The sequence below is a fragment of the Synchiropus splendidus genome, chromosome 18 (assembly GCF_027744825.2).
Source record: "Synchiropus splendidus isolate RoL2022-P1 chromosome 18, RoL_Sspl_1.0, whole genome shotgun sequence".
In the NCBI taxonomy this organism is placed as follows: Eukaryota; Metazoa; Chordata; class Actinopteri; order Syngnathiformes; family Callionymidae; genus Synchiropus; species Synchiropus splendidus.
In genome coordinates this window covers 3,644,512-3,908,952 of record NC_071351.1, presented here as the reverse complement: position 1 = coordinate 3,908,952, position 264,441 = coordinate 3,644,512, and the positions used below count along the sequence as shown (strand labels likewise).

The 264,441-nt window shown below is 50.6% G+C and overlaps 32 protein-coding genes and 1 long non-coding RNA gene across 60 annotated transcripts; 18 read left to right on the top strand and 15 right to left on the bottom strand.

Moving 5' to 3' along the window:
- Positions 1–5,254: 5,254 nt before the first annotated feature.
- On the bottom strand, positions 5,255–10,484 carry gata5 (GATA binding protein 5). Its single transcript, XM_053850160.1, has 6 exons — positions 9,959–10,484; positions 7,382–7,551; positions 6,735–6,863; positions 6,412–6,496; positions 6,211–6,341; positions 5,255–5,663 (listed from the first exon to the last, which is right to left on the bottom strand). The coding sequence occupies exons 1-6, from the start codon at positions 10,467–10,469 to the stop codon at positions 5,544–5,546; spliced, it is 1,146 nt and encodes a 381-aa protein (XP_053706135.1). The 5' UTR covers positions 10,470–10,484; the 3' UTR covers positions 5,255–5,543.
- Positions 10,485–53,845: 43,361 nt separating this feature from the next.
- On the top strand, positions 53,846–66,580 carry LOC128750065 (uncharacterized). Its single transcript, XR_008413011.1, has 3 exons — positions 53,846–53,971; positions 63,589–63,665; positions 66,518–66,580. It is a non-coding gene; the product is annotated as an uncharacterized LOC128750065 (long non-coding RNA).
- Positions 66,581–74,949: 8,369 nt separating this feature from the next.
- slco4a1 (solute carrier organic anion transporter family, member 4A1) lies at positions 74,950–84,001 on the top strand. The gene is made up of 13 exons (XM_053850207.1): positions 74,950–75,265; positions 78,584–78,648; positions 78,737–79,670; positions 80,314–80,404; positions 80,569–80,690; positions 81,237–81,348; positions 81,521–81,675; positions 81,744–81,954; positions 82,013–82,175; positions 82,426–82,601; positions 82,668–82,732; positions 82,803–82,951; positions 83,161–84,001. The coding sequence occupies exons 3-13, from the start codon at positions 78,875–78,877 to the stop codon at positions 83,329–83,331; spliced, it is 2,211 nt and encodes a 736-aa protein (XP_053706182.1). The 5' UTR covers positions 74,950–75,265; positions 78,584–78,648; positions 78,737–78,874; the 3' UTR covers positions 83,332–84,001.
- Positions 84,002–90,495: 6,494 nt separating this feature from the next.
- On the top strand, positions 90,496–93,052 carry LOC128749769 (neurotensin receptor type 1-like). The gene is made up of 4 exons (XM_053849679.1): positions 90,496–91,257; positions 91,802–92,003; positions 92,619–92,703; positions 92,797–93,052. The coding sequence occupies exons 1-4, from the start codon at positions 90,496–90,498 to the stop codon at positions 93,050–93,052; spliced, it is 1,305 nt and encodes a 434-aa protein (XP_053705654.1).
- A 1,075-nt stretch (positions 93,053–94,127) lies between these two features.
- On the top strand, positions 94,128–94,963 carry lhfpl5b (LHFPL tetraspan subfamily member 5b). Its single transcript, XM_053849610.1, has 2 exons — positions 94,128–94,536; positions 94,713–94,963. The coding sequence occupies exons 1-2, from the start codon at positions 94,128–94,130 to the stop codon at positions 94,961–94,963; spliced, it is 660 nt and encodes a 219-aa protein (XP_053705585.1).
- A 90-nt stretch (positions 94,964–95,053) lies between these two features.
- On the bottom strand, positions 95,054–102,649 carry LOC128749733 (SRSF protein kinase 1-like). Of its 2 annotated transcripts, XM_053849608.1 has the most exons (16): positions 102,582–102,649; positions 101,963–102,017; positions 100,298–100,425; positions 99,856–99,964; positions 99,697–99,784; positions 99,220–99,307; positions 99,014–99,120; positions 98,787–98,952; positions 98,577–98,602; positions 98,290–98,503; positions 97,882–98,220; positions 97,612–97,712; positions 97,416–97,523; positions 97,285–97,354; positions 96,610–96,702; positions 95,054–96,045 (listed from the first exon to the last, which is right to left on the bottom strand). In XM_053849608.1, exons 1-16 carry the CDS (start codon positions 102,592–102,594, stop codon positions 95,861–95,863), a joined length of 1,890 nt encoding a protein of 629 aa, XP_053705583.1. In that variant the 5' UTR covers positions 102,595–102,649; the 3' UTR covers positions 95,054–95,860. The 2 variants fall into 2 exon arrangements, with proteins under 2 accessions (XP_053705583.1, XP_053705584.1); XM_053849609.1 differs by lacking the exons at positions 101,963–102,017; positions 102,582–102,649 and adding an exon at positions 101,617–101,810.
- Positions 102,650–103,311: 662 nt separating this feature from the next.
- mapk14a (mitogen-activated protein kinase 14a) lies at positions 103,312–111,013 on the bottom strand. Of its 2 annotated transcripts, none has more exons than XM_053848735.1 (11): positions 110,697–111,013; positions 109,224–109,353; positions 109,094–109,152; positions 107,680–107,821; positions 107,102–107,149; positions 106,919–107,033; positions 106,779–106,850; positions 106,202–106,281; positions 104,670–104,748; positions 104,203–104,376; positions 103,312–104,134 (listed from the first exon to the last, which is right to left on the bottom strand). In XM_053848735.1, exons 1-11 carry the CDS (start codon positions 110,813–110,815, stop codon positions 104,064–104,066), a joined length of 1,089 nt encoding a protein of 362 aa, XP_053704710.1. In that variant the 5' UTR covers positions 110,816–111,013; the 3' UTR covers positions 103,312–104,063. The 2 variants fall into 2 exon arrangements, with proteins under 2 accessions (XP_053704710.1, XP_053704711.1); XM_053848736.1 differs by lacking the exon at positions 106,202–106,281 and adding an exon at positions 105,872–105,951.
- Positions 111,014–111,783: 770 nt separating this feature from the next.
- Positions 111,784–120,575, bottom strand: elapor1 (endosome-lysosome associated apoptosis and autophagy regulator 1). 2 transcript variants are annotated; one of them, XM_053849595.1, is made up of 24 exons: positions 120,483–120,575; positions 119,982–120,053; positions 119,512–119,663; positions 117,390–117,510; positions 116,400–116,580; positions 116,112–116,259; positions 115,620–115,700; positions 115,444–115,549; positions 115,220–115,369; positions 115,057–115,145; positions 114,816–114,993; positions 114,618–114,746; positions 114,462–114,552; positions 114,315–114,393; positions 114,109–114,246; positions 113,776–114,030; positions 113,527–113,703; positions 113,312–113,462; positions 113,153–113,246; positions 112,993–113,094; positions 112,791–112,917; positions 112,542–112,720; positions 112,303–112,468; positions 111,784–112,231 (listed from the first exon to the last, which is right to left on the bottom strand). In XM_053849595.1, exons 3-24 carry the CDS (start codon positions 119,581–119,583, stop codon positions 112,148–112,150), a joined length of 2,898 nt encoding a protein of 965 aa, XP_053705570.1. In that variant the 5' UTR covers positions 119,584–119,663; positions 119,982–120,053; positions 120,483–120,575; the 3' UTR covers positions 111,784–112,147. The 2 variants fall into 2 exon arrangements, with proteins under 2 accessions (XP_053705570.1, XP_053705569.1); XM_053849594.1 differs by having other exon boundaries at positions 113,776–114,057; positions 120,483–120,566.
- cfap276 (cilia and flagella associated protein 276) lies at positions 120,098–121,802 on the top strand. Its single transcript, XM_053849596.1, has 4 exons — positions 120,098–120,748; positions 120,908–121,024; positions 121,087–121,202; positions 121,274–121,802. The coding sequence occupies exons 1-4, from the start codon at positions 120,674–120,676 to the stop codon at positions 121,374–121,376; spliced, it is 411 nt and encodes a 136-aa protein (XP_053705571.1). The 5' UTR covers positions 120,098–120,673; the 3' UTR covers positions 121,377–121,802.
- Positions 121,803–122,225: 423 nt separating this feature from the next.
- On the bottom strand, positions 122,226–129,210 carry hdac6 (histone deacetylase 6). The gene is made up of 29 exons (XM_053849593.1): positions 129,102–129,210; positions 128,365–128,436; positions 128,091–128,204; positions 127,936–128,021; positions 127,778–127,862; positions 127,483–127,523; positions 127,304–127,400; positions 127,145–127,242; positions 126,885–126,989; positions 126,753–126,821; positions 126,049–126,175; positions 125,860–125,925; positions 125,723–125,782; positions 125,529–125,618; positions 125,358–125,464; positions 125,202–125,272; positions 125,011–125,143; positions 124,814–124,942; positions 124,588–124,756; positions 124,313–124,518; positions 124,058–124,250; positions 123,843–123,992; positions 123,599–123,776; positions 123,408–123,526; positions 123,205–123,348; positions 123,019–123,147; positions 122,805–122,951; positions 122,606–122,734; positions 122,226–122,363 (listed from the first exon to the last, which is right to left on the bottom strand). The coding sequence occupies exons 2-29, from the start codon at positions 128,434–128,436 to the stop codon at positions 122,295–122,297; spliced, it is 3,183 nt and encodes a 1,060-aa protein (XP_053705568.1). The 5' UTR covers positions 129,102–129,210; the 3' UTR covers positions 122,226–122,294.
- A 508-nt stretch (positions 129,211–129,718) lies between these two features.
- Positions 129,719–136,865, bottom strand: fgd1 (FYVE, RhoGEF and PH domain containing 1). The gene is made up of 18 exons (XM_053849086.1): positions 136,619–136,865; positions 134,747–135,013; positions 134,497–134,689; positions 133,795–134,434; positions 133,578–133,667; positions 133,352–133,500; positions 133,141–133,297; positions 132,943–133,081; positions 132,816–132,874; positions 132,602–132,748; positions 132,447–132,539; positions 132,288–132,367; positions 132,170–132,200; positions 131,885–131,983; positions 131,696–131,824; positions 131,472–131,630; positions 131,252–131,398; positions 129,719–131,188 (listed from the first exon to the last, which is right to left on the bottom strand). The coding sequence occupies exons 1-18, from the start codon at positions 136,674–136,676 to the stop codon at positions 130,925–130,927; spliced, it is 2,901 nt and encodes a 966-aa protein (XP_053705061.1). The 5' UTR covers positions 136,677–136,865; the 3' UTR covers positions 129,719–130,924.
- Positions 136,866–137,543: 678 nt separating this feature from the next.
- Positions 137,544–140,534, bottom strand: LOC128749768 (uncharacterized). Its single transcript, XM_053849678.1, has 9 exons — positions 140,472–140,534; positions 139,487–139,660; positions 139,254–139,411; positions 138,712–138,808; positions 138,477–138,648; positions 138,372–138,415; positions 137,886–137,952; positions 137,737–137,825; positions 137,544–137,655 (listed from the first exon to the last, which is right to left on the bottom strand). Exons 1-9 carry the CDS (start codon positions 140,532–140,534, stop codon positions 137,611–137,613), a joined length of 909 nt encoding a protein of 302 aa, XP_053705653.1. The 3' UTR covers positions 137,544–137,610.
- A 167-nt stretch (positions 140,535–140,701) lies between these two features.
- Positions 140,702–150,614, top strand: irak1 (interleukin-1 receptor-associated kinase 1). Of its 4 annotated transcripts, XM_053849089.1 has the most exons (13): positions 146,670–146,949; positions 147,291–147,458; positions 147,574–147,791; positions 147,847–148,026; positions 148,092–148,156; positions 148,223–148,334; positions 148,413–148,534; positions 148,608–148,818; positions 148,890–148,955; positions 149,040–149,115; positions 149,196–149,290; positions 149,354–149,771; positions 149,938–150,611. In XM_053849089.1, the coding sequence occupies exons 1-13, from the start codon at positions 146,841–146,843 to the stop codon at positions 150,093–150,095; spliced, it is 1,998 nt and encodes a 665-aa protein (XP_053705064.1). In that variant the 5' UTR covers positions 146,670–146,840; the 3' UTR covers positions 150,096–150,611. The 4 variants fall into 4 exon arrangements, with proteins under 4 accessions (XP_053705066.1, XP_053705065.1, XP_053705064.1 ...); XM_053849091.1 differs by lacking the exon at positions 146,670–146,949 and adding an exon at positions 140,702–140,775 and having other exon boundaries at positions 148,223–148,534; positions 149,938–150,614; XM_053849090.1 differs by lacking the exon at positions 146,670–146,949 and adding an exon at positions 145,920–146,198 and having other exon boundaries at positions 148,223–148,534; positions 149,938–150,614.
- Positions 140,933–146,331, bottom strand: mecp2 (methyl CpG binding protein 2). Its single transcript, XM_053849087.1, has 6 exons — positions 146,240–146,331; positions 144,482–144,638; positions 144,200–144,420; positions 143,943–144,136; positions 143,744–143,877; positions 140,933–143,680 (listed from the first exon to the last, which is right to left on the bottom strand). The coding sequence occupies exons 1-6, from the start codon at positions 146,269–146,271 to the stop codon at positions 142,214–142,216; spliced, it is 2,205 nt and encodes a 734-aa protein (XP_053705062.1). The 5' UTR covers positions 146,272–146,331; the 3' UTR covers positions 140,933–142,213.
- A 111-nt stretch (positions 150,615–150,725) lies between the features above and the next one.
- On the top strand, positions 150,726–152,497 carry lhfpl4b (LHFPL tetraspan subfamily member 4b). The gene is made up of 6 exons (XM_053849092.1): positions 150,726–150,842; positions 151,097–151,317; positions 151,380–151,584; positions 151,646–151,725; positions 152,088–152,235; positions 152,324–152,497. Exons 2-6 carry the CDS (start codon positions 151,099–151,101, stop codon positions 152,350–152,352), a joined length of 681 nt encoding a protein of 226 aa, XP_053705067.1. The 5' UTR covers positions 150,726–150,842; positions 151,097–151,098; the 3' UTR covers positions 152,353–152,497.
- A 412-nt stretch (positions 152,498–152,909) lies between these two features.
- Positions 152,910–157,288, top strand: ccdc120a (coiled-coil domain containing 120a). 5 transcript variants are annotated; one of them, XM_053850087.1, is made up of 9 exons: positions 152,910–153,145; positions 154,675–154,742; positions 154,836–154,963; positions 155,025–155,138; positions 155,197–155,329; positions 155,390–155,480; positions 155,547–156,154; positions 156,215–156,377; positions 156,449–157,288. In XM_053850087.1, the coding sequence occupies exons 2-9, from the start codon at positions 154,709–154,711 to the stop codon at positions 156,543–156,545; spliced, it is 1,368 nt and encodes a 455-aa protein (XP_053706062.1). In that variant the 5' UTR covers positions 152,910–153,145; positions 154,675–154,708; the 3' UTR covers positions 156,546–157,288. The 5 variants fall into 5 exon arrangements, with proteins under 5 accessions (XP_053706062.1, XP_053706061.1, XP_053706060.1 ...); XM_053850086.1 differs by having other exon boundaries at positions 155,194–155,329; XM_053850085.1 differs by having other exon boundaries at positions 155,197–155,480.
- Positions 157,289–157,606: 318 nt separating this feature from the next.
- Positions 157,607–164,070, top strand: abcd1 (ATP-binding cassette, sub-family D (ALD), member 1). Of its 2 annotated transcripts, none has more exons than XM_053850081.1 (18): positions 157,607–157,802; positions 158,707–158,937; positions 159,005–159,087; positions 159,151–159,290; positions 159,351–159,538; positions 159,662–159,836; positions 159,900–160,090; positions 160,150–160,330; positions 160,388–160,530; positions 160,586–160,736; positions 161,147–161,241; positions 161,947–162,092; positions 162,154–162,299; positions 162,356–162,440; positions 162,506–162,631; positions 162,823–162,910; positions 163,279–163,414; positions 163,779–164,070. In XM_053850081.1, the coding sequence occupies exons 2-17, from the start codon at positions 158,803–158,805 to the stop codon at positions 163,387–163,389; spliced, it is 2,184 nt and encodes a 727-aa protein (XP_053706056.1). In that variant the 5' UTR covers positions 157,607–157,802; positions 158,707–158,802; the 3' UTR covers positions 163,390–163,414; positions 163,779–164,070. The 2 variants fall into 2 exon arrangements, with proteins under 2 accessions (XP_053706056.1, XP_053706057.1); XM_053850082.1 differs by lacking the exon at positions 157,607–157,802 and adding an exon at positions 157,809–158,106.
- A 2,223-nt stretch (positions 164,071–166,293) lies between these two features.
- Positions 166,294–196,318, top strand: plxnb3 (plexin B3). The gene is made up of 40 exons (XM_053849291.1): positions 166,294–166,420; positions 173,400–173,467; positions 183,043–183,462; positions 183,524–184,226; positions 185,909–186,091; positions 187,840–187,968; positions 188,030–188,130; positions 188,197–188,329; positions 188,394–188,553; positions 188,614–188,722; positions 188,788–188,896; positions 188,965–189,081; positions 189,161–189,274; positions 189,349–189,439; positions 189,507–189,676; positions 189,760–189,911; positions 189,977–190,082; positions 190,149–190,285; positions 190,350–190,526; positions 190,594–190,759; positions 190,818–190,949; positions 191,028–191,132; positions 191,193–191,336; positions 191,394–191,545; positions 191,610–191,710; positions 191,780–191,994; positions 192,061–192,239; positions 192,304–192,370; positions 192,442–192,588; positions 192,653–192,733; positions 192,798–192,876; positions 192,940–193,043; positions 193,112–193,199; positions 193,313–193,479; positions 193,547–193,707; positions 193,766–193,913; positions 193,981–194,045; positions 194,367–194,442; positions 194,502–194,576; positions 194,644–196,318. The coding sequence occupies exons 3-40, from the start codon at positions 183,059–183,061 to the stop codon at positions 194,746–194,748; spliced, it is 5,652 nt and encodes a 1,883-aa protein (XP_053705266.1). The 5' UTR covers positions 166,294–166,420; positions 173,400–173,467; positions 183,043–183,058; the 3' UTR covers positions 194,749–196,318.
- A 213-nt stretch (positions 196,319–196,531) lies between these two features.
- On the top strand, positions 196,532–204,069 carry srpk3 (SRSF protein kinase 3). 2 transcript variants are annotated; one of them, XM_053850606.1, is made up of 17 exons: positions 196,532–196,923; positions 197,336–197,429; positions 198,240–199,240; positions 199,537–199,645; positions 199,711–199,798; positions 199,860–199,947; positions 200,167–200,273; positions 200,339–200,504; positions 200,760–200,785; positions 200,853–200,945; positions 201,005–201,047; positions 201,113–201,286; positions 201,360–201,457; positions 202,369–202,476; positions 202,551–202,620; positions 202,703–202,795; positions 202,874–204,067. In XM_053850606.1, the coding sequence occupies exons 1-17, from the start codon at positions 196,914–196,916 to the stop codon at positions 203,056–203,058; spliced, it is 2,553 nt and encodes an 850-aa protein (XP_053706581.1). In that variant the 5' UTR covers positions 196,532–196,913; the 3' UTR covers positions 203,059–204,067. The 2 variants fall into 2 exon arrangements, with proteins under 2 accessions (XP_053706581.1, XP_053706580.1); XM_053850605.1 differs by having other exon boundaries at positions 202,703–204,069.
- tsr2 (TSR2 ribosome maturation factor) lies at positions 202,919–205,799 on the bottom strand. Its single transcript, XM_053849677.1, has 6 exons — positions 205,706–205,799; positions 205,081–205,292; positions 204,701–204,791; positions 204,487–204,578; positions 204,266–204,424; positions 202,919–204,197 (listed from the first exon to the last, which is right to left on the bottom strand). Exons 1-6 carry the CDS (start codon positions 205,797–205,799, stop codon positions 204,105–204,107), a joined length of 741 nt encoding a protein of 246 aa, XP_053705652.1. The 3' UTR covers positions 202,919–204,104.
- grm6a (glutamate receptor, metabotropic 6a) lies at positions 205,606–211,997 on the bottom strand. 8 transcript variants are annotated; one of them, XM_053850603.1, is made up of 16 exons: positions 211,931–211,991; positions 211,655–211,770; positions 210,968–211,514; positions 210,141–210,357; positions 209,785–210,072; positions 209,560–209,700; positions 209,297–209,497; positions 209,080–209,219; positions 208,897–209,019; positions 208,565–208,829; positions 208,265–208,500; positions 208,040–208,201; positions 207,825–207,974; positions 207,330–207,470; positions 207,070–207,176; positions 205,916–206,056 (listed from the first exon to the last, which is right to left on the bottom strand). In XM_053850603.1, exons 3-15 carry the CDS (start codon positions 211,478–211,480, stop codon positions 207,099–207,101), a joined length of 2,655 nt encoding a protein of 884 aa, XP_053706578.1. In that variant the 5' UTR covers positions 211,481–211,514; positions 211,655–211,770; positions 211,931–211,991; the 3' UTR covers positions 205,916–206,056; positions 207,070–207,098. The 8 variants fall into 8 exon arrangements, with proteins under 8 accessions (XP_053706577.1, XP_053706573.1, XP_053706571.1 ...); XM_053850602.1 differs by lacking the exon at positions 207,070–207,176 and having other exon boundaries at positions 205,606–206,056; XM_053850600.1 differs by having other exon boundaries at positions 208,040–208,500.
- A 1,131-nt stretch (positions 211,998–213,128) lies between these two features.
- pcsk1nl (proprotein convertase subtilisin/kexin type 1 inhibitor, like) lies at positions 213,129–215,144 on the bottom strand. 2 transcript variants are annotated; one of them, XM_053850609.1, is made up of 5 exons: positions 215,027–215,144; positions 214,467–214,719; positions 214,151–214,397; positions 214,005–214,076; positions 213,129–213,933 (listed from the first exon to the last, which is right to left on the bottom strand). In XM_053850609.1, the coding sequence occupies exons 1-5, from the start codon at positions 215,078–215,080 to the stop codon at positions 213,585–213,587; spliced, it is 975 nt and encodes a 324-aa protein (XP_053706584.1). In that variant the 5' UTR covers positions 215,081–215,144; the 3' UTR covers positions 213,129–213,584. The 2 variants fall into 2 exon arrangements, with proteins under 2 accessions (XP_053706584.1, XP_053706583.1); XM_053850608.1 differs by having other exon boundaries at positions 213,153–213,933; positions 214,005–214,091.
- On the top strand, positions 213,463–221,974 carry rad51c (RAD51 paralog C). The gene is made up of 5 exons (XM_053850607.1): positions 213,463–215,809; positions 215,914–217,230; positions 217,414–217,648; positions 217,703–217,919; positions 217,989–221,974. Exons 2-5 carry the CDS (start codon positions 216,915–216,917, stop codon positions 218,487–218,489), a joined length of 1,269 nt encoding a protein of 422 aa, XP_053706582.1. The 5' UTR covers positions 213,463–215,809; positions 215,914–216,914; the 3' UTR covers positions 218,490–221,974.
- On the bottom strand, positions 215,347–216,847 carry abt1 (activator of basal transcription 1). Of its 2 annotated transcripts, none has more exons than XM_053850610.1 (5): positions 216,786–216,847; positions 216,142–216,484; positions 215,899–216,074; positions 215,660–215,836; positions 215,347–215,594 (listed from the first exon to the last, which is right to left on the bottom strand). In XM_053850610.1, the coding sequence occupies exons 2-5, from the start codon at positions 216,473–216,475 to the stop codon at positions 215,427–215,429; spliced, it is 855 nt and encodes a 284-aa protein (XP_053706585.1). In that variant the 5' UTR covers positions 216,476–216,484; positions 216,786–216,847; the 3' UTR covers positions 215,347–215,426. The 2 variants fall into 2 exon arrangements, with proteins under 2 accessions (XP_053706585.1, XP_053706586.1); XM_053850611.1 differs by having other exon boundaries at positions 216,142–216,499; positions 216,786–216,845.
- Positions 218,537–222,347, bottom strand: peds1 (plasmanylethanolamine desaturase 1). Its single transcript, XM_053849676.1, has 6 exons — positions 222,122–222,347; positions 220,674–220,793; positions 220,516–220,607; positions 220,309–220,453; positions 220,027–220,239; positions 218,537–219,810 (listed from the first exon to the last, which is right to left on the bottom strand). The coding sequence occupies exons 1-6, from the start codon at positions 222,345–222,347 to the stop codon at positions 219,689–219,691; spliced, it is 918 nt and encodes a 305-aa protein (XP_053705651.1). The 3' UTR covers positions 218,537–219,688.
- An 813-nt stretch (positions 222,348–223,160) lies between these two features.
- Positions 223,161–224,283, top strand: cebpb (CCAAT enhancer binding protein beta). The gene has a single exon (XM_053850612.1). The coding sequence runs from the start codon at positions 223,286–223,288 to the stop codon at positions 224,108–224,110; it is 825 nt and encodes a 274-aa protein (XP_053706587.1). The 5' UTR covers positions 223,161–223,285; the 3' UTR covers positions 224,111–224,283.
- Positions 224,284–228,542: 4,259 nt separating this feature from the next.
- Positions 228,543–230,726, bottom strand: LOC128750025 (tyrosine-protein phosphatase non-receptor type 1-like). 2 transcript variants are annotated; one of them, XM_053850142.1, is made up of 9 exons: positions 230,309–230,726; positions 230,152–230,242; positions 229,989–230,089; positions 229,815–229,913; positions 229,615–229,752; positions 229,338–229,547; positions 229,118–229,276; positions 228,906–229,045; positions 228,543–228,832 (listed from the first exon to the last, which is right to left on the bottom strand). In XM_053850142.1, the coding sequence occupies exons 1-9, from the start codon at positions 230,363–230,365 to the stop codon at positions 228,628–228,630; spliced, it is 1,200 nt and encodes a 399-aa protein (XP_053706117.1). In that variant the 5' UTR covers positions 230,366–230,726; the 3' UTR covers positions 228,543–228,627. The 2 variants fall into 2 exon arrangements, with proteins under 2 accessions (XP_053706117.1, XP_053706116.1); XM_053850141.1 differs by having other exon boundaries at positions 230,152–230,726.
- A 4-nt stretch (positions 230,727–230,730) lies between these two features.
- On the top strand, positions 230,731–234,890 carry klhl12 (kelch-like family member 12). Of its 4 annotated transcripts, XM_053850139.1 has the most exons (12): positions 230,731–230,994; positions 231,693–231,891; positions 231,967–232,120; positions 232,181–232,398; positions 232,469–232,618; positions 232,677–232,791; positions 232,862–232,968; positions 233,084–233,279; positions 233,733–233,891; positions 233,952–234,050; positions 234,108–234,294; positions 234,368–234,890. In XM_053850139.1, exons 2-12 carry the CDS (start codon positions 231,709–231,711, stop codon positions 234,492–234,494), a joined length of 1,695 nt encoding a protein of 564 aa, XP_053706114.1. In that variant the 5' UTR covers positions 230,731–230,994; positions 231,693–231,708; the 3' UTR covers positions 234,495–234,890. The 4 variants fall into 4 exon arrangements, with proteins under 4 accessions (XP_053706114.1, XP_053706111.1, XP_053706115.1 ...); XM_053850136.1 differs by having other exon boundaries at positions 233,952–234,294; XM_053850140.1 differs by lacking the exon at positions 231,693–231,891 and having other exon boundaries at positions 233,952–234,294.
- Positions 234,891–235,731: 841 nt separating this feature from the next.
- kdm5bb (lysine (K)-specific demethylase 5Bb) lies at positions 235,732–245,224 on the top strand. The gene is made up of 27 exons (XM_053849312.1): positions 235,732–236,113; positions 237,662–237,739; positions 237,807–237,929; positions 238,007–238,177; positions 238,533–238,562; positions 238,979–239,197; positions 239,273–239,384; positions 239,456–239,565; positions 239,631–239,789; positions 239,886–240,005; positions 240,085–240,243; positions 240,320–240,501; positions 240,576–240,738; positions 240,815–240,934; positions 241,006–241,382; positions 241,452–241,576; positions 241,646–241,796; positions 241,869–241,983; positions 242,064–242,419; positions 242,477–242,615; positions 242,679–242,858; positions 242,931–243,065; positions 243,138–243,596; positions 243,668–243,743; positions 243,809–243,978; positions 244,039–244,275; positions 244,340–245,224. The coding sequence occupies exons 1-27, from the start codon at positions 235,961–235,963 to the stop codon at positions 244,475–244,477; spliced, it is 4,557 nt and encodes a 1,518-aa protein (XP_053705287.1). The 5' UTR covers positions 235,732–235,960; the 3' UTR covers positions 244,478–245,224.
- Positions 245,225–245,611: 387 nt separating this feature from the next.
- Positions 245,612–247,772, top strand: LOC128749582 (XK-related protein 7-like). The gene is made up of 3 exons (XM_053849317.1): positions 245,612–246,093; positions 246,282–246,478; positions 246,550–247,772. Exons 1-3 carry the CDS (start codon positions 245,612–245,614, stop codon positions 247,482–247,484), a joined length of 1,614 nt encoding a protein of 537 aa, XP_053705292.1. The 3' UTR covers positions 247,485–247,772.
- A 316-nt stretch (positions 247,773–248,088) lies between these two features.
- LOC128749581 (CDK5 and ABL1 enzyme substrate 2-like) lies at positions 248,089–250,861 on the top strand. Of its 3 annotated transcripts, XM_053849314.1 has the most exons (9): positions 248,095–248,867; positions 248,935–249,027; positions 249,221–249,298; positions 249,402–249,495; positions 249,558–249,708; positions 249,766–249,863; positions 249,923–250,029; positions 250,096–250,300; positions 250,373–250,861. In XM_053849314.1, the coding sequence occupies exons 1-9, from the start codon at positions 248,224–248,226 to the stop codon at positions 250,511–250,513; spliced, it is 1,611 nt and encodes a 536-aa protein (XP_053705289.1). In that variant the 5' UTR covers positions 248,095–248,223; the 3' UTR covers positions 250,514–250,861. The 3 variants fall into 3 exon arrangements, with proteins under 3 accessions (XP_053705288.1, XP_053705289.1, XP_053705290.1); XM_053849313.1 differs by having other exon boundaries at positions 248,089–248,867; positions 249,558–249,863; XM_053849315.1 differs by lacking the exon at positions 249,221–249,298.
- A 568-nt stretch (positions 250,862–251,429) lies between these two features.
- On the top strand, positions 251,430–256,005 carry LOC128749931 (uncharacterized). Its single transcript, XM_053849953.1, has 9 exons — positions 251,430–251,970; positions 252,499–252,723; positions 252,789–252,947; positions 253,663–253,731; positions 253,797–254,594; positions 254,653–254,748; positions 254,820–255,134; positions 255,201–255,686; positions 255,748–256,005. Exons 1-9 carry the CDS (start codon positions 251,491–251,493, stop codon positions 255,865–255,867), a joined length of 2,748 nt encoding a protein of 915 aa, XP_053705928.1. The 5' UTR covers positions 251,430–251,490; the 3' UTR covers positions 255,868–256,005.
- A 103-nt stretch (positions 256,006–256,108) lies between these two features.
- Positions 256,109–263,398, bottom strand: LOC128749555 (uncharacterized). The gene is made up of 24 exons (XM_053849276.1): positions 263,004–263,398; positions 262,133–262,261; positions 261,911–262,056; positions 261,690–261,849; positions 259,913–261,630; positions 259,691–259,853; positions 259,570–259,613; positions 259,437–259,487; positions 259,219–259,368; positions 259,049–259,156; positions 258,854–258,983; positions 258,678–258,797; positions 258,570–258,611; positions 258,431–258,510; positions 258,260–258,372; positions 258,014–258,197; positions 257,825–257,909; positions 257,613–257,758; positions 257,456–257,546; positions 257,235–257,383; positions 257,083–257,168; positions 256,953–257,022; positions 256,766–256,884; positions 256,109–256,696 (listed from the first exon to the last, which is right to left on the bottom strand). Exons 2-24 carry the CDS (start codon positions 262,251–262,253, stop codon positions 256,552–256,554), a joined length of 4,221 nt encoding a protein of 1,406 aa, XP_053705251.1. The 5' UTR covers positions 262,254–262,261; positions 263,004–263,398; the 3' UTR covers positions 256,109–256,551.
- Between the last annotated feature and the right edge of the window lie 1,043 nt (positions 263,399–264,441).

Here is a 264,441-nt window from a genome sequence, read left to right as displayed (position 1 = left end):
ACTATCAAGGACAATCCAGCATCTCCCCCGGGGTTTTCAGCACCATTGACAAATATCTCTTGGCATCAGCCATCAGTTGCTTTCAAATTCAGTTCAGTGTAGGCAGCACACCTGAGAGAACAAGAAGCCTGCTCCGAACTAGAATCAGCTCGAAGAAAAAAATTGAAGACTGAATTATATTGTTTAGAAGCTCATGGTGATGGAGGACTGGAAGCATGACTGCAGAGATGGTGGAGGGGCTCCACATGCGGCTTTACGATGGCTGTAATCTTCTTATTTAGTGCTGAGGTGCGGGGTCGACGACAGCAGCGAAGGATGACAACACTGAAAAAAGCCACATCAGAAGATCAAACAGAACCACGATGAGCTGCGCACATAACTTCCCTCCGCTCATGTGTCTTCAAAGTGGAGGTGGAATCCTCTGCTCTGTGTTTTCTGCAGCAAAAAGAAGAATGCTATTGAAGACTTTACGATGGCAGAATATGGCAGAGAAAGATGAGAACAGGGCTGTCACCAAAGTGAGGAAGGAGGGAGACGGGTGCTAGTGAACGCATGTTTGATTGATTTGTAATGGAACAGATCCAATGAACCTGAAGGGATGTGATGAATGTTCCTTTATCTTCATACAGCCACTTAAACACTCCAGTCGTCACGTTAAAACGCTGTAAGAAGCCATTTTTGTCATATATACTTTGTGGAAGAGTCTTGAGTCGTATTAATGTTGTTCTTGAGGGGTCAAAAATCTCATGCCTCTAATTCAGTGGAAATTTGTGTCCATCCAACAATGTTATTTGGGATATGGATCACCAGTGGTTGGTAGTGTCATGTAATGGAGTGTCTGTGTGTGTGTAAAAATACCAGCAGACCTTTGGAGCCTGAGCGCTGGACATCACTGACACCACCCTGACACCGACCTTCAGGTGGTACCGTGAGAACTGTGTTGACACCAGTGTGGGATGGCCTGGCGCACATCACTCTGCACCTTCACCTCGGAAACACACACACAAACACACACCAAAAGACACTGATCTTAGTCGACTCATTCTGACCACCTTGTTATTGACCAATATTCTTTGCTATCAATGCATTCCACCTGGTTTCCAGGACTTATTCAAATACGTTTTGAGTGATGTACAAAAGAAACTGTAGCTTGCTTTCTGACTATGCCTGTCTGAATTTTAATTTTTTTTATGGAGTCACCTTCCCCCGAACTCGCTGCCTCCACGTATCCGATGCTTTCACCAAGTGCAGTCCTCCATCCTCCCCTCTCTCTCCTGTTTTATTGCCCCTCTATGTGCATAGATCTCCTCCTCCTCTCGTTAGCTTTTCTCTTGGCTCATTCCATTCCTCACCTACTCCCCTTCCCCAATCTAGTGACCCTCCCCTTTTGGATGCCCCTCCTCCATCTGAGAGTGATGGGAAGTGTAGGGAGAAGAGTTGGAGGAGGGGGAACCTGTGAAGAATGCCTGGACTTGACCTCTGCTTTAGGGACTCTCCCGAATGCTGGAAAGTGACTAATGGAGAGTCCGCTCCACACACGGCACACTCCGACGGATACACACACTCACCTTGGAAAGCCATGTCTGAGTTACAGGAGAGGAGGAGAAATGTGTGCATTAATGTTTTGGGAGGGAGTTAAACAGCCAGTGTGTCACCTGATGTGGGACGACACACACATCTGTGTGTAAATGGTCAGTCATGTGATGGAGCTCCTCACATCGCTGCCTGATACAGTTACCAACGCCTCCTCAGAAACACTGCTTGATTCGACTGCTTATCAGACGGATATTGATGAATGGTGCTCACCGGGGACGCAATAGCACGGATGGAAACAATCTGCGCCTTGTGCTGGCGAACTGTTGTGTAACATCAAGCAAACTGTGTGACTATCAAAAAAGAAAACTGAGTGTGAAGGTTTAGTATCAACAGTGACACAGACAACGCCTCGAAAGATCTAAAAAATCATGTTTGAATCATGGTATACATTTTGATCTCTATTATTGCATTATCAAAATGTTCAAGTTCATGCTACTATTGTTAGTTTTATTTGATGAACAGTAAAGCTTATTTCTCTGGAGCATCATTGTGGAGACCTAGGCGACACTGGGAGGCCAGTTGCTCCCAGGGTAGATTTTCACCCCTCCTTTCCCTTCCTGTTTTCTTTTTTCCCTCTCAAGGAAACAATCATACTCACGGACACGGAAGTCATCGTTCTCGGGTGTCTCCGAGTGATTCATCACGGTACTCTCTTATTTTAGCCCCTGCTCTTACGTTCAGTGTTTTCAGCCTAAAAGTGGATGAATATATCTGCAAATGGTCTGCTGTCGGGCGGCACTGTGTGACTCACGTCATTGTGCAGTCAAAATATAGAGTGTTTTTCCTGAGCACAAATGCTCTGCAGCCTAGTCTACAGACTGATGATGAAATAGTTTGGGGTATGTGGCTCCGCTGCTCGCTCAGAGCGGAGTCTTGCAGCATGTTGACTTTAGATAAAGGCATGAATGGAGCTGAAGTGGCTTCATGGTGCCCCTTTAATAACCTCTTAGTATTGGCTGACCTCACCTTACGTGCAGTCCACAACCTTCTTCCCACTCTTCTGACATAATTATCGTGAATGTCCCTGAAGTTAACCGCACATTGAAAATAACGTTTCTGATCACACCGTCTGACCAACTGAAGCTTCTCTTGCAGGTCCCTCGGAAGTGTTGGACCTTCAAGACCACCGGGCACCTGGAGATGAGGCCTTGTTTTCTGAAGTCTCATCTCAGCAGTCCGCCGACTGCACTGCAGGTGAGCAGACATGTGGACAGATATTAATAATTAATTGAGGAGAGGATAAGACCTGAGCAGTGCAAAGTTCACACAACTGGCAGGACAAAGTTGAAACACAAGAACTCTACAGGCCGGAATGACTCTCAACACACACACTCACGAACATGTGTACAGATGCAACCAGACGAAAAAGTCATTTCTAAGTTTCCGCTAACTCATTATGCATATAATAATAATAAGTAATGGTACATTGGTTTTATATAGAAAAACGAAGATACCCAGTGTGAGATTTTATCAGACGTACTGGGTACAAACATCTGAACCAGTTTATATAATGTATATTTGGCAGCTAGTGTTCAGCTGTTTGACTGACGTCCTTGCGACCACATATCTCTAGTGTCTGTTGAGTGAGGGAATAGGAAAGTTTATATCAAACATATTAGAGCACTTGAAATGAGAGCACGTCTCTAAGGTTTTAAGAATTGTGTCCCTCCAGTCTACTTCACTGTCTTATCGCTGCTCACTTGAGCTCTTATGAAACACTAGATTTGCATCTTAATGAGGCATCTTGTAAAAACACAAATAGATTTGCTGCAGAAAAATTAGTTGTATTTTATTTTGGCGGTTGTGAGGGAACACGTCGGCAGATAAGAGCGGAAGGAAACAACACATCCCTCGAGGGGTTCGTCTGATTCTGGCTGAGGACACAAGCGCAGTTGACAAAAAGGGCTGATGGGTGGATAGCAGGCGATTTAAATGCCCCGAAAAAGGCATCAACATTCTCTTCCTCTCAGACACGCACACATTGAAGTCTACAATCCATAAGAGAAAGGAGAGAACATCCTGTTTGTGAGGAGGCAGAAACTGGATGGAGCAGGAAGCTGCAGACGGAGAAAGAAATAGAAGTGCCATTTCTCATTTTCACTCCTGCATGTTGTTGTTACTGGACGGCAACTGTGTTTCCTGGACTCCTGGACCTGGATCGTGTGGCACAACTTTAGCTGCTGTTTGCCGTAGAGCTGCTGATGCTGAGGCCCTCTCCCCGGAATTATACTGAGGGTGCGTTCGACATGAGTGTAGCACAAATTCCAACTCTCAATGATGCCATGATTAAAATTGACAGACATCCGGACAGCTCCACTCTGGATTGGGAATGCCACTGTTTGTGGCACAATTTGAACTCTGTGGTGAAGTCAGTTCACCGCATAACCTGTTGGGATTTCTGTGGAATGAATTGTTGGCCCAGGTGTGAACAGGTGCTAAGTGGAAGTGACTGTGGAAGTGAAGTGACTCATATGTCAACCTCAAAATTGGATTCCAACACACCACTTTTGTATTCCCCTTCCATTGGTTGTGTGTCTCCATTGCTGTTGCTCCCAGCAACCGATAAGGCTCAAACATCTCTGCCAACAGTCATAAAAGAGGCCCGTGTTGTTGATGCGGCGGTGCCTGTGTGTCTCCATGGTGGCAGTAAAGTCGTCGCCTCGCTGCTGACAGGCCTGTATTTTCCTCCAGCGGTGCGGCTGCGATGACCCTGTCGTCATAAAGCGGAGTTGGAACCCGACCTTCGGTCCTCAATGTCTTCTTGAGCAACTGACACAAGGACACGCCCTGCTCACCCATGAGCACACACACACACACTGCTCAATGACACGTACACTAATTTAGCGCAAACACAATCCTGCTCCTCATGATGCTTGAGGAAACTCAAACATGAGACGATGAGAAATGAGATCTCAGCCTTAGTTCTATAAACCAGATATGATGTAAGAACATAACTTTTCTATTTTATTCTATCATTCTGGACTACTGTCACCAGCACTGACATTCACATTTACTGAAGCCGGTCCGTCCTTACAAGAGGCTTGAACATGAGTCTAAAGGTGCTACAGTAAGTTCAGGGAAACATTAGAGACACATCTGCCAGTAAAGGCCTGCTGAGAACAGAGTCTCCCGCGTGTCTCAGTGGTGATGTTTGAGTCACGTGATTGGCTTGCATTTTGAATATTGATCCTCTGACAGATGAGAAACTGGAAATTTAACAACATTCATAATACAAGATTAAAGACCTTCATAAACATTGCAACACAAACAGAAAGGGTTTAAAGCTTTTTTTTATAATACATCCCTTAATAATTGACAACATATGGACAATAAAAATAGATTGAAATAATTCCATATTTGTTTCTCCTTGATTTTTTACACATTTACTAGTCATTGCACTTTTATTATTACAACAAACAGCCAGAGAGTGAGACGATATGTCGTGAACAACGAGGGCTTGTTCTCGTCGCAGCGTCTGTCATAAAACACAATTGCTCGTGTCTTTGTGTGAACTGGGAGAACGCTCCACACACACGCAGGCGAAGCGAGGTGAACCACAACTGGTTGTTTTTTACTGTCCGTCGTGACTTTTAACTGCCCTTATCTCAACATAAATAATGTGTCTATAAAAGTTAACCATTTACAAGTTGGTAATGAGTCTTGTTCAACAGCCATAAAAAGGTATTTTCTCTGCCTTTACAGTGTCAACAGGTTATGATATGGAAAACGGTGACAGTAAACTTTGAAATCTTCAGTCTCACAATTAGCAACATTTGATTGTCTTTGCATTGATTTCTTCCTACAGTAGGTAGTCGTTGTCTTCCCCTGATGAGCCGAACCAGAGCGGTCAGGCGGAACGTCCGTCCACGTGACCCGAGTCTGGGGTCGCAGCTCGATGTGCACATCTTCGTCGCTGGCGTTGGTCCCAACAGAACAAGAAGGCCCGTTCATGCCTGGGACAGAGCGCACCAGGAGTTTTGTGTTGCCAGAGAGGTTGGCGTGAATGTAAAGTCCTCATATTTAATGTCCACGTGTCCAGAGCCGATGCTGTCTAACTGGGAGCCCGCCTGTAAAAACAACAGTGTTTTGGTGTGAGTCCAACACCTGCCGAAGAAGTGTGCATTAGCTGTCTACACGGTGCTTCAACTGGCCCATTTATATGTGGCCTCCAGAGAGACCACCAAGGAGCTCTGGCAGATGATTGAAGTAGAAGGAGTCTTAAAAGTTCTATGGAGTATGAAGTACTTCTTGTTACAGGGCAGTTTCAGCTTTTAAAATGCCGTTTGGTTTTTGTATTTTTCTGCACCTACGCTCAAACCCTTGGATTGGGATGCAAGTTTTTTTGAAGTCTTGAGCCCGAGCACGCCATCTGCCTTCTGATTGGTTTACACATTGCTAACTCAGTGCAGACACATTAGCAATAAGACCACATTACTGCAGTCAACATCTGACAACTATGGCTGCTTCTGACAATTTATCTGGTCTGATAAGTTGGTGACACTTCCAGATGCTGCAAGAAAAATGGGTCAGAACCCACGAGCAGGCAGAATAACTCCCTTAGTATTACCAGTCAAAATACATCAAGATGGCTACCACATGGACCTACGGATTTACCTGTGCGGCTGGTGTCACTGTCTGTCCTGTGAACGCTGAAGGAGCCATGACGGGTTCGCGCTTCACGGTGGAGGCGTGTTCAGAGACGGAAAACTGGGTCGGCGAGTTGGTGCCCGGGGTTGTGGATCCTCCTGATGGAGCAGCGGAGGTCAGAGTCCAGCACATCCGTTGAGGAGGGACATGTTAATGAGTGAGACTCACCTGTGGCGGACTTGTTTTTAGGCATTTTGGGTTTGCGCTTCCTCGTCTGAATGCTTTCTTTCTTCATGGCCAGCGGTCTTGGAACCTTGTGGGAGGACAGAGGCAGACATTTGTTGACTCTCATTTCTGACCATTTCCTTCAAGACCTAAAGCCGAGCTGCAGTTAGCTCTGCACCCAGCCTGGATGCTGTTGTGTTCAGAGGCTTGCTGAGAAGCTGATGTACACTCAGCGGTGTCTCAACATGACTCTGCCACAACAAGAACATCACTACTGCAACTAGCTCTTGATGGACAGAAGGTCTGAGGCGTATTCAGCGACGTACCCCGTGCAGCTTCATGTAGAGGCCGCAGGCGTTGCACACCGGCTCCCCCTCTGCGTTCCTCCTCCACAGCGTGGTGGTACTGGTGTGGCAGTTAGTGCAGCACAGGCCGGCTCGGCGAGACGTGTTCTGCTGCAGACAGGAGGAGAAACGACGTGATGTAGAAACACCTCTGTACAACCAGGACTTCATAGCCTTGAGCATGAATGAACTTGAGGTAAAGAATTGCAGGATGTCAGCATCTTTTTAGGGCAGTAGGGAGCGATCAGAGCGTCATGATGTGCTGCAGACTAAAAAAGACCAAGGGCAAGGTCGCTGCAGCGAGAGTAAAAACAGTTGTGGAAGGGGTTGTCTGGTAAATCACGCAGGCCGTGGATTGTGCACATTACTGTGTACTGAACCAACTGTCATTTGGCTAAGTCAACAAGTGAAAACTACTAGTTTCCTTGTTTTTATTGATTTATTATTATTCAATATTATTCATATATTATTATTATTATTGATAATGAATTTATTGATATAATTTACTGCTGAGTCACCAAGAAAACTTTTTATAGAAATATTGAATGTTATAAATGATGTGAGGAGCTCCGTCATCTGTGAGAGCTTCATGTCTTGTTCATGCGACCGGGTGATGGGAAGCTTCATACCAGACGTTTCTGCGGTTTGATCAGCGGCCTGTTGATGCCGTTCATCTTGTGGTAGAGGCCGCAGGCATTGCACAGGTAGTGTCCGGTGCCGTCCCTGCGCCACAGCGGGGTGGAGATGGAGCCGCAGTTGACGCATTCTCTGCCCTCAGTCGGCCCGTCGTCCATGAGTTCTGAAAAAACACCAATCATTGCTTGGTCAGTGTTTGTTTCCTGGAACTGATCTGGACTCTTCACTCCACACCTGGACTTTCACCTGATAAGACCGAAACCTTTTCTTGGAAGCAAATGTCTCTGAATTTCTAGCATTGACCACACATTGTCTTTGTTCAACTCAACATTTTGCTCACGTCACTTTTATCTTTGTTTGTTGTGTTAGCTTGTCGTTAACACATTTCCTGAATCCTTCAAAAATAAACAATATTTTAGATGTTTTGTACAATAATAATGTATTAGCATGTATCTTCACTTCACTTTAAGACCTTTCTGGCTTTGAACAAAACAGTTGAATTCACATTGGTCTTTGTTCCCAGCAGTTCTAAGATGTATCTGTTTCAAGTGTTTTGGAATAATATTTATACTTTCCTCACAAAGTCTGCTTTTGTTACGGCTGTGGTCCTATTGCTAATGTGTCTTTGCTCATTTCTTTTCAGTTCGCCATGCATGCACCAGCTTTGCAGTCCGACATTAGAAGTAACCAAGATTTGAAGCTTCGGTGGGCTCCAGATGGGTAAGTGACTGAAACAGGAATCTCACTCAGCCCTTCTCCCTCCTCCACTGTTACCAAAGGGAGACAGACTGTTTCACAGTGAGTCGGGATGGGCCGTCTCTTTTATCAGTGTCACAGATCCAGGCGTCTCAGCTTCTCCCCATCCATCACAACCGTGACACTGGACGGGCGCCTGGCATTTATTACCCCCACCAAAACCAATCACCGAAAAATACCTTCAATCAACCTTGGTTTTTGTGACTCGATCTTTTAATAATAAACCTTCACAACCTTCAATAACTGCATATGAGAGCAAGTCATAGGGCGGTGGGCTTCAGATGGTCTGTTTTTGGAGGAGAATTATGGGCAAAATCTAAATGAAAGCAAAGTGGACCTGGATCATCAGCATCAATTTGAGCTAGTGTAATAAATCTATTAAAGATTAACGACTTCTGCCGTCCACATCTGTGATTACATCTAATGTGACCTTTAACCTCGTCCCTCTCCCTCTAAAACAGCCGGACTTTACACAGAGAGAACTGGAGAATTCAGTTTAATCACAGACCCCAGTGACGAAGTGGAGAAATAACTTGAGGTTTTTATTTGGCTGAAATATTGGCAGCTAAAGCATCTGTTGTCTGGCTATCTGAATTGTTTTGGTGTGTTCAAGTATAATTCACGGGTCACTGCTTTTCATGACAATGTGTCTGTTCATGAGAAACCGCTCAGCAGCCATTTGTAAACTATGGAAAATGTAAGCAATGATTCAAATTACAAATTGACATCCAACACTGGCCATTTTAGAGAATCACTTCAAATGATGGCAACATAAAAGACTTGAATTTTCAAGAGCAATTTCAGTCAAACTCCATGATCAAAGCATCTAGATATTCAGGTCACTTCTGACAGGACTTGAATTTAATTGTTGCCCAGACGTTTAGAAGGATTTATGAATGAAAAGAAGAAGATTACTTCTTACTATCGAAGAAATAATTCAAAGTCATTTGCTTTATGAGAAAATTTACGTTGGAACACACTTTCAGAAAGTTCTTTTGCTTGTTTGAAATGCAATATTGTGTGTGTGTGTGTGTGTGTGTTATGCCTTCACTTTAATGCTATGAAAGCCGCAGACGTTGGCTTTCAATTGCTCAATGTTCAAATGAGACAGAAGTTTTCTCTCTAAACGCTGCTGACTGTCTCTTTTATGTGAGATACATGGAATGATGTTATTTAATTAGGCTGCAGGCTGCTGTTGGGTCCTAAAGTCTTGGTGCGAAAGTGTGTGAAGGTGATAACTGCTCCCTCGATCTCGGTGTGTATTGAGCTGCGTCATCAAAAAGAGAGCTGAGGCTCAGTGGGATTACATTAGCATGCTAATTGATTGTTGTTGGTGAGCGCTCTCTTGTGAAGAATGTGTATTGTCCTGCAGCAGATGACAGGATTGTTTTTGGGAGACTTTGATTCAATCAGGAGGTCAGAGGTCCAGACCTGGACCTGCACTGAGCATTTGGATGCTCAGAGGTTTGTTATTAAATGCTATTCACATTCAAATTTAGTGTTGGAAAATTCACCGGAGAAATACAAAGTAAAGTAAATAAAGTAAAAGTAAGTTATGATTAAAGAAAGAGGTCAGATGGAATTAATTTAATATTTATATTTCAACCCCTCCTCCTGCATTCTTAGTCATATCCCACATTTTGAGTCATATATTTATGGTTATCACAGCGTTGTGTCAATTACCTGTTGCAACAAGTACAGCAAACAACAAACAATACTGATAATAGCAATAGTTTTTACTAACAGCCACAGCCCGTTCTGTTCACTGTGATTTGATTCACGGGAATTGTTTCTTGCAAACTCACGGATCTTACCTAGACTGGACCTTCGCGCGCACAGACCCCCTTGTCGGCCCTGCAGGCTGATGACGCCACTCTCGAAGGGTCCGGGGGTCCAGGAGGACGTGGCCATCTCCGGGCTCATGTAGGCGTACGGGCTGGTGTATGACCCCCCGACCTGCCGAACCAACGCGCCGCCGAACTGATCCGCCCGCGGGCCGTTGCCGAGCACCAGCGGACTCTGGTAGTTGTCGCGGCCGGTGGCGGCACCGCCGGGCGGACTGTGGGAGTAGGAGAAGCCGTGGTGGGGGCTGCTGGCTCCGAACGTGGTGCTGTCGGTGCCACTCTGAGTCCAGCCATGGGGGGCGCTCAGGCCGTGGTGGGTCTGGGGCGAGTCGCAGGTCTGCAGGTAGGGGAGCGTGGGTAGCATCCCCGGGACCCGCGTCGTGGGCACGTAGACCGGAGAACTCGCCGAGCTGTGGATGTAGTTCCCGGCGTCGTGGGTGTAGGGGGATTGGTTGGAGGACAAGGTCAAGCTTTGGTACATGTTTGGGTCTTCTACAACGACGACAGTGAAATGAAGTCCTGCGCGACAGGGGTCCAGGGGTGACCTGATGCTGCTGATCTAGAGGAGGACCATGAAGGAGTGTCTGTCGGAGAAAAAACAATCAATTCAGTTTAGAATAATGCAAAGAAATGCTGATTTAATTGTCGCTGATGTGAAGAACACAAAAAGATCCCCCCATAAGATCATCAAATCTATTCATTCACTCACTGTCACCTTTTGAAGTGACCGTGATGAGCATAGGTTTTTAAATAACAATAGATTTGACTCATGATTGATCTAATACGCTTCAACAAAAATGTTAAAAATATTTTTCAATATCCGCAATGTTCTCTAATTAATACATGTTTTTAATTAATTCGTTAAAATAAAAATAAATTGATCCAACAACAACTGACTTTTATTCACGAAAAATAGTTATTTTGAAATAAGCTTAAGTCTCCAATTATTTATAAACAAACCCGCGCAAGAAATATGTTTAAAAATAAGTCGACGGACAAAACGAATAAAACAAGGAACACAAAATCGACAAAAATAAAAATGATATAAATCTCGTATTCTTGTTTGACCTCTTTAATCACACGTATGCAGTCGTAGACATATTAGTGGATTTTCCTTTTCGTGCAAGCCACAAATGTTTTAGGCCTACAACACTAGTTTTGAACAGCCCTTTCCTCCCCAAATTATTAACATCCCAAGCACAAATAAAAAGAAATAATTATAGCAAAAATAAACGACAAAATAAACGTCCAATATCTTGTTTTTTAAAGGTACAAATTGACCGTCATCTGAATCGAGAGGTGATTTATTTCTCTGGTCACAGTGAGTGACATTAATAATCTCTAACGTGGTCTATCGCATCAGATATCACTTCCATATCTGTCCCTCAAATATTCTTTCTCGTGTTCGTCACATCACAGTGATAAAAACGTTATTCTCGAGTGTCGCTATAATCTCTCCAGATAAGGACTGTCGGTGATAAAAGTGAATATGAGTGCGGGGTTTTTAGCCAAATACGAGGAGAAAAGTGGACAAACCTGGAATGAAAAAGTCTGGAATTGTTGTCAAAATAGCTCCACAAGGTTCAGTGAGTGATGGGAAGAAGCTGCGCCGGAGTTTAAGTCTCCTGTGGCGGGTTGAGGCTCGCGTCTTCTCCCCGCTGGTGAATCTGGAGATAGTTAATGTCGCTGATAAAGCTGCTGATATGATCCGAGTCTCTGTCCCACTGGAAACTTTGTACAAGAGAACACGTGACGCAGTTCTGTTGGCAGGGGTGGGAGGGAGAGGTGGGAGTGAGGAAGAGGAGGGAGGAACCTGAGCGGTGAACTGTTGCAGCTGCACCTGCATGAGCGAATTGCATCGAGGCTCCCGGGGGCCGGGTTCCGAATCGGATGGATCTTTTGTATTTAGATTAGGTTACATTAGTACCAACAAGAAGGAACTTTAACTTTTTATTTGTGCGGGTAGATATCAAACCCGACATCGCTGGACTAACCTGAACTTAGAAGCTTCCCCTCACTGGAGTAAAAATAAAACCAAATTAACCAATGTAAAGAGGGGAAAAAAGGGATTGAAAGGAAACTGGTATCTTGATGGCGTCTAAATACACATCGTTTTATGACTATCAATTGGTTTTTTTTAAACGTATCACAACAGATAGATTTTAAACATCCGACCTCTGACTACAATATATATATATATATATATATATATATATATATATATATAGTATTATTATTATTATTATTATTATACTCTTAGAGAAGATCATAACTACTTTTCCATATTTTGTAACTATATTTCAAAATGAAAAAAAAAAAAAAGATCTTGTGAGAAAACTAGAGCTTAACATATTCTGAACCTTGTCGGATGCATAATTCCAAAGTAATTGTTACCACCGACCGTCTTCACTCTTTTGCATCTGAGCAGCCAAACTGCTGACCATTACTTTAAATAAATTCGCGATTAAAGAAACGCCTTTGACGAGGTTTTGTTTTGAACGTGTTGCGGCCTCCGAAGCGGATCCCACCTCTCCAGACTTCAAATTTCATTGTCTCGTCTGCGCCCCGTAATGAATCGACGGATGGAGGACGAGTGGAGTCTGTCCGTCTCGTCCACAATCACATGAAGTCCACCGAAACACTTGGCACCATCTTCCTTATTTTACCTCAGACATCTTTGTAATCTGAATTCTTCGATTGGTTGACGTAGAAGGCCCGTGCACGGTTTGTCCTCAAACATATAAAATCGTTTTACTTTGTTTCCTTGCGAAAAAAACCCCCACCGAAAGCTTGTATTATCAGTCTATTTGTTCATGAGTCAGCTGACCAAAACCCATTTCTTATCTAAATAACGGAGATGTGGCCCAAACCTAAATGATGAAGGACCGCATGCTCACTTTATTTATATATTTATTTTTAATTTTTGTAGCCCCTAATTAGTGTAGTCGTCATGGACTTTGGTTGTAATTGTAATACCTTACTTTCATGAGCTGCAACTATCAGACGGGAAGCTGCTTGATCTTTTCATGTCACTTCAGCTGTAATTTCATCAGGAATCCAGGTGCCAAATAGAATTAACTTTGAAGTGGAGGATGTGAATTACCTTCTTCTAATAATGAATGTGCTAACGATATACTACTACTACTACGAATAATAATAATAATAATAATAATAATAATAATAATAATAATAATAATAATAATAATAATAATATAGGAAGAAGAAGACAAGATGAATTAAAACCAAATAATGAACACCAGACTCCGAATGTCTTATTTCCAATTTAATTGTTATTCAACAACGATTTTTAGTGAAGGACTGTGTTCCACAGTTGCAGGTAATCGTGGTCGCCCTGTAGTGATGAACTTCCTCACTCAGAAATCTATCTCTTCAGCCTGAACTCTTGTCCTCTGACTCACAGGTCAGTGCTGACAGTTGACCTCCATCAGCCCAGCAGCCATGGGTGCCAAGACCACTCATCCTGACTCAGTGGAGCTGATTAAATAAGACTCAGAGAGTCAGGGATTAAATTGGCGTTTGACACAGGTTTTCAGCAAATAATGGAGCCAGTTGTCACCTGTGTCTTCGTTTGTTGCACAATGAGTCACTCACAGTTCTGTGGATGTCGCCCCCAGCTGGCCAGAGTGAGTACTGAGAACATGACTGGAGGAAGAGGTGTGAAGCAGCACAGCAGGGGGTGAATCACAGCGTGAAAGAACCCGCCGTGTCAACTTGGCACACAGTCAGGGCCATGAAGGGATGCCACTCGGGTGGAGTGAGCTCAGGCCCATTGATCGTGCTTCCTGATGTCCACTCCAGTGTAGGGTGTTCGTGTGAGAGTCCCGTGTTCCTGCTCTGTTTTCACGTGCTTCGCTATGACGCTTCTATGATGTACAGCCCTTTCAGTCTCATCTTTCTTTCATACCCGATGGGTTCATGGGTTTGCAGTTTATTTTTTGTCCAATAGGTGGCATTCGTTTCCTTTGAGTTTAAACTCAAAAACTCATCTTAGCTTTGTGTGATGCTGAAGGGAGCATCAGTTGAAACCTGCATATTTGCATCTGTAACTTAATGCTTAAACCTTTATTAAAAACGCTATAGTTTATAAATCTATAATCTAACACATGGAAAGTTTTCGGACAAAGTAGATAGATCAGAATCCAAATCTCATCAGAATAAATGAAAATAAAAATCGTCATCATTAAAAAACGTGACCTGGATAGACACTGAAATGATGATACTGAAGTGAGCTGCTCAGTGGAAATCTGTTGTTGGCCAAATAAGATAAGGACATTTCTTCATGTCAAAAAAAGAGTCAGTGCCATGAAGGTATTTCCAAATTCAAACACATTCCTGTGTCCTTAGCAGTGCAGCGCTGCTAATGTCCCCCTGGCTCCGCTGTGGTTCCCCAGCGTCTGCAGCAGATAGACGCTGACAGGCTAAAATGAAACACACTGATATGAGAGTGGCAGGCAGGAAGACAGGAGCCAGTCTCACACCAGCGCAGCAGATTACACTGACTCCTGCTTCACATTCCCGGCCGGCGAAGCAAAGGAGAGTCTGCTGGAGACGCAGAGGAATTATGTGACGTCATCGTGACTTTATTGAGCTCCAGTGAACTTGTAGACGGGATAGAGACGCTGTGGAATACCCATAGTCACTTTCGAGCACAACGATTTGGAAACAATAACAAAATAGTTCACATTTATGTTTCCATTCCAATTCACTCATTTCGGGTCATTTCATCAGAAAATAATGGATATTGGTATTAAGATTCTCAATGGGCTGAAACTGGAACAGAAACTTTGCCTCATCTAGTGTTTACTATGTCACTCCTGCTACATTTCTACTTCATCACCTCTAATTATGTTATTGATCAAATCCACGTTGACATACTGATGCCACACTCGAGTCTCAGCGTGTCCTTATCAAAAACACACCACCTCCGTTTCTTTCTTTGATTGTGTATAAATGCCTGTGAAAAACATATAACATACACAACTTATTTGGAAATCCACTGAAACTAAGACGGAGGCTGGAACGTCTCACTGGGCTGTAAAGGGCAGCAGTGGCTGATGCTCCAGACCAAAGACAGAGCCTCCCAAAACCTGAGCATAAGCTGACATTGACAGCAGATACTGCTGCATTGACACTGTGGTCACCGGACGTCATGTTATTTATTGGCACTCATTTCAGTTTTCTTGTCATTTCAACTTACGTTTCAATGCAAACATATCTTTGTGACATGAAGTTAGAAGAAGCTTCCGAAGCAAACATAGTCGTTCATAACTATTGTGTATGTTGTGCGAGCATGTTCTGGAACTCTGCTGCCGCCTGCTGCCCCGCTGAACTCATCACGATCAATGATGGTTCGAATGCAGATAAAGGTATCTCGTCGTACAGATACAGAGAGATCACAAAATGTTGGAGAAAAGCAAAACAACTGGTGGGGATCAGCATTTCTGCTGAATGTATTTACGTCATTGATTTCTCTGTTGACCTCAGAGTATTTGGCCTTTTCCTGCGGTCATATGCAACAAAGGGTTAGTGAAGTCAAGTGTGAGGTCGCAGACATGCAGCGATGTTGCACAAGCGAGCAACAGCTGGCGTCACGCCGCGGCCGTTGTATTCCAGCTCCTCTTATCTTAAGCAAATGTGGCTCCACACATTTGTCTGTCTCGCTGCCAGGTGGCGAGCTGGTGGAATGTTCAGGTGAGCCCTTCACCTGGCTCACCTTTCAGGCTCGGCACAGCCAATCCATCATACGTCACTGCCTCTGCCTTTCTGCCTCGACCCTCAGAAAGAAAGACCAAAAGCATAAAAGAACAAAAACAGTTCATTAACTTCAACATTTACTTAGAAAGGAAAACGTGCTAAAGTATGCACAGAAGATTGATAGCCTTGATATATTAATGGAAAAACAACAACAACACATCAGTGATGAGTAAAAGGCAATGCAAAGATTTTTTTTGGAGTTAAATCAAGATTTCGTCAGTCATCCGATGCAGTACTGGGTCTGGTCAGAAGGGGGCGGTGTAGACACGCCGATGACCAGGTCACTGCACTGCGACTGCAGCAGACTGCAGTCAGGACTTGATGTTCCGCTCCAAGTCACAGCAGATCAAGTGCTCATCAGCCCGCAGCTGTACAGATGTTAGTGCTGAGCGCAGCAACTTTGGACTTTCAAAATAAAGAGCCTCTCTTGAACCAGTCTAATCAAACAGTAAGTTAACTTCACACACTCTTTGCTGGTGGTGTAATGTTCATCTAGTAATCTGCTCTAATGGAATAAAGGGGAGAGGTCCTCACAAGGATAGAGAGACAAGTATATATTTGTGTGTGTGTGTGTGACGATACCATTTGTCCCACAAATATTGGAAGAACATCAAAAAGGACGAATATTAATAATCTATTCTGCGTCAGTCCATAGCTTCAGAAAGTGAAGCGTATAAATTCTGGATGCTGGCTCAACTTCCGAATGAATTATGGCCTTGTGTCAAAGCGAAATATTCATGAGTGAGACAGAAACATCTTGGCTCATTATTGCGGCATTGAGGAGGCAAGAGCAAGTTGAATTTCGCCGCTGTTTCTCCTCCTATTGTCCTGTCTCTTTGTATCCCTGAGAAAGTGATAGACGTGACCAGGCCTCCTGCCCTAGGCAGCTGGGATAGACTCAGCTTTTACAATTTGAGCATTTTATTTATTATGTCATTCATGCCTGGTCCCATCAATGTGTCTCCATTCTTCCTCTCTGTTTGACTCATTCTGGGCTTTGGAATAAGTGCATGATTTATTTTTAGGACTCCCTCTAGTGGACAAAACACCACAGAGGTCGAGCAGAATCCGGGCCTGTGCACAAGCAGGCTGGCGACATACTGCTGAGGCTAAGTTTGATGCGCTCACACGCCTCTCCTCCTGATCGATATGCACACGGGTGCAGATCACAGAGCAGCCTTCTGAACACGCCTGACTCACGAAGGTTTTTATGAATCGCTGTGCTCATCGTCCGTCTCAGCAGGAAGAGACGGTCATCTGGGACTTGACTAATAACTCCCAGCGTGCTGCTCAGTGTGAGAGACTACAAGAGCCTGCTGACCATAATCATATTAGGCAGCACTTCACTAAATAAAGCAAAAGGCTCTTCTCATCAAATCCGCACGGCTACTAAGTGGCCCTCCTCCCCGCTGAGGCTCCATATCGAGAAATGGGAAACAAATGTGTTTAGCTTGAGCGCAGCGATTTACAGCACGCAAAGAGCGAAATTCAATTTATTGTTGGGTGTAATCGCACGGCCCCTTTACTTCTACAGTCCTCAAAGGTTTGTAAGCAATTTGGGAAACAGGCCGCGGCGCGAGCAGAACACACTCACTGTCTATTAATAAATGGCTCAGTGAATTTTGAGCAGCATGTCCTTGTGGCGCCCAGGTTTGCTGTCCAAAGCTTTTTTTGACTACAGGGAGTTTCTTCATGAGGGAAATATGAGCTTGTTATAAAGAGAGAGACGCGGGTGTGTGTGGTGTCCTCGACATCCCCAGTGCTCTTTATTAGAATGTGGCTTTAGGGGGTCCGGCTCAGGTATCTATTCCTGGACAGCACTGAGGTCAGCACATCCACAGACAGTGAGTCGACTGTCGTGCTGTGGTGGTAGGAGCGGGGCGGAGCGCCACGGGTGGAAGCTTTTCTGCAGTTCAGAGTTACATTTCACCGTCCCTCTCTTCCTGTCTGATGAACGGGACGTACGCAGACTGTAAACATGTGTTTCCATGTCAGTGCTTCTTAAAGTGAACTTGATTCGCTTCATCTGCTGAAGCTGGAGAACTTTATTTTAGGAGTTGTTTTTTTTCCACTCTTTTAACTAAGCAGAGGCATGTTAGCTGATTTCTGTTTGTGTTGGGAATTGAACCATATTATTATCATCAGCATCATCACCACCAGCGTCAGTGTTTTGGGTCACACAGCTGTGACGCAGAGGTAGTTATCCTTCCCTCAGTTATGGTCTGTAAATGAAGAAGCTTGCATGCATAACATCCGTCCATCCATTTCCCACCTCTTGTCTAAAGATGTGAACAAGCAGGTTTATGGTGGAATTTGTTTGGTAATTCAAATAAAAGGGCTTTAACTAGTGTGGAGGTGCTGTTATGTAGAGCATCATGAAGGGGGCCACCGTTCAAAGAATGTAAGGGCCGAGGGTCAGGTGTAATGGCCATTATATATATCGACTTGGTTGGAGTGCTGAATGCCTTTTTACATTATACGATGCCAAAGATCATCAAGTTGCATTACAGAAATGTTACTAAATACTGAATATAAGTGCAAATGAAAAATATTCTAAAGAAAAGATCAGTGTGTTGCAGACACAACTGTGTTCCGCACTACTCTTTAATCTACTCTGCAGTGGACATGCCAAAACCACCCGCCCATCTGGGAATCGAGTGAGAGCCGTTGCTCTTCTCAGTGGAGGCACCTGAGTAGTTTTTCTATTTTCAAACGTTTCTGAGTCAGCTCAACTACTGACTGCTGTCTTGTACTCCCAGATTAAGAAGTTCAGATGATCAAACGTGTCACGTTCTCACGGAATTCCTGGATCAGAAACCTCTAGTGCTTTCATTCAGGCAGAAAAAGTGAGCATCTTCTCCTGCAGTTCAGACTCCACAGACTCCCACTTGCTGAGACACCTCACGGCATTATGTAATAGCAGGTCACCACGGTCAGCGGACATATCAACAAGTCATCTACGAAACAGTCAGTGTTGAAGTCTGGAAGACCTGAGGAAATTCATCCGGATGTACTGTCAGAACAAGCTTGTTGTACTTGGGCATTCCAGTTACTTCGTGGTTCCATGGATCGATTCAGTTTATAACACTGCAGTTGGTGTTATCAAGTGATATTCCAAATACTGGTCACTAGAGGGCGCACATTGCACAGGTGGTCAAGGCAGGTGTCAAGTACACAGAAGAAGAATAAGGCATCCAGTTGTGACGTTGAGCTTGTGTTAGCAATAGCCTGGGCGTGTCGCAACACAAACCAAAGTGTTGGGTCAAGTTTGAGGAAGTTCTGGAAGAATTTGGTTTGTGTTTTGAATAGGAGGGGTAGAACTGAGTCTCATGCGAAATAGAGACCATGTTTTTGGAAGCATTTCAGAGTGAGCGATGGTTTATCATATATTATTACTTATCAATGTCATATTTTAATATTCAAAAAATATTTTTTGGAAAGAGATGAGGAATTTTTTTTGTATACGTTCAATACATGGACACAACAGGATGTGTTTATTGAGCGTTGTATTTCCCGGGATTAAAAATGCTTATATGTTTATGCTAGCCGGAGTGATTGCTCTAAATAAACCCACCGCACATTATCGGTGAAGTTAATGGAAAAACATGGTCAATATTGGCAGCAGAAAGAACTACTCAGTGCGTGTAGCATCGAATGCTAACGTTGCTCTGTGCTTTACTAATGAAGCTATTAATTGAATAAATGAAGGATGCGGCGCGATGGTCTTTTCAGTGGTCCATGAAATGAGCGGCGCTACTGTATATATTTGTGCGCGTCAGTGAATTGCTGCTGCTGTCCTTGCCTGTTGTGTACAAGCGCTCTGCTAGTATGTGTGTGTTCAGCAGTGTGTGCCAAAGCAGAGTGACAGTGCGCCCCGTAAGCACATTTCCAACAGGCTAATTAAAGCTCCTCCGGAATAAGGCCAGGCTTATTAACATCTCAGCACACCCTCTAAAGTCTGCTCATAACCCAACAAGGATCAATGCTCTTCATTAGGGCCGGACCCGATACTGCTGGCCGGTGGAGATGACCACGGCAGGGAGACCGCAGCTGGAGGAGAACTGCAGTGCTGGTCAAAAAGACCAGCGCCTTTTCTTCTGTGGGTGTGTGCTGACTTTTCTGGTACGGCTTGTTTCCAAAGAAATTCTCTTGTCGTAGATCAGAAGCATTTTGTTTTAACTCTATGGAAAAATATCAGAGCCTTTCCATGGTTTCAGGTTTGAGGAAAATGCTGGTGGTGATTCCCTGAGAGTTTCACACAGTACTATCCCTGTTGCTCCTACTACTGTTGTGTATTGCGTACAGTTCTGCGCATGTGGAAAATATGGGAAGTGCTTTACTTTGTTGAAGTGCAGAAGAATGTCTGTGATGAAGGTGCCAGCAAAGTGGCCTCCATCGTCTGTAAAGACGTCTGGATCAGGCCGCTCTCTCACATGAGTTGTGTTGGTCGGTTGATGCGTCACAGTTGGAGTTGGACCCCTGTCACCAATGACCTGTTTTATTCTGAACTTGTAGGGACTTTAAGGTGCGTTTCATGGGTTGAAGTTGTGGATCAGTATTTTGCTGTGTGGTTCATGGAGCCGGACCTCATGAGGAACTCAACAGTGAAAATCTGCTAACCTTCCAAAACAAATGGCTCACCTTAACCAGGACTCTGAACCAAACTTAAACCTAATTATAACAAGCCAGTTATTTTGAAGTTGTCATCCTCAAATTGAGGTTTGGAGCCGTGGGGACTGACAAAAGGTCCTCACAAAGACATAAGGTCCCCACACGAATTGCAAGTATATATAAGGCAGTATAATCAAACCTACACACACACTCTTTCACACATCACTCCTTATTTTATACTTTTCTAAAAAAACATCAGGAGGGAAAGTCATTAGACAAGTAACTGAATCCGTTTTGGTGGCTAGATCGTTCACCTGAAGTCGGATTTCATTGGCATTGAGTGACATTCGTTTTTTGGATTATACCTAAAGGGCTGTTCTCAAACAAAAGCTAGAAAAAAAACAACAGCCAATTTTGTTTCCCCCCATGGAAGAGTCGACGCACCCTTAATGTCGCCCCCTTAGGTGGCAAGTGACACAGCAGTGCAGAAGAGCAGGGACGTACAGAGAATGTCGGCAATAAAAGCAAATTAAACAGAGCTGAGTTTGAACCAAAGCCTTGTCGGCCTGTCTTGAAGCCAGTTGAGCACAACACAGTGGTACATATTGAGGTCCAGTCTTCCACACGTCTGATGAAGTTCATTTCGAGCTCCACTCCATTCAAAACCAAACCACTTCCATTTGATCTTAAAAAGCAACTTTCAGTCTGCATGGTTTTTCTTTTCACTCCTCTGCTGACGTTTCCTAAGGTCACTACATCCTTTCACGCGTTTCTCTTTTCCTCAGCAGGAAAAAAAAAAGAAAAATCCTTGACTCCACCTCTTCAATTAATGATATTCTCCCCGGGGAGTTATGGCTTGTGTACATAAGCAGTACACACACCTTCTTCACATTCCTCTACATAAAATTAGTAATTCATTTGTAGAGGGAGCAGATTTACCGCGACGTGGCGGCAGGAACATATTTCCCCGGTTCCCCCGAGGGCGTCGTTGCTGACTCGTGTCATATTTACTGTGTAATTGATTTTTAAACACACTCGTCTCTCTCCAGTCTCATACTACTATTTATTCCCCCTTTGCCCACAGCAATTGATCCTTTCAATCCGCCGCTATATTCATCTCTTCATCATCAGATAAACATCATCATCGCTTTCCGTTTCTGCCTTTCATTATGTATGGCTCCCCCCACCCCACCCCCCTCTGCTGACATCGCTCAGTGGAGGCAAATTGGGTGAGGATGCCGAAGGTATACCAAGTGTCTGTGGTGATGACACCGAAATCCAAGTGCAGCTTCTGTCTCGACTTGTAACACACAATGCGTGCTGCTCCTCAGATCAGACTTTCATCCATGTTACTGGTCACTGACCAGTTAACTTGGCTTGGAAGTTGTGTATTGTTTACATGTTCAGTGACTGTGATTGAACATCACAGCAGTGTAGTAAAAAAGATCTAAGCCTGAGCGCGAGAGGTGGAAGGACAGGAAATGTACAATTAGATGGAGGGAGAGCGAGGACGGTGAGGAGCAGGGAGCCAAGCCCTCCTTCCTTGGGGAAGGTGCGTGGCTCTTCTAATCAATCCATGGCTGCATTGTAAAATCAATGCTCTGTATAATTAGGGCAATCCAAGGGTATAAAAAAAAAATACCCTGCTCTGCATTTTGCTTCCGTCGGCACTCCGGCTTTGCTTTCTTTGGTCATAATGCCTCCATTGTGAACGGCTGGGGGTCAAAGTGACACACTGAAGTGGTGGAGTAACCCTTTGGTCTGAACATCGTCCTGGGCTACAAGGGTGCAGCTGAAATGTCTGTTTTATGTGACAGTATTTTCTCTGTCTACGGTACTGCTAAGACCATCTTAACTACCATTATGCAAAATCATTATATCTATCATTCCAAACGCCAACGTGCTCCGCTTCCTATCGGAAGGCCCGTCTGCCACCTTTGACACATTGATCCGGCGAGTTGGATCAGGCATCGATGCGTCTCTCTTCTTCCACAGAGGTCCTCCGAGGTAGGCAGCGATTTTCTTTTTTTCCACCCCTTTCTCCACCTAATGGAGGAAGGGGTGGAAACATCAATTCAGATTAGACATTGCTTGTCTCAATAAATGACTGCTTTCCGGACGACTCATAGCATTTGAAATTCATCTGATGTTTTTCTGAATACTGCTCCCTCATCGGTTTTCAGCGGTAAACGTTTCATCAGGGAATCACTTCTCTGCCTTGAAAGAAGCTGACTGTCATCTTCCAAACACTAAAGCAACTGAAGTTAGACACTCTGTTTTTAAGTTGATGAGTCCTCTTGATGGAGTTGGCTTTTTCTCACTCTGCTACAACTCCACCAGGCAGGCGGCAAGAGTTCAACAAACACAAGTTGAGTAGAGTAGAACACGCAGTACAGTAGAACAGAGGGCATCACAGAACCTGGACAGAATCACACACGGCAAACACTGGAATGAACAACACATCAACACAGGCTTCTTGAGAACACAGCGTGATATGAACACAGGAAGAGGAAGGAACATGGTGGTCAGGGCTCATGCGTGGGAACGGAGGAGAGACCAGCAGAAGCCTGAGCGCATTAAATAAAATTTTTATATTGACTAGTTCCTTAATAATTACAGAATTATGCAAGCTGGAGTATTGCGCAACAAATATATCCTTTATTTAAAAAGAAGTGGCAAAAATCCCAGGAACAGGAAGCATCTCGATTGGGAAAGAGAAGGTTTAATTACAAAATGTAAATTCAGATATATTTACTTATTTATTTAAATGTTTTAAACGTTTTGAAATCACACCTAACCAAAACCTTTAAAAAAAAGACGGCGTCAGGAAATATTCAAATACTTGGCTGCTGGCTGGGAAGAGTTTGAATTTGGAATGACACGGTGTCCAGTTCATGGGCTTTTGTTGAGTGGGTGAAGCAGCTCCATGAATAGTTGTGTGGAACCTGTCTGTGGCTCACATCGACTCTGACTGCCTCTTAACAACGATAACAAATCTCCTGCTGCTACACTCCAGTGTTTGGGCTTCTGTTATTTCCCCTGTGTCCGTCACATCCACACAGGTTATCCATCCATGCAGACAGTGAGGTCCTGTCCTCAGTACACGTTAATGTGACCCTCTTTCGCCTGTGCGATGAAGAGGATAACTGTGCTACGGTGGAACACTCTGTCCCACCTTCTCTGGTTCCGCAGCGCCAAGCGCCACAGCAGTGCCGACTGCGGACAGGCGTCGCCCCCACTGAACACCTGTGAAGTCCCTTTCGGGGTCATTTCCACAGCATGGCTGAAGCACGACCGAGCCGGACGGGATGTGAACCCGGGCCACATCCATCCACAAACACACAGTTGCAGACACACGCACACTCATCTCACACTGTTCAATCTCTTTAAGTGTCTCCTCCACTCCTCCTTCCCCTCTCCATCCGTCCCAGCTGCTCTTCTCTCCTCGATATTGCTTCTCTTTCAAACGCTGACCCACTCTTCGCCGTGACACATCTGTCATCTCTTCATCATAAATTCCTCCCTTTATTGCTGATGCAGGTGTTTGGGTGAAGAGATGAGGCCGTGCAGCGCACATAATCACTGATTAGATTAGATTGGTCCTTCATAAACCTGAAGCTCCGGCGCCTCCAAGTGATCCGATTGTCCTATAAACAGTCATTTCCTAATAGGAGACGCCTTGAACTGTCCATATAATCTATTTATAACAATATTTTGAAGTTCTTGTAAAGAAGCCGGAGTAAAGGAGAAGTGGGTTTGTTCCAAGAGAAGATTCTGACTGGATCCCTTCATATACACAGAGCAGTTCTTGGTCCAGGCATCACCAGAGTCTCAACAGACCTGAGCCACCGTGGGTGCAGGACACCTTACCACCAGTCTGGTGTTGCTTGTTTCAGCCGACACCTCGATGGTTGAGCAGTGTGTATGTGAGAGATCAGTGGGTCGGTGACTCACTTGGGTTCTGTTCTTTATGGTTCCTCACACGATTAGAGTGAATACTTTCTGGAAAAAAAGTGTGTTGACTGTTGACCATGACCTGCAATTGCCCCCTGCTAAGTATGAAAACGACCGAGGGGGAAATGGGAACATCTGATTCATATTACCAGATGAAACCTGGGGGGACTCATCAGCTATGGGACACTTGACATGAGTGTAGTCGCCCAATTGTAGAGGTGACACACACGCGCACACACACACAAAATGACCCGTCAGCCCTCGGAAAAAAACAGGTTCTGGTCTTGAGGTGACCCTGAAACTTTTTCATGCGGAACATTGGCACCAAAATGTCAGTCAAGTGTTTCTGTCAGCCTCAACATGGGACTCTGTGGGGTGGCTTTGGTCACTTGATCAGATGTTCAACCATGAAGTGAGCTTCTCCTTCTGCTCCTTTTTTACACAGAAATAACCCCCTGCTTTTCAAACATCCGTGCGATGCCTGCAACAAAGCTGCCGCCTTCTCTGCCGAGTCACGTCCCTCGTCCAGCACATCAATTCTGCCTGAAATGGAGCATCATATTTGGATTGTGAGTGACTGACTGACTTCTTTATCTCTTTTCACAGCCATCTTTCATTCTGGTTTTCTCTCCGAGCGACATCTGGTGGCGTTCTGTAACGTCATTCTACATATATCTTCCCGTCATTAAACTGAGTGTGACTGAGAACATCTGCCTCAGTCACAGACAATTCTGCTCCTCATCACTCTCCCAATATTCTGCCAATCTTAGCCGATCATTTCATTATGTTCTTGCTGCAAACCTGTCAGTTCCTCTGCAACAATTTCTTGGTGACTTTCAGCTCCCCTTGTGGCTTGTTATCTCTCTGCAAATATGTTTCCCCTCTAGTTTTCTGTCCGACTAGTCCTGGCCCCGCTGGAGAGCTCTTCCTTAGGCACTAGAGTTCACACCACCGTCGTCTCCATGTCCCCGGGTTTGAGGGCATGTCTTTCTACAGTGTCAGAAATGCATTTTTCCCCTTCAGAACGCACATGTTGTGCAGTCCTCTGAGAACCACAGGACCTCAGGATGTCTGCGATCGATTTCCCTAAGCACGAATACTGCGCCCGACAGATTAGACATCCGTGTTTCGACTCTTCAGGCTGTTCTTCCGGGCAAAGTAGCAGTTCAGTTCTCGACTTGAGTCTCCATGAGTGCACACTTGTATGGAAACAAACAGTCCAGACAAGGCGACCCCGCCAGCAGCAGTTCGCCAAGATGAAAATCAATTATCACTGCAGGGTTAGCGCCATGTCAAGGTCAGCCACTTCACAAAACTGCTCCTCTCCTGACATTTCCCTTTGTGTTTAACCTCCAACTTTTCTTAGACTGTGTGGACGAGATGCGTCGCAGGGCAGAGAGAGAGAGAGAGAGAGAGCATTAATTTTAGATGGTCAGCTCGGAGCTCTGAAGCTCCCGTCTTGAGGATTACTGCTCACAAGTTTCCTCTTTCATTTTTCAAACAGGAGTTGTTTCATTTGAAGTTACAGCTTCCATATTTATGTAAAAAGACTCGACTTACTTGAGCTTGCATATCTTACCTGAAGGTTAAATCACATGGTTCTTCAGTGCAGAGGAACAACGTCAGTTCATCATGTAACAACAATCAATGATCGTAATTCATTTAATGATTCTCAAAGTTTGAGGGACAAAGCTAAATGATGTCAGCTATTGACCAAAGTTCCACAATTCCTTGATAGTTCAAGAAAAATATTGAGCAACGACTTGCTTCTGTGACTACGGTGCTGATGGGAAATGTAGAAAGCAATGAGAAGTGCTCACGCTGCGATGATGGATGCAGTTGTGCACATCATATATTTATATGCTTTTTTCTGCAAAGCACTTTGAAGGACACGGTTTGGTGAGACATTTGCTCGGACAGAGAACCTGATGGAGACTCACCTCTGGCGGTGGAACCCTTGACTGCTCCAGTGTGTCCTTCACCATGCTGCGATGTCTCCGCACAACACCTTTGAAACGCTCCAGTCCGGGTGCCGACGTCCCCTTATGACTGAATTGAATGGTTTTATTTGTCTGTCGTGAGCGAGTGACCTGGAAAGACTCAGGAAAGACACGCAGGAAAGTAACACGCACATTTCAGACAGAGGAGGAGGGAGGGAGCAGGAAGCTGCTGCAAGTGGAGGATATTTAAGTTAAAAAGAGGTAAAGTCAGGTGACCCAGTGCGTGGCCAGTACTCACACTCCTCACTGGTTTGACCGTTTATACATTCACTTTACGCTCATGTTTCATGGTGGAGTGATTCAGTTTTTCCCTTTTGGTTGAGGCTTTTGTTGTCATGGCTTACGTGCTTCCTCCGTTCCTCTGGTCTTCCTCCCTTGGTCACCGTGAAGCTCCCACGACAGCGTCTTTGCTCATCCTGCCTCTTAACAGGGTCGCGTGTAGATAGTTACTGTCATGTGTATGAAAACCAGCTAACCCTGTGCTTTTCTGACATTAAATTAAAACACCAAATTGCAAAGTTAAAGTGCAATAAACGTCAAGAGGAGTTGCCCATGTGTGTAGAATTAAATATTTGTAATGTAGACATTAACTGAACAAAGAAATAGTCACGACCACAGTGAACTCTTTGGACGGTTGATCGATGAATTAAATCACAAACGGAGACATCAAGGGAAGCAGAGCAGCAGTTTTTATTCCGAGTCCAGCATCCAGCCTTTTGCTGCAGAGAGAGAGAGAGTTTGAGATTTTACCGTTGTGTCCTGTTAATTTCTAGTTAGATGGCTCCTTCTCCCTCAGGATTGGGGTGATGAATGGACTTCAGCTCTGGAAAGAAGCGCCTCTGCTGCAGTGCTTCTTTATGTCAACGCTCCTGCTCCCTTCTCCAACAGAGCAGTCCAACCATTAACCTCAGAGGAAGCAGGAATTTGAGAGAGTTTGCTCTTATTTGACTGATTTGATCCACGTCCGGGCTTTTCGCGCATTTCTCCGTCATAGAGGAAGGGGGTGCTGCACCTCACTTTGAGCGTAGTGATAGAAGCGTTTCCGTCCCCTGGCAGACAAGCCATGGGACTTGGATGTATTAGAAGCAACCTTGAAATATGACACGGAACAATAAACCATAAATCTTCAGAAAAACACAGGAGGGTGGGAGAGAAGGGGTGGACTGTGGGTGAAGACAGGAAACACAGGGGACCCAGTGACACCTGTCATTCCGGGTTTGCTTTATGGATGTCAGTGGCCAGTCCGGTCGCTCTGCTCTGCTCTACTGTTTGTTGGACTCAGCAAAAAAGGGGGACCACTCAAGTAAAAGTGACCTTCAGAATCTGAGGGACGGAAGGAGGCTCATGCAGGACACTCTAGAACCATGGACTCATTTTGGGTTCGGATTGTTCCAGATCATCAGTCAGTCCACTACCCAGAGACAGACCACAATCTCAGCCGCCACTTCCTTTGTGTGTCAGCATGGATTTTAATTGGTTTGTGATGCTCTTGTGGTCTTTATTCATCCGGTCCTCAAGTAGTCGTGTTTGAATCATTCCCCAAGTCGAGAAGCTTCATTTGGCTATTACAGCCCTGCCCTGTATCATACAGAGCTTCGCTGACTGTTGATGCTTTTCAAGTTAACTTGTAAACAAAACTTTTTTTTTAGATTTTTTTACAGTGCATATTGGAGAAACCACTTCGTTGCTCACAGTGGCTTCATTACAAATGAAATAGCTGGTGCAAAATCAACTTCATATCAACACAATTGTAATAATACTTTATGGGAGACGGTCATACAGTTCATCAGCAACTGTTCACTTCCCAGAAGGTGGCGCTATTTTCTAAGATTCCATAGTGATTAAATTTTCAACTGTTTGATTGAAAACAAAGAAAAATCTTCTCTGAACAGGTGCTGGGACACAGATGAGATTAAAGAGATTGAAGATGAACAAACCTTGAGACATACGTGATGCAACTAGTCACGATGAAGTCAGACCAAAGAAACGGTTCTTGTGTTCCCTCTCTAGGGCCTGGAACTGGAGTAGCACTGAGGTGCCGGGGCCACGTGCTGGTGGGGTCAGAACTACAGACCTCGTGCTAAAGGCGTCGCAGAGGCCCCTGGGTTTTTGGTTGGGAGCCATCCCTGCGGGTGAATTACGCCGCCGTAAGTGCTGGTTCCACTTCTAAAGTTGTTTCAGCTGGGTGTGTGAGAAACTAGAGATGGACGAGAAGAAGCCACGAGGGTGATACATGAACACCTGGGAGAAATGTCCCGCACACAGCCATGTTTTAAGAAGCGCCGCCATATGCAAGACTAAGTGAAACGCATTAAAGAGGTTGTGATTTGCCTCGGAGACCATTAATAAAGTAAAATACATGCATGGCTAATTTATGAAGGCACGCCTCTTGACATTCATTACCACTAAGGCAACAGCCCTCAGCTCCTCTGCTGTCTTGCACACACGTCCGCAGACACACACCGGGGCTTAGGGCCGGCTTTGTTTGAGCGATACACCTCCGGCTCACTGCAGTGCAATTGATTGCAGGTGGAAAGACAAACGGGAAACATTTTAAATTGCAGCTCCCTTGTGCTCCTCTTTCATCCTGTATGTCACCAAGCTGGGTCCCTCACGCCATCATGCATTCGTGCAGCTCTTCAGGAACTTGCTGATGGGAACAGACTGTAAACTGGACCTTGTGTGGACTCTCTCGACTCGTTGGCTGACCAGAGGCTGACCTCGCCCTGATAACTCAACATGTGACAGGGAAAATGGCCGGACCAATTTAGAAGTTTGAGATCCCCTCAGTGGTAACTGGAGAGCTGTGCTCTTTGTTCGAGGACAGAGCTGTGACACTTGCTCCTAACCTCCTCCAGCTGTTGGCATATTCAAGCGCTCCGCCATGAATTTATATTACGTAAGACCAAGGGCATTCTCCTGAGTTACAGTTACACACTTGCAAACTTTTGAATAACACTTCTGCATCAATATTTTTGTCATTTAGCCATTTGGCATCATGTGATCGCTATTGTGTTGTGTCGACACCTTTAAAGTAAACGAAAGTATGTAGGAGAAACCACTTTGTTGCTCGCACCTGCTTTACAATAAGTATGACAATTTAACCTGTGATCTCATTTATCTCATGCAGAATCGACCTGAAGTGTGGACTGGACTGTGGGCCGGGTCATTCGTTGCACCCACATGAATGCCAAAAGGTACCTAACTGTGCTGCCAGTCGGGGCTGGGGAGAGTATTTTACCTACTCATTTTACTCTTGTCATTAGTGCTGACTTCCTCTGGAGTTGGACAGGAGTCCTGACGCACACCATGTCACTTTGTTCTGTGGGTTGGTGAAAGGAACATGTCTACTGTACCAAACCGAAGACATTGGATGAACTGTACTCGAAGGTACGTCTTCCACCAAGGTTGATGGTGAAATCTGTTGACACGACTCATTCTTGAGTGACACACAAGCTTGTGTGACAAGTGGAGCCCATATTGAATGTTAAATGAAAGCTTTGCCCTAATGCCCATTTATACATTTAAAGATAAATCATTATTTAGATCATCAATATTTAAAAATAGGGAGTCGCTTTTTATCCCCCTCTAAATGTGGTCTTTCCAGTGTGAAAAGCTTTGTGGTGCTGTGTGGGAAAGTTCATCATGTTGGCCTCATGATTTGTTATTTATTAGACACACTGGATATTCCACCTGTCTCAGTCCCATGAACGCCAGGACTTGCCAGAAAATAGTGTGATGTTGTGTTACATTGTGTCCTGTGTAAAAGGTCACCATGTTCTTGTGGCTGTGTTGTTGTGGAGACTGTCTGCAGGCCAAAGGTCAGTGAAGAACAAAGTTTTTCCAATTTGAGCATAACAACACGGGACTGCTCAAGGTCAAACTTCACACAGCAACTCGAGTGGTCCCATGCTGAGTTTCAGGGTTTCTGTTCACCGAGGAACATGGTTGGAGCATTTCAGGGGGCAACTGGAGAGTTGTGTCTCGCATCACTGCACAGTCAGTGCTAACTTGAAAACATTCTCTCGTTGAAGCTTTATGTTTTTACATGGAGGTTGTCTGAAAGACCTGTTCAGTAAGGTCTCATTTTCGACCTGTCTGAGAAACAGCACATGTCTGTGGAGGAGGAGCTTATCCATCATCCAATGTGGATCCTTCTTGGAGCTATGCCTGAAGGAGGGACACGTAGCCGAGTGCATGTGTGGGGTTAAATATAAGGTTCCACGTTGGGATGATGGACTCAGATGACACCACCGTATACACTCCTGAAGATGTTTGAGGATGTGACGCGAACCCTCGTCTCCCTGCTTGGTTCTTTATGCTTCGGTCATAATGTGCCAGCCGGTGAGGTGAGACCCGTGCTTTACAGCTGGATTTTTTTCTTCTTCTGATGAGTTAGATTTGTGGCTTTCTTAAATGGATGCAACATTTATATCACAAAAATCCTCCAAAGTTCAATATATCACTTTCAAGGACTGAGGCAAAATTCAACAAAAAAAAACCTGTCCATGTGGACATTAGTGACACAAATTAGGTCGGCCATCTTTCACACTCTGGGCTTCCCTCCAGCTCTGAGTGGCTGAAAAGATTTAAAAGCGTTCAGAAACGGCTGTAAAATCAGTAACCACAGATGTAAGTGGTGCGCTGCTGCCAAACTCAGCCCGTCTGACGGACAGCAGGACCACTGCGACGGAAAGCCCTGCGACAGTCCTCATCTAGGAAGCAAGATATTTCTGTCCACGTGCCGATATTAAAACTCTGCTGCGCAGTCAGCAAGACCGGCTGTGACGGGAGTGGGAGGAGACCTCGGAGACGAAAAGAAAGCTCTGTAATAAAGAACCAGAACAGAGGTGATAACACACGAGAGAAAAAATCCTAACGCACAAACTGTTCTCCATCTACGAGACTGAGCTCAAACAAGGCTGTGACTGAAGCGGGTCAGTGTGACAGCTGGATAAACAGTATCCTCTTCATTCATCCGCCCATCCACATCCAGATAAAGTCACTGCAACTGTGACGTTCTCTGGTCCGACTCGCCCTGCTTCCAGAGAAAGGAGATTCCTGTGAAATCATTGCTCACTAAATACCAGAAAATGTTTTTGCTTATTTGGCTATAATAGAGGAAACTTGGGTAGTTTTGGAGTGCCTCTCTGGAGCCGCACTGTCCATGGATTCAGTGATTCTGACGTCTGTCAGTTTAAAACTGTCACCATCTCACCTGGCAGCGGGCCACAGCACTCTCCAGCTAGGAATGGTACTGAAGCCTAACACGTATGTGACAGATGACATGTGACATGAAGAGCATTAAAACATGGAGGACGAAGCCGGGCTGCCAGGACAGAACAGACAATAGCAACGGGACGGATGGAAAGATTAACGCGGACACACAATGGAGGCTGAACTTCACAGGGGATGACGGACGTGCCAGCAGGAAAAAGGTGACGAAGAAGAGACGAGCTGAAGGAAGAGATGACATCAAGGTGGCAGCAGCTGGCGAGCTGGACTCTTGTCGGAGCAGGGACGCTGCTGCCAGCGAGCAGCCAGAGCTAAAGAAAGAGTGGAGCCACGTGGGAACACAGCCAGAGATATTTTGACTGGGGCGGAGCAGCTAGAGCCGGCAAGTAGCAGCGTGTGGGACATCCTGCAACGGACAAAGTCACCTTAATGTTAGGTAACAGCAGCATCCTGCTGCTCCCAGCTGCCTCCCCCACCTCCGCTGTGAAGTCACTGTCCAAGATGGCTGCCAGAGAATCAACAAATATCACTGACGGGATTGGTCCAGTTGGAAAATAAAATCAATCATTTAGTATTCTTACACTCTCGTTCAATATTTTTTTTAAATTCTCATTTGAACAAGTAGGTGTGGTAGGAGTTGTGGAGGTCAGAAGAACTGGAGAGTGCGGCAGTCACCGACCCCTCAGCCGTTTCCGTTGTTGCTCTTCTGTTTTTCACTCTGAATAATGTGGTTGGAGGCAGCCACCTGCAGGACAGGACTATCTTTCATGTCTCTGCCTGGATCCCAGTTACTGCCACTCAACTGTACCGTATATTCCGTCCAGCTCTTCTGATGACGCCTGGCTGCTTCTCTCCTGCTGTCTATATGTTTGCTCAACTCTCCGTCAAAGTCAGTTCTGTCTTGCTCACTTTCATTCTTCATCAGTTGGACGCCCTCTGCTGCCACCAAGGTCTTTTCCCTTTTCAAGCCACCGCTCCCTCCTCTTGCTTCAGTTCTCAATCCTCACTCTGAATGTGCTCACTGACATTCGGAGGGACCTTTTAGCTGAAACACATCTGAATATTTGATATCCCAGGACTGAATGGATGTGTTGTGCTGAGCATCAACACGGACTGGACCTAATGCTCAAGTGGCCCCTCATCTACTCAAGACAGGCCAACGAACGCTGGTTCAAGGACTCGCCGTGAGTCAGTGCCCCACTGAGTCTGGGATCACATCCGGACTGACTATCTGTGCTCAGCTTCAGAAGGATGAGATGATCTCTGTCACACGTTCATCTTCCAGTCATTGACCTTTCAATCATCACACTCAAATCAGCAAAGAGACGACACCTGCAGCTGGACCAATCAGGGCGCAGCATTTTTTGAAGAGAAACTCTTCACGGGAATATTTCACCATGAAATATGAACCAATTAACAAGATGAAAGTCTTTTATGGAGCTGTTACTGGAGAACATGCCTGTCTGGCCTGCATCTGCCGCAGCTCTGTCACTGGCCAGAGGGAGCAGCAGTCCTCACTTCTGCTCCGAAATCCTCAGGTGTCACCCCCTGTAGGTCCTTAGCTGAGGATTCAGCATTTATATGAAGACTAGCAAAGCTAGCGCCTATGGTTCCTGCTGTCCCTGGGAAGTCTGTCCAGCGTCTGTAACAAGAAAATGTCTGGGCTGGTGAGGACCTGGATTCCTGAACTGAAGGCAGAACCTTCATCTCATTCATTTCCCCAATCCTTGCTCCTCACCCAAACGCCAGGCACGTCAGCTGTGCGCAGTGAAGGAAACACCCCCAACAGTGTAGTACTCCACTCCAGTGACACTTCAGCAGGAGCTATTTTTACCCAGTGAAAGTTTAGTCGACGCTCCGTCTCCCTCGCTGCCTCTCCCATCCCTATATTTGTGTGAGCGGCAGCGTCGCCGGCAACAGAGCCCTTTCCTTTTATAGCTGCTCCCTGAGTAGCTAACCCCCGAAAAAGGGAAGACGATAGAAAGGACACTGTGTCACAGACTCACACGATACCCATACGCACACTGCAACACAGGGTTTGATGAACATTTTTTGCGACAGAAGCAAAATCAAATAAACTAGGAGGTGAACTTCCGTTCTTCCAATTGATGGGGCAGAACCAGGCCAGAACCCCATTTCAAGTGACTTCAGCTTCCGAAGTTTTGTATTTCTCTCGATTTTAGATTTGTTTTTACTTTTTCAACCAAAGAGAAACTGCAGGACGGCGACGAACTTGCTGAGTGATATGAAACATAATGTTAACAAGATAACCGCGTGATGCAGCAGCACAACCTGGACCTGAACCTCACAGACATTAAAAACTGGACTGGTGTTGCCAGAAGAACAAATGTGTTCCTGCCCCGAACCGAGGCGCTGATGAGAGCTTCTCCTTCTCTTTGCTGCTGATATACATGTTTTCTAATTAGAAAAGATAATTCCTGCCTCACTTCTATTTACTGCCGTGGTAATGACAGGTATTAACCCAATTATCATGAGAGTGATGGCCGGCAGCATGGCTGCGAGCGTAACCATCACCATCCATCCTGGCTGGATAACAGAGCCCATTAGAAGCTGCGGTTATGGCCCGCTCATGTTTGCATGAGCGAGCTGAAGCTCAGCCTGGACAGAGATTAGCGGCGTTGAACTTTCAGAAGGTGTGTCTGTCTTTATGTGAGGACTGAACAGGGCCGTGAAACCGGAGCGCAGTTACCAAGACAAATGGAGCCTTCCTCCTGGTTTGCTCACACCACCTCTTCGGCGCGCAGAGATGTTATTAATGCTACTCCGAAGCTGAACCATCACCGAGGGGATCCGAACATTGTGTGGCGATATAGCTGCCTTGGTGGTTACTTAAAGTGCTGCTGTCAGCTCCTTTCTGATATACAGCACATTGACTTCCTTGTTCTGAGCCGGAGAAACAATAATGATGTGATAGCTCTGTTACAGTCGGATGGCTGCTGAGCTTTGAACTATAAAGTGCCACTTCGCTTAAAGTGACACGGAAATACAAAGCTTCAAATCTAAGCCTTTTTTTTGTGTGTGGAGGGGAGGGGAGAGGGGCGCAGCGCCACTGCTCTCGCACCATGTTGAGCCATGAGTACACCTGAAGGAGGCTGAAGAAAGGGCAACAATTATTACTGATATTCTGCTTCACTTTGAAACTCAGAAGTCTGTATGTCCCCAGTGAGGTGCCACGCTACTGCTCACACAACTCAGGTCTAATTGGTGTCTTGCGTCTCAGAGAAGCTGTGGTCCAAAGAAAGTGAAATTCCGGTTCTGAATTTAATCTACATCCTTTCCTGTTTATTTTCATCATCTTAAAACTGCTCTCCAACAGATACCAACTCACCCAAGTGCCACTTTCTGGGTCTGATCTCCACCACTGCAGTTGCTATCTTCAGTCGCGAGGGCATCAGCGTTGACAGAATGTGTCATTGGGGTCCCCTTTGATGGGGAGGGGGAGTCAATTACAGCTTTCGGAGCAGCTAGTTAAAACATCAAGGTCAGCCAGCAGTGACGCCACGTGCCGAGTCAGAGTGTCATTTTTCATTTCTTTGTGATTCTTGAGGAGGTCAAACCTATTTGGGCTTCATTTAGCCACCAGAAAGAAGTGCTGCTGTCGGGTGATGGTCTGCTGCGGAGAGCTCTGTGTGTGTGTGTGTGTGTGTGTGTGTGTGTGTGTGTGTGTGTGTGTGTGTGTGTGTGTGTGTGTGTGTGTGTGTGTGTGTGTGTGTGTGTGTGTGTGTGTGTGTGTGTGTGTGTGTGTGTGTGTGTGTGTGTGTGTGTGTGTGTGTGTGTGAGAGCGCAGGTAGCAGCAGGTGAAGTTCATTCATCCATCTAATAGAGTTACAGCCGACACACTGTGATGAACAGTTGGGAGGCTGCAACACATCCCAGTGGTCATCACAGAGCAGAGAGGGCGGCGTCCGTTCAGCGCACCATAATGACACAGTGCTTTCCAAGATTAAAATTCTATGCGGCCAAACAGACTTGCTCTCCACAGTCCGGAGGCGAAGGTCACTTTCCCACTGTCCCTCATTAGCAAACAGGAGTACGCCAGATCACAATCCAAGAGAAAAATTCCCAGGGAACTGCTGACTGCATTTTGGCTTGTATGAGACAAATTCTTGCAGCGCTGTCAGTGAAGGCAACACTCCACACACCACGACAGATGAAGTCAGCTTGCTGCATTTCTCTGTCACTTCCAGGTGAGGAGGAGAGTTAAAGAAAGACCACACAGCTGCTCTCGTCGGCCTGAGACGCTGTTAACACTCCCGATCAAAGGTTGTAGTTTAAACTCAACAGCATCTCAGTTCACTAATGAGCTCCGACGTTTGCTTTAGCAGCCGTGATCTAAAACTCGCTGGAGTAATAAACCTGGCCGAGCCATCGCATAATTAGATGTAATCTCAATCTAATTAAACGGCTAAAGGGCCAGTCGTCGGTGCACGCGTGAGATAGAGAGCGGCGTGTCGGGGAAATCAATGCCTTTTGCACAACTGCTCCAGAACACATTAAAGCAGCTCTGGATTTTATTGATGTATGAGCCTCACGTCTGCCTGTCCTCCGTCTGCTTGGAGCAAAGCTCCATCCTCTGAGGGAGACTCAGAAGAGAGCTGCTGCTGCAACAGGGGCAAAGATCTCTGCTCGAGGAGGTAGCGATGAGCTAACGGATGGCTGACTCATCTATTATGGTCATCTGTTGACCTTTCATCGACACAAGGCTTTTGCTTGTCATCTTCTCACACTCGGTGGTCTTGCTAGCTTCAGCCAATCTCTGATGACCATTGCATGTGTATCCAGTTTGTCTTTAATCCAGGTCACACAACAAGCTCTGAGGTCAGGTGGTCTCCACTACAATACCAATTATTATATATTTCCATTCCAATGCATCACACAACGATAGGTTTTGTGACTCGTCACCAGGTAGTGGGGCGCACCTCCCCCAGTGGTGATTTGGGGCCCCACCAGTAGCCATATGTGTCAGCACCGAGTCAAGGACTCGATGAAAAAGGGGCCTTACAAACCCCAGATCAGGGGTGGCCAACCAGTCAGAGGCTAAGAGCCTTATTGTTTTACTGTGTTGCTGAAAAGAGCCACATCCTACAAACATGTCACCTGAACAGCTGGTCACGTGACTTAGCGGCAGTATAGCAGTTAAAGCACATCCTTGTGTGTCACAGGGTTGCTGGTTCGCGTCCGGCGTATGTCTCTTGTGCATGTATTTTTAAAATTCATACATTTTACTGTGATCCTCCTGGAAATATCAAGCGGTGTAGATAGAAATGTGTGCGCCATTTGTTTTACTTCAAAGTTAAACGCAAGTCAAAGTCTTATTTATTTAATTAACAATATTTTGACATTTTGCCGGAATAGCTCCTACTTTTTCATCTTATTTCCCGTATAAACGGTCATCTCAACAGCAACTTGACCAAAATCGCAGCCAGTTTGGCGGCTCATTTGGTGAGGAGCCACATTAAACTGGGGAATGAGCCGCATGCGGCTCTGGAGCCGCGGGTTGGCCAGGCCTGCCATAGCGTATTGAAGTGCCCTGCAGTGATGCCCTCTGGTTATATACCGCGTCCCTCCAACCCAGGCTTGCTGGCGTGGAGTGTAGTGAAATGAAGAGCATCCATTAAGGCACGTCCCCCACAGAAGGTGATCCGCTGCTGACTCAGGTTTGGTAGAAGTGCAAGTGATTCTTGAAGGACAGCCCAACAGTGATGGAGCTGCCGCTCCATAACTAACACGTCCTGTAAATGAGCGATTGTGTCGCCACCAAACAGCCAATGGGAAGAAAACGCTGATCTCACACGAGATTGAGGGGGTCAAGGAGAAGAGAAACGAAGGAGAGATGCAATTATTTAACTCAACCAAAGTGCTTTTCAAAGAGAAGCGGGAGCTAAAGAATGAGAGAGCAACGCTGGAGTAATAGGGAGCAAAAAGCCAAAAATGGCTGGGATGATCGACGAATGTGTGAGTGAGACGACACGCAGATGTTTCCTGAAGCTCCAACATCCATGCTAATGAACACATATTGGGGCACGTGCTGCCAGGAATGTATTTAGAAGAAGGTGATGGGTGCAGACATGGATCTACATGGATCACACTGCTGGAGTGTGGAGGAGAGCTGCCTGTGTAATGAGGATCAAGAGGAGCTTCAGGGTTGGAGGTCAAACTACAGCAAGAAGTCATACGTTTCAAACGACTCCAAGCTGGTTTTGAACTTTAAAAAACATTCGAAAGAGTTAAAAGATGGAAGTGAGCTACGAGTGCTGACAATCCGAGTTCTCCAGGTCTGAATGACACCGAACTTTGGCAAGCAGACGGCTGAACCTGATCAACCTTTTCAGAGATAAAGGTTTATCCTCATTAAAGTACACAAGAGACTCATTCTGGTTTGATTTTCAAAGTTGCAGAGCCATTGGTGAAGGTGACGACGATCAACGACAGGGGAAATGAAACGTGTCGCTGAAACAGCAGGAATTTGTACGCAATGACGACCCACCGGAGCAAACAGGAGACACATGGCGTGACGACCAGCGTGGTCTTTCTTCGCTGAGACCGACAGCATGAAGCATGTTTCAGGTGCTCACCACAATGTAAGCAGAGAAACAAATGTGGAGGACAAACTCAGGAACGGCCCTGATGCCATCTCCCCGTTGTCACCAAGCATCCAGGTGGTCTCTCTCCAGTCCATTTCAAACTTGAAGCTTGACAGTTGTTTTTCAGTTCAGCGGCTTGTTTACCTGTAAGATGTTGGAGTAGTACCATATAAATTTTCTGGCGAGACGGAGACGTGCGGTGACCAGCACCATGAGTGATTAGTGTTCAGACACTTCATGCAGCCCTCAGAGCCACGATGCTCTCACAGATATCTGCAAGTCAAATGAACCCCGTGGATGGTGCAGCTCTTCTTAATCTTGATATGATGTCGACACGTTTCTCAACAAACTGTGATCCAAACTGTCGCATGAGTTTTGCATTTTTGTAAGACAGACCTGACTTACTTTAGTTCCGATGACTCACGAAGGGTTCCCTTGACTCAAGAGAGCGAATCTTTTTCAGCACAACAGGCATGTCGGTTATCTTCCAGCCACATTCACACGTCATGTGACTTCTGGTTTCTGACTGGGCGTTGGCTGCTCGCTGCCTGGAGTGGAGCAATGCTCTGAGATGTCAGAGGGCAGCGTAGCATTCTCTGTCGGGGGGATCGTTGCACTGGGCTGGGAAGCATCCCCATCAAATCTATCTCGTAAATCTGCTCGGCGCTGTCAGGAGATCCACGCAGTGGCCGGAGCAGATTGCGCTGGTCCGTGACTTGAAACCAATAAAAGCACATCTGCTTTAATAGCTGGATCCTTCAGAGTTCCTGACTTGTCTTTTAGCTTCTCTCGGCTATTGAGGAAGAGGATTGGACCATTATTCTGGGATGATTGAGACTTCACAGCTTCTTTTTGTGGCACAAGGAACCATTTCTACTGCGGACTGATTATGCTTCTTATCTTTCATTATTAGCTTTCATGGGAGTCACTTCAGTCTCACACCATCACTGTCTGGTACTCCGCTGCAGCCATCCTGGACTGGAGAAAACAGAACTAACCATTGTTCAGGACTTGAAGTTCCTGTCTCGCAGAGCAGGCCTACGCGCCGCATCTGGGAGTGATTCCTGACACAGATATGTTGTCGGCAGTATTCCGGATTTATGAATATTAATTGAGATTTGACACTATTACTGCCTGAAATGGCTCCTGAATGATGGCATCGTCGTCGCCAAGGCAGTAAAAAGTGAGATTAGAGTGCTGGGCTTCATTCTTTATCTTCAGTTTATGCTCTTTAATATGGATGAAAATAGAAAGTGAGGACAGAACCTGACTGAGAAATTATTTTCGCACAGTCAACTGCCTTTATGACTTTAAAACATCATCACCGCTGCTTTGTTTTCGTGCAAAGTAGCCAAGCACTGGGTGCTTTGAGTGAATCCTACCAAACGTGAGCTGCATGTTCTTCTTGGAAACAGTATCAGCGAGGACATGCTTGACCTGCTTTGATTCTAATTCTGATCTTCGAGGCTGGATGCAGAAAGACACGGCTCACTGGCACGTCTCTGTTGTCCCTGTTCATGCTCTCCTTCCACAATTGACATGTTGCCATTAGGAAGTCTCCATGATGCCATTTGGCAAGGCACCTTCATTTTTTTAAAGCGGTGTATTTAAGGCTGCTTAACAGCCTGTGAAATGGGAAAGGAAGACATCCGGGGACGGGATAGGGGACTGGAATGACACCCCTCATTGCTTTGCTACGAAGCAGTCCAGAGCACAGCCATCACTGTCCCATGCGCCACACTTCCTTTTAAGCAGCTAATCCGAAGCTAATGAAAGAGAATCGCTGTGTCCCGTCACTAGCTAGCGCTGCTGTAATTGAATCTGGGCCCTTCTGTGCATATTTCTCCGGTCTGGTCTGAAATGGAAAGGACATGTGACTTCATTGTGATCGCCAGACGATGTAACTGGCCTTGAGTCCACAGAATGATGTTGGAAGGAGGGGCTGGACTGGAGAGCCAGCCACCCGCCACTGAGCCGCTGACCTCTCTCCCACACACTTTAATATATGAAGTGGAATGAATCATGTGACCAGACGGGGTCAGGGGCAGAGGTGGGCACTGATAGCCGAGTGCCATCCTTAATGTATGCGTCGGACACACACGTTTGTATTCCAGTCTTTGTGGGGACCTCTCATGGCCATCACCCTTTCCCCTGCCTAACCACACTTGGCTAACCTGAAGCAGGACTCTGAACCAAACAAACCTAATTATAGTGTTTTAATCAAGCAAAAGTACCCACAAATGCAAGAATTGGTCCCCGCACGTATAGCTCTACAAGGCACACACACAACACTCCCCTTGGCCTCGAAGAGTTAAAGGTTACCTCTGCAGGCACCAGAGAAACCATGCTGCTCTTTATTCTGAGAAAAACATGCTGAGCTTTCACGTTTTTTCCTGTTTTGAAACCAATATGCCCGATGATCAAGCAAGCTGTGTGCGTGCGTGTATGTGTGTGTGTGTGTGTGCTCTAATTGCCCTTTGTACCGTGGCCCCTCTATAAAGCGGCACCAGGTCTTACATTTGTGATTCACTGCGTGTCAGGGGGACAAAATGTCAAAACAAGGTGGCTCCAGAAGCATTGAGCAACCATATGGTTTCCTCATGGCTTGAAGTTATATTTGATATCACAGTCTCGCTCCCGAAGGCGTCGGATAGTGACTAGTTTCAAGTGACTTTAGCTACTGTTGAGAAGCAAAAGGTCAGCTGTTATATTTCAAGTGCACCTTCCGCAGCATGTGGCTTGTCTCTCAAAAGAAAGACGCAGCTTAGACTTCGTCTCCCCACCGCACAGGAAGGGTTCATTTTTGCTCCACTGAAACACCAATGCCTCAGCGTGCTACACAGAACACTTCTACATCAACCTAGAATGCAGACGTCCCATGAATGTTGCTGCCTTAGACACACAACCTCCCACCAGGCTCTTGTCACAACAGTGAACTGACAGACACAACAAACCCAGAAGGATGAGAAGGGTAATTAATTATGATCCATAAGTCAACAAGTTAAGACGCTAGGATCAATATTGACTTAGTCATGCTCCTGCTGGCGCCATTTATGTGCCACCGTCATCGCACTCACAACTCCTGTGTGGAGTTAAGTGCTGGGACTCTTCATGACGTGACTCCACCAGACTTAATGATGAAGGGACGTGATTGGCCGCAGCCTTAGTGCAGACTGGGGCCCGCTGACACTGATGTGTCAGCATCCGACTGAGTGAACAGCTTAGTATTCTGGGGAAGAAGTGGAAGCATTTGGTGGAAAGCAAAGAGGCCTCCAGGCCTGTCTCTCCTGTGATCCACCGAAGCCTCAGGGTTAGAGACGAGGGCACAGCCGTGTAGCTCTGAGACCTCAGAGAGCGGGCGAGCTGGAGCCGCCCAATATATAGGGAGGTTTGTTCCACTTCAAATAACAGATAGAGCTTTTGTGAGCCGAGCAAGTGAGAGGCTGATGGAGAGAAGTCAGTGAGCATGAGTGAGAAAGGGCGGCATGAAATATAAATCACTGAGTTTAATGATCAAGCAGAGAGAAGACGACGTCTGATAACACAGATCCAGGTGATGGTGCGGATGAAGGATGGAACTGGTGTTCAGTTTTAAAGCAGACGTCTCAGTATAAGGTTATTGTGTTTGGTACACAATTCTGTGTGTGTGTGTGTGTGTGTGTGTGTGTGTAACATTAAACCCTGCGGCAGTGTGTGTGCCGTCGGGAGGGAGACCCGGCCAGTGATCCCCTTCGTCTGTCTGCTTCGACGAATCAGCGCTGCCCGGACCATCAGATGTGACAGCCACAAGTGCCGGCTGAAATGGTCGCCATACGGCTGTTCCAGCATGTGTGACGGAGCTCAGCGTGAAGTGGCCGACAGCTGAGTGGGGAGGAGTGTGTGTGTATAGGAGGGGGAGGACCACGGCAGGCACAGCTGGGACAGATCGCAGGCACTCCCTGGAATGGAAATTCCACTGCCTGAGGAACAAAAGCTCAGACTCGGGCGAGGAGGTCCACATCGTTTGGTCCCAGGCAAGGTCGAGTCTGAGCCGGACCTTGAAAGGTTCTGATCTATTAAAGCCTTGGCGACCAGGTGGAAGAGGGATGCTTGACCGGTCAGACCTCCCAGATCTCTGGGACTGAGCCCAGGAAGTGGTTCTATTCACGGTCTTCCATCTTTGGGAACTGTTGAGGACATTTCAAGTGAAAACCAAAAGTTTGCCTCCAAGGATCACAGCAGTAGTTTGACTTACAAAATCACACACATATAAAGCTCCAAATGCGGAGACGAAGTCACCTTAAATTTTCTGTCACTTTAGCTTCGCTTGTGGACCAGCGTTTGAGAACTGCTGGCCTGGTCACTGTGGAGCACTTAGTGTGAAGAACTGACTGTTTCAAGAAAAGAAAAAAACTTTACTAGTCAGCTTTATTACATATTAACTAGGAGGTCTGCAGGAATTATACTACCTGGCCGAGGTTTCCTGCGCGTCAGCTAATGTGGTAATCTAATAAAGCAAAATGCGAGTGTTGGAAAAGCAGCTGAGGCGTGTGATTGAAACGTGGGGAAATCCTTGAAGGGACAACCTCCAGCCCCTGTGCAGGGTGGGTGTGAAATAGCAAAATAGAATTTTGAAAAAAAAAATCTGGACAGAGGGGAAAGAAGGGCTTCATCACCCACGGACCTCCCGTTGCATGTGTCGTGTTATTGCGTCGTGTCACCACCGGGGCCACATGGACCACTGAGGGAACTGATCTATGTAGCAGAGAACTACAGCTCTCACCTGTTGCCGGGCCTGTTTCAGTGACAAGCCGTGGCTGGATTCTCCAGTTCCCTGCAACACATGACAGTGGAGCGATGGGACCCAGGACCCTGCTCTGGCATGTTTCCTGGATCAGCTGTAGTAGGTGAAAATATGCCTTCGCTTTGGTGTTTTGATAAATGATCAGTGAAGACCTGATGTTGTCATTTATCAGCAGCGCCATGTTCGTGTCGCAGAGGCCGTGCTGAGTCATTGAAAGACGGCAGATCTGTTGGACGGGATATATATGGTGGGGAAGACGAAAAAGCGTCGAGCTTGCAGCTGCTGGTGCTGAATTCCCGCCGGGCCGTGGGCAGCTCCGTGAACCCGGTTCAGGAGAAAGTTCTGATGAGGCTTTAAATGTATGATCACGAGGGGCTGCATTTAGCATCGTTCTGCGTCGCGCAGATCTACAACACAAGCGTTTTTACAGCTTCAACTGAGCTGCACTGAGGACTGGAACAGTGTGAGAGTGGGTGATGCTAGATCCATGCGCTGAATATGAGTGGTGTTTACATGGCTTCACCATCTCATCACTACTACACGCTGGTGGCTCGATTTGGATTTTATTGCTGTAGAACTGTTTGGTTTTATCTGGAGGCTGCAGACTCAATAGAGTCTTCAGGCAGTCCAGCTGATGCTGATCATCATTGAGAGGGATGCTCACAAGCTGTTGTGAGAACCTCAAAGTGATATCCGTCAGCTCTGCAGAAGGGTTGGGGGCGGGAGTCTCATGACTGCTCGAGGAATCAAACCCAGTCGGTGAACCGTTAGCGGCTTACAGAAGACTCAAACAACGAGATTAGGTTTAACAATAGTTTTATTACAAGAACACAATAAACAAAAGGACGAACACGAACGAGGAACTAAAGGAGTCAACACCAAACGTGGAGCGAAGGAGACAAACACAAAGGGAGAGGGGTAAAACATGCACAAGGAGTAAATCCAGCGAGAGAAAACAAAACGTGAGTTACACAAACACTCACACGCAATCCAAAAGAGATCCAAAATCCAGAAAACAGAAAACAAGGCGATCAAATAAAACTGAGGAAACCCCTGAAAAAAGACAAGCACGCAACGTTGGAATAACTATCAAAGAGTATGGGAGAGCGGAGTCACCAGAGGGAGAGTTTTACTATAGGAACGCAAAGTAACCATCTGGCAACAGTGACTGGCACGAGGTGTAGATGTCCAGCAGGCCTGATTAGCTGATTGGCATCAGCTGTGTTGCTAAGGAAGATGCAAAAAAAAACAGGAAACTGAAACACACAGAAGACTGGAAATGACTAAATAAAAGCACCTGAACACCAACGTAAAGGGACCCATCTGGACCTGAACTCGTTCCACTGTCCGCCCCACTGTCCCAGAAAGTTTCCATCCTCACCTGAATCCCTGACTTTCTCTGCTGGTCACAAAGAATCACCAGTTTATCTTGAAACAGATTAGGTAAATTGGACCGGACATTTTGCATATGGATAACGTCACAGAGAATCTCACCGACGACGGCGCTGGAGTCATTGTGGCGCTGCCTCCCTGGAGAACTGTCTCCTCTCTCATTGAACCAGCTCTGTGTAAGGTCATCTATAATGAGGGTGATGTGTGGGAGACACACTGGCCATATTAATATGGCATCGCCGTCTGAAGTGGCCAGAGGAGTCGGCGCTGGATTCAGCGCTGACTGTGTCTCCCAGTGCATGAAATTACACATGGCCCAATAAATAAATCAAAGGCATCACGTTTGTTAAGACGCAGTTCACCTGCTTCTTATTCATGGAAGCCTTTGGTGCGACATGATATGATAAGAGGTGAAAGCCAGATTACTGCCCTCGTCTCCGTGCCCCTCCATCCATCCTCTCAGGAAAGTGAGTGCAAGTGGAGGAGAAGTGTCCGTGCCCCTGGGCAGATACCGGAGTGTGTGGAGGGGTCAAAGGTTGTTAATGAATGTTGTTTCCCTCCTCCACTGATACTGTCTTGCTGCTGAGCCCGTGTGTTTAAAGCTGTCAGGAGGCAAGCCAAAACCATTATGGTTCAGTGATAAATACAGAACCTTCACCGCATCTGGGGCCACGCCTTCGCATGCGTACCGCCGCATGGAGCCGGCACAAATCCCCCCCTCCCATCACAATGTCAGCATCACCTCCGTATTTTGGGAAACAAATTGATGTTGTCGGTGATCGGAATCATCATCAGGGTTTACCTGTCTCACGGCACAAGTGAGACACGATGGGAAAAAGAGCTCAAGTTTGAGAAATGGCTCACCTTAACCAGCGCTCTGAACCAACGTCAAGCCAAATATAAAGACACAGTTAGTTTGATGAAAAATGTATAGCTGTACATGGTACACACAAATGTACACGTACCCTGAAGGTTCAACACAAATATAATTTAAACAAACAATGTTTTGGTGTCCACAGGCTTAATCCGGGGGCTGAGCGAAATCCTTCTCTCCGGTCTTCTTCCCTGACTCCACTGTCTCCTCCTGCTGGTCTCTCCACACTTGGACATGTTCACCGCGACAGCTGCAGCTCCCACCTGGTGACCAACCTCAAGACAAAAGTCAAGATAAAGGTCTGTAAGTGCAAAACTACTCGATATAAGTTGACGTTCCACCAGAGCGCGCTACTAAGTAGCCATGCTTATTCTGAAACATTCCATGAGGTTCATTACAAAGAAGTTATCCATCCTTTGAATCTGCCTGTGACCTTCAAAAATACAGGGTAAAAAGGGAAACCATGTGGATGCTCCCTTGCTAACCAACCAGGGTTAAACATGGTTGCTTAGTTTCACATCTGGTTTTTCAGTCTGTTGTTTGTGACACAACTGCGCCTGTACAATACGCAGATGATCCTCCGCTGTACCTTTTCCTCGTCCATTGATGCCACAGGCTGATGGTGTCTCAGTGCTTTCATCTTCAGCATGCAGGTATTTTTACTAAACAGGCGGTGCCAAAGTAAATATGCAAACATATGCAGGAGTTTCCCGTTTGTCAAAGTGCAGCTTCGGTAAATCAGGGAGCAAATGGTGCCGGGTCCGGTTCTCACCATTGGTGGTGTGTCGCCGACAAGCATCATTTCTAATTGTAAATTAGGTTAGGTCAGGATGAGCTGAGGGGATGTGGACCACAAGTTTGTGTATGAGCTCAGCCACATCATCAACAATGGTGTGGAGCTGTGTCTGGAGGAGCTCATAAATCTTGCTGAGCCGGAGTGTGAGGTGCTGAAAGTCAGTTGGCCTGCTACTTTTTACTATTCCGAGCCTCATATTTTACTTCCTTCCACTTCTCTTTTCCTCCTTTCTCTTTGCTTCACTCCCCCCCCTCCCCATTTTTCTCCTCGTCCTCTAACGCTCCTCTGCTTTTCCTTCCAATTTTCCCCCGCCATGTCCTCGGCACATCTGATGTGCGGCACGTACATCCAGACCTAGCAAGCGCCAATCCATCTCAGCCCGCTGCAATCTCTGATATCTGGACTAATCCCTCCTCCTCCCCCTACTTTCCCTATATACGTCCTCTTCCATTTGCGTACATGTCCTCTGTTTGGCCCCGACACTGCTCTCTGCAGGAACCTGGCTGAACTCTGGACAAATGCCTTTTAGAATCATGACATCAGACCTGACTAATCGACCCAATAATTTCACTTAATCCATGCATCATTTTAACAAGGAGAGGGATTAGTGGAAACAAACAGATTCGAGACAGTTTAAGACAAGTATCCTTTTCATTTCCGAAGCGTCAGAGTTCACCTCAGCGATTTGCGTTGCGCGTGTGCAGTGTCGTCCCTTTCAGCTGAAGCACTGATGCAGCATGTCATAGATCACCTGGACGTGTCTGCTCTCGCTGGGCTGCTGTGCTGGGTCCATTCACCCACCAGGCGGATTTGCATGGAGTTTCCAGCGAGCAATCCTAGACGGTGCAAAACTTTATCGTGCGACGTTCACAACAGCAAAGAGTGAGAGAAAGGAAGGCGGCAGCAGAGATTTATGGAAGCAGAAAAGCACTTTATTACTATCTAAAAGCTCAGGCTTAGGCGGAGCTGTCCGGGGTCCTGAAGCGGCTGTAGCACAGCTCCAGGATATCTGGACAAATTCTCCATTCCAGAGCCTGGAGCCTTCCATCGGTCAACAGCTTTGGCTCCTCACAATGTCCTCTGGAGGAACGCCGCGCTTCCCTCCATCACGCCGCTAATATTGTGCTCCTCTGAGGGAGGTAAAGAACCTTTGTCCTGGAGGTGAACGTGTTTCTCCTCCATCTGTCAGGTCTGACCCTGCGTGCTTCACCGTCTGAGATTCAGATGGTATTGATCACTCAGATGATACATCATTGATCAACACGTCCAGAGGTCCAGTCCTGTGACCGAGGCGCCTCTGAAAACACACCAAATTCACACAGCTAGTTTGTCTCCATCGTTTGGAGCCTCTGACTAATTTGGAGACCTTGACTAAAGTGTTGGTGATAAATCAGAGGTGCCAGCGCCAAAATACACACCGATTCATCACAGGATTAGCGCTCTACTTTTGCTCATCCGTCCGACTCCCACGTGGACCGGCCCTGGGGCGCGTGGGATCTGTGTCATTAGCAAAGCAAAACCTACACATTTGGCTGCAAGTGAAGCAGCAAGAGGTGGTCACGTGCGATGAAGTTTGATTTATCAGTCCAATCTCTGCTGCTGATCAGGCTGTTTCTCTGGCGCCTCTCCGTCTCTTGATCCTGAATATAGATGTTCCGTCGGTCCTTGATCGCTTGTCGCGTGGCCCCCAGGGCCATCTGTGGGAAATTCCATTGACATTTGCAAACCTTTTTCTTCACTGTCTCAAAGAATCTGAACCCTCCAGGATCCTCCTGGGTTCTGTCTCCCTTCAGGTTCAACACGTTCCAACGTATTTCTGTGATTTTGAAGCTGAGCTGCTAAGCTAGTGGAGACATGACTTGTTTATTGTCCTCGAGTGTCGATCTGAAGTCAGACTGCACCTGAGCTCTGTGTGAGTGGTGACTACAGTGAGTGGTCACTGAAGAGAGCAGAACCAGAACTTGGTCTCAGTGATGGTTTCAACTTAAGTTTGAAGATGATCCAGGTTGGCGGAGGTCAGTGCCCTCAGAGTGCTTCCAGGTCAGGACATGGCTCTCTGCTTGGGCCACTTGGCGACTCACCTTCCACCTCCGAGCCTCACCAATCCTCTGGATTACCAGACAGACGTCTGAGTGACAGCTTTCTTCAGAACCAGCTGGTCGATAACTGGATTGATGAAAGTCAAAAGAGTGACCACTGATGGGGCCACGCTGAATTGTTCTGGCCTCCGACACGTGCGGTGTAGCAGTGGATGACTGAGGGCTACATTAGGACCTTATTTTCCCTCTGCAGTCCCACCCAAAAAAAAAAAACAGAAAACAAAAACAGAAGCATTTCTCCTCCACATCTGCCACTAACTGTCCCCAGCTGCGTCACTTAGGTTTGTTTTAAATCATGAATCCCGTTGTCACTTAAGCATTGTGTCGGAGACTGCAGTGAACATGTGTACACTTTGCGAGTCACCACACCAGAAGAAGGCATGTGGGTGGGGGGCTGCGGGCGACAGCACTTACTTGTGTGTCTCTTGCTCTTTCATGCTCAATTGCTCGTGTGAGACAGTGATACACAGCGATCCGGCCTAATGGACTCCACTCTGCCGGGAGTTCTAATTCCCCCAGAAAATCATCACCTGGTGGCGCCGGCTGTGCGCAGAGGGAGAACAGCTGTACAGGAGCTGCACTGTGGTGTTTGAACACACACCCTGCCGCAGCAGTCATCAGTCCTCCTCGACTCTGAACCGCCGCTGACCGTGACGACAACAAGGTCAACTCAAGGAGACGACCCAAGAGTCAGGACTCGGTCGAGGGTGGCAGGGGTTTGAGATGGAAGATGGATTTCATTATTTCATGAAAAACATCATCAGGTCAGGGAAAACTTCTGTGGTTGGAAGAAAAGGAAAGAGAGATTGTGGGATGTCAATGTTGCTGACTCAGCAGTGGCTGGAAACCCAAGAACAAAGCGAGAATCGAACAGGTCATAAAATGAAGCCATGTGGCTCGGTCAGTTTGGCTAGCTGCAGAAAAACCACAGACTTGGTGACAAGTTAAGGTTCCTGACAGAACCAGGAGGTTAAATTCACCTAACTAGACCCAGCCAGTCCTGGTCAACTTCCTGGGCCTCCTTGACTGGTGATAACACACACGTCTCCAGAGTTCCCGCCAAGACATGTCGCGGCTCTGAGACGCGGAACACACAAACCATGCCCAGAGCAGGACGTAGAGCTTGAAAGTTTACCCAGGTTACCCAGCACTGTATCACTCCCACCGTCTTGCGGGAATTGAAGTTGAGGCTGAATGTGCTGCCCTCAGGACCACACTCAGCTACGTCAGAAGTTGATGGAGGAAATGACTACACTTGTAAAAGTCAACTTGGATTGAGTTCCAGTCGTGATTCGGACGGCTGGTCGGAGAGAAGTCTATTAACGCTACGTCACATTGGTGCTGTGGGACGATGAACTGGACCAAGGTCTGTTTCTGGTGCTTTATAAAAATTTCCATTAGGGCAACGTATTGTTTTTCCTGATGAGGCCGGCCATCTTGGAAATCGAAGAACCCGGCATGAGTTTATTTCGCCGCTGAGGAGTCGACAGACTATTTTGGGAGGCGAGTAAGCACAAAAGGAATTTGCTCTGCGAGGCGGGCGCGCTGACCAGTCAGGACACACCGCTGTCCATCCTGCTTCACTGCTGTCTCTTTTCCCATTTCAATATTTGAGTGCTTGGCACCGCTGCCCCCTGTCCATTCTTGGGATTGAAGCGGCACATGGCATCCTGGCTCACCCCTCTTTAAGTATTCATTTGTGTAATCCCCAGCGCTGCCTCCCTCTTCTCTTTGTTCCCGCCTGCTCTCCTATTCTCTTCCCTCCGCTCTCTGTCCTCCAGTGGCCAGGGAGAATGATTATGGGAAGCAGGACTGAGATCCATCAATATGTCACTGGCTTGTTCCCCAAGTCCCCCTCCGAGCCGCCCTCCCCCCGCCGGCCCTCAGCGTAGCGGTACATTAGCATGGCGGCGAAAGGCGGCCAGACAAGACGCACGGCTTTGAGCAGGGGCGTAATTGGAACCAGCCTTGATTTAACGCGGGTCTTGCTGGACGTCGTCCGGCTTGTGCTGTGTCGGCTGAAACGGAGACATCACGCACACGTCCCGGAGACCTGCATTTGTGTGTGAGACTGTCACATGACCTTCCCATTCAGGCGGTTGCATGTGTGTGTGGAACAAAAGGACGAGTCAATGCTGGTCCTTGCCTCTCTTCTCTTCGGTCGCATCCCCCCTTTATCTCTGCTTCAGAGTAAGGATCTCACTCTCGTTCCTCTGCTGCAGGAGGGGCGTCAAGAAAACTCCTCATGTTAGTGATCCACCAGAGATCTCAACGAAGTGTCATCTGTTCTATATCTAGTCTGCCTTTCTGGCTCCCACTGACTTCTGCAGAAATGGAAGACCAAAGACCTCACAGTGATCCATGGAAGGCCAGTTTGCCTGGCCAGTTCAGGATGATCCGAGCTGGACCCTGTACTTTGCATCTCAGACACCTAAAGACTTCAACCAAAGAGATATTTATGGACAAAGACCTCGGAGGGAACCCAGTCCAAATCTACTTTGCCAGTGTCAGCGGTTTTTCATGTCAACGAGTTTCGGGGACATCCATGCAGCCACAGAGCTCTGCCTCATCCATCCATCTTCAGAGAGCCTCTGAATCCTCCCTCCCAGACAGGCCTCACACCTGTTATGAATTATCAGAGGATCCAGCTGATCCTCTTCAAGATAGCGGCTGCACCTGGTCAGTTCAGAGTGGCAGCTCATTTCCCTATATTGACGACAAACCTCAGAGCAACGGTGCTGTGTGTCGGATGAAGAGTAAATATGGTGATGAAAGCATGTGGCACAGCGGTGTAGCCTGACCAACCAGGAAGGAAGTCTGTCGACTGTTGACCCCACGGATTCAGCAACGAAGCTGTGCAGCTCAGAGAGACAGAACTGGAGTCGCCTCGAGTGCTTGAGCCCATTTGCTCCTCAATAATGTGATGAATGGTTGAAAGACAGCACATTCCAAGTCAGTGAAGCGACTTGCACCCGTCCTGACTGAGCGTTCCACATCCCTGTGGAAGAGGCTGCCCTCACTTGAAGCCTGGAGACAGTTTTGTCCACATTATACGAGACATGATTATATTTAGATATGAATCGATCGCAGGCTGATACATTACACCGCGTCTGTCTGCAGCCAATAATTCAGTCAGCGGCACAGAGAGCGGCCAAATCCTGCTGACCGTAAATCATATAGCGGTCAGAAAGGAGCAAGGACAAGAACAGGCTCGTGAGTTTCATTTTAAAATAAGATGAAAGGATAAAATGCTGGGAGAACGCATGCTTTCGGGTTTCTTCTGTGATGCTGAGTGACTCTTCGGTTGTTGAGTTGCTCAGAACAAGACAACCGTAATGGCTTGAACCTCATGTGGACACCTTTCCATTTCTTCAAGCAAGGAACACCTTCTTCAACTCCACCTCTCAAAACCACGCATCAGTCATGGTGTCCTCCCCGCCTGCACATTCCTCTTCGCCTCTCACGATCTCCGCTTGTTGCTCTGAATGACTGGCTCTAATTCCACTTCCTCGTCTTCTCTCACTCACACATTCAGTTTCGCTTGTCATTCCTCTCCTCTCCAGCGCAGGCATCCACCTCTCCTGAAATCACTTCATCATCAGCAAACATCGTGGTCCCTGGAGAATCTGAGAGGACTGTCCACTAAGAGGACGTTTGTGATTCACCTGCAGGACTGAACCTGTACGGACGCTGCAGCTCGACAGTTGACCTCTGGGAGCGTTGCCTTCCTCTGGCGACTCACCACGGACACACATTGGCAGCCAGCGGCTCCACAGTTTGTTCGGGAGGAGTGTCGTCACTGTCCTAACATCCCTGGTGAATTAGGATGGTGGCCAACTCCACAGTCCAAATGTTTTCATTAGCCTGAAAACCTCTCCGCTGATGGCATATAACTCAAAGGGGCATAATTCAAAGCAAAAAGAAAAAGCAGGGTTACTTACTGCATCCAATCCCGCGGCTCCTCTGACAGAGAGCTCTTCAAACGTACGGACGGGACATCACAGAGCTGGTGCAGTTATGGAGGTGCAGTCCGACACAACAACCTTGGGTTTGTCTGCTGGCCAAGGCAGATCAGGTGGTGGACGGACTCTTGAGCTCAACACAATGGACCAGGCCCACACGCGCCGCTGTAGCAACAAAGTGTCTTGAAAGTCATGGGAGTGAGTTTGCCCGCCAAAACGGACTCTCAGGACGCTTTGTGTCCAATCTTCTCCACACGCGACTCATTTCTAATCTTTCTCCATCTGAGTCACTCCCAACATCAGCATCTTCACCTCTGACAGCGGGAATATGCTGAGTTGCATTTGAATAGATTGTAATTCGGTTGCACCGTGTCCAGGAGACGTGTCACTATTTCTGAAGGCTCCACAGTCTGAAGACGGAGCAGCCATATTGGAACGGACTCCTGTCTCTTTATTAAGACCATCTAAAAATACAGGGGAAATTCCGACAATGGACAGTGACTCATCAAAGGAGCCGTGGAGGAGACAACGGGAAGAGTCGCCTCGGAGGGAAAGCTCCAGCTGTTAATGGACTTTTAATTGTTCCTGAACCAAATCACTCAAACACAAGTTTATTTATTCATCGTAAAAGAAACTTTTGTGCTTTAATAATGGATCATTAGTTAAGGAGGCTGTAAACAAGAGCAGCGCGACCAGCAGCCGAGGGATAAAATATTGTCCTCAAACAAAGTGAAAAAGAAATAATAACTGTGTGGATCCGTGTGTGAGGAGACACTGCGGGAGTTAATGTTTTCTCACATTAAAGCATCAGGTCTGTGATGTGCTGCATGAAATGGGTGTTGCAGACCAAAAGCCTTCCCCAGACTCCCTGGGAGGCCAGTCCTTGGAGGAGCGGAGGCTAAACCTCTTGACTCTGAGCAGGGCCTGCCAGAGGGAGCCGTTCACCTGGTGTCGCCAGCGTCCCCCTGACAGCGCCTCTGCCTCACCTCTGCGTGGTGTCCGCCCCGTCCCTCCCACTCTCCCACCCTTCCACTGTTAGCCCCCCAACTGCAGGCGGGGGGCTATTTTTTGCCATGCTTCACTAAATATGGCCGTGCTTCTGGTCTGCTCCGGCGGAGCGTCCCTGGGTCTTACCTTGGTATAAAAACCCTACGACGGCAGGAGTTAGCTCTGACCGCTGACCCTCCTGCTTCGCCTCCGCCGTCCCTTTTTCCTCACTGTTCAGAAACGACTCAGTCAGGAGCTGGTCATCATTTTTGCGGCTCTGGAAAGGAGAAGAGTCTGAGGGGCTGACAGGAAGGTAGAGGCCAGTGTGAGTCCCTCTTCCGTCCTGCAGCTGCAGCTCTACCTTTCTACCCTCCTTTTTCCTTTACTTTCATTCCCCCGCTTAATCTACATTACTTACCCGCTGTCTCTCCACAGCCCCTCATTTATGCTTCCCAGCCCTCCCCTCCTCCCGCGCCTCCTCCCCCCTCTCCCCCATCCATCCCTCGTCCGGATTTGTCCTTCAGCTCCGTCAGCAACTCCTCTCTCGCTCCTTCCCCGGTCGTCCGATCAGCTGTCTTTCAATCCAAGTTTGCCCGTAGTGGGGAGGTCCGTGTGACACCACATGACTTCACATGAATCATTTTTCTTCTACTCTGACTACCTCCAACCTCATCAGATTCATTTTTAAAAACTCCACCTGCAGTCTCCCGCTCAGCCCTCTCTTACCTGCACCAGGCAAGACGAGTCCCATGACCTTTTTTTTCCCCCCTCTCCTCTGCCTTTACTCCTCCTACTCCTCTCCGCATCCTTAAACTCTCCATCGCTGATTCAGCTCTCAGGGAGACTCCGCCTGCAGCCACTGCTTCACTCTGCACGGGCCAGCCGCCCTCTCTGGACCGCCTCCACCACGGTAGGTCTCTCAATATCTTCTCCTGGTGACTGACTTTGCTGCTGAATGTAGTTTCTCGCCGCTGGTTTCACACTCGGTTCAAAAATGTATCTGTGATTTTGATGCTGGATTAGCTGTGTAGCTTTTTAGCTGATGATGCACATTTCGGGATTTCTGTCCACAATAGCTCAGGGTTCAAAGGTCAAACAGCAGTTTTCGCTCACGATAATCAGCAGGGAATTCAGTGGAACATGTGCTTCTCTACTCTAACTGTGGTTCCCTGTCAATGAAGAAACTAACTTTGCATGAGGTGTGTGAGGCTGGATTCGTCTTCCATTGTGGATGGAAAGGAAGTGAGGACTGAACTATAGCTTTCCATTTAGTAACAAAGACACTTCATGAATTCGTTCAAGTACAAGGCATGATAAACTATCCACAACATTTCAGATTGCTGTGGATGAAGTGAATTTGCTTTTGCTTTTCTCACACTGTGTCCTCCGCTGTGCTTCCACGTGTCAACCGTGACACATGGATTTTTTTTTGATGTACAAAATAGGCAATATAAACAGGTTTTAAATTGATTTGTTGCAGACATTAGCCTTCATTTAGAGGCTTAATCTTGCTTGTCTGTGTTCATTAAGAGCAGCAGACGGATGGCGGTGTCGCCCCACACATCATCACCATGAGAGAGAGGATTCACATTATCCCAGCTCCGGGGCTGCAGAGCCACCGAGGTGCTTCACTGAATCCTCCAACTCCAATCTCCGATAGCTGCTAATGTTCCAGTCCGGCCTTGACTCAATTTATAAAAGAGATGTTTGCCTCTCAGGAGAGAGGAGGAGAGGCGCGTCTAAAAGTGTCCCGCACATGCTCCTGTCTCTCTGGCGCTCTCACTCCACACCGCTAATTTTATCCAGTTAGGAGATGCCAGCAGCGGTCAGCTGTTCGTCAAGTGTCCAGAGGCTTGACAGGCTGGTGGAGGGAGGTGTCGGGTGTCCCTGGGCCCGGACCCAGCCAGCCCAGCCCAGTATAGCTGTGGGGCAGCTGCTTGACAGGAATATCTCTCGCTCTTACCTGAGCTCGGCTTGACGGCCTCCAGTGTGAGAAGTGCAGAGGAGAAAAAATCTAATCTGCTGTGGTTGGATCCGTATGTTCAACACTGAGCGACTGTCTGATCTCCAAACTGAGCACCACTTATCGATTATCAGATGAACAGATGAGTTTGGTTTTCAGGCTTGTGGTAATGCAGTGTGTTGGCAAGCTGGTCTCATCTCAGCAGTTCAACTGGCTTGAAGGCTGAGCAGATGATGGCAGGTTTGGGGCCTACTTTTAAGAACAAAGGGGTTCTCCAAACTGTTTCAACTCTAGAAGGATCTGGGTGATGAGTCACACTGTGAGGAGTCCAGGCCGCATCAGTGAGCAGCTGCGTGGTTTCTCTCCACGGACTGTGGACAAACGTCATGTTTGCTGTAGTTATTTGAAGTGAGAGTAAACAGGAGTTGGAGAGGTGGAGATGCGAGTTGGAGAGAAGATGAGTGAAGCTCAGCACAGTGGACTCAGGTGGTTTAGATGTGAGAAGAGGAGATACAGTGTTGGTAATGGAGAGGACATGAGGATCTCTGTGTGTGAGGTGTCCCTGAAATCCCACTTCCTCTCCACTCTGTGACGCTGTGGCCCGAGGCAGGCCAGGCACCTTCAGCCACGAAGACTCACAGGTGTTGGACTCACTCAGTCCATGAGTTTGACCCACATGCTGCATTCATGTGAGATAGAGCCAACCCACTGTCGATGTAGGACAAAGCTCAGAACCCATCAGTGGCTGCCCCATCTGAAGTCAGACCCGCTTCACAGCTGAGTCAGACTCTGGATCACTGAGTTTTGCTGACTGTGACTCACAAGGATCCCATCTTAGTAGCCCAACTCATGAGAACACAGCTTCGTCCTTCATAAAAGGATTGTTTCTGATCCATGTTCTGCACCGAGGAGTCTTCAACCTGTCAAACTTTCTAACCACTGACCCGTCCTTGTGTCACCGGCACATATTGACCCAGAATCTTTTCCATCTTTCTGCTTCAGGAGAAAGTGAACCAGCAACAAACTAGCTTCATCATGCGGTTGCTCACTTTTTCAACTTCACCCTGAGGACTGTGCTCCCAGAATATTGTGAGGAAATCCGGTTAATGTGTCTGAGTTTTGAGCAAGGCTGAGGGGTTCCCTGCTTCATCAGCTGGTGTTTTACAAAACCTCCATCGCCGAAAGAGAGAAGGTGGGATGAGAACGGGAGGCAGAGAGAGATTTATGGGAGAGACTCTTAGTTCAATTACCAGGTGGGCAGGGTGATGAGCGCACCCCTGTGGCAGTGGGGGCAGGAGGGCGTGTTCTCGCCGTGGACGCACGTGTCTGAAGAAAGGGACCCGTCGCTGGGGTCGAATTACACACCATTAAAGACGCAATAAACCAGCTCGGGAAAAGAGCAACACAAACAGGTGACATGTTCACGAGACGGAGCAGCTACGTTACTGTCCCTTTCCGTACACAAACTGGAGGACCAGAAGTGATGGCAGTAATATTGCGCTGTGTCAGCACTTGCTCTGACATTTATTGGCTGCATTTCCAGTCAAGGTGAAAGGTTTGACAGCTAAAGACAAGTGGAGCTTTGCTTGCTGCGGGGGGGATTTGTTTTTGTCTTGCTAGAACCGACTCATGAGATGAGACACAAACCTGACATCTTTGTTGACCTATGGTGAGAGCAGGGTTCGGTGACTGACATCATCCCTCTGCAAAACTAAAGTCACCTGATGAAGGTCAAGGGTCAGGTTGGCTTGTTCACGTTGGCAGTGCTGTCTCTGTCACACGCTCAGGGAGTCGGAAAATAATTCCCTTTTCCTGTTTTCTCCAAACTCCAGTTTGTCTTTGCTGATATCTTTTCCTTTTCCTTTCTTATTTGTCCTTGTAAATTTAACCCTTCGGCTTCCGGCGCAACCAAATGGCAGACACTTTTCCGACCTTTGAACTCAGTAAGGTCAGACCCAAACCATTTGGTTGATGCGTGTGATATTGAAAATATTCATGCAAATAGAAGTGTGTGCAGCAATTCTGAAAAGAGTAAACATTAAAGCAAGTCCAAAGTGACACTACCTGTCGTGTTTTACAGTGTGATGTGTGTATGTTCTCTCATGCCTGTGGAGCCCTTCATTTGCATGAGAGAAGTGGGACGTGAATTGTCTCACTGCTGTTCAACAGAGCAGCACCGACTCTCCTGTGTCAGGTGTCACTCCGGGTCTCAGGAATGTCTGTGTTGGGGAAGTGTGAGGACAGCAGCGGCAGGTCTGTGATCTAAAGGCAGCCAGAACCGGGCATCCAAGCCTCCCCCTGCCTTCATTAGGTGCCTGACGTGAACAACGCTGCTATTCATTAAAGCGCAACTCAGCCTTTGTGCATTTGCCTATAAATTGGTATTGATCCCTGCGAGGGAGCGTGTGTGTGTGTGGTTCTGCTGAAGGGAGGGGCAGAGGGTCTCGGGTGAATGGGGTCCACTCATGCAACGAAGGTTCAGATGGAGATTTAAAACACTGCACATTTATTCTTCAGACTCCTGCCATCATCATCATCATCACCACCACCTCTGTCCACTCAGCATGGGACTGAGAGAGGAGCAGTGAAGGGGAGACTGCGTAGCCTGTAGACGGGATGGCAAGTGATGAAGAGCGCGGGGGAGAAGGGGAGAGAGCAATTGCTCTCAGTGGCGGAGGAGCGGTGGGATGTGCAGCAGAGCCAAAGTTTTTAGTTGGAGAAAGAAAGTGGGGGGAGGGAGGAGTGTCATGGCGAGTGTGTCAGACTGCAGAGGGAGCACATGGCACTGACGGAAGAGAGAGTGCTTTCTCTTCTTCCACGTCTCTGCTCTCGCTTTGCTGCTTCCTCTCTTGTGGTACATCACGCCAGGGCGACGGTGTGTGGGGTGTGTGAGGGGTGCAGGGGGTCTCTGTAACATCAAGTACTCCCTCATTACACTTCATCTCGGCCCCCAACTCGAGCCCCCCATGTGAGCCAGTGAGTGAGTTGCTCAGCATCTCCTTGCGTGGTACTGTGACTGTGGCCGCTTTTTTCTTGAACTTCACCCTTTCTTTTCTTAGATCTGCTTTATTTTTATTCCTCAAAAAATCATTTTATTATTTAGTTTCATCATATATATTTTTCTGTCCTTTATAAACACTATATGTGTTCCATAGTGGTGTGTTCCAAGTTATTTGCAGTGTTTCTTTCCTGTTTACTTTTGTCTCTTTATATGTTTATCTAAATATCCTGACGTGAATACACTCTTTGTCTCCATATTTGAACGTCAGACCCTGAAGAGTTCCCGATCCACTCACAGCAGCCTCCACAACTAGTCATTTCCAGTCTCGTAGTTCTTTCTCCTCACGGGTCCAGGAGTGTGAGCCGGAGCTGGTTGTGTTGAGACGTGTGTGTGTGAGGAGGTGAGGAGGCACCAGCCAGGACGGCGACCTGCTTGGGGGACATACTTCTTTATATGCCCATATGAACACAAGCAACTATGGAATGTAAAGAAGTATGTATCCCAGGTTAGGAAAAGCACAGCTTCAGTTGGAGTCACTTTGCTCTGAGTGTGTGTTCTGCTTTGTGGGGACCAATTCTTGACGAAACTTGTGTGTGTGAGTCAGGTATTTAGCCAGCCATATTTAGTGAATATACCTCCTGATTTCAGTGGATGCTTATTTTATCTTGTTTATGCTGTGATCCAGTTGAACCTTCTGAACACAAACGTAGCTGGAGGAGGGTTCTGGGTCTCCAGTCGGGCTTATTGACACCCACATAAAAACTGCGGGTCGAAAACACACTAAGACATGTTTTGAATTGAGCTTCAAACAACTTTGACCAAGTCAGAACCCGTCGGATATCGAGCATTTGGATCGGTGGGTTCTGAGGAACTTGTCAGGAAAACTCCTCCACCACCACCGACTTGTGCTGCAGACACGGCCGAGACAAGTTTCCAGTGAATTAAATGTCTGCTAATGGACGTTAGCCGGCGGTCAGGAGGAGGAAGGAGTGGAGACTCGCACGCATTACTGGGCACAGGCGCCTGTCTGCCGTCGACGGGTCTCTCCACTTGTTGCGCGTCTTGTGAATGTCTCGTGTTTAATGTAGCGGCATCGATCACTTAAATCGCTATCAATTCACATGAATGTGTCCAGTACTCTCAGGCATTGATCCCCGTGTTTGGGAATTCACAGGAAACCTGGAAAGTTGGAATGTTTGCGGCAAAAAAGCGTCAAAGTATAAACAGGAACATTGATTCGGGGAGGCTTACTGTGTTTGTTAGCTTCAAAATACGAATTTAAACCTTTGTATTTGCCAAGATATCTGAAGCTAAAGGTCACAAAATGGCCGCCTCAATGTTTTGCTCCAGAAATTCCACCTGGATTCAACTCATCAAAGCTAGCAGGGTAAACTAACGTGTCATTCAAGCTAAGATGCATTTCAGCTCAGGAATTTAAAACCAAGAGTCTACTTTCACATCCTAGTGTAAATCTAGCTTTCATCATGCTGACACTGCTAACTAGGGCGACCGATAGATTCAATATCATGTAATTGCACTGCAGAGTTAACTCGCAATTAATAAAAAAATATTCTCAATGTAATTTAAGTGAAGATTTAATCCACGCAGGAGATTAATTTGGGATTGACCACGAGTTAAAGGCTGCTTCAGTGCAACTAAACAAGGTTAAGCATTTGAGTCTATCGACACTCCTCACACATCACAAGGGGAGAGGCTGCGAAGCGCCAAACTTCAAGTGACTTCTGAGCAGATTTAGAGGTCGGGACTTTTGGATTACAAACACGGTTTGTCTTTGGTCACAGCTTCAGTGAGGGTGACCTCAGAGCAAGGAGATTTCGCCACCTCTGCAGTCGTCCTGACTTCTGTGGTGCTTTATCGGGAGCTTCTTCGCGTCGGCTCCTGACTTTTCTGATTCTCCTGGACCTGTTGGAGCGCTGGGTGTTCGGCAGACTCCCCAGTCTTATTCCAGACTAAAAATAAAATCGGAGCAAACGTAAAGCTGGAGCCACGTGGGAGCGAGAGCGCGGTGGAGGTTGTATAACGCAGAAAGGTGGCGAGGCGGTGACAGTGACTGAGTGTCCGGCGGACGTGCCTGCGCTGTGGAGCGCTGACACATTTGGACGTCCTCTGAGAGCAGCGGCGTCGCTTCAGTCAGGGATCCAGCCCTTGTATTTTGGCCTACTTTAAAGCGGAGCGTGACCCACTTTATCCGAAGATGGGGTCACGTTCGTATGTGCCGGAGACGAGGACATGGGACTGTTCAACCATCATCTCGGTTGTTAACAGCTGCGAGGAAAACATGGCGGAGCTTATTGGAGAGCTGCTGTGGTGCTGCTGGAGATGAAAGGTGGAGCATGTGTGTGGTGGAGGGGTGGACACCAGTGGGATCTGACAGAGCAGGCAGGGAGAAGTCGGTATTGATGAGAGGCCTCGTGTGTGCGGATTGTTCTGTCACTCGCCTGTGTCAGCAGGTGGAAGCTCTCATCAGGACATTAAATATGCAACAATGCTGACTGTGGCCGAGGGGAGGGCACTGAACCGATGCCACCGCTCGCTGATCCTCGCGCCCGGCTTTGGATCCACACGCAGAAAGTGGCTGAGCGCTGCCGGGACCCGGAGTCAGGAGGCCAGCAGAGATTAGACGCCGACGCTCACGGGGCCGTGAGGTGTTGCAGCAAACATCACAATCATTCCACTGAGGAAACTGTCAGCCGCTAAATTTAACAATGTCACGGACGCCCGCCTCGCTGCAGCCGACAGCTGAGGGGCAATGTCAACGAGACGTCATGAAACACTCGCTGGTGGTGTTAGTGTTGCCATGCTGCTGGTTCATAACACACCCGTGTGCATCTGGTGCTCATGAGCCACTCACCCAGAGTGATCTGTAAACATGCCAAAAACTAAAGTCAGGTTTTCCAGCTCCAGGTTCTCCACCGCTCAATGTGTTTGTCTGAGCTTCTCAGCAGATCAGTCCTTTATCTGGTGGCTCGGTCGCCTTCTGCGTCGACCCACCTCAGCCAGAACTTGTTTCTTCCTTCCTCGTAGATTCCTACAGTAGATTCCAGAGTCTGGTTTCAGGCTTTGTGGGCTGGGGTCTTGCATTAGGAAGGTTCTGCCATGGGTTCCTGAGCTCATTTGTGGCCCATCATCTTCTCTGCTCTGAACACAGTTGCTTCAGATGAAGTGATTCTCCTGGCTTACCTGAAGATCTACTGCTCGCTCACTGGTTGCTGAAGGGGCCGTGTCTCACTGCCCTCACTGTCCTGACCGCTGGTTTGTCACCCCTCACCTGAAAGCGTTTGCTGAGTCAGATCCAAAACCAGATGCCTCACACGTGTCTCTGTCTCTGGCCCCAGTCTTGCTCTAAGCATGTGTCTATCCAGAGTGCAGCGCCAGTGCAGAGGGTGTAGTGAGGGAACAATGGAGTCTGCGAGCCACGCGGCGGCCGAGTGCTGGTGTATGTGCCGCCCTGATACAAGGACACTCACAGCCTGTTATAGCTCTTTCTGTGTTGATGTCTCTAAAGTGACTCTCTGGAGAAGCACACATCCACAATCTCCCAAAGTCATCCCTCTTCTGAGAGGTACACTTGAAGTACACACGCGGGGCCGCCGCGCTCCAAGTGAAGTCTCTTGAAAAACACATCCACCTGAAAGACATGTTTGTATTTGAATACAGAACGTGTTTTCATGGTTTTCACAACAGCAAGCTGGTCTGGTGCAATACTGACGTAGGTGGTTTGTCTCTGAGAGAGAGTTTAGGATGATAGTTGGGATAGTGGAGAACACACATTTGAATTTTGAAATGCAAAAGTCTTAGCTGGGATGATGGCCACAATTAAAACGGAAGTGTGACGCCCCAAAACTGGATCAGTGTTTTTACACGGGATGTATTTGGAGCAAATATTAGACTGATAGTTAACCGCAGTTTTATTAGACACAACGTGGTGAGAAACAAGTGCGGTAAAGAGACTTGGAGGGGCGGAAGATGCTGCAGACTGACCTGTTAGTTCCGAGAAAAATTCATGGATAAATGCGCATCCCGTGGAAACGGAGCGTCTGCTTCACACAGCCAGTTCAACTTTCGGCAGGCTGTGGAAACGTGTGCTCATCGATCACGGCAGAAAAAGTCAGGAGACAGATGGAAGCGAATCAAAGATAACGTCCTGCTGATGACAGATGAGCTGCTGAACCGCGGGAAGTCGATGACTTAATTGGCCCCGGTGTTCGATGTGAGGAAACTGAGAATCAATTACGAAAACACACAAAATAATCAGAAATCAAAGGATCATTTATCTTTGGGCCACCAAGACACACACACACGGGGCGAGCGAGGCGGCGCGAGCGAGCCGGGACGTGGATCAATGCTGAGGTCATTTGTTTCAATCAATTAAACAGACATCGGTTTGAATTAGAGTCCAACACTCCGCGGCACCAAACACACAGTCAGAGGAGCTGAGAAACTTCAGGCAGGAGTTGGTCGCGGGTCCCGCTCTTGTCATTGGTTTAAAGGCTGACATCAGAGCGAGAGTGAGGCTGGCTGACAGGGAGGAAATGAAAGCAACAAGGAGGGCGGATGCTAACAATGTTGGCATCATGAGGTCACACCTTTCATTCTGTGAGCAGAAAAGTGGGTCACTCTGGAGCCGGAGACTGCAGGCCTCCACCCAGTAGCTCATATGCTCTTTTCACTTCAGCATTTGAAAGATCATTGATTTCAGGACAGCAGAGCTGGCACCACTCAGCAGAAGGTGAACAGCAGCAGAAGACAACCACCTCGTCCTCAGTCTAGTCAATCCGTCCATGTGTTGTTCGGACTGACGAGTCAAGCTTATCTTGTCGGCTGCTCCCCTGCACTGCTCACGCTCACTCCAGTCTCACGTTGTGAGGACCGTGGTGGCGGCTGAAGCCGTCAAGTCAAGGGCCTTCTGAACGGTAGCTGTTGTCAGCCGGCGAAGTGTGTTGGAGAGCATCAGCTACAGCGAGTCAGCCGGAGATGGGCGATGATGTAAGCGCACAGATATACGGGTAGAGGGCAGCGACGGGACACGGCTAGTTAGCATTCCACCGCGCATGCTGCTCACGGCTGAGGAGACAGAAATAGTCGGAAGCAGAGGACAGAGCAGCGAAGGGAAATGATGTGCGTGTGTGGCAGGGGTCACAGCCAGCAAGAGTGGAGCTGATCTATGGGAAAGAGAGAGAAAAAGAAAGTCGGCTCGTAAAGAAAAGGAATTGCGAGGAGGAGGAGCAGCAGGCCCGGAGAGTAAATCACCCTGGGCTGTTGGGAGTTATGCCTTGTGATCTGTTGGTGCCATCGCTGTGTGCTTTGAGATAATTGCTTCCATTTTGTTGCGGCCAGACTATTAGAGTATGTGATAGTCTGGATTACCATCAGTGAGAGTGGCCCTGCGCTGCGGTGCTGCCTCAGCAGCAGGTCTGAGTGGGCAGCGTGGAGGGGGATGTGTTCTGACCCGAGGCTGTATGGGCTCCCAGTGGCCGGCCGTGCTGCCAGCATCCACGCTCTGCCTCAGAAAGGTGCTGAAAATCTCTCCCTCTTGTTGCAGATCAAGTGTCCTCCTGGAGACAGGAACCGTGGTGGACGAGTCGAGTGGCAGGAGGACTGGCGCCGCCGGTGGTTACAGTGAGTCCCCATGTGTTTCATCCACATGTCAGGGAACGTTTTGGGGTCCAAAGGTCTCGACCTTGAGAGTCAGCATGCACCGAGCAGGATCTAGTGCTGTTCATCTAGTGCCTCTCACCTGGGGAGATCCCAGCGTCTCTGTCGTGCCCAGGATCTGCCCCGGGGAAATGACCTCAGCCCAGGATAAAAAATTCTGAAAAGTGCTTCGGTCAATGCAGGTCTTCTTTGAGTCTCTTGTGGATGACGGGCCTACTCGTGACCTTGTGACCTTGTGACCTTGTTCTGGCCCAGAAGAGCCCTCTCTTGGCTCTTCTTTGGCACCAGTCTTCCATGGCAAGTGTTTCTCATGTTTCTTCTGGTCAGAACTTAAGGTCTTGTGCTTGTAGTGCCTGGCTCTTTATGAGGGAGAAGCGCTTGAGTGTGACTCAGACATGATGTGGGACTCGTCACAAGTCCTTGGTGACCGAATATACGTGACACCCAATGAACCACGGATGAGTGCACGGGTGTGAAGGCCCAGACAAGCCTTCAAACCCACTGAAGAAGCCTCTGGTGTGGTGAAGCCCCGCCCTCAGCGATTGATTCAAGACAGACTCGCATAGAACACATGCTCGGGGTCCATGTCAGGACGACTGGTCTCATGGTCTCTCCGTCCATGCTGGCTGCTGTTTACTTGTTGGTGGCTTTTCCAAATTGAGTGAAAAGGTGGAGCTCTTGCTGAAGCATCTGCAGGGAACTGCTCCACACGCGAGTCTGAGAGTTCATTAACGCAGCGGGCGTGCGTGGAGGCGCGAGCGCGGCCAGCGGCGTGGAATTAAATACATCATCTAAATAGGTATCGATCGCCGGCGGGGTGTTTCCGTTAGATTAAAAGGATAAGGAATAAACCCGCTCGGAGGATTAAATCATTGTGAGGTAAAATCAAGAGCGGCTGAAGATAAACACAGCCATAATCACAAAGTATAAGAGCCGTCGATTCCCTAATGATGTCTTGGAGATGCATTAAACAAGCCGCCGTTCAAGGGCTTCTGTGGAACCAGCCGCGGCTGAACGCTGTGTGGGCCAGTGCAGAGGCTGGTGTCGCCTGGTTCCTGGTGCCAGCGTCACAGTTGAAGAAGAAATACATGAAAAGATGTTTATCAAGGGGCATTTTTAACTTCCTTTTTGTCTCAGAATAAAAAAGTAACAAATATTAAAATAAATGTATAAATAAATAACGCAAAAATAAAAGCAAATGCATTCATTTAAAATGAATCCCCGTCTCTATCTTGCCTCTCTTCAACCATCACTTTTTGATCCTGCTGCTGCACTGTAGCGTCCCAGCGTGGGATCCACACGGCTCACACCGCTGCAGATATGACTTCAGCTTGGAGTGGAAACTAGGTTCATGTTGGGGGATTGTGTCCAGAACCAGGACATCCCGGGACTGAAGCAGCAGGTCAAGGGTCACCGGTGTCAGGAAGGTAGCACCCACATCAGAACAGACCGAACCGAGCCACGCAAGGTCAAGCGCCGTCTCTTCTCTGTCCGGTGGATGAGTTTCCTCCAGTGGGGGAGAGAGAGAGGGAGAGAGAAAGTCAGCGCAGGATAAAGGCTCCTGTTACGTTCCCGTCTCCTCCTCTGATCAACCAATCAGGCGCAGGAATAGTGCTGAGTCAGCTGTTGGGTGCTGCTCACGTCCGAATGCAGCGGGATGAAGGTGGGCGCAGGGAGGAGGCGGGTGGGGGGGGGGTGTCTGCAGTAGACTGCAGCAGCCTCAGAGCTGCTAACCTCTTGGGTTACAGTCTTGCGGTGAAAGCTCTTAAATCTTTGTCTTGATGGACTGTTTTTTTTTTTTTTTCCCCGGAGCTCATCACAATCTCCTGGATACAGGAAGACGTCCCGCTGTGATCTATGATTCGGACGCTACGCTTCTCCCTGCACTGTTAGCAGCCAGGCAATTAGCAGGAATAAATACAGTCAGCCACAGAAGATAAAGTTTACAGCCCCGGCGCAGGCCGACACTTCCATTACTCCAGCTCCGCATTAGGCTAATTGGCAGCGGGTCGGCAGCGCCGCCACCCGCCAACAGAGCAGCGGCCAGTGGTCGGTTCTCCTCACCGTGCCCCTCACTGTAGAACAAGAGGACTGGATGTGAGCTGCATGATGGAAGTTCCGCCCAGGCACCTGGCGACGGAGGCGCTGGCCCACAGGTGGGAAGGTGCAGTGAGTGAGGGCGGCAGCAGGTCACATGCCCGTGAAAATATCAGGCCCAGCCGGAGCGACCTCCGCGCCACCATCTTTAACCCTCAGCAAAAAAAAAAAAAAAAGCCTGGCCTCCTCCCCTCTCGCCGGAATAAGGACAGGAATGCAGCGCCGGCCCAGAATAGAGCAGATCAGCAAGCGGCGATGGAGGCACCTGCACACGCATACGTCTGTCTCTCCGTCCTTGTGGGGACCTCTCCAGGCCTTCACCCATTCCCCAGCCTCTCCTTCTTAACCTAACCATCCAAAACACATGGCTAACCAGGACTCGGAACCAGACTGGAACCCAGTTAGAATCAGCAAGTTATTTTGAAGTTTTCACCCTCAAATTCAGGCTAACCTGGTGGGGTCCAGCCAAATGTCCCCACAGTCATACGGTCCTCACAAGGATAGTGTTTTGTTAAGGATGGGTCCCTGCAAAGTAGGATAAACAAGCCCACACACTGATATTACAACCAAACTAGCTTCCAGCTTTCTCAGGTCACTTCCACCCTCCAGAGTGTCAATGACAGCAGATTTAACAACCATTCCGTTCTTCCATATTTTCAAGACTAAGTCAGGACATTGTTGCTATTTACTGGTCTTTTTTTTTCTTCTTTGTTTCACAGAACATAAGTTGTGAAAAGGTGCGCTCAGCTGCAGGAGTCCACCTTGAAGTACATCTGACACAGGTGTCACACACACACACACACTCACACACACACACACACACACAGACACACGTTTGTCTTCTGATCTTAGTGAGGACTGTCATTGACATACATTGACATAACCCTTTCCGTAGCTTCTCACCCTAAAGCTCACCATCTAAAACAAATGGCTGAACTTTTACCTTTACTCTGAACCAAACTAAAACCCAATAGTAATGACCCAGCTATTTTGTAGTTTTGACCCTCAAATGAGGCTTGACACAGAGACATGCTACAGCTCAGCGACTCGCGTGTCGTGTGTTTCCCGCCTCATCTGCTGAAGTGTGGTGAATGTGAGTCAAGACCAGGGAGGCTGATAGTTTCTGACAGGAGCGACGATTCTTTCACACTCTGATGGTGAGAGGGTTCACCTGCTCCTTCATTGACACTTCATTGACAGAGTTTCTTCTAAACATCCTGCAGTAGTCCTGCACCCGGGGCCTCCTCCTTCACACAGCTGCTCCTCAGCAGAGGGAGTCAGAGCAAGCGCTCGATCCTCCACCTCAGATGCTCCTGGTCCGTCGGCCTCATCTCTGACCCGCTCCTGTCCACTCACACACATGGTTCCAGACTGAAGTCACTTCAGACTCAACACGCATCATTGACTTTTCACTCTTGAAAAGTTTGAAAACAGGGCGAAACCTCCACTGCTAATTACTGGGGATGATTAGCAGAACATTTCTCTCCGCATGAATCCACATTGTCTCCACTTATCTGTTCATGAACAGGCCCTGGTGATTATGACACGCCATGTGGATCAGGAAAATGAGGCTCAGATGTTTCCACAGATTGTCAGACGGACGAGCCGGGAGAGGCAGGACAGGAGGAGGAGTCAGATGTGTGGATAGGTGGCGCCACTGAGGCGCATGGCTGGGAGCCTGGGAGGGTGAGAGGAGCGTCCGAGGGGAGGGAAAATGAATCTTTGACCAAAAAAAGGATGAAAAAAAAGCACTGAAGAATGTGTAAAGTGACTTAGAGGAAGAACATAACTGAGGTGTGATCTGAGGGAAAGTGATGCTGATGCTCCTCCCACATGTGTCGGGTGTCCTCACCACACCTGTGGTTTTTGTCTCCCCAGGTCTCCTCAGGACGGCTCTCGCTCCGGCTCCGGCCCTGCCTCTTAAATGCTTTGCTAAAGCTGGTAAAATGGAACCAAATCAACTGTTGAATGGATTTGGTCCCCTTCAACCAGCTGTAGCTGTGCATTGATCACTCCTGTCCCGGAGAGCGGCGGCGCTGTGGCACCAGGTGAGTGGTGGAGGCAGGCAGAGAAGCCGTCTCCATGTCCTGAGAGGGACGAGCAAGTGAGTCATCACAGCAAATGCCACGCCAGAGAGGCGATGCGGCTCCAAACACAGGAACGCTGCAGCGCTTTGATTCAGGGAGGTGTGTTTTACAAGCGTGAAACGTGCAGGATTATTGGAGAGTCAGTGGCTCTACACCTGAGCCGTGTTGCAGGAACCAGAGCGGGGAAGCGGAGACGGAGCAATCCATCACAAACGTACCGCGTAAATAAGCCCCTGAACGCATCAGCAGGGAGGGCTTTCTTAGAACACCTCAACTTACTGCAGGCAGCCATTTTTCATTTGGGCGCTGCAGCTGCGTGAGAGCAACATGCAGATTCACGGCGTCTCAACTGCTCAGTTCAAATAGCTGAGATGGATGGTCTCCTTCTATGGTTGATTCTTTCCGTTTATTACGTCATAAACCTGAGTCTGGAAACGGTTAAAGGCAAACTGAAGTTCAGACCAGGTTATTGGAACACGAAATTTATGATCATCTCATGGGAAGAATGAACAATAATGTCCTGGCGAGGGCGAGACGGTGGCTGTCCTGACTTCACCATCCACGCACAGCTGCTTCTGCCCACACCACAGGCGGTGAATGCACGCTGTCGATCGTCCCAGAGCGGGGAACCTGCTTCAGGAGGAAAAAGCCGAAGCTTGAAAGGAAGTGTGTCGCAGAGTTAATGTGCGGTGTGTCACAAAACTGTATTTATTTTGCTGTTCTATGAGATTTGTCAGAAAGAAATGAAATTGAAAAATGAAATAAAGTTTGGCGACACCTTGCTTGGTTGTCAAGGCAACTGATGTCCGACTCTCTTCTTCAGTTCATTGATACTTGGATGTAGATCTGGGACCCAGACCTTCTCTCCTCTCTTCCTGCTGTTCCAGAGCTGTCACTGCAAACCACCCTCGTGTCTAAGTGGAGGCCCAGTGTTCTGGCTGGTGGAACTGTCCCATCATGAGCGTTCCTCCAGGTGCTGATGTATCTGAAACATGGTGTGAGATTACAGACAGTTGGAAAACAAGACGTGTAATTATCTCCAGAGTTTGACTCGCTGCCACACTGATGCGGCTTGTTCCAGTTCATGTGTTTTTACTCACCACCTCTTCACATTAACCTCGGTTAGCCCCTGAAGGTGGTGCAGTCCTGCTGCTGCGGGGTGTCGTGGTCACGCTTATCGCCGTGGCGACAGGAAGATCACTTCGCTGCCACAATGACACGATGCTCCGGTAGCGTCGACTCAAATGTCAGTGATCACGATGGAAAAGAAGATTTTGCTCCGAGACTGAAGTTGTCTTGAGATTGTGAAGACCCAGGTGTCGCATGAGGAGTCTCCCCTGGATGAGGTGCACGGTTCCTGGCAGGGTTTTGGGAAGCGCCGTGGTCACGCTTCACCTCTGCAATGCGCACATGCCAATGAGACCATCTGATCTGACCCGGAGTACAGAGCAGCTCTCCTGCATCCCATCATGGAGGGGGTCACCATGGTTACAGTCGCTGGGTTGGACGTCAGGTGCAACCGACTCCCCAATCTGACTATAGCCAGACCGTGACCTCCAGGGTCATCACCCCAGAAGCAGAGACTTTTCTGTTACAGACAAAAACAATGTTAATAAAGTTATCCTTTATTGAAAGTTGCTCTATATTTCTCTCTTTTTTTCATTTGTTTAATGTTAACAAGGATACATTGTTATGCACAGGTGTACTTATAATCATTTTATGGATAAATTGTGATATTTATAGAGGCGTCTGAGAGTTGGGCGCTGGCTGTGTCTGACTGCTGGGTCTCTGGCTGCTGACCCAGAACCGTGCTGGGAGAGACAGAGGGACTGGTGGGTGGCTCACAGGGGTAGAAGCCGGAGTGATGAGGTCCACACTTCCCTCGGCAAATCCCAAACAGTCAGGCAAAATAGTCCCCCGCCGAGCAGAGGAGCAGCAGGCAGGAACGTTCACAGCCAGAGTTTCACTGGCAACACATGGGAAAGTTGAGACAACATTTGTCTCCTTGTCGAGACAGAGCAGCCAGAAAAGACGATAAATCAACTTTAACTACAATGATGATGAATGGTAATGGGGGGGCAGGAGAGTCCAGGGAGGCCAGAACATGCAGCACCAGCCGTGGGTAGCTGGAGCAGGGAGAGCAGTGTGGGAGCGCTCGTGCATGATGGTGCGTGAGGCTGAAGCTGTTCGTGTCCCGCAGCTGTCGCCACCGCACACCCGCACGCAGGTGAGACGTGACCCATCGCTGGGGCGCTGGACACCGAGTCGCTGACCACGTGAGCACTGATGCAGAAACCTGGCCAGGAGGCGGCGGAAGTGACATGCTTTTCTATTCAGATATTTCTTTCCATTTGTAGCAAGGTTGAGCGCAGTGGAGTCCTGAGTCAAATGTCTGGTACATCAGGTCAGTTTTCATCCCGGGAATGATGGTCAATAAAAGCCGATCCAGTGAGGTCTGTTTTGGACACGAGCATCTGGCTGCTTCTCCTCACCACGTCCCTCATCAAGCCTGCAGAGATTCTGCTGAGCTCCGCTCCTCCACAGCCCGTGATGCGCTGAGGTTGAGCAGCACAAATGCAGTCCCTTCAGCTGTGATATCACTTCCCTTCCATCCACCCAGCTCTGAGAGATGGATGCCGTCAGCAGAGCAGGGGAGACAGGATGATTGAGACAAAGATATCAGCCATCTTGGAGGAAAGAGAGCGAGGTCGGAGGGATGGGAGAGGAAGCTGAGGCTGGGAGAGGGGATGAAGGCACGGCAGCAGGAGACATGGAGGGGAAGTGAAGGGAGAAGCAAGAAGCAGCTGATGTTTGCTGACAAGGGCAGAAGCGAGGCCTCCTCTGAGAGCAGTCTGATGTGGAAACAAATGAGGCGACAGGAGAGAGCAGACAGCCCCGTCACACACTCTGCTGTGCGTGTGTGTGGAAGCCCAGAGTGGATGTCAGTGGGTCTGACACTCCGCCGAAGGGAAGCATCCGCCTTCAGCAGAGGGCGCCACAAGGCAGCGCTCGCAGGTGCAGCGCTAGCACCTGCTCCTGAGTGAGAGGGCGGGAAACGTGTGGCAGTTAGCAAAATGCTCTTCAAGCCTGTTTCCAGGAGGAAATCCTGAGAGATCATGTCAAAGGTTCTCACACTCAGTCTTCTAGGTGAAGGTGGGTTTAAGCTCCTGACTGGGACTCGTTTTTTGTTGTCGAATCGTTTGTTTTGTCGTCTTTTTTTTCAATATGGAAGCACTTTGTTCAATTGGCACCTGGTAACGCTGCTGAGGGAATTTCACTCCGGGGCCCCACGGGCTGCTAAGGTCTCTGTCAGGGCCTCTGCAGGTCCACCTAGCTTGATAGATGCGCTGAGCCTGCAGGTGAGTGAGCAGTGTCATGGTCTGGTGCAGTTCATCACCTTTTCTCAGGGTTGGTCTTGGTTCTGTGTGCAGCCTGCTGGTTGTTCTTCCCTCTTCATGCTTTATATTTCACGGCGCTCGGATCGGTTTGCTGGAGAGTCACAGCTCAACTATACTCCTGCTGAACACGCCATTGTTTGTGTCTAACTTGAACATGAAACACACTTTTGGCCACTCTTTGCTTGACCTTGTGTCCAACTCTTCTTGAAGCAAGCGCTACTCTATTTTTAAGGAGACAAAGTTCCCAAGATGGCCGCCTCTCGCTGACAAGCCCTTCTGTCCTCAGATAACGTTTTCTAATGGTCACAATTAGCTGCATCCAAATCATCATCTGCCCTCACTTCTATTTCCCTCTCCCCTTAATGTGATGAGCAAACGTCCCCGGCGTTCTCTCTCCTTCGCCCTCCAGGAGGCCTCCATTACAGCGCCGCTCTTGGCCGCGTCCCTGCTGTCTCGCGCTGCACTTGAGTGAGCGGTCCGCGCTGCCATCAGCGGGACAATTAGCTCGGTAAATAAAGATATCGTGGTCCTTAACTACTGCGCTGCAGTGGAGGGAGCAGAAGCTGCGGCGTGCTACGGGTGAAGAAACAGATCCAAACCACTGTTCTCTGAGTGAGCAGCTGCACCAGACTTGCAGAATTAGAACCAGAATAAAGTGGACAGGCCACAGACAAACGCAGGTTTGGGGGGTCCACCCACTGAATTGTGGGGAATTTAAACTCCTAGCCTTCTGTGAAGCGTCTTTTCTTCTGCGCTGCCAATAAGGAGGCTCCCAGAACCAGAGAGCAGGGCAACAGAAGTGCTTCATTTGTTCTGTCCGGGAGCAACAAAAGCTGAACCTCTGCGACTCGCTGTTCAAGGTGCAGCTCGGTGGTGGTGCGACTGTCAGGCTCAGATCAATGCACACGGCAGATGAGTCGCCTCAGGTTGACACCGCACAAGCGCCGCATCCCGACCACTCAAAGTAATAGCTTTTTAATTACAAAGAACAAGAGCGAGTCAGTGGGGATCTGCGGAGGGGCGCTGGTGTGGAGGTCAACTGGGGGCCAGATTACGGTCGTGTGGCCCGCGGTGTTTGTCTCTGCAGCGCCTCCTGCCTGACAAACGGCTCACAATAGTTTAAAAAAAAACACATAATTGATGAACTGATATGTTTGGCTCATCGGACCGGAGCTTCCCGTGGCACCTGTGTTTTTAAAGTAAGTGTCAGTCCCATCCTGCGGTCAGTGCTGTCAGTGACCTGCGGAGTTTTAATTCCGTGTGCTCTCACTTGCGTTACTTATTTACTTAGACTTTTAGACTTTAAAGTAGCGTCACCTTTAACAATGATCTGAAGCAGCTCCCTGAGGCTCCAGCCACTGTCTGGATGAGAGGAGCTTCAGCTGTCAGAGGTCCTTTCTGGTTGCTACCTCCTCCACGTGCTGTAGCAGTGTGGTGGCTTCACACAGTACTGAGTACTTTACGGAGTAATGTGCTGTGTAGAAGTGAAGCAGAGTGGTCCTCACACAAAGGTGGTGAACACTGCATATGAAGTGACCTGTCAGTTTACTGAGATTATATTTTAATGTATATATTTCCTGAATGCACATTTGTGTTAATGCATTTTTGTTACGCAGTTGTGTATTATGATGTATTTTATAATTTGGGTCTGAAAATTCCTGAAGATCAGTCGCAGCTCAGTTGACTTTCTTTTGTAAAAGAGGCTGGAGCTGAGATGTTTTTGGGTGTTTGGGGTTGGACGTTCGTCCCCTCTTGCACCTGTGCTCCAAGTCGCTGGTGTCCTGAAGGATTGCTGAGGTTTCCTGAGGCTTCACAACTTCTTGTGGCGTCTCCAGGAAAACCCTCCTCTCCGGGACATTATGCTGAGGTGTTACTCGGATTATGAACAATGTCTCCCCTTCACGCTCCGAAGATTGAACTCTTCGTCAGGTCCATGCAGGCGTGGAAACACCTCTCATTAATTCTGCAGATGAAGACTGGAAGAGCCGCTCTGCTGAGGGCAGCTATTCCTGCAGCATTGATTCCTGCGCGGGTCCAGCCCTCGCACGGCGCCCGGGCCAGCTCAGCACACACGCGCTCCTGCTCCTGGAATAATCGCAATATCATAATAAAGCTGGCGATGAATGCTCACCAGACACTGTGATTAATGAAGACGGCGAGCCGGATCACAAAAGTGAGGCCGCTCCTCACAGCCCCGACCGCAGATAGCTCCAGGTTGAGTATTAATCACGCCGGACCAGGCGGCGCTTCAGGACCAGCGTGAGGAACAATGAGCCAAGTGCACAATGAAGGAGAGCTTCATGGGAGCCTGCGCTTGCTGTCACCTTGGTCGTCTTTTGTTGGTCACCCTGCAGCACGCACCACTGACCTCAGCAACACACATGAAGGAGGAGTCTAACCAGAAAGAGTCCAAGTCATTGCCTCCTCAGAAGCTGCAAGTCAGACAGAAATGTCACGATAATATCGTATAAACAGTGAAGTATATCTGGTTGATGAACGTGCGAGTGTTGGCTTTAAAGGGAAGACGTAGCACTGACCTTTAGTAGCTGTGGACCATTTTCGAAACAGGTTTAACTTTCCCTCAACCTCATGTTGATGTTGGCTCAAATGTCAAGGGGATAAATCCGATCATATACAGCAGTGGGAAAGGGTTTTGGGGGCAGCAGGACGGCTTGACACCAATCTCAGGATGTGGTGGTTCACTTTCTCTGTTTTGGTTGACTTTCATACTGGCATTGTTGAGAACCGTTTTCTTATAAACACAAATGTATCATTTGTATTTGTCTGTTTATTGCAGCTGTTTAATACACAAAATTTTAATATTTCAGATAGTGTCAAACTTTTACAATTTTTTTCCAACGTTGTTTAAGAGTGTCAAGTTTTCACATCTGACTCAAAACAAAATGTCCTAAATGAATGACTCAAAGAGGGTGAGAGAACAGCTGATGTCTGAGTGTAAAGCCTGTAAAATATCCATCCTGCATTACAGCACAGAAACCGTGCATATTTCCAATATCTATTCCACTGAGTGACCGCTGAGCATTTTAATGTTGCACACTGCAGCGAGCAGTTACCTTTTATATTCATCTCACAGCTGAATTCGATTATGATCACACTGCAAGTCTGGAACTGTACTGAACTTTTTATTTGTTATTTACCTCTCTGTTCCCGTTAAATAGAGTCATCATTGTACATAGAGTTTCTGATACTTGTAGGCGATGAATGGAAATAGCTTTAGAACAAATCCTATACAGGGGCGACCTCTAGTGGTGTACATTGTAATAGCGCCGTCCTCTGGACATGACTCCTCAGAAACATCAATACCCCGCGGGCACGTTGTTGAAGTGAAACTCAGACTTCAGGCGTTGCGTCAATAATGATCTAAAAGCAAGTTTTATAAATACAAGTTTCGAATGTGCAAGTTTTGTTCCGATATTGCCGGTGATATTTGAAGAAATAATTTAAATGCAGACATTGGCGACATGCGCTGCTCTTCAGCGCTCACTAGGTGGCGCTGGTGTTTTAACACGTGATGGAGGCGACCAAGGTTTTAAAAAAGCAGACACTGCCATCTAGTGGACACTCTCAACAGACACACTGCTTCATGAAGAATAAAGGCACGCGCAAAAATAGTAAGCTTTATTCACACAGACGGGTATCTGCAGTAGCTTTGATTTATATCGGCATAAAGACTGTTATCATGATCAGTAGTAGTACTTTCATTCCTTGTAAAGTGTCATACAATACGGTAACTGGATCAGACCATCTGGATCAGAAATTCTTTTGGTTTCCTGGTCCTGCGGCCGCTTCTGCCGCGGACTCGTCCTGTGGTAAGAATCGCCCTCCCACCCGCGCACGGCGCAGCCGCGTCCCCCATGACACCCGCGCGCTGATGATCGTCAGACGCGCATCCTTCTCTGGTGCCACTCGGCGGACCGGAAGGTTTGGAGTCCACCGAGGGGAAACAGCCCCGCGGCGGAAGGTGAGGAGCTCAGTCGCTGCGCGGCGCAGCATCAGCAGCCAACATCGTCTGCGGAGGGAGACGCGAGCGTCCCTCCGCACACGCGCGCTGCTTTTGTCTGTCTCGCGCCCAGTGTGTGGGACTCGTGCGTCCTGTTTGTACCCGGGGCTCGCGTGTACTTCCCCGCTCCGCCGCTTTGTTCCTACGCAACCGCTGCGATGCGACATGTCAGGAGGAAGGCGACGTGTTCAGCGGGGATCCCCCTGCAGAGACGCCGTCTCCTCCAGGTGAGGGCGGCCGAGGACACCTCCGACCGCCTGTTAGCTTCCCCACCTGCTGCTGGTGCTCTGGTTTCCTGGCGTTATTGGCAGGAAATGTGCTCGTGTCTCTCCTGAACGCGTCGCCTGCTCGCACCGGTGCTGAATCACAGCAACACAAGTCCGCGAACGTCTCACTACCGAGTCGAGCTCGTGCTCTGTCCAGGTAAGCGACGCTTCCAACTCGGAATTCAATGAAACGCCGCGGTGCTCCGTGCTCGCCATTCACACGCGTTTGACCCGTGGTGTTTTTGATGGACTGTTTGAAGACGTGCACATCATCTCCAACTTTGTTTTTCACAATTGATCGAGGGGCTCCACTCGGCGTCGGAAGTCGCCATTTTGGAGGCACTCGGTGGATAAACAAAGCACATCGCATCATCGGTGTTTTGGGTTGAAGCACTGCCCAACCAAGATCCGAATACACATGTAAATATGTATGTGACTGTATTCATAAATGGCTGTTTATGTGCAGTCGCTTTTGTTACATTGTTGTGAAGGTGAGGACAAACTGCTTTAATCAGAACACAGATTTATTTAAGGAACTTTTAACTTCAACTTTTAAACTTTTTCCTTATTATCCACCACTCTGTTCTCTCATCCTATATTAAAATGTTTAAGGAATATTTCACATTTTCAATGAACGTACACATTCTTAAAGACATGAAAACATGACTAACATTGTGTTTTTCTGTGGTGTGCTACGTTTCTGTTTACTAGTGTCCAACATGGCCGCCGCGCACCTGGGTTCCTCTCCAGATCGTGACGTGAAAATCCTTTATAAAATAGTTTCAATCATATTTGCTCCCGGTCTGTTCTGTTCTGAAGCATGGCCTCATGGACGTGTTGTTACTGATAACACCTCGTGAAGTGATAAGTCCGGTCGACCAACGCTCCAGCAGTAACAGGTCAGCAGGTGACGTCAGCATCTGCCGGTGATATCGCCGGAGCAAAACGTCCTTTGATCAGATTAGACGGCATGATGCTTCACAAACATTTCCACACACTTCTTCTTCCCTCACTAGCTCTACTTGGCAAAGCAATTCTCAGTGCCTCTGCAATGTTGAAACGTTTCTTCACAGAGATGTGGAGGTGAGCTGAGGTGGCCTGCTGGCTCTGTTGGGTCACCGTGGGGCGGGGCGGTTGCTTCACCCGCGCTGCCTGTGAGCTTCCTCTTCTCGCTTTTCATGTGAATAGGAATTGCAGCTTTTATAAAGCAGCTTTGTCATCTCTGAGCTGATTCTTGCTAGTTTGCCCCGTGTTTCTTCTCTCTGTGTTCTAGTTCCAGTGTGAAGGTGGATGATGTCACAAGGTCGATGTGTCCAAGTGTCAGGTGCTACACGTGCTGTACACGTTGGTTGGCGCTGAGCTCGTTTCCGTCTTGGTTATTTTCAGCAAATATTCATTCATGACTTTACTACCATGCTCTTTTTTTAACTCCTGTTTATTTTTCCTGGGAAATGTTTTTTGGGAAAAGACTTTTCTACTTCAGAGGCCTTTTGTTTATCAGGTGACAGGAAAGAAGCAAACAAAAAATGTTTGTGTCGGCAGGCGAGGTATTAAAACTCCGTGCTGCGACGGCTCTTTGAAAGTACAAATGAAAAGGTGGGCGGGGGGAGATGAGAGGGGAAAATGGTGGGAACCTTGCCGTTCGGTTGGTCTTCTGAGTCATAGGAAGGTGAAGAGTGGGAGGAAGGGGAGGAACCTGCGCCGTGTCTCTGATCATGGCCTGATGAGCTCAGTCCTATCAGCTTCACTCACTTTCACTTGAGAGAAAAGAAACCCGTATCATGTGTCTGCAGGTTTTGACTCACCAATGCTTTTGGAAAGACAATATAGGCGTCAGAGCAATCTTTGCTGAGTTGAGGTTTCACTCATTTTCTCGGTGACGTCCTCAGTTCCTCTGCTGAGAAACTCCTCAGATGTTCACCAGCGCGGTGCTCAGCACTTTGCTGTAAGAAGCTTTAGGAGGCGGGCTTAGCGCGGCGCTGTCCCAGTTATCTGTGTGTCCACCCGCCTCAGCAAACCTGCGCAGGGAGCGAAGGAGGTAGGACGCTCTGGTCTGTTTGCTCATTTGAATCATGCTGATGTCTCAGCCTGGTGGCTGCTTGCGTGTTTGCGTCGGTGCCGCTGGCTGTTTGGTCACACTCGGTCGGAGCTGCCAAAATTCAGGGTGTCATTTGCATTGATGATGTAGATTGTTATTACACTGTGTACATTAAGTGTGTTTAACCTCCATTTGTGAGGCAAGTCAGTAACCGAAGTCGTGAGCATCGGCTTGGTCGGCCTATTGAGACGGCCTGCTCAGCTCCCTGCTGGAGGGGCGCGACTGGTGTTTGTTTCACTTGAGCTGCAAACCTTTCTTTAGTCCATACTTCTGATGGTGTGGAAATTCAGACAGTTTTGTTTGTCACAGATATTTGTCCATTTGCATAATCGTTGTTTGAGGTGTCTCATGTCTTCTGGGTTTTCACATTAAGTCACTCTTCTGCCTGTCGGACTGGTCGTGCTTGTTTCATTTACCAGCGCAAATGAGTCTTATAAATCTCACGAGGGCACGAAGGTGGCGGCTACGTTTGCTTCTGAACTTGATATAGGAGCCCAAGTGGGCATTTTTCTTCAGGAATTAAACATACTAAGAATCCTCACATCAAAATGAAACTTTTACATGTTTGTGTTTAGAAGTCACCTTCAGTTGAAGTTGACCAATGGCTGCAGTTTTACACTGAGAGAGGGATAAGGACTACAAAAATGGCGGCCTGTGGCTCTGTTCCAGTCTCAACTGATCAGAATGACAATTCACAGTCACATTCAGTTGAAGCCCGAACAAACCATGCTAATCCAAAGTGACTCATGTGTCACGTGACTTTGGCGACTCCTGAATGGATGAACATGCTGACACACTCATGATAGCAGCCGTTTAACTGATGGAGTCTGCAATGGTCCGCCTCCTTCTGACTTACAACTGAAGGATCATCTGTTCTCCGTTGCTCAAAATGATGATTTTTTTTTTTCCGGGAAGAGCCGAGACACTGCCGTCCTCGTCGTCCAGCTTGCTCTTCTCCTCCTCTCACTCTCCGACAGCAGGTTTGTGTCCATATTGAAGCTCTATCACTCAACAACTCTGCCGTCTCTCTTCATTTTTTTCCTCTCTGTTGCTCCTCATTCTGCCCAGGACGCTGGTGTTTCACCTGAGTGAAGAGCTCCGTCGTGGAGGGACCCGCTCAGGCTGGATGAGCAGAAGCTTCCACACCTCTGAGACCTCACAAGTGTTTCTCACCCCACACCGTCCCTTCCGTCCCCACAGTGGGGGATGCCCGGCTTACTGAATTCAGATGGTTCTTTCAGCTCCAAGCAAGAGCTCCTGGACCTGCAGGACTGCACATTCAGCCGAGGTCACTCTCAGGACACCCCCAGTGATGTGGACTCTCAGACCAGCAGCCCCACTGGATCAGGTACAAAAAGCCCGCCGAGCCCGGAGACTCCGGGCGGGGACCCGTCTCCGGGACGCCCGGCGGCCGCAGGTTCCCAGAGTGAGCAGCTGGTGACCTCTGACCCCGTTGAGCTGTGCGGTTGGGGCGCTTTCAAACCCAAATGCATCCAAGTTTTCAACCACCCCATTTGGGCTCTGGTGTTCCTCTGCGTGGCGTCATTCCTCCAGGGGATGATCATAAACGGGTTCATCAACACCGTGGTGACCTCCATCGAGAAACGCTTCGACCTCCCCAGCTACGAGGCGGGACTCATCGCCAGCTCGTACGACATCGCCGCCTGTATCTGCCTGGCTTTTGTCAGCTACTTCGGGGGCACGGGGCACAAGCCTCGCTGGCTGGGCTGGGGCCTGGTGATCATGGCGGCCGGGTCTCTGGTCTTCGCCCTGCCTCACTTCACCGCGCCTCCCTACCACGTCAACCTGTCGGAGCCCACCGGCCTGTGCTCGGGGAGCCACGTTAGCCGCTGCAAAGGCGACGACCGAGCGCTCTCCAGCTACCGCCTGGTCTTCATGTTGGGCCAGTTCCTGCACGGCATGGGGGCCACACCCCTCTACACCCTGGGAGTCACGTATCTGGACGAGAACGTCAAGTCCAGTTACGCACCAGTTTACATCGGTGAGGCCGCTGACTCTTGACTGCACACACAGTGATCCAGATCAGGTTATGTTTTGGCTTGCTTCCTTGGTCCGCTCCCCTTCTGTGGGCTCCTGTTCATACATGTAGGGGTGTCCCACCTGTTTGATGGGGTCATTAAATGTTTGTGACTGCTCATCTTGACCTTGTATTTTTGGGTGTCTCAACTCTCAAAGCAACATTGCGGCTCAGTTGTCTTGCAGGGTAAATTGAGGGGTCAATCGGGTGGCTCATGCCCCCTGACCTCAGAGGTCCTCCGTCCCTGGAGTGATCCAGATGGTTGAAAAAGTCACGCAGAGTACCTGATGATAAAGAGCTTGGAGTCAACAGGCTCCAGGGAAGGTCTGCGGCACCAAAGTCAAACACGAAAGAGCTGTTTTTCAATCTCTCTCATTGTCACTTGCAAATGACTTGTAGTTCACAAGTTCAGACTGAAATCCAGCAGCGAAAGCCTTAGGCTGCAGGTCCAGATCCTCTGTCTTTCTATCAAAGCTGCTACTCCTAAAACAATGCAGGCCTTTTAAGTTGGGAGCCAGGAAAAGGAGTTCAGAGGAGGGAAGTGCCCGGCTGCTGGCTGACACACCCTGGGACTCGCTGCTCCTCTTATCTCTCTCTCTTCTTCTAGGTATTTTCTACACTGCTGCGATTCTGGGTCCAGCTGCCGGCTACCTGTTGGGTGGATACTTCCTCAACATATACACCAACATCACCGCGCCGTGAGTGTTGTACTAAAAGAGAAACTATATAGTTGCTCATAAAGAAATATGATGTGAAATCAAATGTTTTTGCTGTTTCTGGGACTCCAGGAGTCAATTTCTAACTGAGATGGTTAAAGATGATTCTGACTGGATGATGGTGACCTTCTTTGTTGTCCCCACAGGACAGAGATGACTCCAGAGAACCCTCTGTGGGTCGGTGCTTGGTGGATCGGCTTCCTGCTCGGGGGAGGAGCCACTGCTCTGGTGTCGTTCCCCATTCTGGGTTTCCCAAGACAGCTGCCAGGTAAAAGCACTCTCTGACCCACTGATGTGGCAGTTAAAAGGCCAGAGACGGCCTGTGGGGGCGCCGCAGCACCTGCGGCTGGAAAGCGTGGCCTCACCTCATTCAGGACTCAAGTGCTGAGTCACTTCTTACTACAGAGATTTCGGAGCGGCTGTGAGGGCGGAGCATGAAATAGCAACTTGGTGAAAGAGGACATCGTTTTCGGTAACTCGCCGTGTTATAAATGGAAACTTTATGTTGCTTTTCAAAAAGTGGAAGTGTTCAGAGAGCGAGCATGAAGTAAAAGCAGTCCAGTGTTGCTCAACAAACTGCTGAAAGAACTTGTGAAAACCACTCCTCCGCTGGGCCGACACCTCACCCCTGCCTCACTGTCCTCACACATGCCCTTCTTCTCAGCTGATTCACGAGGAGACTCCAGTCTCAGCTGCCGGGCGCAAGGGTCGTGTGTGACTCCTCCCCCCGCCACCTCCCTCTCCTCCACCTCACATGTCCATGCTGATGCAGGAGCTGCTCACCTCCACTGACGTGTCTCGTGTCTCCCTCAAGGCTCCCAGCACTACAAGGCCATGCGTGTGTCCGAAGCTCACCAGATCAAAGATGGCAGCCACATCGTGGCCTCGGATCCCCATTTTGGCAAAACTGTCAAAGACATGCCCAGGTGGGTTTTTTTCAGACTTTCCTCGAGCTCGAGCTGCAAATGAAACATGGCGAAACCCTCCGAGTTCGCGAGGTTTCTTGAACGCACCATAAGTGTGATCCGGGTTGTGTTGTGAAACCGGGTGGTTCCCAGTCAGCCGGGTGAAGAGGCCTGTTGCCCTGTGTGTCTGCAGGTCCGTGCTGCTGCTCCTGAAGAACTCCACCTTCCTGTTCCTGTGCCTGGCCGGGGCCACGGAGGCCACCCTGCTGGCCGGCATGTCCACCTTCGGAGCCAAGTTTCTGGAGTTCCAGTTCAGCCTCAGCGCCTCCGAGGCAGCCATGTGGTTCGGTGAGGGTCTCGGGCCGGAGCCCTCCTTCGTCCTGGCCTGTTGTAACGCCGCTCAATCTGCTGGGCAGGTATCATTGTGGTGCCAGCAGGGGGCGGCGGCACCTTCCTCGGCGGCTACATCGTGAAGCGGCTGAACCTGCGATGTCAAGGCATCATCCGCTTCTGCATGCTCTGCATGCTGGTGAGCCTGCTGAGCGTCTTCATCTTCTTCATCCACTGCCCTGACGTGCCCATGGCCGGGGTGACCGCGCCCTACCCCACCGAGCTCGCTGTCAACAGGTGCGTGGGCTTCCCCGGGGAGCCCTCCCCAGCTCACAGCTGTCCTCTCTGGCCACAGCTCCGCAGCGCAGGGCGGCCTCACGGCCGGCTGCAACGCCGCCTGCCGCTGCAGCAGGGAGCAGTACAGCCCGGTGTGCGGCGACGACGGCCTCATGTACCACTCTGCCTGCCACGCCGGCTGCACCGCCATCAACTCCTCCGACCCGTCCACAGGCAAGCAGGTACAGGACCCTGGTGCTGGCTTCTCTTCAGAGCGAGGACTGAAAGATTCGTCTGATCAGGCCGAGTCATGACACGTGTCGCCCCAGCCAAAGCAGAAGTGACCCACATGTGTTCTGAGATGAGCTTAGTTCCCATCAGCTCTTCTGCATCTCACCTTGTGACACAGGCTGCAGGAAGCTTCCTCTTGCTGGGCCTCAGCTGTGGACCATCCGACCTCCTCACGCTTGTCCTCTGTCTGTGCCCCTGAAGGTCTACAGCGGGTGCAGCTGCGTGGCGGGGAACATCTCCTGGGGAGGCCCGGCTTCTGCTCGCGCCGGCAAGTGTGGCAGCACCTGCCACCACATGCCCTACTTCCTCTTCTTCTTCTTCGTCATCATTTCCTTCACCTTCCTGAGCAGCATCCCAGCGCTCACGGCCACCCTCAGGTACTGGACTCTATCTGTGGGAGCTTGTCCAGTCGGGCGGCTGACTGACTGGGTTCTGTTGCGCAGGTGCGTGCCCGACAGCCAGAGATCCTTCGGCCTCGGCATCCAGTGGATCGTAGTGCGAGTCTTGGGTGAGCTCTCGCCGCCGTTGGCCCAGCAGAGGCCGGTTGAAATTCCCACTGAGCCGCTCCCTCCTCGCAGGCGGCATCCCGGGCCCCATAGCCTTCGGCTCCATGATCGACCGCTCCTGCGTGCTGTGGCAGAACCAGTGCATGGAGCAGGGATCCTGCTACCTCTACCACAACTCCGCCATGAGCCGCTACCTCCTCACTGTAGGAGTCCTGTACAAGGTGCGCCTCACTCGACTGTGACGTCAGAGCTCAGTAGGTGGCGCTGTTCAGTTTGAAATGAGGCGACCGTTGTAATTCAGTGCTGCGTGCATGTTGCTCGGTGACCACTAGGGGTCGTCATTGTACCACAGCGCCATCTATTGGGCTCTGCCACTGTCATGTGACCTGATCTGAACGATGCCTTTTTCCAAACCTCTGGATGTGTTCAGGCTCTGGGCCTGGTGTTCTTCCTGCTGGCGAGCGTGTTGTACCACCCCCCGCCTGACTCACCCGAGACCAGCAGCAAAGAGCACACTGTGGAGCAGGGCGGGGGCGCCGGAGAGCCTCCGGAGAAGGAGGTCCTGGACAGCATGGTCATCGCCAACCCGCACGCTGAGTGACATCCTGAGCAGTCAGCGCCTCCTCCCCATCACTGCCGGGCCCTGAAGGCGTCACAGACTCTGGTTAACCCTTTGCTTGCCGGGCACTTCATCCCAGAGAGAGTCAAAGGCCCTTTAAGTCACAGCCAAGGGAGTCAGAGCCTCAAAAGCTTGGTGGTGCTGCGCTGCGCCAAAGTTCACAGCTGCTCTTGACTGAAACAGCACACTGTTTAATACTGAAAGCATAAATCTTTTTTTAGTACGGTAACTGAAGAGGATGTGATGTGACAGGTCACTGGTGCTTCTCTAAACAGTGGAAATCATCTGCTGTAACATACTGAAATGGAGAAACAGAACGTTCAAGTGGAAAACATGAGACAAGTGAAGCGCTTTTCCTCGATCGTTGGTGAATTAGCAGGAGTCAAGTCAGTGTTTTGTTGGGTGTGATGTGAAGGAAAGTGTTTTCACAGTATTACTATGGAAAAACAAAGTCATTTTGTGCCACTCAAATTTCCCAGACTGGAGACTGAACTGGTCTGGACAGGTATACATTTTCTCCCTGACCCGATTCAAGTGCCTTTGTTTTATATCTGTTACATCACAGGCAGCAAAAGGAATTGTATCGGACACGAATCAATGAAAACACTTGGTCTTTTTTATACTGTGAATAAAGTTTGGATTAAAAAAAAAATCGTGTGATCCATTTATTTATTCAGTCTTATCCATATTTTCGTTTTTACTTGTATGTTTCCACACACTGATCCAGTCTCACTTTTACTCTACTGACTAATGTTGATGACGTCATGGAAACCACCGACGCTGAACATGCTGGGCTACAAAAATCGCGAAAGCGAAATATTTAACTCCGAATTCCTGTTTACCTCAAAACTGTGCTACCAACAGGATCCACTAGGTGGCGCCATCGCACAACATTTCAAAGATCACCACGGAGAGCCAGCGTATGTCTGTGAGGCGCTTTTTTTGAGACATGGTTCTTGGGGTAAAAGTCATAATCATGGTGACCACCTGGCGGCGCTGTCCACGTGCTGAACCGCCTTGTGGGGTGAGGTGCAGCAGTGTCTCAGTGGGAGGAGCTTGTGCACACCTGAGTCCACATCAGCACCACGAGCAGCTTCTGAGGAGGACAGCATGAGATGATCCCACTGAGATGGGACGTCAGTTCAGTCTCACTTGGACCTCGACTTCAGCAGTCACAGTGTCACCTGCACCAGCAGCCTGTCCTCCAGTGTGTTTGTAGCTCACGCAGCTAGACAGCTTCCACCCTCGTGTCTGCTGCTCTCTCTTTAGTGGGTTCAAGTCCCGCCCGAGCCGCTTTATTTCTTCTTGACCTTTTCCTCTGGAGAAGCCTAAAACACGCTGTGAGAGCGACTTGAGCGACTCAACTCCAAACGGAGCAGACTTCTGATCACATGGTGGCGCTGCACATGATGGTGGCGTCTCCTCTCCTGAAGTCCATGCAGGCCCAACTCTTTTAACTCGTCATCTTCCATGTCTGCTGCGATCACACCTGACAGCTGAAGCTAAAACAACCCACACCCTTCTGTCAGCCTCCAACCTTCTTGGTTGAGTGGTTAGAGTCGGTGGTCTTTCTTTTTTAAGGAGCGGGGCTCCCTCTTGTTACATGGGTTCAAGTCCCGCTGCGCTCCCTTTATCTTAATGTTGCTGACCTGAAGAAGTCCTCTTTGTCTGGTCCACTTCCCTGAGTCCACTTTCATTCCACATGTTGAGTCATGTGTTCACTGCCTCCCAGTAGCTCAGCTGGATGAGCTGCTGCAAGAGAAGCTGCAGGCCTGGTTTCAAATCCCACCTCTGCTCCTGCTTTACACTTTTACTGAGTTATTGACGAAAAGAGAAAGAAAACTGAGCAGGAACATCTACTGTGCTGTGAATCTATAGCTCACTGGGATAAACACCTGCCTCTATGTGCAGCAGGTTCCTGGTTCACTTCCCCGATCAGACAGTTCTGTTTTTTACCTGTGTTGTGAATGTGAAATGTAAAAGAGCTCAGAAACGCTGCAACAGGTGTGTTCTTGTGGCCTACTGGGTTACTCGCTTGCAATGCATGCGACAGGTCACAGGTTCAAGTCCTGCTTCGCTCACGTCTTTTTATCAAATGCCTCTGAATGTGACACGTAAAAGTGGCCAGATGTCAAGTCATGATGTGAACGGCTGTGGTCGAGTGGTCAGAGCTAAAGTCCCTGCTCTAGTTGTCCAGTTGTGCGTGAGTTCGAATCCCACTCTTCCGCTAAAGGGAACGTAAACTTGAAATGATGTGTTAAACATGTTGCGTGAAGTCCCCGGTCAAACAGCAGAAAACCCGAAAGATGGTGACTCAAAATGAAAGATGGTGTAATAACATGGTGGAGGCGGAGCTTGCAAACGAAAGATGGTATCTGAACATGGTGGAGGCGGAGCTTGAGAACGAAAGATGGTGTCAGAGCAAGACAGAGGTGGGCGTGGTCCAAGACTGAGAGGGTGTGGTCAGAGCACAAAAAAAGAAAGTAAAAAGAGCCTTTTTTTAATGCATTTTTTTAACAATTTTCAGCAAAAAAACTGTAGAACCTCCTCTAATCTTCCACCACCCATCTCTCTCTCCACCCACCTCCTTCAATCCGCCTCTTCCTTCACTGTGCCTCTTCACGCTACACCGACCAACTGACCGACCGCCATCACATTAGTGGACGAGTGGGATTCGAACTCACACACCAACCGACCGAGGTTTCCACACTAGAGCAGGGACCGTTGCTCTAACCACTCGACCACAGCCGTTCACACTGAGACACGTGCTCCGGGAACTTTTGTCTTTCACTTTCAGATGATCATGATAAAAACAGACATGACTGAAGCGGGACTTGAACCAGCAACCATACGCACACTTGAAGCAGGTGTTCATCCAGGTGAGCTACCCACAGACCCATGAAATTTTTCGTTTCTTCTATTTATCCTTCTCGCTTGAAGTCACACAAGAAAAAATTCTCATTATTGCACCAGAACTGGGACTTGAACCAGCGACCATCCTCACAACAGAGTCAGGTGCCCATCCGAGTGAGCTATGAAGAGACAGAAGAACATTTTCGTTTCTTCTATTTATCCTCCTCATTTGAAGTCACACAAGAAAAAACTACTTATCAATCCAACAGACCTGGGACTTGAACCAGCGACCATCCTCACACCAGAGGCTGGTGCCAATCCCAGTGAGCTATCAGGAGACAGAAGAAGTTTTTCGTTTCTTCTATTTATCCTCCTCATTTGAACAAGTTACTCAAGAAAATTGAAGTCACCAAGCATCCGCCTCACCGGGGTCTTGAACCTGGAACCTGTTACATGCTCTGTGGCTTGTAGCGGCGTGTACCCCCACAAGCCACAGGAACACATGGGTGTCAGTGTTTCGGCAGTGTTTTCTGTTTCTCAGTGACACAACATGTTTCTCCTCCTCCTCTGAGCAAGCTTTAAATAAATGATTCAGCAGGGAATGGAACTCATAACTGCAGAGTGAGGAGCAGCGACTGAAGTCACCAGACTACAAGAGGACATGAGTTCCACTCAGTTCTCCAGCTCATGTTGAGGAGCACAGCTCCTGACTGGGTTCCTCTGGTTCTGTCTGCAGCTAATGAAGGAGACCTCGGTTGCACCTGGGTTCTCCATCTTTGCAGCTGAAGAACCACTGATGATGATCCGTTCTGAAAGTGGCACCGGTCTGAAGCTCATGAAGGTCGACAGCTGACTCTACCTGTCGATAAAATCCATCTGAAGAAGAACAAAGGACCACAGCTGAAAACCAAACCTTTCAGTCTGTGTGAGCCGCGGCGCTGATCCGGTCCCACCCGAGCCCAGGGCCCATCCCTCGCTCTCCTGACCGCCGCGACACATGGGCTCCACCTCCAGCAGAGCGTAGCAGTGGGAGTCGATTCCAGGAGGTGTTTGTGTTCCGCTGCATCCATGTGGAAAAAGTAATTTTCCCTGGTCCCAGGACGAAAACAGCTGAATGTGTCGGCTGGAGCCCAGCACCAGGTCGGGCCTCTCTGTGAAGGTCAGACAGGACGAGCGTTTCACTCAGCTCTGAACATCGAGGGCAGGAGCTGCAACCCTCAGCACTGCTGAGCTCTTTCACCAGCACGTTGTGACCAACCCTCCACACACAAGCGGTCGAGACTACACACACTTTCCACTGAGTAAAGGTCAGTTCTGGAGGAACTAGGTTTGAGAGGAAAACTGAAGAGGAGTTCTACAACCAGAGCGCTCGGGAGAGCAGACACTCTTCCACCTGACCTGCTGTGACAGGCAGGAAGACCTTACACAGCACTTCCTGACATGGAGCAGATGCTTGAACCACGAGGTCCAAACTCATTGACCAAGAAACACGACAGCCAGGTTCCCTCTCTGGCATTTAACCAACATCAAGTCGAGTGACTGACAGCGCGCGGCTCATGGTCCGGAATTCAAACTGTCCTGGATGAATTCAAGGCTAAACTTCAGGACCAGCCACTTCACCCGGAGAAACACATCTCTGTGGTGGGAAATCAGGGTCCAGGTGGACCTCACCAATATTGACGACTTCCAGCCAGTGAGGACCCAGGAACACTGCGGTCCAGAAGATCAGGATCAATGTGTGTTTGTCTGTCTCTGAGTGAGTGGATGGCTGAGTCACTGACTTATTGAATGAGTGAATTTGTGAGTGACCGACTGACTGAGTGAATGAGTGAGTGTCCATGTTCAGAGGCTGCTCACTGGCTTGGCCTACTGAAGTCTGCTTCCACCGGTGGCGCTCATGTTCCTGTCACGATGGGAAGTGTGTCAGCCGACCTTTGACCCCGGGCTGTCAGGGGGGGCAACAGGCCCTGGCAGAGGCCTGACTCTTGGAAAGCTCTGGCTCACTGCTGCCCTCTGCGCTTCTCTCTCACTTCATTGTCAGCTGAGTATTTCCAAGATGGCGTCCTGTCCGAGCTCCACCTGAGGCTGCTGAGAGGAGGACCGGAAGGTTCAGAGTCCTTTCCAGGCTGATGAGTTTGTAATTACAGCCTCATGAAGCCCTTCTGCTGTAATGAGTCCTGATTTGTCTGCAGATTGGTTGGTCCCAGGGACCAACAGCACATTAACCCTTCGGCTGAGCTTCGGGGCGCTGCATCGCGGCGCACCATCACGAGCCACCGGAGGTCAACTCAATCCGGGCGGCTGGCGCTGGAGTCCTGGGAGGCTGGATCTCTGACCAGGACTGAGTGATGCAGCCTGGACACCATGAGAATGCATGAGTACAAGCACAGCTCTGCTGGGATCAGCCGCTTGTTTTGGTCGTGAGGCTGAGACGCACAGCCGCTGCACCTGTCTCCCTCCCCGACGTGCCAGTTTCAGAGACGACCAGTGGGAACAAGAGTGATGAGGCCCCACCCCCGTGTGTGCTGGGCGCCCCACATGACATCATTTATTTAGTGGTATTTTATTCCAAAGGAGCCAAGTGTTCCATCTCCATCCCGCTGCTCACCCTGCCCTCATCCAGCTCCATAACAGCAGATCAATAGCCACGAGCTGCGAGGCCTCCTGAGCTCAGGCTGTGAAATATGAGTCTGCTCTCACAACACGTCGATGGTGACGGCCCAGTCTCTCTGGCCCACCTCAGGGGGGTGAGGTGGGTCAGAGGTTCCTGGGTTGAGTGATGGTCACCACTGGGCTGGGAAGATTCAGCTCCACTAGATCCAGCGTGGTTCTCAGAGGAGGAGGCCAGAATATCTCGACCGTGTTGGAGGACTTAAAGTAGCTTGTGGTCTTGCTAATGAGTGAGGGGTAGAGGGAGCTTCTGCTCATGTGTGACCATGGTGAAGGCAGGAGGAGAGAGCAGAAGCTCCAAAGCAGTACGTTGACTCCATCAGAAGTCAGTGAGTCAGTGGCACCTCCTGCTCCATCACGTCTCTTCCTCTGTGTTTGCCCCTTCTGCAGGAGCCATTTCCACTTTCATCCTCACATCCTCCTTCCCCAAGAACCAGGAAGGGGCAGAGCCACTGATGATCAAAGCTGACTCAGCAAAGTTCTGCTGAATCCTGGTCTCAGCCACAGGTTCGGATCACTGGCTCGGTGGACAGCGCACGCCTCTGCAACTGTGCGGGAAACATCTGGCTTCCTGTTGGCAGGGAGCACGCCTGGATGGAAAGCCTTTGATCTGCAGTGATCAGCTCCCGTCCCTTGATCTCCTCAGGAGCTCATTAGCAACCTCCTCTGGCTCCACAGGTCACCGCAGACCTTCTCTGGACTTCTCTCAGGAGGGTGAGTCACAGCTCAGGCTCACTTCCCAAAACTTTCAGGAGGGAGGCTCATTGGCAGCGATGGATGCCGCAGGGCGGGGCGTCACATGACCTTGACTCAGTCCAAGTCCAGCAGTGTCTTTTCTCTGGACGTCACCAACCTCTGCACCACAGCAAACTCCTCTGGGTCCAGGCCAGGCCTCACCAGCTGGAACGTCTCTTCGCAGAGTGACGGCAGACAAGCTGATTTTAATAAGCAATTACGGTCACCATGGCGACCAGCTCTCTGATCTCTCACCACCACTGAACAACCTCTGTCCGAGCGCTTGGTTGTAAAAAGCCGCACGGATAAATGGTCATATATTTACACGAGGACCCGACTCGCACACAACCAGAGCCGGGACCCGGGTTCAGACCATGGTTTGGTCTTCCCGCTGCATGTGCCTGTGCAGAGCAAGCAGCCGCCCGCCTCACCTCTGCCATGGGACTTCAATTTCATGCTGCTTTTTTTTTTTTTTTTTATCTTCCAGCAGCTTCCACATCAGTGGCTTATTGACTAGGAAACAATTCCACTGATTTATATGTAAATGTGTTGGTGAGCTGGGAACAGACAAGCTGCGTGATCCAAACATGACACGGTCGAATAAATCTGGGCCCGACTCACCCGCCAGAGGAGCGATATACGAGGGGGGAGGCTCTGGCGCGGATCATTCTACTGACGCCCAAGTGACCCATCAGCAACCTCACGCTTGCTGGCTCCTCACAGCCTGAAGTTTGGAGGGCAGATGTGCAAGTAGACCTGATTCATCCATTGACTTTCAGAACAACACGTCTGCATCATAAAAGAAGGCGCGGGTGGTTTGGTCCCGTTTTCTCATTCTCAGTAAGAGTCGGGTACTCCTGCGTGACTTTGACGTCACTGTGGGAAAAGATGAATGGCGGCGCAAGCGAGTCCGCCTCCTCCGTGTCCGACATAAAACCCGCTCTCCTCTGCCTCCCGCGCGCACTGCAGAGTCCAGCCGCTGCCCCCGCAGCCTCCATGGATGTGAACGCCACGCTGCCGGCGCCACGCGACCCGTTCGCTGTGGCGCGGGGAATCCTCGGGAACCTGTCCTTCAGCAACCTCACGCCCGCGGCCGGCGCGGGTGAGGAGGACCTGGAGGTCAACACGGATGTTTACTCCAAAGTGATGGTGACTGTCATCTACGTGGCTCTGTTCGCGCTCGGCTCGCTCGGGAACTCGGTCACTCTCTACACGCTGCTGACCAAGAAGACGCTGCAGAACCTGCAGAGCACCGTCCACTACCACCTGGCCAGCCTCGCCGTGTCCGACCTGCTGATCCTCGTCCTGTCCATGCCCATCGAGCTCTACAACTTCATCTGGTTCCACCACCCGTGGGTGTTCGGGGACGCGGTGTGCCGGGGTTACTACTTCCTCCGGGACAGCTGCTCCTACGCCACCGCGCTCAACATCGCCAGCCTGAGCGTGGAGCGCTACATGGCCATTTGCCACCCGTTTAAAGCCAAAAGCATCATGTCCCGCAGCCGCACCAAGAAGCTCATCAGCGCCATGTGGCTGGCGTCCTTCGCCCTGGCCACGCCGATGCTCTTCACCATGGGTCAGGTGACGCGCAGAGGGGAGAGCATCTGCACCGCCACCGTGTCTCAGGTCACCGTGAAGACGGTGCTGCAGGTCGGAACGCGACTCTTACGCACGCGCTGATGGAGAACCTGTTGATCCGCTGCTCCTCGAACGCGCGATTATCAAGTTCTCCAGGGCTTAACGTTTAATTTACTCGATATTTTGCAGGACTGTTGCGCACTACGAATGAGTGAATATTAATGAATATTAATGAAACATCTAATCTAATCCGACCTCAACCTTGAGGAGCAGAGAGAAGAGCGGTTCTTCTCATTTCCGCCCCATTTACTCTTCGCAGACTGACTCACGAGTTTCCTCACGAACGCTGAGCACTTTCACACTGTGACTGAATTCATAACCCTTTCGCCCGCGTTGTGACAGGTCTTTGTCCGTTATCCACTTCAGAATGTTCCTGGCCGCGCAACTCTGTGTTGACTGTAGTTTCACACGCGTGTTGTGACTCTTGCGTGGCAACGATATACAGTGCTTTGTTGCTCCAAATAAGTGGCACAAGAAGCATCTGACACCAACAAACAGAAGTGCGTGAAGCGAGTGAGCTGAAACTCACTGTGTCTGTGTCTGGCGCCTCTCGCAGGTCAACGCGCTCCTCTCCTTCCTGGTACCGATGGTGGCCATATCCATCCTGAACGGCGTCATCGCCAACCAGCTCCTGCGGATGTTCCGCGAGGCCGAGCAGGAAAAGCGCGTCTGCGTGGTGGCGGGGAACCGCACGGAGCTGAACGCCACCGTGGAGCCCAACCGCGCGCAGTCGCTGCGCCACGGCGTCCTCCTGCTGCGTAAGTGCCGCTCAAACACCATCAACGAAACAGAGGCCAAACCTTTCCAAAACTAAAAAAAAGGCGCCGTATAAGCCCTTATTCTTCTTCACAATGTCCGACTAAAATCCTTTTTTAAACAATTACTGTCCGTTATAACAGTATTTCTTGACCTTCGAAATATAATGGCACAAACGCCTTTTTATACAGTGCCTCCACATCATGTGTTCACCACTTCATCCATTAGAACGAGTCAGATTTAAGGCTAATTTCTGCCTCTCGCCACAGTCTCTGTGTATAATGTGACACCTTGCACCCTTGCCTTCAGTGCGAACTCCCTCGTGAGGTTCACAGGGAGCAGATTTATACCGGACCGTCAGGCTGTTCGGAAGAGAAGCCAAGCGCGAGACCCGACTCTCGTGAAGGGTTCATGAAACAGTCATGCCACTAGATGGCGCTCTTGCTCTTGACATGACGTGATGTTTCAGTAGTTGTCGAAGTCTAAAAATTTCATAGCAGACAGCGCCACCTGGTGGCATCATCTCCACATCACTATCTGAAACACGATTTTGGCTGGTTGACTCAAGGAGCGAAGGGGGCGTGTCCTGATCTCTCCTCGTGTGCTCTCCCGCTCAGGTGTGGTGGTCCTGGCCTTCGTGCTCTGCTGGCTGCCCTACCACGCTCGCCGCCTCATGTTCTGCTACGTGTCCGACTGGTCCGAGTGAGTGTCACAAGCACGTGATTCAGTGTGTGGGGGGCAGGACTCCCCTGGCCCTGCAGCCGAACCTGAGCCGCTCCTGTGCTTCCCCTGCAGCCAGCTGTATGACTTCTACCACTACTTCTACATGCTGACCAACGTGCTCTTCTACATCAGCTCGGCCATCAACCCCATCCTCTACAACCTGGTGTCGGCCACCTACCGGCAGGTCTTCTTCTCCACCCTGCGCTACGCCTTCCTGCCCTGCCACCGTGCGCCGCGGCGGCTCTCCCGCCCGCTGACCCGCCACTCCATCAGCACATCCAGCAACCACACCGTCTCCACCAACATGGTCAGGGAGACGGCCTATTGAAGTTGAGAGCAACTGTTTCATCTCCATCTTTCCATCTGTCGGAGGGATTGGAACCGTCACACCAAGGGTCAGAGGTCAAAGCTGCAGGATGGATTCTGATGCACGTCTGAGTGAAGGTCTCAAAGCTGCGGCGCTGACATGACATCATCATGGCTGACCAACTTGGTCATGAGACATGAAGGCATCACTACTCCTCCATCAGTTTCGTCTCGTCTCACTGGTAGAAACCACTCGAAACGCCAGGGCTGGATATGAAGGTGTTACGACAGGTGTCTGAGCAGGGAGGGACGCTGCCTGGGTGAAGCTGGTCCTGTGGCGCTTCAGTAATAGGTCACTTCCTTCGCTCACACACTCATGAACGGCTCCTAAAATCCGAGGCTGGCGATGGTCAGTCCTGGTGCTGGGGCATCATGTGACCTGTCTGAGTGTTAATGTTCTGTGGGCATCTGTGACGACACTGTTTTTGAACAAATGTTTTGTATTCTGGTGGTATTTAAGTGTTGCGTCCTTCATGAATAAACAAGATCTGTCACTGAAGTGTGTCATTTGTCCCCAACACGTCTAGCTGATTCCCCGCGGTTGTGGTGACCAAACAGGAAGTGGGTTTCGACATGGAGCTTGAAACGTGCACATCATGACCGGCACTTTCAACACAAAACTATCGGTGTCGTAATACACTTAAAGTAAAATAGTGTGTGGAAGATTCCATCTCAAACAATTTCAATCTTGAAGGAAGTAAAATTCAAGCGAAGTCAGCTTTACATGGAACGCAAACTGGCCGTTAGCAACTACAGTTAGCCGCCTTAGCTCGGCGGTATCGCATCTGTCGACAGGGAAAATGGTGACTATGATGACACTCACCTGTTAACATGTGCCGACACCTCGCTTGTAGTGACTCGGTTCACCGCGGGGCGGCACTATAAGTGGTATTGCTGCCGCAATGCGTTATGGTCAACGTAGGCGGACAAGAAATGCGAGCCTTGAAACTTTGATGACGTCAGATGCGAGGTGAGTCGCTGTCCGCGGTGCTGAAGCGGCCAGTGTGCGTGTGAGAGAGCAAGTGTCTCGGGTCACCATGGATCTGCTCCCGGCTCAGGAGGCGGCTAAAATCTACCACACCAACTATGTCCGAAACTCCAGAGCCATCGGCGTCATGTGGGCGGTCTTCACCATCTGCTTCGTCATCATCACCGTGGTGGTCTTCATCCAGCCCTTCTGGATCGGCGACAGCGTCAACACGCCTCAGGCGGGCTACTTCGGCCTCTTCCACTACTGCATCGGCAACGCCCTGACCTCCGAGCTGACCTGCAAGGGCAGCGTGCTGGACTTCAACTCCATCCCGTCCCCGGCCTTCAGGACCGCCATGTTCTTCGTGGGGACGTCCATGCTGCTGATCGTGGGCACCATGGTCTGCTTCAGCCTCTTCTTCTTCTGCAACGCCGGGAACGTTTACAAGATCTGCGCCTGGATGCAGCTGGCCTCAGGTGAGTCCACTGACATGACGGTGGAAGGAAAGTCCAGCCTTTGGCGACATGAGGTGTGGCGACAGGAGGTATCGGTTTCAGCTGCGACACCTCAAAGGGAGTTAGTGTTACATGTAACAGGAGCTGGTGTTGCTACTGCAACTGGTCTGACACCTGAACACACACCTTCTCCTTAGCCGCTCTGATGGTGATGGGCTGCATGATCTACCCGGATGGCTGGGACGCGCCCGAGGTAAAGCGGATGTGCGGCCAGAGGACCGACAAGTACAGTCTGGGCAACTGCACGGTGCGCTGGGCCTACATCTTGGCCATCATCAGCATCCTGGATGCGCTGCTGCTGGCGCTCCTCTCCTTCACACTCGGAAACCGGCAGGACAAGCTGCTGCCCGACGACTTTGAGGTGGAGGGAACAGGTGAGTGGGTCTAGAGGGCCTCACCTGTGGGGCCCGCATCTTGACCGTCTCCGTTCTTCACAGACGGCTCCTAGCCTGAAGTCCTTCAGCGACAGTGGAGACTCACCAAGGAAGAGAGCGCCACACTTCAGTACCAACATCTGCTTTATTCAAGGCCCTGTTCTACACCAAGTCTGGGAACAGCGACGCGACACTTCCTAGGATGGTTTCTGGGACTCACCACCTGCACCTGCGCTCACTGCTCAACTCACCACTAGCCCGCCAACTTTAGCTGCGATAAAAGATCTGTAAAAACTGTACATGACCGCCATATACAGGAAGGCAAACTCTTTGTTACAGGATATATACAGTTTATTTTCCACCTTTTTATTTAATCGTGAGACGTGGTCTGAATGCCATCGATAAAACACCAGGGCGGTGAGTTCAAGGTGTCGGAGCAGTCGGAATGAGACTCGTTGACCTGAAGAAAAAACACTTGTACACCGAGTGAGGAGATCTTGTCTGTCTCAGGAAGCAGCTGCAGAAATCCCCCGACCGACTTCAGCCCAGTGTGCCACTCCCCAAATCAATAAAAATACAAAATACATGTGAAGTACTTAATAAAATATGACCTTAAAAAAACAGCACTAGTTGGAGGAAAGTTCATGAAAACGTAGAGCGCGACAAGAGCTACGTGTCTTTGATTTGCTGGAGTGAAATGAAGGAGGAGGAGGAGGAGTCACTAGCACAGAGTCCACGTGAGGATCCTGATGTCACATTGAAAGAGCCGACTAACCAACATCCAAAAACAGAAATAAAAAGACAACAAAAAGAGAAATAAATAGCTGATATGCCCGAACTGGAAAGTGATCTGTTGCAGTCTCTGGTAAGAGTAGGAGGGGGGAGGGAGGAGCAGTAGAAGGGACGCTCCACTAGAGGGCGAGCCAGGGGTGGTGTAAGCACTCGGTGGCCGTGGCTCGTTTCTCGGGGATCAGCTCCAACATGGGGAGCAGGAAGTCGGCGAAGCACTCGGCTTCTTGGTGCGGCCACTCGTACTTGTCCACCAGCACCTCCAGCAGCCCCCACGGCTTCAGCTTGGTGATGTGCTTCAAGTCACCTGCGGGTGGACGTCACAGGTCAGAGGTGGAGCTACATAAGGCTCAGCGCCAGGAGCTCATTGTTTTACTGAGAATCACGTGGATTTGATGATGAATAAAAGCAAACCAGGGGGTGAGGAGGGGAGACAGCAAGGACTGGATACAGCCACAGTTAGGAGAGTAGGCAGCGACAAAACTACACTGAGAAATCCATCACACGCTTACGGTTTTTAAGACCGAACACATAAGGAACAGAGTTTCTGGGCTCCAACATGCAGTGGCATCCCTCACTCTCAGTCCAGCTGGCCAAAGGAGGAATCCTGACCCTCGGTTACCTTCAGTTGTAAAAAAGTCCTGGCAATATTTGCCAGCAAGTATGAGTTTGAGAGGAAAGGAGCCCGGCAGCTCAAAGATCAGAGCTACGATGCAACCAGAGGGAGACACAACACAAGCAGAAGACAAACAAACAGATGGATGAGACAAGGTCCCGGTGGCGGGCTCGCTCTGGGAGCGAGGGGGAGCCACACCCTCACACCCTCCTGGCTCCCCCGGAGCGAGCCTACCTCCGACGGCGGGAGGCCTACCTCTCTTGGTGAAGTATTCCTGGGAGTATTTCCCACTCAGGGCGTAGTGACGAGGGATTTTACCCAGCAACTCTATCATGAGAGCAAGATGGTCTGGACACCAGCCAAAATCGATCATGGGAAAAAAAAAAAAAAAGAGCGTGAGGAGGAGGACAAGCAACACACACAACACATGGAAGTGGAACCATTCGCTTCATGGAGTGGGTCATTGTACTCGCTGCAAAATGACTCTCTTCTCAGATAAAACCCAGAATCAAATCCTTCAGTCAGGAGGCGGGAGTGACGCAAACCGTGTCCTGCGCCAACTAACGTGGAGAGCTTCTCCAGCTGTCTGGATCCAGTCTGTCCAAGTGCACAGCAACAATGACACGACGGCAGGCAGACTGGACACCAATGTGACTCGGTGCAGCAGAGAAGGGAGGAGGAGACAGCTGCGGCAGCACATGCAGAAGGTGCTGCAGGGGAAGATCATGTCAGAGCAGAGCCCCGACGCTCGGCAGCTTGCCAAGTAAGCGATGAAGAGACAGACGTTTGCAGAGGAAGTAACCGCTGGAATGTTGTTACTACAGTACACCACAAATATCACCTCACTACACTTGACTATGTGGACAGGACATCTGTCAGGAGGCAGGTGAGCAACAGGATTCAGAGTGAGGATGCGATGAGCGGAAATACCTTCGTCCCTGGAGTAGTCTTCTCCAGAATGTGGCTCAAACAAGTAGTCTCCTGTGGCGAGTTCGAAGGCCTGAGGAGGAATCCGAGTCATCAGGAACACAAGACTTCACACGTAGGACCTCAGGTCTCACCATGCAGGCCGTACTCCAGATGTCGGCGGGCGTGCTGTAGCCCGCACCGATAAGAACCTCCAGTGACCGGTACTGTCGGGTCTGGATGTCCTCCGTAAAGTGCTTGTGCTGGGGGGAGAGGGTGGGAGGGTGGGAGGGTGAAGGTGAGCAGGACGGCAGCCTGAGGGGCAGAGTTGCTGGCAGACCACGGACTCACCACCCAGCAGGCGTTTCCCAAGTCTGCAATCTTGACCTTGATCTTGTCTGCGTTGAGTGGCTCAAGGGGGTTCACCAGCAGGGATCCTGCTGTAAGCTTGTCTGGTGAAGAACACCAACCAATGTATGAATGGGGCTGAACATGAGAGTCACCACAGCATGTGGCTTCTGTCTGCTGTGGTCTCATAGTTAACATGACTCAGCACAACTGGCCACAGAGGCCAAACTAAACCACAAAGACTAGATCGAGATGTGGAGCAGTGAAACTGACCGTTCCTCAGGCTCTCCTGGGTCCTGTACCGGCATCTGGTCCCATTCTCCTCCTCCTCCTCCTCATCATCCTCCTGATGGCCTTCCTGCTCCAGCTCTCCCTCTTCCAGGGCAGCGGAGTGTTGTCTGTTCTCGTCGTCAGAGTTCGGTCCCTTGTCTTGGGCTGGATCCAAGCCGTTGGCCTTGGAGCAGGAGGGAAAGTCGGCACAAGCCTCTTCCTGACTGACGTGCTGGTCCGCAGGCTCTGTGTTGCCGTTGTGTTGGTCTTTGTGGCCGTTACAGTTCACCTCTGTCCGCCCGTCTGGTCCCGGACTCCCCACGTCTCCATTTATCCCGCTTCCTGAAAACAGAAGGAGACCAATCCAGAGCAAATTCCTTCAAAAGAGCAGTTTTTTTTGTCAGCACTCACCTTCTGCTTCCTCGTGTCCTCGGTCCTGCAGAGACACCTGCCTGAGAGGAGCACACACTCGGCCCTTCGGAGACCGCGGCTCTTCCTCTTCCTCTCGAGTCTCTGTGGTCTTTTCCATCTCCTCCAGGTCCATGATGCATTTCTCCAGCAGCTCGGCCTGACGCTTCTGCTTCTTTTTTAACTTCTTTTTCTTGTTTTTGGACATTTTCACAGCCTGTTGGAGGCAGAGTGTCATGAATGCACGTGCAGCTCTTCCACTGAAGAGATGACAGATGAAGGAGTGTTACCTGTTTGGGAGCAGGAGCCGTGCTGACTGGAAAGAGAGTCTCAGATGAGTGAACATGATCCAAAACAGACCCAACTACAGCCTCTTTCTCTTGGTGTGAACAAGAGGTGCACATGAAGAATGTGCCAGCGTTGGGTTCTCACAGACATGTCAAACTTACAGAGACAGAACAGGCGTGCTAGCGCCCATGATGAGGTTTGAGCTGACGTACTTGCCGATCCAGAGGGAGGCGGAGCTCCGGCCCGCTGCCACTCAGTGGCTTCTGCTGCGAGTTTTCGGATGTACGGCTCCTCGACACTCATCAGAATGTTCTCAGGTTTTATGTCGGTGTGGATGATCTGACACTTGGTGTGCAAATAGTCGAGGCCCTGGAGAACCTGGGAGAGGCAGCAGCTTCATTCACCGCAGTGCACATGCTAGAACTGGCGAGCATTTTACCTGGCGGATGATGCTCTTCACGCAGGGCAGAGGCAAACCCTGGTAGTTGGATTTTATGATCCACTTCAGTAAGTGATGTCCCAGGACCTCAAACACCATACACACATCTGAACAGAGGCCGTCAAGGCAACAGCAAACTTCTCTTGCAAAAAACAACACTTGTATCTCGCTCAACACAAATCAATTGCATGACTGTTGGAGGATACGAGTTCCATTGACTCCAGAGATCTTGAAATCGTCCACCATCTGCACCACCATTTCACGTTTGGGGTCATCGGGGTCTGAATTTCTGACCTGAGCGTGAAAAGCAGAGTCAGACAGAGCCAACTGATCCCACATTCCAAAACATCTGTGTCCTTTTTTCCAGTAAAGCCGCTCCCAGGGACAGACTGCACCTCTGATCCACACTAACATTTCATTTGCTCTTGGCAATCTGCTTTTAAAGTCACTGCAATGTTAGCAGGCGTCAACGGGAATAAACGCCCGACGCTCCATGTGAACCCAACGCTCCACTTGTTTCATGTAGGAATGTTTGCTGAACTGGAAATGATTCCAGTGCACTGGAGTGGAGCTGTCACCCACATTAGCTGCTCCAGATATGCAAATGCAGAGTGGAGCCACAGAGGTCAAAATAGGCACTTGTGTCGTGACCCCATTTCCACTAGGTGCAGAGATGGTCTTACTGATCTGAGGAGTTTGATCTCATCCACAGCCGTCTCTGTGTAGTGCTCTGCACTCTTCACCACCTTCATCGCAACAAACCTCTTCATCCTGCAACCACAGAGCATGTGACCTTGCTGAAGAGGAAACCGAGGACAAGACAGGTTTAAGGCCACACTCACTGAGTATCCCAGGCGAGCCACACGGTGGAGAAGTGACCCCAGCCCAGCTTCCGGATCACATGGTACTTTCCGTTGTAAAGGTCGCCCACTTTCACGTGGTGGTAGCCACCTGAGGAGACCACATCGGTGAGCACAAAACCAAAAATGAATCGTGAAGACCACGTGGGTCTGTTGTGTTGTACAGGAAGTCAGTTTCACTTCCTGTCTTCAAGGCAGAGTGCGAGTTCTCACATCATTTTTGTGCTGTTTTCCCTCAGTTTTGCTGCTACAGTCTGAGCGACTCAGGTTTACTTTCAACGAGATTCGCTGGGAGCCACTCAGCTATTAGTTACACTGAAGTGATGTTCACAATTTCACAAGATGTTTTCATTTAGCTGAAGCATTTCAGGTTCAATCGCCGCATGAGCACTTTGATATTGCCAAATGGAAAACAACTGCCAACCTTTACAGTAGTCGTTGGGATCCTCCTGCTCCTCATCATCAGAACCCAGAATCTCCTCAGGTTCCTCTGGTTCCTGAGGTGAAGCTTCAGGCTGTGGCTGCTGTCGACTCCGAGTGTTGGCTGGCTGCCTGGTGGACCGTCGTGTAAACATCAGTGAAATCATGCGAATCTTTGGAGTCATCTTCAGTGTGACATCCAAACCAACTCAGAATAAATTCAACGATGGTTCCCACGATGTGACAACTCAGGAGCGTGTCAACAATCCGGATCCCTCATTGTTTTATCCAAATATTTGAACCTTTTTTCTTCAAACAAATTTAAGGATTCAAAAAGAGCAAACAATACGACATCAAGGCTGCACACTGATAAAGAACATGCCACTAATCATGTCCTGAATTTTAAACATCACCTCCTGAAATTCACATTCTAAACATCCTTTATCATGCAAGAATAATTTAGGAATGACTCGCTTCCACAAGGACCACCCACCAAGAAAACATATTTTGAAAAGGCAGCTTTGCTTGGGTTTAACCGCTTCTCCCCTCAGCCAGAACAGTGTGCAAGTGAGAGCCTGCCGCAGCTGACGGTTGCTCTTTCAAGTGCAGCTTCATTATTGCTCTCTGACAGATGTTCTACTGCCAACAATGTGGCCACCACCTCCGCACCTCCTCCACCATGTCATGACTGAAAGACAGTGGTTCACACGTAGACTTGCGAGGTGTCACATGTGACTTCTGAGATTTTGTGTAGGTGCACGAGCCTCATCACAACAGGAGGTCCGACACGGCAGCAGCGGGCTGACGGACGCCGTCTCCATCACCACTACTCTTTAAAGCTCCGTGCTGCTGTGGGCTGATGTGAGCTTCTTCAGCCGAGTTTTAAATTTAGCTCCTGCTGTTATGCAACACTCCGGAGGAGGCCACTGATGGCGTGATTAGTAGACTGTTATACCCAGTACACAATCAACAATTTGAGTCGCCGCCTATTGCTTTATCTTCAGATTATGCAAAAGTGAAGCCACTATTTGAATTGATGCGCTTGGCTTTAGACATCAAGTGCAAATACAAATCCAAGCAATCTGAGTGAAGACATAGTTTAGAATTACAGCTGCAGCAGTTTGGGCCACAGCATCATGAAAACAAAAGCTCTTGGGATTAGGACAGATTTGAGACCAGTGTCAAAGTTGGAAAGTGACAGGAATCGGTGGAAGAGCTTGAACTAGACAGAGCAAAAGTCGAGAGCTATAATCAGAAAAAGACAACATCTCAGCCGATTCAAAAATTCCAGTGTGGAACCTCATGGTGGCGCCCTGGACCTACCGAATCATGGGGTTTGAGGATTTCGTACCATGATCGAGACAATATAAAGCAGGGTATATGAAGCAATATTGCTTCCAGAGACTTGCAACACAGTAGAATGTTCAGGAATGTTTGCTCTTATGGAGGGGTGTCACTCGTCACTGAAACCACCCCTGACGTTGCCACAACCTCTCGAGGCTCCCGCAGACATCCCTGGACAGGACCAGTCTTTTTATTCTGTTTATTCTTTGAAGTCAGAAAACAAGCCAGCTGCCTTTAATATCACATACTGATGCACACTTGCAGGGTGCTTATTTAAGCCATAACATCTTCATTCCAACATCAGAACCTGGCGTGATAAACTCACTTTTTGCTGCTCTTCTTTGCTTTACCTCTCTTTTTCCTGGCCTGCAGCGCCAACACTGGAACAAGAAGCATAACAATGTCAATGTCTCGTTTATTCGTGCCATTTACTAAAGCATTTTATTCTGTTCAGAACCAACAGATGGTTGAGTGAGACACGTCCCGGTGCGACGGATGTCAAGCACTTTGCGATGCTGACTTTGCTCCAATGTAAATGTAATCTTTGCATAGAAGGGAACTGTGGCGCATCTGTCAACCGGTTTGCGATTGGATCTTTTCAGTTCGAGTTACATCACTAATCCCCCACGAAATAAAACATCTGTCTTTCCGTTAGCCCCGTACAAGTATTGATAAGTGTCTGCAAAGCTGGAATAGACGGTTAGTGGTGCGCACAGAGGAGAAAGAGCTCGAAAGCTCCAAGCAGCGAGCTAATCCTGACATGTCCTATTGAGGCTAAAGCTAACGAAGCTCAACAGACGCCATCAGTTCAGGGCATTTTCGGGCGCGCAGCCTTCACAAACAACATGCTTATGACAGGAGCAGTGTACCATAACATGTCTCGGAAAATGCACGCCTCATAATACTCGCGAAAAAGCACGCGTCATGTCCTGGAAACCATTTACCTTTTCTCTCCATGTTGCCTGGGATAGTAGCTTAGCCGTTAGCTACACCGCCAGTAAGCGAACGTTCTACGCATGCGCACTCATTAGCGTTGCCCAAAAACCTCCTTCTAATCCCGATTTTTTTCCCCATATGAAAGTCTGTTCTCATACATCAATAAACACATAAAAAAATAGAGCCACATTTTTAAAATTACTTTTACATTGCATTGCTGACTATAATAGAAAAGTAGTTGATGTCAGGTGCAACCGTGCGCAGTGACAGCGCTGCTTTGTTTCACTGTTAATGCTAATTTAATGAATCCTCACTTAAAACAACTTTTTGGGAATTAAATAATTTTAAAAATCGTATGTTAAAAATATATGGATGTATCCGGGTTTGTTTATGGCAAGCACGTCCTTATTGTCTTGCAGACATCAGATTGTTTTTCATGCATGTAACTTCATCTCCCTAATAAAACATGAATTCTGGTGCTTGAAAACTTTCAGCATTATGTATAGTCAGTGTTTATTCCCTAAACTATGACCATGAATCTCAATGGTTAGCAGGGGCAGTCTGATGGATACATGTACTACAGTATATAGACCGTAGACTGAGGCCCTCTCCAGGGATGTCAAACCCCTGATCAAGACTGGACAGGAGACACAGTAGCAGACCCACCTGTGGGAACATCGCAGCTCAACACCTTGGACTGAAAAGACAAAAAAACAAAAACAAGAGAAGCCAATCCTCTTAAAAATAGCTTTATTTCGTTAAAGAAAGGACTGAAGATCGTAATTGACTCAACAAGTGAAAGAATGCTTCAAATGTTGATTTATAAATACCACTGCTACAAAGTATAAATACATTTCATATCCCTTTTTTGACATTTAAGGTGTAATTCTATTAAAGATCTGAGCATCTCATATTTCAGTAAACCCCAACAAACAGGACATGCTTGCAGTGTTTGAGGACGAAACCACAAAAACAAACCACAATGATGAAAAAAAGAAAAAAGATATGGCACAACTATTTACATGTTTAGAGCAGAGTATGAAGCCGTGTATTTTCAGGCCTTTAGTCCCCCACATTTTGGCTGAGCACATTCAGAAATCATCTTCAGGAATTCTACCAGCTAATCACAAGTGTAGAACGCTAGCTTCCATCTAGTGAAACATCATCTAAATACCATTAAAATACAGGTCCAGGGCCAATTTAAACAACAAGGAATTGACCGACAGGGCGGTGTTAAATTCATCTGTCAACTATTAACCAATCACAAACTAGCACAGCTATTGTGTTTCAGCAGAGTCACAGTGACAAATTCTAGACAGAGAAATGTTAGAATCTGAACATGGAGCTTCTCCAGCAATTCATAAGTGGTTCATAAATAACTAAAATAGCAATGATCCCCTGAAATAGTCGAGACGTGAAGAAGGCTGGTGAGAGAAAGACACTAAACTTCAAGGCGGGTAACATGGTCACAGCGGCGTCCAGAGACCTCTTCACTCCATGTCGTCATCGTCCTCGTCAAAGATTGGTGGCTCGAAACTACACAGCTCCTCCCAGGTTAATCCTGCAAGCAGCGATAGGGCGGTGAGCGAGGAGAAGTGTAGTGCTGTGACCTACGGAGGGTTCACCTACGTTTCCACTCCTCGATCTCCAGCTCGCGACTCTCAAAGCTCTGGTCGTAGCGCTCGGCCTCGGGCTCGTCGTCCGGGTCGTGGTACTGGCTGAAGTAGGAGTGGGCCAGGGCTTCGGCTGCCGTTATCCGCTTATCTGTGTCCAGAACCAGCATCTTCTCCAGCAGGTCCACCGCTTGAGAAACAGAGAAAGAGCTGCATAAGCGAACGATACCACAGCGTCGCAGGTCCCCCTCAAGACTGACGGGACACTTGTTATCAGATACTTTCAATTCAAAAGTCTTGGGAACTTTACTTGGTAGATCACATGTTTTATGTTGGACGAGCACAGTGAACACTTAACACATTTACTGTAACTCCACCTACACTTTCAGTGACGGTTGATGCGAAAACATCCTGAAAACATGAGTCACAGAGGGGAGTGAAAGCATAAGACAATCTAATTCAAGCTCATTGTCATGATCTCACCGAGTGGATTTGCGCCAATGAAGACGTCTGCAAAATTCCTCTTGGGCATCTGAGGCAGGGAGCTGATGTAGTTTCGGGCCTGAAAAAAAGATAAAATTGAGACGTCGCATCTGATACGAACTTCCTCTTATCACGTTTGTAAACAGCTGTGAAAATCACTTGGAATACAGAGAGCTGCCAGGAATATTTTACGGCTTGTTGACTATTCAACATGAGTTCAACTCCAGATCACTCACTCTCGCGGGTGCAAAGCGACAACACTACATATGACACAACAGCGCCACCTTGCTGAGTAGATGCATCTAAAGTGCGCACCCCATCATTTTGGGATTCTGTTGGACACCCCTGGTCTATGGAATCCCAGAGGCTTCCAAATCAGCAAGACTAGAATAAGTCACGACGACCGAGTCCTGACTAGGAGCTTTTGATCCTGATCCTCCTCATGCGTCAGTTAGGGATGTGTGAAGAGAGAGGAGTATGAAAACCTGTCCATTTCCCTGTTGATTCTTTGGCATACTTTGGTGGAGATGTTGACAGGAAAAGACACTGGTTCTCGCAGCGGAATCATAACAAGAGTGTGGTTTATTGTGTCACTGCTCTCACTTCTACATTCACTGGTGAGTGCAACTTTCAGCAGGGCGGGTGCCAGTTCCTGCTGGGCCTCTCAACGACACTCTACAGCTCACAACTGCGTCTGTGTCATCAGTGCAATGGTGCTCAAGAGCTGAGTTTAATACTCAAGCTGCACCAAGGGTTTGATCATGCAGATTGGGTCATGCAAATATCGGTCAGCACAGCAGACACATGCAGGGCACATCATTCCCTGTTGCACAGTGAAATTCATCGACATCGTTCAGGCTTTAAGAACGAAACTGAGCTCCACGTGAAATAAAGAGGTGTGTTCCAGTCTCCCATTAATCTCACAAAGTCAGGACAACACTTCTGAGCTCAGCCTTTCTGCCAATTTCCGGTCTTCCGGTTTCAGAGCTGACTTGGAGCTGAGATGACCAAGGGAAAACACAGCACTAATGGCGACAATTGAAACAGAAAATCATGCGGGTCAAATAGAGAACCATCAATACACAGCTTGTAATTCGGCGCAGCAGGGCTGATACGCCCATCATTCACTCATATAGTCAAAAAGGTGGTTTGAAGGTGAGGTTTCAGTGGAGCCCCTGGACAGCACTGCGGAGCCTGCTCACCTCATGGCTGGGCATCCTGCTTATTAGAGACGACGGGGGCGTTCCTGTCAGACGCATTATCTGCTGTAGCTGGTTTATATCTACGAAGCTGGTGTCAAGGCAGTGTAGCGACAGAGCAGAGGAGGTTAGGAAGCGGTGGAACACAGTGCAGCTCAAGCCCAGAAAACACACTTCAAACCACAGCAGCAAACTAGAACGGGATTGTGGATGGAGAGAATTGAAGTTCCAGCTGCAAATGCCTCGATGACAGGGCACAACACATGCAGTCCAACCCAGCGCAGACACAGGAGGTTAGTGGAGCAGAAAGCCTTTCACAATGTTGTAACTCACAGATTCTGAAGATATTTTCATCAAGAGCTCGGAGCCCGGGGTTCCGACCAGCATCATGATAAGCTTCAACTGATCAATATCTACCAGCACTGGTTAAAGGATGACAGCTTCTGGACGAGGACCTGAAAGTCTCTACCTCCTGGTGACACGGCACAACTACAGAACCAAGCGGCTCACATTTATACATGGACAGAAGGAAGTGGGAATCCCAGCATGCAAGTCTGCACAGAGAGGAGCCAGGAAGTGGAGCAAAGATAGGCTTGGCAATGACAAGCAGGACAATCGAGTCGAGAACTTCCAATGAGCTCAGCCAGAGACAGAGAGGAAAGGAGGAACATGACAGAGGCATTATCCCGAAGACATGAACCAGAGGTTCCAGCTTCAGCAAAGAGGATGGGATGGAGGCAGGCCACTGAATCAGTACTGCAAAACGTGGAGCCATCTGAGCAGATCTCATCACAGAAACCCCCCAGATCAGATCAGATCAGAAGTGAAGAGAGAGGCGAGGTTTCACAACAGGAAATGTAAATGTATGCAGCCCAGACAGAAATCTTCAGCGTCAGTGCGTTAAGGATACGGTCGGTGCCAGGAAACAACGTTCTCCCGGTCAGGAGCTCTGCCATGATGCAGCCGACGGACCAGATATCCACTGAAAGACACGAGAGGAGACAGTTCAGTGGTCACGTGACACCTCAGAACGCAACAACAACTGCGCACCTGTCATGTTGTAGTGCATCCAGTTCAGCATGATCTCCGGGGCGCGATACCAACGGGTGGCGACGTAACCCGTCATCTCATCGTCACTGTGCCGCGCCAAACCAAAGTCCAGAATCTGAGCAAGGGGGCGAAAACAAGTTTGTCGTCCGCTGAGGAAGCAAGAGCACAGTCGCAGCAACTCACCTTCAACTCACAGTCTTCATTCACAGCCAGGTTACTGGGCTTCAGATCCTAGAAGCAGAGACAGGTCATCACTTCTGAAGCAGTGAGGGCTTCATAGGTTAGACAGGGATAAGTGGGACTGGGAGATATCTTTCGACAAGTTTATGTGCACAAACCAAAAAAGGAACCATAGTTATTATTATTGTTATTATTATTATAGAACCATAGTTCCTTTTTTTAAAGAAAATGAGATGAAATACTTCATTCTCATTGAGAATAAAGACAACATGCAACAGAATGAAAAGTTTTGCTTCTGTAAAGTTCAGCCTTTTGTCACATTAAAACAAGAACATGGCGCATCACTGATCTGGCGCAAACCCTTTATAGCGGTGCTGATAACGTGAGGACACGTCGTGCTGCTTGTAAAGTCTGATTAAGAGAAAACATCATTAGTTTTGTGGCGTTTGACTGCCTGGTCTGGTGTTTGTTCAAGCAGCCATGTGAACGTAACAGCAACCATAAACACATGCGAAAGTGGGTTAGGAACCAAGTCAGCTCACGGGCAGAGGAACAGCACAGCAACCCAAGCAGGTACTCACTCTGTGGATGATGTCGGCCGAGTGAATGTACTTTAACCCCCGCAGGATCTGGTATATGAGGAACTGCACGTGGTCATCTGTGAGTTTTTGACACTTCACAATGTTGTTGAGGTCAGCGCCCATTAAATGGGTGACGAGATACCTGCCAGAGGAGAGAGTGTTTGGTGAGGTGAGGTGGCCACTGAGAGGGTTGAAGCTGCAGCAGCCCGTCATGGTGGCAGGTTTCTGGAAGTCTTGTTCTCCTGGCAGCTTCTGTGACTCTAAAAAGGTGTAGTGATCTAAAGCCAAAGCTACAGAGGCTGGGAGTCAAACCAGATGTGATGCTGACCAAACATGGAATTCTAGGGCGAACCAAGCTCATGTACAGCAGGAGCGCAATAATGGAACCGGTTCTGCTGCGGCTCCCGCTGTTGTTTTCCCAGTCAGACAAAAGCCTCACAAAAGAACCACCAACACAAATCAAAGGAGCATCAGCGGATAATCCCCGACCAGGTCACGTTTACTGAGGAGGTGACGGAGCGGAGTTTCTGGAAATGCTTAACCCTCGCGCCGAGAGCCACTGGCCTGAAATAGATCCTGCTTGTGCCAGGACTTGTTCTCAACAACACACAGGGACATGGTGACTCTTAAGTTCACCAGCCGCGGAAAATGGATATAAATAGTTTTCTCTGATAGAAACAGGCCCGCTGTTGTGAGGGGACAAGCTGGTTTGGGGGGTTTTCCTCCAATAACACGGCGTGTGTTCACTTCACTGCTCCAGCTGATGAGTAAATCACAGCCATTTTGAGTTTGACGTTCAAAGTCAAACAGGAAACTATTGCACAAGCAGAGAGGGACAGAATTCGCATGAACTCCATATTGCACAGCAATAGCTCTCGTGCAAGTTCACCACAGGTTAGGATTCCAGGTTAAACAGGCTCTCCGCTCCTTCGCTGACAACAAGCTAGGCACTGCTCAGATCACTTCCTCACAGCTGCACCTCTGCCGTCCTCCATGTCTCTATCATGCCATGATCCAAGCACAAAAGTGCAACACGGTTTATCAAAGAGAACACATTCCTGCACTGGGTGTCGACTGGGATTGAGTCCGATGCTTTCTGATACAGTTGAGAAGGAGTCACGCATTCCACACATGCGCAGGCGTCAGCACACAGCTGAGTCACCACCCCCTCGTCCACTTCCTGTTTCCAGCAAACATCCACAGGGAGGCCAGTGAAGCACGGACACAGTTGGAAAAGTCAAACCCAGGGAAAGAAAAGCAGTTGTGTGGAGCATGAGGGGGACGGAGGTTTGATCTGCTGGATGAGCTCACAGGGGCTCCACCATCGGCAGCAGCTGACGCTGACTCATGGCAAGGAGAAGTCTCAGGGTCAGAGTCCAACGAAGAGTGAAATGAAGAGTTGGTAGATACTCACACATCAGTGAACTCCTTCAGACTGGTCGCCGGGCTGAACACGTCCAGGAGGCCGATCACCTGCAGGAGCACAGCAACATTAACAACAGCATGAACACCACAGGTCCCACAAAAAACAAACATGAACTTGCGTTTTCATGTTTCATGTGTTTGAGCAGCCGCAGCTCTCTGTACGTCCTCTTGGCATGGATGATGGACTGAAACGGTCTCGAGAGCTTTTTCACTGCCACTTTCAACCCAGTTTTCTCATCGAACGCAGAGCTGCGGTGGAAGAGAGAGGAAACTGTTCAGACACACAATGGCTGTTTCAAGGGACTTTGAGAAGAGCTTCATCAGGCAGCCTGAGCGAGAGCTGAAGAGGAAAAGAAGAACTGCAGCGCACAAGCACCGAATGTCGATAGCGACAGAATAATCACAATACTCATGGCCTGTTAAGTCAGAGGACACCACTGAAATGTGTCTCACAACAAACAAGATTTGAGTTTCCGATCAGAAGAAAAATAGCTAAACGACAAAGAAGACCACGTCATTCAATATATGTTTTGTTATTGTTTAGCTAACCAGTCTGAACTAGTTCAAACATAAATCTCCTCCAGATAAAAGGTCGGAATGCAAATCTTTATAGCAATGATGCTACTCTACAGCCTTGACTTCCATATACGACACTGCCACACAGACTTCAAAATACTTTGCCGTCTCTGGCTTGCGAGCATTGGAAGTAAACATTTAGGGTCAATTCTGCAGCGAGCTGCGGGTAATCTGACCAGCAACAGATTATCTTATTGCCCAGCGACAGCCCAGCTGTGCACCTCCATCTGCAAAACAAACATCTGCCCACTGAAGCAGGTGCACAGCCGATACGTTGTGTCCCAGATAGCTGTGGCACCACGGCCGGCCCTGGTTGGTCTCTCCGGGTGGAGATTAACCCTTAACCGCCAACCACCATTCTGAAAATCCCACTTCAACAGAAAGAGGATGTTTACGCCACAACTTTCCCGCGTCTCTACCACATATTCTGAGGCATCTGATCACATCTGCGTTTGATATTTTTGAGGAGCACTATGATAAACACAGAGCTACTCGTTTGTCATTGAGTTGCACGCACTTCCTGGAACTCTGGATTCATTTTTATTCACTGCTCCTGCACAATTTCACTTGTAATATCCCCTGTTTCCTATGCTGCTGAAAGAACTTCATCCAAGGAGGAAGGAAACTAATGCTCCGCATAGTGTCACTTATTCAATCCATAAATGAGGATCGATGTTGACGTTACATTGTCAGACCATCCTCGTCTGTTTCACGGAATCGGTGTGGCTGCAATAGAAACCTAAAAATAGAGTCATCAAACAGGTGTGTTACATGCAAATTAGGTAAATATGCTTCATAGAACACTTCGTTCAGATGGACAAAGGAGCTTCTCAGCATGAAAGCGAAGCCAGAAAAGGCTCTCAATTTGTTTGCGTGCAACAGTAGCTTGGCATGTTCTGGACAAGCTAACAGAAGTTTAGCATCTGCTGCACAGGCCTCGTCCAAATGAATGGACGGAAGTTGGGAAAGTATTCAACGGTGTTCAAAAGCAACAAACGAATGGAGGTTTGTGTTACCAAACCGATCCGTAGGCCCCAGAGCCGACAGGGGAGAGGTTCTGGTAGCGTTCCGGGACTTCCCAGATGGTCTTGTTGACCTCCTGTCGGTAGAAGTTCGGTCTCTCTTTCTGCGACATTCCTGGAAGTGGCGACCGTCTCTCCGACTCGAACCACTGCAAGTCCGAGTTAAACTGTGCAAGATGCAAAAGCGCTGGCTCCTCGTCCCCGTCAACGATGTTCGAGTGGGTGAAAGTGAAAATGCAGAGCAGTATTTGCAGGAATCCCCGTCTGCACGCAGAGAGCTTCACGCTGTTTGTTCGTCGGACAGATCCAGAGTCCCCTGCTCGGCCAAGTTAAACCCAGAAGATTTCTGTCAGAAAACTGTCTCAATACCGTCGAACGGAACCACACATCAAATAAAAACAATGTTCTTATATTTACAATGGCAATTCAAGCTAAGAATGTTGATTTCATTCAAAGAGCTGCTATTTAAAAGCTAAACATATCAGAATTGTCGTTCGCCAGCGCCAGAACCTGGATGCACAGAATACGCGGTATGATGCAAATATCAACAGCGAAATAATAGCCAAAAATATACTTATATCAATAGCATCCTTAAATCCTGCGCTCACTATTGGATTGCTATTTTGCAGGGATAACCCGAGAGCGGTACATTTCTGTCAGAAATAATTCAAAGCAAACTAGCGTGATAACTTGCACCCTGCTTGCAACATGTCTGAGATCTCGCGAGATGTGCGAGTGAGCGGAATGACTGGAATGTTTCAAAGTTGTTCATGAAAAGTTAGTCTATTTGACCAAATCTGTTCGAAACACAATGAACAACAGACCAAAAAAATCGAAATCCTTGTCCTCTAATTCGTCGTTTTTGATTTGTTCCCAAAAGCTTTGTAAACACTTAATCGCTAAATCACATCTAAACAATATTCTTGTGTCAGTTCCAAAGTTGTGCCTGTGAAGTTAAGCAAACCATTTTGATGAGACCTACTTATGACCAAATGTATTCCTAATGGCAGAACATTAATGAGCTAGTGGAGTTTCTTTTTTGATGTTGTGATAAATAAAAACATGAACTTCCACCACGGCAGTAAAAGCGCACAAATAGTCGGCTTTTATTGTTAAAAAAAAAAAAAAGCAAGATACATATAGCACGCACACAACTGGTGACTGAAGCCTAAAAAAGACCATAGCAAAAACATTTTACAAAATAACAAAAAGCATTTTCGTCTGACAGTGAAGGTCACAGAGAAAAACACATGGCACATAAACATGGAACCATTTTTCATTATTCAAATACTAATATTAAATGTAATAAAACTATCTTTGATATCTTTTTGGATTTGTCACAACAGTAACATTTTCGGCATTCACATTGAAAATAGAGCAAAACAGGAGCCTCCACTTGACCTTTGTGAAGAAGCATATGTGACAATATATTAATTTCCTTCCTTCTAAATGTCATCCTCAGAATCTTCTAGATCCAAGTGCTGGTGTGACGTCTTCAGAGGAACCGAATCAAATCCATCTGAGGTTCTCTGAAAACACAAATAATGGCATGAAACCCCATGAGCGCCGCAGGAACATGTGCTGAGAGAGCGACACTCACCTCTCGAGAGAAGGTTCGAATTTTGGTAAAGAAGGTCTTCTTGGTGAGGTCAACAAGGTCATCTTCAGCATCTTCTCCCTCCATAATGGCACAGCTGTCTGCAGTGGGCAGCTCGCACTCCTTGCCCCCCGCGTCCATCATCAGCTTGGAGTACTTGTACTGCAGCCTGGAGGTAGTACAAGGCCGTGGTATCACTACCAACCGTCCAATAGCCTGTCAGAGCCTCAAAACCATCGTACTTGCGTGTCTTCTTCCAAAAGTAGCAGATGACGGTGATCAGGAGCACGGCAGCAATGGTCCCAGTGATGACGCCAAACTTCAGCCAGAAGTCGAGGGTCACACATGTGGAGATGGTCTGAGCCGGGAGAGCAACACCGCCGTGACACTGCTGAGGCTGGTGCCACACGTAGGTGGTTTTCTGACACACACACACACATGAAGAGACTGTGAAATTGATGGACCAGTGAAGAGACAGTCTGCGAACACACCTGTATCCCCTGCACACAGGCGCTGACGATCTCCCTGTAGTGCTCTTTGGTGCAGAGTGGACACGCGTGCTGACTCAGCCAGAGGAAGTGGAAAGTGCAACCGTCACACGTGCCCTCAGAACAGTTGCTGCAGCAGGAAAACAAGAGTCACAGAGCTTCAGTATGGAATGTCAGTCCACCAGAACATTCTCAAGCAACGCACTGTGGAAGCTGCAGGTGGTCTGTTGCTGCCATCGTGGGCTCACATCTCAGTCTGACGGTGGTGGACCGGCCTTGTTGGCAAGCCAGAGTTGCTTCACTGGACCTGGGTGGCACAGATGAATGAACAAAGAGGGAGGTGGGGAACAAGAAGTCTTGCTTACCTGTAATAGAAGATGACATCGGGCAGGCCTGGCGCAGAGGGAAAGAGCCAGTGAGGAGAGGAGAGGCCCTCCAGGCTGGTGTCAGTTGTCACACCTTCAAGAGAGAAGGCATGTCACACACACACACGTATTTGTGGTCTTTGCAGTCATCCTTCCTACCGACGAGGGAGTCTCCGATCACGACAGGCTGCGACGACACCATGCTTTGGCTCCGTATGTCAGATGGCACCACCGTCGACTGGCACACGTAACCTTTGACCTCTCTCTTGGCTTCAGTGACGTTGTTCACACAGGTGGCCAGTGCTCGATCCTGCCACACAACAGGCGACGGTGAGTTGGGAGGAAGGCCAGTGGCAGGTGAGCGATGGCCTGACCTTGGTCCCACACAGCGCCACGTTGAAGTGGTGGAAGTAGCGCAGGCCTTTGCTGGTGAAACGTGGGCTGCTGCGGAAACCAGTGGCCTTGGCCAGAGGAGAGAAGTCGTAGCGCAGCGGCGTCCTGTCCTGCGCCAGGACGTCCAGAATACAGTCGCTCTGACAAGCTGTGTGGTCCTGGAGGCAGAGCAGGGAGAAAGCATGTTGACAGGAAGTGCGAGAGGGCAGAGTGGCTTCCGGCATCTTCACCTGGTTGCTTCTGGTGTTCGGGCCGCACGAGACGCAAGCACTCTTTCCAACTAGCTGCTCAGCTCTGACGATAGAGTTCGGCGGGCAGCTCCGGCAGACACCCGTCTCGCTGGCCATGTACTGACCTGGCGGGCAGGGGACGCAGAAGGAGCCGGAGCCCAGGGCGCAGCGCCGACAGTCAGTGGCCACGCCGCCGATCACGTTAGTGATACTGATGGAGAAGATCTTGGCAGAGTCAGCGCTGTACTTCCTCACCTGAGGGGCGGAGCGACACCACGGCGACTAAGAAGTGGAAACTGTTTAGCTCAATGCTGCCCTCTGCTGATGACTTACTGTGCTGAACTCCTCAGTTCTCTTGAACGACCACATGAAGGTGACGGTGTTGTTGTTGGGAATCACGTATGAGTACGACTGTTTTCGGACGGTGCCTTTCCACTGCTCCACCAGCGCATTGTTCCACTGGCTGAAACCCTGCGGAGACACAAACGTCACAACAAGGAAACCTTCATTCCTGCTTGGTCACACATGAAGATTCTCACCGCCAAGAATGAAAAAGAGCAGTCGGCTGAACAGGTTGTCTTGAAGACGAAACTGATCTGCGAATATTCGTCTTTATCTCTGTGGAGAAATGACACATTCTGACTTGATAAGACAAAAGAAGTGTTCAGTGGAGCGCGTGTCAGCACCTGTATCCAGGGACGGAGAGTTTCAGCAGGAATCGGTCTGAGTCTCTGTCCCCCGCCGTGGTGTAGATATACTCTCCAGCAACCTCCCAGGCTGTCACATGACACGACTCATGAAAGAATGGTTTTTATATCTACACCTGTGCGTGCGTCACACACCTGTGCCGTGGTCGACATCGCTGAACTCGTACCGCAGGATGGAACTCTTCATGTTGCTGGGCATGGTGTTCCACCACTTGTATTCAAAGCCCACCACCGGCTCTGTGCCCACGGGGCACTTTCGACAGACTGCAAGGACAAAAGGTGGGTTTTGAGCAGCGGTTATAGCGAGTGAGGAACATGGAGTGGCGTCCTCACCTGTCCCGTTAGAGAAGAAAGTGTCCCTGCAGGGCTCGCAGGTGGACGAGTTGGTAAAGGAGAATCCGGGGTTGCACGGTGGACAGGTCTGCTTCTCTCCTGAAGCAGGAAGCTTCACTGCTTTTTTCACCGTCTCGCTGCAGATCTTGGGCTCGTTCCACTTGTACATGAGTTGAGTCTGAGAAGAAGGAAAAATAGGTTTTACATGTGAAAGTCCCACGGCCGGACGTGAGCCTAGTACCTGCCCCCGAGAGTCACATGGTGTGTGTGTGTAGAAGTAGTCGCTTGTCGTGCACGGTGGTCTTTGTTTGCAGCTCCCGGAGCCCGACTCTGGAGAAACAGGGAGAAAACTAGTGGTATACTGTTGTCCAGTATCAGAGCATTTCTCAGGGGGAGGCGCAGACCTGCATACTTGTCCTGGTCACACTGGTGGCACACGGTGGCACCTCTGGTGGAGAAGGTGTCAGCAGGGCAGGGTGCACAGCGCGACGATCCTTCTTTGGCGCTGTGTGTTCCAGGTTTACAGCGAAAGCACTCGGATGTGAAAGCCACGCCTGCAGGGAACATTCAGCAGGTGATGAAAATGGAAACAGGGCTTTCCCTTCCATTGCCTGTGCTTCAACTCTACCTGAAATGATGACGTCCTTTAAGAGCACAGGTTTGATTCTGTTGCCCAGCACGGAGTAGGACGTGGTCCTCCAGTACAGGACGTTGTTGCCGGTATTCAACTGAACCTGGAGGGACGGAGGTCGAAGCCACTTAGGATGGGTCAGACAGAAGAGTCGCGGGGTGAGAACATCAAACCTTGTAGGTCTTCCAGTTGTCATCTGTGGTGCTCATCCACCGACTGTCCGAGTCTGTTGACTGGCACTGGTCGTTCTGGATCTGCGGCAGCAAGAAGACATTCTTTACTACAGTGCTGAGTAGTGAATTCAAACACGGCCACTCATTTAAATGTGATTTATCTGACCCACTCAGTAGAAAACATCTGAGTCATGTGACATTGAGGAGTTACTATATTTATTATAGATGATGATACTGTAAAAGGTAAGACTGGTATCAGATGGAGTGGGTTGGCTGTGATTCTAGCTCCTGGTGCGTTTGTGTCCCTGAACAAGCCACGGAACCCTGGTTTGCTGCATCAGCACCGACACTTTGATGCAATGACAGTTCTGAAATAATAAGTGTCTGCAGAGCCACTTCCTCAATACAACTGTGACAAATGCAAATAAAGAAACCTCTTGGTCTCACACTGTAAAGTTCAGAATGCGAGGCAATAATTCCAGCAGTACTCACAAAGAACTCGAAGTAGATGCTGCTATCGGGGTAAAAGTACTGGAATGAGACTGTTCCTGGCTTCTTCAAGCTCACAGCGTAAGAGAGCGTCGCCGTGCACTCGTCCGTGTTGGACGCCACATAATCTCCCTTCGGAGTCCAGGTTGAACTGGGGGAGATCAGCAAATGTTGAACTGAGTATGTAAACACACTGGTCACAAATAGCAAACACAGTAATCCATCCAGGTGAGCTCAGTGGAGCGCAGCCTGCTCAGCACGTTCCTCCTCGGAATGAATGAAGCTACTCACTTGGAACAGTTGGTGTGGCCGTTCCCGCCGTCCGTGTTCATGCCGTGGGTGACAAAACCCGCCGGCAGACTGTCCCACTCGTCGAAGGCCACGCCCGTGCCCAGGGAGAAGGTGCCGGCCGCGCACTTCTGACACTTCTGCGTCTGCATGTTGAGAAACTCGCCTTCACTGCAGGAGAAGGCTGGAAAGACAACACAGGGAAATGTGAGCTCATTCCATCTTGCTCTTCACGTTCCAACACAAAGGCCTGCACAACACTTTCATACAGCATTTACCTATCTTAGTTTAGATACTTTTTATATCCTCCCTTTTCGGCTTTCATTTATAAATTCAGTTTTCCTATCTAATCCAATAGGTTTGCAATGATGTATGTTCATGCCACTTTAGTTACATTATACCTTGGTCCCAAAATGGACCATAGTATTTAAAAAAAACGGTGCAGGGTTTTAAAAAAGCTAACTTAGAAAGGATTTAACTTGGATTTTCATTGGGAAGAGTGGCACTTCCGGTCATGTGACAACACCAGTTAAAACAGGCAGAGAACGGCTAATTTGATTTCATAAAACATGTTGGTTTAACCAATGTTTCTCATTCATTCAGCAGAGTGAAGGCTCTGAACCAGTGGCGCTACTGCCATCTGTAGTCTGTTTGACCACACTGCAATAAATGTGAAAAGCCATAAATATGTAAATAAATAACTGATTACATTAGCAATGGAACAAAACAATACACAAATGAAATATGGAAAATGCTAAACAAATAGAACATAAAAAGGTGAATAAATGAAGATATACATAGATAAATATCAATATGTAATAGGATATTTTATTTACTTCTGAATGTATTTATTTTATTATTATGTATTCATTATTTTACTTCAACACTCATTAAATCATTCCTCTATTTATTTCTTATTCTATATATGTATATATACATTTTTTATAAGAGAATCATTATGAAAGAATATCAAGTATGTTTGAAGACACCTACTGCACTGAGTGCCTCTGACTGGGTCGGGAAGGCCCGTGCATGTGTTCTCCTTGTTGGGGACAGCCACCCTCCATCGAGATCCCAGCACGTCACAGGCTGTGTACTCGTAGTGATAATCCGACTGCAGAGGAGAGAAGCCGGTCAGTCAGCTGAGTTCCTGCTCTGAAGAAAGGTGAACAAGGCCTCTGTAGTCATACGTGAGGAACCTCCAGATGTTTAACAACAGCAGGCGCTAATTTCTCGCTAATTTCTCCCCAAACCAGACAAGCCTCTTTTCCAAACAAGAGCAGGGGTCAATATTTACCCAGGAGGTTGTTTCACACCGCGTTTTATCGCACACTTTAAGGATGTACTGCGACTGAGCCTGGAGGGTTTGTTGACTCAGCCCAGGGGGGAAATGCTGAGGAGCCCAAACCTTCAACGCGGCTCCACCGTCCCGCCGCCAATGGGCGGGTCCCGGGGTGTTATCAGAGCGAGGATCTGGGGGTCAGCAGCAGCGTTCTGGGGCAGTCCACTCAGGGTTAATGGTTAACAGACGCAGCAGCTGATTTCTCCCCCAGACTCTGTTTTCCATTAGAGTGGCTGCATTAGCAGCAGTGTGGGATATCAGGTGACCGCTCGGCCTTGGTCTGATGTTAAAATGCATCAGGGGGCGACGTGCAGCGGACTAATCTTGTTTTTCAACAAACATGAGGGAGCCATGGCAGCGGGCGGCTCCAGGTGACCAGGCCAGGTTTTGAGAGACACCTGGCACCTCTCATGGTCGGCAGATCATGTGATGCTGCCTGTCACCAGGACAGATCAGGACTAGTTACAACCTCAGTCATGAATTCTGGACCTGTCCCAGCTAGCCTGGGTCACCAGGTCGGGACAACCTCAACAGCGCATCACTGAAAGACAAACAGAGACAGACAGAAGTGGAAAGCAGCAGCTCACCTGCTTCTTCTCCTTCAGTCGTAACCGATCAGATCGAAGATCAGGGTTGCAATAAGGCTCGGTTTTACCGGGATTTACATTTGAATTCATGCAGTCTTTTTTGTTATCAAGTTATTGTAGAGTGATGAATGAATTGTTTTTGTATAAAAATGATGTTGAAGTTCTTTTAAATGGATCCTGTGGGTCTGTCCTGATTCATCAGTGGGTCCTTTGGATTGATAGATTTGTGTAAACAACAGGCAGCGTCTGGTAAAGCCCATCGATTCTTCACATCTGTTGCTGCCAATGAGGTGTGAGAGTTGGCATAAAGGTGATCTGGACTAAAATGACCATGCAACCAGTCAATATAGCAAAAGAATCTGTAAACAGGATGTCAATAAAAGTCTCTTTGCTCTTAAGCAAATATATTACAAAAGTAAATTAATAAATAAACAAGGATTGAGTTATCAAAGCTCGATCATGATCGCATACTTCAGTCCAGTAAATACTACTATCCCATATGAGAAGTGTGTGATTGCTTTAGCTATTCTTATGAGGACATTTGGCTCAGTTAGGAAAGTCTTGCTGGTCCAAACAAGTTCACCCTGAAATTAAAGATGAAGAAGTCCGGGGTCATTATCACTGGGTTTCAGGCTGGGGAAAGGGTGATGGCCATGAGAAACCTAAAGTCCTAAATACAAACGTGTGTGTGTGTGTGTGTGTGTGTGTGTGTGTGTGTGTGTGTGTGTGTGTGTGTGTGTGTGTGTGTGTGTGTGTGTGTGTGAAAGAAGCAAGGATGTCCTTCAGGTTTTTACACTAGAAGAGAACCAGGAATCCTGACCAACTCAGCTCTGATGTGAAGCAGAAATATATATACAATTGCCATACAAGCAGCATAAAGACAGTCAGAGAAGGAAGCGCGAGTTTAAGCAAATATTAGGCGATTAGAATGACACGCATGAGCTCAACTAGCTGACTAATGAGACGGCAAACACTCGCTTCAGTAACATATGTTGCTTTTTCACCGGCGACACATCAAAAAGGAACAAAGCTGCTCCAAAAACAGACTCGGCGGGTGCTCGCTTCACGAGTAAAGAAAGTAGTAAGCGGCGTTAGATGCAGATCTGAAGGTTTCTCCATGTAGATCATCGATCCAGCCACACTAACTCTGCTCTGACGCCTCCCTGATACGATGCCTCGGACTCACCTCTTTGCACAGGGGCAGCTCAGCAGCTGCGGGCCCCAAAAGGAGCCACAGAAAAAAGATCTTGGGGTCCATCCTCTCCTTCTGCCGGGGCTCAAGTGGCTGCAGGTGAAGGAGCGCACAGCGACCTCCTGCTCAGGTGCTGGGGGCGTGACCTGCGAGCAAATACTGGCAGGTGATAGGCTGCTCTGTACTGAGTCATCGCTTCTCTCTCATGTTTGATAAGGTCCTGTTGGAGCCACACAATTACGTTAAACGTACTGGTGGTGTGTGATTAGCTCTGTTTGCTCCATAACTGAAGCTCTACACATGAGAACCTGTTATCTCCTTAGTGGTGAAGGACTCTTATGTTCATGTCTTAAAATGTAAAGACCAATAAAACGATTATAATGCAAGTTTGATGACTGCTGCAGGGGTGTTTCTGGAGCCCCAAAGACGCGAGTGTGAAGACAGTTAGTAGTAGAAATACCAACCTTCATTGTGCTGACAAACTCCAAAGACTCCAAGAGCAGAAAGTATTGTTCGTCATGAACAACAATCATCCCCTGAAACACATATCACATGACCACTTTAATGGGACGAACACAAAACATCCAGCTATGTGACATGAAAACCTCTGTTTTTCAACAGAATTTTAAAGCCTTGAGGTTGTCCCAGAAAGGCCAGCAAACTCGTATGTTTATGATTTTAAACACACACGAATAACTGTTGAAGACTGTTAAGTTTAAGTTCATTTTAATGACTTATTTTTGTAATGCGAACATTTCGGCAGTTACGTATTGTGTTTGTTCACATGACTTGAGACGTCGAGGCGACCCATGTTAACTTCTTCAAACCTTTGTCGTTTTATAAAAGCGGAATTCTCGATGGATATTTGACATGCTAACTGCTAGCACGAGCTACGTCATCTGCTAAAACCATGAAACATAACATAGCTCAATAGGCTGCGCAAGACACATTAATTTCTTTATTACCTTGCATGAATGGAACTGGTGGACGCCGGTTTTGTAGGTTAAAAACTTTGGTCGGTAAGTGTGACGCAAAACTTTATTTAAAACAGGTTTAACCGGAAGTGTTGGTTGCTAGGAGACCAAATCCTCGCAAACGAAAAGACGGTTTATTTGAACCAGCAAAACCTCTAAAAGCAATATTTTTTTTATTGAATATGTCCGAACGTGACCCGTTCTGTTCCCCGAAGACTGAGAATGATTTTACTCTGAGCGGCTTCAGACCCCAGCAGGTGAGTTTGGGCATTTTATGTACGTAAAAATAACAATAGTGAAGCATCTGTTGCGTTTCAAACTTATATTTTATGAATGATTATTTCTGACTGGTTGGATTTTTTCTGACTTAATCACATAAACTCAATTTAATGGCCCTGTGTTTCTCCAAACTCCAGATGAAGCCCTATGACAAGCCAACTCACCTGGCTCAGAATGAGGAACCATGGAGCAGACTGCACAGCTCAGGGACCTTCTCCAGCAGCCAGAGAGGTGTTTGGCAGCGTGAGCAGCAGGTAATCGACATCATTTTGGTTGGTAAAGATCAACATTAACCCTGATCACAACATCCTGTCAGACTCCTCTGGACAGCCTGGACTTCTACCTAGCGTCTGTCTATGATCATCACAAGGACTTTTTCTGGAGGAAGAATCAGGTTCTATGTCAGAGAGAGACAACCACAGAGAAACAAAGGCACATGAATATGAAGAGTCAGCTCCTTTCTACGGTCTCATGGTGAAGTTAATGCAAATTCTACTTTACAGGAATCGACACTGGGATGAGAAAAGCTTACAGTCGAACAATCGCGATGACCAAATGAAGGTTTGGGTTGACCCAAAAAGGAGCTCCATCCACAGTATCAAGTGACGCTCAGTTGTAAAGAGTTCAACATCTAACTAAACACGGAACGTGAATGTGGTTGTTCCCCTTCTCCTTCTCAGCTGAATACATCTTTTTTTCCCTCTCCTATGGTTGTTGGGGCGTTCACATGATGACGGCTCATAACTGGAGATAATCTACAAATCATGGGCGAAGCTCTCTTAAGTGTGTTTTCTGATCTCTTGTTTGTCCCTGGTGCCTGAGTTAGTATTTTTGGCCTGGTGTGTTTTTGTTCTGATTTCCACATGTTCCCTGTCTTTTCTAATTCTGTATTTTTCCCCAACATGAGTACATTTGTGATGTTGGTGTTTCTGACCATCACGCTTGTGTTTGACCACCTGGTTCAGTCTCGCTTTCTGTTTGGACTCTCTTCGAATATACATTTGCAGTGAACTGTCAAAATTAAACATTGTACTTGCTCCTCTATCCTGTTGTGTCCTTGTGGGTCTCACATCAAAGCATTTGGGCTCCGCTCGGCTTCATAACAATATTGACAACACAATGAACCTTAAATATATTTAACTTGAAATCAATCCTTCAAACATTCCAACAAGCAGCCTGAAATGAAACTTGAGAGAAATATTCTGGCAACATCGCTGTCCTCAAGTTTTGGACGTGCACATTCGCAAAATAAGAATACTGTACAGACAACAAACTTGAGATGAAAGTGTGAACCGCTTTGGTGCAGCCATGACAACACAAAACTCTCTCCAGCTGCCGCGAATGAAAAGTGATTAACTGATGCAAAATATAATAACGAAGTGACGGAACTTATATCTGGAAGACTTATTTTGTCCTAAGAGGGACAGTAATACACGTCCCAAGTAGGATAATAACCTAGATTTGACCCTCTGAACTCCAACTCTGGAGGCTGGTGATGTGGAGTCCACCTGAGGGACATGTTCCTCAGCTCCATGGTGGGATCTCCTCTCCAAACTTGGCTCGGTGGGCCGAGTTTTTTGCCTCAAACAGAGCCTGAAAGCAAATAAAGCATTAAAAAATGTCTTTTGTATTCAAGAAAAGCATCAATGAAATTAATTGTTATTGTGTTTGTTTTTATGCAGTTGTGAGACAAATATTTATTAAATACGGCAGATAAAATGCAAGGATGAAAAAAAGTCACTTTTCTTTGTGATTCACAATGAATCCGCTAGGGGTCAGTAGTTGTATTTAGCCGCAGCAATAGTCATGAAAGGCACCACTAACTTGGACAGTACCTGGTTGTGGACATAGGCCTCACATTGGTAGCACCACACCGACAGGTCACAGAAGCTCAGGACGAGCGGATGTTCAGTCGTGACTCCGTGAATCACCATGTGTTCATTCACGTAGCGGCCGCAGAAAACCTGAGAGAGGGGGAGATGTGACTCTAGGTGCGGAGCTGGGAACGTTACCTCGACAGTAAAGCCAAGCCACCTGGTAGCAGGAAAGGCAGATCCAGTTCTCTGCCCCGGATCCGCACTCCTGACACGACTGAAAAACGTCAACTCCTGACGAGGGCAGCGGTTTCACTGCGTCCAGGTGAGGGCACCAGGGCAGCGGGTCCACCACGTACATGGTTGCCTGCAGGACACCTCAGTTCAACCGGATTCCTCCTCAAATCAACAACAACGCAACTGCTTTCACCAACCCCATCCATCTCTGCTGCACACGTCACCTCCAGCGTCCCTTTTGACCAACCACAAGCTCCCTCTGGCTCCGCCTCCGCACTTGTGGCACCCTCTGTTTCGGACACCGGTGGAGTTGCCATGTCGACAGCCTGCAAGGTGAAATGATGACACACTGGTCTGAGACAGAAGAGATTCACAGAGACTACCTGAACGTTCTCAGGTGATTGGCTCACGTCCGGAGACGCAGTAGGACCACTACTGTCCCGCACAGTATCCACAGGAAGCGTGGAGCCGTTGGCGCTCTTGTCCAGGTCCAGAGTAGCCAGTCCCTGAGTCAGCTGCTCCAGACTCTGAGAGGACATTTCCAACGTTACAGTTGAGTCCTGAATTCACTGAACTTTGACCTCACCGTGTCGTCCAGGGGCGGTCTGCTTGTGCTGACCCGTCCAGACTTCCTGCCTTTTCCCTGAGACTCACGTTTCCCACGATGCAACGGGGAGCTCACAGAGTCTAACACCGCCTGTGGAACTGAGATTGGCGAGATGTCATCAGAACAAATCTAAACAAGGCCGACTCTGAGATTTGAGACGACGGACTGACTCTGTATGTGAAGAGACTTCCAGTAGGGGGCGTGATGCTGGATGACCTGGTTGATAGCTGTCACAGCACAGTGGTGGGGAGGGGGGAGGGGCGTCACCAGGGCAGGAGGGGGGTCACCGAGTAGCACACTTGTGCACATGGCCATTGACTCAGAGATGGACGTCAGGTTGTAGCCCCCCTGCAGAGACATGACATCATCAGTCCGACACTCGGGTCACGCAGACACGCGGTGAGAGTCAATTACCTCCAGCACGATTAAGACACGCCCACCGGCTAAGGACATCAGCATGTGTGTCAGGTGCGCGTACCCTTCTGGGGTGACATTGTAGCCTCCAAGCGGGTCCCCACGGGCCGCGTCAAAGCCAGCGGAGACTAGGACCAGACCCGGGTTGAACTGTGGACCAGAACCACAGGGCTACTCACTGAGGGAGGATCTCGACCAGGTTGTGAGTTTTCTACCTCAGTGGCGATGGGCATCACAACATGAAGGAAAGCAGTGATGTAGTCGGAGTCTCCCATCCTGCCGCCAGACCACGCCACGTTCACGTTAAAGCCAGCCCCCTTGCCCACGCCAACCCTGTCAGCTGCTGCGTCCTCCGAGGATGGAAAGAAACTCCCGTTGTCATAGCGATGAAGGGAGATGTAGAGCACGCTGCAGACAGACACACACATGAAGCCTGCTTCCACCTCCGCGTCTGAACCACTGTCGCTGACCTTTCATCATCCTCAAACATGTGCTGGGTCCCGTTGCCGTGGTGGACGTCCCAGTCCAGGATGAGGACTCGCAGTGGCGCCGGCTGGGAGATGCTCTGGGCGTGTTTGGCAGCGAGCGCTACAGTGTTGAAGAGACAGAATCCACAGGCAGAGTGTTTCTCCGCATGGTGCCCAGGAGGACGGACGATGGCCACTCCGTTGTTGACCTGGATGAAGATAGGACGCAGTTCACTCTCTCAGTATCTTCATCAGCCTGGGCGAGTGTGTATTCCTACCTCCCCTTTGAGGATCTTCTCCACAACAGTGAAGCAGCTCCCAGCAGCCAGACAGGCCGAGTTGTAGCTCTGATTGTTGAAGAAGATGGAGTTGAAGGTGTCTCCCAGTTTGTAAAGCTCTCTGGGCTTCATTGTTGACGTCGCCTTCATCTGCTGGACATGCTGGGCGCTGGGGGCCGGTCAGGGGTCAGGAGCCATGAAGCCATCAAACATCAGTGTATCTCACCTGTGACACATGGCGAGCTCTTCTTCGGTGGCGAGGCGAGCTGGTATACGAAGGCATCGGCCGACCAATCCAAGCTTTTCGTGTTTGGAGAATATTTTTGAGATTCTTTGAGGCTGTTCAGGGTGATGCCTGTGAGGACATCATCCCGCGTCATGAGCTGGCACCGCTGTAGCCGACGTGACGTCCCCTTCACTCACCTGTCCCACATGTTTTCGTGCTCCATCATCCTTTCATCATACACCAGAGCGGTTGTCGTGAACACCGACTGGCTGAAGCTCGAGTCAGCGGAGAACGTCTCTGCTCTGTTTCCCCCACACTCCTGCTTGTTGCCTGTTCACACACAGGTGAGACGGTGCAGACCACAGATTCATCACAAACTGACTCCTACCTTGGAGCACCTGCAGCCATGCCCAGTGAGGAAACTGAGCTGAAATGGTCTCAGAGATTGACTGAAGAGCACTGAGAAGAAGAAATGAACAGGAGTTGCCAAACACCAACGTCCAGACACTGAAATCTGTAACTCATTCAGACTATTTTCCTTCACCTGTCACATGGTGCGGTGGGTGACGACAATATGGGACAGGCTCCGCCCAACAGAGCTCGGACACACGCCGCCGCCCCTTGGGCCGTGGCCGATAGGTTGTAGCCCCCCTTGACAAGCAGATAAAACCATACGCTGAGTATCAGTGACTTCACTCACACATAGCGTTCTTACCTCCAGAGCGAGAATCAGGCGACCTTCAGCGATTCCCATCAACATGTGTGTGAGGGTGTGAAAGCACGGTGGAAGAACTGACATTTCACCCTGAAAACAATAAGAACTCGCTTGAAATCTTAAATTTGTTTCAATGACTTAACATTCCTGATGGGCAGGTTGCGATGGCGATGCCAACCTGATGAACAGCTCACCTTCATATCTCCAAGAGCAGCATCAAAGCCAGCGGAGACCAGAACCAGCTGAGGTTGAAACTACAAACACAAACGACACAATGTTTCAGAGTGCTCTGACTCTCTGGGGGCCATCCATCCCAGTTGCATTCATCTACCTCATAGGCCACAGGCAGCAGCAGCTGCTGGAAAGCTGCGATGTAATCGGCGTCAGTCATCGACGTCTGCAAACCGACAGCTGGTTAGGACTCAGAGGAAGTGACATCACACATAGGTGAAACATTTGAACAGGTCCGGTTTCGGTTCACAACCCTTCACACTGATGGGTCTGATCTCAAATGGGATACCTGGTTCCACGCCAGGTTGATATTTCTTCCTTCAGCTCGACCAGAACCGACAAACTTGCAATCCGACTCTGGCAGGTGAGGCCAGAAGCCTCCGCCCTCGAACCTGTGGACGCTGAAGTACAACACACTGCCCCCCCCACACACACACACACAAACACACACACACGATTCATGATTGACTGATATCTGAGCAGTGTTTCAAGTCATCATTCCTCACTCAGCAACACATGTAACTTGATCAGAATTTTGTCACAAACAAACCAGAAACAAGCGGCAGTTTGATGAGGCAGTTAGCCGCAGCATGAGCATGTATCCTGGCGAATAGCTCAGCAACAGCGATACAGGCAAGTCCATCCTCTCACTAACTATGACTGGTACTTATATTCTCCTACCAACGCTCATTCAACCAGTAGCCTCAGGCTATGCTTACATTCTGAGCCCAGCGTCTTCAGACAGGGGGTGGGGCCAAACATCAATGACTGACAGCTCACAACACAGCACTTTTTGTGATGCCAAGATCATTCAGGATTCGGGATGAGCATGAGTGGAATTTACCAGCAGTGTCTCCAGATTTGGTAAAAAATGTAAGCATTTGTTCAGTCTCTCGAGACAGGGACGAATGTAAGGGCTTCTCTCTCGACCCCACCACTGACGTTATTAGTTGGTACAATCACAAATTCATCAAACCAAAGGTTGGGACTCACCTGGGATCGTCCTGGAACAGGTACTGGATTCCTTGACCATGATGAACGTCCCAGTCCACGATCAACACCCTGACACGAACACTGATCAGCTCACGACTGAAAACTCACAGGGTGAGGTTGGTGAACTCTCACCTTTTAACATCGTGTTTGGTTTGAGCGTATCGAGTAGCAATGGCCACGTTGTTGAAGAGACAGAATCCATTGGCTAAGTCAGACTGAGCGTGATGTCCGGGTGGCCTGACGGGGACAAAATAAATAATCATAGACGTCATAGCGGATCAAAGCCAACAAAACTTGGATGCATTTACAATCAGTATGTAGAGATGAAGGTTGTGTGATGGATGAACACATTTTTGAATTTAACCAAGAAAACCACAGGTTAGAAATCACACCTGACAAGAGCGAATCCATTCCTGAGTTGAGACGTCATGACCTGGTCAACCAACTGAAGCACTGAACCCACAGCTAATGATGCCACCTGAAAGGACTCCTGTAAACACACACAAAGAGTCAGAAAAAGTCGGAAAAAATCCATGGCTAGTCTCACTCACCGGGTGGATGTAGACAGAGTCATACTGATCTGACAATTGCTTCAGTTCATCCTCCGGCATCGACAGTGTTGATTTTATGAGGTTAACATACTGTTTTCTGCAAACAACAACAGAAGTGAAGACAGTGAAGACCAAGAAAACCCAGAGTCCAGATAAGAAGAAGCTCAAACAAGACTCACGAGTGCACGAGCAGCAGCTCCTCTTCTGTTGCTTCCCTCGGCTGAAACCAAAAAACACATTTCAGGTTTCAATGTACACAGTGGAGTTGAATTTTCATGATGCAACGAGTGCGCGACACTGTGCAGCAAACCAAACCTGTAGGTTTGTCCGCCAGTAACATGCCAAAAAACATGACGACTTTGTTGCTCAGTGTTGGTATTTGAACGTCTATACGCCAACACTGTTCAATACAATGTAATATCCCGTGTACTAGCACTCCAGAGTAGAGTCCAGTGTTACACTGATGGAACATACCTGGACTCTGACACAAGGAGACAGCAGGTTCTGGCTCTCCAACTCGCCCATGATGCCTGTCACTCGGTCAGGACACTCTGGGTGACTGAAACAACAATGATTAACAACCATACTGTCAAACAGTGACTCCTTTAAACAGTGCCCAGCTGTTGTGGCACCTGGTGTCCCACAGGTTCTTGTGGCGAGTGAAGGCTTCGGTGTAGACTAGACCGGTTCCCGTGGCTGCAGCCCGGCTTGTGATATCCTGACACACACAAAAACACACAGATAAGCAAAGCCTTGGTCAGTGATGGTCACCGCAGCTCAGACTCACCAGCTGGTGCAGCTTCAGGTTCAGCTCATCTTCCTGCTTTGCTCGGTCTCTTTCCATCTTGCCTTTTCTCTTCACCTCCCGCAGGCTTCCTTTTTTCCCACCGCTCTTGTTGACCTGTGCCACACATGCAATCACTCGCCTGCACAACTGCACTTCTTCCTCTCCGTCGCTGCACTGAAGACTCCGTCATCAAACATGTAGATTTCCTTCAAACTATTATCCATTAACGAGAAAGACGGGCAAAGTTCATTTCCTCGGTGTGTGGTGTACTGACCCCTGGAGACAGGCGGGGAGATCTTCTGACGGACTTGGGCTGGGCACCAGGAGGTTCCGATGCCTCTGACATCTGTAATCAGGAAGAAACGCTTTTAGGCTCACTCAAACCCTGGGAACGCTGCAGTATCTTGGCAAGTCCTGGCACTCTTCACCTCTCTTCAGAGATCTAAAGGAATTTGTCAGAGCTACACTTTCGCTTTCCATGTACTTTCCTCACATTTCTCTCTGCAATACAATCTCACAGCACAGGACAACACAGACACACGTTGTTGCTCTTTTTCCACACTAATCCTACTTATACTAGTAATTATACCGTATATACTTAACCCATATCACATTAATATGTCTGTTACATGTGTATTTCTATGTTCCTTTGATATGTTTAAGACAAGGGATCATTTAAAATCAGGGCAAAACTAAATTGAGAAAATACTTTCATAATTGTGAAACGAAAGCAGTGAATTTGTCCATCACAATAAAAAAATTAAGTGATGAAAGTACAAATATACAAAATCCGAGAGCGCAGCCAGCAAGTCATAGTAATTACCATGTTGTGCTCGCGTTATAACGGCTGCTCATCTGTTAGCACAGCAGCTAGCCCACTCATCTGTTAGCACAGTGGCTAAGACGTTAGCACGGAGTCTTATTGATGAGCGCGTCTGCTAAACCTCCGGCGCTGCAGGCGGCTGTGTCCATTCGTACAGCTCCTTTAAACATGCGGAGAGGCAAACTCACCTTTAGTCTTTATCTACTTGGGTTTTTTTTGCTTGTTTTCAGTTCGGTGCAAACCAACTCACGCTCGTACAAGCATCGTCATCTTCGAGGCGTGGCTTTGTGACGTATCACTTCACAATTGTTTGCAAACAACATCGCTTTTATTATTTATATATATTTTTTTTCATTTACACTAATTAAATACTGCTCAAATGTTTCGACAGCAGGAAGTTATTGAACGTTTGCTTAAGGCGGAATGTGAATTTTGGGAGACAGAAGTGAACTAGAGAAGAGAAATCATGTAGTGTATAACTACATGTGAATGAATACATTTGGGAGCGTATCATGAAAACTAGACAGATGGACAGTGGATTATACTTTTAGTCAATCTGTATTAGCAGAGATTAATGTCCCTCGAGATTATAATAACTGTGCTATGTATTCACGATATTTTACACTTTACTTTCAGTTCCTTATAGGTTTAAAACACCTTCAGTTGAATTTGTTGTTTTAACCTTTGATGCAGTAAAATGAATTGAGGCGTTCTATTTCTGTTTCTACAGAACAGGTTGTGCTGCTGCCCCTGGAGCCGCCATGATGGCTGGAGAGATGGAGCTCTGTCAACGATGAAAGCTTTCAGGTTTTTATTTTTAAAAATCTCATTTCTGACAGAAGGTCTCATTAGAACAGGAACAATGGGAAATGACATGTATGGAAGTGGCCGGCCACTAACCAGTCGCCTGCCACCCATTTACAACAGTTTATTGAGATTGATAACATGCTGACGTCATCACACTCACGGTTATAATTTCAGTAACCGTCATCATCTTCAGTCATCACATCAGTCGGCATCACAATCAAAGATCACAGCTCAAAATCTCGTATAAATGTTTATTTTTGGCAGTCTCTGTCGGGGAGGGGATGTGTAAAAAGCACGGCATCACATTGACCCTCCATCTGGAATTTGAAGGTTGTCATGGTTACCATCCACATTAACATAGTCACCTGCAACAACCATCAACAGAGTCACATGATCATGACATCACCAGGTTACAAAACGTCAGCAAGTAAACATCACAGAGAAACAGCCAGAGACCCAGTCACTTCAGACTCATTATTAAAACGTACAGCGCCCGGGTCCGATTGGACCAGTCCTGGAAACGCAGCATTGTCCTTGTCGAGAGACAGAGCAGAAAAGCATCTGATTAATAACTCAATTACATATTGACTGTAATATAGTATCATTTTTTTAAGTGATCAATAACCCCGTAAGACAAGAACGTAAATATAATCTTTGTGAGATATACTTTAATATTTTTAAATGTCTTCATATTTTCTTGTTTTGTTTGTTTGATGCTGCCTCATCCGCAGTCCTCCATGAGGGTTGATAGAAACACAGCACCAGGTTAATGTGCTCCTTAGTAGGAAGTGATGTCAGCAGGTGCAAGATTATTATGAAGCGTGATGAGACTGAAGGCACGGAACATAAAAACGGAGCGTATGATGGTCTTCACCTGCCGATGAAGAACCATCATGGATTAAAACCACAAGGGAGGATGAGTTTAACCAGGGATATGATGAGCAGCTACGATGTGAGATAAAGAACCAAGCTTTTCAACTGGGGAAGAACCATGGCGCGACTGAAGATGAAGAACCCGGAAGTGCAGTGGCTCCTCGTGGAATCCGTCTGACATAAAGTGACATCACTTCCTCTCAGCTCCATCAGATGTTGAGTTTGAAGGCCCAGCTGAGATCACAAGACCTTGTCCATGCCCCTTGCTGTTCTTGTGCTTCAGGCGTGGAGGAGGAGAGGCTCATGGGTAATGTAGTAGCTATAAAATCCCTCACATGCTGTGTCCCTCTGCCAGCTCCTCCCGTTCCTCCAGACTCTCCACGATTGGTTTGGAGATGACAGGCTCCTCCCCTCTCCCGGCCCGAGCTAGGATGTTCATCCACCTGAGTTGAAGCTCCTCCCCTTCGGCACTGAAGAAGAGGGTCAGGTGGCTCTGGGTGATTTTGAAGGCGTGGCGGCGGTCCAGGCGGTCGCTCGGCTCAGGGAGGGAGACCTCGAAGCCGATGAGGGGAACACTGCGCTGCGCCTTCACGTCCTTGACCAGACAGAGAGAAGGTCATCAGTGTGTGAATGTAGCGCCAGCTGTGCCGACACTCACCTGCGGCGCTCCGTACACGTACAGCACGAGCGGCTCATTCTCAGGAATCACGAACCAGGCCCTCTGCCAGCCGCGCCCCCCTCCCTTCTCCATGTGGTGAAGAAAACTACAGATGACACTGTTCTCTGCTGCCAGCGAGGCCTGTTTCTATAGCAACAGTGAGGGAATACACGGTTCAGGACTGGAATATTTAGTGGAGTATTTGTAATGTCGGCCTGACCTCCAGGATGGAGCGCCGCCTCTGGGCACCGCAGGCTTGGTGGCAAGGCGTCGGCATCATGCCCACCAGCGTGGCATAGCAGTCCACGCACACGCGGTTGGCGCGGTTGTTATCGTAGGACAGACGTGCGCGGAACTCGGAACATTTCCCACAAACAACCTGGAGAGGTTCGTATGTTAGCCAGCATGGACGTGACATGCCAGATGTGACCTCACGGGACTTACATGTCCGCAGGCTTTACAGTGATGTCGGCGCTTGGTGATGGAGTTGAATGGCTCCTGGCACTTCATACACAGAGTCACGGCGTTCTCCCGCACCGGGGTCGGCGCACGCTTCCCCAGCTCCGCACAGCTCTGACAAACCCACATGCATTAGCTGGCACCAGCCACCGAGCTGAAACGTGTGCGTCTTACCGGGGAGTGTGGCGGCGATGACTCCTGCTCCCTCAGCAGAGTCAGGTGCCTGTAGTTGTCCATGGTCTGCTCGTGTCGCAGGATGGTCGCCTGGATGGCCTGCGACACAAAAGTTAGATCTGAGGTTTTAGTAACGGACCAGCAGAGAAGTTTAGGACCAGTGCGAGACCACAACAGGTTCAGGGCTAGACCTCAATATGGATCACATCCTGGACTAGTTAAGATGTTGATGCAGACCAAGATAAGAAGATCGGGACGCTGTTTATTCAATGAAGAGCTGCTCACCTGGACCCAGTCCTTCTTCTCCTCCTCTGTCCTGTAACAACACAAGTGAGCATCACTAAAGCGGTCCCGCCGTGTGCATGTGGGTGTGTGTGTGTGTGTGTCAGTGGTTCTGCTCCACCTGGCCTGCAGCTCCAGGGACCTTTGTTTCCCACACACCAGGAAGGTTCGAGGAACAGCGACACAGCTCGGTTCCTTCAGCTGCATTCACAACATTCACAACAGTGTGAGCTCATGAGTCACAGAGGCGGCTGCCTGACTAAAGGGGGCGTGTCCTCACCTCCATGCCATCCACGTCGATGCGAGCGCGGACGCTGTATTTCTGTCCAATCAGACGCAGCTTTGGTACACAGTACAGCAGCCTGTCATTGAACTGGGGAGAGAACACACGTGACTTCTCTGCTCACATCAGCAGGACTGGATCTGGAAAGGTACCAGGATGAGGTAGCGATCCTGAGTGGTCCCGTTCTTGTTGGAAAGTTTGAGGATGTGTCCTTCCTTGATGAGTTCATTGGTGGGGTTCACGATGTCCTCCTCCCCGCCCAGCAGCTCGTACACCTTCAGCAACTTCCTCATGCGCTCCTGCAGCACACCAGCGTGACCTTCATGTCCCATAACAGCTTTGATAGAAGCAGACTCCTCCACTCACCATCTTCCTGATGGCAGCGTTGCAGTGTTCTGCTGCCGTGGCGATCAACTCCAGAGACTCTGGATGGAGAAACAGAAGCAGGCGGTGAATGAATCCACAGTCAAAGAGACTGAAAATATCCTCTTACTCTGGGCGTCACTGTGGTCCGCAGCATCCTCAGGAAGGGTGTGGAGATAGTCTTTCAGCAGGAGTTCGTAACGTGGGATCCTCTGGACCGGTTCCAGCATGTGGTGCTGCAGCGTGAGGTTGGCACAGCACTCCTCCCGCTGACACACAAACCAACGTCAACACAAACCCCACGGTTCTGAATGGAATGCTTCAGTACCTGGATCTCCTGGATGATGGTCTTAAATGGAACGGATCTCTGTGTCCAGGAGTTGAGCAGCTCCATGGCTCTGTCAAAGTTCTTCACATACTCCCCGTACATCTTCAGAAACGGAGCTAGCTTCTGCAGAATGTCTCCGATCCGAGGGTTCAAGTCCCTGTAAGAGGAACGGACCTTCAGACAGAGCACAGGTGCGTGTCAGGCGACGTACCATTCCTCCATCCGCTTCTGCAGCGCTGGCAGCAGAAATTGTTGGTGGAAACAGCATATGGAGGAGATGTTGGAGAAGATTCCCTGGATGACGTCACACGGGAAGGAAGATCTGCAGCGTGATTCCTCCAGAAGTCGAGCACAGAAGACCTGCACCAGGAGGTGCAGTTAAGTTAAGATGACCTGAGCGTGACCTTCACACTGCTAGACCACTGAGATTCACTCACCTGGTCCAGAAGGTGCAGCTTCGACACATATGTGATTTCAGTGTTGAGCAGCTCGTTGGCGATGTTGAAGACCCTCTGGTTGATTGTCAACTGCAAAGTGAGAGAGAAGTACATTTGCAAGGACCTGGACAGACAAGTGAAGCAGCTAAACAAAGGGAGGTTGGTGGAAGGTTGATGAAGATGAAGGTGAGACAGTCAGGTGGATAGAGACACACACCTCCGACAGGTCTTCTGGTTTGCTGGCTGGAAGCACCAGGGTCAGCTCCACTTCCTCCTCCAGGTCACTGTCTCTGTCTTCAGAGAGGTCCTGCCCCCTCCCTGCCCCTTCGTCCTCATCCTTTCTTTCGCCACCGTACAATGACAAACTGGTCAGGTACTGGTAAACCACACCGCCGTCGTCCACGCCGGCAAAGCAAAGCTCCTCGCTGTGCGATGGTGAGCTGAGGCTGTCGATGCCGCTGTCTCGATTGGCCACCTTCCCTTCTGACTGGGACAAGGGGAGGGGCAGAGACTCTGAAGGGGCCGTGGGTGGTTTCAGAACGATGGGTTTCTGGTCACTTGAGTCGACGCCGACAGACTCATTCTCAGAGGCACTATATCCTGACTCCAGGGAGAAGCGCTTGTGACACACACGGCCGCGACAGACCTGCTCTTCATCATCGTCATCATCCTGCAGGTGACCCTCATCCTCTTCCCCTGGGACTCCAGAGTCCAGCTTCTCATCAGGCGGGTGAGAGGCTGGGGATGCTAGTGAAGGTGGCGATGAAGGCTGGGAGGAGGAGCCAGAGGAGGGGGGCTCGGGGAGGCGAGGGCAGACTGCTCCCCCTGTGATGTCAGGAACGACAATGATCTGCTCACTGACAGGAAGGAAACGGCGTATTAATGGTCACTTACGAACTCAAGCACAGACTTGACTCACCGTTCAAACTTCTCAATGAGCGACAGAACACAGGTCGGGGAGGCGGTGCCATCCAGGCGGGAGGGTGGAGCCCGGCCTAGCCGAGGGTCTGTCGGTGAGGCCCTGCAGGGTGGCCAGGGGGGAAGAGGCTTGTCAGGAGCGAGGGGCCGAGGCCGTGATACCCCGGTCTGGAGGTGGGGAGGCTTTGGGGGGACTGTGGAGGAAGGTGGTTAGAGAAGGAAGTGACTCCTTACACTGCAGACCACCTTACCCTGAGGCTTGGGTCCAAGTACCGGGGTCCTGATCTGGGTCAGGGAGGCGGTGGCTGACGGCTCTGTAGCACCACACTCATCCACGGGAAGAGAGCGACACTCTGTCACCACAGACCCAGGAGATGATACCAGGGGGGCTGGCCCCTGGTCACAAATCAGCTCTTGTGGGGTGTCTGCATCTAGCTCGCTCTGGTGGCTACAGGGTGAGCAGGTGGGATCCAGAGCGAGAGTCTTTGCTAGCAAGCTGGGGCTGGAGGAGGCGGGACCTAGGGTGCGTGAGAAGACAAGACATTTATTTTTGTCTGATCAGACCACAGCTCCAGCAGTGGTGGAGGTCATGTTCGGATCAGGGGACTGCACGGACAGAACAGCAGGGGTTCTAATGGCGGACCTTGAGCCCTGCTTCAGGAAGGATCTGAGCTGGGGGGGTGTGTTGGGGTTCTAATGGGGGGGTTCCAGTTGTTAAGAAGGTTACTGATGGTCCCAAAATGGGAGGCTGCGATGGGGTCCATCCAGTGATTAAGGTCACTGTGGGCTTACTGTGTGGGGGTTCCTGTTTTTCTATTAAAAGGATGTAAAGAAATGCAGAGAAGCGATGGTTAGTTTGGATTCTAGCTGAAGATGATCAATGAAATGGACTTGAAGTTCTATTTAGGTCTTTGAAAAGGGGTTCTGGCGTCTCTAATAGGTTGTCCTGGAAGAGAAGTCCTTGGTGGAGTCTGGCTGTTTAGCTGAGGCATTGGTGAGCCAGGTGTGTTCAGAAGGCAGGAGACACTAACTGAAGGAGCAAGTTACAATGACTGAGCACGTTGTTGCTTTAGATGAAGGATGGAACGATAGAGCTGATGAACAAAAGCTTCCTCTGCAAGAGAGGAGAGGTGAGGGAGGTGTTGAGGAAGGTGCGGATGCTGGAGGCTCAACTAACCAAGGAGGTGTGACGTATCTGCTGCTGCTGATCTAAGGTGAGGTAGAGACCAGGAGAAGCAAGGTATGATTAGAAATGTCTTCCCTGTGATGACATGGGTGGGAAGCTTGGGATGATGGGCATGATGGTGGAGGTGCCCAGTCTTTGGTGGGTGACACAGAGGGGCGAAGGATGCGGATGCAGTGAGGGAGGCTCTGTGGTGAGGAATGGACAAATAGAGCAAATGTTTGTTGAATGAGCAAGGACATGATGTGAGAGGTGCAGAGGATGGTGAGGGAACTGAGGAAACCAAGTCACCTCGTGCTCTTCATGTTAGACTGTGTGTGTGTGTGTGTGTGTGATGTGGGGGCGTGTCTGTCTGACAGAGGAGACAGTCTGATCAAACAAATCGATACGTTTACACCGAGTCACATTACACCAGCAATGATGATGATGATGAGGGCGATGACAGCATGACAGTGATGAAGGCTGGTGCCTCATGAAAGCGTGACGACAAGAAACAATGACTTCAAAGGATGGTGAATAGTGTAATGATAACGTGACAGTGGTGTGAAGAAGGGAATGTGGTGAAGGTTGGGATGGGGGGATGATGAAGGTGAGAATGGTGGATGCTGGTGGTGGCAAAAACGATCTGCATGGTGAAGAGGATGATGAAGGTGAGGCTCGAGGTGAGGACGGTGATGGTTTGGAGACAAGTGACGATGAGGATGGCGAGGATGAAGGTGAAACCGCAGCCTTACTACCCTACATTCACTGCGGCTAAATGTCGGTCAGTGTGTGCGCGTGCGAGCGCCTGTGGATTGCGTGCGTGCACGTGCGGCTCCCCGCCCCCCATCATACTCATCTTCATCATCCTGACAATATTCGGGGTTTAATCTGGAATTGTGATCCGCGTGCGCACAGCTGCGGCTCGTGCGTGTGTTCGGATGTGCGGGCGCGCGCTCACCTCTGCTCAGGCTGCTTCTGTCCATGTACACCGCGCAGCAAAACACTAATCCGGTCATGAAAAGATGAGGGTGCGGGGAGAGAGCGGCTCTCCCGGTCCACTCGAGAAGAAAGCGGCTCACACACGCGGAGACACCGACTTGTCGGTGCGAGTCGGACCCACGGACGCGGTTCGGACCGGCAGACCGACCGACGGGCTGCTGCGTCTGCGAGGAGAAGTAGGTTAGAGCCGCTCGGTTTATTCCAGAGGGCTGCCCGGTGAGAGAGTGGCGGGCGGGGCTGCTGCCTCCTCCGCGCTGGTTTCCATGACAACCAGTTCTGATCAATCGCGTACACGTACACACACACAGATGTGCAGCTTTATCAAACACACACGACAAATCCTAACGTCCTGCCTGAGGGTTGATATTTGGGGGGTGATTTTTAGGGTTCAGTTTGATGGACGAATCGAGGTTGTGCCACTGTTGAAGAAATCTGCTGCCAGCTGAAGTTCTGCATGCTGATGAGGAGGAGATGATGGAGGTTGAACGAAGGAGGTTACCAGGGTTAGTGGAGCTAAGGTTCTACACGTGAGGTGGTGAACGTGGAAGTGATGTCTCCACGGATTGTCTCCAGCAGAGACCATTCACAGTCTGGATGAAAAGAAGTGGGGAGCAGCTCTGTGTGGAAGATGACAGGCTGCAGAGGAGAGCGTGAAGGAGGTGCAGAAGAGAGAGAGAGAGAGAGAGAGAGAGAGAGAGAGAGAGAGAGAGAGAGAGCGCTGCAGCAAGCTGTGGATTCAGGGGCCGCTAGAGAAGAACAGCACAAAGAGAGAAGGAGAACAGATAACACAGGTGAGAGCGACGTCTGAGAGCATGGCTGCCGGAGGAGAGCGGTGGAAGACAGAGTGGAGAAGATGGAGCAGACACAGAATTAAAAATAGATCTTTAATATTTGTACACAAGTGTTTACATTAAAAGCAGTTTCACTGGCAAACATGTCCAGGAGTAGCCTTCAGAACTTCTCTGATCTCCTGCTTCTGAGGCTGTAGCGACGCGGCTGCGCCCAGCGTGTGGGAGACGACATGAGAGGTCACATGACACGCTGCCTCAGATGAACTGCATGGATGTCGACACTCACCTGCTTGTCCTCCACCAGGATGCTGTAGACCAGCGGAGAAGACGACGAGTTGTGGGGCTTCCGGTCCGGGCTGGGGTCAGAGGTCACACCTACGAGCGAGAACAGATGAGCGATGAGAGGCTTTTAGTGAGGCAACTTCAGGTACTCACCACACAGTGACTCTTCGGCTGTAGAGGGAGGCTTCTTCAGCTGGTCCTCTGTTCGTGACAGTCTTTTCTGAAAAAGGAGGGAGGAAAGGTCATGCAAGGGACCGAGGGACCATCTGCAGCACCAGTGATGACTAATGTGAGTCAGCGAGTCCCGTCCTCGGGAGGAATCAATCGCTGGGTCATTGTCCTCCATGAAAACACATTGATCGCTGTCCCTGGTGCTGAAATCCAAACCGTCAATTTCACAGGGAATTTGAAGTAAACCACGGACACCAGGTGAGCTCAGGTGATGCCCAGTGACGCTCTGATGATGCTTCGTGAAGCAGTGCCCACTAGCTGGCACACTTGGATTTGAGCTAGGGTACCTTCTCAACGAATGAATAGATCTATCTATCAAACCATTTCAACACATTACTATTAAACTGAGGACGCCACCTACAGGCCTAAACGATCCTAAATGGCAGCAGAAGAAGGCCTGATACTCACATGAAGGTGCATCAGCTCCACCGTCTGTTGCCTCCTCAGGCTGTCTGTAGATGTAGTTTCATGTTACACCACTAGAGGCAGAGTCCTGAGCCCTGTTAGACTCACCTGCATGCTGCAGCGCCTCCTGCAGGCTGTGCTGAGTCTCTCTGAGCTGCTGCAGAACCTCCAGACTCTGTTGGAGCGGATCTCTGTAGCGGAAACACACAGCAGCCAGGACACACACTCCCGCGCACACCATGGCTCGCCGGAGGAGACTCACGTACACGCTCAGCAGCTCCTGCACATGTCCGACACGCATCAGCTTTTGCTGCTGATGACATCACGCAAAAGAGCGACTCACCAGGTTCCTGTGTTCGGGCTGATCCAAGCTCATCGCATACTGGTAGATCTTCCTCTCCAGGTAGAAGTTCATACACACTTGAGCCAGTAAAACCAGCCTGCAGACACACAGGAGGAAGATCTCTGAAGTCAAAGTATGATCGGAAACACACAGTGACAAACTAAAGTTCAAAATAAAACGTATATAAAGTGACACTAAAACTTCACATTCAGACCACGCTTCTATGCTCTTCAGCATCTGGTCCACAGTGGTCAGACCCGGCTCGTAAACGTGTGGGTGAGACCTGGCTCTGGACGATCGTGGCGTGGAGGTGATGAGGAAGGCGACAGCCAGCGCGGCAGCATGATAGAGAGATGAGCTCACGCTGTGAGCCTCCATCAGCAGGAAGCTCTGCAAGAAGGCCACCCTGTTGAAGATCTCAGACAGCGCCACCTGCTGTTCTCTGGAGACACTGCTCAACTCTGAGAAAACCGCCCGCAGACCTGGCACAGCAGAGTGACATCAGCAGACCCACCCTGACTGACCATAACCCGCGGACCCACCCTGAGTCGAGTCCTTCAAGGTGACCCTCAGCTGCTCCCCGTTGTCCAGCAGTTCCTGCTGCGTCTGCAGGGCGGCGCTCTGGGCCTCCATCAACTCCACCGCCAACTGACTGGTGGACTGAAGCTGCTGGGCGACTCCTGCTGAGGTTTCCGTGAGTCTGTCAAATGAGCGGTGTGGAGGAGTCAACAGAGCCCGAGCTCAGGTGGACCACTCTCCCGCTCCCTCCTCGTACCTGTCCATGGTGCTCTCCGCCTGACTGCGCCAGGCTTCCGACTGCAGGAAATGACAGATGGAGTGTGTGTGAGTGAAGAACTCTGTGTAGGCGTGAAACGCCACACTGTCCATCCCAGCGGTACACCTGCTGACTCTGGAGCCCTCGGGACAGGGCGGGAAGTCTCTCCCGGAACTGAAAGACGCAACACAAACGCAAGTGACCGGAACTTGAAGTAAGTTTTGCCTGAAAACACGATTAGTTTTTATCATTTCCAATGGCTCCATCGTGTGGCATAAGTGAAACATTGCAATAAGAAATGAGAATCAATAATTAGACATAATCTCTCTCATAATGCAAGGAAATACAAGCTGGAAATAACTTTCTAATATCCTTCCAACTACAAATGTAGAGTACCATGAAGAAGAATTAAATGAAAAAAGATGAACAAAATAAATAATAAATTATGTATTTAAGAACGAATGAAAAGCCGTAAACGAAGGCATCTGAAACGAGTATACTGAAAAACTACGGATAAGACATACAACTTCAGTAGGAAACAGCAAGTATGCTAAAAACAACATTTGAAGTCAAATAAAAGTTTTCGTTGTAATATAACGATCAGTCGGCAGGGGTCGTTAAAACCACGTTTTCAGCATACGCAGCGTTGTCGCTTTCGCCAGGTCCTAACTACTTTAATGTCTCTTCCATGGCTTTTTTTTTCAGACACTCACCTGCTCAGGTGACAGTGGGTGAACGAGAGCGCTATCTGGCCTTGCGTCTCCGACGTCATGTCCCTGCAGCGCGTGTCCAGGTGCTGCAGGGCACGTGCCCAACACTCTCCGTACCTGGGCTGAGCCGCGAGACTGCGCACCCTACGGAGCTCCACCTTTCCCCGCTCCGAATGCGATTCCGAATCTTCGACTGGTGCCAAGGTGGCTGCGGGACCGGACAAAATCGAGGCCAGAACCAGCGAGAGCAGGAGAGCGGGGGCTTCCATGTTTACCTGCCTGCTGCCACGTCGGCCAATCAGAGCCCAGATTTCACCTGCGGAGAGGTCGGGGGTCATGGGCTCGATGGTATATGAAACTGATCTGCTGGATATTTGTATCGACGTATGTACCGTTTTTGTCGATAACAAAAGAAAGAATTAAGAATTAAAAAAACCTTCAACTAGAACTGACTGGATCTTTTGATTTGGTAGCAGCAGACGACTGGTCAGAACCAGGCCGTGCAATCACATCTCCATCATGTGGGGGCCGAGGTCACCGGTGCTGATCCAAGGTCAGGTTGATGTGCTTCTACATGAGGTAAGAACCGAGCTGGCCCTTTCATGAGGTGAGCCCTGTTCCAGCTGTGATCTTTACTCCACATGCTGCCATTAGGCTCACTGGCTGTAGAAACTCACGTGAGGGACAAAAGACAGAAGCAGTTTGGGGACAACCAATGCTTTAGTTAGATATAAAATAAGAAAATACTTTTGCCTACAGTCGATTCTGTTTATTAGCTCCAGAACCTTTCACTAGTCTAGAAACAACAATGGAGGCACTAAACTGTCAACATGCAACAACATGGCTGCTGGTCGAGTCACATGACGTCGGTCGAGTCGGTGGAGGGTGGAAACATGCGAGCGGGCTCATAACCTGATGGACAGATGGACCGTGATGAGTGTCACCAGCAGAACCTCAACAGCTGACACAGTTGTTTATGGCGAGTAGGAACACGAAGCAGTGCGAGTACATCCATCCAAACAACATGATCACCAGGTGAAGAACCCTGTGACGTTCTGGGGCTGTGATTGTTGACAGGAAAGAAGTGATTTGAGGATTAGAGACTAACCTGTCGGCCTGTGACCACATGACCTCCCACCTAGTCAACTGCAGCTCTGTGTCTCAGTGAACCTGCTCGCATCAATAGGAAAATACATCTTTGTCTGGATCCATAAAAAGTGCCAAGAGCCAATCTTCCAAGAAACATTCAGACTGCGCACTGACTTCAGTGGAATGAGTGGTAGTCGACCCACTTTCACACTAGAACTGAGGTCAGTTGCTCACTGGCTGATGTGTGGTCCAGTCGTGGCCCTCCTCTGTCTTTGCTCGGTACTGACCACTGCCGACTGGAAAGCTGTTTTTTAAAGTGCTATGGGGGGGTGGTCATAATCTAGACACCGTCAGGGTCATGTGGGCACTTCACTTTTAGGGAGACTGACGGCAGGCGTCAGCAGTAGGATGGGGTAGAGGTCCAGCGTGCAGTGGTCAGTACCGGTCAGACGCTGCCTCGGAACCGTGCTGTTGAGATGAACTGGATGGAGCTCAAACCTGTGACCCGCCTGTCACTAGCTGAGCTCAGTACTGCGTCATGCTGACTGACTGGTTCTGACCAGAGAACGGTGTGTGAGTTCCTATGATGCTCTGCTGTGACTCCACATTCATTCACACTCACATCCACTCCTGGGTGCGGGTGTCGGGGTCTGGGTCAGATGGCACACGACTGGTGGTTTGCAGGAAGAGAGCGGATCCGTTAGTCGTGGTCAGTCGGTCCAACAGAAAAAATAAATAAACAGGAAGTGAATCTTCTGGAAGCATACAGTCATTAAAGTGTCAAAGCGTCTTCAGTTCCTACCCACAGACACTAGCGGGACACCACAGCTGCCGTTTGATTATGTACACACAGACTAGCAGGTCGGGTCCCAGGACCGTCTTCACCTGGTCCCTGCTCCTTAGGTCCACCTGGTGACCCCCCCCTCCATCAGCTGACCCGCTCGCTGACGTTAGTCCTTGAGTCTACCGCCTCCTCTGGACTCGGGCAGGGGACCGAGGACTGAGGGGCAATGTCCCTTAGCTCCCTACCTTCCCCGGCGGGCTCCGGCTCCCCCTGCAGTCTGTCCCGACCCTCTGCTCCGGGTACCAGACCCCTCCCTGCACAGACCACTCCTGGAGGATTTGGAGGCATTGAGCTGGAGGAGGTGCTGTTGGAGCCCCGCCCCGCCCCAACCGTCACCGCCGCCTCCCTTCTCCTCTCCTGAGGCCGTGTGGTGCTCAGATCCTCGGGCTCCTCGCTGTGGGCCAGAACCATGTTGGGTCTTTGCAAAAGAGGGCCTCCGAGGTGCGAGAGGGCCTGAGCGTGTGCTTTGTGTCTGGACTGCTGCTGTCGGCTGGGGCTCTGGAGAGTCTCTGAAGGCAGCTTCACGTCGGGCCGGGCCAGAACCTCAGGCTGGGCCTGGATCTCCCCTTGACTCCTGGACTGTGGTGGGACAGGCGACCGGGCCTGAACTTGACTTTGGATTCTGAACTGGGACTGAGGGTGGAGCTGAGCCGAACTTCTGAACTGAGGCGCAGGTGGCCTGGACTGGGCTTGGGCTGGCGCTTTAAGATGGGAGCGAGGCAGAGGTTGAGCAGGGGCTCTGAACTGGGTCTGCAGGGGCGGCTGGTCTGGTGTCCTGGACTGGGGTCTTAACTGAGGCGGGGGCGTGGGCGAGGTCTGTGATGGGAGGGGGGAGGGCTTGGTGACTGACGGACTCGGGGAGGCGAGCTGGCTTGTGTGGGAAGGGGCCGGCGGCCTGGTCTGTGAGTGGGCTTCAGACTGTCGATGGTGATGATGGTGGTGGTGGTGATGATGGTGATGGTGGTGTTTATGTGGGGAGCGGCTCTTCCTCTTGTGGCTCTTGGATGGACTGATGCTGCTACTGTTGTCTCCTCTCTTGGGCTCCTCGTCCCCCGCCTCTGCTGTCTTGTCCTTGTGCTTCTTCTTTTTGTGAGACTTGTGTTCATGTGACTGACTGACGTCCGAGCAAGCGGGCTGCTCCGGCGGGGAGGGGTCTTCTGGACTCCCTTCCCGTTTCACAGTGGAGCCCATCCCGAGCTCAGCAGCTGCAGCCACGGGCGTCTGAGCAACCTCCTCCATGGTCTCTCTTGTTTTGCGCTTCTTGATTGGAAGCGTAGTTTCCTGCAAGACCGGTTTAGTTGTCGGTTCCTTGATAGTCCTCCTTTTGAGCTCAGCAGCGGAGATGGAGGCGGAGCTTTGGCTTCCTGCCGCAGTGGCACCAGAGGTCGAGGCTAAGGTGGAAGGCTCCACAGCAGCGGCGGGCGGTTTCTTCGACCACGCTGGTTTCCTGCCACGCTTTTTGGGCGCTGGCTGCGCTGCAACGACTGCCGACTGCGACTTCCTCTTGCGGCCTGGCTTTGACTTGGCGGACGCCAGTGAAGAAGCAGCCATCTGGAACAAGCCGTCAGTTAGTCGCTACACTGCCTCGCTGCTAGCAGCACATCGAGCCTTCACCTTTTCCGAGGACGAGGCCACGACGGACGACTCCCCCTTGCTGGAAGGCATTTTCACCAAGAGTTTACCCGGTGACTTCTCCACCACACGCTTCATGGCGACGCCTTCAGTAGTCTGGTGCAGCTTTCCGCTGCCTAGAAGGAAACAGTGCCACCTTTATCCAACATCATTCAGGCGCCAATCTTGACCTGGACGGTACCTTTCGGCCGGCCGCGGCCTCTGCCCACCGTCGTCACCACTTTGGCTTTCTTCGGTGGCCGTTTCTCTCGGCGGGACGGGCTTCCACGCCCAGTCACAGTGAAGTCAAAATCATTGGGGTCCGTGGTTGTGTCTCCCACCCGCTGGAAGTAGGCGATCAGCTCCACTTTGGAGCGAAAGGCCTTCCCATCCGAGCTGAGGAAGGGAGCGAAGGTCAGCTGGCACACGGGACGTCTGAGGCGGGAGCGAGAGACTCACTTGATCAGGTAGACATCGAACTTCCCTGCCGAGCGTCCAGACTTCCTCTGCTTCAGCCTTCGCACCCAGCCCTCAGGAAGAGTTGGGTCATCGTACAACGGCCCTCTGTCCCGAATAATCGAGCGCCGCTGCCGAGTCGCCGACTCGCTATCACCTGCCCCCTCTGGCTCCGGAGATCCCTCCCGTGAGGTATCCGGTGACTTTGGCTCCGACCGTGACATCTGAAAAACCACGGAAAACTTTAAGCAAATCCAGGACCTACGACTTTCATCGGTTACTCACCATGGACTGTGGCTCTGATGCCGACTGGGACGCCGTGCCGCTGTCGGCATGCTGACGTTCTTTACGGACTTTTTTACTCTTGCCGTGGTGCGTGTCCTTGGCTTGGGTCGGGTGCTGAGGCTCCGCAGGCTCCTCTTCTGCTTGTTGACGCTCTTCTCTACAAAACAGTTCATCATCTGTTGAGCTCATCTTCAGCACTTGCCCCACAGTTCATCGTTGCTGCTACGGGTTATTTATCTGGAGGCTATTTGGAGACTAAGTACAAATAAAGTAACCACATTTTCAGCTCCTCATTCCAAATTCCAAGGCAAAGTGAATGGAGCCTCTTCCAGGCATGATTCAATTGTACAACATTGTACAAGTACAACATAAATAAAGCCCACGCAGGTGTGAATAAAAACAGATTATCCACAGAGAAAGGTTGTAGGGGTTTAGTGTTGTAGAAGATAAAAGGGAACATAAAGGTATATCGACCTTGAGTTGGTGTGTATTTCTGATGTTGATTTCACTGTAATTATTAGAAATAAAACTAAATTAAAACGTTTGATATATTATATATAGTATAGTTCGCAGGGGAAAAATGAATTTCAAATACACCAATGATGTCCTGATAACAAGAGGGTTCGGGTCCTGACTTTAAACACCTGTGGCTTAAGGTGCAATATCAAAGAAGTATTATCATGATGCATGGTTTGGGGACTTGGAAGCAGAGATGGAAGGGTCAGAGATGAAGATATGGCCCAGATGGGTTGGACAAATGGAGAAGGGAGGCACAGCTAATGAAGGATGTTGGTGATGGGGAAGACAGCCAGTGAGGTTTATGGATGCAGAGGACATGATGAGGACGGGGATCTCGACAGGTGCAGTTGGAGCATTTGCTTCTGTATGATAATACTAAAAAAATTACATATTTTTCCCCCAATATCAACTTCTTTAAGGCTGAAACACGTCTATAAAGCCACAGTGTTTCTTGGTTAATATATCATTACCCCGTTTCTAGAATGTTTCATTACAGACTGTTTTGTCGAACCAGTGGACGGAAATGGGTTGGTTTTTCTGTTGAATCTGGTCACCGGACCTGACTCTGGGGGTCCTGAAGTGGCTTTAGAGAACCTAACAAGCCTCTGACCTGACCTGACTCCTCACGCCCGATCCGTTTCCGGGACCCCTGACGTAACTCCCAAAAACTGAGGGGTGATGTTGACATGCAGCGTTCGAAGCACGTTAGCGTTTTTTCGCTGCGTGTATTTTGATAGTAACACCCACGTGCGGACAACACCGCCTCGATCATCACAACAAAACATCTGACGTCACACTTAAATCGAGGTATAGCGCTACACCTGTCGACACACATTTTGGGCTGACGTCACCCAGTCTGGGCGGCAGGGAGAGTTGTGTGTATCTGCGCGTTTGTGTCAGCGCTCGCATGGCAGGAAAAGCTAGCTTCCGTTAGCCCCTTCACTGTCTCACGGGGGCAACGCTGGGGCGGGGGCGCAGACCCTCGGCCTCCGGGAGTTGTGTAAAAGTCACAGCCGCTCGAAAGTGCGCCGATTACGGACAGAGATTCGCGGAGGTCCGCCCCTCTGCTTCGACTACAACAGCTTAAAGTTGGTGACGTATTCCCGCTAACCCCGCTCCACTGAGGCAGGCCGAAGTAAAAATCAACGCACTTAAATAAAGGACGACAGAAGACGCAGATGGAGGCTAGTCATGTGAAGTAATAATTCTTATTGTATCAAATATCCAAACCTCACTTACATGCTCTGCTCTCCACTCTCCACGGCGGCCATTTTTATTTAAATAAATAATTTTATATTAAAAAAAACCTCCAAACAAACCCGCTGGCACCCCGCCCCCTTCTCTGCTGTCATGCTAGCCACGAAACATCGCGAGATCACATTACTACACGTAATGTTGCAATATATCGCGAGATCATTCCTCTCTGGGTGTCAATATAAATCATTGGTAAGGTTGAAACATCCGTTTGATTTTCAAAATAAAATAATGCAAATGCAAAATATATCTAAATAGACGAAAGAGTATGGATATTAAGTATAATTCCACGTCACAATCGCATGCATTATTGCCAACTAAATATTGGTTGCATATTTCTTTCTTCGATAGCACAAAACATAGCCCGCAAAGTGTTTTATTGTACTAACCCCAAAGTGAAAGCGATGTAATCGTGTTTATCTTGAATGTAACGGAGGACGGAAGTAAATCCGATGAATATAGAAAGTTGGCTGAGAAGATGAAGTTTTAAACTCTACTTTTAAGATTCTTAACACAAATCTTTGCGCTCACTTTAAGTTGCCAGAATACTTTTATTCTTGTAGGGACCCTAACGTCAGTCTCAAACATGACCTCAGATGTCAGAGGAGAGTTTCTTTATAACCTTCCAGCGCCGGTTCTCTTCGATTTTTGTCGGATTATGGACTCACTGTCCGCTTCAGACTGGGTCCGTTTCGGTGAGTCTCTTTGGCGTGAATACTGTCGGGTAGGAACTTCATTATTTATGTCCAAGTAATTGAATACTCTGCTTAAATTCCAATTATTTTTGTTGTGTGTGTCTTAAAAGCACCGTTACTTCTATCTGCTTAACTTTGTGTTCGTGAAAACAGTAAACAAGCCAATGAAGCTGTTGCTGGTTATGACACTCAAAATCACATCCTCACCATAAGTGGTGTTGATTTGTGAGAAATAGTGTTCGTTTTGTTGTTATTCAGTATTTGGAGAATCCAAGCACAAAAGCAACCAAAAGCTGACAGAAGAAGAAACACGCTGATGATGAATCATGTTTTCATTCCAGCGTCAGAGGTCCTGAAAGATTCCACGGACGTCCGATTGGCTGAAAAAAAGGAGAGGCGGACTGACTTGGTGATGACCCAATGGGAGAACAGGAACGGCCGTGTGGGAGACCTGCTCGATGTCCTGGACCGGCTCCAGCTGCTGCGTCCGCGAGACATCATCCTGAACTGTGAGTGGCACGTGTGCAGTGATGTGATGGTGTAGAGAACTGTCGGGTCACAAGTTAATTTCCCCTGAAGAGTGAACTGTAACTTCAGTGTGGATTGATGTCACCTGTCTTCCAGGGGCCTCCAGTCCGAGGACTTGCTCTTCATCTTCTCACCAGCCTCCCATTTCCTCATCACCACAGCAGAGCACGTTCAAGTTTACAACTCCCTCCTCCTCTTCGGAAACATGCGCCTGGGTCGGGGGCAGCAGCCACGCGGGTGATGAGGGTGGGGGGAGACCTCTCCCGAAACCTGCTCCGCCCCCCTCCAGTCTGCTGTCTCGTCCCAAGGCCAAGGTAAGTCCTTGGTTAGCCGACAGCTCTTTCTACATCGCTGACTTGTGTTCTCCAGAGCTGCCCCCCCGATACCTGTGACGAGCGCAACGGCGGCGTCATGCGCTGGTCGTACGAAGAGGTGCACGCTGGTACTGAAGGCTTCTCGCCCGCTCAGCAGATAGGAGAGGGGGGCTTTGGTGTGGTGTACAGAGCCTGGCTGGGCAGCACCGACTGCGCCGTGAAGAAGCTCAAGCAGGTGAGATGTTTCAAACCAGAGCCTCTTCCTATCTTTGCCTGAACTGTGATTGTGTCCATCTTCAGGACCAACTTCTGGACTTCGACGTGTTGAGGCAGAGTTTTCAGACGGAGGTGGACCAGCTGTCTAAGTGAGTCAGAGCTGATCAGTCAAGCCCAGTTTTGGCATGTAAATTGGGCTCACTCTTGCCCTTCAGGTTCAGACACCCCAACATCATCGCCCTGCTCGGATTCTGTGAAGGTCCCGGAATCTTCTGTCTGATCTACAGCTTCATGGAGAACTTGTCTCTGAAGGATCACCTGCATTGTGTAATTCCACTGAGACACACACACGGTTGTGGAATAATCTCGTGCTCTAATTGTCCGGCGAACGCGTGTGTCATGCAGGTCAGTGGCGCCCTCTCCTGGTCTCAGAGAGTCAGTATTGTGAAGGACACATCAGCGGCTCTTCACTTCCTCCACTCTCCCCCAAACAAAGCTGCGTCGCTCATCCATGGTGACATCAAGAGGTTGAGAGCCAACACCTCCTGTCGCTTCTCTACTGACCATGCGGTGTCTAATGGAGCCCATGTTCTTCTGAAGCTCAAATATCCTGCTGGACCGCCACCTAGTGGCCAAACTGGGAGACTTTGGTCTGGCCCGTTTTGCCAAGTCCACCTCCGAGCGCTCCGCTTCGAAGACGACATCTGTCGGGAGGACGACGACTGTCCGGGGAACACTAGCGTACCTGCCCGACGAGTACGTGAGGAACCAGGAACTGAGCACGGCTGTGGACGTCTTCAGCTTCGGCGTGGTGAGATCTGGCTCCCCCTTCCAGTCTGTATCCCGCTGACCCTTTCAAACCTCTCATGATGACGACCATAGGTGCTTTTGGAGATCCTGACCGGACGACTGGCTGTGGAGGAGAAGCAAACGTCCAACCTTTATTTGGTAAGAACCTTCACTTGTGTTCACACCTGTGAGGTGGAGCTCCTCCTGCGGCCTTAGTTTAAATGTCTGTGTTTCTGCCTGCAGAAAGATCTGGTTGATGAAGAAGAATCGACGGACTCTTCGTTCTGGAAGCAGCAGCTGGATCACAGGTTGATGGCAGGTCAGTGACATGTATCCTTGTCTCCGTAAAGGCCTTCTCTGTGTTTGTTTCTTAAACATTTAAATGTTCTCTGTCAACAGGTGGCGCTGCGGAGCCCGCAGGCTCCTTGGAAACGGCAGCTCTGGCCTGCAGGTGTCTGGACAGAAAGAGGAAGAAGAGGCCACAGATGTCAGAGGTCAGAGCTTTCTGAAACTTCCTCCAGAACTTTCACAACTCAGTGGTCTTTGTGCGTCTGCAGGTCTTCAGCAGGCTTCAGGACGTTTACCAGCTGCTGCCTGTCAGAGACTCCACTGTGGACTGCTTGTCTGCTCAGCTGTCCCATGTATCGACCCACTCTGTGACCGCCTCCCACACGCCTCCAAAAACCCTTCAGTCCTGCGCTCCATCCTCACTCTCTCAGCCCACCTCCCTCCCTCCGTCCTCCTCCTCCTCGCTCCTGGGTCCGTGTGAGACAGACGAGAGCAGGGGCTTCTCTCAGTACCACCGGAGCTTCCCCTGCTCCAGGTCTCTGCCCACTTCCACTACAACCCTCAGTCTGCCTGGGCCCAGGAGCGATCCATATGTCCGCACTGGACCCGGTCCTCGGGAAGAGACGTTCAGTTCATCCAGTCCAGGAGCGATGCTGCCAGATGCCTCCGGGCTGCGCAGAGAAGCAGGTAGCTGTCGGCATGAGCTCATCTTTCAGTGGTTAATGTGTCTGTGATGCTTCAGTTTGAGCTGGGATCCAGCTGTGGAAGAGGGAGGAGCTTGTTGTTGTCCGTCCACACAACTAAGTCCTTGACTTGTGTCACATTTTAACTCAGTTTTCTGCTGATCCACCAGAGTCCTGGAGGTCGGCGGCGGTGAGTGGACCAGAGGAGTCCAGAGGCCCGGAGGAGTCTTTAGAACCACAGGAGTCGCTAGAGATCAGAAATCCTGAGCAGCACAGAGGACCAGAGGAAAGCGATGAGTTGGATTATCTTCATCAGTCCGAACACTAACAACTGTAACAACAAGCTGTGACAATGAAGCGCAGCGTTTGTTTGGACCAAACCCAGTTGCCTCAGTTACTGCCAAAGCTCCCAGGTTCAAGTGTCCGAATCATTTACTTCAGGGACTGAATTCCCTTTTATTTAGGAAGCGGGAGTACGATTCACTAGGACGTGATGCTGCGTTCAGTGGCGCCAACGTGGAAGTGAAACTGGTAAAATGTGATCTGAATGTATCGAGCAAGTTGCGCACAGAGTCTATGTTTCTGATGTGAGTCTGTTCTAGACTAGGCTCTTAGCTGTTTTACTTTACCTGTCTGTCTTGCATCTAGTCATTGTCGTGAATATATATAATATAACGAGCAGTTTGTGTGATGTGGTGAGGGAATGATGAATTGAGTTTAAAAAAGTGGACTTGTACATTTCATTGTATTAAACTGGAAGGGATGAGAACCGGTGGTGCGCTTTTGGCGCCCTCTAGCGGACACTGTATGAGTTGAGGGGGGAAAAATTGCACCTTGTCGAAACAAAATTGCTCAAAAATAATCGACTAAAAATGGAGAGGCTTAACGGTGCAATTGTTTTTCATTGCTATCGGGTATTTTCTGACGTCGCTGACGCGCTGCGCCCCGCGGTGACGTCACTGCAGCCGGCGGAGCTCGCTCATCATCAGACTCGAACCTGCGATTCTTTGCTTCCCATCGTTCGTCCTCGACACTCGTCCAACTCCGGAGAATCGCCGCTTTCGGTCTCACGCAGGTGATTTTTTTTGTTTGTGCTGTCGATGGTCGCGGTGGTGACGTCGTCTGTTCATTCTTCATCTCAACTAAAGGTCATCGCTACATGCTTCACTGCAGTTGCAGACCCATGGACGTCATCATCATCATCATCCTCGAGACTGTTCTTCATCATCTTTGTCGTGTAAAACATCACAGTATTGAGTCTTCATCTCATCGTCACTGTCGCATCATCAGGAGCACATGTGAGGCGCGTGACTCTCTGCCGTCCCACAGTCATGTCCCTGACTCCGGACCTGTCGGACCTGTCTCGGCTCTACCAGACTGAGTTCGTCCGTAGTGCCCGGGCAGTCGGGGTGCTGTGGGCCGTGTGCACTCTCTGCTTCGCCATCATCCAGGTGGTGGTCCTGGTGCAGCCCTCCTGGGTCGGCACCACAGAGAGACACCAGCAGGGGGTGGGTCCTGCCCCCCCCAGCGGGACCTTGGGGCTGTTCGAGGTCAGTCTAGCTCAGCGTCTAGCTCTGAGCCGACGCACTGACCCGCTGACCTGCGCCCTCAGGTGTGTCTGGAATCGGACTGGCCCGTCCCGGAGTGCCGCGGCAGCCTCTCCACACTCTCCCCGCTGCCCTCCTTCCAGTCTGTGGCCGTGCTGGTCGGTGTGTCCCTGTGGGCCGTCTGGACCAGCGTCATCTGCCTCTGTCTCTTCAGGTTCTGCAGCGCCGCCACCGTCTACAAGATCTGTGCTTGGCTGCAGCTGACCGCAGGTCAGTCCGCTCCGTCTCCCGCCACAGAGCTGCACTTGACCTCCTGACCCCCTCTCTGCAGGCTTCTGCCTGGCACTGGCCTGTCTCCTGTTCCCAGACTCCTGGGAGAGTCCAGAGATGAGGGCTCTCTGCGGCGACTCGGTGAGATCATTCATGACCTCTTCCAACCATGACACCCTTCCCTGCACCGTTCCTCTCTTCTTCCTCTGTCAAACTGTCTCCTTCATCTCCTTCTGTTCTCAGTCTATCTTTATCCTCCTTTCTTCTGTTCTATTTCCTGCCCGCCTGCTACCAACCGTCTTGTCTTCTTCTCCTTCACTTCCTCTTTCATGTCATCTTCACGAGTACCTGAAAGCGATTGGACCTGTTCAAGGGTCTCATGAATAGAACACAGTTAGAGACCAAAGTGTTTTAAAGCGAGAGCAGACTCTCATTTTGATAGAAAGGCCTCCTCCTCCTCCCTCCTGTCCACCTGCTCCTCACTTCTCCTCCTGCTCGACCAGGTTGGCAGCTTCTCCTCAGGAAACTGCTCGGTTCACTGGGCCTACATCCTGGCCCTGCTGGGAGTCCTGGATGCGGCCATCTTGGCCACGCTGGCGTTTGTTTTGGCCAACAGGCAGGATGCTCTGCTGCCTCCCGACAGCAAGGAAGGTGAGGGAGCACGGAGGAGTCTCATCTTAGCTGGATGTCGAGCTCCACCAAAGTACAAACCAGATCACTCTGATTTCTGCCTGTGCAGTGACGACAGGACTGCTGATGTCGGCGTGACTGGAGTCCCGGATGCCTCATTGATTCTTATCAAATACATATGCAGTATATTTGTCTGTTTCCATATATGCACTTGCTGAAGATCTACACCATGTATACCCATGCTTATCTAAAAATATCAACTTTTATAGAGACGGAATTTTATTATTAATGGAGCATTTGTATGTTTCTATCATAATCACCACAACTATACCAATAAACGGTGTTAGAAATGGTGTTTTTGTGATCAAATTGTCGCGGTATTCTTCAACACCACCGCTCCTCTGTGTCAGCTTTGACCTCAGCTCAGCGTCTTCATCAAGGGAGTCCAACGATGAGACTCCAATTCAGGAGAAGCGCGCTTCCGCTGTGACCTGGTTGTTGGAGTCATTGTTGTTGTTGATGATGATTTCAGTTCCTGGACGCGGGAATTACGCGCCGCTTTAATAATATTACAGCTCTCACTGTGATTAGATGTCGGCTCCGCCCATCGGTTCTGATCCGATCATTGGTAAAATGGGCGTTTTAGAAGATCAAAGGCGTCGCTCGTGCCCGCGCGCGTGCGCATGTGTGTGGTCGGGAGCGCGCCTCGTGGTGCTGATGGAGCACAGCTCCAGCGAGTCGCGGGAGAAGATGCAGATGAAAGAAAGATGCGACCGTCAACGATGATCCACCGCTCAACCAGGTCACCTGTCGGTCCGCCGCTTCTCCACCCCTGGATGCGCCAGACAATCAGCGGGCTCGTGCCTCGGAACCAGGCCGTGGACTCCAGCAGCAGAGGTGATGCGCGACAGGAAGCCCGCGAGTGACCGAGGTAAGGCGCTCCACCGCGTGGTCAGCGCGTGTCACCAGACTCCATTGAAAGTTGAAGGTGTTAAAACTGCGCAGCGCGGGGCCGCACCTAGTCAGCAGCGTCACCGAATACCGTGCATGATTTACGCGTCGATACAGATCTATTTCATTTCGGCTACTTCAGCCGTGTCATAAATCAACATGTTTTTCACGAATGGCGCCAATATTCTGGGTGTTTTGCTGGTACCGAACTAGTTCTGTCTCAACAACCACCTGCATCCCTGTTTCACCGAACTTGCTCCCGAGCGTCTCTTCGACACTCCCTGCGTCTCCTTCCTTCCCTCTGCACCACTCTCACTTCTCTCTCATTCCTGCAGAGGTAACTTGACACACACCATAGTGCTGACCTTCATCAGACAGCCCCCCCTCTCTCACCCCTCACCCCATGTCCTCCTATCGCCTCACCTCACCTGACCTGTTGGAGCATAAACAACCAAGACACAGCAAGGAGCTGCTCGATATTTACCCCTCCTTCTGACCTCCTCATACTCTCCCTCCCTCCCTCCGACCTCTCCATCCATCCCACTCATCTGGAGGGCTTGGTGGAAGCGGCATCTGCTGGACATTTATGTGTCACAAACACACAGTGAGCGCGCCCAAGGTTTCAAAGGTGATTGGATGCTGGAGAGGCGCGCTCAGCCACTCACACTCCAGCCTGCCGGAGCTGGGATTTTTACATTGTTGCCATGCAGAGACCCAGCAGTCTGACCTACATTTAATGTGTGTGTGGGGGTTTATGTCTGTGTGTCAGTGAGTGTGAGTGGGAGGGAAGACTGCGCTTTATTTATAACGCCATGAGAAATACATGTGTGAGAGAGAGAGCGAATGGAAGAAAGGGAGGAGGTGTATCAGTGTATAGGTTGTGTGTCCTTAGACGTGTCTCCGGAGGCCGCCGTCTCCTGCCGTGGGTGTGGTCTCTGACGCAGTTGCAGATCCATAAAGATATGGAGGACCAGGTTTTGTTTCTTCAGAGGAAGCAAAACACTGACGTTGTTTTGTTCAGATATACAACATAGTTGGTCGGAGAACTGCTGCTCTGACCCCAGAGCTTTGCTGCGCGACATTTGCGGCTAAAATGTGTCGCATTTGTGGTCCGTCATTCACCGTCCTCATCAACGTATGGTGTTCTGCTGCAGCTGATCAGTGCCAAGGTTCCAACAGGACTGGAATCTGACGGCTCTGATCATCACCTCACGCCTGAGCGGAGGTTAGGAGCACGCTCAAACCTGTTTGTGTTGTGGCCTCCTGCAAAGTAAAAGTCAAGAAAAATGACGTAAGAAGCGCGAGCCACACGACCTCCGGAGGATCCTTGCTCATGTCATATAGAAATGATATAGAAATCTCATCAATGGGCAATCGGCCGTTTGCTCCTCCTCACTGTCCTGAATGTGACGCCACTGGTCTCCTTGTTTGCTGCACATCAGGCGGTGCATTTGAGGCCACTGCTCCCGGTGGCAGCGTGACTGATATGGATTCTGTCTGTGTGTGCAGGTGAGAAGTCCAGCAGTGATAAAGGCTGAGCCACATGGAGGTCAAAGGTCAACTCATTTCTGCTCCTGGTGAGTGCACCATTTCCTCACCGGGTCTTGCGTCAGAACCCCATCTGCTGCTCTACTCTGAGTGTCTCACGTGAAGTGCTGTTGGCATTGCAGAGCCTCTCACCTGCTCAAGCAGGAAGCAGAGGGAGCGAATGACGGAGCTGCAGGAGAGAAGGCGGAGCCTCCAGATGCTGCTCAGCATGCGATTGGCTGAACTTCGACGCATCTGTCTAAAAGAAGCGGTGAGTGATGGGATGCTGTGTTCTAGGTAGTAGGAACTCAGTCTCTCCTCTCATTGGTCAGGAGCTCACCGGGACCATGCCAAATGAATTTCCCTTGGAGGTGGGTGAGAAACCTCCGCGGGTCACTCGCAGAGTTGGGGCGTCCTGTCCAGGAAACAAGAAGTCCAGAGCTCAGGTGAGGGTCGGCCTGATGGTCACACGACATCGGACCTCACCACCCTGTTTGTCAGCAGGATGAGGGTCAGCGACCAAAACCAAAGAAGAGCTTGTTCAGCGGAGTGTTGAGGAAATCAGGCGACCCTGAACACACGGCGAACGCCCACACACACCAGGGGAAGAAGACAGAGCATCGCGGCTGCCACACAGGTGACACACACACAAGCAGGTCCCAGCTGGACACAAATGATGCCTCTTTTTCCCGGTCAGATGATTTCGGCTCTCAAGGCCACTCTCCAGGAACAGCAGGATCTCCAGTGGAAGTCTTCTTCCACAACAAGCGTAGGAATTCCCTCCTGAGGTACAGCGGTGGCCGTCCAGTTTGTGTGTTCCAAACAAGTGAGGACGTGTGTGTTGTGTCTCTCAGGACCTCCCCTCCGGAGAACACAAGCCGCCCACTCACCCTGCCGCCCTCGCAGCCTCCACCTCCTCCCCCCCGCCGAACTCAGGACTCCTCCTCATCCAACTCAGATCCAGACCCAGCCAGATGGACGGTGCCCGCTGGGGCCAGAGTCGCCACCGTCACAGGTGGGAGCCCCACTGTGACTGGCAAAGAGGGGGCGGAGCCAGTGCAGCGAGGAGGGGGTGCACGGGTAGTCAAAGGGACGGAGGGCGAGTCCGTGATGGGCGGACGGGCGAGGGACTGCCACGGGGGTGGGGTTCAGCTGGACTTTTGGGCGAAGCGGCGGCAGCCAATCACAATGCAGCAGAAGCTTCTCTACAATGGGTATTCAGCCCAGCAGCCGGCAGGAGCTCCGGCCACCCACAGTCGACTCGGTGACCAGAGAAAGTCCACGGTGACTCGCACCCGGTCCTGTGGTCCTTTCCAGTCAGAAACCCACAGCCCTCCTTTGCTTGCCATCCAGCCTGACCCACACCCCCATCTCCTGCCTCCACGACCCCCCCAACCTCCCACTCTGGAGGCCTCCCCTGGAGACACCACCCGGACCTTACACAAGGCGCTGGCTCTGGAAGGTGAGACCTGCTCACGGGCCTGTCAGCTGCAGGGGACAGACGTGTGGCTGTTGTGTGCAGGTCTGAGGGACTGGTACCTGAGAAACACCAGCGGCTCCAGCAACTCGGCGGGCTCCGCCCACTCCAGCAGCGGCAGCTCTGCTCATTACCGACAGTCCAACCCTCCGGTGGGAGCAGGTCACCACAGACCCAAACTGCCACACTCCTTCACCTTTCATGGCAGGTAGGGACCCTGTGACCCGGAGGTCAGGTGACCTTGAACTAAACGTCTCTCTCTCTCTCTCTCTCTTCCAGGTTGGCGTGCAGCTCACTCAACCAGGACTCTTCACCTCACAAACAAAAAATCCCTTCACTTGATCCAGAACCTCTGTCACCCGGAACTCTGGTCTGACTCAGGTGTGCCCGGCTTCAAGCTCAGGACACCGCAACGCTGCTGTCGTGCTCTCGGCTTCGCTCAAGCGAAAGTGAAAAAAAAAAACAATCAGGTGAAGCGACAATCAGCTGCTGGAATCTTTGCTTTTCCTCGGAGCACCGTCTCGATGAAGTGTCTTCATTGGCTGTTTTTGTGTCGTGTCCCGTATGAACCACAGATGAATGTCTCACGGAGAGTTCAGGGAGTTTGCTTTGTAAAAAAAATGCGACATGGATCACCACCCGTTCACGCTTGTCAACCCTCTTTGATATTTTCTCACGCTGACGTGCAGGTGTCATGTGACTGCCAGGTGATAATCCCAGCATGCTTTTGTACCTAAACCTACCAGCTGTTTTTTATTCCGAGGATTTGTTCTGCGAGGATGCCTTCTCAGCAGCTCCTATGGAATCAGTTCTGGAGTGGATTCTTGCCTTGACTGAACTGGATTCAAAAGCGCAGTTGAGGAAGTGCATCCTTGAAAGTAAGCTGTCCACGCGTCTAGAGAATCAGGCACTGTCCAACATGAAGAAAAAAAGATGTCAAAGTCCAGAAGGACCAATCAGGATGACTGTAACATCATGTCTAACGTGATGAATTCAGGTGAAGTCTGTATATTTTATATCCCGGGGAAATCTGTAAAATACTTTTTGTACATTTTTGGAAACTTTTTTACTTTTTTTCCACATTAATGTCTGTTTCAATAAAGACTTTTGCTTCCTGGACACGCCTTCTCACGGACACTCCGACACCAGTGTTGTCGAAGGGGCTGATCACAGGGGAGTAAACGTTTGTCACCGGAACTGAACCTAGTAAATGACACCAGTGGTGTCGAAGGGGCTGATCACAGGGGAGTAAACCTTCGCATGACACCGGGACTGAACCTCGTAAATGACCCATTCCTGGTTTGATGGTTTGCAAGCTGCCTCATAACTAACAAACAAGCAGGACCTTCCAATCTGTAACCCCTGCTCACAGTAGTGTAGTAAGGTTTCATATTTTTAGTAAAGTATTATTTCACATTCAGATTAAAGAGAAGATTCAGTGAAACTAGCCTTTAAACTCCGTAGAACTAGCAGAAGGAACACACACGCATTAAAATCACACTCAGCCACACACTTATTCCAAGAACTAGACCAGAAAAATGAATGTTACAAAGCTTCACCGAAGGGAAGGTCATCAGAGAAGAGAGGAAGTGGGCGGGGCCGGCCGTCGGTGGGACGTCTCTCCTCTTCTCAGGTAAACAACTTGACTTTGATCTTCGCCACGAAACTTTTTCAAAAGTGCATTAAAAGTTCCCGCTCGGAGGCGAGGAGATGTTGCGGTTTTGCGTCCTTTTGGCCGGGACCCTGCGCTAAACAGCTGACAGCGTCAGACCGGAAACCTTCGTGGAAAAAAACAGAACAAGTTAGCCTTTAGCTTTAGCACCCATCCGCTATCTGCCGGGTTTTATCCTCCACGTCCAGCCATGGCGGCGTTCATCCAATACGACGCCTCGAACGGGACGATTTGTGGTTCTGAGAACTTGGAGAACTCACATGTGGTACGTTTCAAAGCAGGAAAGAACAAACAGTGGTAACGGCGAAGCTAACAGGTCGACGTGTTTGATGCGTGGTGACGTAACGCCGCCGTGCTGAAGTACCAGTCGAAATATTATTCACATGGAATAAAATATAGAAGAAGAATGGCATTTAAGATGCGTAAAAGCGTCTGCAAAGCTCACTCCAGCTGCATATAGGTCAGAAGTCAAAGGAGGACTGCGATGAAAGCAGGATGTAATGATTGTATAATGACTAACTTCCCACAAAGAGTTAAACGGCATTAACTCCGGAGTGGATCACGAGGTTGTTTTCTCTGCCTGTTATTTCTCCTCATATTGATTTCACTCACGCGCTCTGATAATCATTTGACATTTGCCACAGAGAAGTTATGAGTGGAGTGAGACTCTCACAGTTGCTGTTCCAGATGTCATGACGCTGGAACTACAGATGTGATGTAGACCTGACTCATGAAACAATGCACTTGTTCTGTGATCTTGCATGTCAGTTTTGAGGCTGTTCTGGTGACAATTGAAGTGCAGCGTCCTGGTCTCGAAGCCTCTCCACTGCTCCATGAAACAGTCTGTTTCCCTGTCTCCTCTCAGAAGGTCGCGGCCGACTTCAACATGAGGAAGTGATCCGTCAGGTGACAGGGCTTCAGTGGCTGTAGCCATCTTGGGATTGGTGAAGGTCAGCGCTCCATGAACATGCAGCCGAGCCACCTCCAGCTGCTGGCCCAGCTGAGGAGAAGGTCTCGACTCCGGAAACTGGCGGTTGCCCTGGCTTCAGCTTATGCCTTGAGAAAACTGACAGTCTACCTGTGGAGGAAGAGACAGGTAACAGGAGTGACCGCGTTCACACAAGCACGCTTTGTTTCGTAAACATACGTGTTTGTTTATTCAGGGAGGAGCAGCGAAACACCTGTGTGGGAATGACAAACCTGATGCTTTCATCAAGAGTCAGGACAGGAAGGAGCTCAAGAGAAGGTCTAGTGAGTGGAAGCTGAAGACCAGAGGGCTGTGACTGAAGAGCGCTGTGTTCCTCCACAGAGATTTTGCTGTCCAGCTGACTCGTCTCTTAAAGCTCCTGTTTCCACGGCTACTCTGTCGGGAGGTGGGACTTCTGGTCCTGCACTCCCTCACGCTGATGTCCAGAACCTTCTTGTCCATCTACGTGGCCTCTCTGGACGGTTGGTGCCTCTGAGTGTTGAACACGGAGGTGGGTTCTTATCTGCGGCTCTGCTCCACAGGCGCCATCGTCAAGTGCATTGTGCAGAAGAACCCCAGGGCCTTCGTGCTGCAGCTGGCCAAATGGCTGCTGGTGTCGGTCCCGGCGACCTTCATCAACAGCGCCATCCGCTTCCTTGAGGGGCAGCTCTCGCTCAACTTCAGGACCAGGCTGGTTAACCACGCCTACCAGCTATACTTCACCAATCAGGTGAGACTTGTCGCCCCCAGCTGGTTTGCCGTTGGCATTGCTTCGATCGGGTGCAAATGTGAAATGCTTTGGACTCGCTTCTCTGAGTTGACGTTGAGCGAATCTGACTGGCGATGATGTCAGACCTACTACAGGGTCAGCAACATGGACGGGCGCCTGAACAACCCAGACCAGTCCCTCACTGAAGACATCGTGATGTTCTCAGCCTCCGTCGCTCACCTCTACTCCAACCTGACCAAGCCGGTGCTGGACGTGGTGGTCACATGCTACACTCTACTGAGGACCGCCCAGTCCAAAGGTTGGCTTCCCAGACTGACTCCTCTGTCCTGGCAAGTCGACAACTCTGGCTGATGTTCTGCAGGTGCCAACACCACCTGGCCGTCTGTCATTGCTGGACTGGTGGTGGCGCTCACTGCACAGGTGCTTCGCTGCTGCTCTCCTCAGTTTGGGTCCCTGGTGGCTGAAGAAGCCAGGCGGAAGGGAGACCTGAGGTTCCTGCACTCGCGCATCATCAACAACTCAGAGGAGATCGCCTTCTACGGGGGACACCAGGTGACCCGTCCTCATCCAGGATGCTGCCCCCTGCTGGACTGAAGTTGTTTCCTCGGCAGGTGGAGATGTCTCTGCTGCAGAGGAGCTACTCCTCGCTGTCCTCTCACATCCACAACATCCTTCTGAAGCGTCTCTGGTTCGTCATGTTGGAGCAGTTCCTCATGAAGTACGTGTGGAGCGCGGCCGGGCTGGTGATGGTCGCTGTGCCCATCATCACCGCCACAGGATACTCCCAACACGGTACCACCCCGCCACATCACGATGCTCGTGACCTTGCTCTAACTGTGCTGCCCTCAGACTCCGAAGAGGTCAAACTGGCCGCCATGGACATGAAGGAAGAAGAGCTGGTGAGTGAGAGGACGCAGGCCTTCACCACGGCCAGGAACCTGCTGAACTCTGCTGCGGACGCCGTGGAGAGAATCATGAGCTCCTATAAAGAGGTTTGTCCAGCAAGGTTTGTGGTCGCCAGCTGTCGGTGAACCTTGTCTGGCTTAGGTGACGGAGTTGGCCGGGTACACCACTCGAGTCTCTGAGATGTTCGACGTGTTTGAGGATGTGAAAGATGGAATCTACAAGAGGTCAAAGCTGCCAGAAGGTGAAGCAGATGAGCACGCTCTGAGGGTCAGTGGACTCCTGGAGCAGCGAGGTGAGAGTGACGGGTCCTCTGAAAAGTGTATGACGATATGATTTTTTGCCACAGAGTTCTTGTAACGAATGTTTAATCTAACACCTTCCATCGTGCTGAGCGTCTATTTTAATATATGCAGTTCAGTCTTGTGACCAGCAGGGGGCGCCAACACGCCATTTATCTTTCTGCAGCACGTCAAACTGAATAAATAAGACGTATTCAGTCTTGTTACATATTTTAAATTGAAAAAACTTACAAGTATGCATTAATAAAGACACGCCTATTGATGTGGTGAGGAGAAACAAGTCTTATATAATTCTGACACCCTCAGTTTGAGACCATAAATAAAAACAATATTCTTTTAAAAATAGTGAGTGAATAATAACGTTCTATGACATGAGTTAAATGGCTTCTTGTCTTGTGTGCAGGCCGTGTGATCAGTGTGGAGAAGGGGATTTGCTGTGAGGACCTGCCAATCATCACGCCGACTGGAGACGTGGTGGTGTCCAGTCTCAACATTCAGGTGACACACACGGAGAGACCCACGTGTGTCGGCTTGACTGAGGATGTGTTGGGGGGTGGGGGGAGTAACAGCTGCAGTCTGAAGTGGGAGGGGGAGGGTCGGGGTTGTGAGGACAGATCTAATGTCCTTTTTGGTTTATTGTTGCACAGATGTGTGTCAAGAGAGACAGAGTTCATAGCAGCTAAAATCCCAGAACTGTTCGCAGTTTAAACAGAAATCCACGTCCATCCATCTCAAGATAGAATTAATTTTTAGAACTTCCCACCTGGAGTTCTGCTGACACACCATGGTCAGAAATGGACTCCAGACTGTCCCCCCCACCCCACATTAGCTGCCTTCTGCTGACGTTTCTCTCCAGCGCCGCTGTGTTTGTCAGGAGTTTTGAAACTGACTGCGCTTTGAAGTTATCTTCATAAAAAAAATGTTTAAAGGAATCGTTTCACAAAAACACGAAAGCTTGAGGAAAATCTTTACACCAGCTGCTGTGGAATGGTTGGAGCTCTGCTGGCGTCCTGACCCTGCCCTGAATCAACAGTTGGTTTGGACAGGCAGCGCACGTGTCCTGGGATAAGTCACTGAGGGCTGGTCACATACTCATGAAGGTGGAGAGGTGGTCACCGTGCAGGACGTGTGTGATGAGGAAGCTTCTCAGCCTCCAGCCATCGACTTGGACATGACTCCAAACATGTTGCCCTGTGTGTTCAGGTGGAGGACGGCATGAACGTTCTGATCACGGGGCCCAACGGTTGTGGAAAGAGCTCCCTGTTCCGGATCCTCAGCGGACTCTGGCCCGTTTACGGCGGCGTTCTCAACCGTCCTGAGCCAGAGCACATGTTCTATATTCCTCAGAGGTACTGCTGTGGCACCGCAGTGTCGCTCGAGTATTCATGCAGTACCGCTGTCTGCCCCCAGGCCCTACATGTCCGAGGGGACGCTGAGGGACCAGGTCATCTACCCGGATTCGGCGGAGCAAATGGTGCAGAAGGGAGTGACAGACTCAGACCTGGAGAGCATCCTGCGCATCGTGCACCTGCGCTACATCTTGGACCGTGAGAGAGGTGGGTCAGGTGGTGGACTGGGCCACAGCCTGGCCTTGACTGTGTGCTTCTGCCAGGGTGGGAGTCGGTCAGTGACTGGAAGGATGTGCTGTCTGGAGGAGAGAAGCAGAGGATGGGCATGGCTCGCATGTTCTACCACCGGTACGGCCGCACACGCCTTGCTGTCCCCGCGCAGCACAGCAGGTAACCAGGCTTGTGTCAGACAGACCCAGATACGCTCTGCTGGACGAGTGCACCAGCGCTGTGAGCATCGACGTGGAGGGACAGATCTTTATGGCTGCGAAGGAGGCGGGAATATCCCTGCTGTCCATCACCCACCGGCCCTCACTCTGGTCAGAGCCGCTCCTTGTGTTGTGTGTCTCAGAGGAGTAGGCAGAGTGCGGCGATCTCACTGGCCGCTATGACTCACTGAGCTTTCATTCACGCTGATGGTTGAACTGGGGTGTGACTGAAGTGCGGCCAGCTGGTATTAACCGGAGCGCAGCAGCCTGCATGACGACCTTGAACATTTTGCTCCACACAGGAAGTACCACTCTCACTTGCTGCAGTTCGACGGAGAAGGAGGATGGAAGTTCGAACCACTGGACGCCTCCACTCGCACGTCCCTGCAGGTCTGCGCCGCCTCCTCGCTGCTTCATTAACTCTCCCGGCAGATCCACCTCTGACTCTCCAGACATGTTCAGATCCTTCCTCAGTGTCCCCACACCTACACAAGCTGGCGTCGAGTAAATCTAATCACCGCCATCAGTGGAGCTGCTTCCCTCCAGGGGTCATCGCAGCCAGCAGCCCATCACTCCTTAGCAGTTACACGGAGTCAGAGAGTTTCTGCTGCTTCCACTCCAGTCTTTATTTTCCTGCCTCGCCTGCTTACACTTTTTAGAAAATCAAATTTGCCTAGGGGGAGCGCCGACGCTAACCTCTGACCTGCAGAGGCAGTGGTAGCCATGGTAACGCTCGTCTGTGTGTGTGTATGTTGCAGGAGGAGAAGCAGAGGTTAGAGAATCAGTTGTCAGGGATTCCCAAGATGCAGCAGCGTCTGTCGGAGCTGTGCGTCCTCCTGGGCGAGGGAGAGGGTGAGAGCAGTGGCTGAGAGGAGCCGCCGCCGCGCCACTTAGGTGGGTGACGTTGCGTGAACCGATACCACTTGTTCTGACCCGACTCTCGTGGAACACTTGGTCCCAGTCCCACTCTCAGTCCATCACTCCTCTGGATCAGAGCACTTTGCCTCGACACTGGTTGTCATGACGATGGCGTGACCCCTGTGATTGAACCTGAACTTGAACCTGACACCAGTAGCAGCCAATAGGACTCCTATTGACGTGACTGACGTGTCTCACCTGACAGTTCCGACCCGACTTGTTCCACCCGATTACATTTACTTAAGTTAACATTCACCTGACAAGACTGAGACCTGGGCCCAGACTTGAGTCACGTGACACGCATTTCACCTCACTCACCTGGATTTCCTGTCTCCCCCAGCACTGGTCCCAGATCAAGGTCAAAGGTCGTGCCCGCAGCAGGAGGACCACGCCTTTTTAAACGTCATCACGTCAGTTGTTTATTTTAATGAATAATTTTAATGAATTAGATCAGGCAACGCGAGGCTGATCAGGAGTCATTTAACTTCGGAGAACATTTCCCGGTGCAGAAGATGAAGATGTCCTTTGATTTCACCGTTTCAGAAGTCCACTTGTTTTGGCTTCACGACTGACTTTTATGTGTTGTTGCTGACACAGTAATAAAAATGTGGACTCCTGGAGTGGTTGCAGTCATGTGAAAGTGACGCGCGTGTGGTGAGAGACCTGGGGGTATGTACCGAGAGCAGCAGCGAACCAGGCTGTGGGCGGAGCCTCTCAGCCAGTTATAGAACGAGAACTGATGTTCAGACAACAACGTGGAGGGCGGAGCACGTCTCGATGCCCTACAACACATGATCGCTGGGAGTGTTATTCCCGCTCATCTGTCAACGTGCTGGGGTAACAGTTACATTAGGAATTTCAAGAAGTCCATTCGCCTCTGAGGCTGGCTGTCTGGTGGCTTCTCCACGTGAGGCGAGTCGGCGTCAGTGCCCTGTGGCGGCGAGGAATAAACTGCTGCGACAGACGGGGAGATGAACTGGACGGGTCTGCGCCCTTCAGTGCCACGGTCCTGAAGAGTCTCGGTCATGAGCTGCGACTGGGGAGGGCCACGCTTTGATCAGCAACCCTGGGTAACTGTTGCACGGCTTCAGACGCTGACCACTCCTGAGAGAAACTCACCAGGGAAATCAGTAACACAGCCTGACGGGTGGCAGCGGAAGGCGAGAGGCTGCTGATCAATAGCGGCTGGTCAGTTTCTGCCTCATTCCCTGTTATTACCATCACATATCCTCACTCCTCCAGTTCAGCCAGGCTCCCTCACTGGGTTCACTTGCTTCCTACACAGCAGACCCTGGTCATCCGAGCAAGTTTGTTTTGGGTAGTGAAGGAATCTTGTTTAGCATTTTCATCCAAGCTAATGATTTTGAAGATTTCTGTAGAAACTGTAAATAATTTTTCTCATCTTACACCCTGGATGTTCTATTTATGACCTGATTTTTACTCACCAGTTCATTGATGATGCCTGGGCTTGTCAGGAAGTCGTGGTGAAAACAAAACACGCTTCAGATCTGAAGATGGAGCTCAGAACTAGCAGGTAATGAGTGAGGCAAAAGAGGATTGGAGCGGGAACCAGTCGTCTGGGGAGCAACTGCAGCTTGACTGTTTACCTACCATGTTCAAAACACTTCACAGAGGATTGAAGGAGTGTTTTTCCATTCAAGCAGCTCGTTGCTGAACTTTGTTCAAAGCGTCGATTAAATATTAAATGGCCTGCAACATCAGCGGGCGACAGTTGGGCGGCCCAGGTGAGGCTGTGACAGGCAGCAGACTTGACCTTCCTCCTGTGTCCTCTGAAGCTGCTGGGGAGAAATGAAGGGGAATTATTCATCAGAGTAAATACAAGTGAAATGTGGAGCATGAAATGATAGATAATTAATAGAGTGTTAAAATAATGGCGATCGTTTGGCTGCAAGCGTCGGGGTGGGGGAGAGACTTACGTAATCGTAGGAGGTTCATTGTTCCTTTTGTTGGATGATGGATTCCTGCCCACCAACCCGTCGACTCCAAGTCCATCAGTGAGTGGCAAGTGTCAGGTTCTGACCTCACACTTATCTAATGATCCAGACTCATGGAGTGTTAGAGACAGACTGACCTGGGCATATTTACAAGTTATACACTCGAGTTCCCCACCACACTCCTGAGGCCCCAGGGCCACTGGAGGCCCTTCAACAGAGGCTGTGAGTGAAAACTATCTGGACTTTTACGAACTTTAAATCATACTTTTCTGTAATAAGCTCAACTTTCTGGCTGTTAATATTATTGTATCATTTCTAGGGGTGGGATTCGCCACAAGTATATTACTGAATGAAATGATGAATCATACATTTAAACAAAATATAGTTCATTTTGCATCAGTTTGACAATAGCACAATACATCACAATGGTGGCTATATTCAGGGTTTTATATCACCTTATTTAAACTAAAGCTCTTTTAATGTCTTGAAAATATTTGGACAAGAATTTCAGTTTTATAAGAATTTCAAGTCCATTCCGAGTAGTGGAAACCCTGGCCATTGTGTAGCGAAAAACATCCTTGAACAAAAGCAAACAGATGCTTTTGTTTGCTTTTGTTCAGGGATTCCTCCATGTTTGTTGTTGTTGTTATATCATGCTAGCTGCGACGTGTTTTGTGCATCACACACACACATATATATATATATATATGAACGGGAAACCTGGCGATGATGTGTTAAACTTTAATTAAACTCAAAGACTCTCGTCTCTTTCTCTGTCACAGAGATGGATTATTGAGAGTGGTTGCCGGTTCAATTCCCACAAACAGCCCTAAGGGAGCGCTTGCTGCAGAGACGCGGTGCGGCGCGTCGCGACGCGGTAGGGCGCTGCGCGGCGTGCGGGGCGGGGTCTGTCGGACCTGTTGTACGGCTCTTAGCGAGCCGGGAGATCTCTCTTGGAGCGACTTTCTGAATGATTCTCCGAGCGGGTGGAACTCTAGAAGACACGGGAGGAAGCTGCACCGCTCGGGTGAGTGTGTCCCGGTTCGGGTTCGAGGTGTTCGCCACTTGTAGCCGCAGGAAGGAAGCGTGAGAGCGACAGGCGTGTCCGCCCGCGCCGCGCCAGACTGCACTCACATTCTGCTTCGTTTTACTTTACTGAAGCTTCTACACCGCCGCACGGTGGCGAGGACTTCACTAACGACTCACGCTTTAATAGCACACTTCACTGCCAGCTGTCGGCGTGGGTCTTTTCCTTTGTGCTCGCTTTGTGTCTGAGCTTTCTCTGTTTTTAGTTGAGCAGCCGCGAGACAAACAACAGCAAAGGAAGTTTGGGAGAGTGTGTTCGTGTGTGTTACTACATGTCAGTGTGTGTTGGAATGTCAACTATTCAGTGTGCGACTGCAGCCTCACTCACACTCACACACAGCTAAGTTTGTTTCAGCAACAGTTTGACATGTCAGAGGCCGTGGCGTCATTAAATGTCAGGACTTCAGCTGGTGCTGTTGGCTTGTTCATTATCTCCTATCGAATGGTTGCACACTGGATTCACTTGCTTTTACTGAGTCAAATTCACTAGCTTCCTTTGCTTAGTCTTGTTCTGTATTGTTCTGTTTTGCAACCTCACGTGTGAAGGTAGTCGTACTTACCACGTGATGCATCGTCAAAACTGCATCTTTGGCTCCTATAGTTGTCAATAAACAAGTCCTTGGAGGGAAGCTTCCGGCGATGCAGCGCCCCCTACTCTCCAACCTTTGGACCTCACTGCGACTAGCCGAACGCACCTCGTCGATCCTGGTCAGTCAAAGATGGCACCGAAGTCGCTGAGCAACTCATGGCTCAGTTGAATGAAACATGGCCGAACAAACATGGCTGACCCAACAAATTGAAGAACCGGTGGAACTCTTTTACTTTTTCCATCTGCCGTCAACTGTTTTTACCTACGTTTGACTCTTTAAAAATGTGTACCGTCCGACACTTTATTTACCATCAGCTTCTTCCTCCGTGGTGGACTTTACTTTGCTTATTTATTTCCTGTCTGGAGATGTCTGACAGGAATATCGGGCCCGCGCTCACAACCCTGTCCCAACGTCAGACTGGACGTCCACAGTCAACTCCGCTGTGCAGAGGCTTTGATGCTGTCTGGAGTGCTGTCCTCAACAAGTGTGAAATCAAGCCGCTACAGTTGAGCAGAGAGCAGCATGTCCAGCAGCAGCCGTGAAACCAGTGTGTCAAGCCTTGAAGCTCAAGTTCGCGGGCCACTTGAGTTAGCTTCTCATGAGGCCTGCGCTCAAGAACTCGACCTGCGTTCGCCGCAAGGTTGGTGTTTTGGCTAGTTTTTCTGTTGGAGTGTAAGCTGTCCTGCGGGTGATGCCTGAAGCAGGGACGATTAGTCAACAAATGTTTATTGATCTTCTTAAAGAAAACTAGCCTACACTCGTGACAAATTTATCTATGTGGGACACGGCATCATTCATCGGAGTCTGTCCTGACGTGAAGACGGAGGTGAGAACGCGTCACTTTTGGGGTGTGATTGAGAACCTCCAGAGCACACTTGGAGGAGTGCTGTTTTCTGAGACAAACGTCTCATTGTGTCGGACCACAATGTTATCTTTCCTCATCTTGTTTTGCCTTGTTACTTTCATAAACCCTGCTATTTCCAGAAAATGAGTTTATGCTTCAGCTGTTTTATCTCGTCGCTTCTCTTTGACTCGAAAACTCAACTGTGTGTTTATACGGCTTAATTTCCCTTTCCGTCTTCCTCTGGCGTCCGGCTTCCTGACCAGGGGCCCCCAGTGATTCGGTGTTGATGTGGAAAGACCGATTCACTGCTCAGGAAGGACAGGTCGACACTTAGGGCCAGCAAAGCATTCCTTCCAGGATTTTGCAATTGTTGTGCCCAAAAATAACTGGTTTTGCTCCAAATTTAAAAAAATAATAATTGTGGTATAAGTTGCGATCCTTTATGGTTATGGAACGGCTTGACAGGAAATAAAGACCTTTTATATATCAGCTTGTAAGTTTTTTGGGTAAAAGCTCCATATTGCTTTTTTTTTATTGCTTCATTCGCAAAAAGCAATGAATAGTTCAAGTGCAAATAACAGACACAAATGATGATGAAGTAAGTTTTGTTTATGATGATGTTCCGTGAGTAGTTTCAGGGTGTTGTTTGGTTCTGGAGCTCCTCTCAAGGGCGGAGCCTGATGGAGGTTTGGATGGGCAGAGTCTGACGGGTAAAGGTGTGTGTGAGCGCAGTTGTTCAGCGGATCATTAATAACGGCTGATACGTTCCACAGGGTCGTGATGTAGAGAGTCAGAAATAGTGTGGATAGAGTTGGATCTGGCGCCCATGTTTGTTTATGTTCGCCCCGTATAGTGTTCAGGTGACGCTGTGCTTGTGAGGACCACTTGTGACTTCCATCTATTCTGCATTTCAGTCATGGGAATCTGGATGTTTAAGAATGGCTGACCTGGCAGGGATTGGTTGATACTGCCTTTATAGTTGCCATGTAAACATTTCCTTGAGGGACTGTACACAACTGATCCTGACCTCCTCACTGAGGCAGACATGTGACCTCACTGACCAACCTGCTGAGTGTGTGAGTGACATCACCGTTGGATGCAAATGATGTCATGAAGGTCTTAATAACTTCCTCAGGACTATTGAGAAGGATTTAGACACTTGATCTCAAACACTGGAGCCCGTACAGATGGACACACACTCGTGCAGTCACACACACACACACACACACACACACACACACACATTGCCTCACAAGTAGCACTCTTGGAACCACAACACGAATACAGACACGCAACCCACAAATTTGTCGACACATTGCTAGCAAAGTGCAAACAGTGTGATATTTGCTAAAAATGCACACACTCCTTGCAGATGCACAACACATGCAGAGACAAACAAAACACAAGTAGGCAGTGCCTGCATGGAACCCTCCAAGTCACTTCACAACACACACACACTTCCTGTCTCCAACAAAGGCCCTTTTAAATGTGACATTTTCCCGTTCAGCAGAAGAACCAAAGCGCTGGACACAAATTCCACAGAACCCGCACAAGTTTGGGTGTGTGTGCCTTGTCACATCGTACACACACATGAATTGGACCGGATCTCCTCACAATCCTCCCCTGCGTTCGTGTCGTTCTGTTTGCGTGTGCTTCATCTGTTCCAGCAGATGAAAGGCAGCAGCTCGGATTCTTCAGGGACCTCAGCCTCCCGCTGCTGCCGCTGCGCTGGGACGCTCCCTCAGGGTGCGTGTGTGTGCCTGCCTGAGCATTAATTATTCCTTTTCCTTCCGTCCCTATCGTCCAACAAGTCTTGTTTTTTAAAGCTTATGGAGGGGAATTACATCACCGTGGAGGAAACTTTTCCCGAGCCCAAATGAAGGCTCTTATAGAGAGAGATCACCATTCCATCGTGTGTGGAACGTGATCACGGAGGGTGACGGGCCGACGAAGGTTTGCTCTTCTGTCGGGCTTTGATGGGTCGCACACCGGATGAGAGATGCGAAGTTAATACGCCTGAAACCTTTTAGACGACGAGCTGTGGCAGAGGGAGAGCACCTCTAGTCAAAGACTCATCTCTCCAGGATCACAACTCAACGCTTCAGAGGCTTCTGTCTGCTGACAGCGATTAGACTCCCTCACGAGACCGGCTCTGGTATCACCTCCACACATGCTCTCTGCAACGTCTACTTCTGTCACTCCGTGTTTCACTCCCTCCCCTGCTGTGGACGTGGTGATATCTGCATTACCATCCTGCTCAAGCCTCTTTTTGGAAACCATCTTGGCATTTCTTTAGTTTCATTTTGCGTCTCGTGCCTGGTGGTGACTGTAACCCCTGGAGAACCAGAGGTGCCGGAAATAATCTGGGAAATGCAATGTAATTACAGTAATTGCGATGACAACGTCACACTTTAGCGTATTGTGAGGCTGACTCTTCACTAAGTCGCTCAGAGCTCCAGTGAGGAAGCACGTTGCCAGTCCTGCCCGGGGCTCCTTCCAGTGGCACAAGCCCAAAACCTCTCATCAGAGACGTGTGCGAGAGGCATCCTCATGACTCGGAGGAACTCGGCCTTGCTGCTCACCACCCAAACACCCGAGTGCTTGGTTGAGTGGGGCAGCAGCCGTGGGGAAGAGGCCCAGATTCTGACTTCATGATCTCTCCAGTAGGTCCTGGGTCTGCCCAGTTGGGTGTGGAGGAGGAGCCGATGTTCTACTCTGACTCTTTCTGTTCTTCCTGACACGACACACTGAGAGTGTTTGTGCTGAGCTGTTACTTCACCACCAGGGGGCAGTAGTCCATCTCAGACTCCATAGGAAAAATCTCATTGCCAACCTGGACGGAACACCTCAACTGTTTTTGGACTGAGAGGAGCTGATCCTCATCCGTGACCTGGTCTGTGAAGAGCAATGAGTCCAGTCCTCACCAGTTTTGATGGCGATGATGTAGTGGAGAGGATGAGGGCGGCGCTTTTATTCATGGCAGTGTTTCGGTGATGACGGCAGTTGTGAAGTGACCGACAGAAGCCTGAGCTTATGGAAGATTATGATAATGACGGTAATTGTGATGGTGATCGTGGTGATGAGGATAATGATCATAACCATGGAGATTATGGTGTGGAGGATTCTGATAATGACGGCAGCAGCTGTTCCTTGTTTGAAACTCTTGAAGGGGCTTCCTCTTGTCGCCGCAGGTTAATGGGGGTCCCCAAATCGTCTGCAGGTGAGCGTCAGCCGAGTCGGCCTCCACCGACGGCGCGGAGCTTGGGCTTCTCCTGGTGTGCACGTACACACACGCCTGCCTGGCTGTGACTTTGGGGGTTCCATTGTTGATCCAGATTAGGGTGTGGCCTCCCCCCACCGATTATCACAACACACACACACACTCATGCGCTGTCAAGTGCGAATACCTCGTCCTTGATCACACCAACTGGCGCACCCCCATCCCTAACCACCCCCTCCCGCTCCCTTGTGAGTGTGTGTGTGTGTGTCAGATCCCTGCGTAGCTGCAGGTGATATTAATAAATCATAAAGCGGCTGGTTACTGGAGAAAAGACACACACATACACATACTGAAAGCCAACTCAACTCTATTAGCATCATAACTTTAGCTTCAACTTTTTCGGTTACCATGGCGCTGCGCGGAGGTTACTATGGTTACCAGGGTGATAGTTGAGGTAACCATGGCGACGCCTAGGGCCCTGGAACCTCAGAATGGCAGTAAAGCCCTGTGTGGCAGCGGCAAACTTCTTGTGTGAGTGTTTCCTCTCCCACTTTCTTTCCATATTTACCAGCCGTCATGGGATTGTGCTTTGTGGGCTTTGGCCTGCTGCGATAGTGCCGCGCTGTAATTGGCTGATTTGCTCAGATAAACTCCGAAATATCGCGCTGCTCCTTTAACATTCCCTCTGTGGCCGCGTGTGCGTCCGTGTGTGTGCGTGTTCTGGATAAACAGATTACATCTCCATAATGTCTCAGTTTGCAGATTTACAACATCAGATTAACTCCACAGATTGAAGAATGAAGGCTTTCTGCCTAATCTAGCGCCTGTATATATATATATGTGTGTATGTGTGTGTGACTTTGTGTATCTTAAATCGCCTGGTGGCCTATTTGGATGCCTCGATAGAAAACATGATGTAGAGTCGGGGTGGGGCTCCGCTCCGTGATGACAGCTGAGAACTAACGCCCGTCACCTGAGCAGCTGTGGGTCATGTGACCTGGCAGGTTGGTGTTGACACAGGTTGGTCATCTAACAAGCCAGGGATTTCTTCACTTTTCCATGGTCACTTCCGCACTACACCAGCTGAAGCTCAGCCTGAGGTCATGTGATCTCTTCAAACCTCCTAACTGCATCTTGTGTTTGAGGGCTGCTGGACACAGACGACCCGTGTCCTGCGCCTCGGAGCTAAATGTCGAACTAGAAGCAATAAATTTTTATCTATTTGTGTCCCAAAATAGCTCTTAAATCACATGCATCTAACTTTGCCAGGAGGATACATGCAGAAAACATGATGTCACATCTGTATTTGGGTTGCTACATGGCGTTGCTTGGCTTCAGCTCATTCATCCCCGCAGCCTGGGTTCAATTCGAGTGTTCTGTCAGCACAATGACAATGTAATTCTGCTGTGTCTCTCGAAGACCTCTAGATGAGTCTAAACTCATCTGACAAAACTCCTGTGTCAGTGAAGGCTAATCTCATGTCCTGCTGTGATACTGAACACACAGGTTCTACGCTGAGACGCTGGAGTTCACTTGTTTTGGTGTGAGTGGTGGCCAACGGCAGTGTTTTGTCCTCATGAATAAATAACAGGACACTTGGTGTCTCCGCGTTTCACCAGAGTCGCGGCGAAACCGCGACAATTGAGGAGCGCTAAACTGTGCAGGGCCACATTTAGATTTCAGCGGATCATTTCTGGGAATTTTTTTTACTATTTTGAAATGCAACATTTCACAACAGTCGAATTGTTCTGCCTCTATTGTGTCATTGGTTCCCGCAAAGAGCGAGTGGTGATGCTGGTGATAACAGGTGTCATATTGTCCCGTGGGAAGAGGGAGTGCCCTGTGTGCTCTTTAGCAAGACAAGCAGTTGTTCTCCGGAGCGGCCAGTTGGCACACCTGTCTGTGGAGACGCTGACAGCTGCTCGTCTCTCGAGTCTTCTGGTCCGGACCTCTTTGTGCGTGACCGTGGCTCAGCTGATCACAGAGACCTGATGTTGCTGGTGCAGATCCTCTTCCCTGCTGCCTGAGGCCTGTGATCTTGGGCAGACCTTCCTCTCCCCAACAGTTGTTGAGTCCCACCCTGAGTGTGAACATGCTTGGATTAGACTAAACCCTCACTGCAGGACAAAAGGCTTCCCCTTCATGTAGTTCCTAACTGTAGGTTATCAGCATGGATGAATTGCAACAAGACGAGGAGCAAACCTCTGGTCTCTCTTTCACTTTAATTCCTCTACTTAAAAGCTAATATTTAATGTTTGTTTTCCAGAATCATCCTCCTGATGAAAATCGCTCCTGATCGTTATCAGCAGAGACACGCCCTGGTGGTGGCAGCAGGTCAGTGCCACTCCGAAAACCTCATGTTTGCGTCTGTTCTTTCTCATTCTGTCCATTCTTCTGGCGTTGAAGTGAACTAAGTAAAGAGTCAGCTCACCTGGAATGTTTTAAGTGATGACATTCCGAAGCTTCTGGTGGCAGTGGCTCAGTTTTGGTTGTGAGATCTTGATCATTGCTCTTGAACGCAGCATCAGCTCGTACCTTGGCGAAGCAAGGCTCGTCCCACTGAGCCTCATTCTTTGAGACAAAATCATTAAAATATTTCCAGTTTCTGTTGAAGAAGCAGTGCAGGCAGAGGAGACCTGGCTTGTTCAGGAATGTCTGCGTCTCCTTAGCATTGTTTAATTGTTGAGTTTGGATCAATGTAGCGCCTCCTGGTGACTTCCTCGATCAATGCACCCAGCCTGAAGTTGTTGGCTGGAACGAGGCGTGTGTGTCTGTGTCTGTGTGTTTCAGTCCATCACATGCATTTCCTTCCAATTACTGTCCCTCACCTCTCACCCCCTTCACCTCCCCTCCTCCCCCCTCCAGTCATTACTCTGCCTGGTTGCTTCGTCCACAAGCTGCTTTTCACACTGAATGATCCCCCTCCTCCCCCCTTCATACTCCCCCTCTAAAGCCTCTTCCCCGTCCTTCGTCTTTTGTTTCTGCTGAAAACCCTCAAATTACACACTCACACTCACACACACACCGAGACATTCATATACACTTGCATAGGCGACTAATGTAACGTTCTCTGCATCTATTTGGGGGGTTTAATGGCTGACAGTTTGAGAGGGGAAGGTCAACAGCATACCATTTCCATAATACATCCGTGTGTGTTCACAGTATTGTGGTGCTTTGGCAATGTTTATTCACCCGGTACAACTATACATCACCACATCTGAAGCTTGTGTGTCAACAGTGGGGATGAAAAGTTAGTATTTAGACACTGAAATGTATGTTTCAACTTATCAATGGAGCTGCAAAACTGTGAGGATTGCTTTTTAAATCACTTGGTGAAGCAGAGAGTGCAGCCAGGGAGAAGCCGGCTGTGGACACTTCAGGGGACAGTTGTGGTCGCTTACATGATGCTTCAGAGGTGAAGATTTAGAGGCTGCCATTTGGAGTCACTGGAAAGGCACACAGTATATCAGAGGCAGGTGTTGGGAAGACTGGACACAAGACTGGTCGGGAGGACAGTTGGTTTGGAGATGTGGAGACAGAGTTGGACCACGAATGTTGGAGGCTCATTAGGACCTGGAGAGGAGAGAAGTGATGTTATATTATGACACTGACATCATTGGACCAGTAGAATAGTCATTGCTGTCTGTGTTATGGTGAAGGATAATGAAAGGTCAAACCCCAACTGAGAGAACCCGATCTGTATGAATTACTGTATAATATAACAGTACTATATTTGTGGTGGGATATAATAACAGTGTAATAAAATATGAAAAATGACATTAACATTTAGGCATAATTATGAGTCATTCATCTAAAACTGTGGTCATTATCACTGTATTTATATTGGATGTACTGTCATTGTCGTCATCAATAATTTATTGTTTTTTTTGAAGGTTGACTGGTGTCGCTTTTAAATCTTTGTTTGGAGGAGGTGGGGGTGGTCGCGACTGTCGTCTTTGTCTGTTGTGTATTTGTGTTTTCCTCCGCCGCTTTCCTGATTTCATCAGACAGTTGAGCGGCAAATTGAGTCATATTCTTTGCAGGAAAAGTTATTTATATTTCAGCGCTGATAAACATGATGGATGGCAGCGCAGCTGTTGGCTTTCCCTAAACTGTTCAGGTGTAAGTCAGGCTCTTTTAATCATAATAATGTTGAATATCTGCCGACCAGTGCCTTCACCTGGTCAAAGGGGGAGTTTAATATCTCAGCGCCAGCTAATAAAAATGTGCGCTTCAAGAAGCAGGTGTTCAAACATGAAGTATGAAATGAGTATCTGGCTGCAGGAGCGAGTGGCAACACTGCTCTTCTTTTCCTCAGCTGCTCCTTTGTGTGGAGAAACACCGATCATTCAACTGGAAATATTCAACTTCATGTCAAAGGTCAGCCGCCGTGACCTCGGACTGGAACCGGCTGATAAATTCCGACTTACAGCTGCGATTGGTCAGCGTGCCCGATATGGAGATGTGAACATATTTTAGAAACACACACAGAAATACACACAGATATAAATCAATCGGAGGCTGTAATAAAAGACCAGACACACCCTGAGGTGTGTGTGTGTGTGCAAGGGTGCGTGAAAGAGAGAGTTAGAGCTCAGCTGGGAGTGTTTGTCCACTTCTCACCAGGAGCCCCCTCATGCAATATTAAACACGCGCACACACACACACACACACACACACACACACACACATAGATGAATAAATGACTGTTAAAGCGTTCAGTGACAAACATGTCTGACCAGTGTCTTGGTGCTGATAACGTTCACTCACTCGCTCGCCGATGTTGATGCGAACACCTGAGCATCAGTGATGATCAGCTGACTCAGCGTGGCGGTGACATCATCGGCTTGTGGCCAGTCACAGAGCTCCTTCTCTGACTCACCTGGGTTCTGTTCCAGCCAGTCCCGGTCCGGCCCGGTTCTCGCGGCACTTCTGCTGTGTGGGTGGAGTCAAAACATGTGGTTTCCTCACTAATATATTACCCCTCACAGACGGGGTCGTGACCTTTTATTGAGAGCCGCAGCTGTTTATTTTTAACACACACACATTGATTGTCACATGCACACACACGGAACACACAGCAACAAAAGCACAGCCAGGAAAACAACAGCTACACACTCTTGGGGACACAATGACTCTTTGACATGCATCAACACAGTAGTACTCAGTATGCAGTGACGCACACCCTGATATGGATGGTAACAAACATGCTGCAGCACTTACACATGTGGATTGGCTAAAACAGGATGCACAAACAAACAAAGAATAAAGTTAACATTCAGTGTCACGCGTTAACGCTCAAACTTTAAAGCATTCGATGACTTGGAGATAGTTGATACACACGTGACGTGCGACAGACCTACGCAACAATAGACCCATCGATGTGTAACACACATACACATACACACAACTTGTTGGCCGGCTGACAAACACACGCACACACTTGCTAACTTAAGGACCTCACTGACAAACACATTCACAAACAGTTGACCCCCACCCACACGAAGGTGCACTGCACCGTGGTACACAGAAGCGCACACACACACACACACACACACACACACACACAGTAACACACGGCAGTAGTGGGTGTGGCTGTCTCATGTCGACATGGTCCGCTGATTTACTACCTCGCATGCTCACTTTCTAACTTCACGCCTCAAACCACCGATTAAATATTAAATACTTTGGCTCCGCCCCTTTCATTCAGCGAAGCCCCTCCCCCAGCCCCACCTGCTCCCTGTGTCTCAGTTGCTGGCACCCCCTGCACCCCCACCCCTCCCCTCGTCCTCTAACAATGTCTTGTTGTGAATAATGAGATTACAGCCGGCTGCAGGCTGGTGACACCCCCCTCCTCACCCCGCCCCCTTCCTTACATTGAGCCCCGCCCCCTCTTTCCCTCTCTCTCCCCATCTGTCTGTGTGTGTCGATCGTCCATGCTGACTCTCAGTCATCTGTTTTCGGAGCGATGAAAGAACGTCGGGTGTCTTCTGCATGAAGTGAGTGTCGCTCTCTCTTTCTCGCTCTCCCTGCCTTTGATTGACAGCTGGCTCTGACTAATTTACAGTGATTTGATTAACGGAGCAGGAGCCAGAACCGGCGGGAAGTTCCCTCAGGACCTGAACACAACTACAGTCGTCTGAGCGCAGACAAAGTCTGGGTGTCAGATCGCGTCTTTCTGACTTCCACTTCAGCGTCAGTGGTTCTGTTCTGGTCCTGGGTTCGGTCTGACTTCATCTCATATCTTACCTGCTGCTGATATGTGTGTGAGTGTGTGTGTCAGTGAGGCGTATGTGGCTTTAATGGATGGTCCTGGTGAACTTTGCTTTGAAATTACCAAAAATAAATGACGCACAAATGTTTTTTATTTATTCAACTCAATTGAAATTTGAATTTTCACCACAAATTCTGACAATAATTGAGCATGAATATGCAATTGATGTTAGTTTAGTTTATGATTTTAGACTTCCTTTCCCTCCAATCTCATCCGTCTTGACTTCTACTATCAAAGAGGACCCAGCAGGGGGCGCTTGTTTGTTTGTGACTGTTGACTTGTAGCCTTGCTAAAACATTAGCTGCATGTGACTGTCTTCACCTACACATCAACTTTGGGGAGGAAATGAATGTAAAGCAATCATGTACATTTGTTCCTGTCGAAAATCCTGTTAAATTTCACACTCATTTGATGGATTTCCATTCCACCTTCCAATAGAGTCCTGCTTACTGTCTGGAGTGTCCACCAGGGCACGGTGTGCACCTCTTGCTGTGTGTGTCATGTGACTGTGACAACCTGCAGTGGTCTGTTAGGACAGTGCAGAGCAGTGTAACGGTCTCTCTCAAATGTTTGCGTGCGTTGCCTACTCTGAGTTGGGCGGAGCCTCTTGAGTCACAGGTGTATCTGCGTCTGACTGAGGCGGAGCCACTGAGCTCTGATGCGAATAGCGTGAGGGTATGATGTCACTTGCTCAGACACTGAGGGCCAGCAGAGCTTCCCATCCACAGTTTTCCATCCCTAAGTTACGTGGAAGGGTGTGGCACATCGTAACGCAACCTCCAGGGGGCACTGTTCTGGTGAACTCATGACCTGTGGGGATTAAGGATATCAGAGTTGGAGGTCCTCTGAACTTTCGTTTCAATTGTGCTCCTTCACCTGAGGTTTTCTCACTCAGTTCAATTGTCTACGATCCACTTGTCAATGACTGCAGCTCTTTGCGGTCTGTAGTGGTCAGGAGCTATCAATAGCTCTCTGTGGACGGAGTGGCTGGTACAACCGTCGAGTGCAGTGTCTGGTGACCTCAGCAAGAGCTGCTGGCTGAGATGAGCTGAAATGGAAGCAGGAAAATAGATCCTGATAAAAGGCGTCATCGTGCAATTTGGGGATGGAAGGAGAGTTTTCATTATGTCGCAGCTCACTTCCCAACGCGCCCCTGCTTCATTGTGAAATGACTGTGTCCATGCAAACGCTTTCCTTGGCGAACTCTCGGCTGCTTTCTGTCAAACTTGCCAAGTGGTAGTGGCGCGTTAAGAAAAGGAAGGGAGGTGTCACTTGAAATGAACGAAGGCTTGAGTGTGCAGCGATTTCCTGCCAAAGATGACGAGGAAAAGAACATTATAAAGTGTTAATGAGAACAAAAGCGAGGAGCAAAAGACATAAACTGGTTCTTTCGAGGATACACTGGGTGGGGTTGCCTCCCCCCGCCTCCCCTTGGGGCTGCCACATCACTGAATTCCGTCCTTGAACACACAACTTTGAAAATTCATGTTTTTTCCCTCAATTTTGAAAGTAAAGCGGAGTTGTACATGTGATCATAATATATTGAAACATTGACGCTCCACTTACGCAGGCACCCACCGGAGGGGGTCAGAGCGCGCCGCGCTGATGAGCGGTAATGATATCGATGCTGATTCCATCACTCTGCGTGTGTGTGTGTGTGTGTTCAGATCAAAGCAGCCCATCCACGTCATCAATATTCAGTTTTCCACTTCAGTAGCCGCGGCTCCTTCAAGTGATGTCACTCTCGCCGGAGGATGAGATGTCAACAGTTCCTCTGTCGGTGTTTACATGTTTACGTCATGCAGCTGTCAGGACTCCCGCCGCCTCATGTCACGCGGGTTCTCTGACTTGGGCCCAATTTCCAGCCCTGGGTTCTGGTCCGCTTCATGTGTATTTGGGCGTGCAAGGTTGTGAATCATAAACGAGGACAAAGAGCAGACAAAAGCCGAGTATTTCTTCAGGATTCCTCCTCACTCTGGCTCATGTCTCACCACTGCTGATGCTCTGGTTCCTGCGGATAGAAAAACCTTTTATTTTTTAAATGTTGTTTCTGTCCACGGCGTTGGTGAGAGTGCGACATCCATTAGTCAAAAACCCAAATTGGCAGTCGATGAAAGGCTCTTGTTTAAGCCTCTTTTCCTTTACTGCGCTCGTTTTACAGCTGGTTTCTCAACGGGAGAACAGAATTCCTCGACACCACCACGTCTTGAGATCAGCACCATTCTCTTAATGTAGCAAGATTCCTGCTGAGAACCCCCGGATTTAGAGGGGCTGATCCTCCTGCCGGCTGCCTGGCTCTCTGGCTTCATTCAAAAAGTGCTCGTAGTCGCGGACTGATGATGTCATTGGGACGCAGTCATTTGCTGAAATGGAGCGATTTAATCCTTAAATCGTGGAGGATTAGACCCCCCTGGATGATTGCACCTCAAAATCTGTCCAGAAAGATCAGGAACAGTTGACAAAACAAAGGCCTGTGGTGGAGCCCCACACGGCCGAGACATCTGGCCCAGGTCCTTATGGTGCTGAGGAATGAGATGTCAGTTTCCTCTTCTCCTGCCCTCAGGCTCCCTCTCAACCTCTCGGACGTCAGCGTCCTTCAAGCCCTCTTGGCTCATCTCGGGTGTCCACGGCTACACGAACATAGAGCGGTGCCACGGGCTGAACCCCCGCAGTTTTGATTTGAGGTCATGAAGCATCACGGATGATCAGCTCTGAAACGCCATTTATTCCCAGACAATTCTGCGGCAGTGAAGAGCCACAGACCAGCAATTCACATTCATTGGCTTCTAACTTTTCAATGAAGTCCTCCACTCATTCAGAACCCTCAACAGTGGAGCACGGTTTCTCACTCTTCTGAGCCGAACACTCCAGCGATCATGTCTTTAGAAACCCAGCTCTATCACGTGATGAGCTCAGAATCCGGCCAGCCTTGGGTTAACCAGCTAATCCCAATGTGAGGCTGGGTCCAGGCGGGTGGTAAATGGTCCAACCATCAGCTGTTCCCCTTCAGGGGTGATTCCAAACACTGGAATAAGTGGGTCACTGCTGAGGCGGTCCAGAGAAGCCTTCTAGGTCAGGACAGACCCAAAACAAGTGCCTCATCTGAACAGCTGTGTTCAGGCAGTTTCAGAGGCTCTTAAATCCCTCACATCAATTTATTCTTTGAGCCTTGCAAGAAACATAACCTCCTGGTGGAATAGCTGAGGAGCTGCCGTGTGCTGGTGACGAAGGAGACCGGTGGATGTGAAGCATGTGCTTCTGAGGCCCTCTCTCGCTCAAGTGGTCTGAGTCGCCGTGAGGTGTCCCCCGCCTCACACCCTAGCTAGCTGAGAAGACACCCACCAGGTAATATAGAGGACCTACCTAACAATGAGTCCCCCTTGTGGTCAGCGATTGAAATGACATTTCAAAATGAAGTTTTTGAATTGGCTTAGACACCATGTTAGTCAGGAACTGCTCAAATACACTGGATGGTATGAAAACAATCGATGAGATATTAAATCAGACACGAGCGTTGGATCAATATGTGAATCAGGGAGGAGCCGTGATTCACTGAGCCGCAGTGACAACACAATCTTTCACACAACTGCTGGCTTCACGTTCAATTTCCGCCCTGTGCTCGTGGATGTGGGGGTGTGGGGGGGCAGAGACAAGGATCACAGGCTCGGCCTGATTATCGGGGCCACGCCCACCTTTACTCCGAAGGTCTGCCGTCTTTCCTGCCTCGCTCCGGCGTGTCGTCACCGCAGAGAACCGGCTTCGGTCCGATTTCAATAAGTTGTGGTCAGTTTCTGTTGAGGAAAGTAGGCCGAGCGAGAGAGCGAGCGAGCGAGTGGGTGGGAGCGAGCAAGCGAGCGAGGTAACGAGGGAGATAGAAAGAGAGGATGGGATGGGAGAGGATGGGAGCGAGCGAGGAAATGAGAAAAGGAGGGAGGAGGGGGTCCCTGGGAGTAAAAGAGAAGACTGAACAAAGAGAAATAATTCCACACACACTCACTTTGCTGACTCTCAACTTCAAAGAGAAGACACACATTTACAGTAGAGCGTGTGTGTGAGTCGGCGGGTGAGTGTGTGTGAGCCGGAGGTAAGGCAGCCTGTGATCACCTCGACATATTGAAAGCTGCTCGTCCTTAATTTCCATACAGAGAGGAGGAGGGGGAGGCAGTGGGGAGTGGGCGGAGGGAACAAAAGAAGTAAAACTGCTGAACAGTCGTCACCTAGAGCATTGGAGCTGTCGCCATGGTGACCGGAACAGGGGTACCGACAGCAGATCAGACGGTCTCGGACCCGTGGTCCTGATGAGAGTCTCTCCGTCTGACTGACAGGTACAGTTGGTTCTGATCTCATTCAGTAGGTCCAGTTTCGGAGGGCTCCCTGCGGCTGAGGAGGGGATCGCCTCTGTGAGCTTCACTTCTGTGACGGTCCAGAGGCTCTCGTGTTCAATAGACTCCTTGATGTTCGAATCCAAGTGGTGATGAAGGTCTTGGTAATCATCCCCAAAAGTGGGTCTCTACTGGTGGTCCGGGTTTTTCAGGGGCCTGAGTTGATGGTTCTGATGTGGAAGAGCTCAGCTTTTGTGAAGAATTCAGATCCCTGCTTTGGGTCACTCCCCAGCTCATGTGGCTGGTTCTGATCAGAACTGATCAGAACATGATCTGTGCAGCAGGGACTGGGCCCACTGATGTCTTGATGGGGGTCCCACAGAGGGACCTAGGCTCTCTGAAAGTGGTCTCTTTTGGTTTGGAGCTTGATCCATCTGTGAGCTGCAGATTAGTGACGTCCGTGAGGACGGTTCTGATGGAGGTCCTTAAGATCCGCAGTCTCTGGTGCTGGTTCTGATCAGAGACTCTGAAGAGGACTTTGATGAAAGGGTCCGGTTTTGTGGGCTTAAGAGTTCACTTTGTGGCAGGGAGTAGAGAAGTTCCCTCATGCCTGGTCCTGATGAGAGTCTCAGCAGCCAGATGTGCTGTTGCCATGGTTACAATCAGCACGTACAATTAAACATCCGTTTTATGAACGTCTGCACCTCCTGCGCTTCCCCTCATCTCTCGCACCACTTGCCCCCACGTCTTCCTCCTCATCCCCCCTTTTCTTCCACTCCACCCTCCTCTTCCTTCAACTTTTCACACTTTGTTGAATAATTGATGAGTTTCTTCATCTTCAACTTTATTACCATACTCTCTCTCTCTCTCACTCTCTCTCTCGCTTGCTCCCCCCCCCCCGCCCTCCTCGTGTGTGTGTTTGTCAAATGTCCCGAGGCCTCGGTTTCTCCCAGAATTCGCAGAAAATGAGTAAAAGATAAAAGGGCTTTGGTGGTTGCAGACCGTGAGAGCCACTAGCGCCACCTGCAGACCAGACCTGGGTCCAAACGGGCCTGGGAGCTCGCCCTGCGCAGCAGAACCGCTGTGAGCCATTTCTCTGTTCTGGGAGAGTTTGTTGTTTGATACTGCTGCATTTCCATTGACACTTCTCCGTTGCCATGGATACTGCTGCATTTCCATAGACACCAGCGTTACCATGGGTACTGCTGCGTTTCTATGGATACTTCCATGTTCCCATAGTGATGAGTCTACAGGCAGAAAAACAGAGTGCAAATGGTGGACACTGAATGGACACTTCTTCTGCCCCCCTGCAGGTGAAGAGGAGCGGCCATGGTGGCATCCTCTCTCCCCCTGTCTGTCTTCCTCCTCCTCCTCCTGTCTTTCCTTCTCCGTGCCGAGGTCGTGGTGGCCTCCACCTCTTCGGTCAAAGGGTTAGATCTTCGTGGCAGCCCCCTGTCACACCTCCTTCTGGATGCGGAGGCAGGGCTTCTCTATGTGGGCGGAGTCGACAACCTGTACCAGCTGAACTCCAACCTGGAGGTGGTGTCTCACGTGAAAACCGGGCCTCACCTGGACTCCCCCGACTGCCTGCCTCCGATCAACCCGCACGACTGCTCTTCGGCCACGCCCACTCACAACTACAACAAGCTGCTGCTGCTGGAGCCGGGCCAGGGGGCGGACCCCGGCAGCCTGATTGTCTGCGGGACGCTGTACCAAGGCATCTGTGAGAAAAGGTAACGGGACAAAGTGTGTGGTCATGTCACCCGCGTTGATGATGTCACGCTCTGCCCTCAGGAGCCTGTCCAACATCTCGCAGCTCATCTATCGGACCTCCAACCCCGTGGACACGCAGTATGTTGCTGCCAACGACGCTCGGGTCTCCACGGTCGCTGTCATCATCACCACAGAAGGCGGGCTGCGGTTGATGCTGGTGGGTCGCGGCTACACCAACAAAGGCCCGGGCGACATCCCTCCCATCACCACACGGCGTCTGACTCCCGTGGCGTCCCGCCGAGCCTTCTCTCAGGAGGAGGAGCTTGGGAAGCTGGTGGTGGGAAGTTACTCTGAATACAACAACCATTTTATAAAAGCCGTCTCCCATGGCGACCACATCTACTTCCTGTTTTGGCGTCGGGACATTTGGCACAAGAAGGAGTACCGGACGTACGCATCGCGGCTGTGCAAGTCGGACCGCAGCTTCTACTCCTACGTGGAGGTACCGCTGCTCTGCCACGGCGGCTACAACCTGGCGCAGGCCGCTTGGCTCGGGCACCACGGAGGGAAGCACGCTCTGTTTGTGGTCATGGCGGCAGGTCAGGCGTCCACGCCCGTCGCGACCAGCCGCTCGGCTCTTTGTGTGTTCGGGATGGAGGAGCTGGACGGGATGATGCGGCGGACGCAGGAAGTCTGCTACACTGAAGGTGGTCAAGGACGCAATGGAGAAGAGGAGGCATACATCGAATACGCCGTGTCATCCAAGTGTCTGCATCTACCAAAGGTAAACACCCACCTGTCAGTCATCAACAGTCATGACACTGAAATGGGACGAGAGAAGTCGCAGATTACCAGCTGCGGTTGGTCCACTGACCTTAATACTGAGAGTAAGTGGATTACAGCTGTTTGCCTCATCAGCTGGAGTCCTAGTCATGACAGCTGTCGCTCAAGCAGCTGGTGGGAGTGATCTCTCGCTCCCCCTCTCCGTGGCGCTCCAGTGCAGATTATGGCCCTCGCTGCAAGCCATCCGTGAAACAAGCCGGCGCCATGATCCCGATGGCGGCGATGATTATGGCCGCATCAGCCGGTTATTAGCCCGTCTGACTTGGCACTGATGCTTCGTTGAAAATGGAGCACTTTTCAGGAGGTTGTGTAAACATCTGCAGCGGGTCAGTGCCACGTCGCAATGATGATGATCTGCTGTGGCAGTTGAGCTTCTGATGCACGCAGATCTGGGTTGGATGCTTTTAAAAGGTCACTGTCCTGCTGCCGTTTGTTAATTGAGCCGGCAACTCCAGTCAAACGTTTTAGGCGACGTTGCTGCGTCAGGCAGACCTAATCGCTCATGTTGAAATATGAGACAAACACGGCAGGTTTATGTTGCCTGGATTCTTTGTCTTCAGAAGGATCTGGATTCTCTCAGCCAAGGGTTGTTAACCTTTTTGATCTCGGGGCTCACCTTTCCCAGAACAATCAAGTAATAGAACTGATTCATCACTCTTGATTTCATTTGTGATCAATAACCATATCTAATCTACTTACATGTAAGCAAACCAAAACCTTGTGAAATGACATGAAACCATGTGATCATTGCAAAGATATTTATTTGTCATTAAAAGGTCCAACCAGCAGCAGAACCAGGTGATAGTTATATTCATCAAATTTACTAAAGAAAAAAAGAAAATGAAAGAAAATTGGAAAACTGAATAAAATAAATATAACAAAACCATGACTAAATATAAAATAAAAATAATATATTTTGTTTAAACTCCGATGAAAATTAATGAAAATATTGAAACAAAATGTTCTAGTTAACTTTGAAAACTGCTTCAACGGTTTTTACTGTTTGGGCCAGCGCCATCACTTTCTTTATCATTTTTTCTCTTCAAGAACTTCTCCTCAGTTGCTACCTATCACAGATTTGCAGCTGTCAAGTCAGTTCAGAGACACACTATTGCCACCATACGTGGCTCAAGTATTAAAACTGAGCGTCTCGCAGCCCTCACGGCCCAAACAAAAAACTTTTAGCAGCCCTCGAGGAGGCGGTTGCGTCCCAACCATGGGCCCTATGGTTACGAATCACTGCTCTGAACGACCCAGCTACTTGCATTATTATGCATTTAATCATTATTTCAATGCAATGTGTGTGTCATTTCTAGTTGTATGAAGTTTCTCCATGGTCTTCTTTGTTGCTCTGCAATTGCTTATGTGTCATTGAATATGCTTTAGAGACGGCTATGAGCTCAGTTGGCCAGCAGGTGGCATTTAAAGTGATTTGGCCTGATAAAGGCTGGTGGTCACATGACCTGCAAAAATCGAAAACTGAGCTCACATTGTCTCACATTGAGATATTCTGTATTAATGGTGAAGAACTAGCGTGGATGATGGTTGGTGATGAAGGTGCAGGTGGTTTCCACGGTGATGACAGTGATGGATGTAGAAGTCACGACGATGACTGTCCTCCAGGACTCTCTCTCGGAGTATCCCTGTGGGGGGGAGCACACCCCAAACCCCATCGCCAGCGCTGTGCCTCTTCAAGCCACGCCCACCTTCACCACCACCACCACCCAGCTGACCGCCGTCTGCACCGCGACGGAGGCCGGGCACACCGTGGCCTTTCTGGGAGACAGAGACGGACGCCTGCACAAGGTCAGTTCTTAGACGCTCGTTGGTCCCCTGGCTCTGCAGAGGTGTCCCTGCTCTCCTCTCCACTCTCCCGTCAGATCCATCACCAGTAAATCCTCTTTTCTGCTCCAACTTTCACAGCCGCTGCTCCCTCACATCGCTGACACCTCTTCTCAGCACCACCATCTCCAACACACACCAATGCTCGCCTCACTAACACCTCTGTGTCCGTCTCACAGTTCCATCCTTTCACTGATCCAAAAAAGTCACCTTCCAACCTCCTTCCAGTTGAACCGATCAGTGGACTCATCTTCTCCACTCCTCCGCCTCCTCCTGCCTTGAGTATCTCCCTTCTTCCTGCTGTTCTTCTCTGGCTGAACTATTTGGCTTCCTCTGTAACCACCACTTTCTCTCATCCTCTCCTTAATGTATTCATTAATTCCTCACCTTGCATGTCAGCACATTTTTCATGGTAGACCTTCACCTCCCTCAGGTGCCTTCTTCCCTCCTTCTTTCGTTCACAGCTGTCTTCCTTCACCTTTTCCTTCGCCACTTCTGGCCTTTAGTTTTTTTTTTTTTTTTTTGATAAATGCTATAAAAAGCACAATAAAGCAAATGTATTTCTTCTTCCTTATGAGCTGAGACAATTAAAATATTTCATTCTAATCTGAATAGGAGAAATAAATGCTTCAAAACAGAAAACAGAAAAGCATGCAAATGCAAAAATGTTGCTCTAGAAGTGTCTAACTCGAGGCCCAGGGCCAAACCCAGCCCGCCACGTCACTTGAAGTGGCCCTAAGTGGGAGGAGCTTAACAGCTGAGCTGGACACCGGCGCAGGTGGAGGAGAAGACGATGGATGATGGGAAGTGAGATGAGTCGGGAGTCAGTGGCTCAGAATGGAAACTCTTGATTTAGGCCTGTGATTTCTGATCAGTTACAGGAGTCTGATCCAGCTATTGATATTTAATAAGAACAAAATTCAATCTCAAACAGAAGCTTATGAATCAGATGCGATCAGAAAAGGTCTTGACTCATGAAGGTTGGCATGTAAAGAGTATATCACCACAACTACAAACTCAAATTTTAATACAACTCCAACTCAACAGTCCACTTGTACGTGATGTACATGAGCAGCTCCTGCATGAGAAACACTTGGAACTGCCCTGAAATTCCCAGTCTTCAAGCTTTTCGAAGGTGCCCTCTCATTTTCCACCTAAGAGAGAGAAGTATAAAATTATTCATTTTGAACCAGCCAGGTCATTGTGCAGGTCTGAAGCATTCGAATTCTGCTAATGTGGGTCATGAGCAGCATGTTTTTGGAGACAATATTAACCCAGTTTAAAGTGTAAAAATAATCCTAGCAAATCTCCTAGAAGCCTGTAATTAGCGCTACCTCAGCTATTGTTCTTACATTTTTTGAAAACTTTTTTTTATTTGTTTGTTGCTCTACATTTCGATCTATTTGAATCCCTGGTTTCCTGGTGGAAAGGTGGTGAGGAAGCAGGCTTTCCTCTGCTTCAGATCTGATTTGTGACTGATCAGCTTCAGTGGAAGGTGGTTCTATTTTTGTCTGAAGAAAAATGTGATTTGAATGAAGTTGTGGGCAACCGAGCTAAATGCTACTGTCAAGCTGGAATTGTTCATGTAATGTTGCGTGAAAGTGTCGGCAGAAAACGAGGGATGGAGGAGGGATGGGCTGTGTCTGAGAGGAGAGCGCTAAAATATGGGAAACAGCTCCCTCTGCTGGCGCTAACTCAGAGGTCGTTTGCAGGTGTTGGTCCACGCCGACATGTCTGGTGACCTGTACGGGAGGTTGTCCGTGGACAAGGGGGAAGCCATCGGAGCGGACCTCGTCGTGGATGATGGACAGCAGCACATTTTTGTCCTGACCAGCAGCAGGGTGAGTCAGCAGTGACCTCTGACCTCTGGGCTGTGACGTAACCGATGCGTCTGTGTCCCAGTTATCCAAGGTTCCGGTGTCGTCTTGCGAACGACAGACAGACTGCCAGTCCTGTCTCACTGTCCGAGACCCGTACTGCGGCTGGTGTGTCCTGGAGGGGAGGTACGCTCCAGTGCCGTCCAGCTCCACACTTCCTGCCGCTCCACTTCAACATTTCTGTGTCTCCAGATGTTCCAGGAAGCACGAGTGCCAGCGCCACCTGCAGGCGAACCACTGGCTGTGGAGCTTCAACCAGTCCAATCAGTGTGTGACCGTGCAGAGTCTGGAGCCGGCCAATCACAGCAGAGAGGAGCAGACCCAGGTGAGTGACAGGTGAGGAGATCATGAGTAATAGATGAGGAGTCACGCCTGCGCTGGTTTCCTAGGTGACGCTGTCAGTCATCCAGCTGCCTGAACTCACCGGGGCGGAGACGCTGTCATGTGTCTTCCAGCATCTTCCTCCACAACCTGCCGTTGTCAAGGGAACCAGCATCACTTGTCAATCTCCTGCGCCGAAGCTCCTTCCTCCGATGCCATCAGGAAGTGGTGAGTGTTTGTAGGTTGTTGTTGCTGTTGTCGCCGTCTGACCTGATGCCCACCCTCCAGACCACATGGTCCTGCCGGTGTCGGTGATGTTCGGTCATGTGACCATAACCACAGGAAACATGACCTTCTTCGACTGTGGAGCTGTGAGCCTCCAGAACCAGAACTCACAGTAAGCCCAGGCGCAGAACCACGCAGGCCTCCTCAGACAGTTACTGATGGGAGTGTGTGTCGCAGGTGTCTCTCCTGCGTCAGCAGCGTGTGGCGGTGCAGCTGGTGCCCCCTGGACCAGCTCTGCATTCACAACCACAACTGCCCCAGTAAACACATCATCCAGAACGAGCGGGTGAGACAGGACTAGTGTTGCTTCTCTCCAGACCTGCGTGTCACCGACCTGTCTCTCTCTCTCTGCAGGACTCCACCAGCCCGTCTTCGTGTCCTCTTATTTTTGCTATGCAAAGCTCTGCCCTGGTTCCTCTGGGTCAGAACACTGCGCTGGTTCTGAGGGGTAGAAACCTGGACGTGTTCAAGGTGATGACGTCTGGCCCAGCAGTGGCCACGCCCCCTTACTCCTCCGGCGGATTCACAACGTTGCTGTTTGTGTCGACAGGATCCGGGTCAGTACGAGTGTGTGGTGGACATTGAAGGACAGGAGATCAGCCTGGCTGCTGCCGGAGAGAAGAAAGAGGACGGGACACACACCTTCACCTGCTCCCCTCACCAGGTAACACACACACACACACACACACACACACACACACACCCCTCAGGAACATCAGGTCCTGTCTGTCTCTCCAGTTCCAGTCTGTCATCAGCCAGCTGCAGTATTTGGCTCCAGTCTATCTGAGAAGAGGAGAGCGGCGCATCGACACTTCGCCCGGCCTCCAGCGTAAGTGTGTGCGGCCCTCGAGTGTCTCCAGTGAGTGAGGCTGTAACACTGCCGTCGCTCTCCTCAGTCAAGCTGTACGACTGCTCCGCCGGTCAGTCCGACTGCTCGCGGTGCAGAGCAGTGCCCAAAGAATACGGCTGTGTTTGGTGTCAGGGGAGCTCTGCCCCCAGCTGCGTCTACAACCAATCATGTTTCAGCGCTCCGGCCGACACCTGCCCCCCTCCTCAGATCACCCAGGTAAATGCTGGATCCATGCATCCGTCCATCTCTCTTGTCTGTCTGGCCCTCTGCTTGTCTCAAACCTGTCTGTCTCTCTGCAGGTGCTCCCTCTCTCTGGGCCTCTAGAGGGCGGAGTCAGGGTGACCATCACTGGTACAAACATGGGGATGAAGTACCAGGATGTGGTGGGCGGGGTTACTGTGGCTGGGGTGCCATGTCCGCCGCGCCCGGAGGAGTACCAGATCTCCACCAGGTCCGACAAACGTGTCACCCACAGGAAGCGTCGGTGTGTTTCAACGTGAGTGTTTCTGCTGGCAGGGTTGTGTGTGAGCTGCAGCCCAGTGGGAAACCCATCGCCGGCCCTGTCCTGGTCACCGTGGGAACCAACCCTCCGGGACAGTCGCCACAGACCTTCACCTACCAGGTGAGGTCTCGGTGAAAAATAGATCCTGATGGCAGACGTGTCATGCTGACCATGTTTTGTCTCCAGGACCCGCAACTTACAGAACTGATCCCTGAGAAAGGTCCAGTGTCTGGCGGAACCAAGCTGACTATCAGAGGGCGCCGGCTGATGACGGGGCAGACGGCAGATCTGACGGCCTTCCTGGGCCCGCTTCCCTGTGCCATGTGAGCTCACCGCAGCAACTTGCTTGGTGGAGACCTCATCTCACTGGTCCTGTTGTGTCTTCAGAGTGGACCGGGTCAGCGACTCTCAGTTGGTGTGTCGGACCAGTCCCAGCAACCGGACTGGAGCTTTTCCGGTTCGGGTTTTGTTCGGCAAAGCGGGGCGATTGGTTCCCAAAGTGAACTTCCGCTACCTGGAGGACCCAGTCATCACAGAGGCCACGCCCACCGAGAGCTTCTACGCGTGAGTGTCTCGGGGAGGGAAACGGGTGAGGCAACCATGTGATCTGACGGTGAGGGTCTCTCTGCAGAGGGGGGCGTGTCATCCAGGTGACAGGCAAGAACCTGGACGTGGTGCAGCAGCCCATCATCTCGGTGGGGGTGGAGCCTGTGGAGGACCAGAGAGTGAGACGCCGGAGACGGATGGCTGTCCTCAGTTCTCGACAACAGCTGGTCTTCAACAGCACCATGGCCACGGTCAGAGCGGAACCCAGTTGATGAGGTCCACCTGTCTGACTTTCTGCTCGTCTGTCAGGTGTCGGAGCGCTGCTCGGTCGTCTCGTCCACTCGCATGACCTGTCCCACGCCCGAGGTCAGCGAGGACGTCCAAGTGAAGAATGTTTGGTTTCAGCTGGACAGTGTGAGGGTCTACTTCCAGGACATAAAGGTGAGTCACGCACCGACCTTCTGACCTGTCTCACGGCTGGGATTCCAACTGTAGCTGTTGCGTGTCTCTCATCCCCAGGGCCAAAAGTTCCAGTACTACCAGAACCCAAAACTGTACCACCTCAATAAAGATGCCCCTGAAGTACCGTACCGGTTCAAGCCTGGAGGGGTCATTGCGGTGGAGGTGAGACGACCCTTTCCTGTCTGACTTCTTGCTAGGTGTCTAACCACTCTGTGGTGACAGGGTCAGGATCTCACCCGGGCCATGACCAGGCAGGAAGTGAAGGCCTTACTGGGAGACCAAGAGTGTGAAGTGAAGACCCTGGACAGCACACATCTGTACTGTGAACCCCCCACGTCTCTTCCAGAGGGACTGCCCAGTCTGAAGGTACACACACACACACAGATGTGATATTCTGAACTTGGACTGACCCGCGTCTCTCAGGTCATCATGGGGAACTTCAAGAAGGACCTGGGCTTCGTCCAGTATGACACCGACTCGCTGCTGTCTCCCGTCCCCTTGGCTGCTCAGATTGGTTTGGGGGCCGGAGCTGCCGTCATCATCCTGTCTGTGCTGGTCGTCATATTGATGTACAGGTGAGGTCAGGGTTCAAGAGAGGTCAGCAGAGAAAGGTGGCTATCATTCTTCATGTGTGTGCAGGAGGAAGAGCAAACAAGCGCTGCGGGACTACAAGAAGGTTTTGTTGCAGCTGGAAACGCTGGAGATCAACGTTGGAGACCAGTGTCGCAAGGAGTTCACCGGTAGGTGCTGAAACGGTGGGAGTAAACGGTGAAAACAGGTGGTAAGGGTCATACATTTGTCTCTGGCAGACCTGATGACAGAGATGATGGACCTCAGCAGTGATGTGGGCGGGCCTGGTCTTCCTCTCCTGGACTACAGGACCTATGCAGAGCGCGTGTTCTTCCCGGGGCAACAGGCCCCTCTGAGCCGGCAGCTGGACCTGCCGGACTCCCGGAGACAGACCGTGGAGCAAGGCCTCCAGCAGCTCAACAGTCTGCTCAACAACCGCCTCTTCCTCATCAGGGTTGGTGACGCATCACACAGCCGGACGCACCCGAACCTGCCACTGACCTGTCCCTCTGTCCCTCAGTTCATTCACACCCTGGAGGCCCAGCAGGGCTTCTCCCAGCGCGACCGCGGCTACGTGGCCAGTCTGCTGACGCTCGCTCTGCATGACAAGCTGGAGTACTTCACTGACGTGATGAAGAGCCTCCTGCAGGACCTGGTTCAGGTCTACGTAGCCAAGAACCCCAAGCTCATGCTGCGCAGGTACGTAACTAAGGCACCGGATCACACGGACATGAACTCAAGTGCTGACCCTTGTGTCCTGCAGAACAGAGACCGTGGTGGAGAAGATGTTGACCAACTGGATGTCCATCTGCCTCTACTCCTTCCTCAAGGTCAGACATCTTTCTGTCCCCCTGTCTGTCGCAACCAGTCAGTGCCACAGACAAGTTTGTCGCTCTTTCAGGAGGAGGCAGGAGAGCCGCTCTACATGCTGTACCGGGCCATCAAGTACCAGGTGGACAAGGGTCCGGTGGATGCCGTGACAGGCAGAGCCAAGAGGACCCTGAACGACAGCCACCTGCTGCGAGAGGATGTAGACTATTGCACCCTGGTAAGCTGAGCAGCAGGCCTGTCCACAGGGCTGCAGATGGTCTCACGCTGTGCATGTGTCCCAGACCCTGACGGTGCTGGTGAAGAACGGGGTCGATGTCCAGCCCTGCCCAGTCAAAGTTCTGGACACCGATACCATTACTCAGGTGTGTGCTTGTGTCTGCCAACTGTGAGTGTGTGAACTTGACCTCTAACTCTGTGACCTTGTAGGTGAAGGACAAGATCCTGGACCAGGTCTACAGAGGTGCCCCCTTTTCTCAGAGACCGGCAGCGGACAACCTGGACCTGGGTACGCTGCTGTGCCTTTCCGCTGTGGTGTTGTCTCGACTAACGTCACTCGTTTGACTGGCAGAATGGCGGTCTGGACAGGCAGGTCACCTGACGTTGTCAGACGACGATGTCACCGCCGTCGTTCAAGGACGCTGGAAACGGCTGAACACACTTCAACACTACAAGGTGGAGCCTCGTGTTGCATCACCTTCCCTTGGGTCATGGCGAGTGTCTGACTGGTGCTCTCGCTTCAGGTTCCGGACGGCGCCACGGTGGCGTTGATCCCACGTTGTCATAGCAACAGCGCGCTCAGAGTCAACCAGATCTTCCAGACTGGAGAAAGTAATTGCATTTTTTTAAACATTAATGGAAGTGGAAATTTTGTCTGGTTTGAATCATCGTTCAGTAATGTTTTCTCATGTGATGAATGTTTTCATTCTGAATCCCTGCTGCAGAGACGCCGATGCTGGAGGGGGAGGAAGAAGAGGGCTTCCGTCTGTGGCATCTGGTGAAGAGCAGCGAAGACCCAGAAGTCCCCAAGCACCGAAAATCCAGCATGAGAGAGCGCGAGAGAGCCAAGGCCATTCCTGAAATATACCTGACCCGGCTGCTCTCGATGAAGGTACCAGCACGTCACTGAGTGGCGCCTGACTCTGAAGGTGACCACGGCCTGGTCTTCTCCCACCCAGGGGACGCTGCAGAAGTTTGTGGACGATGTGTTCGTGGCTATTCTGAGCACCAAACGTCCTCCGCCGATTGCTGTCAGGTTTTTCTTCGACTTCCTGGACGACATGGCGGAGAAGCATGGAATCGATGACCCGGAGACCGTACACATCTGGAAGACCAACAGGTGCGAGGGTTTGGTGTCCCTCTCCTGTGCTCTGTCTGACCCCTCTGTCTCGCTGTAGTCTCCCGCTCAGGTTCTGGGTCAACATCCTGAAAAACCCCCAGTTCGTGCTGGATGTTCAGGTGTCGGACAGCATCGACGCCGTTCTGTCGGTCATTGCTCAGACCTTCATCGACTCGTGCACCACCTCGGAGCACAAAGTGGGACGGGTAAGAGCGCACAGTCCCTCTCCGTGGCAATGCAGCTGTCGGCTCATGTGACCTTCTTACTTCACAGGACTCCCCTGTCAACAAACTGCTGTACGCCAGGGAAATACCTCGATACAAACAGCTGGTGGAGAGGTGAGTCTGTTGCCGTAGCAACAGCGTTCAAGCAGCGTCTGCTGCGTTGATCGACCCTGAGACGTTATTTGTTCTCTAAAATCTGAATCATCTTTGCAGAAAGTTGCACAAAAATAGCATTGAAATAGTGATGATAACCATAGCCTCCAGCCTTACTGACTTCAGCAGGCATCCACAGTGACCTTCAGGGTTGTGTGACGTCAGTTTGGCCTTGCACTACTATGGCAACAATCTTAACGTTGGTCCCAGTTCACCTGGAGATGCTGCAGACGTGTGACGAGTCAAGTCTTGCTCAGTAATGGTTGGTGCGTTTGTCGGCAGGTACTACAGTGACATCCACAGTGCTGCTTCTGGCTGTTACCAGGAGATGAACTCCGCCCTCACCGAGCTGTCAGGGGTACGCTCTCCTGGAGGAGCTTCCTCTCTAGCCGTCCCTAACATCTGCTCTCTTTCCAGAGCTTTTCCAACGACATCAACAATCTGGTCGCCCTGCAGGAACTGTATAAATACATAAACAAATACTACGATCAGGTACAGTACTGGCTAATGAGGGCACACAGAGACAGACCTGTCTCACCGCTCCTGCCTGTGCTTCCAGATCATCATGTCTCTGGAGGAGGACAGCTCTGGGCAGAAGATGCAGCTGGCGTACAGACTGCAGCAGGTCGCCGCCCTGGTGGAGAACAAAGTAACGGATCTTTGACCCCCTCAGCGCTCTTGCTGTCAACGATGAAAGCACAAGTTCAACACTGTCTTCCTGCTGTATGTTTGTGAGTGTGGCGTTGTGTTGAGTGGAGGATCCCCATATTTTCATGCGACACTAGCTTTGGACTTGGAAATGCACTAAGACACACCAGCTGACAATCAAGTCGTGACACTAAAGGTTTGGCCAACTGTCCGTTGAAAGCACAACATTAGAATTCAAGACACTTTTATGTGACATGGTCCCGCGTTCATTTTTCAGCTCAGAGTTGGTCTTTCGAGCTTCTGCTCCACATCTGTTCTTGTCTTCCGTGAGCAGATTGTATGACAGTATTACGCTGCATGGCACTTTTCACATACACACACCAGGACTGGGTGTGACAATCACGGATCAGGTGACCTTCAGCACCTTCAGACTGTTGCAGGTGAACTTCTTGAAAGCACAAACGCTGATCTTTGATCAGTCATTTCGTACCGAACCAGCATCGTCCGAACCAATAACAAATCAGGGACTGAGGTCATGTGTTTCGTGTCTGACCTTTGACCCACACTGGTCGTCCTTCTTGCTGATTTGCCAGGAGTTTGAAAAGGATCTTCTGGGGAATGGAGTTTGACAGCGTGTGTGTTTGTGTGAGAGAGAATTTATTTGTGTCACTAACTTATTGTGTATATTATTTATCCTAGCTGTGCCTTCAGTCTTGCAGCTAGGGGGTGTTGTCTGTCTGGAAGCAGTGCATTATGGGATGATGAATTCGCCTGTCAGGATGTAAACACTATTTTCAGCTGAGTAACACTTGTATCTGCTGATCGACGCGTCAGGATCTTGTGACCTACCTGTCCAGATGTACAAAGACTCGCTCTTCGGGATGTAAACACTACAGATAGCTAACTCACAGGTCGGGATGCTGCCAACACTTAACTTCTGGTGTAATGCTGTGCATGTTTTTCCACAATAGAAATCACCATTTTGGAGCCCGCATTAACCCAAACTGGACTTTTGTGAGACACTAAATGAAGCAATAACAAATATTCTGAACAAAGAAAAGGAAACTTTAATTCATGTACAGACGCCTTACTGTAAAATACATATTTATGATTGTCACTTTCTGACTCTCGGACCTGGAGGAGCTGCTGAGACTCGCCTCCGGAGACTCTCGACTCCTCCTGGACTTCTGCTCTGGACTGTTGTCTTCTTCCTCCGATAGTTTCCTAGTCATAGTTGGATGCATGCACGTGTTGACAAAGTTTTTGCTTCTATTTATATATAATCAGCGAGCGGGCGCCGCAGCCCCAGGACTGCCAATTATATTTAATGAAGTTTGTACAGTTTTCTAACCACGTGCGATGATAAGAATGATTGTTGGCTCCTATTGGACGAGCTGTTTGCTACTGAATGGTTTTCTACGCTGGAATGAAAACGTGTTTGTATAATATAATTAAATTTCTAACGTGTAAATAAATGAAACTACTGAGAGAGATGATGATGATGATGATGATGATGAAGAAGAGTGAGGAGTGTTTTTATTGTGACAGAGTAGGACGCCAAAACCATTTGTATGATGTGAAAATAAAAAAACAACTGGTCATTTTAACCATTTTAGTCTGTCTTGATTTTGTATGAATAAACGTGTGGGCGAATGACTCACATTTTAGAGAAAGGAAATTTATACAAAACGAATATTATCCGATATGGAGTTATTTTATTTTCACATTGATTGATATATATTTAACTGGTCTTTTCGTAAGAGCCGGCGCGGGTAGATCAGCGCATGCGCTAACGGCGGTGTCCGATGTCAGGCTATCAGCAGCTGTCGAGACCTGGACCCGGACATCAACCTGGAACCGCGAGTCAGACACAGCGAAAATAATCGCCGGACCCGGACCATCGCCCCTGGACCGAACACAACCGCAACTGGAGGCTGAAAGTGAACGGAAGCGCGCAGATTCGAAGAGCGTCATTCACCGTTCCTCCTCGACCCAGACCCACCCGGACTGGTCCCACCTCATAACCGGACCGGCTCAGACTCGGAGCTGGACAGCTAACGGAGCCACCACCGGGTCCCGGTGAAGTTCAGCCGGCTAACGGAAGCTAGCTGGCGAGCGCGAGCAACTCCTGACCAGAGAAGACCAGGAGCGACCTGGTTCGGCTGTGACCTGGAACCCAACATGTTAATAGGCAAGTTGTCTGCAGCTGGGTCGGATTCTGGGCTGAGTTGTCATTGTTTTAATTGTGAAGCTAAGCTAACTGGGGCTAACGGTACCAACCCGCGCCTGCTGCTGCTGTCTCTCACACGCGCACGCCGCTTGTGTGCTCGTGCCAGACCTCGCCTTCAGAAGCATGTGTTTACATGTTGATCAGTTTGTAGCTCGTAATGCTCGCTCAACAGACGACCATCTCTATTAGTATTAGAGATGAATGTCGGGCGAACACATCGGGGGGTGTTCCGTCTCTCGAGTGTTGCGCTTGGCTTCGCCTCCATTAAATAGCGGCTCAGCTGGCTTGTCGTGAACCTATGCCTGTCGGGTCACGTGCGTTTATAACCATGTCCGTTGTCTGTGTTTTTGGACGCACAACATGGCCTCGGCAGCAGTGAACCCTGGAACCATCAACGCCCCTCCCAGCGTGAAGAAGAGCCGGAGGAGAGGCAAGAAGAACCGGAGGGTCCGAAAAGAGGATAACCGGTGAGACACGTGACACACGCTGCCGACCCCTGGCTATATTTGGAGTGTGTGTTGGTGAGCGTGACTCAGACCTGGACATGTGGAAGAGGAAATGAGAGGGGCGTGAGTGAGGAGGGGGGGGCTCACCTGAGCATGTCACATGGAAAAAAACACCCATATCCTCATCGAACTTGAATGTGATGGAAACTGAGACCATCACTGAGATCATTGACTGTTTATAAGTGATGACAAACAACGGCGGCGTCAGATGATAAGACGTGTTGCTGACCGAGTTTCTGACTGGAGAATGAATTTTGGGTTTATCCAGCAGCGAGAGAAGGGGTGTGGGTACCTGAGTCTGAACCAACATCTTCAGAGAAGGAGCCTCTCCTGGCTGCGCTGCGTGAGAAGGACCCTGCAGCAGATCGTCGTTCCCCTGAAATGTTATTGTTATTATTTATTATTAGAGTCCTGCTCAGGGCGCCTCACTGCACGCTTCCACGGGCTCAGATCGAGTTCTAATGACTCCAAACCTGTCTATTTATAGAGGCTGACTCTATTTCTGAGCGGGTCAGACTGCGACAAAGAGCAGAGGGGGTTTCTAAAAGGCTGAGGGAGGAAGAGGGGTTTTGATGGGTGCTTTTGTTTTCAACTGTAAAGTGAAAAAAATGAACTTCTGTTTCAAGCTTGAGCTGCCTCAGGATCTTTGTTTCTCTCCCTGCAAAGTCCTCAACTTGAGGCTGTCTCAAGTTGACACTGAACACCAGGACAAAGCCCATATTTGGCTTGAATTCTTCTTTTCAACGTTGCCTGTGAACCTTTGTGTTTCAGGTCAGCAGATGTGAGTGAACTTCAGAGTGCTTCCATCCAGGAGAGCCGTCCTGGAACCAAACTGAATGGAAGCCTTGACTCGACAATAGCACCTGAGCAGAAGACCCTCCTGACTGACTCATTCCCCTCCACCACGAGAGATGTCATCGCACCAGAGCCACTCACTCCGCCGGCTCAAGAACCCGAACACGCTCCTTCACTTGAGGATCACCCTGATGCTGCTCTGCTGTCTTGTCTGATAAATAACTTGAGTGTGCGGAGGTTACCTCCTGCTTTCCCTCCCAGCGACTCCCAGAGCCACGGCCACAGCCCACCACAGAGTCCTGCTCAGAGCCCACCACAGAGTCCTGCTCAGAGCCCACCACAGAGTCCGGCTCAGAGCCCCGCCCACAGCCCACCGCAGACTCCTGCTCAGAGCCCCGCCCACAACCTGACACAGAGCCCCGCCCACAGCCCACCGCAGAGTCCGGCTCAGAGCCCCGCTCACAGCCCACCGCAGAGTCCTGCTCAGAGCCCTGCCCACAGCCCACCACAGAGCCCTCAGCACAGCCCTGCCCAGACCCCGAGCCAGTCACCAGCCACACTCCACCACACTTGCTCTCCTCACAGGACGGACTGCGACAGTAGCTGGCTCACAGCAGACGCCGGGGTCTCACCTTCAGCCTTACCACGAGCTACCCACAATGCCTTTGCGAGGGTCCCGGCCAATGCCACGGCCGCCACAGCCTTTAGCCCCGCCTACAGCGACCAATTCTTGAACTCTCTGACCTTCACCTCCAGCAGCGCCTCGCACCTTTACTCCTCGCTATGCTGCTCGCCCACAACCTTCCTCCCGGTGGCTCCGCCCATCAGCCTGCCCACACTGGTCCCACCTGCGTGCGCACATCTGCCCGCGGCGCCAGCAAACCTGAGCCCACCGCCGGGGGAGCTGACGCCACCGCCTGCTCAGCCTCTGGGCTCGGACGATGAAGAGCAGGAGGATCCGTCAGACTACTGCAAAGGTGGGTTGGCCCCTCCCCATGAGCATCGACTGACACCTGCTTCTCTGGTCAGCTGTGTGTTCACACCACATTCAGACGCCGACTGAAGGTGCATTATTCACCCGTCATGTCAGAAGAGTGGTAAGTTATTCAAGCCTTTGAGCTGGTGCGACAGTGTCCACCAGAGGGAGCACCACCAACGAGAGTTGTCAGTCCATTGATGTTTCGCTGTGAAACCCTGGATGGTGCTTCACATTCTGTGCTGTGTTGCTCAGCAGTGACGCCTCTTCTCTCATCTCCTCCTCCTCCTCCTGCAGGCGGCTACTATCCGGTGAAGATCGGGGACCTGTTCAACGGCCGGTACCACGTGGTGCGGAAGCTGGGCTGGGGACACTTCTCCACCGTGTGGCTGTGCTGGGACCTGCAGTAAGACTCAGACGCACTGGGCTCCTCACTGGTGGGGTTTGTAAGACTTGGCTTGACGTGTACAGGAAGAAGCGCTTCGTGGCTCTGAAGGTGGTGAAGAGCGCCCCTCACTACACGGAGACGGCCCTGGATGAGATCAAGCTGCTGCGATGCGTAGGTCTTTCTGCTCGCTCCCTCGTCCCCGTGTCCCCTCTAACCTGTGTGGTGCGTTCAGGTGCGGGACAGTGACCCCTCCGACCCCTACAGAGAGACCATCGTCCAGCTGATCGACGACTTCAAGATTTCTGGAATTAACGGAGTCCGTATCCTCGTCGTGTGTTTATACTCTTGTGTGGACCAATTTTTGACAAGACTTATTTTGCATAGAGTTTTGAGGGTTCAAACCTCAAAATAACTGGGATCCAGTTTGGTTTAGTTGAGCCATGTGTTTTGGATGGTTGGGTTTAGGAGGAGAGACAGCCAGGACAGGTCCTCACAAGGACAGAGATACAAGTGTGTGCACGGTCCTGAACTCTGCTCAGATGTCTGCATGGTGCTGGAGGTTCTGGGTCACCAGCTGTTGAAGTGGATCATCAAGTCCAACTACACCGGTCTTCCTCTGGTGTGTGTGAAAACCATCATCAGACAGGTGAGGCTGGCGGCGGTGGGATGGTGGTGGCGCCGAAGGCTCACACCTGTGTGTGTGTGTGTTAGGTCCTGCAGGGCCTCCACTACCTCCACACCAAGTGTAAAATCATCCACACGGACATCAAACCTGAGAACATCCTGCTGGATGTGGACGAGGTCTACATCCGGAGACTCGCCGCCGAGGCCACCGTGTGGCAGCGAGCCGGGGCGCCGCCCCCTTCTGGCTCATCAGGTCAGTGCAGCCTGACGTCACAGAGGCTTTCGGTTGACCCTGCAGCGGTCGGATGGCACTGGGAGCTGTCTGCCAACCTGTCTGACACTTGAGCTGTCTCTTTCTGCCACTCTCTTGGTGCCTGTCTTGCTCAGTTCTTCAGAGTCTGTGTGTATGTGTGTGTATATCCTCTCTCGGTCTCCATCTGCTCCTTTCTGTTTCTCACATTCTGCGGTCTCTCTCTCTCTCTTCCTCTTCTCCTCCTGTCGTTTCCAGTCAGCGCGGCTCCCAGGGACCTGCAGGTGAGACGGGCGCTGTGGAGATCTGTGCGAGTGTGTCTGGTTCATCTGCGTGTGCTGCTGTGTGTAGGGCGCCAAACTGTCCAAGAACAAGAAGAAGAAGCTGAAGAGGAAAGCCAAGCGTCAACACAAGCTGCTGGAGGAGCGACTGGAGGACATACAGGTGTGACGTCACCGCCCGCTGCGGAGGGAACCGGCTTTGATCTTGTCTTTGTTTCTCAGCGGATGGAGGAAGAAGACGGGGCCTCGCAGCTCTCTGAAGACTGTGAGTAGCACTGGTGCAGTGGTGCGATTCGCGCTGATGCTGACGGCGTGTGTTGTTGTGGGCAGCGCCTCTGGTGGTCAGCGGGCGCAAGGCCAGCCCCGCGTCCAGCTCCTCCTGGTGTAACGGTCACAGCGCCGCTCGCTTCTCCAGCCCAGCCTCAGGCCTGTCCGGGTTCTCCGGCTCTGTGGTGTCAGCGACGTCCGAGTCGGCACAGTCTGGATACTCCAGTGGACGTGAAGGTGAGGTCGTGCATGCACACACGCGCACACACACACACACACACTCGCGCTGACGCCCCTGTCTGTCTCTCAGCCTTCAGTGCATCAGACTTTGTCTTCAGTCCATTAGACCCTCGTAACGCTGATAAGCTGAAGGTGAAGATCGCAGACCTGGGAAACGCCTGCTGGGTGGTGAGTGTCTGTCTCTCTCTCTCTCTCTCTCTCCCTCTGACTGACCTTCACCTGTCTCTCTCTCTCTCTCTCTGACCACTTCTCACCTGTCTTTCTCGCTCTCTGACTGCTCCTCACCCGTCTCTCTGACCGCTCCTCACCTGTCTCTCTCTCTCTGACTGTCCTTCACCTGCCTCTCTCGCTCTCTGACCGCTCTTCACCTGTCTCTCGCTCTCTGACTGCTCCTCACCTGTCTCTCGCTCTCTGACTGACCTTCACCTGTCTCTCTCTCTCTCTCTGACCGCTCCTCACCTGTCTCTCTCTCTCTCTCTCTGACCGCTCCTCACCTGTCTCTCTCTCTCTCTCTCTGACTGCTCCTCCCCTGTCTCTCTCTCTCGCTCTCTGACTGCTCCTCACCTGTGTGTCTCTCTCTCTCTGACCGCTCCTCACCTGTGTCTCTCTAACTGTCCTTCACCCGTCTCTCTGACCGCTCCTCACCTGTCTCTCTCTCTCTGACTGTCCTTCACCTGCCTCTCTCGCTCTCTGACCGCTCTTCACCTGTCTCTCGCTCTCTGACCGCTCCTCACCTGTCTCTCTCTCTCTCTCTCTGACTGCTCCTCCCCTGTCTCTCTCTCTCGCTCTCTGACTACTCCTCACCTGTGTGTCTCTCTCTCTCTCTGACCGCTCCTCACCTGTCTCTCTCTCTCTGACTGTCCTTCACCTGCCTCTCTCGCTCTCTGACCGCTCTTCACCTGTCTCTCGCTCTCTGACCGCTCCTCACCTGTCTCTCTCTCTCTCTCTCTCTGACTGCTCCTCCCCTGTCTCTCTCTCTCGCTCTCTGACTACTCCTCACCTGTGTGTCTCTCTCTCTCTCTGACCGCTCCTCACCTGTGTGTGTCTCTCTCTCTGACCTGTCTGTGTCCACATTACAGCACAAACACTTCACAGACGACATCCAGACCCGGCAGTATCGCGCCCTGGAGGTTCTGATCGGAGCAGAGTACGGACCTCCGGCCGACATCTGGAGCACCGCCTGCATGGTGCGCACCGCGACGTGTGTGTGAGCAGAGGTGTCTTGACTTGTGTGTTAAAGATGTGAACCGTCTGGTGACAGGCATTTGAACTGGCGACCGGCGATTACCTGTTCGAGCCTCACTCAGGGGAAGATTACACCAGAGACGAAGGTGCTCACACAGTCACACACCACTCACACACACACACACCACTCACACGCAGCCTGTGTTTAACGGTGGAGTGTGATTCCAGATCACATCGCTCACATCATCGAGTTGCTGGGGGCTATCCCGGTTCCCTTCGCCTTGTCTGGCAGGTACTCCAGAGAGTACTTCAACAGAAGAGGTCAGCCCCCCGCCCCACCACTCTCACACACCCCCGACCTGCTAACGGTGGCTCTAACAATGCGCGTGTGCTCGGCAGGAGAGCTGCGGCACATCTCCAACCTGAAGCCCTGGGGTCTGTTTGAGGTCCTGCTGGAGAAGTACGAGTGGCCCCTGGACCAGGCGGCCCAGTTCTCTGACTTCCTGATGACCATGCTGGAGCACGAGCCGGAGCGGAGGGCCACGGCTGCCCAGTGTCTGTCGCACCCGTGGCTCAACACATGAACACGCACTCTCTCCTGACAACTCACCATCCTCGTGATGCACAACACACCCGGCGAGGCTGGTTCACAAAAGCAGGTTGAGTCCACATGAATGGAAGTCACCGTCGACGTGGAGATGCTCAAACTCGGATGAGCTCCACAGTGCTCACGTGTGCTTTACTGCCGTCTTCCATTCAAGTGAAGTGGCGAGCGCGACTCGCCGCCCTCCCAGGTTCCACCGCTTTTGTGAATCACCTCCCGGGTCACTCGCTGCTGATGTTCACGACCAGCGTCTTTTAAGCTCTTTGGTTCTTGTTTGAATCGCCATGATGACCGTGAGATCTTCCTCCCCACTGACCTCATCTGTAAGTGCCTTGATACGACCTCCGACCGCCTCCCTGTCACAGCAGTCAGCCGTTTTTCTACGTGTGGTTTGTGCCAGAGTCCAGCCGACGTCGCAGCGCATGCCCCTCCTGGTCACAATAAACCACTGGAGACCCTGCTGCCTCAGGTGCTTCTGTTCAATTGTGGCTCCTCAGTCTGGGACTCGGAGCAGAAGATTCGGCGCATGCAAAGTGAAGTTTACGTTCAACTGGTTGCTATGCATCCAGAGCCCACGAGGGGGTGCTGTTCCACATGCGTGGGCTGCTACAGATACTTTCAGGGCAGGTTCATCTGAGTCCGTGAGATCCGACATTTTTGCTTCTGAGCGCAGTCACGACTGTAAAATCACACTGAAGACTGGACGGACGCGTGAATTCAGTTCACTGTGTCTCTGCCTCTTTATTGACAACAGCTCAGTTGTTGACCTTCAGCTTGGTTCTCCGTTTCTGTTAAAAATGTAACCCACACATGATTGTGTCCTGATCCCCGGAGCGCCACATCTGGCAGCTGAAAACTCCAGTCACACCCAGTTCAAGTGTGTCCATGGGGGAGTGGATGAGACTCCGGGGTCATGCACCGCTGTGACCTTTCGTCAGGAGTTTCCATCAAAGCAGCAATCAGTTCCTTCACCTTCCTGGACCTGCGGTGCCCAGACGTCCCAACAGACCCGCCACCGCCGCATCGTCATTTCTTCTTCCTGACCACCGTCCAGCCATCTTCATCCGGCTCCTGAGGACGAGCAGGTGGAGCTGACGGCTGCGGCGTCTCACACTCCATCTGTCCAGACAAGTCACATGTCAACTCTCAAAGCCGGTGGGTCCTTCAGAACCAGAGGCGCCAGGCACCTGTGAGTCGCTCTCGCTGTCCGAGTCCGACTCCGCAGGAGGAGCAGTGACTTTGGACCTCACTGTGTTTTTCAGTCTCAACGTCTGGATCGACTGAGCGAGCTCTTGCAGCGCCCCCTGCTGGTACTTTGAGAACATCTGCATGAGCTGCTGGGACACCTGCAGACAGTTTCGGAGCGTTACCACTTTCATTCCCGCTGGTGTGCGCGAGGGCTGTGCACCTGCGGTAAGCTGCCATCGTCCACCACAGTGTCGAACTCTTGATCCATGAGCTGCGCGACAAAATCTTCCACCTCAAACGACTGCAGATCAGCTGCACACAAACACTCGGTCAGACACACAGTCAGTCGGAGGAGAGACTGGAACATGACGTGACCAAAGCTGAGGAGAAACACACGGGACTGGTGACGCAGCTGTGACTTGGTAGTTACTCACCGTTGTCATGGAAATACTGCTGGACAACATCCACCAGCCAGTCCGCCTTCTGCTGTCCGTACACGCCACCGAACCCATTATCCACCGCGATCTGGACACAGGTAGATATTCATGTTGGCACAGAACACTATTGTGGATAATTTACTGACTGATACGACAGATGTGTGTAAGAGAACTATCACTGTAATCCATCAACTGTAAAGCTCCATCAGACGGTTACCTACCGCGGTACATTAACCGGGGCGCTTAAACGGGCTACACACACGGAACCAACTTGTTTACCAGGTAAAACAAATGGGTATATTGTTTCAAATGTGCGAGCTAGCGGTGCTAGCATTAGCTCTGAAAAGGGTTTGCTTCGCTAGTTCAAGTGGGTTTACCTGTAGAACCGGCCACGAGTTCAGAACCACTCGAACTCCGTCGGTGAATAGCTCACGTGAAGCACAGGGAGCCGCCATGTTGGTTCTGATTTGACACCGACATCGAACCAGAAAGAAGGAGTCGATCGATTCAAACTGGCGATCAGACAGAAGCAATCGAGCAGCACAAGTGGGCGCAGTTTCAACATGTGACCACAAGAGGGCGGCATCTCCTTAGTTGTCACTAAAAACGTTTTCATTCGAAAGTTAGCGTCAAACTCTGCAGTGAAACAACAAAACGTACTTTTGACTTTAGTTTGTTTTAAACTTAGTGACGAAGGAAAGAAAAGTGGCAGCCGGTGGACCTTCTGGTTCCGGTCTGAGCTCACAGATAAATAACAACCACCAGAAACATGGAGGCAGCGCTTTGCATCCTGTTTGTAGTTTCAAATTAAAATACATTTTAAATCGTCATTGTTGGCTCTAAATGACAATTAAAGTGAGACGTGTACATTCAAACACTTTATTAATATCTTGTGTGATGCAATAAACAGAATGAAACCAAATAAATGATTTGTAAATACGATCCCTGAAGGGTCAGTACACGTCTGGGAGGAATGAGATGAGAAGATGATGGAAAACTGACGTGGGTAAAAGCAAGAGTGGAACAGCGCCCGTCTTCTGTGGCGCCTCCGGTGGTCTCCTCCGGCTACTCCACTTTCCTCCACACAGACAAGCATGCAGTCGCTGGCTCAGCTGCTCTTCTGAGTAAGCATGCTGTGGTTGGCTTCTCCACTCGCTGGCTTGGTTTATAAAACATCTTTGAAGAGCAGCATCCGAATCTGAACTGCATCGACCCGAACGTTTAAACCGACAACGGGCCGTGATGGCCACATGCGTTTTGCCGGACCTTCATTTGGCTGGTGGTCATAATGTTTTGGCTGGTTGGTGTTTGCGTCTGTCCTCTGGTTCTGCACAGTGATTGGTCAGCAACCCCCTGTGGAGAGAAAAAAATCCCAACCTGAGAAAGAGGTCAAAGGTCACGGACATGACCAACAACGCAAGGATTAGTCGGCCACCAGGAGGCGCAGCGGCCCGACTTATGATTTGAATACATGATAAAGTTTTAATAACAACATGTTAAAAATAGAAAAGCAGAGTAAATGATTCAGGAGATGAGACAAGAGTCCCTTTCAGGTCTGACGAGTCGTTTTGGTCTGTTTGGTTTTCAAACCCACATCAGAGCAGCGGGAGACGCTTGCTGCTGAGCTTCGACCTGAGGGGAATCTCTTCTCCCCTTCACTCCTGCATTCATCTGCAAGTCGTCGTGTCGTGTCCTAATGGCAAGTGAGGGTCCCTGCAAGAGTCCTGCACTGGACTGGAGGCCCCAGCGATGTTGCTCAACATGGTCCCGACAGCACAGTAGACGTGTCCAGAGAGCACCGGCCAGGAGGCTGGAAGTTCAACTGTCTGTATCACCCCCGTCACGGAGAAACCAGAGTGTGAGGAACCCAGCAGAGTGCTGCAGTTTAGACAGGAAGCAGTTAGAAGACCACTTCCTGTCTTGAGCTCATGCAGTGTGTAGCACAAAGGTTCAGGTTTTCCGTGGCACAGTCATGCTTCACAGGGACTTCCTGTCGTCATGGAAACCCTCCTCCATCGCGTTCAGCATCTCCAGATGAATTATTCAGGGAAAGTTGAGTCGTCACATGACTGGTCACCTGATCAGCAGGATATTGGAAATCTTTGACAGATTAGGTTGCGATGGTCCTGGATAAGACTTCAGGGATTCTCCACGCAGCTGCCGTGTCGGTGCCTTGCTCCAGAGCAGCATCAAACTTTAAGCAGCAGCTGAAATATTCAGCAGATTCTCCACAAACATCTGGAGGAACTTCTCCGGCGTTCAGACACGAAACACTGAATCATAGATGGAGCGGAGACATGCGACTGCAGCTCCAGAGCGTCTCAGCATGTCGAGGGACCCACAACCCTCCTCTGGCTCACGGGTACCTGTGTCGCACCTCTGCTCCGCCGCCGGATTACTGACACCTGTCGGGCTCCATCTTGGTCTCTCCATTCTGGGACTTGTGAGAGTCTCGGGCAGCCATGACCACGGCCTGGGAATAGAGCAGCACATCTCTCACTGCACACAGGTGGGGACACCATGGACAGGACGCCATGGGAGAGGACAGATGACCAGTCAACGATGGACTAGTTCGAGCTCTCGGCGCGTTTGTTGGGAGAGGAAATCAGAGTGGAAACCACCTCACCTTGAAGCTCCGCCTCCTCTTCTGGACGTTCTGCTCGGGGTGGAAGACGATGACGTAGACCTTGGGCACGTAGAGCATCCCGAGGGACACGGACGCACTCAGAGACATGGACACGGTCAACGTGGCCGTCTGGATGAAGAGCTGGACACAGAGAGAGGTGGCCTGGTGAGACCAAACATGAGGGCGGAGGGGGTGAACACCTGACATGGGGGAGTGGTATCACATGGAGGAGTCTTGTGTGGTTCTAGAAGTCTAGAAACAAGCCCTCTGCTGTGTGTGTGCCGAGAGCCCACCCGAGGTCTGAGTTCTCTCAGACTTGTGCTGGGATTTCAGGCCGTGACCTCGGCGGGTTATAGTTATTCTGGTCTTCCTGTTTGGGAGTCTAATTGATCTAAAATGATGTGGGATTATAGCCTGGATAATCCCGTCTCTGTCTGTGCCCCGGTCATTGCCCGGTCCTGCTTACATCACCCGACCCGAAGACAAAAGAAGAACCTTTTCGGTGGACTGAGCGGTCCCGAAGAAGATGGGCACGAAGGCGAGCCAGACGATGCAGGTGGTGTACATGGTGAAGCCGATGGGCTTGGCTTCGTTGAATGTCTCTGGGACGCCGCGGCTCTTCACAGCGTACACGGTGCAGGTGACCTGCCGAGACAGAGGATGGTTATGGAGCCGCGGCGAGACGGCGGCGGCATAAGTGTTGGCGGTACCATCAGGACGATGCTGTAGCTCAGGCAGCCGATGATGGACAGGTCTGACATGTCACACTTGAGGATTCCACGGGCGTGGTCAGGGTTGGGTGGGCGGAGCTCCTCGTAGTCGATGTTGGTGTGGGGCGGCATGACACCGAACCACACGCACACCCCCAGGACCTGACACACACACACACATGTGACCGCCCAAACCCAAGGAGCCAGGACCCAGAGGCTCCTCACCTGGACTGAGATCAGGATGAAGGTGATGGCCAGCTGGGAGGAGGGGCTTATGAATTTGGGCGGGGTCACAGATCTCTTGCCCTGCTCGAAGATCCGGTAGATCCGGTTGGTTTTGGTCAACATGGCTGAGTAGGTGATGGCCATGCCGAGGCCCAGCAGGAGGCGCCGCAGCGCACACACTAGCACACTCGGCTCCGCGATCATCAGGAAGGTGATGAGGTAGACCAGGAAAATCCCTGAATGCGGAGGGCGGATCAGAACCAGGACACCACAACACCAGACCCGGGCTCAGACCCAGACCTGTCAGCAGGACGTAGCTGAGCTCCCGGCCTGATGCACGGACGATGGGCGTGTCGTTGAAGCGGATGAAGGTGAACATGATGATGCTGGTCGCAATGATGCCCAGCGTGGCCAGCGAGACCGGAACCAGGGCCCAGGGGGAGTTCCACTCCAGCTTGATGATGGGCGTGGGGCGACAGGCGGTCCTGTTGGGAACCGGTCTCATGTCCGTGGGGCACATCTCGCAGGTGAACTCATCCAGCTGGTACTGGTACCCATCGCACAGCTGTGGCAGCACAGACAGATGAGAGACAGACAGGTTGGAGTGAAGAGCCTGCGTAGAGCCGGCGGACCTCGCAGTGCCAGCAGCAGGGGACGCCCTTCACCATCTTCTTCCGTTCTCCGGGTCGACATGGGAAACTGCAGACTGACTCCGGCACGGACCGCTCGCCACCGGACCACTGCATCTCCTCCAGCTGAGAGTCAGACAGTCAAGTGAGGGACAGACGGACGCTGACCACGACACTCTGTCTTACGTTCAGTCGCAGGTTATTGGTCCACTGGCCGATCACATGATAGCCCGGGTGACTGTGATTGGTCAGCTGGAACTGGAAGATGTCGTAGCGGCCGGGAGCGTCACCGTTTTCGTTGAACAAGACGCTGGTGCCGGCACTTCCTGAGAGGCAGGCAAGGTAAGGGTAAGGATAAGGTGAGGGTCATTCAAGGCGACCGGGCCTGCAGGGGTTCATGTACCGTTGAAGTGCACCGCCCGAATGTACGCCAGCAGCAGGCGGCCCTCCACCGGGTCCATGCTGCTGCAGACCCCGGTGCTGCCGGGACACAGGTCCAGGTGCATGTTGTGGAGCGCGTGAGCCACAGCGTACACGGCATCGATCACAAACTGGACCTTCCCCTCCTGCTCGTAGGTGGAATCCAGACCGATCCTCTCGGCGCCTGTGGAGGCCATCTTAAGTCATGTGACCCGTCTGACCCCGCCCCCCCCCTTGGGACGCTACCTGTGCACTTCTTCTTGCTGGGGTCGGGTTTGATTCCGGGGCGAGTCAGTTTGCAGCGGAAGTCGTCCTCCCAGAACTCGGCGAACCAGATGTTCCTGCGGTTGTTCTCCAGGGAGCGAGAAAGGAAGTACTGGTCGAAGCCTGGACGCACACAGACGCACTGCATGTGTGTGTGGCCCGCGTGGATCTCACACACACACGTGACACAAACTCATACATACAAACCATCTATGGACGCTCGCTTGGGCAGGATGGTGACCGCACCCTCGGCCACGTCCTCCAGCTCGGTGATGGGGGAACTTTTGGCGCCCCAACTGTCCGACCCTACAAACAGGAAGTGGCCGGTCAAGTTGGCCCGCTTCGCTGCCTCCAGCACCCGCCTGATGTCGTCCTCGTTGGCGAACATGATGACGCCGCGGGCGTTGCTCGTCTCCAGCAGTCGTTTCACGATCTTGTCAAATTCCTCCACGGTGGCTTCCCGCGGGATCTTGACGCTCTGAGCGATGCACACGCCTGCGGACGAGACTTGGCCTCAGACTCTCACACCAACACTGACTGGACAAGGGTGCGGGGACTCGGACCTGCCTCCCTGGACACCTGCACGAAGGCGTCCACGCCGCTCTCGCCGTAGTTCCCCTCTGACGCCAGGGTGGACACGTAGTTCCAGCCCATCGCCATGACGATGTCCAGCATGGCCTGAGCCTGGTAGGAGTCCGGGGGGACCACCCTGGAGAAGAAGTCGTAGCGGTTGTTGTCACTCAGCTCTGGCGCCGTGGAGGCGTAGCTGACCTGAGGGATCTGAAAAGACAAGATGGTTGGTCAGTCGTGGATGGGACCTGCCCCTTCACCCCGCTCGCCCACCCACAAGAGCTCTCTGTCACAGCTGGACCTCGGCCCACTTGTTGAGCCGCTCCATCCTGGGCCCCCTCCCCCAGCCACGTGGAGCTCTGTGGTCATGTGACCAGGTCAATTAAAGATCCGGTTTCACGATTGATTTCCTGACTTAGACCCGGCTGGATCCAGAACCTGACTCAAATCCACACCTGAACCTAAATGACCTGGCGGAGAGTGAAGCGGATTAAACTGGTGCAGCAGCAGAAAGTGTGTCACTCTGCAATCACTGTAATGTGTGTCTGCGTGCAGCGGTGCCACACGAGGCAGCTCCGAAAAGCAGGGGAGCATCTTCATCATCATCATCATCATACCCATCTAAAACACTGGCTCCTCAAGTGCACAGTGATAGTCATCTGAAATGTTAGAGCTGGACCACACGTGGTCCTCAGAAGCCCCGGGACCCAGTGGAGGGAGTGAGCTGGTTCAGTGGGTCAGAGGTCACGCCTGACAGGCAGCAGACCATCAAACTGATCCTGCAATATCGGTGCTATGAAACAAGGCTTTTTTTTTTTACCTCAAACAGTCTGAGGATGTTGGCGACCATGATGGACACGGAACTCGCGGACGCCCCGACCACGCCCACCACACGCTCTGGTTTGCGGATCAGCGGCGGTTCCCCGTTGGAGCAGCGGATGTCAGAAGTGTCTTTCTGGATCAGAGCCTGGACAAAGGTGAGCGACTGCTCCAGGGCATAGGTGTCCCTGGAACACGTGTCCAGTATCCGGGCCCCCAGCGTGATGTTGGGCAGCAGGTACGGGTCCCGGTTGATCTGGTCCAGCGCATACAACATGGCCTCCAACCGATGGATGCCCTTCTCCTTCTTCAGCTCACCGCAGGGCAGCCCATGAGGGCCGCGGGCATGGATGGGGAACAGGCCCCCGAGGGTGATGTCCCCCTGGATCTTGATAGAGTGGGGGTGCAAGTGCTGGTGGGAGGCTCTCACCTGGAGCGTCTGTCCCCCGACCCACACGCAGAAGAGGAGCAGGCTGAACGGAGCGGAGGAGCGGAGGTTATGCGGCAACTCCATCCTGGCCTGACCTCTACAGCTGCTTCATCTTTGGCTGCAAGCAAACGTCACATCAACAACTTCTGAGCTCAGGTCGGTCTCCAGCAGGAAACAGCTGCTGTGGGGACCCCAGGTCCCACTCAGGTTACTGGACTCTGGTGCCAAAAACAGCACAGCAGCTGCGATGAAACTCACCCGCCTGGAAACACTGATCACATCATAATGGAGAGCAGATCTGCTGTGGACACACTCAACATCTGGCTCGGCCGCTTGGCTCTCTTCCCACCGCTGAGGAGAACTGACACCCAAAACTGTGTGAGGAAACAGCCTGGATTGTGAGGGGGCCCCAGCTGAACTTTGCTGGGCGATTCCTTGACTTATGAGACATGCAACTATTGCATCTTTAACATCAACAGAAATGTTGGTCTGACATCAGGAGTCTGGACTAGAAGATGAATAGCTTGGACTCACCTGAGATCCAGTGCGGGTCAGAGGAGGAAGTGGTGCTGCTGCGGGACCAGCCAAAACTGAGTGAGCCTGACTGAGAGTGGGAGGCAGGGAGAGAGAGCGGGAGAGTGAGAGTGTGTGTCAGAGTCAGAGAGAGAGAGAGACAGGGGTTTGGTGCCCTCTGGCGCCCTCCAGTGTTTCACTCTTCTGCTCACCATCTCCCGCCTGTTTCTTCGACTTCTATTCCAGTGAGACACCTCGGTTATGATCCATGCAGCACCGTTGTCGATGCAAGATGCCACTTTTATGGAGGTGAAACACAAACAGCGCTCATGACTGCAGTAGACCAATATGGGGCGCCAAATGGAAAGCTTTATTTTCTCAGGAAAAGTTTTATAATTAAAAGCAAGCAGTCGTGATAGTTATAGCAAATAAGAAGTATATATATATATATATATATATATATATATATATATATATATATATATATATCGATCAGCTGACCCACGACACGCTTTGTTATTGTGTATAACGCAGCCTCTGTATGCAGACGTGTCCCGTTAGCTACATTTACTGACTGTTTTTTCTTCATATTGAGGTGTCAAACCTTTCCTGTCTCCGCACTGGACCGTGGTAGAGTGTCACAGGGGAGGTGCTGGAGCGCTCACTCCAGGGTTTGATGTCCTGTTGTGGGCTGGAGCTGGGACAGGGATGAGGCGAATCTGGGACAGAGCGTGACTTGGTTTATGACTTTGTCACAGCCAAACTGCACAGAAGCGCACATTCAGAGCTGGACACGCACCGGGCACCTCTTCACTTCTGGAGAGACGTCACTCACTCGGCAACAAATCACTTCTCGAACCGCCGTCTGGAACGGCTTGTGGTCGATAACCGAGGTACCACTGTATATGACAGTTGGAATAATGTCCAGCACTTCCTGCCCCTGTAGTGCAGCCACTGAGCCAATCACAAATGTGAAACGATCATGTGACCACAGAAATTCCTCCAATCAGAATGCAGGAATCTGTTGACAAGGGAGCGTGTTGTTAGCATGACTAACAACAGCATGGCTAACAATCCAGCAAAGAAGGTGAACTGTCAACACAGTAACTGTCCTCGAAGTACAGCAGGTGTTTACTTTACTCTTGCTAATTCACTTTGACACAGTATCTTATTGAATATTCTCTGTCGATACTGAGTTGCTGCTTAATTTTAGTTTGTAGTTGTGTTTAAGAGTACTTTCTTGTGTGTAAACTCCTAGTGAGTCCAAGCCATTCTGCTCTTCTGAGCCCTCTGATCAATGTGTCTTTCAAATGATGCACTTGTGGTTCCACTGTGAACAGCTTGGTGTCAATGAGTGTCAGGGGGTCGCAGACATGGTTAAAGCGAAGAATCTGTTGTCACTTTGATGACATGAGGAACCAAACATTTGCTGAGTTTTATTTTTATTTCCGAACCCCGACTATAAGCTAGACAGGAACAACAACATAAAATATTTGGTTGCCATGGCGACGGCTCCATCCAACAACTGAGCGGCACATAGAGATTTAGGGACCTGCAGCGTCACAGCGCCCCTGCTGGTCAGTACCGACACAAACAAGCAAACGAACAAAGACAGAAGAACATTGCTTTGACATGTGTAATTAATGTGTTGGTGTTGCAGGGACCGTTGGAGCGTTCACCCTCTCACTAGTATGTGAGGCGGAAGGTGCCGCGCGACGTCTCTCCGCCGGCGTCGCTGACTTCCCTGCTGCAGTTCTTCCAAGGCGGCGATGGCTGCCATGGACTCCAGCCGCTTCATTCTCTGCAGCCCAGCAGGGGGCGCGAGCTCCTGATCATCCTCCACCCTCTTGACCCGGAGCAGGGCAGGGGCTTCGCTCGGGCCGGCGGGAGACTGGTCCTCTAGAGAACGCCGCTGCCTCCGGTGGCCAACGCTGGCAACTGCCTCAGACAGGTCCCGCCTCCTGCGATTGGACAGTGCCAACGTGACCTCTTCTGGACTGGACAGTATCTTAGCAACCAGGCGTCTGCGGAGGACAACACATTTGCCATCAGCTGGGTCGGTTCTGACTGGATCGGGTCTGGGAGCGGGCACCACCTCAGAACCTCCTCCTCCTCCTGCTGGTCCGCTCCAGAAAGGTCTCGCCGGTCCTCTCCAGCCATCTGCAGCCTCTGAGACTCCACCCTGTGGGACACACTGGTCACTGACTGGACTTACCGGTCCCAGGTCTGAGGCTCACTCACCTGCCCAGCTGAGATGGGTCCACCCTGGATTCCAGCAGCTCCCGCACCTGTCGTGGGTCCATCCACCCCCACCAGGCTGGGACAGGCCTCTCCATCCTTCGCACCCGACCCGTCTCATCATAGTCCGAGTAGACAGCGGCCTTGAAGTCCCCTGCAGGTCCCTGGTCCTCCTCCTCCTCCTCCACCACGTCGACCACCCCCGCCCTCTGGGCTCGGTCCAGGAGGCGGAGTAGGGCTGCGAGATATGCTGACCACAGACAGACGGACCCCCCGGGTCAGCCATTCATCACAGCAGGAGATGGTGGACAGGACTCACCGCTCTGCTCCTCTTCCAGACTCCGCCTCCGGTCTTTTTCCAGCAGCCTGAGCAAGGCCTGCTCCAGGCCACGCTCCCTCCAGCCGTCGGCGTCGTAGTAGAGGTCAGTAGGCCCGCCTTCATCCAGCAGCGCCGGATATGACATCATCCGGTTTTCGTAGGGCAGCAGTTGATGAGGGTCCCTGAGCTGGTGTCTGGTCCCGCCCACTGAGATGTCCAGGCCACTCCCACCACCTCGAGCTGCAGGTAGAGACTGACAAGGAAGACTGTCTGTTCCAGCTGAGCCTGATGACGTCACCATTCACTTTTTGCCTCTAAATCGGATCAGAAACATCAGCAGCCTGTTGCCACGGTGACCGCCTGTGTCACCATGGTGACCAGCCGGCGGCCGAGGCATCAGGTTTACTGCGTCACCAGCCAGGCACACAAAAGTGCTGTAAACACAAGCTCACGCACACACACCAGCAGATCACGACACACACACACCGATGGTGAGAATGAAACGCCAATCATCTGGCTACATCGACGACATGATGAAGACAATGGAGGTGTGGACAGACCTGAGCGACGCGGATCACAGCAGTGCTGAAGAGCAGGACGCAGAGAGACGCCATCGTGCTGCACCCCCTCTCCCAATCTGATGTGATGATGAGATGAGGAGGCAGGGAGGGGGAGGAAGTGGGAGGAGAGAGTTGTGTAACCCTCTGTGTGTGTGTGTGTGTGTGTGTGTGTGACAGCAGAACGATTCAGTGTTGATGAAGAGGTGAGCATTTGTTTGGTTTTTCTCCATCCATCCATCTTCCACTGCTGAGTTGCAGGGGCAGCAGCTGAAGCAAAGAGGCCCACACTCCATGTCGTAAAAAAACACTTCACTGGTGTCAACACTTTATTCCTCATTGATATTTACAAAGTGAAGCGGGTCGGGAAGTTTTTCCACTGAAAAGGGGCGTGTCCCTTTTGCTACTGCGCCGGAGCGGAGTTGAAAATTTTGGCAAGCAGCGAGACATTTGATCGGCTCTGCTGCTGCATGTGGCGGGTCTTGTCCTCCTGCTTCTTCCTTTTCTTCTTGGACTGGATCTCCTCTTCTGTCTGGCGCTGAGTGAAGTCCCACGACTTTCCTTCCCCCTGCTGAGGAGAAAGAAGCGTGAGTGAGGACGGCTGCTGCGGCCGCAGGGGCGGGGGCGGGGCCTCACCTGTGGTCCGTCTCGCCGCCTCTTCCGCTCCAGGTGGGCGCTCTTGTCCACGTTTTCCAGGTAGAAGTTGGTCTCCCTCTTGGCCTGAGAGATTTCAGTTCTGAGTCGCTGCTGCAGAACCGAACGTTCGTAGGAGAGACGCTCGCTGAGGTGAGTCCACTGGAACCTGTGCAGGTACTACACATGCACACAGTGTTTATGGGTGGGAGACGCGTCACAAATTGAGCATCCGGTGCTACCTTCATGCACCACAGGTCTGAGGCGATCCACTGCCGCTTCCTGGTGGCCATGGGCGTGTTGTGCAGCGAAGCAGCCACTCGCTTAGCCACGCGCTTGTCCCGGAACTCCACCCAGCCCTCGGTGAAGTCACACCTTCTCAGACCAGACTTCTTCTTCCTCGCTCTCACCTGGCGGTCTGAGAGCACACGCGGCACATGAGATTCACACCGAGTCGACGACCTTCCAGCCAGGTAATACGTCACCTTCAGGCTGCAGGAAGATGCGTCCGATTTCCCCGTAAACTGACAACATGTTCCTCACATGTTTGGGCCGGAGCCGTGGAGGAACGTGGCCCAGGTATATGATCCCAGGAACACACTTCCTGTCCGAAGCCGTGCCCTTCACCTTACTGATCCGTTTGACATCACCATCATCCTCCCCAACTTCTTCATCACTGTCCTTCAAATCTGCAGCCCCACATCCTTCATGTGCTTCATCTTCATCACTCTGCTTTTCCTCCTCTTCATCCAGCTCGTCTTCTTCCAGTTTTTCCTCACTGGAGGTCATCGCCTTCTCTTCTGAATTCATTGTCTCCATCAATCGACACTGCAAACAGTTTATCTAACATCATTAAGTAAGTAAGTAAGTAAGGTGGTTGCGCTTACGGTCCTACGTGAACACAGTCAGCGCGGTATTAAGATCGGAAGGTCATTAAACCAGATCTGAACCCCGACAACAACAAAAGGCAACCTTTCGTGTGACGTTCAGCACATCTAGACTTGCCTTCACACCAACTCTCAACCAATTTTAGGTTGCCAATCGTTGAGTCGTCACAGTAGCTGAACACGAATACAACTCAAGTTCAGCAACGAAACACATTCGGCAGATTAATAAAGTAGAAACATACCTTTTAGAGCGCTTAAAAACACTCCTGTTTTCTCACGTGTTACAACATGATGGATTTCCGGGAGTACGCACACAACTTCCGGTTAGTTTTCAGAATATAACTCCATCTTACGTTATTGATGCAACATAGATGTATTTGACTGGAAAAAAAATGATGTTCATATTGATTTATTGTTTGATATTAAATGTGTCTGGATTTTCTTGGAAAAGCAGGTTTGGAGCGAAAACGTGTTTATCAAAAGGGTTTATTTCGAAAATCAAAACCGGAATGTGTCATCGAAGGGCATGGTGGGAGTTTTGCGGGATTTTACTGAGAGCAGCTGTGGGCATGGAGAGGTCCGTGTCCAGTCTCCCTCTCAGTCTGTCGGTCAGAACCAAACTAGTCCAGGCCGGCTTCAGGTCCACCTCAGATCTCCTCGCCGTCAAGCAGCTGCAGCTCAGTCGGGGTATGTCACTTCCGGTCACCGAGGCTCTCTTTTCTCAACTGTTGCTGGGATGATACTCTGTTTAACTTGAAACCGGTTTAGTCTACGGCACTTGTGCGTTCCGTCCCACTTCAATGCTCATTGCCGAGTGACGTGTATTTGAGCTGTGGCAGAGAAGTTTGAATATCGGTTCATCCATTGCAGAGGCCGGCCTGTCCCAGGAGGAGGCGACAGACGTCCAGCAAACTGTGAGATGGGCGGAAGAAGGGAGAGAAGAAGCGGCCGGTGTGAGCGCTCTGGAGCTGCTGCAGAAGGAGGAGGAGCTGAGGAGCATCGTCACCTTCTGCTCAGAGCTGGACTGTGCTCTGGGTGGAGGGATTCCTGTTGGGAAGACCACTGAGATCTGTGGAGTTCCAGGAGTGGGGAAGACCCAGCTGTGGTGAGCGGCTACAGGAGGGTGTGTGTGTGTGTTGTCGTGCTAAGGTGTCCTCAGTCTGCAGCTGGCCGTGGACGCTCAGGTGCCCGAGTGTTTCGGAGGTGTGGCCGGTCAGGTGGTGTTCGTGGACACCGAAGGGAGCTTTGTGATCCAGAGACTGAAGGATCTGGCTGCCGCCGCTGTCCGTCACTGTTCACTGCTGGTGGAAAACAGCGAGCAGGAGGCTGCCATGGCCACGTTCACCGTGGAGCACATCCTGGCCAACGTCTTCATTGTGAGTCTTCACAGTCACGCTGTGTTGCAGTGAGTCTTAGTGGTGGTCCTAATGTAATGCCTGGTGCAGGTGCGTTGCCATGACTACGTGGAGCTGATCGCAGAGTCCCTTCTGCTTCCGGAGTTCCTGTCTCGGCACCCAAGGGTCCGTCTTCTCGTGATTGACAGCGTGGCCTTCCCTTTCCGTCAGCACTTTGAGGACTTGTCACAGAGGTACCGCCTTCTCAACGGCCTCGCGCAACGGCTCCTGGCCGTGGCGGTGCGACACAACGTAGCCGTGGTGTTGACCAACCAGATGACCACTCAGGTGCAGCCAGGCCAGTCTCAGCTGGTCCCAGCCCTGGGGGAGGTCTGGGCTCACGCCCCCACACTCAGGGTCATTTTCCAATGGGACGGGTCGCAGCGCGTGGCGCGGATCTTTAAATCTCCCGGGCACATGGACGCTCACGCCCGGTATCAGATCACCTCTGACGGGTTCAGAGACGTGGATTCATCCCAGCAGCCGGCCAAACGGCAAAGAACTGACGTGGATCCGACCGCGGCTCAGCAGCACCAGCACAGAACAGAATAAAACATTTCCTATTTTCCTCACGTCTGCGTCCACGGTGGCAGTTTGACACGACTGGTGTAGTTTTCAAGCGTTTATTAGTTAAATATTACAAACATGTTAATGTACATTTGAATCTTTCGTCTCATGAGACGACTGAAGGCATCGAGGCATCACATGATATCACACGTAACCATGGCAACCACATCCACACGCTGGTGACTGTTGGGTCATTGAACAACTGTGGGGGTGGGAGGGGCCAATGTGATGCACCTGAATGCATCATTACAGGTGGCGCCCAAGAGAGAAACTTCAGGATTTTAAAGAATTAAGAACAGATGGACTTGGAGAGGATATCTACTTCTTCACTCACTCACACACGCACAGGAGTGTTGCCAAGTGTTTCCGACCGTCAACCCTTATATAGTGAGAAGAAAACACCAACAAGCTTCACCTAAATCACACGGTAGCTCAGTGGAGAAGGTGGGCGTGATGAGCGAAAACCCGGCAAGCAGCAAGTGAGTCTGTGAGGCTCCAGATCAAAGTGAATCTGAGGATGGTACGGCTCACGTTTTGTCTCCCCTTTTCACCCCCCACTTTACCACTCACTATTTTACACTTTAATACACGAATGAGGAGCGATACTGCAGCAGCAAGGCGCTTCTGTTGCTCTAAAGGTCTAAACTACAAGCTGATCACCGTGACATCATCAAGTATGAAGGCTTAAACAGTTTGGCTTGTGTCAAGAAAGAAAGAAAGAAAAAGGATGGACACATCTCCGTCGTCCAGACCTCAGCGAGGTCGCCGCCATTTAAAGCTCCGTCAGATCCCAGACACAGATGAGATGAGGTGATTCTTTTACTCTGCATAGTTCAATTGACCGAAGCTTCTAGACGAGTAAAGCCCTTAAACAAGTCCCCGCGCTGATGCCCCGCCCTCCGAGGGATGGTTGGCACAGTGACACCAACTCGCCGGTGAAACACCGAGCTGATGAACTCGTAGGGAAAAAGCACGACATCGCCGACAGAGTCGCGCCCTGGTGTGGGGCCGCGGCTCTGCCGGCGGGTGACTCGGTCAGACAAGATGGCAGCAGGTCAGTCTGTCAGTGAGACGCAGTGAAGGCCGAAGCAAATACAACTTAACCGTTAAACAAGAGCTTCAGTCTGAGGCGAGGTGAGCTGTGAGGAGGGGGTGGAGCCGTGAGCAGAGCGGCGTCGCAGAGGTCACTTGGTCTTCTGGGCCCAGCGCAGGTCGTCGGCCCGCGGCTTCTCCCCCGTCACGCTCTGGATCAGGTCCTCCAGATTCTTCCAGAAGCCCAGTCGCTCCAGCGGGTAGTTCAACCAGCCTGGGGAAGGCGACAGGCGTCAGTGCAGACTGACCTCCACCTCAGCTCACGTGACTCCACTTGCACTTTCACACGGTCAGCGAAACCTCTGAACAGACAACCCCACCTACTTCCTGCTGACGGCAACTTCATTTCTGGTCAGAGAACATCCCCCCCTTCCCCTCCCCTCCTCCCTCAAGCCACCACTTCCTTCTGTGCTCCTCAAACTGTACCGACCTGTGGTAATGCAGAAGTAGGTCTCATGCGGCGACACGTGGTGGATCCGGTGATGCTTGCGGGGCAGGATGATGTGGCAGTTCTGCAGGAAGACCACCCAGCCAGGCAGGCCCCAGTAGGTGTGAGACCACTTGTGTATCTGGTTGGTCAGGGTCACGAAGATGGCCAGAGCAAACAGGAAGCAGTACCAGGGGAAGAGACGGTACACCTCGGCTTTGAGACACAGAGGACAAGCGTCAGCAACAGTGGCACTGGTGTGAGGTGCCGGTGCAGGAAACCCACCAGGGGAGAGGCTCATGAAGTTGTACGCCATGTTGGCGAGGGGGATGATGGTCAGCATGCAGTTGTCTCCGTTGGTCTCGATGAAGTCGTGGCGTGTGATGGCGGTCGGGTCGATGTGGTGCTCTCGGAATGGACGGATGAAGGCCTGCAAGCCCAGGATTTCATTTCAGACACGTTCAGGACCAAGAAGAGAGATGAGGCTCCCACCTTTCCCACGATGGGGAGGTCCACGGACCCCCAGGTGTCGGCACCCCAGTGGACCAGTCCAGAGGCGAAATCGGCCGTGAGGATTCCCGCCACTGAAGCAGAGAAAAGTTTAGTGCATGGCGGCGGGCGACCTTCGTGGCAGAGCCGTCCAGACTCACCGATTCCGATCACCACGCTCCAAAAGTGTCCAAAGTGGAAGTTGGCAAGAAGGTGAAAGAAGTTAAAGGCCATGAGAGAGAAGCAGAGGAGCACGCTGATCCACTCCTGCAGCCGCTTCCCTGCAACACCAACACTGAGTTTCACACCGCGGCAACAGCACACGTGGCAACTCAGGCACTACCCAAGACATTTTTCAAAAGTATCATATTCAAGCCGCATCAGCAGAGTTCAGTACCTTCCGACGTTTATGTTGTGAATGTATTTGGAAATCATGGATCATCAAGCAAGATATATTTGATGTATATAATATAAGGTGAGAGTTACCATCCAAGCGTAGACGATAGTCCAAACAAGACTTTGATGGTTTACACCTGAATAATGTGCAGCTCATACACATGTGGTGAACTCCTTTAATAGTCCGGTATGGTTGACGGTGTTGACACAAACTCCATGTTTGAAGAATGAATCCAGTGAGCATACAACAGGTACAATAACCGGATTGTTATATATATATATATTATATTTTTCAAAAACAACTTTCCTGACGGGTCAAGTCTGAACGCTCGGGTGAGAAGAGGTGACAGAGCCGCATGTGTTCCCTGATCTAAAGCTGTCGCGTCTATTTCTTCTGTCCTTGTGTCTCTTGGCTTGGCGGCCCTCACAAGAGCCACAGTTGAGAATGGCCCCCTCAGTATCTACACCACTGAGAGCCACAACTATTCGACCTGGGGAGCTTCTGCAGCAGCTCGTCTGCAGTTTGACTTTGTGCTTGTTCTTCTCCAAATATGGAACCGGCCAATCGGGTGGCAGCAGCTGGAAGAAAGTGTGACAGACTTGGGATCAGCTGCTGCAGGAGCAGCAGCAGGGGAATATTCTCTTCCGCGACGGTTGGGAGTCTCAGACCAGGAATCAGTTCAGACTGGTTTCCAGCAACAGAAGCCTTCGCAGCCACGTGACCGAGCCCACCTCAGGCCGCGCTGTCAATAAATATGCATCAATTTAGTGGCTGTGAGGTGTCATTAGAGCGAGGCGCGTGTCCGCGTGATCGAGGGCGTCTAACTGCCGCTAACGAGTGCGGTCGGTGTCAGCACTTGCTTTTATCGCAGATGGATGTTGTGTAATTGAGTGTGCGTGTCGGTGGTTATCGGTCCGAGAGGCAGATTATGGTGCGGCTGCTGTCACGTAACCACCTCAGGTTAGTTAGCATCAGCGGCTAGTGCCGCGCCAGCAGCTGCTGCCGGGGCTCGAGCCCCGCAGCTGGAGCTCCTTCGGAAGGCGCGACACCCGCAGCGAGTGGGGACACACACGAACTTGAGGATACTCGGACTCGGCGCGCGCCGGTCCACATCGGTTCGGATAGCTCGGGTTAGCTCGAGTGGCTAGCCGCGGTTATGTCACAACAAATCCGGCGTCCTGCCTCCGCGCTCCGGCTGCGTGTCCCGCTCACCTGGGGAGTAGAGCTCCGCCAGCTCACGGGCTCCGGCATGCTGGGGGCCCCACCTGGCGGGACCCCGACCCGGTCCCTGTGGCTCCGGTTTCGCCGGGCTCTCCGGTCCACACCCGCTCTCGTTCGCCATTCCTGTGAGCCACGCCCATCCGCCTGGCTTCCACTCTTCCGCCAACAAAGACGTCACATCAGCGGAGGCTTTCCAGCCAATCACCTTCGTTTTCATGACGACGCGATCATAAAGGGATAATTGTGGGCTTGGAATCGGTGTCACTGTGTTGTGACCGCGTTTGTGCGCTGTTTAAACATGTTTTTGATCGTCAAGTCATTTTTCATTTAATGACCGCTCATGTGCAGTTACCGCCGTTTATCAACAGAGGGCGTGTGGGGCTAATAAGATCATCTTCAGTCTTCCCACAGCGGGGACATTTCACACTTTTATACTGGACACAAATATATACACTTGTATACACAGAACATGATTACTGAATCGATCCTAAATCGATGTTAGATGAGGTATCCTTTATTTGTTCTTCGGGGGAAATTCCTCGTATCACAACAGCAACAGACATTAAAGACAACGAAAACACACCAAAAACAACGCAGCTGCACACATTTTTATTAACGAACAGGCAAACGAGTCCTGAATAAAACAAGAAAAAGACTATCCAAAATTGTGTTTTCTACAAAGAAAATCAACGTTTGCCGTGATATCTACCGTAAGAATTACGTCGCTTCCATCGGTGTATTTTAAAATATCCGAGTTTGAGTTGATTTAAATCATACCAAGACCAGCTTTCTTTTCAATTCCAGTTTACTCCTTGATATTGACTCTCTTTAGTCAATTCTCCGAGAAATATTGACAAGTTAAAGGTGTTTACAGCTCGGTTATCTGCCATTGAACAGAGATGTGGTTCTGGAACAACTCCTGACTGTCAATCTGGACCGACTGGACCTCAAGTTATTTTCCATTTACGCTGCTGACGTCACGAACACACCTGCCCAGTTAAGCCCCTCCCCTCGCGGATAAAATCCTTACGGCAGGAAGTTCTGTCAGAGTCCAGGCAAGCCCACCGTCCCGCTGGTGGTCCACTCCCTTCACTCAGACCCGAATCCTTGGCTGTCACACCCCGCCCCCTTGCTCCGGTGGCCCGGGGTCTTCAGATGGAAGTGGCCGGTTTCTACGACGAAGGCAGCTTCGCGATCCGTGGAAGAGACTTCGGTGGCGGTCCGTTCTGGCGGTTCGGCGGCTCTATGACGGAGGTGGGCGTCGAGGACCGGGAGAGGACGAGTGACTACGGTGTCTATCCGGATCCCGCGCAGACGCACCCGCAGCCGGGGGACGTTTTCTCGGAGTTGCTGGCGGACAGCAAGACCAGGAGACTCTCCTCTCTGCACAACTACAAGAACTTTGCCTTGTTTAACGAGCTGGAGGCGAACCAGCGCGACGTCCAGCGGGACGCCCGCGACGCGTACCATCTAGGCTACCCGCCGGAGACCCGGGAGGACCTGCTGGTGGCGCGCGCAGACGGAGAACTGGGTTCAGATCGACGCTACAGACCAGCGGAGCGGGAGCAGCACGAGATGGAGAGCAGCTCGTCTGGCTTCGACATGAGGTCGTACCTTCAGTACCAGTCCACCAGCGGAAGCCTGGGCAACATCTCCACCGCCTCCTCCACCTGCTCCAGCCCGCCCGGAACACCGGCACCCCAGAACGGCAGGCGCTCCCCATCTCACGGAGGAAAGCTGCCCGCTGGGAAATCCAAGAAGCGCCTGGATAAGGACAGTGACGAATACCGGGTCAGGCGGCAGCGGAATAACGAGGCGGTTCGGAAAAGCCGGGATAAAGCCAAGATGCGGAACTTGGAGACGCAGCACAAAGTTCTGGAACTGGCGGCGGAGAACGAGCGGCTGCAGAAGCGGGTCGAACAACTGAGCAGGGAACTGACCACCCTGCGGAACCTGCTGTCCGCCACTGGACATTGTTAGAACCGGGCAGGTCGGGACTGAATATGGACCGGTTGACATGTGTTTTACGGCTGCAGGGACACTGGAGGTGGATCAGAACCGTGTTTTTGTGATTCTGCTGCAGTGTGATGATGCAACTGTCGGCAACTCTGCTGGAGGAGAAATAATTATTTAATAAAAATAAATCTTTTATTTTACTTTAAACTCTGTCATGTGTTCATTTTCTGACGAAATCCTTTGCCTCTCTTTTTAGTGAGCATCAAATATGACATTTACAGGGCGTCCATATTTCATGTTTGATCATGATGATGCTCTTTGGTGTGATTTGGCCGCAGCAGTCCTCTGGTCCAGAGCTGCTGACATCAGCAGGCAGACACCAGAGGGTCAGATTGGGTCCAGATTGGTTTCTTTATCTCCACACTGTCAACAAAATGAGTCCACTGACCTCTGCCAGTGAATGTGTGTGTGCAGGGTGGGTTCAAGGTTGAGGGATATTAATCAGTAACCAAGTGAGGTCGCAGACCCAGTCCCGACCCGATCCTGCGTCTAAATCTGGTGTGTTTGGTTAAACCTGCACCCAGAGAGGTGCTGATCCCCGGGACGCCTCTGGAGACGGAAAAGGTCTGCCTGGCACACAGACCTGGACCCACTTCTGAGGTCCATGAAAACCTGAGCTTCATCTCCACACGACGGTCACAGCCGCCAGTTCATGTCAGTGGTGAAGCGATAACTGTTCCAGGACGAGCCACAAGCGGAGCGCTTGTTTGGACCCTTTTCCAGCTCTCGCTTTGTAAAAACAGGCTTGTGCATGTAAACTCTTCGGACGATCAGAAGTTGCGTCAGAGTTTTAAATAAAAACAGTTTGACTGTCAGGAATGTTTCAACATTCAGTAAGTGCTGAGTAACATCCTCCTACACACAGACGCCCAGATGTACTGATGCAACACGCTCTCCGTAACAGTGGAGCCCCTCGAGTGGGTCATGCCTCCTTCAATTTCCCTCCGTCGGGTGGGTTCTGTTCTCCCTACCACTTCACTTTTGACTTTGTGGTTCATGAGACGTTTGCCTTTGAAATCTTCTTGTTTGAAGATTGCAGTGCTGGCTGAGACACTCTGGTTTCCTCCAATGACCCTATACATGCAGCAAGGCTCTTGTCAGGGCCCACATTTGAAATGTCGCCCGGAGTGTCCCAAACCTTTATTCAGCTGGTCAACATGATTTGTTTGCTGAGCTCAGCAGTGATTGTTCCTGGTCGCCCATCTCGCTCTGTGGTCAGCGAGGGCGCCGGACGTTTGGCGTTTTCGAGCTGTGGCGGGAAATGGGTGGAGCTCAGGTTGTGACGGGAAGCACAAAGTCTGACCTCCAGTAACTGTCCCGAAGAAGATCCACTTCTACGGCAACCGCTATTTCAACATCTCTGTTCACTTCTGCTATTTGGGAGGACAGTTGTGACTCACGGTTGTCGTCGGTAAGCTGACGGGTTGTTGGGAAATGGCACTGCATCATCAGTTCAAGACAGTACAGGAAAGACTGGAGCCCTTTACTTTGAACTGACAGTTCCTTTCTCAAATATGACGATGAGCAGTTCGTCTTATCAATAATCGAACCCATTCACACCTATGAGTTGTGCTCACAGGTCGTGGCTCTCGGGGGCCCCTGAACTCTGACAGGAAGCAAAAGTTCAGACTGGAAGTTTCTTCGAAGACATGTGCTTCAACTTTACAGGAACTTTTGGGCTAAAATTTGCTTCTGCACTTCTCCTTGGAGTTTTAGCATGAGTCAAAGCAAACAGAAACACCGGGTCAGCGCACGCACGGCACAAGATCCGATTCACCTTCGGCACGACAGTTGGGGGGTTCAGCTTCAGGCATGTTTGCTCGTATGTCCTCATTTGCAGGTTAGTCAGTCGCTATTCGTGAGTGTGGGCTGGTTGGCTGCGATGGAGTGTAGCTCTCACTGTGATGGTATGAAGAACAAAAACATATGCACACTTTCCGGTCAGACCCTGTCCTCCTGGGCTCCCAGCCTCCTGGACGTTCTCTGTTGTCGCACACAATTCTGGCACAAACGTCTTTCCTTTTCCATCAGTAAAGCAAGAAGCTCACTGAGATGGTTGGGAGACAACATTGTTCTGTGGTCTAGTGAGTGTCAAGGGGTGACCTTTTCCACTCTTGTTTGTCTGCTTTGTATCTCTGCCATCACCACTCCATTCTTCACTGGACTTGTTTGTCTTCATTTTTCCACAATATGTCATTGATTCACCGAGTTGTGAGCATCGGCGTGTGTGTCTGAGTGTCACCTTCTGATGACATCACAGCAGGACGCCCATGCAGTAACAGGAGAGCCACATGTTCCTGGACCCAGCTGAGCAGGTTGCTACCCAGAGTAGATCAGGGTCCAGTTCTCCTGTCACTATGGAGGAAGAAGCACCTCAGGTTTCACCTCCACTGAGTTCAGGATGAAGACAGGAGGCTCGCACATTGATCAAGTTAGAGGTCCAGAAAGATGCCGTACTGATCATGTGCAATATACCCTTGCTTGCTCTCCAACAGGGGGCAGTGTCAAGTCAGAGTGAAAACCATTCTTGGGTCAAGTGACCTTTCTCTCTGGACTCTGAGCGAAATGCTTTCTGAATAGGTTCCAGAATGGGAGTTACCAGTCTGCCTGAGATGTTGATCACCTCCTTAATCCCTCTGCAGCTCACTTCCCTTCCCTGTCAGGTCAAAACATGATGGGAGGAATACAAACGTTAAGGGTGTGTAGCTGTCTGTCTGATGAGTACGATCCCTGGACCCACAAGGACCAGTGTGGGAGCTGGACACATGTCCGTGCTGAGTTACTCCAGGGACTCCAGACATAAACATGCAGACTCATGAGTGGAATTAGAGGAGGGCATGCTCTTGATCAGACTCTCCAGTCTGTGGAGTCTCACCCTTCACCTGGTTCCAGAAGAGCGCGGGATCTGAGCCCCTCCCTCACTGCCTCTCGACCTGAGCGTTTTCAGGTGTGTTTTCAGGAGCAAAATTTGCTGTGCAGAAACGTCACATGGCTGCTGGTTACCATGGCAGCCAAGTCCATGGTTCAGTATTGTGTAACGTTGTGGCGTGTCAGCTGACCCAGGTGCATGCTGGGAACTTACTGGTGTTGCAATGATCAGTTTACTCACTTCCTGCTGAGTCACCCCCAACTCACCCTTGGAGGGAGGCTGTGAGGGAGGGCACTCCTTACAGGAGAGGAAATTCCTGATCCCTGTTTCTCAGCAGGCTCCGCCCCTCCAGCTGAGAGCAGTTTGGGAAGTTCCAGAATTGTGAGGCCGTACCTGGATCCACATATGAAGGAGAAGCGAGACCAGAACTGTCCTCCCTCATGATTAGCCGTACTTTCAAAATATGCTGGCTGACTCAGGACCACGACCTTCGACCCGCTTGTACCATATCAACAGTGTCTTGAACTGTTTTGTTTGCTCTGGTTAAATGGACCACAACCAATGTACCTGGACCAAACTAGTTTCTGACGCCAGTTGGGAAATATGCAATTCATGAACATATATTATATGAAAGACACAATATTAATTTTGTGATCTGTTCTTTTTATTGGAACGTTCTCCCCAAATATATTATTATTACTGTACTGTATTGGTAAGATAGATTCATGTGCCTCATGTGCTTGAATGATTTTCATACTTCAATTTTCTAAAATATTCCTGACTCGTACTAAACTTGATACTTAAAAATTCATTATTGCTTTAAGAAGCAGACGGCAGAATAAATTGAATCATTGATCAGCTACAAATATGTTTTTAAAGTGAATAATTACGCGAAAATAGAAGCGAAATTGAACAAACAAAACATAAGTTACCAAACATTTGCGTTCACTTTCTAGTTTCCTTTGTCCGAATAACGCAACTACTTTTGAAATAATGTTCTTCTTGCTAACGTAGTTTTGACGTCATGTTTTCCTTTTCGGTTTCACAGTGCCATCTGCTGGTCGGTCACTACATATGTAAGTGTCAGATTTTCCATCGAGATTCGATTTTATTTTTAAGGTCAAACAAGTTTTAATGTTATAATATGATAATATGTAGAATAAGGATTTAAAGTTTTCCTCAGGAACAGACGTTGAGCGACCCAGTGTTTTGATTCTCCCGACCGAGCATCAAACCTCTGTGAGGCATCATGAGTGTCAGAGACGGGCGAGTGGTTCGGCTCTTATTCTCATTCCCGTGCGTTAAAGAGACGACAGCACTGTCATTCACGCGTCTTCTCTTGAGGACGTCATTCCTGTAATGCAGGAAACTATTGCTTCTGATGTTCTTCGCTGATAATCTTCTGAGCCACAAGATTCAGTTGCAGCTGACTCACTCCAACAGGTTGTTTTGGCGGCTACCTACGTCACATGTTTCCGGCTTTGTCACTGAGCCATTATGAAGCAACTGACCAAGAGTCGAGTCATTTTAATGCCACGTCAAACATTTTATTTCATTAAAAAATAAAAATATACAACTTTTTCTCCCTCTTTCACTCCGGGACGGTCTGGATCTAGTGCAGGAGGGTTCTGTAGCAGACGTACGCACTGACCAGCAGAGCGGCGCACACACACACGTTGGTGAGTGGAGGGGGCCACGAGCCCCGAGGCTGCTCCTGCCCGGAGTCTGGTTCTGCAGGGTTCTGCTGGGAGTTTCTACTATGTGCGTCGACAGGAGCTGCCGCGGGACGCCTTCGTAGATCTGGCTGCTGTGTGGGTCTGAACGAGGAGGGGTCACTGCGTGAGTGTGCTCAACTGTGTGTTCATGCTTTCACTGACACTGCTCTCTCACCTCGCCAGCTCAGTCGGTGCGGTCGCCTCGCTGTCTTCAGGATGAGCCAGCGACTCCAGAGTGCCATTGTGAGGAAGTCGTGGTGGAGGGAGGGGCGGCGGCGGAGCCAACTCTGGAGGGCGGTGCTGCATCACACACTCCTGCCAACAAGAGGGCACTGTTACCGTGGATACACTGGAACCAGACGGAGGTGTGTGAGAGCACTGGCAAACCTGCATAGACTGGCCCACAATAAGCTCCGCCCCCTGGATGATGGACAGGTAAGAAAAGCGAAGCTGATCCGCTGTCTGGATCAAACCCATCCTGCACCGACGCATCTGCACCAGCACCTCCAGGATTTTCACTGACGACGGCTCTTCTCTGAGCGACATCTGCCACCAAACACAAAACATGAGACAGAGTAGACGTTGGCTGTGGCGCCCCAAAACTGACCAGCAGCAGGCAGGTGTCCACCAGACAGAACGTTCCAGATCGTCCGATCCCGGCGCTGCAGTGGACCACAACAGGGCCGTGACGCTTCTCCAGACACCCTGACTCCCTGACCTTGAACAGGAAGTTCAGGAAGGAGGTCGGAGAGTCAGGAACCCCAAAGTCTGGCCAGGTCAAGTAATGGAAGTGTAAAATCTCCCGAAACGTTCCCGTCTGAGGACAAAACCAGAGTGAGAGCAGAGACGAGGCCAGCCTGTCTTCATGCAGAGCCGAGACCCACGGTGAGGTTGTGTAGCTCCAGCAGTCGCACACTGAAGTCGGCGTCACCCTCCTCCGACACCAGACACACCTTGAAATTTACATCATCGAAAAGCAAATCCTCTTGCAGCGACCGCGGCCAGTACTGAGCACACTTGACCTGAAGACACACGAAGCGTGAACCAGCGCCACGAGAGCCGCCCGCTCCGACACCCTACTCACAGATCCCTTCTCAATGACTCTGTTCAGCATCACCACACCGACACTCTGCTGTTCCCAGACCATCTGCCAGAAGTGGCCGCACGTGTTGGGGAGAGGACCCTGAGAGGCAGACAGACTTGCGTGAGGATGATGATGATGATGATGATTGTCCTGGTGGTGATGAAGGAGCTCCACCTGAGTGAGAATGTATCTCCTCTCCGCCTCCTCCACACTGATCAGACTGGCGTTGATGTAGTCGTTGTCACTCTGTTGCAGACGGATTCTGCTGTGATCGACTGAGAAGACAGATGATTCAAACCGAGCCCAAGTCACAGCAGTTCGGCCAAGCACAACTCACAGGGACTGACGTCTCGATAGCGATTGCGACTCTTGTTTTCGGGTAGCCTGGCGACTTTGCAAGGCAGGTCACATGACTGCTGACGAATCTCCTGCAACACAGGCAAACTTTCATGAGCGTGTGTGTCGGCGTGAGGGGAAACGCAGAGTGCGGTGACCTGATACACGGAGCTCCACAGTCCGTTGTCATCGATGTGCTGGAACTCGGTTTCCATGTTCAAGTATCTGTCAGTCACCCGGTGCGGGTCGAAGCTCCAGCTCGCTGCTTCTCCCGGCTCCTCGCAGACTCTCCGGCCGGGCTTGGAGCCGCTCACAGCAGAGCAGCCGGCGACCTCCCGCTCCTCCGCTGGTAGCTAGCTAGAGCTTACTAGCCGCTAGCAGCGACAGCGGAACCCAAATCATACTCTAAAGTGTCTACCCGCCTCCGGTGATCGCTTGAACCCAGAAATCGGACGAAAGTCACGATCAATTGTTACATGGAACCAACCGCAGATAGCGTCCACTTCAATCACGCTGGCAGCCGTGAAGGGGGCGGGAGCGCGCGGAAGTCATGTTCCGTACAGCCGCGGGGGCGCGCGCGTATGGGCACGCACTGGATGGTGTGTTTACGTTCCTGTGCACCGCAGTTCTGCTTGAGATGTTGTAGCTGAGTTGAAAAGCCCGGGTTATCAGCGACATGGGGAATGTTTGAGCTCCCCCGACACACGTGTCCCTTCAGAATGAGCCCGGGGCCGCGGATGAAGCTGTGCTCGCCTCCTGAGAGCGACTGAAGGCGACTGCGGAGAGCAAGTTACATCGGCTAACGCTGGCGAGCTAACGACGGAGCTGAAGGCGACAGTGACGGGTAACGAACCGACTCAGCAGAGAAACGCGCGCACCGTGGCTGGCTCTTCGTGTGTCGCTGCCTCTGTCCTTGTCACAACCTTTGCACCTGTTCAGTTCTGAAGCGCTGCTCCTCTGGCGGCTGCACGACTGCTGGTGTTTCGTGCCTTTCTTTCACCCTCTTAATTTTATTCAGCGTTTGAGACTTCTGCAAGCATGCGCCTCGATGTTCATGACAGGGGACGCGTTCTTCTATCCCTGAGCCACTTTATTCTCACATATTTAGCGCGACATTGGTGACTGACTAATGAAGACTTGAAACACCGCCCATCATTTGACTGCTCAGTCATCAGATAAACTGTGTGTGTGTACTTGTTTATCCTACTTTGTGAGGACCAATTCTTCTGAAACACTATCCTTGTGAGAACCGTATGACGTTATGGGGATATTTGTCCGGTCGCCACGAGGTTAAGCCTCTGTTTGAGGATGAAGACATGAAAATAACTTGGTCGAGTTTGGTTCAGAGTCCTGGTTAAGGTGAGCCGTTTGTTTTGGATGGTTAGTTTTAGGGTGAGAGGCTGGGGAAAGGATCCTGGCAATGAGAAACCTCACAATGGCCCCACAGAGATAGAAGCGCAAACGTGTGTGTGCGCGCGCACTCGCTTCTTGAACGACAGCTGCTCAGTTGAGATCATCAGAGCCGCTCTGTCATGTTGGCAGCTGGACATCAGACGCCATGGCTCCCAAGGACATCATGACCAACTCTCACGCCAAGTCCATCTTGAACGCCATGAACTCCCTTCGCAAAAGCAACACGCTGTGTGACATCACGCTGCAGGTGGAGAGCACCGACTTCCCTGCGCATCGCATCGTCTTGGCAGCGTGTAGCGACTACTTCTGTGCCATGTTCACCAGCGAGGTGCCTCCATCAGATGCTTGCTCCTCCACCACGTGACTCACGGTGCTGACTGCTCCTGTGCTTCCTGTGTCTCAGCTAGCAGAGAAGGGCAAGTCCTTTGTTGACATTCAGGGTCTCACCTCCTCCACCATGGAGATCCTGCTGGACTTTGTGTACACCGAGACAGTCCTGGTCACCGTGGAAAACGTTCAGGAGCTCCTCCCGGCGGCCTGTCTGCTCCAGCTCAAAGGTCGCTGCTGACCCAGGTGACCCGTGTGAACCTGCGCGTGACCGTGTCGTGTGCTTGCAGGTGTGAAGCGAGCTTGCTGTGACTTCCTGGAGAGTCAGCTGGACCCTTCCAACTGTCTGGGCATCCGGGACTTTGCAGAGACTCACAACTGCCTGGACCTGATGCAGGCTGCTGAGCTGTTTTCCCAGAAGCACTTCTCAGAGGTGGTCCAGCACGAGGAGTTCATGCTGCTGAACCAGACGGAGGTGGAGAAGCTCATCAAGTGTGACGAGATCCAGGTGAGGAACCGTGGCTTGACTCACCGTGACCCAGAGGGACGTGAACGAGCGAGTTGCTGGGATGTTGCAGGTGGACTCAGAGGAACCGGTGTTTGAAGCTGTGCTCAACTGGGTCAAACACAACCGTAAAGAGCGGGAGCCTTACCTGTCTGACATGCTGGAGTTTGTCCGCCTGCCCCTGCTGACCCCGCGCTACATCACCGACGTCATCGATGCAGAGGTGAGTCGCTGCGCCCGCTGTGCCCTCTGAAGTGGAGTCATGGGTGTCTGTGTTTCAGCCCCTGATTCGCTGCAGCCTGCCCTGTCGGGACCTTGTGGACGAAGCCAAGAAGTTTCACTTGAGACCGGAGCTGCGCAGCGAGATGCAGGGACCACGAACTCAGGCCAGACTCGGTACGGGACCTGTCCTGATCCTGAGGAACGTTGTAGGTGACCTGCCTCACTGCAAGGTGAAATGTTGCAGGTGCCAAAGAGATTTTACTGGTGATCGGGGGGTTCGGCAGCCAACAATCACCCATCGACATTGTGGAAAAGTATGACCCCAAAACTCAAGAATGGACCTTCCTGCCTGTGAGTGTTGCCGCAGATGTCGGGCATCCCAATGCTTGGCTCTGTTTTAGGCGACCTGTCAATGTGCCTGAAATCTCAAGTCTCCGCTGTGTCTCTTCTGTTTCTTACCTTGCAGAACATTGCGAGAAAGAGACGCTACGTGGCGACTGTCTCTCTGCATGACAGAGTCTACGTGATTGGAGGATACGATGGACGCTCGCGCCTCAGTTCTGTCGAGTGCCTGGACTACACCGCCGACGAGGACGGGGTGTGGTACACTGTTGCCACCATGAATGTGCGCCGTGGGCTGGCTGGCGCGACCACACTCGGAGGTGGGACTCTTTACCTGCCATGTACAGTTCCGACACGCGGCCCTAGGCCTGTGTTCATGGAGCTCTCAGAGTGAAAGATGATTGTTTATTGCCATTTTAATTCAAAGCATCATTGATTTACAACTTAACTTTTGATATGCCATATTATGTTTGCATTCCTGACAGCCAATTCATGTTTAATAAAATTATTAATAAGTATATTGTCTGGTAGATGCACAGAGAAATAAATGTTTCATTGATGAAAACAATTTTTTTTCATATTTTCTCACTTCTACATATCACTTTTGGTCTTTCTACTTGGGTATTTAAAAAAAATCCCACGCTATTAATTGGTCATTTTATTCATTGCTTCTGTTTTTTGGCTCGACGGCGCCTCAAATAGCGGAGTATGTGGCGGTGTCTGTTTCAGTTCCCTCGTGTTGTTGGTTTCATTCCGCTTGTTTATTTTCTCAGATATGATCTATGTCGCCGGGGGTTTCGACGGCAGCCGACGTCACACCAGTATGGAGAGGTATGACCCTAACATCGACCAGTGGAGCATGCTGGGAGACATGCAGACAGCGCGAGAGGGCGCCGGCCTGGTGGTGGCCAGTGGACTCATCTACTGTCTGGGTAGGAAGGAAAACTCTCCAGCCTCCTTCAGATTTGGAGCTCACGTTTGGGTGTCCACAGGGGGATATGATGGCTTGAACATCCTGAACTCAGTGGAGCGGTATGATCCACACACGGGTCACTGGACCAGCGTGACGCCCATGGCCACCAAGCGCTCAGGTACACCACCTCACACCGACGCTTTGTGTGATCCCTCATGTTTGTCTTTCATCTCAGGTGCTGGAGTGGCCTTACTGAACGACCATATCTATGTGGTTGGGGGCTTCGATGGCGTCTCTCACTTGGACTCAGTGGAGGTCTACAACATCAGAACTGACTATTGGACGACAGTCGCCAGCATGACAACGCCGCGCTGCTATGTGGGAGCCACGGTGTTGCGCGGCCGACTGTACGCCATCGCAGGGTGAGGATGCAGCTCAGTCAGTGTAGCAGCTCACCTGTGAGCTTCCACTAGCTTTTGACCTGTTCTGTCGCAGGTATGATGGCAACTCGCTCCTCAGCAGCATCGAATGTTACGACCCCGTCATCGACTCGTGGGAGGTGGTCACCTCCATGGTGACGCAGCGCTGCGACGCCGGAGTTTGTGTTTTAAGGGAGAAGTGATGCCGGCTGAGGACTTGGTCACTAAGGGAATTTAAACCTGCCGCTTTGGCCTGGACACATGGACCTGCGAGGACTCTGATCTGCGAGGAGATTATTTTTCCAGTTTGTCTTCAAAGTGCAATATATTTCTACTCCTGACGTCCGATTGTGGATTAACGTGCGGGTGATCAGTCACTCATCAGCGTTAGAACACTTTTCTAAACTCATTTTAGACTCAAAAGACTTCCGGACGTTATTTTAGGGCAAATGCAACATAACTTGGACGATTTAGTTTTTTATTTTTGGGAACATGACAGAGTGGAATGTGCATGTCATTTATTTTTTCCTTCAGTTTTTAATGACTTTGTGTCAACTCCTAAAATTGTTGCCTGAACACCAATAAACACAGAAAGTGATCTTAATATGGCTGAAGCGCACTTGTTCAGTGGAGAATGGAAAGGAAACATAGGGGGTTGATTTGAAGGATCCTGCGTCTCACAAGGATTTTTCTTCATGTATGTTCTGCCATCAGACGACAAATGTTCTTCAACACAAACTGAAGGGAAACTCCAACTGTGTCGCTCTCATCACGTGTTGCTGGCAGCGATGATGCCACAGGTCATTCATGTCGCATGCTGTGGTGTATACACCTCTACAGCGCCAGCTAATATGCTAGAACGTGCACAGATTACTGACCCCACCCGTCAAAACACGCGAAATAAATTCGTAATAAATTAGGTAACGCATGACGTCATACGTGCGACTTCGGTGGGTATTTAAATGGAACGAGTCCCGGCGGCTCCGAAAACCTGAGTAGATTAATCCGCGTAGCCAGTGTAAACAGAAAAAAAGTACTAAATAGAAAAACAGGTTTGAAGCCTTTTGGAAATGTATGTTTAAAGAACCCTTAGCAATTGAAATCATGGAATAAAGCGATTGTTTGTTGTTGCAGTCTGGCAAACAAAGTCTTACAAAGGTTCGACCGGAGAGCGTTGAATACAATTTAACTCCATGAGCTGAAAATAATTAGGAAGCGCATCTGATTAAAAAAAAAATCTCGTCTTTTTAAATCAGGATATCGCTTTGAATTATTTACGGTTGGCTGTTTCACTGAAACCTGTCAACGTGGGTCATAGCTTCAGTTGCTGGACCTTAACGATTCCCAAATAACTGAAGAACACTTCTGCACACTGTCGGACGCACCTTTTTAGATTTTATGGAATTTTGCTGAAGTTGAGTATGAAATGAAACTAAAATAGCAGGCAAATACACGAGGTCTACTTTCCATAGCGGACGTGTCGACTGCCGTGGAACACTGTGTGTGTGTCCTCCACTGTTCGTGTGTCTCCGGCCTCATCCCGCTCTCCGTCCATGATTCGGAGCTTAAAACTCGAAAAAGAAACGGAGCGGAACTGACCAAACTACTGAAGAACTTTCCCAACCCCCTCTGTGATCCGTCTCCGCAAGAACCGGCCCGGTTCGGAGCGATGAACCTGCCTCGTCCGGACGAGTTCCAGCCGCCGCCGGAGTGCCCGGTGTTTGAGCCGAGCTGGGAGGAATTCGGTGACCCGTACGCCTTCATCAATAAAATCCGACCCATCGCGGAGAAGACCGGGATCTGCAAGGTCCGACCGCCTCCGGTAAGTTTGGATGTGTGACCCCGGGGAAGGGTCAATGTAAGGCCGAGGAAGGTGGATGTGAAGCCGAGGACTAGTTCCTGTGTGGCTGGCTGTTGATGCTGGTGAATGCGGATGCGTGATGCCGGGGAGTGAGATGAGGGAAAGCCGGCGAATATGCCCTCAAAGCCGGTGAGTGAGGCCGCTGAAGACGGCTTGTGAGGCGGATGCTGAGACGGTGAAGCGGCTGTGGATGAGCTGGAGGGTTTAAAGGGACCAACATGGCGGACGAGCTCATTCTTTGTACTGCAGCACACTATTCTTACTATAATAATCACCCAGACCGCAATACGACCACAAACTGCAACCCAGAACACATTGCTACTTCGACAGAAAACAAACATTCTACGTTCAATATTGCTGTTGTTTTTGTTGCTCAGCGAGTGTCAACAAAGCCACGAAGCTAGCAGCAGAATGCTAACAGCCCAACCTGTCACCAGAGGATATAAATACACGCCAATCTATCACATTATTCCATAGAATCGGGCCAAATATGGGTTGCAACACTTTCAATATTGACCATTTGCATGACTGTTTTCACGAAATTGCACTGAATTATTTTGATGTATATAAAGCATAAAAATATGAAAGTTGTGCCTAGTTTTGTTCACACGACCTTTTATTTGCGGTTTAAATGGATAAAGACACTGGATTTTCCCAGATTGTCTACATTCCTCGTGGGTTTTGAACTCTTGAGTTGGTATAACACAAGTTCAAGATGGTAGTCCTCCATGTTGGCTTTGTAATGTACTAGTGGTCTCCATCTTTGTGTGTGAGTGCGACTGATAGAGGAAGAGGTCTGGTGAGCATGAATGATGTGGTTTCATCAGCTACTCTTTCAATTTTCATGCACATTTTCCCTCAAAATCACACATACACTTTATTTTCGACCCATATTTGTCATTGCACACAGGTCTATCTGACATAGTTGTTTATTGTTACTGCTGTATCACCATGAGGAAACTTACCATCAGCACCAAAACTGCTGCATCTGCTTACAATTCTTTTTCTTACAAGCATCTATGATGCTGTAATAATCATCTCATACACCACTATTATCATTATCACCATTGTGTTGTCAATGCTTCATTTGCATTTACATTTTTGTTAGATCCTCTCGAATATAGAATTGTTATCTCTTTGTTATCGTGGTAACAACATTGTAAAATACCATGTTACTGCACATTAAAAAAGGTTTAGTCGCTGATCCTGACCTGCTTGTGGCTGACTGTTGTGGTGAAAACTCCCACAAACTGTTTTGCTGTTGCACATGAAGCATCAGTCGAACACTCTAAAATACTTTCCCGTTTGACTGACTTTTCTTCTGGCATGTTGCCATCAGTTTTCTACTGCTGTTGCTTATGATCACTAAACTTGTTGCTGCCATCAATGTCGAGTACTCAAATATTTGTTTCATGGGGCCGATTATGTGGGTGGGTATCTCGCCTGGTTTGCTGTAGGCTGCAGGGTTTGTGACTGACAAGTCGGTTGAGTTCATGTGTGTCTTTTCAGGGCTGGCAGCCGCCATTTGCCTGTGATGTTGACAAACTTCATTTTGTTCCTCGAATCCAGAGACTCAATGAGCTTGAGGTGAGTTTGAGCCCCTTTTTTTCTTTTTCTTGCCTTGTCATCTTGCTGAAACTTAGTCTTGTTTTAGGCCCAGACCCGGGTCAAACTCAATTTCTTGGACCAGATTGCGAAGTTCTGGGACCTGCAGGGATGTGCCCTGAAGATTCCCCTTGTGGAGCGAAAGATTCTCGACCTGTATAAGCTCAATAAGGTAGTGACGGACTCCTCCTCCCAGCGGGACAGTTAAGCTCTCAGAGGCAGCAGTCACCAGGTTTGTCTGTGTCGCAGCTGGTGACAGAAGAAGGCGGATTTGAACTTGTGTGTCGGGAAAGACGCTGGACCAAGATAGCCGTGCAGATGGGCTTTGCTCCAGGCAAGGCTATCGGATCACACCTACGGGGACACTACGAAAAAGTCCTCTACCCCTACCATCTGTTCCAGACTGGAGCCAACCTGCTGGTGAGTTCTAAACCTGCGCAGAGTTCCAGACCCCCGCTGCGTTTTGAAGCTGCTCGTGAGATCTGGAGCTGCTGACTTTGCGACTGACGTTTTATTTGTGGTTTCACTGGAAGCAACCGCGAGGAGCAATTGATATTGAACCTCAAAGTGATCTGCCCCGCTCATGCTTTACATAAGGAGGGATGAAAGTGAGTCATGGTCGCTGCTCGTGGTTGCTTCCGCTGATTTGACTATCAGATGTTCTGTGTATGTGTTTGAGAGAAAGAGAGAGCCCCTGTCAACCAATTGGCCGACAGGTTGTGACCTCAGTTCAGGGTCACTATCATTTAACCTCAACAGCTCTCTCTTGCCTCAGGCACCAGAGGCTGATCCAGAACTGGAGCAGGTACGTTTGTGGGTGTGTGGCCGGGAGGTGTGTCCGCCATTAATCGCTGCATGTTTCTCTCTGGCTGCTTCCTTAACAGCAGGTGGAATGGTTTTCTCAGAGAGGCCTCCTCTGGGTCTGCATGCTTCTCTCAGGCTGCTTTACTCCCTACATGCCTAGAATCTTGAAACAACCCACTCCTTTTTCAAAATAACTCTTCTTTCATCACTACAGTATATTGGACAGAGTGAAGGAGAAAAGTCAATCGGTTAAAAGAAACTGCACTGTTAACATGCACATGTGACGCTCCTCTGTAGTTTTATTTTGAAAGGTGACCCAGGATGCACCGGCACTTCCTGTCCTAGCCGCTTTTTTGCATGTTCATACCTCGGGATCCAAACCTGCGAGCAGAAATGAGCCTCAGTTGTCTCCGGCAGTGTGTCCAGAAGCAGGCCCAGACCCCGCAGAAGCTGGTCCAGAAAGATGAGCCAGTGGAGCCTCTTGAGTCCACGGAGACCCCCGAGAGACTCAGCGACCATGCAGAGCAGAAGCCTACTCTGGAGCCGTCGGTCCAGACTCCTGAGCCCAGTCCTGGCGCCGACGTCAGTCCTGGAGCTGGCTCTGGTGCTCGCCGAGTGAAACGTGTCAAGGCCGAGGTGAGGTGTTGTGCAAGTCTCACGCGCATGTTCCTCTCAACACGCTCACGAGCTGGTGCTTCCTTCTGTGAGCAGCTGGTCAGCGTGAAGATAGAACCTGAGGATCCCAATGAGAACCGGCCAAACCTGCGCAGAAGGATGGGTTCTCTCGTGGCTAAAGTGGAACCTGGCCAGACTCCTGAACCAGGTCAGAATAACGGACCAGAAGGTGAGTTCGTTTTGTGCCGCCACTGTTTAGTCATTTCATCTTCTCTGCAGAAAAAGAAAGTCCCATCCCAGTTAAACAGGAACCGGTTGAGCTGAAGGAACCTGTGGCGGAAGTGAAGCCACGCAGCAAGAAGCCCCTCCCCCCTGCCTCTCCGAGTCCTGTAGGTGGCCCGCGTCTCAGCTCATGGCTCTTGCTGGCTCACTGCTGACAGGCTGTGTCTCACAGGTGGACCTGGTGGTGTGCTTGGTCTGCTCCAGCGGCGGCGATGAAGACCGCCTGCTGTTGTGTGATGGATGTGACGACAGCTACCACACCTTCTGTCTCATCCCGCCTCTGCACGACGTCCCCAAAGGAGACTGGCGGTGCCCCAAATGTCTGGCTCAGGTGAGACGTGCGTCTGCTCGTGCATATCTGATGATCAGATCTCACTTCCTGTTTGGTTTGACCGTTTCTTTTGACAAAACTCATCTCCTCCTTCAGGAATGTAGCAAACCTCACGAGGCGTTTGGGTTCGAGCAAGCGTATCGAGATTACTCCCTGCGGGCGTTCGGGCAGATGGCCGACGCCTTCAAGTCTGATTATTTCAACATGCCGGTCCATGTAAGCATGACTCGCAGGTGTCGCACAGACTCCGCTCTTCACATTGTGACCTGTTGTCCGTCTGCTCCTGACACTCTAGATGGTTCCTACGGAGCTGGTGGAGAAGGAGTTCTGGCGTCTCGTCGGAGCCATCGAGGAAGACGTCACCGTGGAGTATGGAGCCGATATTGCCTCCAAGGAGTTCGGTAGCGGATTCCCGATTCCCAACGGACGGTTCAAGGTGTCCCCTGAGGACGAGGTGACCTGAGTTCTCTCTGTGACATTCACGCAGTCATGCTTCGCTGCCCTAACCTTGGTGTCTGGCTCTGCTGCAGAAGTACCTCAAGTGCGGCTGGAACCTCAACAACCTGGCGATGATGAACCCTTCAGTTCTGACCCATGTGACCGCAGACATCTGCGGGATGACTCTGCCCTGGCTGTACGTGGGCATGTGCTTCTCGTCCTTCTGCTGGCACATCGAGGACCACTGGAGCTACTCCATCAACTACCTGCACTGGTACCGGACCTCGCTCCCCGACTCTCGTGCTTGTTTGGCATCTGTGGCTACAGGTCAAGCTCTGTCCTCATCAGGGGGGAACCAAAAACCTGGTACGGAGCGCCTGGCTTTGCTGCGGAGCAGCTGGAGGAAGTCATGAGGAAGCTGGCGCCGGAGTTGTTCGAGTCCCAGCCGGACCTTCTGCACCAGCTGGTCACCATCATGAACCCAAACACACTGATGGCTCACGGTGTCCCGGTCAGTGTGCTGCACCTTGGCGTCCGGAGGACCCGCCCCCTGACGTGTCCCTCCCTGCTGTTGTGTCTGTCCGCAGATCTACAGAACCAACCAGTGCGCCGGAGAGTTCGTCGTCACCTTCCCCCGGGCCTACCATAGTGGCTTCAACCAGGGGTTCAATTTTGCTGAGGCGGTCAACTTCTGCACGGTGGACTGGGTCAGTGGCGCTGTCTTCTGATACTCACGCATGTCCAAGATGGAGGACTGACAGATGTGTCCGTGTGTCAGATGCCACTGGGCCGCCAGTGTGTGGACCACTACCGCCTGCTCCACCGCTACAACGTCTTCTCCCATGACGAGATGGTGTGCAACATGGCCTCCAAGGCCCAGACTCTGGACGTGGTCCTGGCTTCAGCCGTCCACAAGGACATGGCCATGATGATCCGAGAGGAGAAGGAGCAGCGAGACCAAGTGAAGAAGCTGGGTCTGCTGCTCAGCCAGGAGGCCCAGTACGACCACCTGCAGGACGACGAGCGCCAGTGCATCAAGTGTCGCACCACCTGCTATCTGTCGGCGGTCACCTGCCCCTGCAGCCCCGGCCTGCTGGTCTGTCTGCACCACGTGGACAGCCTCTGCTCCTGCCCCATCTCCAGCTACACTCTCAAGTGAGAACCCACTGGCAGTCAAAGGTCAACAGGGCAGCCATGTGTGACGTGCGCCGGTGTGTCGTGCAGTTACAGGTACACCATCGATGACTTGTACCCCATGATGAATGCAGTGAAGCAGCGCGCCGAGCAGTACGACGCCTGGGCGACGCGTGTGACCGAGACCCTGGAGGCCAAACTGGAGAAGAAGAGAGGTCAGTGAGGAAGACTCCAAATCCACCTGGCAGTCTTTATAAAATATCGGATCTCGTCCTCCGCATCAGGTCTGCCTGCTTTCCGCTCCCTTCTCTCGGAATCCGAGGCCAACGCCTTTCCCGAGAACGACCTGCTGAGACGTCTGCGACTGGTCACCCAGGATGCAGAGAAGTGCGCCACGGTGGCTGAGAAGCTGCTGACGGGGTCTCCTCACACCAGGTGACCGTGACTCCTCAGAGCCCAGCAAAGTCCCGCCCGCCTGTTCTGATCTCTGTCGTGTCTCTGCTGAAGATTCCGAGTGGGTTCCGGTCGGTCCCGAAGTCAGCTGACGGTGGAGGAGCTCAGCTCTTTTGTCAGGCAGCTGTATAACCTGTGCTGCAGCCTGCCGCAGGCCCCCCGGCTGAAGGTGGGTGGGACTGGAGAGTGCATGACGCTGCTCCCGGTCACCACAGGTGTCCTTTGATCCCTGCGTGTGTGTCATCGCAGGAGATGCTGAACCGTGTGGAAGACTTCCAGCAGCACAGTGAAAAGGTTCTGGCCGATGTGGAGCCCAGCGTAACTGAGATCCAGAGTCTGCTGGACGTCAGCTTCCAGCTGGACGTGGAGCTGCCCGAGCTGCCACGGCTGCGTGCCAGACTGGAGCAGGCGCGCTGGTTGGAGGGGGTGCGGAGCGCCAGGGCCCAGCCCGCCACCTTCACCCTGGAAACCATCCGGCGCTTCATCGACCAGGGCGTGGGCCTGGAAGCTCACCCCTCCGTGGAGAGGGAAGTGGCTGGTCTGCAGGAGCTGCTGACCGTGTCGGAGCAGTGGGAGGAGCGGGCCAGCCGTCTGCTCAAGTCCAGGTGAGCCTCGGAGTCCAGCCGCACCACCTTCACACCTGCTAACGCTGATGTTCCCAGGCCCCCTCACTCCATGGAGACGCTCAGTGTGGCTGCAGAGAAGGCCTCCACTGTCCCAGCTCAGCTGCCCAACTGCCACCTGCTGAGAGACGCCGTCAGGAAGGCTCACGACTGGCTGCAGGAGGTGGAGGGCCTTCAGGTGAGCGTGTGCCGCCGTCCATCTCTCTGCAGCCGCCTTCACCTGCCGCTTTGTGTTTTCAAGGCTGGCGGCGGGTCGCTGATGCTGAACCAGCTGTCTGACGCTGTGCTGCGGGGACAGGCCATCCCGGTGGTGCTGGAGCCGCTGGAGCGCCTGGAGTCTTCACTGGCAGAGGTCAACAAGTGGAGGACGTCTTTGGCTGCACTGTTTCTCCACAAGGACACCAGTGTGAACCTCCTGGAGGTACAGAACCAAGCGGCACGTTTTTTAATCCTCGTAGTTTTTAACAAGGGTTGACCATCTTTGCTTCTGCAGGTTTTGTGTCCACGGTCCGATCTGGACCAGGACAGTTCTGTGAGGAGGAAAAAGAAGGCAAAGAAGTACTCCAGGCCCAAGGTTGTCAGCGATGTGGAGAAGAGTCTGTCGGAGTCACCAGACCCGTCCTCGGCGGTGAGTCTGAGCCACGCTCGAACAAGATGGCGCCGAGCGTCTGTGAGACCATGTGGTTTGCTTTTGGTCCAGGCGTCCTTTCTGGAGCAGCTCCGTCTCAGAGAATTGGACTCGGTCTCTCAGGTCCGAGCGGCAAACGAGTCCAAGCTCCTCCCCTCGGCCGCCTGCTCGGAGCTGAAGGTGTGCGTGTGCCAGAAGGCGCCCATGGGTGCCATGCTGCAGTGCGAGCTGTGCCGAGACGCCTTCCACAGCGTGTGTGTCCGTGCCGCCTCCGACCCTCCGGACCCGCAGCCGTGGCTCTGCCCGCTGTGCCGGGCGCACGAGAAGCCCGCCCTGAGCGAGGTTCTGCCCCTAGTGGAGCAGTTACAGCACTTGGGTGTGAGGCTGCCTGAGGGAGACGCACTGCACTTCCTGGTGGGGAGGACGGAGCGCTGGCAGCACCGAGCCCTGATGGCGTCGCAGCTGCACGGCCTGCCCTCGCTGGAGGAGCGGTCCGGGAGTCGCAGCGCCACCTCTGGCCATGATGCGCAGGTCAGCGTCACTTCCTGTCTGAGGCCCGAGGGCACCAGTGTCACGCGCTAAAGAGGACCTTTCTTTCACAGAATATCAGTCCTGAGTGGAGCCAGAACAGGAACCAGAACGTCTTTTATACAGAACAGCGCTGCCTGCCTTTACAGAGTAAGAGAGCGTGTGGTGGCGTGTGTCCCACGTGTGCTGATGCCGGCACTTTCTTCGGCCCACAGCTTTGAGCCCGGACCTGGAGCAGTTAATGGTGGAGGGTCTTCTCCTGCCGGTTTCTCTGCCCGAGGTTCAGAACATGTTCTATGCTCTTCTGGACTGGACGTCGAGTCAGGAGTCCAACAAATACGGAGACCCACAGCAGCAGGGAGACTCTCAGGGACACCAGGCGGCGGTACGGCCTGCGTTTGCCAGTTGTGCGTCTCCAAGATGCTGAGTCTTGGTTTGTTGTCAGGATCCTGGAAGGCGAGATGCTGCAGGGCAGGACGGCAGCACGGACAGCAGCTCAGAGAAGAAGACAAAACGACAGCTGGAGCGTCTGAACGTGGACCAGAACCACAAGAGGCAGAAGAGGAGTCAGAAGCTGCAGAGGTCGTCGTCCCCTCGGTCGGACTTCTCTCAGTCCGAGGACTCAGACGAAGACATGGCGGCGTGTCCTGCCGACCGGTGTCTGCTGCCGGAGGGGGACGAGGTGAGACGCTGGAACCACACTGGTCACTGTGAGAGCACGCTTGAATTCGGACTCTGTTCTGCAGGTGAACTGGGTCCAGTGTGATGGCAGCTGCAACCAGTGGTTCCACCAGGTGTGTGTGGGCGTGTCCTCACAGAGGGCGGAGACTGAGGACTACATTTGTGCAACGTGTTCACGGAACAATGGACCCAAACGAAAATGAAACCCACCCGTCCTCTGTAATTTTTAAACAACGGTGCTATTTTCTTCTCTTGTTTTTTGTACTTTTACATTTTTATTAGTTCTTTGTCTGATCTTTTTTGTGTTTGTTTACGTATGAAAAAAAAAAAACAGTGCTGCATGATCGACGACATCATGACATCACTTCCTGTCTCTCCCTTCCCTCTCGGCTGCATGTTCAACTCGTCTGCGTCGTTTTTTTTGCATCTTAAAATATTTGTTTTTTTGTAGAATAGTGTTTATTTATCGGAGCAATAATTCCGTCGGTGGTTTGGTGTTTTAACGATCACGTGATGTTCACAGTAGAGGCGGAGTTGTCCAGAGGGGCGGAGTCACAGGAACCCAGAATGAATCTGTGAACAAAATAAATGTGGGAATGTGAAATACAAAAAGATATTGATAAATATTTAAACGGTTGAAATACTTTTCTTTTTTTATGGTATACCTGCCTAGAAATAATATTAATATTTATTCCCCTTTGTTTTTCTTCTCTATCACTTCAGCTCAGAATAATAAAACTATTTAAAAAATGTTCAATAATTCATCACTATCGTCTCACTTCAGTTTTCTTATTTATTTATATATATATATATATTGACTTATAAATACTGGTTGGGTTATTTGAATTCCACCTTTAATCTCTGTTTATTTTGTGTTCAGGTGAATTCTGGTTTTTGTGACGATGCTGAAGAGTTTTTAACGATTTGAAATTGTGGAATAAAAATGATTTTGTTCTTTCAAACTTTCTGTATGTCTTTTAATGAAGACGTATTGATGGATGCCAGGTCAATGGATTTGAAAACTGTCTAATGCGGCGAGAAGAAAGGAAGTTCCAGATGATCGAACAAAAACACTTTCTCAGCGGGTTCTTCCTCATCATCAGAGCCGGAAACGTATCGTCTCCCCTCACCCACTCCGTCCTCGACTCGCATGTGGCTGCACTTGCCAAGTCTGATCGACGATGTCTTTTTGAAAACGGATATCAGCAAGCGATCCACTTTCAGGGTGACAAGATGAACTTTGGTCCTTGAACGCATCATCCCGTACACCCCTCCCCCGCACTCTCTCCCCCGGCCGACACCTCCCCCTCCGCCCTCCCATCCCTCCATCAACAAACATGGCTGCTAAATCTGACGGAACCTCAGTGTCTCTCCGGAACCAGGGCCCCCGAGAGTGTCCACCCAGACCCGAAGCCTTCCGCTACTCGGTCGCGGACTGCTGCTGGACGCTGTGCTCCCTGCTGGTCTTCTTCTGGGACGCGGCCTCGGACCTGTGGCTGTCGGCGGACTACTTCCTGCGACAGCAGTACCGGTGGTTCGCGCTCACCCTGGTATTTGCGGTGATCCCGTCGGCGGTGGTCCAGAACGTCAGCTTCCAATGGTTCATCTGCGACCTTTCGCTGGAGAGCGGCAGCGCGGCGGCGGCAGCTGTGGCCGCGGCGGAGCACGGCGACTTCAGCACCAAGGAGAGCGGAGAGCGGGGCGCGGCCCCGGAGCTGACCGGGCCGGTCGCCCGCGGAGGCGGGCGCCGCTGCTGCAGGCTCTTCATGTGGCTCTTTCTGGGTCTCGTCCACTTGTTCCAGCTGTCGCAGGTCTGGAGGTAGGACAGCGGATCGCATTGTTTGACATTAGCATCCACCCCCCCCCACCTCTCCGGACCCCTGCAGCGCCCCCTGACCTGATTCTGGGATGAACCCTCCACTGTGTGTGCGTGTGTGTGTGCCCGTCTGGATGCAGCGAAGCAGCGTGTCTGCGTCCGTGAGTTCATCTGACGCTGTGTCTCCTCAGGTTCATCCACATCCTGTACCTCGGGGCGCAGAGCTGCTGTTGCCGGGACCCGCCTCAGCGCCACTATTGGAGGACCATGTTCCAGACCGCTGACGTTCACCTGCTGCGTCTGCTGGAGTCCTTCCTGAAAAGTGCCCCCCAGCTGGTGCTGCAGCTGACCATCATGGTGCAGAGCCAGCAGGTGTTGCCTCTGCAGGGTGAGTGATCGCCCACAGGCTGGACTCCGAGCAAGTGGGCCAAGACTCACTTCTCTCTCGGGTCTCCTCAGGTCTGTCGGCCTCAGCGTCTCTGCTCTCGCTCTCCTGGACACTGTCCTCCTATCAGAAGTTCCTGCGGGACTCCAGAGAGGACAAGCAGCCGCTCACCTACCACGCCGTCCTGGTGCACATCCTGTGGCACGTCTTCTCCGTCGGAGCTCGAGCGCTTGCCTTCGCCCTGTTTGCCTCCGTTTTCCACCTTCAGTTCTGCATCTTCCTCATGGCCCACTGGTGCGTCATGACCTTCTGGATCGTCCAGGGTGAGACGGACTTCTGCACCTCTAAGTGGAAGGAGGTGATTTACGACATGCTGGTGGGCGTCATCTACGTCTTCTGCTGGTTCAGCGTACGCGAGGGTCCGACTCGCTTCAGGATGCTGGTCTACAACGTCACCGTCTTCGCTGAGAATGTGGCACTCACCGTGGTGTGGTATCAGTACCAGGGACAATGGACCACGGAGTTCCTGGCGGTGACGGCTGTGTGCGCGGTGGCCAGCAGCTATGCCCTGGGGACCTTCTTCATGTTTGTCTACTACTGCTTGTTGCACCCCGACGGGCCGGCGTCCACGTGGGAGAAGGAGCCGGTGGTAACATCCCCGGTGTCCAGTCTGGCCCCGGACCTGCTGAGCAGCCCCCCGAGAACCTTACAAAGGACTAAGGGTTCAGAGAGGGAAACGGGGCGGGCTCTGGACGGGGACGTCTTTCAGGTTCGTCCGACTCGTGGGACCCGAACTCGGGTGGCTCCCCTCTCTCCAAAGACAGAGGGGCCCGTCATCAGAATAGACCTGCCGAGGAAGAAGTACCCCGCCTTAGACGCCCACTATATGGACCGGCGACTGCGTAAGACCATCCTGGTGCTGGAGAGCGCTGCCCCGGTGACGCCGCAGATCCAGTATCGCTGTCTGACCACGCCCACCGAGGTCATGGAGTTTGAGACGACCGTGTGACCTTCAAACTCTGGGAGCACTGCAACACCTGGACTTCAGTGACTGAAGGAAGCCCTCAGAGAATCAGGAGGAGATGAAGGGGCGTGGCCTTCAGAAAGGAAGAGCAGGCGGGGTCTTCATGGTCAAGTGACATTTACAACCAGGAGGAATCAGCCATCAGTTGATGAATTAAAACCTGTGTGTGTGTGCGTGTGTGTGAGACAGCCAGAGATGGTTTCCATGGTGACTATATGGTGCTGAGTGGTCATGTGACCAAAGTGTCAAACAAAAAGCCTTAAAAATGATCCAATAAAGAGATGACAAATCGACACAGCGCTCTCATCTCCTCGACCCTCCGGACATGTTTTGTGTGACGCATGAAAGTCTCATGTCAGTCTGCTACTTTCAGGTCAAATACTTAGAGACCATTTAACTCTCAGATCTCTGATTCTCTGTCCACTCCAATTGTGCACTCCCTTTCCAGTATATTTTTCACATTGCAAATTGAGGTGAAAAAAATAATTTGTGTCATTTATCTTTGATTTTGTCAATGGATTAACGCCCAATTCATAGTTCCCCTTCATCTAAAATGTCCAACAATATTACATGTAAAAAAAATAAGAAAATGTTTGTATTAAATTTTCAGTTAGCATCTGTATTTTGCTTGTAGTGATGGATATTATCCATATATTCTAATTTAAGTTCTATTTTTCTCATCTAAAATTGACAACGATCAAGGAAGATCCCGTCCATTCCACCAATGACTGGTGGCCTTTTTGACACAGCCAATCGCTTTGCAGCGCTTATGCATTTACTCGAATTTATCGTAGTCTCTCCGCCAATGGTTGCTGAGTGGGCGGGGCCAGAAGGGCAGCTTCCTTGTTGTGTCCGGCTAAACAAACCAGTGAGCGAGAGCAGAATGGCGGCCGCCGTCTGCGGTCCTCAATCCGCCGGCAAACCGGGCAAATCAGCTCGGGAGCACCGGCGCAAGACGAAGGATTCCCGTCGGCGCCAAGCGGCACTTCTGTTCCTCAACAACATTTCTCTCGACGGGCGTCCTTCGTGTCCGCTTGCGGGAGGAACAAGCGAACCTTCAGCCGGCGAGGAGCTGAGACACCGAGACTGCTCGGCCGTCGCGGCGCCGCCTCCGGAAAGAGAAGTCCCGGTGAAGGAGTCGGACGGTGGCCCTTCGTCCAGTTGCCCTCGAGTGACGAGTCCCCCCAGGCCTTCCTTGGTCATGACCCCGGGAGCGGCGGCGTTGAGCAACGAGGTATTTTTAGAAGGAGGCGCTGTGGCGGAACTCCCCGACACCCCGGTGTCTCCGCTGGCCGTCAGACACCAATCCTGCTCCCGCATCCGCTCCACTCCGGGACCTGCCCTCAGCCCGCTGGACTTGCGGCCAAGGTGAGTCCTGAACCAGCAGGTTAGTGGTGGCGAAATGCCCCTCATTTCCCGCGTCCTTTCTCTGCAGGACGAGGAACTTGTCGGGGTCACCGGGACCCCGGGTTCCGAAGAAGGTCCACTTCATCAAGAGCATGAGACAGTATGACACTCGCGGCTGCAGGTAACCGTCTGGCCTGACTCCCGCTGACAGAGTGAGAGCAGCATCAGCACCGTCATCTTCATGTTGCCATACCAGTGTCCATCCAGCCATCCCGGCAGATAACCGACTCGCATAACTTGGGCCGACTGTGGTGCATGACTGATGACCTCTCGTCATCTGGTCACGTGACGCGAGGTTGACTGTGTTTCTGCAGGATTCTGCTGATTTGCTCCCGACGTTCTGTTTACGCTGCATTCTCAGTGGTGCCATACGGAGGCGCTGTTCAGTTCAGGTATCATCTCCACCCTCCATCCGCACCCTGTTTGTCCTAACAGCCGCCGCCGTCACGCCCCAGAGCGCCCTCCTGTCACCTGACCCTCGTGGCTCTGTTTCAGCGATCACAAGTCGGAGCTGCGGCGCCTGTCATCTGTGGTCACGGTCGACTTGCTGCCGTCACTGGAGGGGGTGGAGCTCAGCCCTTACGGCAAAGTAGGCAGTCCTCCGAGACGCTGGTCATGTGATCATTTTTCTAAGTCCCCTGTGGTCCTCAGACGGTGTCGTACGCACAGTTCCTGTTCCCCACCAACGCTCTGACCAGACTGAAGACGGAGAGCCTCACCTCTCAGACCTTGCCCTCCCGTTTCCGTGGCAACGTGCAGAAGACGCGTTTGAATGCTGCAAGCACAGCGACGTCTGACTCGAGTAGGTGTGTACCTCCCGCATGCTGCCGTTCATCCACTCAGGCCTGTGCTGTGGCAGGTGTGGACGAGGGCGCTGACTACGACCCCGACCTGCTGAGTGACCCCCAGTGGCCCTGTGGACGACACAAGAGGGTCCTGGTCTTTCCCTCCTACCTGGTAACTCGCCCTGTTCTTGACTGTGTTGTTGAGCCGCTGACCGCCTTTTGGCTCTGCAGACGACGGTGGTGGAGTACGTGAAACCTTCAGACCTGAAGAAGCACATGAATGAGACCTTCAGGGAGAAGTTCCCTCACATCCAGCTGACGCTCAGTAAGATCCGCAGGTGAGAGAAGGGAGTGCTGCAAGGGCTTGTGTGGCTCGAGCTGGCTGACATGTGACCCGCCCGCAGCCTAAAGAGGGAGATGCGTTCCGTGTGCGAGGAGTGCAGCCTGCAGCCCGTCACCATAGCGATGGCTTTTGTCTACTTTGAGAAGCTGGTGCTGCAGGGTCGGCTCAACAAGCAGAACAGGAAGTTGGTGGCTGCGACCTGCGTCTTGCTCGCCGCCAAGATCAGCAGCGACTTGCGGAAGCCTGAAGTCAAACAGCTGATAGATGTGAGTTCAACCCGGGAGAATGAGAAGCATTGTGGGCTGTTGAATAACGTGTCCGTGTCCCCACTGGAGCAGAAGCTGGAGGAGTGTTTCCGGATTAACCGTCGGGAGCTGATACCGCTGGAGTTCCCGGTGCTGGTGGCGCTGGAGATGGGCCTGTATCTGCCCGACAGCAAAGTCATGCCACACTACCGGCGGCTGGTGCAGCAGGGTTAGGCCACGCCCCCCACCCCCATGTTTGCCGTCCTGTGCGCGTGGTGACGCTGCTCTATGTTAGAGATCCTCCCTGGGCACATTCCTGTGCTTTGATTTTGTCAGACGTTGAACATTTCACTGTGCACTGTGACTGAGGAACACAGACGCTGAATGATTTCTGTTATTTATGGCTGTCCACCTGTCGTGTTTGTGACGATGCAGTTTCAATTCTCACTGTGAAAGTTTGCTCATTTCTCAGGTATTTATTTCTTTGTGAACCCAAAGACACATGGTTTCGTTTTTATTGTGCAAAAGTGCCTGACGTTGATCGAGTTTCAGTCATTGTGAATGTGATTAAAATGTTTTTCACCAAAGCAAATCAGACTTGATTTTATATATCTATATTAATTCGAAAAGCAACACAATATACATGAAGCGCAGTTCACCGGTGAAATCCCCAATAAAACGTTCAAGCGCAATAATAACGCAGTGGAGGACGCGCTGTTGTCCACCAGCGGGCGCCCCGCGTCAGCCTTATAAGTCAGAAATAGCGGAAAGTCTTGAGCCGGCATTATGACGTCAAACGAACCGGAGTGACACTGGTGTGAACAACTGACATCTGATTATTGATCCTTTAATGAGTTAATCCAAGATTATCGGGTGAAAGTGTTGATTGACAGCGGCCGTAATCCGGAAGTTTAGGTTCCACAATAAAAGCTCAGTGAGCGCTTCTTTTGATAAATGTGTGCTTCGTTTGTGTTGCTTTATCATCGAATCTGAAGATATTAGCAGTGTTTTTTTTTCCAGTTTCACATAGAGTCTTATATTTATCATTTTAATTTGGCATCTTGTCTTTGTACGGCATTTATTTTGAAATCAAAGTCGGAAGTTGTTGACAACGTTACTTTAAATCACTCATCACTTAGTGGGAGGTGGTGAAAGTTGGCCATGAGCGTCTGGACTCGGACCCGCTTTTCGACCTCTCAACTGACGTGAAGATGAACAGAGAAGAGAGGAGCCGGAAGAAGACCGGGAGCCTGCAGAGGAGGCGCAGAGAGCCGCTCCGGAGTCCACCTCCACCGGCCCGGGAGGAGGACCGGAGAGGCTCGGGTAGGCGTCCGGGACAAGTGTCCTCTGGTCGGGAGCCCGGGACTCAGAGGAAGCTGTCAGACTCCAGCAACGCTTCGGAGGATCTGAGCAAAGACTCGGGATGTGTGTCCGCGGGGAAGCTGTCCGCCTCGGACAGCAGCTCGGAGATCTCGGACTGCACCTCCGAGAGCAACAAGCGGGACTCCCCCTGCAGCGACCTCGGCCCCGGCTCAGGGAGAGAGGCGTCGGGGGAGGGAGCCGGTCTGCTGCCTGGATGTCCGTCACTCACCAATTCCTCTGGTCCGTTCGTGGAGCTGATGACCGCGGGGGACACCGAGGAGCTCCTGCGAGAGCTGGAGGAGCTCAGGTCCGAGAACGAGTACCTGAAGGTGAGTGGTGGTTTTGTTCGCAATTGAGGGGAGCCGTCAAAGCAGATGAGCTCAGAGAGAAGTTGGTCAGCAGGCAGCATGAGGAGGGAAGTCATCTGAGCCGGACTCAGTGTAGAGCAGTGTGGAGTCACATGGAGGCCTGGAAACCACAGGACAGATCCAGGAGTAGATTGTTCAGTGTGCTTTTAGGAAACAAATATTTAGGAAACGAATATTTTGTGCAACTTTAAAACCAGAGTTTGTTTGTGAACCTTTAATAGCGACACTTGTAGGGACCTTTTGCCGGACCCCACGGCAGTTTGAGGGTTAAAACTAACCTGTGTGTGTGTGTAGAACATGAGACCACGTGACAGCACGTCTTAGAGCAGATTTAACCTCAGCTGTCTCTGTAAGATTTGACCTCCCAGAAAGGGACCAGATGATTCAGTGGACAAGCGTGTGGCTGACTAAATGCAAACGTGCTTATAAGTACACAACACCATGAAACAAGTGTGATGTGAACTATGGAAAGCACATGCTGGTGTCCAGGACGAGGTGGAGGAGCTCCGCTGTGAGATCTTGGAGATGAGGGACGTCTTCCAGGAGGATGAGCTCTTCCAGCTGCAGGAGCTGCGGCTGCAGCTGGAGCACTCCAACAAGACCTGCCGCATCCTGCAGTACCGGCTGCGCCAGGCGGAGCGCCGCAGCGTGCGCGGGCCCCAGAGCAGCCCGGCTGACGGGGAGGTGGTCCGGACCCTGGAGCACGACGTCAAGGTGAGGAGGGCTCCGGCGCGACTGTCTCGCTTGAAGAACCCGAGGGCTCAGTGTGTGTTCTTCAGGTGGCCCGCAGCGTCTCTCTTCGCCTCTTCCAAGACCTGGAGTCTCTCCGCTCCAAGAGCACCCAGGTGGAGCAGGAGAACCAGGAACTGCGTGAGAGGACACAACAGCTGGAGGTGACCTGCCAGGTCCTGCAGGGGGAGGCGGAGCGGGCCAGAGAGGTGGGTTACCATGGCCTTCTCTCACGTCATCTGAGTGAAAAGCTATGGGAGGGCCGTGTTGGGGCCTCTGTGGTCCACAGGGCAGACCCAGGACCCAAGCTCTGGTTCTGTGGAGCACGGTTCGGCCGTGCTGCCTTCAGTGACCGTCAGGAACATTCAACCTCTCCGAGCTGAAATTCTGTCGGGGTTTAAAAATGAAAATAAAGAATGTCGGCGGAATTCCTGGCGCCGCCAGACCCTCCCAGTCACACGTCCAGCTGTCCCTTCCTCAGGATCATTTGACACGAAAGCGGGTTCAAGGCCGCGGGCTCCAGGGTCCCAGTCAGAGGAATGTCCCAGCTGTCTGCGTGTCGCTCGGGAGCGGCGGATCGGTTGGATCAGCAAGAGTTCTGGCATCCGATCCGGCGACACACTGACCCACAAACGCCGTGATGGCTGTTGTCTACGGCTGCCATGGCAACGCTCCTTCCACACGTGTCCGCGGTAATCCAGGATCAGTCTGGACCAGCTGCTTTCTGATCCAAATCCATTTAGACTCTAATCCAGAAACTAAAAACCTGGATCCACATGTAGAAGATTCGAACCAGAACCAGAACTTCACTTCCTTCATGGCCCCTAAGCTTGGACCGTCTCTTCTGGCTACACTGGTTCTGGCTTCACATGAGAGTCGGTCTAAACTGATGCAGCTGAAGTGAGTCAGAAGCTCTGTTTTCAGATACTGAAGAAGAGGGGCTTCAGGCAGTCGGGGGCTCAGTCCGAGCGGAGGCTTTCCCAACATCTGGAGGTTTGTTTTCTTCACCACCGTTTCGCCATCCTCGTCCTCTTCACCCCTGCCATGTCTCTCTGCAGGACGACAGCTCGGATCTCCACTGCCAGCTGCACTTCGCCAGAGAGGAACTGTCCCTGATGTGCAAGAAGCTGGCGAGGCTGGTGCCGGAGAGCGAGGCGATGCGCGGACAGCTCGAGCGCTACCACGGCGCCTATGGGGACATAGACGCCCCCGTGTCGCCGCAGGGGAAGAAGAGCTCGCGGCGCTCCAGAGAGGCGGAGCTTAAGACTCACCTGAGGCTGGTGGAGGAGGAGGCGGTGCTGCTCAGCCGCCGAATTGTTGAGCTGGAGGTGGAGAACCGCGAATTGAGGTCAGAGGTCAACGCCGTGCAGGCAGAACGGAAACCTGATGACGGAAGAGGAAGTGAGCAGGAGCAGTCGGTGAGCCTGACCACCAGGGAAGGTCCGGTCGGTGGGGAACAAGACCCGTCTGATTGTAACCATGGCAACCCGGCAGTGAGCTGTCACATGACTGCCGCGGACTACCAGCAGCTCGCTGCCCTCAGGGATCACGCCTGCATCCTGACTTCAGCCCTTCAGTTGCTGAGGGCACCAGCAGGGGGCGCGGACGAGGCGCTGGAGCTCCTGCTGGTGCTGCTGCAGGAACTCAATCAGAGGGTGGAGGCCCTGATGGGCGGGGCTAGTGTTACAGCTGAGAGAGACCCAGAGGATGGAAAAACTCTTCAACTACCGGAGGTGATGAAGAACCTGAAGCACACAAAAAAGCCAGAGCTGAATTGCAGCGACCCGAAGATGCAAGTGTCCCTGCGGGTCCTGTGGATCCTGCATCAGTGGACCAGCTCACAGAGAGATGTGAAGGTAGTGATGCCCCTGTCCCTCTGGAGGAACTGGAACATGATGGAGGTCTGTGTTTCAGGGTCGGGAAAGAAGCAGTTTGCTCCTGCAGGAGCTGCTGGACACCTTTGGAGCTGAGGTGCGAGACAAGAAGACAAGTGGCGCCGGCATATACGAGGTGAGTGAGGCAGGTGCAGGACCTCCTCTCCAACACACGATCATGATCACCTCCGTCTGCATGGGCTTCAGGTCAGGGAGCTGGGCGGAACCACAGGTTCGAGAGGAGCCCGCTGTTGTGGTGCACCAAAGAAGAACTGGCTCTACGTGAGTCGGGAAGCCGCTTGTGTGGACCGGGAAGATCTGGTCAAGACCTGGGACCATCCTGTGATGCCGCTCAGTTTCCCTGACCTCCAGCGTGACCTCAGCCAGAGGAGCCACACCGCCCCAGAACGATCTGCGGTGCGGATCTACTTCAGCCCGCCCTCTGCCCGCCGTGTCCGGGCAGCACAGAGGAACCTTGGTGTTGGATCCTCTCCGGCGGGTCCAGACTCACACCTGACTGTGGTAGGTGGTGATTCCTGTTGTCACTTCAGCACATGCTTTTATTTCCTTCTCTCTGGGCGTCTGTAGGGAACCCGCTCCGGTGTGAGTCTTCCGGGTCAGCACCACCCGGGCCTGGATTCCAAGCCTCTCATGGTGAGTGTGGGTCTGCAGACGGAGGGGTCCCCACTGAGAGCCGCTTCCTGTCGAGCTTTGGGATCTCCCCGTCCGCACGCATCTTCAGACAGACCGCGGAGCCGACCCGACCGCTCCAGAAGTTCCAGTCAGAACTCAGTGGCAGGCCTGTCCCCCAGAGCCTCCAACACCCACCAGGCCCCTGCACAACGCTACGCTTTGGTGACGGAGTTTCTGAGGCGGGTCAGCGGGCGTGCTGAGACCCAGAAGGCCAGAAGTGACCCCAAGGCCTCAGGCCAGGTCCAACCAAGACCGCCGTGTGCTGCGAGCCTTCACCGAAGTGACAGCATGAGTCGGAAGAAGGGCTTCATGAGGCCCAGAGAAGAACCGGGCCGCACTGCCAGGACACGCCAGGACCAGAAGAGCCAAACAACCACCACGGTAAACTGGTGCGACCGCTTGAGTCCTGATGGCACTGACTGAACAGAGGGTTTTGTGACAGGGTGAACTCCATGACTGCAGCACCAGTGCTTCCAGACGCTCTGCCCCTCTCTCCCTTTGCTTCACGGACAAACGCCACAGAGCCACGGCAGTCGTGGGCGCCTCCTCAGACCACCGTTGAGCCGTGCCCGTGGTGCTGAGAGGGGCCAGGAGCGTGAGTAAATGATTCCACCAGGGGCGCCAAAAGCCACGGTTCAAATGTAAACAGACATGGTTTGATAAAAATACACAAAAACTTCCAAAATATGAAATATTTAAAATAAACACGTTCATTATCTTGATGTTCTGACGTCTGTGATTCCTCTTAAAAACGACCCATTAGATCACGTTGGTTCAGTTTTTATTTGAAAAAACAGCCCAGAACAAGTAGTTAGCACCAACTTTGCCCAGTGTTCCACAGCGGGTCCACACTGGCGACGCACCCTGTCACAGTGGAAGAGACGCAATGTCCAGCCTCATTTCATGAACAGTGCTGTCACTTTGGGTTCTGAGGAAACAGCTTTCAGGACAAATGGGACGCGGCCCACTCCTAAATTGTCTTTAGCACCATTAGTAACAAAGCCTGACATTTAAAATACACCGCTCAATGTCAAGTGATAAAACGAGTAAAAAGTTCACAGACTGGATTATAGAATAAAACAGCAGTGACCCCAGCAGCACCAGCCAGTCTGCACACACAGGAAGACAGAAACATAAATAAGAGGATAAAAATGGCATCTGAGGTAGATTGTGGATCGATTGGTTGCAAATGTAAAAGGCCTTTCCTGTTTCCTGACTTGCTCCTGATCTGCTGATGATGTCATCACTAGGACTGACACTGGTAGTAGTCTTTGAGGGGGGCGAAGAGATGCCGGATCACGGGGACGCTCCAGGACCGACCCAGGACCTTCTGCCTCTGCGCCCGCCCCATGTTGTTGACGTCGGTGTAGTGCTTGGGGAAGCCGAAGACCCTGAGGGACACACAGCCCACCCTGTTAGTGGGCAGCGCTCACTTCCTGCGAGGCGGTCATGTGACTCACTGCTCCATCTCCGTGCACCACAGGTAGTCCTCCCGACCGTTCATGCTCACTGGCAGCGGACCCGTCTTCCCCTGCCGGATGGAGTTGGACTTAGTGGTGATGGTCCGCACTTTGTCGAACTGTGTGGAGACCGGAAGCGTGAGTGGCGGCGTCACTGTGCGCGGTCACATGATCAGAGCTCTGGTACCTTAGCAACCCGTCCGACCTCCAGACAGTCCTGGAGAATGACCTTATCGTCCAGCGAGGATGCCACGGGCCTGAGAGCAAACGCGTGTTAGCGAGGACGGGCGCAGGCTTCTGGCTGGAGAGTCCAGTACCTGTTCATCCCGGGCAGGTTCCCCCAGAAGTAGCGAGCTCTGTGCGCCGGACTGACCTTGATGGCGTCGATCAAAATGGGGTTGCACTGAAAGACACGGCACATTGTGTGACCCAGGCTGCCCAGCCTCCCTGACCACGGCATCATCCGCACCTCCAGGAAGCGGCAGATGTCTGCCTTGTCGTTGGCAGACATGAAAACCACGTTTTCAAACAACCAGAAGAAGGGCCGCTCTTCTTCCTCCTTGGGTTTCAGCAAGGTCAAGATCCTGTAGAACTCGAAGAAGAGGCGGCCGGTTCCTTCTGCAGGACGACAGGAGGTGGGGTTTGTGCCGGGTATGACATCATCATGTATGCATGTGGATGTTTGCTCACCGAAGAGGCCTTTCCTCAGCGGGTTGACCATGGACAGATCATTGCAAGGACTTCCTCCGATCAGCAGGTCGAAGGGTCCCCACTCCGCCAGCTGTGACAGACAGACGCTCACTAACACGGCCCGCCTCCCGCGGCCAACTTCCCGCCCGGGACTCACGTGCTTCCTGGTGATGGTGCGGACGTCGTTGACGTACTGGATCCTGCCCTCGTGCTTGATCATCCCCACTGCGATGGAGTCCTCGCAGATCTCCGACGCGATGTAGCGCTCGATGTTGAAGCCCAGATCTTTGAGGACCAGGTACCCTGTCGGGAGCCCGAGAGCAGTCAGCTGCCTGCGACATCAGCGGCAGGTGGCGCTGCGTCACTCACCCGTGGCGATGCCGTCGAACAGAGACAGCACTCTGAGCGGCCGGCGCTGGTGGGCAGGGATGCAGGGGTACAGTCGGTGAGGCTCCTGGGAGACAGGCGGTCGGATGGGATCAGAGGAGACCATGTTCAAAGCCTTCTCTTGGAGTGTCACTGAATTATGAAGCGGCCGAGAGTGAAGCCTGGACTCACAAACTGGAAGGCGCTGTCGTTGGCGAAGAAGTCCTGCACTCGGACGCTCCAGTCGGGCCTCAGCCGCAGCTCTTGCTGACACTGCGAGGGTTTGCAGATGAAACAGTGCCACGGGTCCTGCTGCTTGATCAGGTCAAAGGTCCCCGGTTGCACCAGAATATCCAGACAGTCCTTACAGAAACACCTGAGGGAGACCAGCCGTCAGTGAGGACCCCTCCCCCCAGTCTGGGCAGCGTGGTGGTCTACCTGCAGCAGCTGGGGTTGTCACACAGAACCACCTCCATCCCAGCACAGCAGATGGTGCAGTAGGACTGGTAACCGTCCTCATCGTAGCGGAACAAGGTCTCGGTGAAGTTCTCCTGAAGGCAGAGCTGGGTCAGTAGGTGCCGCAGAGGAGCAGTGCTGCAGGAATCTCACCTTGCACTTGAGACAGAGGCCACCCTGGAAGATGGGGTGTGGAGACACCACGTCGGTGGAGCCGCACGGCAAACACAGCTCTGGATCAACAGGAGCAGGTGATGAGACTGGCCCAACCCACCCGGAGCAAGCAACTTACTTTCAATCTTCAGACCGTCCTTCAGCTTCTTTCTGATCAGTTCTGCAGTGGACGGAGAGCCAGTGAAGAGGCAGCTCTGAAGAACACCGCTGGAGTGTGCGCACTCACCTCGGCAGTAGCGGGAGCCGGCGGACAAGCTCTTGCTTTTCAAGGCGTACTTCCTCTTGGCAGGAGGCTGATAGTCGGACAGAGACGAGTCCTCCGAGTCAGCTTGGGACGAAGAATCTCCTGAAAGGCAACGGAGTGAGAAAAGGGATGGTCGTGGGACACACAAGAGGTGATACCTGGAGGTGAGAACCCCGCAGGTCCCTTCGGCAGGAAGCCATGCAAGGCCCAGTCCACCATCAGCCTCATCTCCTGGGCTCGATCTCCTCCAGCTTCAGAGAAAGATTTACCAGCACGTTCTCCTGCCAACTGGGCGCACACATCGCCATGGTTACTGCCTCAGTACGCGTGGTCAGGTCACAGCCAGGTCTTACCTCCAGGATCTGATACATGGCGTCTTTGTAGATGGGCAGGCTGGCAAAGGAGTTCTTACAGAAGCACTGGCGGAAGTTCCTGAAGTGGAGGAGCTTCTCCGTGTAGATCTGGACCACCAAGAACGCAGGTAACTACCCACACACACACACACACACACACACGCTCCTACCTCTGAGAACATCCCGTCTCCAAACCACTCCACCCTCCTGATCCCTGCTGGTGATGAGTTGGTCTTCCAGGGCATCACCAATCCAGGCCACCAGGAGAAGCCTTTCAGTTTTCCCCAGACCAGCTCCCCGACCCCAAAGCCCCGCCCATCCTGCACACAGAGATCACGTCCAGGGCTCACGCACTTCTGGCCCACGTTGGGAGCGGTTTCTAGCTCACCTGGTAGGCTTCCTTCCTGGAGCAGCTACGGGTGGGTCGACCTCGTGGAGCCTGCCAGACAGGAGGGCCATAAGTACAGTCAGGTGCCGGTGAGGTGGGTCCGGATCATAATGAAAACTGAACTGTCTCTCACCACTTCCCAGCAGACTTTCAACCCCTCAATCTCGCTCAGAGACTCTGTACGGACAAACAGAATCGGGGTCAGCGAGCCATGTGCTTCACAAGTGCCAATCATGATGCCGAATGTTTAGTACCGTCCAGTCGGTTGAGAACAACTTCACACGGAAAGAAACCCTGCGGGCAGCGCGGTCCTGAAGGCAAACCAGCCCGGGAGTCACTCCACGTGGTGTTGCTGACTCTGACGCTCACCGGCGCCTCAGGACCAGAGGAGTCTGTGGTGCTGGGCTGCTGGAGAGCCTGAGACGAAGATCTCACAAACACATCAAAGAGAGGAGTTTTGAGCTTGTCGCACTTACCTGGGTAAAAACCAGTGAGGTATCAGGGGGTGGACATGGAAGACACAGAAGCGTGAGAACCAGCCTCCTGAAGAGAGACTTGGATGTGGTTTCTTTCAAGATGGACGCCCAGTGACTCCCCAGTGAGACTGACGCGTGACCGTTCTTCCTCTCCTCTGCCTGAGGCTCATCTTTCCTGACTTCTTCAAAGTCTCTGGCGAGCTGGAGGGCTTCCTTTGGGGAGCAGCAGACCCCCACTTTTGTCCCGAGCTCTCGCACTGTAGCAACGGTCACTGTTCGCCATGACATGGGGTCCAGAAGGTCGCCAATGCTTTTGAGGAGTCCTGCGCTCACAGGCAGCTCTTCAGAGATCTTTGAAGTGGTGGCGATGTAGAAGGACAGCGCCCTCTCCTGGAGCAGAGGCAACAGCTCAGACGATTTGGATTTCTCCAGGAAGTCCTCCACTGCCTTGCCACACACACTCAGTGGAGAATCCGTGAGGTGGAACTGGTTGTTCTGGAGGATCTGGACGTTGTTCTCGTCCAGGAAGCGGGTAGCTGCGCTCTGATGAAGGAAGCGAGAGGCAAAGGTGCTCAGCAGGTCACTGATGCCTCTGTAGATGAGCGGCAGCTCTACATCGGCTGCTGCCTCAGTGCTGTCCTGGAGTCTGTGCAAGGGCTTGAGGGCCTGCTCCAGGAAGATGAACGTGGCTTGTATTTCAGGATTCTGGAGCTGTGAGCGGATGTGCTGAACCTTCTCAGAGTCTTCACAGGTCCTGAAGGACTGCAGGAGGTCCCCCCACACTGCCAGGATTCTGGACAACAGCAGGTGGATACTAAGTCCAGAGAATTCCTTACTGAGGAACTTGGAGTCGAAGACAGACTGGAGAGGCAGGATCTGGTGTGAGGTAGAGAGGTGATGTGCATGGAGGTCGTCGATCAGCTGACGGACAGGAGCAGAAAGCACCTGGACTCCTGCGTCACACGCTGCGTCAGCGAGTCCACGGAGGTGACCGGGCACCACGATGTTGGGGTTGATCCCCCACAGGTGGGAACAGACCTCCTGTGCAGCCTGCTTCTCGTCAGACAGGTGAAGAGCCACAAGGTCGTCAGTGGACAGGTGGAACTTTTCCAGGACTGCCACCACGGCAGCCCCACTTGTCGGAGACTCAACGGCATCCAGAAAGCGGACACACTGCCGGGACTTTTGCAAGTCCAAAAATCCAACTAGAATCACGGCAACTTCCAGGTCTGAGTCCAGTTTCTGGCCGTCGTACAGGTACAGGCAGTAGGGGTTGCGTTCGCCCATCGATGTGACGAACTCGTGCTGATAGTTGTGAGGAGGTGAGGAGTGTTTCTTGATAAACTCCACACCCAAATGGCTGCAGGTCTTGCTCCTGCCCACCGGCTCCGAAGCATCCTCCTCTGGCTCCTCTTGCTCTGCCATGCCACGACTCAACGTCTCTGGCGTCGCTGCACTGCCTCGGCGCAGGCTCGGCTGGTGCACTTGGGCTTTTGGCGAATCAAGTTTCTTGCTATGGCTTTTACAGTCCTGGTGCCGTTTCAGGTCCACAACTCCGTTCATGGCTGTCTTGAGGTTCTTGTGGCAAACCCGGCAGAAGGAGTACTGTTTCCCGAGAGGACTCTGCTCCACCCAGCTGAACTCCTCCTCCCAGCGCTGGTTGTACAACTTCTTTCCGGACCCGTTCAAATCAGGCTCCGAATCCATTCCCGGACTTCCTGTTGGAACAACAAACTTTAGAACCAAGAACAGCAGAGAAGTGCTCGGAGCACCTTACTGTTCTCCAGGACCAGTGGGACGATGTCTTGCTTGTTTCGAGCTTTCACAGCATCATAGGCCTCGTCTGACTCGTTCGCCATGTAGAAAGCTTGGAACCAGCGAAGAGTCTCCAGGTTGCTGCGGAGCTCTCCCTTGATGAGCTTGGGCACTGGAAACGTCTGAGGTTCAGAGGGTCAGAGTCAGAACAGCTGCGACACGTCAGAATGGGAGTGAAACCACCTTGGGGATGTTGAAGTTGCTCAGGGAGTCCTGCAGGATGGAGAAGTTGTGTGTGCAGTCTTCTTCGCTCTGAGCAGCAAACCTGACTTGGGTCAAGTCCACTGAACCTGGTATGACACTGTCCAAAATCTGACACTGCACCGCCCCTGTGGGACCAAACTTGAGTTAGACAACTTGGAAGAGAATAGCCATTACTCGGCCAGACGATAATGTCAGCCGTACCTGAACCAAACTGTCTCACGTCCATGAATTTGGTCTGAAGGAGCTTGTTGACCCAGGCCACCAGCTGGAAGCGACTAGACCTGAGAGGGGTGGAGTCTGGGGTCACCAGCTGACTGGCCATCTTGTACTCTGAGCAGAAAAGAGCAGCTTTATCATCATGTCATCATAATACGCTGCAAACCTATTATGCTGGTCCATCATTGCAGTGAGAACTCGGTTTGTAATGACTGTGTGTATAGAACTGGATCCTCAGCCTGGAGTGAATGACTGTCAGAAAGCGTGACTCTTGGGGCGCAGACCCCACGACTGAGGCCAGAAGCCGCCTCTCTCGACCAAACCTACCCCCCAGTGTTTGACCACTGCCTGAGCTCCAGCCTGAACGACTCCTCCTACTTCCCCATATACAATGAAGTCCGGGAACTCTCGCGTTGACTATATTTTGCCGCCAATGTCTCGAGCACAGAACTTTAAAGACAAACTTTTGATTGGGTGGTCGAGCGAAACTGAGCGCACACGGACATGAAGCGCCGGTGCGTGGCGAGGTGCAACACAACACGCACACGCGTCGGCCAACGCACAAGGAAAAGCCGACTTTTAATAGTGGACTATGCTTCTATGTTGAACACTGCCGACACGCGATTCAGAAATAAAACAGCGTGACAAGATAGTAGCGTGTTAAGACACGCGTTCCCATCGTCACGTTAACACCCGAACCCCCTTTTCTCGTCTTTGTTTCCACAGGTTTGAGTCATACAACTGAAATGTCTACCAAAAGCAACCTCGGCTAAATTCAGCCAATGTAAGTAGGAAATGACAGGGATTGCATGTGTGTTTCCCTGGGTAGAAAGAGTGTGAGCACAGGTTGCCTTACCGTGGCCGGTCCTCGTACAGTGAAGACGAGTCCCGACTTCCCCCGAGTCCCACTAAACCCGACCCGATAGTAGTGACGTCCTCGCCGGCCGGGAGTGAGCCATTGGTGGAGCGACGCAAGGGGCTGTCCCACCGCGGAACTGCCGGCAAACAAAGACAAACGGAGGCCCCTAAATCCCCAGTAACCCCTCCTTGGTTGGTGAAAAACAGCTATTATGAAACCATTTATCCAAATTAAATTGTATTTTGTTCAGAAGACGAAGCACTGGTTCGGTCATAACACGGATTATGGCCGAATGTTTGCTCACTGTTTCGCATTGAAGCGATGTGAACCAAATTTTAGTGCTTAATAAACCGCCTAAATGGGTTATATATCGTGACCGTACAGCGAGAAACATTATTATCTGCAATAAACGCGATCTACAACATGGCGTGCTGCTAATATTAGCCTCACGGCTAACAACTGGGACGTCACCTCCGAACAATAACAACATACAAACGTGAAAACTCAACCTGGAATCGATTTAGATTTAGACGTGTATCCGCCCGTGCTATCGTGGTGGAGCGTACATAACGATTTATCGAGTTCATGTTCGGACTTGCTTTGCCGTAATTACATGTATACAACACGACAGGTTGAACGTGTCGATAGGCCGCAGCGCTAGCCGTAATGGCGGCCATTAGCGCAGCGACGGCCTTCGTATCATTTTCGGTTCAATGGTGAAAATGCGTTTTTGTTCAACGGCATTACGTATATAGTTAACGTCTCTAGCTATGACGGGGGCGACAGAGGGGAAGAATTTTAGGGGTCAGATTCTGAACCAGGAAATGAAAGTGAAACGCTGTAATTACCCAATAATACAATACCAATAATACTTTTTTCTTTTTTTTTGTCATATCTTTCTTAAATATATACAATTTGAATCTAATCTGCATGTCAACAATAGCGAGACAAATTCAGTTTGCCTCATCACTTTTCAATGTCTGTCAGGTGTTTCGAAAACCTAAATCAGGATGAAGCTTTATTTATATAGCACCTTTAGAAATGCTTTGCATACAAAGCTTAGAGAGCCTGAACGTGAATGTGTCAACACACATTCACGTTCGCTGAGACCACATGAATGTGGTCTCAGCGAAATGGAAGTTTGTCCGACAGCGGAGTTTGGTCCCAGACTCAAGGAGCCCTGGCAGAAAAGGCTCCTTTAGGTTTAGGTCTTGACTTGTAGGGACCACAAGCAAGGATCTGAGGGTCCTGGCTGCCTGGCAGGGGGTCAGGCCAAGACGGGCATGGTCTTCTGCGTGTGCACCTGAAGCAAAGCCTTTTCTCAAGTGTCTTGGCTGTCCAAGCTTCTGTATTTCCCTATTTTAGTTTGAGTTCATGGCTGTCACTTCAGAAATCTTACTCCAGTCTTATTCAAAAACACACCCGTTACATACAT

Excerpts from the sequence above, each read along its gene's own strand:
- gata5 (XM_053850160.1), bottom strand. The coding sequence starts at position 10,469 with ATGTACCAAAGCTTGACCTTGTCCTCCAACCAATCCCCCTACACCCAC. Across the intron at positions 6,864-7,381 it reads TCAAACCGCAGAAACGTCTG|CAGAACACGTCTCGCCGAGC; the intron begins GTATGAAGCTTC and ends TCCTGTCTGCAG. Across the intron at positions 5,664-6,210 it reads CAGTGACACCAGCCGCACAG|GCGGGCTCCCAGTTAGACAG; the intron begins GTAAATCCGTAG and ends TTGTTTTTACAG.
- slco4a1 (XM_053850207.1), top strand. The coding sequence starts at position 78,875 with ATGCCCGGCTTACTGAATTCAGATGGTTCTTTCAGCTCCAAGCAAGAG. Across the intron at positions 81,349-81,520 it reads ACTGTCAAAGACATGCCCAG|GTCCGTGCTGCTGCTCCTGA; the intron begins GTGGGTTTTTTT and ends GTGTGTCTGCAG. Across the intron at positions 81,676-81,743 it reads CGAGGCAGCCATGTGGTTCG|GTATCATTGTGGTGCCAGCA; the intron begins GTGAGGGTCTCG and ends TCTGCTGGGCAG.
- LOC128749769 (XM_053849679.1), top strand. The coding sequence starts at position 90,496 with ATGAATGGCGGCGCAAGCGAGTCCGCCTCCTCCGTGTCCGACATAAAA. Across the intron at positions 92,004-92,618 it reads CCACGGCGTCCTCCTGCTGC|GTGTGGTGGTCCTGGCCTTC; the intron begins GTAAGTGCCGCT and ends TCTCCCGCTCAG. Across the intron at positions 92,704-92,796 it reads TACGTGTCCGACTGGTCCGA|CCAGCTGTATGACTTCTACC; the intron begins GTGAGTGTCACA and ends CTTCCCCTGCAG.
- lhfpl5b (XM_053849610.1), top strand. The coding sequence starts at position 94,128 with ATGGATCTGCTCCCGGCTCAGGAGGCGGCTAAAATCTACCACACCAAC. Across the intron at positions 94,537-94,712 it reads CTGGATGCAGCTGGCCTCAG|CCGCTCTGATGGTGATGGGC; the intron begins GTGAGTCCACTG and ends CCTTCTCCTTAG.
- LOC128749733 (XM_053849608.1), bottom strand. Across the intron at positions 99,965-100,297 it reads TCCCAACGACTACTGTAAAG|GTGGCTACCACCACGTGAAA; the intron begins GTTGGCAGTTGT and ends TGGTCTCCTCAG. Across the intron at positions 98,603-98,786 it reads GCCTCCCTCTGGATCGGCAA|TCAGCACGGCTCCTGCTCCC; the intron begins GTACGTCAGCTC and ends CTCTCTTTCCAG.
- mapk14a (XM_053848735.1), bottom strand. The coding sequence starts at position 110,815 with ATGTCGCAGAAAGAGAGACCGAACTTCTACCGACAGGAGGTCAACAAG. Across the intron at positions 104,749-106,201 it reads TGAAAATATCTTCAGAATCT|GCCCGAAACTACATCAGCTC; the intron begins GTGAGTTACAAC and ends TCTTTTTTTCAG. Across the intron at positions 104,135-104,202 it reads GGAGATCGAGGAGTGGAAAC|GATTAACCTGGGAGGAGCTG; the intron begins GTAGGTGAACCC and ends CGCTGCTTGCAG.
- elapor1 (XM_053849594.1), bottom strand. The coding sequence starts at position 119,583 with ATGGACCCCAAGATCTTTTTTCTGTGGCTCCTTTTGGGGCCCGCAGCT. Across the intron at positions 115,370-115,443 it reads AAAGGACGTCATCATTTCAG|GCGTGGCTTTCACATCCGAG; the intron begins GTAGAGTTGAAG and ends TGTTCCCTGCAG. Across the intron at positions 113,463-113,526 it reads TGGCGCTGTGTGGGACCAAG|GATCGAGCACTGGCCACCTG; the intron begins GTCAGGCCATCG and ends GTTGTGTGGCAG.
- cfap276 (XM_053849596.1), top strand. The coding sequence starts at position 120,674 with ATGTCCGAACGTGACCCGTTCTGTTCCCCGAAGACTGAGAATGATTTT. Across the intron at positions 121,025-121,086 it reads TTTGGCAGCGTGAGCAGCAG|ACTCCTCTGGACAGCCTGGA; the intron begins GTAATCGACATC and ends ACATCCTGTCAG. Across the intron at positions 121,203-121,273 it reads ACAACCACAGAGAAACAAAG|GAATCGACACTGGGATGAGA; the intron begins GCACATGAATAT and ends TCTACTTTACAG.
- hdac6 (XM_053849593.1), bottom strand. The coding sequence starts at position 128,436 with ATGTCAGAGGCATCGGAACCTCCTGGTGCCCAGCCCAAGTCCGTCAGA. Across the intron at positions 125,144-125,201 it reads ATGGCTGCAGGTGCTCCAAG|GCAACAAGCAGGAGTGTGGG; the intron begins GTAGGAGTCAGT and ends GTGTGTGAACAG. Across the intron at positions 123,148-123,204 it reads AATCACCTGAGAACGTTCAG|GCTGTCGACATGGCAACTCC; the intron begins GTAGTCTCTGTG and ends TTCACCTTGCAG.
- fgd1 (XM_053849086.1), bottom strand. The coding sequence starts at position 136,676 with ATGACCGGATTAGTGTTTTGCTGCGCGGTGTACATGGACAGAAGCAGC. Across the intron at positions 135,014-136,618 it reads CAGAAGCAGCCTGAGCAGAG|GTCCCGCCTCCTCCAGCCCC; the intron begins GTGAGCGCGCGC and ends CACGCACCCTAG. Across the intron at positions 133,298-133,351 it reads CAGAAGCGGATGGAGGAATG|GGACTTGAACCCTCGGATCG; the intron begins GTACGTCGCCTG and ends TTCCTCTTACAG.
- LOC128749768 (XM_053849678.1), bottom strand. The coding sequence starts at position 140,534 with ATGACCCCCGACCTCTCCGCAGGTGAAATCTGGGCTCTGATTGGCCGA. Across the intron at positions 137,953-138,371 it reads TGGAGCTGATGCACCTTCAT|AAAAGACTGTCACGAACAGA; the intron begins GTGAGTATCAGG and ends CTCCTTTTTCAG. Across the intron at positions 137,826-137,885 it reads AGCCGAAGAGTCACTGTGTG|GTGTGACCTCTGACCCCAGC; the intron begins GTGAGTACCTGA and ends TCTCGCTCGTAG.
- mecp2 (XM_053849087.1), bottom strand. The coding sequence starts at position 146,271 with ATGGCCGCCGTGGAGAGTGGAGAGCAGAGCAT. Across the intron at positions 144,421-144,481 it reads CATCAGAGCCACAGTCCATG|ATGTCACGGTCGGAGCCAAA; the intron begins GTGAGTAACCGA and ends GTGGTTTTTCAG. Across the intron at positions 143,681-143,743 it reads TGGCCTCGTCCTCGGAAAAG|ATGGCTGCTTCTTCACTGGC; the intron begins GTGAAGGCTCGA and ends GGCTTGTTCCAG.
- irak1 (XM_053849088.1), top strand. The coding sequence starts at position 146,841 with ATGACCTCAGATGTCAGAGGAGAGTTTCTTTATAACCTTCCAGCGCCG. Across the intron at positions 149,116-149,195 it reads GGATCACAGGTTGATGGCAG|GTGGCGCTGCGGAGCCCGCA; the intron begins GTCAGTGACATG and ends CTCTGTCAACAG. Across the intron at positions 149,772-149,937 it reads CGGGCTGCGCAGAGAAGCAG|AGTCCTGGAGGTCGGCGGCG; the intron begins GTAGCTGTCGGC and ends CTGATCCACCAG.
- lhfpl4b (XM_053849092.1), top strand. The coding sequence starts at position 151,099 with ATGTCCCTGACTCCGGACCTGTCGGACCTGTCTCGGCTCTACCAGACT. Across the intron at positions 151,585-151,645 it reads TTGGCTGCAGCTGACCGCAG|GCTTCTGCCTGGCACTGGCC; the intron begins GTCAGTCCGCTC and ends CCCTCTCTGCAG. Across the intron at positions 152,236-152,323 it reads GCCTCCCGACAGCAAGGAAG|TGACGACAGGACTGCTGATG; the intron begins GTGAGGGAGCAC and ends CTGCCTGTGCAG.
- ccdc120a (XM_053850083.1), top strand. The coding sequence starts at position 154,709 with ATGGAGGTCAAAGGTCAACTCATTTCTGCTCCTG. Across the intron at positions 156,155-156,214 it reads CAAGGCGCTGGCTCTGGAAG|GTCTGAGGGACTGGTACCTG; the intron begins GTGAGACCTGCT and ends TGTTGTGTGCAG. Across the intron at positions 156,378-156,448 it reads TCCTTCACCTTTCATGGCAG|GTTGGCGTGCAGCTCACTCA; the intron begins GTAGGGACCCTG and ends TCTCTCTTCCAG.
- abcd1 (XM_053850081.1), top strand. The coding sequence starts at position 158,803 with ATGAACATGCAGCCGAGCCACCTCCAGCTGCTGGCCCAGCTGAGGAGA. Across the intron at positions 159,291-159,350 it reads CTACGTGGCCTCTCTGGACG|GCGCCATCGTCAAGTGCATT; the intron begins GTTGGTGCCTCT and ends TCTGCTCCACAG. Across the intron at positions 162,300-162,355 it reads CATCTTGGACCGTGAGAGAG|GGTGGGAGTCGGTCAGTGAC; the intron begins GTGGGTCAGGTG and ends TGCTTCTGCCAG.
- plxnb3 (XM_053849291.1), top strand. The coding sequence starts at position 183,059 with ATGGTGGCATCCTCTCTCCCCCTGTCTGTCTTCCTCCTCCTCCTCCTG. Across the intron at positions 190,950-191,027 it reads TCTACTTCCAGGACATAAAG|GGCCAAAAGTTCCAGTACTA; the intron begins GTGAGTCACGCA and ends TCTCATCCCCAG. Across the intron at positions 192,240-192,303 it reads CCCAAGCTCATGCTGCGCAG|AACAGAGACCGTGGTGGAGA; the intron begins GTACGTAACTAA and ends TGTGTCCTGCAG.
- srpk3 (XM_053850605.1), top strand. Across the intron at positions 201,287-201,359 it reads ATACTCCAGTGGACGTGAAG|CCTTCAGTGCATCAGACTTT; the intron begins GTGAGGTCGTGC and ends TCTGTCTCTCAG. Across the intron at positions 202,621-202,702 it reads AGATTACACCAGAGACGAAG|ATCACATCGCTCACATCATC; the intron begins GTGCTCACACAG and ends GTGTGATTCCAG.
- tsr2 (XM_053849677.1), bottom strand. The coding sequence starts at position 205,799 with ATGCTTGTCTGTGTGGAGGAAAGTGGAGTAGCCGGAGGAGACCACCGG. Across the intron at positions 204,792-205,080 it reads ACTCGTGGCCGGTTCTACAG|ATCGCGGTGGATAATGGGTT; the intron begins GTAAACCCACTT and ends ACCTGTGTCCAG. Across the intron at positions 204,579-204,700 it reads GCAGTATTTCCATGACAACG|CTGATCTGCAGTCGTTTGAG; the intron begins GTGAGTAACTAC and ends GTTTGTGTGCAG.
- grm6a (XM_053850598.1), bottom strand. The coding sequence starts at position 211,480 with ATGGAGTTGCCGCATAACCTCCGCTCCTCCGCTCCGTTCAGCCTGCTC. Across the intron at positions 210,073-210,140 it reads GCAGGTGTCCAGGGAGGCAG|GCGTGTGCATCGCTCAGAGC; the intron begins GTCCGAGTCCCC and ends TCTCGTCCGCAG. Across the intron at positions 209,220-209,296 it reads TCGGGCGGTGCACTTCAACG|GAAGTGCCGGCACCAGCGTC; the intron begins GTACATGAACCC and ends CCTGCCTCTCAG.
- pcsk1nl (XM_053850608.1), bottom strand. The coding sequence starts at position 215,080 with ATGGCGTCTCTCTGCGTCCTGCTCTTCAGCACTGCTGTGATCCGCGTC. Across the intron at positions 214,398-214,466 it reads TCTGGAAGAGGAGCAGAGCG|CATATCTCGCAGCCCTACTC; the intron begins GTGAGTCCTGTC and ends GTCTGTGGTCAG. Across the intron at positions 214,092-214,150 it reads GACCCATCTCAGCTGGGCAG|GGTGGAGTCTCAGAGGCTGC; the intron begins GTGAGTGAGCCT and ends TGTGTCCCACAG.
- abt1 (XM_053850610.1), bottom strand. The coding sequence starts at position 216,475 with ATGGAGACAATGAATTCAGAAGAGAAGGCGATGACCTCCAGTGAGGAA. Across the intron at positions 215,837-215,898 it reads CAGACCTGTGGTGCATGAAG|TACCTGCACAGGTTCCAGTG; the intron begins GTAGCACCGGAT and ends GTGCATGTGTAG. Across the intron at positions 215,595-215,659 it reads GGCGGCGAGACGGACCACAG|CAGGGGGAAGGAAAGTCGTG; the intron begins GTGAGGCCCCGC and ends CTTTCTCCTCAG.
- rad51c (XM_053850607.1), top strand. The coding sequence starts at position 216,915 with ATGTATTTGACTGGAAAAAAAATGATGTTCATATTGATTTATTGTTTG. Across the intron at positions 217,231-217,413 it reads GCAGCTGCAGCTCAGTCGGG|AGGCCGGCCTGTCCCAGGAG; the intron begins GTATGTCACTTC and ends CATCCATTGCAG. Across the intron at positions 217,920-217,988 it reads TCCTGGCCAACGTCTTCATT|GTGCGTTGCCATGACTACGT; the intron begins GTGAGTCTTCAC and ends TGCCTGGTGCAG.
- peds1 (XM_053849676.1), bottom strand. The coding sequence starts at position 222,347 with ATGAAAACGAAGGTGATTGGCTGGAAAGCCTCCGCTGATGTGACGTCT. Across the intron at positions 220,794-222,121 it reads GGCGGAGCTCTACTCCCCAG|GGAAGCGGCTGCAGGAGTGG; the intron begins GTGAGCGGGACA and ends TTGGTGTTGCAG. Across the intron at positions 220,608-220,673 it reads GAGCGTGGTGATCGGAATCG|TGGCGGGAATCCTCACGGCC; the intron begins GTGAGTCTGGAC and ends TCTCTGCTTCAG.
- cebpb (XM_053850612.1), top strand. The coding sequence starts at position 223,286 with ATGGAAGTGGCCGGTTTCTACGACGAAGGCAGCTTCGCGATCCGTGGA.
- LOC128750025 (XM_053850141.1), bottom strand. The coding sequence starts at position 230,365 with ATGGAAACCGAGTTCCAGCACATCGATGACAACGGACTGTGGAGCTCC. Across the intron at positions 229,277-229,337 it reads TGGACACCTGCCTGCTGCTG|ATGTCGCTCAGAGAAGAGCC; the intron begins GTCAGTTTTGGG and ends GTTTGGTGGCAG. Across the intron at positions 228,833-228,905 it reads GCACCGACTGAGCTGGCGAG|ACCCACACAGCAGCCAGATC; the intron begins GTGAGAGAGCAG and ends CTCCTCGTTCAG.
- klhl12 (XM_053850136.1), top strand. The coding sequence starts at position 231,709 with ATGGCTCCCAAGGACATCATGACCAACTCTCACGCCAAGTCCATCTTG. Across the intron at positions 231,892-231,966 it reads GTGCCATGTTCACCAGCGAG|CTAGCAGAGAAGGGCAAGTC; the intron begins GTGCCTCCATCA and ends CCTGTGTCTCAG. Across the intron at positions 234,295-234,367 it reads CGACTGTACGCCATCGCAGG|GTATGATGGCAACTCGCTCC; the intron begins GTGAGGATGCAG and ends GTTCTGTCGCAG.
- kdm5bb (XM_053849312.1), top strand. The coding sequence starts at position 235,961 with ATGAACCTGCCTCGTCCGGACGAGTTCCAGCCGCCGCCGGAGTGCCCG. Across the intron at positions 237,930-238,006 it reads ACCTGTATAAGCTCAATAAG|CTGGTGACAGAAGAAGGCGG; the intron begins GTAGTGACGGAC and ends TCTGTGTCGCAG. Across the intron at positions 241,797-241,868 it reads ACGGGGTCTCCTCACACCAG|ATTCCGAGTGGGTTCCGGTC; the intron begins GTGACCGTGACT and ends TCTCTGCTGAAG.
- LOC128749582 (XM_053849317.1), top strand. The coding sequence starts at position 245,612 with ATGGCTGCTAAATCTGACGGAACCTCAGTGTCTCTCCGGAACCAGGGC. Across the intron at positions 246,094-246,281 it reads CAGCTGTCGCAGGTCTGGAG|GTTCATCCACATCCTGTACC; the intron begins GTAGGACAGCGG and ends GTGTCTCCTCAG. Across the intron at positions 246,479-246,549 it reads GCAGGTGTTGCCTCTGCAGG|GTCTGTCGGCCTCAGCGTCT; the intron begins GTGAGTGATCGC and ends GGGTCTCCTCAG.
- LOC128749581 (XM_053849313.1), top strand. The coding sequence starts at position 248,224 with ATGACTGGTGGCCTTTTTGACACAGCCAATCGCTTTGCAGCGCTTATG. Across the intron at positions 248,868-248,934 it reads CCGCTGGACTTGCGGCCAAG|GACGAGGAACTTGTCGGGGT; the intron begins GTGAGTCCTGAA and ends CTTTCTCTGCAG. Across the intron at positions 250,301-250,372 it reads AAGTCAAACAGCTGATAGAT|AAGCTGGAGGAGTGTTTCCG; the intron begins GTGAGTTCAACC and ends CCACTGGAGCAG.
- LOC128749931 (XM_053849953.1), top strand. The coding sequence starts at position 251,491 with ATGAACAGAGAAGAGAGGAGCCGGAAGAAGACCGGGAGCCTGCAGAGG. Across the intron at positions 254,595-254,652 it reads GCTCACAGAGAGATGTGAAG|GGTCGGGAAAGAAGCAGTTT; the intron begins GTAGTGATGCCC and ends TCTGTGTTTCAG. Across the intron at positions 255,135-255,200 it reads CAGACTCACACCTGACTGTG|GGAACCCGCTCCGGTGTGAG; the intron begins GTAGGTGGTGAT and ends GGGCGTCTGTAG.
- LOC128749555 (XM_053849276.1), bottom strand. The coding sequence starts at position 262,253 with ATGGCCAGTCAGCTGGTGACCCCAGACTCCACCCCTCTCAGGTCTAGT. Across the intron at positions 262,057-262,132 it reads CGTGAGACAGTTTGGTTCAG|GGGCGGTGCAGTGTCAGATT; the intron begins GTACGGCTGACA and ends TTGGTCCCACAG. Across the intron at positions 259,614-259,690 it reads TGTTCTCAACCGACTGGACG|AGTCTCTGAGCGAGATTGAG; the intron begins GTACTAAACATT and ends TTGTCCGTACAG.